At 32.0% G+C, this 288358-nt stretch overlaps 8 protein-coding genes and 4 long non-coding RNA genes across 14 annotated transcripts; 8 read left to right on the forward strand and 4 right to left on the reverse strand.

Annotated features, from left to right (window-relative positions):
• Positions 1-14725: 14725 nt before the first annotated feature.
• On the reverse strand, positions 14726-20660 carry LOC143076077 (uncharacterized). The gene is made up of 2 exons (XR_012978524.1): positions 20600-20660; positions 14726-16309 (listed from the first exon to the last, which is right to left on the reverse strand). It is a non-coding gene; the product is annotated as an uncharacterized LOC143076077 (long non-coding RNA).
• A 3071-nt stretch (positions 20661-23731) lies between these two features.
• On the reverse strand, positions 23732-66163 carry LOC143076075 (sodium-dependent serotonin transporter-like). The gene is made up of 13 exons (XM_076251710.1): positions 65805-66163; positions 43928-44062; positions 42885-43218; positions 42245-42383; positions 41652-41786; positions 40261-40364; positions 39006-39130; positions 35987-36099; positions 33748-33876; positions 32474-32573; positions 31899-31999; positions 28964-29131; positions 23732-26668 (listed from the first exon to the last, which is right to left on the reverse strand). The coding sequence occupies exons 1-13, from the start codon at positions 65986-65988 to the stop codon at positions 26594-26596; spliced, it is 1842 nt and encodes a 613-aa protein (XP_076107825.1). The 5' UTR covers positions 65989-66163; the 3' UTR covers positions 23732-26593.
• Positions 53349-54399, forward strand: LOC143076076 (uncharacterized). Its single transcript, XR_012978523.1, has 2 exons — positions 53349-53585; positions 54035-54399. It is a non-coding gene; the product is annotated as an uncharacterized LOC143076076 (long non-coding RNA).
• Positions 66164-71860: 5697 nt separating the features above from the next.
• Positions 71861-86359, reverse strand: LOC143076079 (uncharacterized). Of its 2 annotated transcripts, none has more exons than XM_076251713.1 (16): positions 86295-86359; positions 84698-84800; positions 83729-83820; positions 83345-83416; positions 80878-81058; positions 80129-80223; positions 79613-79681; positions 78856-79111; positions 77793-77884; positions 76825-76921; positions 76403-76622; positions 75082-75101; positions 74424-74503; positions 73847-73940; positions 73242-73311; positions 71861-72157 (listed from the first exon to the last, which is right to left on the reverse strand). In XM_076251713.1, the coding sequence occupies exons 2-16, from the start codon at positions 84768-84770 to the stop codon at positions 71989-71991; spliced, it is 1680 nt and encodes a 559-aa protein (XP_076107828.1). In that variant the 5' UTR covers positions 84771-84800; positions 86295-86359; the 3' UTR covers positions 71861-71988. The 2 variants fall into 2 exon arrangements, with proteins under 2 accessions (XP_076107828.1, XP_076107829.1); XM_076251714.1 differs by having other exon boundaries at positions 86291-86350.
• A 3835-nt stretch (positions 86360-90194) lies between these two features.
• On the reverse strand, positions 90195-132042 carry LOC143076078 (sodium-dependent serotonin transporter-like). Of its 2 annotated transcripts, none has more exons than XM_076251711.1 (15): positions 131988-132042; positions 128868-128950; positions 124685-125193; positions 105204-105338; positions 104015-104237; positions 102884-103022; positions 102392-102526; positions 99101-99204; positions 98343-98467; positions 97475-97587; positions 96475-96603; positions 95417-95516; positions 93493-93593; positions 92320-92487; positions 90195-91797 (listed from the first exon to the last, which is right to left on the reverse strand). In XM_076251711.1, the coding sequence occupies exons 3-15, from the start codon at positions 125127-125129 to the stop codon at positions 91594-91596; spliced, it is 2121 nt and encodes a 706-aa protein (XP_076107826.1). In that variant the 5' UTR covers positions 125130-125193; positions 128868-128950; positions 131988-132042; the 3' UTR covers positions 90195-91593. The 2 variants fall into 2 exon arrangements, with proteins under 2 accessions (XP_076107826.1, XP_076107827.1); XM_076251712.1 differs by lacking the exon at positions 131988-132042 and adding an exon at positions 131653-131763.
• Positions 132043-133676: 1634 nt separating this feature from the next.
• On the forward strand, positions 133677-145379 carry LOC143076080 (coiled-coil domain-containing protein 63-like). Its single transcript, XM_076251716.1, has 10 exons — positions 133677-133815; positions 135788-135965; positions 137330-137519; positions 138292-138411; positions 139451-139632; positions 140262-140449; positions 141178-141467; positions 142538-142789; positions 143952-144067; positions 145169-145379. The coding sequence occupies exons 2-10, from the start codon at positions 135808-135810 to the stop codon at positions 145326-145328; spliced, it is 1656 nt and encodes a 551-aa protein (XP_076107831.1). The 5' UTR covers positions 133677-133815; positions 135788-135807; the 3' UTR covers positions 145329-145379.
• A 34168-nt stretch (positions 145380-179547) lies between these two features.
• LOC143074086 (ficolin-2-like) lies at positions 179548-185164 on the forward strand. Its single transcript, XM_076249633.1, has 4 exons — positions 179548-179574; positions 181001-181130; positions 181927-182091; positions 184611-185164. Exons 1-4 carry the CDS (start codon positions 179548-179550, stop codon positions 184856-184858), a joined length of 570 nt encoding a protein of 189 aa, XP_076105748.1. The 3' UTR covers positions 184859-185164.
• A 36363-nt stretch (positions 185165-221527) lies between these two features.
• LOC143074087 (ficolin-2-like) lies at positions 221528-227282 on the forward strand. Its single transcript, XM_076249634.1, has 4 exons — positions 221528-221554; positions 223304-223400; positions 226885-227068; positions 227216-227282. Exons 1-4 carry the CDS (start codon positions 221528-221530, stop codon positions 227280-227282), a joined length of 375 nt encoding a protein of 124 aa, XP_076105749.1.
• Positions 227283-236000: 8718 nt separating this feature from the next.
• On the forward strand, positions 236001-250446 carry LOC143074088 (ryncolin-1-like). Its single transcript, XM_076249635.1, has 4 exons — positions 236001-236066; positions 243179-243352; positions 244716-244812; positions 250199-250446. Exons 1-4 carry the CDS (start codon positions 236001-236003, stop codon positions 250444-250446), a joined length of 585 nt encoding a protein of 194 aa, XP_076105750.1.
• A 6422-nt stretch (positions 250447-256868) lies between these two features.
• LOC143076081 (uncharacterized) lies at positions 256869-259910 on the forward strand. The gene is made up of 5 exons (XM_076251717.1): positions 256869-257285; positions 257954-258146; positions 258471-258592; positions 258852-258938; positions 259548-259910. Exons 1-5 carry the CDS (start codon positions 257058-257060, stop codon positions 259869-259871), a joined length of 954 nt encoding a protein of 317 aa, XP_076107832.1. The 5' UTR covers positions 256869-257057; the 3' UTR covers positions 259872-259910.
• Positions 259911-262102: 2192 nt separating this feature from the next.
• On the forward strand, positions 262103-269412 carry LOC143076083 (uncharacterized). The gene is made up of 3 exons (XR_012978526.1): positions 262103-262362; positions 265037-265133; positions 269236-269412. It is a non-coding gene; the product is annotated as an uncharacterized LOC143076083 (long non-coding RNA).
• A 1257-nt stretch (positions 269413-270669) lies between these two features.
• LOC143076082 (uncharacterized) lies at positions 270670-278424 on the forward strand. Its single transcript, XR_012978525.1, has 3 exons — positions 270670-270766; positions 272286-272450; positions 278327-278424. It is a non-coding gene; the product is annotated as an uncharacterized LOC143076082 (long non-coding RNA).
• The last annotated feature ends 9934 nt before the right edge of the window (positions 278425-288358 follow it).

Here is a 288358-nt window from a genome sequence, read left to right on the forward strand (position 1 = left end):
AGGCGAAATTTATACTGTTGAGATATGTCAAGACATTATTTAGAATGTCAAGAATATGTCAAGACATTCAGACATTATTAAGAATGTCAAGAATATGTCAAGATAGATCGAGACAAATTTAAGACAGTCAAGAATTGGTCGAGACTAATCCAGACTCTTATCAGATGATACAGGAAGTGTCGAGAAATTTTAAGACAATGTTCATACTGTCAAGACACTTGTCAAGAAAAATCAAGAACCTAATTAGACAAATTAATACTATGTCAAGAATTTTTAAAAATTATTCAGACAAATTACGAATGTCGAGTAAAAATTCAGGCAAATTCAAACAAAAACTGGCCTTTTCAGACTTTTTGACTTTTGTAGTGTAAACATCAGTTCACTGGAAAGTACAAACCCAGTGATTTGGTTTTATTTCCTTAACGGCATTAACATGCTGCCTTAGATTTTTACTATGAAGACAAAGATTAAAAATGTGTCTTTATTGCTTCCCCATGCACGAAAAGACAAGGTATTTTGAAACTAAAGTGAAGATTTGTCAGTTATCGGTTTATACGTAATCGTATCAACTGAGAACTTCTTTATGAGCAAGTCTGTTCAAAATAAGACTCAGCGTGTCGGTAAGTACAGAGAAGGATGTATCACATTGATCATTTAAAGCATAAATTTATCGAGAATTATTAGAATCGAATGAAAACACAATTGCTTTAAAACGTTCTCAATTTGTGATAACTTATTGTTTTACCTGATTATATAAATTATATATCTTTGGTCGTTGTCATTCTCTTATAATGCCATTTTATCCGCTTTTGACTATGGTGCTGACTTGTCTTAGTGTTAATCACTATAAGAAACCACATCTTATATTTCATGGGAATTGATTCTATTGTCACAAGTTTTATTTCGGACCATGATCCGATGCTAACACCTATGAAGGCAATGTGTGCGATATATAAATACACAACCTGTACCATGCCAGGTAGCAATAGATACGTTTGATTATACGGCGCTGTTTCCGTCGCTTTATCTTAATTTCGGGTCTTTAGACTACTAGTATCATAGCCAGAACGGAGGACACGTTTTAAGGGAGCATGCAACTATGTTTAACTTCAAAAAGGGGGAGGGGTATGTTTTTTTCTAAAAGTTAGAAGTTTATTTAGTATTCCGACGCTATCAATCAATTTTTATCTCAACATTTAACACTGTAAGCATGATGAGGTATGGGGGAAATCTGCATTCAGAATAATTTGCTTTGTCATCTGCATTCGGAATAATTTGTTTTTTCATTTGCATTCAGAATAATTTGTTTGGTCATCTGCATTCCGAATAATTTGTTTTGTCATCTGCATTCAGAATAATTTGTTGTGTCATCTGCATTCTGAATAATTTGTTGTGTCATCTGCATTCCGAATAATTTGTTTTGTCATCTGCATTCAGAATAATTTGTTTTGTCATCTAAATTAAAAAAAAAATTGTTTTGTCATCTGCATTCAGAATAATTTGTTGTGTCATCTGCATTCAGAATAATTTGTTTTGTCGTCTACATTCAGAATAATTTGTTTTTTCATTTGCATTCAGAATAATTTGTTTTGTCATCTGCATTCCGAATAATTTGTTTTGTCTTCTGAATACAGAATAATTTGTTTTGTCATCTGCATTCAGAATAATTCGTTTTGTCATCTAAATTCAAAATAATTTGTTTTGTCATCTGCATTCAGAATAATTTGTTTTGTAATCTGCATTCAGAATAATTTGTTTTGTCATCTGCATTCAGAATAATTTGTTTTGTCATCTGCATTCGGAATAATTTGTTGTGTCATCTGCTTGCCCATGCAGAATAAAAAAAATCATTAAATTCGGAATAAGAATATATTTTAGGGAAAAACCATAACACCCTCTCCACTCCTTGAAGTTAAATGATCGTTTCCTTATATTTTTTCATAGAACAAATCAAACCATGGGTTTTACTTACTATATTTTAGACCCAAAAACGTTAATTAAAAAGAAGATGTAGTATGAATGCCAATGACACAACTCTCTACAAGAGACCAAAATGACACAGAAATTAACACCTATAGGTCACTGTACGGTCTTCAAAAATGAGCAAAGCCAATACCGCATAGCCACCTGTTTTGAGACCCTGTTTCAATTTTTCAAAGAGTCTTACAGGATGAATTGTGTTTCAAAAGTTTTCTGATGTTTGCCGACATATTGGCTTTAACTTTTCATAAATTTAAATACCAGAGTTGAATTTTGCCAATGTAGTTTCGGGTACACAATTGGTTAACACTTTGAGTAAATTCAATTCAATATGTTCCTCATGCATGTAAACATAATTATTGACATTAAATTTAATTACAATGTTTCCGCCAAAATATAAAGGTAACAACACTATGTCGTAAATAGAGGTCGTAATCGTTTTACTGTATATATCTATTTAAATTGAGATAGTTTAGTTCCAAGCCCGTATCTATGCAGTCATGCAGTCATTAACATTAACGGCTTTTGATCAACTTTCTTCTTTCCCTATATCTTTGTCATGGTTTTTTCTTAGATAAGCTTGTGGTGTGTTTTAGATTTGTATTTCCAGGATACAAGCATATTTAGTTGTGTTTCAATCAATTGTTCATTTAAGAATCTTTCATCTTTTCAGAAGAAGGCTTGTCTATAAAATATAGTCAATTTCGAATTTTTCATTGTCAGTTGTAAATAATGAATTTATCTATTAATTATTTTCCAATTATTATATTGAATTTTTTGTTTGTCTTCGATAATGTGGTTTATCTAAACTTTGACTGATTGTAGCAAATAATTGCCAATTTCCGTTCCAAATGATTCAAGTACATTCGAACGCACAATGAAATTGAAAGGGACAGTTTATATCCTACTTTTTGCTTGGGGATCGTTAAAAGAAATTAAAGTTCAGCGTACATTTTTGTTTCCTTTGATTTGGTTTTGTGGCACTGACATTTTGACCTTAAACGGCCAGAGTCCAACGGAAAAGTGGGAAAAACACATTGGTGGTCGAAACCTAATGTGCTGTTTTAGAAATCAAACTAAAATAAACTCTATTACTCTATTATTTAATTGTGACTAGCTGTATATTCCTCGGAAAAGATATGCATAAACATCATAAAAAATGCAGGGGAAATTGATCAGAAAGAGCGCAATTTCCATATATATATAACTTTAAACTCCCGATGGTTATTGGTTTGAACCGGCTAATTTTGCATGTTTGTGTTTCTTGTCAATATATTTTCGGTAAACAGATATATCAATTTGCGAGAAATCTAATGTTATGATTTTTTGGGGGGCAATTAGATACAAATATAAGGATAACGTAACAAACAACACCCCTCGATTTTTAACGAAAATTCTTGACAAAAAATGAAGTAGCTATCCTCAATAATGTTGAAGCTTTTCCAGTACAATGTGTGTACTTCGGAAGTATACTCTCTGTGAATTCTAATATAAATCGTTTAGTCTGGAATCACAGTAGATGGCAATATTGAAGGAAGCTTTGGGAATTCCTTGCATTCATTAATGAGGAACAATTTAGAAGTAATATGTCTTGTCGTAGGAAATTTCTAATAACAAGTTAAAACGTTAAACATTTTCTTAATTTAAATCATATCTATTTATCTATTATTCAATTATCTTTTGCATTGCAGTTGTCGTAAGCGCAGGTTTTACTCAGACTTTTTATTGATATTCCAACAAATAAAGATTATCATTAATATTTAATACTTTAATTTCATCCTTTGCACTAACAAGATCTTTCAATTTATCATCATGACAACGTGTAAACGTAAATACAATTATTATATCTGTCATCAATATTTTAATTTCATCAAGAAAATTAAATTTCAACATTGGTCTGTGTAAAACGTAATTCTCAGTACCTAGCAATAAGAATAGACTTTATTTCATTCTATATAATATCATATATGAAGGGAATTACAAACATGTAAATAAATCAACAGAATGGCACTTTTGAGAAGAAAAAAAATGAATGTTTGTTATTATACAATTTGAAATCTATACAGTTGTGTTGGAGTTTTAACACCATAGAACCTGGTTAAATACGATTAAATTGGCTTAAAACCACAAACAAGGTTTTCACATCATATAAAAAAAAAACAAAAAAAAAAAAAACAACAGAATGATGCAGCATCACAAAGCATGGTCTAACAAAATAGAATCTAGTTAAACACCATACGACATGGTTTATTTCATCACTTTGTTGGAGATAGCGACATTTTTTTTTTCAATTGCAATGTGAATACAGACAAGCAATATTTCCCATGCAGCATTAAACAAACAACACCAAGCAATCGTTTTTATTTATCATACGTCATTGATATGCCACTTGAAGTTAAGCATACAACAATCAATTCATTTGTTTGGAATTAGCCGTTTCAGAACCCAAAGGGCCTGGATTAATTCCATCGTTTGTACCCAAAATAGAAAATATCGTCACGTCATTTTTTAATCATGTCACATGTGCCTGTCCCAAATAAGGAGTCTACCAATTCATTGGTTGCTGGTTTTTTTTTTCGTGTATTCACCCCGTATAACCCCGATACAAATGAATTCATTTTCGTTTTGTTTTTGTTTTTGTTTTTCGTGGTATTGTTATGTACATAAACTAGACCGTTACGGCGTTAGTGTGGTCGAACCTTTTATCGTTTCAGATGTCGTTTTGGGTTTGCTCATTGTTAAACGGCCGTACGTTGACTTATGATTGTTAACTTTTATGTTACTTGGTTTCTGGTGGAGAATTGATTGTCTCATTGACAAGCATCTAGTATCACCTAATTCTTTATATTTAAAATATCCACTGGTACATTTATAAAAAATGGAAGCTGATTGTCGATTGTGACGAATTCTTGATTAAATTTTATTTTAAAAGTTCTGCTTTATTTTGAATACTTGCCCTACTTAAAATTGGAAAATGGTAATCTAACGAAAAGAAATGGTTATCGATTATTTAGATTGAAACTACAACCTACAATAACAGAGCTATTTGATAGACGTGAAATGTAACATGAAACGATGACTCTGTTTACATTCCATCATCGATGTTGTTTTATCATTTTTCATAACATGTTCATTGATTTCATGCTACTTCCGTTTAGCATTAGTATTATAAAAAGTTTAACGTAGCTTGTTGAGTTCATGTGTGTCTTTCTCCTTTTTGTATTGACCAACCCCCTCTCCCCACCGCCACCCTAACAAAAACAAACAAACAAAAAGCAAAATTAAGAACAATACAACAACAACCAAGAACAAGAACCGTGGCATTAATGAGTGATCTTTTAAAAACATGGTAGACTCGGAATCATAAGTTAGCATGTCATAAATTTGTCTCACGGTTTTATAATTACAGGAGTTACTTAGACATCAACTTTAGATTTACAAAAACACAAAGAAGATATCAGGCTAATAATTTTGTACTCCGACGCATTTCTTCTTTTCAAGACTAATCAGGGACACACAAATCGTAAATTTCAGAGGCCAAATAAAATACCTTGCTGAAGAGCACCGAGGAACCAACATTCCAAAAGAGTTTGCCAATAGAGCTGAGATGATCTCTTTCGTTAGTTTGGAAATATTTACATTAGTATTTTAGACATTTCAAAGTTTTGTAAACAGTAAACTAAATATGCACATATCAATGCAATGTCATATCAACACAGAAGTTTTAACCGCTTGGCATTTTGAATTCTCCCATCCTGCATTTTAAAAACCATGCTATTATTGATTGATATTTATTGTATGGGTGGAGATGCAATGTAGTATAAATAAACAGCTACGTTGTACACATGAACGTAAAAGATTAATTAAATTTAATGCTCGTTCGGTAAAGAAACTGAAACGCTTTCTTAAAATATATATGTTGAGAAAACACATTGACAACCCTTTCTGATGGGCTCGTTTATCGACTGTTGCCAACTTTTAATACTGATAGTCTAATGTCGAGGTGTATCCGCTTTGCAGAATATAAAAGTCTTGTATTGTTTATTTGTTCTCGTCCTGTAATCGCATGTCATATTTGATACATGACGTCATGCAAACAAAAAAATAACCAACTATTTAAAATACTTAGTTTTAGAATCTTTTTTTTTCGACTACAGGAAGTATATTTAATATGCATTCACTGACTAAGAAACAATTTAACTAATGCATGAATACTTAAAGTACAGTTGCAAGTATTACAAAGATATTCAGGTTGATTGCATTTTAATGGGTACGTAGAAATGGTTACGCACTCTTTTACAAAAACAACATGTTCAAAAGCTAGCTCAAAAAGGAAAATAAACACAAGAAGTCTTGTCCTATTGAATATACCGGCACTATTCAGTCTCGAGGACAACCCTTTTGATGTTAATCATTAATGCTTCGTTGTAAGTCAAAAGATGCAATTATTGGTTTAGATTACCTCAGACAGAGAGAGAACTTACGTCATGACCTCTTAAATAACAATGAGCACACTACCAGGGACACAGTCAAGATGTGAAGGTTGTATTGTCTATCTAACATTTATTTTTCCAGTGGTGGTCCAAAAAAAAACTACCTTTGGCCAGATCGGCACACTTCAGAACTTACCTTTTTTGTGCAAGATTCGTTGGTGTCATTTCATATGCATGAAATCTATATGGACTTTTAGTTATATCAAGTCCTCTGACAAAAATTGAAAGTTGTAACTAATCATGGCTAGTGCAAAACTACAGGTTGGGTTTTATTCACAAAGTTTAAGATTTCATCATCAGTACTTTAGATTTTCATCCATTATTATGCAATAAACACAACAGTAATATATTGCTGTACAATAGTCATATTTCGATTTTAAAAGCAAAAAAAAAAAAAATCCGGGTTAAAAACACAAAACCGAGGGAGACACGTCAACTTTAAGTGGACGAAAAAAAAAAAAAAAAACACTAACACAACAGTTGACTTAGCCTGTAATTCAATGGTAGCGGTTTGTTGATGTGTTGTTACATGTTTGTGTTGGAATTCTTTCATTTTTTGTACATAAATTAGGCCTTTAGTTTTCTCGTTTCATTTTTTTTTTACATTTGGGGTGTTTTTATAGCTGTCTATGCGGCATGAGCGTTGCTCATTGTTGAAGACAGTACGGTGACCTATATTTGTTAATTTCTATGTCATTTGGTCTCTTGTGAAGAGTTTCTATTGGCTATCATACCACATCTTCTTTTTTTATATTAGTTGTAAATATTTTATTCTTTTGTTTATTTTTTCCATAAACACTAATGATTTTTTAACCAAGGGAAAGATTACCTTACCTGTATTTGACAAAACCTTTCTGATTTTTGGATCCTGGATGCTGTTCAACTTTGTACTTTAGATCTATTTTTCCTTTTTATCTTTTTGGGGATTCGAGGGTCACTGATTGATGCTTTTGTAGACGAAATGAGCATTTGAGGTAAAAACTTTTAAGCCTGTTATCTAAGGTAAGTTTATTTCTCGAAAAGAGACGAAGTAATGAATATGAATTCATCAGGCTAAAAGATATTTTTTTCAAATCAATTCTGACCTGAATACAATAAATCTTCCTACATAAATTCTATATATTGATGTATCGTAGGTCAAACGCACAGTTCTCAGATTTATATCTGTCATCCGATTATTTAAGATAGATGAATATTTAATAAAGAGATTAGAAACAAAAATGTCTCGCGAAAATCCATCGTATTTTCTAACTTGATCTCATAACCTAACAAGCTTTGAGATACTAACCAAAAAGCCAACTAAAAATGATTGGTTTTCATAAAACTAAAATTTTGAACAAAATAGATTTTGACTCATTTAACTCATTTAAGGAAGTTCGCTACTCAGTTTCAAAATAAATAGCTTTTCCTAAAATTAATATATATATTGATAGGGGATTAATTAAGGAATCAAAAAAGCAAAAAATATAGATGTCAATGTGTTTGTTTTCGAGAAATTAGCCATTGAAATTTTGAGGGGGAAATGTTCTCTCTTGAGTTTTCATAGCTTTACATGTATCAATGACAAGTTAAAGTTTTTAAAAACTAAAAAAATATTTAACATTTTATACGACTTTTACAAATGACTTATAATTATGCATGCAGAAGATTTATAAAAAGAAAAATGGGGGTCAGTGGTCAAAATGTTTTAAGGCATTCAAATGAATAAAACCAGAGGATTCCGAAAATCTGACAAAAAATCCAAAAACTTGACCCCCATTTTTCTTTTCATAAATCTTCTGCTTTTTAAAATTACTGTGAAACACATTGATTGCAAATTATCTCTTAAATATTATATTTATCACAGTAATTCAAATTTGATCTGCTGAGTTAATTTTTTTTTTATGACCTATAGCTTCAGTTTTGAAATAGGAAACCCATATGTATTTTTGTAAAGTTTACTGCGAATTCAGTGGCAAGTGTTTCATGTATGTTTTAGATGATACAAAGTAACGTAGAGTTAATGTTAAAGATAGGCTCTGTAGAATGGGTAAGGTGTCATTTTTTTTCTTCTTCAAAAAACGAAATTATGATACATCAATTTCTTCATCAGAATCTGTGAGTGAAATACAACATGGTTTACATAAAAGTTTTATCATTTATCAGCAAAAAATTCAGGTTTTGTGAATAAAACAAGAAAATGAAAAGATATGTATGTAGCGATTCATATTGTTATATAAATGCAACGATTTGGCTATCAAATTGACGACAGAAAAAAGACGCAATTACGATTGCATTCCAAATTCATAACTATAAAAACATCTTCTGATATTGTACTGCATTGGAAACTTTTTAGATAATGAAACCATTCATGTATTCCTGTTTTATCAAAACTCATTGCTCTTTTTTAGAACAAGAGAAAAGATAAAATATTTATATATTACTTCTATGTAAATCAGACGTAGTCGTCTCTTATCTTCGTGACAAACGCCAATAAGATATGATAAGACAACATCTAGTATGACTTAAAATTATTTTCTATGTGTTTAAAAGAATTTCATCTACTAGTATATGAGGTCGGGCTTGCAGGTGTAGTCACTTTGATGACCATCTTTGATATGTAAATGTTGATGATTTTCTTTAGTTTGTATTCAGTACATACAGACTATCATAGTTGTTAATTTCTGTGTCATTTTAGTCTCTTGTGGACAGTTGTCTCATTTGCAATCTTACCACATCTTTGTTCATATCATACATATAATGTTCTTTTTTTTGTTGTTTATTATCATTTACAGGTGTCAATCTTCCGACAATTCTTAAATCACTAAATTATAAACCTAGTATCTTTGATATATTTTTTTTTAATGACAATGTCTACACCAATGTTGTAATTGTTCCTCATGTTTACGTCATAATTTCAAAGCAACATAGAGTTTCTCATCTATGTAATCTGAAATCATCCTTTATAATATTTTAATATTCTGGACTGGAAAAATCCAGAGGAAAACCCGCACTTTTCGTTGTTTCAAGAAGAGTGGGAGGAACCATGTGTGATCAGTGTTATTTAGATGTTTGATGTTTGTGTTTATTACTCTAGCATTCCAAACCTTTGGCTATAAGCGTATAAATTTATAAAGAGATGAAACAGTTTTACCTGTTTTGTTCTTGCGTTTCTCTTTCAAAATTACCGCGATAAAAAGCAAATTTGAACAGTTGATCAAAAAAGCCATAGGAACATTGTGTATGAATGTAAAACTAGATTATACAAAAGTGATTTATGTGTCACATGGCAAAAATCAAATAAAAATTTATGAAACTGACACAATCTAAAACCTTCAAAATAGACAACACACAACATATCCAAACCTACGAAACATGTACAAACATACACTCAAGTATAGCGAAAACTGTAAAATTAAGCTTGGGCAATAGTGTGATGCCATGTGATCCGGCGGAGTATGTTAATTATTTACATTAAAAAAAACCTCATTTTTATCATACTCAGTATTATGTAATCATCCTTTTTAATACCATATAATCATACTGAAAGACCCCACACTGACGACTACGACAATTTAGAGGTGTGAATCTATAGATGAACCCCAGTGTCAAATTTTAACACATATAGAATTAACCTTTAATCACGTGTAGAACATCGATACAATTTCTATATAAAAACTGTTATTATTAGGTGTGTTGTTTGGTTTGAGATTACAAAAAATTATACCCACGATAGATATGTCTTTTGTTGTGTTCAATACTAATTCAAAACCTCCATCTGCAATTACTACTTGTTAATGAATTCAACACCAAACGTATTTTTTTCTTCTTTAAATAATCAAGTTCAATACAAACTTGGCTATTGACTCATAAATAATCATTATCTATTTAAACAAGAAACGTGATATCAACTAATTAACAACTCATTTATAGGCAATAGGTCCTAAAAAGGTAACCAATATGTGGTTAACAACTCACACCATAGGGAAAATAATAATCGAGAAAACCGTTGCAAATCGTCCACGTTCTTCTCGTTGATTATCGACATGAAGTCATACAAATTGTAGCATAAATCGTACATTTTCCAACACATCGCTCGATACTACTGCTGGTGGACCACCTTTCCTGTGATACCCACAGGGATGGTTTTCCAACATATCGCTCGATACTACTGCTGGTGGACCACATTTCCTCTGATACCCACAGGAATGGTTTTCCAACACATCGCTCGATACTACTGCTGTAGGACCACATTTCCTCTGATACCCACAGGAATGGTTTTCCAACACATCGCTCGATACTACTGCTGGTGGACCACCTTTCCTGTGATACCCACAGGAATGGTTTTCCAACGCTCGATACTACTGCTGGTGGACCACCTTTCCTGTGATACCCACAGGAATGGTGGTCCACCAGAAATAGTATCGAGCGGTGTGTTTGAAAATGTACGATGTATGCTTCTCTGTAGACGTTGATAAAACACCGACTGAAAGACAACATAGTTTACATGGAAGTGTTATCATTCATCAGCAAAAAGTTCCTGTATTACGCAGTAGACAAGAAAACGAAAATAAATTTACAGCGATTCGGACTGTCATATAAGTGCAACGATTGGGTATCAATCTAATGACAGAAAAATTAGATCAATTACGATTGCGTTCTAAATTCAAGACTATAAGAATAAACCCCACAACATATACGTTTTTTTGTGTTCATTTCTTATTCAAAACCTCCATCTGCAATTACTCCTTGTTAATGAATTCAACACCAAACGTATTTTTTTCTTCTTTTTTAAATAATCAAGTTCAATACAAACTTGGCTATTGACTCATAAATAACCATTATCTATTTAAACAAGAAACGTGCTATCAACTAATTAACAACTCATTTCTAGGCAATAGGTCCTAAAAAGGTAACCAATATGTGGTTAACAACTCACACCATAGGGAAAATAATAATCGAGAAAACCGTTGCAAATCGTCCACGTTCTTCTCGTTGATTATCGACATGAAGTCATACAAATTGTAGCATAAATCGTACATTTTCCAACACATCGCTCAATACTACTGCTGGTGGACCACCTTTCCTGTGATACCCACAGGAATGGTTTTCCAACACATCGCTCGATACTACTGCTGGTGGACCACCTTTCCTCTGATACCCACAGGAATGGTTTTCCAACATATCGCTCGATACTACTGCTGGTGGACCACATTTCCTCTGATACCCACAGGAATGGTTTTCCAACACATCGCTCGATACTACTGCTGGTGGACCACATTTCCTCTGATACCCACAGGAATGGTTTTCCAACACATCGCTCGATACTACTGCTGGTGGACCACCTTTCCTGTGATACCCACAGGAATGGTTTTCCAACGCTCGATACTACTGCTGGTGGACTACCTTTCCTGTGATACCCACAGGAATGGTGGTCCACCAGAAGTAGTATCGAGCGGTGTGTTTGAAAATGTACGATGTATGCTTCTCTGTAGACGTTGATAAGACACCGACTGAAAGACAACATAGTTTACATGAAAGTGTTATCATTCATCAGCAAAAAGATCCTGTATTACGCAGTAGACAAGAAAATGAAAATAAATTTACAGCGATTCGGACTTTCATATAAATGCAACGATTGGGTATCAATCTGATGACAGAAAAATTAGATCAATTCCGATTGCGTTATAAGAATAAACCCCACAACATATACGTTTTTTTTTTTTTGTGTTGATTTCTTATTCAAAACCTCCATCTGCAATTACTACTTGTTAATAAATGAAACACCAAAAGGATTTTTTTCTTCTTCAATTAAGACTTGGCCATGGACTAACACATATCATTATCTATTTAAGGGAGTTCGCTTCTCAGTTTCAAAGTAATTAACTTTTCAAAACACTAGTTTATGTAGATAGGGGATTAATAAAAGAATCCAAATAGCAAAAAATATATATAGGTCACCGTGCTTGTTTTCGAGATATTAGCCATTGAAATTTTGGCGGGAAGATATTCTCTCTTGACTTTTCATAGCTTTATCATTGACAAGTTGATGTTATCAAAAACTGTTAAAAAGTAATTAAAATGTTATAAAACTTTTACAGATGGTTTATCATTATTTACAAAAAGAAAAATGGGGGTCACCGGGTAATTTTTTTCAAGGCATTCAAATGGATAAAACCAAAGGATTCCGAAAATCTGACAAAAAAATCTAAAACATGACAAGCCAGCTTCCTTAAGCAGAAGACGTGCTATCAACTAATTAAAAACTAATTCAAGCAAAAGATCATAAAAAGGTATCCAATATATGGGGAAAGTAATAATCGAGAAAACCGTTGTAAAACGTCCACGTTCTTCTCGTTGATTATCGACGTGAAGTCATACAGTATATAGCATACATTGTACATTTTATAACACATCGGACGATACTACTGCGGGTGCACTGCTATTCCCGGGGGTATCAGCATCTCAGAACTGACATGATTTGAATTTCTTAAATTGATAATTTACGAATTTTCATTTTTCTTTGTATTCTTGCTTTTTGTGTTGTCAGACTTGGGAATAATGAAGATGGATGAACAACTCGGACAACTCGGTTACCATCAAGGCACTCCAAAAATAGTACGAAGAAAAAGGCGAGCAGAAGTAACATAGAAAATAACTCGCATCAGAATAGAAAAATAGGTTTAGAACAAATATGGGAGAATAATGTTATGATAATGACAAGTGTACCACAGTACTTGTACAGACCAATATGCCCCAATAGACGAACGTTTTTAAATACTTGATACTTGCATAACATTGCGAGGTATATTAGAAAGGGAGAGTAGATTTGTTAATCGTCAATGTTGAACGTAAATTACACCCTCAATTTACTGCTTTTATCTTAATGTCTAATCAAAATCATGTAATCAATGCGACGTTATTGTGACAACTAGAAAAATAATTGGCCATAACATGTAAAGTTTAGGAGTTTTGTTTCGTGAATAAAAATAATACCGTATACATACTGTGTGGAAGCGTTTTTTCTATATCTTCTTTAATCGAAAACGGCAAAAAATAAACGTATTAATGCTATAAGGGATGTGTCCATACTAAATGGTATACAGAATACAAGGTAACGATTTTGATGAAGTGTCTAGACAATATTTGAATTATAGTTTAAGAAACCCTCTAGGTTCATCTTCATGTGAACATGCACTAGCATTAATCGCAATTTAAGGGCCACATTATGTCCCCTTTTATCTGTAGTTTCATCCAAAATCAGGATTTAAAATGATGGACAGACGAAAGTTTTCAGCATTTGCCGGTTAATTTCTAGGAATAGAAAAACTCTGATTTAACATCCGTGTTGATTTTAATTCGCCAGCCATGGGAACAACTAATCAAAAGGACATCAAAAATATTGAGGTAAAATTCATATGTCAACAGCAATTTCATTTAATTACACAAACCGAAGACCCACCCTATGAGAAATCAGGCACATACAGAAGTTGTAAATTATAAGTATTACTAATAATTGTAGACAAGTAAGATCACAATATTTCCTGTGAAGACTGTGGTGTATACAGGTATATAACCAATATACAATGACACAATATATTGGTACTACATGTATACTGCATATTACCAAAATTGTTGACCTAGCGCAAAGAACCACGAAACTGTTATTGAGAGATAAAGTTTTCCTTTTTCGCATACTTCAGTTTTATAATATGGGAAATTACTACCAAATACGTTTCTTATGAAGGGACTTCGAATTATTTGGAAAATGTATGAGAATGCCATCTATTTTGAGTCCTATGATAAGTAAAGCAGTTATCAGTTTCTCAAATAATACGTATAAAACTGTCATTCATTACTTTTTATATTTTTTAGTTTTGCCTTACATAATTGCATTAGGCTTCCAGTATTATGTCAAAAATAAAGGCAACAGTACTATACCGTTGTTCAAAAATCATAAATAAAACTGCTATAATACATGTAGCTTTTTTACACCTAGTAATTATTGATATACAGATTTAAAAAACAAGACTTTGTGAAAAAAAGATAATTTGTAACTGGATATCTACGTAATGTAATGCCTTAACCAAGTCAGGAAAACGAGAGTTGTTTGCCAGTTCGTTGGATGTGTTTGAGCTTTTGATAATGCCATTTGATAAGGGTATTGTTTGACATTTTACATATACACTTTAATATGATTGTGTAAATTATCTTTTAGGGTTAAACTATGTTGGTGATGTCATAACAACATTTAAAGTGACCTTTTTGCAGAAAAGGGTCCAGCATCTTTTTATTGCCACAGACAGTTTCATACGAACATTTCTGTGAAAAAATATTTGTACATTCTTGACAAAAAGATCAGTATGTCTAACACATAGCAGAAGAAAAGTAAACCAGATTATCGAGAATTTAAGATCCATGACAGAGCATAAGTCGCCACAAAATAGGACTGTAACCCTGTTGGCTTTATGGAATCAGCAGTATTCAGTCTGTGTGTACTTACAGTAATTAATTAATCCCTTTTTTAAATCTTCTATATCCATTGATATTATTATGTGTTTGAAACAATTGACACAAACAATTAGGATATTGATTTCACCGCTTTACAGATAATTGTTTGATTCCATAGCGATGTATTGATAATATTTGTATATATTATAGATTTATAAATACATGCCATTTACATAATATGCATACAAACACTGCCTTAAGATTATTGGTTCAACAATAACAAACAAAATATGTACATTGCACATGTGTGCATGTATATTGCATATTAATTCGGAGAATTAGATCCTTTAATCACCAACGTTGGTGTAGCTTGTGTCCTATTTGTTAACCTTGGCCGCGGTGATAGAGATCTTGAAACTGTCCTCTTTGTCGTTAAATGATTTGACGTTTGACCTCTAGCTGTTGATCTTGGCTTACCACATGTAATTGTCAAAGGCTTTATAATTGAGTTACTTCCCTTTTCAAAAGAGGAATCATCATCTTGCTTAATTGCATCTACAATACTGCTTTCGGAATGACTAAAATTAGATTGTATATTTGGAGTAAGAACTGTTACGCACTTCCCATCTTGGCTCCGCCGTTTCATCATTGGTGATGGAACTTCTAAACTATTCGAGCTAGCACTTCTTTCTGGTTTCTTTTGAGCATATTCCGGAGGACCCTTAACTGGTTTCCCCACCGGTGGTAGTCTTTCATCACATTTTTCAACTTTGATATGGGGATTACTACCAGATTGCTTCTCAATCAATGTAACATTTTGGTCCTCGTTTTCATCTTCAAAATCTTGGTCGGACCGAGGTGCAGGGGAATAAAACATTTTCCTATAATCCCTCCCATCAGATGGCGATGCAGACCTCATGTCTTGTCGAAGTCCTAACAAATGATTATATCCTTTTTTATAGTCCGATTGTTTTGGGATGTTTGCATCCACAATCTTTTTATCATCCTTACCTGTAGAATCTATCGTAACTTGTTTTGGTTTAAGAGGTGGTAAATCAAAAGTTTTGACTAACTTTTCACTCCTTTTCATTCTGTTTGCAGACTGTAACGACACGAGTCTCATCCGATAATTTATTGTGTTAATTTTATCAATTACATCTTTGGATAACCGCCTTAAATCTCGGTTCAAAGTCCAATTATAAAATGAACAACCTTTTAATATAGCATGTCCAGTTTTGCTACGAACGATACGTACATCAACAAATTTCTTTCTGCTATTTCTACCTTCGTATCCCATTAGTTCCAGGTAAGTTAATTGATCAGTTTTCCAATAAATAGGTTTTCGTTTAAAGATCCAATAGCCGAGTCAATATTACCGCACTGGTACCTTTAGTTCTTTTACAATTCTGTAGAGGAAAGAAGTCAATTTCAACAATAAAATGTTTGGTATTAAAATAGCATTAATTTAAAATCTATCTATGATCCACTATGCAGATAAAAAGGTAAATACACTGTCGACCTTGGAACATTTTATTTTATTTCATTGCAATAAGTTAGGTTATCATAGAAAGGCTGATGTCTAGACAAAATAATAAAATTGATATTCAATAAACCTCGAAGATATGATAAGTGTCATAATATTGCCCCTGCAAACTCAAATTAAGAATATTCTTCATTTCTTTAAATTATATCATTTATTAACATTAAAATTAATCCGATAAAATAAATTTTGATTTCAGAATATGTAAATATATATTATCTCTGAGACTTCAATCAAAGCCATCCTATACATTTTTCTGCAGCAATAGCAAAGTATGATCTAACGCGTCACAGAAAAGTGTTTTATTGACACAAACATACATATATACGACATCGTGTGACAATATAACTGTTAGGGTACGACTGTTACTCATAAATTTGAAAAGTTAAATATTATGTATTTGTTCTTAGTCAAACGTTTGATCATAAAAAATCTATGTTGTTTGGTAAAACAACGATCACAGTTGGTTTTATTTGAAACGTAGTATTGTAAACATGAGATGAACCACTCATTAGCAAATTAAATAACCCATATCGTTTCATTCGTGCGTTTTTTGTAATCTAGTAAACCCTTACAGTTAATAGTAAATTACTTTCCTTGGCTGATATTTATATATGCTCTTTTATGTACTTTTTATGGTGTACCGATGATACTTAATTGATTTGATTTATTTGTGTCACGTACTCATTTTTTGTTACATAAATAAATTAATGATTTTAGGAGTAATACTCACCTTTTTGCACAACAACAGTTGAATTTGAAATAATCACAGGAAAGAGTAAATCATTTATATTTTTAGAGGTTGACATCTGTAAGGTTTTAGTGTAATTCACTATTAGAATAACGATAATATCATTTACAGTACTATTTCATGGTATAAACATAGGTATGATATTTATAAAATGTTGTTTTTATTTTTTTACAGCACTGTATCAATAACGATGCTGGTGGACTATCAGACCCAAGGGGTATCATCAGCTCAGTAGTCAGTACTTCAATACTGATATGAAACGATTTATAACAAACCTTTTATAAATTGTCCGTTTATATATTTTAGAAAGTTTGAAAACCATGTTTTCAACTCCGTCAGTCTAAATTCATAATGACTTTTGGCTATTATTTGAGGTCTATTTTGGCAAAACAGCTCTTCAACTGTGTCGGTTCTCATACATCCCCGGCTTTAACATATGAGGCTTCAGCTGTCCTGGATGATATGGATGCATCAAATACGACATATCTAATTTGAAAGCAATACTGTTTAAGTTATGCATCGAATGAAATGTTTATCCTGTCGAACCTGACAGTCTTGGTTTTTAGGATTTAACGCTATTACCTCAGATTTTGTTTGTTACCTTCATTTTGCTGTTCTTAATCGATGAATGAGATTTGAAAATAGATACACTACGAAGATATGAAACAGACCTTCTACTTTCGGTAGTAGAAAAACCTGTTCAAATTATGATCAATTATCCTTCTAGCTATTCACCTATATATAAATGTCTACTGAATTTTAAATACTCGTCATAATCTGATAAATGACGGACAATACCATACAGGAACTGATAAGTGTTATAGTATACACGTATATGAAATGTTCTGTTAGTTCATGCTATATCGCTCCTTGGGTTTCAAGCAATATAACCTTATTTGTACTTAAACTTATCCTGTTTGGTTTTTATAAATAGTCAAACTAATAAGCTTATAGCGGTTTCGAAACACTTTCATTTGTTTTATTTGTGCATAAAATCAGCACTTCAACTGTCTACTGGTATTATGAAATAATTGAACACAAGTCTGTGTAACATGATTTTGTGGAAAAGGTCTTTTAAAAAACCGGGACTCTTTTTACTGTGAATTTGTATTATAACATTTGTATGAATATGAGGGTTATCAACAAGCCATATAAATCATATTTGTTCCGTGTTAGGTTGATATACATGTCGTTTGAATTGTTTTACATTGTCTTATCGGGGCTTATTATAGCTGACTATGTCGTATGGGCTTTGCTCATTGTTGAAGGCCGTACGGTGACCTATAGTTGTTAATGTCTGTGTCAGTTTGGTCTTTTGTGGATAGTTGTTTCATTGGCAATCATACCACATCTTCTTTTTTTATATGTATTGCATTTGTAAAGCACAATGCAATATGCTAAACATTTAAATTGTCTTACTTTTAACAATCTAAATGTTTAGGATTTTAGGAATTGTTCGGGAAAAAAACGGTTTCCAGAAAATTAAATATTATACGAATCTATGTGCATATGAAATAGTAAAATTATCGAACTTTTTCAGCCTTATGTGTTGTTCTTTTTTATATTAAAAGTGTTTAAATTTCGAAATATATTAGTAAGTAACATCTATAGAACTCAAAAGATAATTTAAGATATACTATTAACAAACTATACATTTTTCTTCAGATTGAATGCATTTGAATGAAGAGTTATAAGATCATTTTATTTTTGCTTGGTCAAAAATACGTTAAGATAAAAATGGTTCATTTAAAAGACATTCTAAAGACATTAAACACAAGTTATAGACATGGATCACGCTTTCCGCAGATATTTGAAAAGTAATTGATTTAAATATTTTTTAATCAATGTCATCTACCATTGTGGTACTTTTTACATAAAATCAATTTGACAAGGAAGGATGAAGGGGCGATGTGATCCACTTAACATTTACAAACACGCATACTGTTACTTTTTTAGAAGGTCCATAAAGGGAGTTTGTTGCAAATGGTTTGTCGTTTTGCTTCGACATCCGTAATATGAGACACCACGTAAGATGTATCTAAGAGTGTCATCACAATTATTGCATTATGACGCAGGTAAACTTATATTTCAGCCTGAACACATTGAAAACGGTCTGAAGAGGGCATTTTGAGATAGTCAATTTTCAAAGTTGAAGTTAAAAAGGTCATATGCAAATATTTTGACATCTTTATATTTATTTTTCGCATGTGACTTTGGGCGATTTTTTATTTCAGATTTCAATTTCATTATTGACCCTTTTTTATTTTCACCCTGCCATCTTACTGTAAACGTATTGTTAATCTCCCATATATATGATATACAAGTCAAGTTACCGCCCACTTTTCAGATGTTTTCACATGACGGATTTATGTGAAGTGAGAATTGATTGAGTGGAAAGAACTATTGTTAATTTAGAAGTACTGAACTGCAGCATACTTTAAAAGACAATACTAAAAAAACGGCGATTATGGTAACAAATTAAATTTAGTCAATCCATATGTATTTATTTTTCAATAAAAAGCACTGTTTCTTGTTGCAATATTATACGTTATTCTTGTAAAAAAAAATCTTAATATTTTCTAACACTACAGTGTATATATACTGCGTCTCAAATGTAGGTAACAATGCTAGAACTTTTTTTTCGGTCAGTTGGATTTGAACCCATGTTATTGTTACATTGTAGCGAAGCCACAATGTACTCTAGTAAACCACCTAGACAGCTATGTAAAATACAGTTTTCATTGGTCAATCGATGTCCTTTTTCGATGTCTTTATCTAGACTTGTAACACAGTACACGATGTAGCTATATAGTGTGTCATGAATATCATTCGTTAAGATAAAAGACATTAAACACAGCAGGGTTTTAACATGGAAAAAGGATGATTAATACTTCCCATGCAGTCAGATAAAATTCAACAACACATTGGGCTTATCAATCGACTAACGAAAGGAATATTTGTGTAAAGCCAAGACTGTCTAGTGGTGTATGTGGTTACACAGTGCTGGTTGGTTCCTACAATTTTAAAGGGCACGGTTTAAAATTCCACTGAAGGAAAAGGAATGACCTACCTTTGGGACCACAAATTTGTACAGTACAAGTTATCTCACATTTTTAAAATTATTTTTAAGGGGGGATTTGAAATCGTATCGGAAATTCTTTGCTCTGATGGTAATAAAAATACCCCAAAGCCCTCGTCGTTGTCGTCATTAATTAATTGTAATGAAATTAAATATTGAAAATATTTTTTTTAATATGATTATTTTCATTATTATAAAATTTAAACGTATTTGTCATTGTCTTTTTTGTGATCTGATACAAATCAATTAACAGAAAAACAGAAAAATGCGATAGGAGACATAATATATTGTCTTCAACTTTTATAAATAATTTCATAAGTTCTTACCGTCTACAGCCTGTTCACGCAATATATGTTTATGTACAATGGTTTTTAAGTACTGTTTTCTAATGTTACGTAGTGCATATATATATATATATATACGTGTATATTTATTTAAATGATTCAGTTGTTCAGATTGATATTAAGTTTTCCACATTTTTCAAAATATTTTAAGGTTAAAGTTTTATTTAATTTACTTATGTGAATTTCAATAACTCTCACATGGTTGCTTATTAACTACAGATGGTTAGATTTACAACATTTTTCTCTTTGTTGTAGAACATATAATATAGTTTTATTTTATATCGATTTAATGCCAGTTTACAGAGAATAAACAAATGCATTGTTTTTATTGTTTATTGTTCAGTTTTAAAGACTAGGAGGTGACGCCGGGGATACCGTTCAAAACAGTTACTGTAGCTATCATATAAACATTTAAAGAAAAAAAGATAGAGGTTTATTGTTAATATGGACCAATGGGTCCTGTAAAATTGTCATCAGTTACATGTTATGTAGAACAGAGCTTTTATATATAGTTTCTGGGTAATTTTTGTTTTTAAAGTCATGTATCAATTTGCAAATATAATTTTTATATGATTTTTATGAATATCCTTACGTTTTCCTCTTCGCAAAATCATTGAAATGTAGACACTCAGTAAGACCAATATGTACATAGAATAAATATTTATTCAAAAAGATATTTGGAAAATAACATGTAATTTGAAGTTCAAATTCATTATTGGCTTTGTCAGAACCTATCGATCAGCAAATCAAGAAAAAAGGTAGGTTTCAAACTAGGTTTAACATGAGAACAATAAACTATAAATGGTTTATGTAGGATTTGATATTAATATTTGATATTTATTTTTCATTTTCATTGCATAACCGTTATAATTTAAACCTTAATGATATTAAGGTCATTTTCATGTTCTACTTTTGTAATGTCATCCCTTTAAACTGATCGTGAGTCTCCGAAAATAGATAAATCTACAAGTTAGGAGAAAACATAATGTAGAGACATACATGTTTCGTCCTTTGTGTAGTTTGCCATAAGCATGATAAGAGTATTTCTGGTTTGGGTTTAAAAATCTTACTTTTTATTTTGTGAAATTATTTTTTTTTTCGCTTTTTTCATCTTGAATTGTACAAAATGATGTATTCAAATCGTATAGATGGGGGAAAAATCAGACAGTATACACTTTAAATTGTTTATAATAGGGCCAATAAGAGAACTTAAACGTTAATAGGTATTGATGTAAAGTACTTTTATTTGAAATGGATATGTAGATAGTGTTTGTTACAAAGCTTGTAGCTGTTTTCCCATAACAGAACAAGAACAAGTGATAGAATGAAACGGATTAAAAGAGATATTGAAACAATCTGTAAAGCACGAGAGACGGTATAGCTCAACTAAACTCAAGAAAATTAAGTTCTTGCTTAAACAGCACGACAGGTGACAAATATATTGCAAGTACCCTATCTAAGCATCTGAGTTCATCTTGGATTTTTGGTGGGGTTCGTGTTGCTTAATCTATGTTTTATGTGTAGTGTTTTGTAGATTTGATGGTCTTTCCTTCGCTTTATTAGCAGTAACTGTAGGTAAACCCTACATGCAAAAATTTCTGAATACAGAAATGTACTTTTATCCCCCCTTTCCTGTCTATACCTGTATAAAGTATTACAAGAGAACTTACACACTTAAAAGTCAATCAAAGGAAACGGGAAATGGAAAGGAGAGACAATTTGGATCGAGATTTCCGAACCAAAAGGGAATTTCAAAGAAAGACACTCATAAATAAGTGAGCAATGAACGTGGTCGTTAAATTTGATATATGCTTTTTTGTGCTTCTTTGTTAACTATTTGTTTGTTTTTGTTTTGATGGAGATTGTGACACGGTGAGGACTGCTGTACCCCTTTTTTGACATTTTTACGTATTATTTCTGTTTTGTTCACGCATCGTTGTCAATATAATGGAATTTTATGCGACTGTCATATAAGTTAGGGGTTTAGCGCTATATAAGAAAATGCCTGTACCTAGTTAGGAATATGACAGTTGTTGTCTATTCGTTTGATGTAATTCATCTTTTGATTTTGCCATTTGATTAGGGACTTTCAGTTTTGAATTTTCCTCGGATTTCAGTATTTTCGTTATTTTACTTTATACAGTAACAGTTCAAATTTAAAGATAAACTGTGCTGTACATGTTATTAGGATTTTCCCTGCATGTTATATTTGACCAAGATGTTTGGGCTTTGGCTGAAATAAATACACTGACAAAAGAAGAGATATAATGCTGTGCATAATTAACAAAAAATGTTTCCAATTATAATATATCTTTATTGAGTTTATAAACAAACACATATTATATATATTTAAATTTCTAGACATGGCGAAAAAACTATGTAGACTTATTAATCAAATATTTCAAATGATTACTGCCAAATGTCAAATCAACGTCTACATGTACATTATCATAATTTTAATGTAATTTGTAAAAGATTGATTAAATGAAACATTATCGGGTATTTAAAAAAAATCACAATTTTCCTTTCCAATTACATTAAATTAACTTCTATGTAAAACTCGATTTTCCACGACAAAATCGATGATTGAGGTCCGTAATTTAACAGCACAAATGAGTTGTTGGTTATCTAACAGCACACATGAGTTGTTCCGTAATTTTCCTCCAGAAATATATATACTATAGATAGATTGTCACCGCCTCAACCTAAACAAACTATATTTTCTGCCCTTTTATGTAATTTATTTTTCATAATGTGTAGTGTTTTTAAACTCGACGACTTACGACGGAATTACTAATAAACTGTAAATCTAGTTTTTTGACTGTTAACGATAGATAAATGATTTTTTTATCCTACAGAGACCACCCGATCCTCATTTACGTATCGTTAATCAAACAACGCATTCATGTATTTAGATAATGCATGTGTATGATGATCTAGAAGGGTAGGGCCCTCCCCTCATTTTTTATACCAATTTTCTCTATTATTGATTTATCTTACCCATACATTTCTGTTCTTGCCTATGTTCTTTCATATTTTTACCCAATCCTTTTTTGTGCTTTTATTCTCCACCTTCCCTCCCACCTCCACCCCCCCCCCCACCCCACCCCGCGTTATTTTTTTATTCTTTATATACATACACCATTATTCTCTTATAATGTTATAACATAAAGATTTGTGTTTGATAATTAAACGTTTTTTTGTCTTTTTTATTACTCAGCCGCAATCTCTGTTTCTAATAAGATTAATCATAGCTCAAACGCGGATCGCTAAGAGGTCCAAAAAATAATCGTGATTTGAACAATAATTTTAGCGTTACCATTCCGTCAAAATAAAATCAGGATAACAGGAAAGTGTTATATAACCTTTACAAATAAGACAATTTTTTAGTATATCTGTTACTTGTTTAATACTTGACTGATGGGAAAATGCTTGGAGTATATAACTTACACGGTTTTACCATATCATGAAAAAAATTTAGATTATGTAAATAATATTTTCCGAAACAGTGCAAAGCGCGGTTATATAAAGAGATGTTCTTTTCTTGGATGTTAATTCACATGCCTGTTGGTAACGTTATTGCATGGCAATTATCACATCAGAAAAATACATCAACGTTACGAACAAAATGAAAAAAATGTAACATAGTAGAATGAAAGACACATATAAGGAAAAAGGAATTTTTTAAGGGGAAAAGTAAAACATTTAATACAATATATACATTTCTATATTTTTCAAAGTTATGATATTTATATGCTCTATAAAAGTAACAGAAAGTTACGAGCTATTTCTCAATTCAAAGTATTCCTATAATGCTCAAATACAGTTTTGTCGTTCAAAAATATTAGTATGAAATCCTAAAATATAAAACGACGTCTTATAATTGTACAATGTAATTCATCTTAAATAAGATTAAATATTTTCAACTGCCTATGTTGTTGACGTGCATAATAAATTGCGTAGTTATTTTTCTATGTAGAAGTATATATTATGAAAGTTTATAAAATGACGTCGACATTTTTTATATGTATGATCGCCATCGGTTAAGCCCTCGAACGTTCGGGTCTAAGATTGATATTATAACTTATGGCTTATAAAACATCTGATAAGAACAATGTGATGTAATAAGCTGATTATATTTTATAAATGTACAGACAAATGATACGCATCATATACGGTACAAATAGATAAAACTGTATTTACAAATTTCTCATTTGTATCAGAAATATTAACATTATAATAAAATAAATTTAAAAAGGAGATGCACTCTGATACTATGTCCCGTTATAAATCATAATAAGATAGAGGCATAATCAAACTATACAGTGCTTTAAAAAACACATTTAACGAATTACAATAGAAGTTACTGTAGTTAAATCAATACAACAATACATATAGATTGTTCTGTAAAATGCTACAGTTGTATTGTGTAACTTCAGCAAAAGAAAGTGAAAATAAAGGAGGGCACATTAACATTACATTGACACATTTAATACAGTTCAAGTAAATAATTAACCTATTTAGTGTCATTTAAAATAAAAGTTGGCGGTACATTAGCCATAACATTAAACATATTATATATGAGTTAACTGATAAAAAAAGAACTAAATTTTCACTCACCGTAGGAATATTCATTTCACAAACAGACATATACAAGAAAGAGTTTGATGTTAACAAACCTGAAATAGTAGGTACGCATCTTTTGGTTAATCATTTTTGATGTTAACGAATTACCTGGCATTATTCTTTTGGACTGTTGATGCTAAGAACCAGTTTGAGAACTACATTTGTATTTGCTATTTTGTGACGGTCATTTTATTTTGGAAAGTAATCTGCCGCCGAATAAAAACAATCTTACTTTAGCAGGAACACTGGTATTAATAGTCAACAATTTTCAAAGTCGAACCTGCTACGTGCGGGGTTCAAACAGAACAGAACTGGTGTTGAAAGCATAGTGATACTCGAGATGGACTACATAGGCCACATGGCCAACGGGGCCCCTAATGTACATTTGGTATTGCCGAAATGATGACTTTCAATTCTTACATAGAGTGTATGAACTGCAATAATTTGTTAACTGGTTTCAAAGTTCAACTGACTATTAAATACTAGTATATTAAATATAACAATGAAAAACTAAAATGCAAGCATACTATCAATTTTTCTGCTACTGTTAAGTCATTTAAAATATGTAGACGCTGATTAAAAATCATCTAAATAAGCATATATTGTGCACATTCATTCTATAATTGATTATTTCTATCATTACACATGGAATCTGGAATTCTATGAAAACAAATAGATATGCAATTGATTTAATAAAATCACATGGTGCATCACCATATAATGACAAATTTAATCAACAGTATCACCATTAATAACACTTAAATGAACTGTATAATCATTTGACAATTTTTCAGATATGTGGATTTCAATCTTCCACAAAAAATAAACATACTTTTGATTTTTGATTTTGTCAACGACTATAAAATAAAACCAACACGATTATGAGTTCCAGGTATCTAACAATAAAGAACAATCAAGCCAATAGTGACTCGATCAAACTATTTTCTACATAGTCTATTTATTTATTGTGTCTTGTACATAAATTGGAATCCGAACAATTATCTATCATTGGTATGTTAGTATGTACCTTGCGCCTGTTACGCACCAACCAGACTCATCATATTTTCATAAATAAATAATTGAGATATTCCCAAGAAAGCAAAACTAAACGCCTGATCAACTTCCTAGCTTCGTTTTGAATATTTACTTCACAGCATTGAAATAAATTATGGAGGAAGTTCTTCAATTCGTTACATAATATACCTTTCACCATGGTATGATTATATCTAAGTACCATCTTATGGTACACATAACTAACTTTTCCATTTGCATCGTATATGTATATACTTTTCTCTTTATTTAATCAATATCAACATAATTGAAGTTATTCTAATGATTACAGATAAACAACTACAGCTGCACCGGGATAACAACATCATCGGAATGATTGGGTACCTCTGTTGGGACTACCATAGATCTTAGACGCTGCAATAAAAAAAAATTTCATCATTCTCAGGTGCAAATCTCGTGTTTGTGAAACAATATTTATCAGATACGATAATGATCCAAGGCAAAACAAATGAAACAAAAGATATGAAATTTGCATGGAGGAGTTGAAACCTTTGATTCAGTAAATTTATATTATTTTCTAAATTGAAAACGTTATTTTGTTTAATTTGTTTACCCAGTATTGTCAGTTTAAAGGAACTAAGACCAACTAGCATACAGGTGGGGTTTGTTTAGATAGCTATGAAATAAGATAAAAACACACCATTTTCCGCGGATGATACATGAACCACCTGAGAAATATGACATTTGTGTTCCATTTGTTTCGAAGGTTCTTGTAGTGTAGTGTTTGTTTTGTCAAGTTTAATGGACTCTCACTCTTTCGATTTTTTTTATAAATTCGATAGTTTTGTTACTATTTTCTTACCAACCGAAATAAATCATTGATTTTCAATTTTTGGGGGGTTTTAAGCGTTCTGGTGAAAGATAATTTACAAAATAGATTCGGACGCAAATAAAGTGTTATCTCCTGTTAAAAGTATGTAAGGTAAAGGGAAAGGCAGAAGAAACGAAAAAGGGATTCATTATTAGTAAAGAGAATCTGACAACACCTTCGAAAAATTGAAAGAAGAAGACAATCAAGTTCACAAAACACAAGATAGAAAGTAATGGACTTAACAACACAAACCCCCACCAACAAATTTGTAAGATCTAATGTTAAGGAAGAGCAAATCCTACGTTATTAGTTGCATCAGTCATAAGTGATATTTCTTTGATCAGTCTCATTCAGTGATATAACAATAAAGAAAGGCGGACGGGATTGTAATTACGAATAATTGGGACATATGTGAAAACCCTTTAAGGATGTACTTGGGTGATGTTTTGGAATTTGCGTCAAATGTTCGGACTCCTTGGTGTTTTTCCACACAATACAATGTCAAATAGTTTTCCTCATAACGCACATTTATTTTTTTCACATAAGACTTAGTAGCTCATGAAAGGTCATTTACCAAAATGTTAGAAGATTCTTGAATTTCTTTCTTTTGTTTTGAGACCCAAATAATACCAATGCAAATAAAAGGGAAAAGTCCGAGTCAGCCTTTTACCGCCATGTTTTAAATCTCAAATATCTCGAAAAGGAGGTCCATGACCTATCAATAATTTTACCTTATTTGTATCCTTAATTGATGCTCTACCAGCTTATAGTATCAATTATAAATTCTTAATTTATAAAATTTCACCTAACCTCGCCTAAATACATCCTTAAGTCAATAGGTTTCTTGTAAGCAACAATCCTCTATTAAATGTAAGGAAAGCATGATAGGAACATTTTATCCATTTGGAGATAATTACTCAATATGAAGGATCTACTTGAACACTGCTAGATACATTTGTAGAAACAACATTTTTGGAACTGAAAGCTGAATTCATTCTTTATGTATTGTTTTTTATTCTTAAGCTACCCTATTTGTAATTTTCTAGATGTAAGTCATGATCAATATAAGAAGCATACTTTACTGTAGATGTATATTCATATATTCCCAATTCGATGGGATAGATGTTTTTAACATATTCTCCCGACTTTATTTAGTGAGTAGAGATAATCGTTTAGACCATTCCTTTTCCGAATCTAAAGGCTAATCGATGCAGATATTTTGCGAAGGCACAAAATTATGATTTAAACCAAATCTGTGTTTGTAAATTGTAAATCGTTTTAAGGATGTACTTAGGTGATCTTAGGTGAAATTAAATAAATCAAGACTTTAAAATTGATACTTTAAGCATATTGATATGTCATGGAGCTCCCTTTCGAGATATTTGATTTATAAAATATGACGGAAAAAGGCTGACTCGGAATTTTACCTTATTTTTGCATTGGTATTATTTGGGTTTCAAATCTAAAGAAAGATATCAAGAATTTTATTAAATGACCTGTTATGAGCGATTAAATCTTATATGAAAAGATGAATGGGTGATATGAGGCAAAATATTTTACCTTGTATCGTATAGAAAAACACCAAGGAGTCCGAATATCTGACACAAATTCCAAAACTTCACCTAAGTTCATCCTTAAGGTAAAAGTTGAATTCAATATCAATTAACCTCGATCTTTACCAACATATTGTTTTATTCACTCAGTCTTTTTCATTTTTAGCTATGGCGTTGTCAGTTTATTTTCGATTTATGAGTTAGACTGTCCCTCTGGTTTCTTTCGTCCCTCTTTTTCAATAACGAATGCAAATTAACCCCTTATAAAGATGCTATAAAACATACCTCTGCCGTACTTCCTGGAGTTACAAAGAACAAATAAATTGCGTAACCTGGTATACACAATAGTGACGATGAAACGATAAACCATCCTAACGTGTAGGACCAGGTTGGAAAATCATACGTCCCATACTGGGGTGGCATAGGCTGAGCTAAGGACATGATAAAAAGTGTCTGAAAAACAATAGATAAGTGATTGTATAGGCTGAACATAAGACATGATTAACAGTGTCTTAAAATAATAAATACTCTATTTCAGAAGAACAAACATGTATGTCAGATAAATTATCCTTACCTTTTTTGTAATGCCAATTGACCATTTTTATATAACCGACAACGACTACATATTTTGTGGCGTTTGTCTTATTGCAGTTCAGTGTTTTACTATTGTTCCGTTGTTTTCCTCGGTTTTGGTTTATGACCCAGATTTGTTTTCGCTTCATCGATTTCTGACTACTGCTGTTTCCTTGATGTAGGACATCCTGTTACTCGGTCAATTTAAACAAAAAGAGTAAAATTTAAGATATAATCGGTTCAATAATTTGGGGTGAAACTTACTGTCTTCCGATGATTTTGTTTTGAACATAAAATATAGAATAGTTGATTTCCCCTTAATTCTATCGATTGTAAGCCTGATTTTACTTCTTAAAGGATGTTCTTAGGTGAAATTAAATAAATCAAGAATCTAAAATTGATACTACAAGCCGTTAGAGCATTGGATCAAAATAAGCTAAAACTATTGATAGGTCGTGAAGCTTCTTTTTGAGATACATGTATTTGTGATTTAAAATATGGTGGGAAAACACTGACTCGGACTTTAACCTTATATTTGCATTGGTATTATTTGGGTCTCAAATCAAATAAAAAAAAAATCAGTAATCTTCTAAAATTTTGAGCTATTAAGTCTTATATGAAGAATAAATGGGTGTTATGGGGCAAAATATTTTACATTGTATTGTATGGAACAACAACAAGGAGTCCGAACATTTGACACGAATTCCAAAACCTACATCCTTTAGTTTCTTTTACTTAGCCGACTGCCAGGATGTCCTATCGCATAGTAGATTACCTGTTGAAAATTATTTTATGCGGAGTAAAAGTCGTTCATATGCAAATAGTCTATTCACATCAGGGATGAGCTCTACATACCAACTTATCATTTTTTGTCAATTCCTCATCCACTTTAAAATAACATATATCATCTTTGAAAAGAATAGGTACATAACGCATACAAAACATCTAATGCTAAAGGAAAAAGTAAAATCACAAAAACACTGAACTTAGAGGAAAATCTAATCGAAAAGTCTATAATCACATGGCAAAATCAAATAACAAAACACATCAAAAACGAATGGACAAGAACTTTCATATTCCAGACTGGATACAGGCATTTTCAAATGTAGAAAAATGGTGGATTAAACCTGGTTTTATAGAGCATTAAATTGAACAGAACACAAAAACATCTATCTACAAACACGGTCATTGATTCGCGTGTCTGACGTCAGAAATTTTTTTACGTCACATACATTTGTCGTTCAATGTATATACAAACAATTTTAAAATTTCACATAGGCAATGTTAGCATACAGGATTAAAAATCAAAGGTAACTATGTAAGATTTAATTTCAGAATTAGACCGAGATTTAAAATAGTCCAAAAGATATATAGAATTATAAAAATTCACAAATAGTTCATTCCACTACCCGATTGAATAATTTTTACGTTTGTGGTTCAACGTATTTTGTAATTTATAATAGAAATATATCATAATGACAAAAAATAGAATAATATCATACTGACGTGATCTTATAAAGTACAGAGTCACTTTATAAGAACCAAAGAAATACAAAAAGTCGCATATACAAAACACACGCAAAAAATGAAAGACAATACAAACACATTGACGGGATGTTTAAGTACCGAGCCACGCTAAATGGATATCACATAAAACAATCCAACAGTTAAAGTAATATCAATAATAGAACAAAGACAAATGAAAGAACAATAAAACACGTTGTTAACATGATAAACAACATCAGTACGCAGAATCTATACATCAAGACCATCATGTAGTAGTTGTGAAGTTGATACGGAATATTTATCAACAAGGTCTTGGTACCTTCCGATGAACTCTTTTAGAAAAAGGACGAGACGTTCTTTGACATACCCCTGATTCATCAACTTTCTACTCAGAAACTGATGACGTTTTACAAAGTCTGAGTAGGAGCTGCAAGCTCTTGAATATCGAATAAGTTGGGAAATATATATCCCATATGCAGGTGAAGTTGGTATATTGCTACTAAGGTGGGGAAATTTATAATTTCAAAATTAAAATCGTCTCGTTTGTTTTAGATACTGGTACTTAGGAAATTAGACCAATTAGTTGTTTCTGATAAAAAGACAAGCTAGGTTGTCAGCCATCATTTATAATAATTCAGTAACTGATCAACGAAAGTTCAGTAACAGATCAACGAAAATTCAGTAACTGATCAACGAAAACATTGTACTTGATCAATGAAACTATTGTACTTGAAGACATAAAATACTATACTTGATCAATGCAAAACAAATCTAAAGTAGTATTGATGAGCTGGATTTAAAAAAAAAACAATGTCTAAAAACATACGATATTAGCTTGTTATAAAATCATTAGTGCAGGCAAAACAATATATTCTATGACATTAATTCTAAGCCAGTTGCTGCAATGTTTTATCGTATTCATCGTTTGCTTCCTGATATCTGGTATCAGTATATAAATTTATTTTAAATAGTTACAAGAAATCAATCTTCTCTACGCTCTGGTGAAGCTAAAAAAATGAAAACTCGATATCAGTGGTTCTATTGAAAATGTTGTTTTAAAGGCAATAACAACGTTTTGTGAAATATTTCTTAAACGATTTGTATAAATGCTTAATTTGTTTTCCATCGATGCTGTACTTACAAATAAAAACAACGGACTGATGGTCGTCCAACATATTCTCCAAAATATCCCTGGTCTAAATCCTAACATTGACTGAATGTCGTTACTAAATCTTTCAACACCTGGAAAAAAGCAGTCTCAACAATTATTTTTTCTATTTATTCTTTATGTGAGGATTAAAAATTCTTTAAACAAGAGAGCTTATAGTTTGTCTAAAATTTTGATATCAACTTTGCTTAACTCTAAAGGGGAGTACACATTATTTATATACAAACTTTTTGGAAGCATATCAAAATTAAAACTAAATTTTAGGAAAATAATAAAATGGTTAATTTCTGTGTTATTTGATCTCTTGTGATGAATTGTCTTATTGACAATCATACCGCATCTCTTATTTCTATATTTCATCAACACTTCCAAAACGTATTCGTCTGTATATGAATTAATAAATCAGTAAGACAAGACAAATGAAAGAATAAAAACAAAATATCTTCTGACAATCTGTTGAGACATTATTTCAATAATATTGCCTTGTTAATTTTCAAAACGTATTTAATCTTTAATTAATATAAAAGAAAAAAACATTTTTGAAGTACCATAAATCCACGAGACAGCAACAGATTCAAGGAAAACAACAAATATAATTGATATAGGAGCTCCAAACACATCCAACAACTGGACGACATATATTCCACCCTGTAAATACATTGTAATAAATATTTCATATTATACAGTAACATTTATCTTTTAAAGATTTTAATCACTAAACATACTATAACTTAGCACCTGATTATCAGATATACATTTTGAGAGTACATGTTTTTTTTCAAATTGTAACATTTCATGATTATTTTTATAAAACTTTTCTCCGGCTTAACAACCCTGATGACTCTAGTGTAGAAGAAACGCGCGTCTGGCTTATCAAATTATACCAGGTACCTTTGTTAACTATTTTCACCACTGGATCTCGTCCTAGAGGTTATAATCAGCTCAGTAGTCAGTACTTCGGTGTTGATATGAATATAAATTATATGATCATTTTTATAAATTTATTGTTTGCAAAAAAAGTTAGAGTTATTCGAAATACTAAGGATTTTTTTTTTTATCTCAGGCATAGATTATCATAGCCGTATTAGGAACAACTTTTGGGATTTTTGGTCCTCAGCGTGTCTGGCGTATCAATTTATAAGCCTACTACATTTTATAACTATTTACACCACTGGGTCGATGCCACTGCTGGTGGACGTTTCGAAGCCGAGGGTATCACCAGTCTAGCACTTCAGTGTTGACATGAATATCAAGCCTTAGTATATGGTAATTTCTATGAATTAACTGTTTGCTAAAGTATGAATTATTCGAAATGCTAAGGATATTTTTTATACCAGACATAGATTACACGAGCCGTATTTGGCACAGTTTTTTGGAATCTTTGGTTTCAATGCTATTCAACTTTGTACTAGTTGTGCTTTCTTACATATTTGATCTGAGCGTCATTGATGAGTCTTACAATGTATGTAGACGAAATCCGCGTCTGGCGCATCAAATTTTAAGCCTGGCAACTTTGTATTAACAATATTAACGTGTATGTTGGTTTAGCTGCCATAGAACTAATTTATGAAATAAGGCTTAGGATAGAACTTCGGAATTGTTGAGATTTATTCTGATTTTCATACATGTGAGAAGTTCAGCTAGCTATAAAACCAGGTTTAATCCACCATTTTCTACAAACGAAAATACCTGTTCAAAGTCAGGAATATGACAGTTGGTATCCATTCGTTTGAAATGTTTGAGCTTAAAAAATTTCCTTTTCCTACCGGACATTCCGTTCAGAATTTTCCTCGGATTTCGTTATTTCACTTTATGTACTTACATATGTAATAGTAGGAAGTGAACCTAAAAAGCAATAACACATCAGACCAAGAACGAACAATTTTCTGTGTTTTCGTAAATGTGGCCACTCATCTAGTATGCCTGTAGTTATTGCTTCTAATCCTCCAAACTGAAATGAAAGATTGATCTCTGAGTCGATTTTACAAAATTGGCTTCTACCTTCTTAATAACTTAAAAGTATTAAAAATTGAACCCGTTTCATAACTTCACCGCATGGCGCTTAAAATGAACAAACATTAACGCAATGATTTCTTATACGGAGAATAAGTTATCTATGAATTATAAGTGGACAATATGTCGATGTATAATATAGATACAATTGATTTGATACAATATAACATATTTGATGTCGATCACTAATTAAAAGTATAAGTTATTACCAGTCATACAGCCAGTGGCAAAGGCTGTATTTTTGTTCACAACATGTTGCATTAATATATGCGCATATTTAAAAATATCTAATTCATAGAATGAAAGTTTTATCATAAACTTTTATTTAATTTTATTGAATTATGGTAGTTGCTATAAATATTCGACACCAGATAAAGAAGGATAACTCCAAACAATATTGTACGCATATTATATTTATCAATTTTATGAAGGGAAAACGGTACTATTTATTCTGCCATAGGCGACAATACTGATATTTTCTAATTTTACCACTTTTTATAATAAAAACCTGGATAAAACAGTTATGTGTGGTGTTAGTACTTTATTACTCTATTTTAAAAATTGAAGCCAAATAGTATCATGACCAATTTCCAACGGAGCTTGTTTATGTTATCCATGCCCACCGTCATTTTGCAGCAAATTTATAAAATTTTGAAAGCCTTTTCGAATGATTGTCTAGAAAATATTTCAATAGGTTTTAAAATTTATATTGTAAATATAAACACTGCAGTTATTCATAGATAAATAAAAAAATATATTGTACCCTTACATCCAATCCCGGCGCACCTAAGTTGACTTCCTTCACCTGTCTTGGGTACACAAAAGCCCAACCTAATGCTATGAAAATGTAATACTACCGTTTTCCCTGAAGGTATAATATTGCGCGATTAAAATTAAAGCTTGAAGTCCGACGACGTAAACAATATCCGGACGCCTTTATCTTCGCTTTCCTCAAAAAAATACCCCAAAACTGAATAATCATAAGCAAGGATGATAAATGCGACTATGCATTGTACCTATAGGACACAGAGTCATAATGATTAATTTATTGTGGAAGGAAGAGAAGCGTCACACAAAATGAGGTCTTCTCATTTAATAGTATAGATGTTGTTACAGAAGCAAATCATTTTCATGGTTTTTGGAACATTGTTGGTTCCTTGCAAAAACAGTGAACAAAACACATCGGACTTACTTTTGCGTAATATAAAAGACTCTACACTGAAATCCGTTGTATTACTTTACAGTCTATGAACAAAGTGTATTAGTCAGCGGAGAACCAGCTTAAAAAGACTCCCGACTGTTTTCAAATTACTCATAATTTTCATAAGTACTTGGGGACAGGTCAATTATTTTCGTGTTTTTCTGTACACTATGCATGTTCATAGTATACAGATAGTATACAGAAACACAGAAAAACAAAAAATATCGGTCTATGGAAAACAGGGGGAGGGCTAAAAAATTGCCCTGTCCCCAAGTACCTATGACTTCTGATACTTTTCCTGAAAATCTCTAGTTATAATCTTTTTATCATTCTAGTTAACATACGCTCTAAATGCCTGTGATTTCGCGGGGGTGTTCTAGTAATATTTAAATGAAAAACTAGTTTAATCCTTTGAGTCTTTGTATCAAGCTTTTGATTCAAAGAGGATTTGTATGGCCCCGCAACGAAGTTGTCGGTGCCATATAGTTTAACCCTTGTCCGAAATTCCGTAATTCAGAAATTCAGAAATTCCGTAATTCCGTCATTCTGTCATTCCGCAACAAACCATTATACGGACTTTTTTCTAAACGCCTTCAGATATTGGGCTATTTTTGATATGTGAGTTCACCATGATGAGTTACATATCAAGTATAAGCTTTGATAAATTGTTGAAAATCATAGTTATACGGATTTTTTTCTATACCACTCCAGATTTTGAGCTGATTTTTGATATGTGAGACTACCATCATGTTTGTGTCCACATGTGTTATTGAAATTGCAGATTTTTCAACTTTTTGGAACGGGGCCATTCGTGTTGCTTTGACATATGTAGTTTTTTTATACTTACTGTTGTATCTAACCCAAGTGTAATAAGCATAAAAAAGAATAAGATTGCCCAGAAGGGAGATAACTCTAATGATGACAGAGCCTCAGGATAAACAATAAATATCAATCCAACATCTGAAACAAATATAATAAAGATAATTATGTAACTGGTCAAAACTGATAATTGTACATATTTAAATTGACGAATTGATATCAGTTTTGCATAATTAATTACATGCATTGGTTTTAATTTGGCAAACTTTACTCTTTTTTCTCCCTTTTTTAAGAAGCGACTTTGCACATAGCAGAATGAATATTACACCAGTTTTCCAGCGGTATTCATGATATTAAAACAAATACAAAGCACAGTACCAGTACCGTTATCAATTTTAACCTCTGGTTACTAATTTTAAAACAAACATTTGTAACATACACCATTATGATGTGTATTATTCAAAAACATAAACATGTGTATCATTACCCATACACAATAATATAGTGTAACGGAAATCGGTCATAGTTCATTTGTTTTGATGTGAAATATCAGTTGTATTTTCCTGTTAGTTGTGTTAAAACTTTCTATCTGTACAATAATTTTCCCTATAATTGGAGCACCATCTGTTACTTAAAACACCCCTAAAGTTGGTATAATCTTGATGTTCACCTCTTTAAATTTAATACCAGATGGTAGTATATAAACCAGCTCAAGACAGATAAACTTTGTCAGTTTTAATTGGACCGTTGAAGGGATTATTTTCCAACTGGTAAGTAGAGTGAATTGAGGGAATACCAAGGATATATATATGAATAGTGTTCGGATTTATATGTGAATATTGCAATAGTGATTGTGATACAATGTACAAAGTGACCTTATATATATAATAAATTATTGTATTATTGAGAATACCAGCTGTATACTTGCTGGTGTTGCACGTTATACTATGTGGAAGTGTGAATACTTCATAGATTGTATTAGTGAGAATACAAGGTGTATACTTGTTGGTGTTGCAAGTTGTAATATTGCGGAGTTGTATTAGTGAAAGTGCACTGGTAAAACTTACCAGTTTGGATAATTCATTGCGTGGGAACTCAAAGGGATATTTAGTGCGTGAGTTCAGCTGTGTTAAAATATATATATATTCCTTGTGCATTGAAGGATTCGTACACGTGTGAATGTGTCATTGTGTTATTGTGGTTAGTTGCAGACTAACAAGGTGATACTACATATTGGTGGACGTTGTAAATAGAAGTTGTATAATATATGTGATTTTGTATTCATACGTTTTGTGTGATACTTACTTGATGCATGTTACAAAGTAATCTGTTGGTGATATTGTGGAATAAAGGGCCGTATGCATGTTGCATAGTAATCTATTAGTGACATTGTGAATAAATCGGTCTGATACATGTTGCAAAGTGATTGCATAATGAAATTGTGTATATATATTTTGTTATGATACAGTGTGTTTATGCATTGTGAATGAGGTACTTCACCTTATATTTTGATTTATGTGCATTATGCTGTGTATATATTTTCGTTCTGAATTCATTTATGGATGTGTTGATTGTTTTGAATAGGAAAATTCAACTGTTTGTAGTGAAACATTGAGCTGAACACTTGAAATCCTGATTAATTCAGATACGGATCCATTGATCTCCCGGTTACACGTTACAATAATATTCAAACTCGACATTAGTACATTTCGAAATTAAATAATTACTTAATTATACTTTAGTTGAAATATTATCTACTACAAGATACCAGATTAAAGTCGATTTCCAACTGATGAAGTACATGTAAGAAGCAATAACTGAACGATCAGTTATCGGTCAATGTCTCGCTTTTTTAACTCGTTTTAGTTTGAACCTAAGTTTATAAGATTTAGCTTAAATCAAATGATACTCTAGTTTGAGTTGTTGCTGAAAAACATGTGTATGGTTGAAGGCACACTGATGTTTGATTCAGTTACGTTGCGGTACGTTCCTGTTTAAATATATTGTTGAGCATTAGTCATTTTTTTACTGAATATGGAAGCTTAATCGCACATGCGTAAGGCTATATCAACATCCTACCACTTCCAGTCTGTGTTTTTGTCAGATTTTTTTTTCTGATTTGTTGAGTTAAATCCTCTTCAACTAATTTTCATAGTTGCTCTTACGTTGTACTGTTACACAACTGTTCTTGGTGAGGGGAGGGTTGGTGCCTTCAAACAAAATTAAGCCCGCCGCATTCTAATGTGATTATAAAAGGAAGGAGCTTGTAGTTTAGTAGATGTCGTTGGTTCATGCCGGTCATACTAATTTTTCGTAAATTGTTTGATTATAAATTAGGCCGGTAGTTTTCTCAAATGAATTGTTTCATATTTTCCTGTAACATGTAAGGGCATGTCATAGATTTATGAGTTTGACTGTCCCTTTGGTATCTTTCGTCCCTCTTTTATAACCACTGGGTCGATGTCTCTGCTGGTGGACATTTTGTCCCCGAGGACATCATCCGCCCAGTAGCAAAACTACAATTGCATGAATTTACGAAGATCTAACAGGAAACTGGCTCGGACGTCGCCCAGTATGTCTTTTTTCATTTTTAGCCATGGCGTTGTCAGTTGTTTTAGATTTATGAGTTTGACTGCCCCTTTGGTATCTTTCGTCCCTATTTCATAGCCGACACTATGGTATGTATCATCTCATTGTTGAAGGCGTCACAGTTGCCTATGATAGATAACATCCACTTCATTCGATTTTTTGATGGATAGTTGTCTTATTGGCAATGATACAAAATCCACTTAATATTTTGATAATTAAGACAGTACATGAAGAGTCAAATGCTAGTTCCGCATTCAACAATTAATGATCTATTTTAAAATAGTGGGAAGGCTATCCCAAATATAACAGATGGGTATTCATTCTTGCAGAACAGTATAGTTAATCGCAAAGTGGAAAGGGATTTGTATAATTTGCAAAACTTGTATCCCAATCCACTATAAATAAATATGTTTAAACTAATGTAATAGCACTCCATTTTGTCCTTAAAAGGTCAGTACCATCTCTAGCCACGTTATCCACTGTTTTCCCAGACATATGTGACATATGACCAAGGACCGAAAATACAACAAACCCTGCCAGGAAACTTGTTATACAATTTATCGTACTGGTCAGTAATGCATCTCTGAAAAAAAACCCATAGCAAGTGATATAGTTTTCCTAGCCATCAACAATAGAATTATTATGGTATACTGTAAACCAACTTATTTTCGCGGATACTTTATTTCGCGTTTTACTAATTGTAGTCCATTTCACAGCTTTTTATATTCGCGATATTCTTATCTATTTGTGTAGATTAATAAAGATTTGCTTATTCGCGTTATTTTTCTCCTCTCGAAAGTCGCGAAAATAAATCGCTCTCAAAAATAAGTTGGTTTACAGTTATCATGCATACAATATGATAATGGATGGCTATTGAACGTCGAACAGCAAAGTTATTGTTTACTAAATTGTGCGTCTAGTGTACAGTACCAGGCCAATTGACCAATTTGATACACTTATTATAGATAGATCAGGACTTTAAAATACGTACGCCGAACGCTCGTTTCTTTACAAAAGATTCGACAGTGACGTTCGAGGGCAATTCCGACCAAGTTATTCAAACATTTTACAGTGAAACATTTTTACACTCCTTAAATTTAACTATTTAGTTAGATTAAAAAAATATTGTAACGGGATATCTTGAGTGCTATTCTTTCTAACCAAAGTTCTGACAATCAGGTTTAAACCTCTTTTCTTTCGTTGGAATCAATTTTTTGTAGTGGAAACATATGTGAAGATGATTGATGTAATGTTCAAGTTAGAAAGAAATGCAGCGTTTGTACTGACAAACTGTAGACGCATTTTCAGCGAGTGTATGGATGCATTTCTTTCTAACACAAACGATGCAAACGAATAAGCGCGCACATGTTTTGATCATTTGTTTCTAACATACATTTGCAAAGTTTACATAAACTTTGACAAACTATGAACTCGCTAAAAATGCGTTTACAGTTTGTCGTTCATTGTTTGTTAGAATAAACGCTACATTTGTTTCTAACTTTGGTAAGAAAGAAATGCACTCTATTGTTTGTCAAAGTTTATGCAAACTTTGCAAACGTATGTAAGAAACTGAGAGTGCATTTTTTTCAGTATTTACAGTATTTACAGTATTTCGGCTTCTTAGACAACACGACCACCCACACCCCTCCCCTTTCTCTCATAAGGAGCAGAAAGTGATAACCTCATCAAAAATAGTGAGTCTTCCGTAATTACCTGTAACAGTTATTGTCTAACTTGTTGTAACTTGATAGCGCTAAAAGGACACCAAAACCTGGACCTAACGAAAAGAAAATTTGTGCTGCCGCAGCAATCCATATCTGTAATTAGAATTTAAGATATTTGTCGACTAGATTGTGGTTGATAACTTAAGATGATAATAAATGTCACTAACTAAAAAACAATCGTTACTCAACAATACGATTTAGTTCTTCAAAAGTAAATGTCATAGTCCAGTTGAAATATAGATATAGTTATATACTTCTTTGTAATGTGTCTTTTTCTAAAAGATGGATACACGAAAACAATCACATTCATAAGTTGGAAAAAAAGGACTGTTCCAGGACAAAAACAATTAAGACAGAGAAATTTCCGAAACGAAACACCGAAACATGAAAGACTGAGCTTATTCTTGGTTTTCCCTCTTGCAACAAGTCTGTTGAAGATATTTCTATGTCGAAGAGTGTGATTCGTTTCTAAGACATATGTAGTTAAAAAACAAACTTACACTGTTCTGGTGAGTTTCAAAAAAAGGTCTGTTTACTAATTGTGAGTTGCTTTTTCGTTTAAAAGTGAGATTGGAAATGGAGAATATGTAAAAGAAACTACGACCCGACCAAAGGACAGAAAACAACCGAATGCCATCAAAAGGTCTTAGACACAGCGGGATAATCCCACACCCGGAGTACGGCATCATCTGGCACCAAACAAAATGCGTATACTTGTTCAGTGAAAATAGACGTGACGTGACCGAAAATACGTACATTCACAGAATAGATCAAATGTTTCTTACATAATTATGTAAAAAAGGATTTTATATATAAAAGATTCCAAAATTGATGCGCCTGAAACTTGTAAATTTATTCATATTATATAATTGTGTCTTTTTGCGGTTAAGACTTTGATCGTAAGATTTGGCTACATATATATACACTTATGCTAAATGCACTTATTGGAATATTATACTGTTGATTCAGAAAATACTGCGTTCATTTATTATTGCGATTTTTAAAGAACGAAATAAAGATGCGAGATTAATTATTGCGATTTCAGTACATAGCATACATATATATGTTTTTGCTACGTCCATTGTCATTGAAATAGTACACATTCTGATAAGGGGCCAGCTAAAGCCGGACTTTTGGTGCGGGATTTTCTCGCTGTGTTGAAGGCCCATTGGTGGCCTTCTGCTATTTTCTGCTCTTTGAACTTGTTTGGATAGTTGTCTCTTTGACACATTCCCAATTTCCATTCTCATTTTTTTAGATGTCCGCAGAGTTCTTGTTATCGACACTGACCAAGTCGCATTATTCGCATAAATAGAAACCACGCAATAATGTCTATATTTAAAGTAATCTATGTAAACTTATGACCAGTGATATACTTACTCTAGTTTCTAGGAGTTTATTCCAATCTGGAGTAAGATAATACATAATGCCTTTCCATGAGCCTGATAACAAACAACCCCTCACTAACAAGATTATCAGAACTGCATATGGCATTGTTGCTGTTATCCACACTGCCTGTTAAGTCAAAGAAATATTATTAGTATTACAATACATGATATTAAATGCTTTAGTTCGGCTAGTTTTGTTCTTGATTATATTATCCCAACTGAAAACCAGAAGTTAACTTGAGCGAAACCATTTCACGGTTAGTTTTCAACGCTATCAATCAAATCAATCTAACTATTTTTTCCAAAATTTATCACCATGAGGTTTTTGATTCCAGATTTTTTTTATCATCTGCTAGACCACAATATTCTTTTTCAAAATATGTTTTTAAGAAATAATACCCCTTTTTCTTGTGGTCGTTACCTAATTTGTTCCGGAAGGTTCATTAGTTTCTGCTCTTCTAGTCAGACCCAGTTACTCATATTTGGTGATCATGTATTTAAATATCGTACTCTTGCAATGTATATCATTTTTTTCATTCAGTATGTTTATGTTTTTTATTCTAAATCTTGTGTTTTGACATGTACCTTCCCGGAACTTTTGACTCCTCTCCACATTGCAAAGTAAACTATAATAAATACTCCAAACAGACATAAAGCTAATATCCAGTTTACACCTCCTACATCTTCAAGGGCATCGGCATAATTTAACCCGAGTACTTGATATCTACAATGAAAGATTTCAAGATTCAAGATTCTTTATTTCTCAAATACCATATAGTTATAATGGTAAAACGAAGTTCATCAAAAGTTATAACATAACATAAACACAGATGATAAGATGAAATGATGGTGGAAACTCATTAAAACATTTCCATGTGACATTTTACCGATATTAAATTCATACGATGGTTAATTAATAATGATTATAAAAGAAATATGATCATATTGTGGCAAACCCGTATTTTGTCTATAATTATATTTTATTTGCTTACGCAAAAAGAATCTCTACGACTTATTGAAACAGTGGTGCATTTATTTTTTTTCAATAGACTTTCTTTCGACTTCAATATAGAAGTTTATTGATGCCTTTTCATCTATGAGGGAATTAGACAGTGAACACTATACTAAAAACCAATAATTCTAAATAATCCCTTTTGAAGTAACTGGGATCCTTAAGTTAAACAGTTCTAGTAAAATTTGACAAAAGAAACTTAACACATCTTACTCAAAGAATTCTTCTGTTGCCGTCTTTGTGTCGTCGACTATAGTGATATTGGTTACGTTTGCAATAGTCAGATTCAATGGATTCAATGTAACGGAATTATTCGCATTGTTTTCTGAACTGATATTTAGCAAATGTTTGGAGTCAATAGTATTTTGAACTGCACCTCGTCCTTCATATACCACACATTTGTCTATACTATTCCATGAATTATTACAAGATTTCCATGGCACATCTGATGCCATTGCTGAGAAAAAATAGAACACTGCCCATGCAATTATAGTGTTGTAATACCACGAAACATAAGTTGCAATTACAACTATTGCTAATCCAATTCCTGAAAAAAGGCAACAAAAGAGTGAAACATTATTCATACAAAAATATTAGTAATGTCAATATAGATTGTGTTTCTATAGTATTGGTTATCTCAAGTTATAGGGATCTCCATTTTCGAATTCATTGCACAAAAGATACACTGTCATGTACATTAAAGACGGTTTTGGATAGATCTTATCTACTTGTAGGTATAGGTTTTAGTTGTGTCTTGTTTTGTTTAAATTGTAACTATTTCAATTTTTGACCTTTAAGTTTGGTCTCTAAGTTTCAAGATGGAAAGGTTTCACTTTTATTTTAGTTGTGGTTTTTGATAATCTTGGTTTCTTATCTTTTTTTTGTCAATTTCTGAACCACGTGTCATGTATAGTTATAAACTTTGATTATTTTGATGTATAGTGTGGGGGCCATGACTGGCGTAAAACTGTTAGGGGTACTTTTTATTGGTTGTTTTCTAGAGTTTGTCATTTTTTTTTATAAATATAACAACACAGATATGTGTTATGAATAACAACTCATGCTATATTTTTAATACAAATTAAATTTTGCAAGAAATTAAAGTAAATGAAAGACGATTTTTGAATATGATATCAATTACAGGCACTTTTCTCAGATTTTTTTTTCTATATTAAAGTATATAGAAAAACAAATAATGAAACAAGTGCCTGTGATATCATTGTATCTATATATTTCACACACAACATGTAACTTACCCTTTAAAGCGGGACATATTCTCTTCCAGACCGTCAAACACCCACATCTTTGGAACTGACCTAATGCAAGTTCCATATAGAACAGTGGCAATCCTCCAAAGATTAACATTATAACGTATGGTATCAAGAAAGCTCCTATAAAGAAAACATGCCGGACAATATTATAAAATAATTGACATATTAATTTACCGAATGCTCTTTAGTCAGCTCTTCTGTATTGATATAAATAACCATTGATAAAATCATCTATACTATTAAACGATAAGACCTCATTTTGTGTGTCGCTTTTCTTCCTTCCACGATAAATTAATCATCATGCATCTGTGTTCTATATGTAACATGCATAGTCGCATTTGTCATCCATTCTTATGATTATTCAGATTGTGTTATTTTTGGAGAAAAACGAAAAAAAGGAGTCCGAATATTGATTCCGTCATCAGACTGACTTTTAGTCATAGATAAACTTCCGGTTTGAAACACCCATAAGTACAACCAATCGTATGATAGATAATAAAAATGAAAAAATAAATAAGCTAATCAGAGCTTTCTCTATATCATGGTGTTTAGATCGCCAGAACCACAACTATTATACCTCCTTAGAGAGAATAATTATTTTTCGCGTTTATCTACATGTAAACTACGATTATAATACTTTAATATATATAGACTCTCTGTATTCTGTCTGCAGTTTTCTTTGAAATATATTACTATTTAAGGGGTCATACCAGTTGAATATATATCAAAATAAGTAAAACATGTGGAAACAAGAATGTGTCCATAGTACACAGATGCCACATCGGCACTATATTTACTAAGTTTCGAGTTGATTAAACTTCAACTTCAACCTGAAGCGGGATAGACGGGCGGACGAACGGACGAACAAAGGGACGCACAGACTAGAAAACATAATGCCCATAAATGGGTCATAAAAACTTATTGTTGGAAGTAAAAGTAGTGATTTGGCAAAAATGAAAGTAGGGTATAGATTAGAGGGAGGCAGGACCTTTTTCGGGACGTCGGGGTCGTGTTTTTTAAGCCCGGGATTTGGGGATTGTTTCTTACGGGATCCGGGAATATATTTTTCAATTTCAGAATATGAATATGAATTTCTTTAAATTCTGCATCTCGGGATTTCGGGATCAGGACCCCTCCGACCACCCTCAAATTGGCCTTAGTCGGTTTTAGTCATTTATACAAGATTCATATCCTACCAGTGGCATGTTAATAAGGCTCTCAAAAGAAAAAGCACTTATGGATTGTCCTAGCTGTATATGCCCGCGATTTCGCGGGTGTGTTCTAGTTATTATAAATCAACTGTAGACAAAACTTTGAATTTTCGAAAGATTAAGGATTTTCTATCCCAAGAATAGATTACTATAATATATATACATAACTCATAGCTGAGAGGGTGATAGATCAGACTGTCACCCCGTGAAAACATTGCAAACCGCGGAGCAGCCAAGGTTGACAACTTGGTAAATTTAAAATTGAATGTTCTGTATTGGCTGTTTGTTTAATTTCAAATGCAAAGTAATAAATTATGACGTCTTGTACACAACAATCATCCATATATAAAGTGAAAAGTGCAAAAATAGTTGACCAAGCGTCTCCGTAAAGAGTAGTAGGGTTTTTGCCATTGAATAGAGAGGATTGTCTCCTTCATATTAACCAATTAGAATTCCACATTTACACATGACGAATAATAAATTAGTTGGCTGTATTTGGCAAAACTTACGAAATGTTTGGTCATCAATTATGCTTTGCAACTTCGTACTTTATTTACCCTTTTTAACTTTTTTGATTCGAGCATCACTGATGCGTCTTTAGTAGACGAAACGCGAGTTTGGCATACACAATGATAAGTCTGGTATCTATCATGAATGTATTTATAAATATTTTATGTTTAATAGAACAAAAATACACTTTGTTTTTCTCTTATTTAGAAGGCTCTTTATACTCGCACATGTATATTTTAAAATCGTGAATGTATTACAAATACCCGTGTTGTATGTATAAAATTACGAATCTAAACGTTCATTGAGAAGCTGACCACTAAAGTTAAATAAGTTAGTATTTGTCATCGACAAACCGACTAGATCCTGATGACGTCATTAGAATGGTTTCTGATCAAATCCCGATATATCATATTATTCCAATTATTCTTTGATCATGGTACTTTTATTCATAAGCATTTCTAGTTTTCTGTGAAGAATTTTGCTTAATCGATCCATGTTTTCTTATTCTGATCGTTTATTATCAAGTCTATGAATTCATATCAAAGTATAGAAAATATGATTAAATGCATATTTCTCTAGGAATATAAAGTTCACATTTGCATATTTTATCCTTATGTAATCCTGCCTATTTACATTTATAAGCCATGTGTCATGAAACATTATTCTGCTATGAGTTTTCGATATGTACGACAGTGTTGGTTTTTCTATCGATTATTATTTAGTATACAATTTTCTTTTTCCCTGAATCACCTATTTTCATCGAATAGATATAAGAAGATATGATATGAGTGCCAGTGAAACAACTCTCTATCCAAGTCACAATCTACAAAGTATGGTCGTCAACACTGAGCCCTGGCTTACACCGAACAGTAAGCTATAAAGGGCATGGAAAATGACTAAAGTGTGAAACTATTTAAACAGGAAAACCAACGGTCTAATCTATATTAAAACGAGAATTCGAGAAATACTTATGAACCACATAAATATAAAGGTAACGATAACTACTGATCATCGGAAAGTACTTGTTGTGGTCAGTTACTCAATAAATCTAATGAATGCTAAATGTCATACACAGCAAAGGGTATTTGTAATAAACGCTCGAATGCAAAATATACATGCGTGGACAGGACAAAATAGATCCCTAAAATATTCTTTAAATTGAGCATAAAACAGTTATAGATAAATTCGGCATGGATATCAAGCTTAACATATGTACGCCATGCGTTTAGTCTATTGTTCGTCTTATCTTGTTGTGGTGTCAATGAATTCATTGGTATATTCTTTATATATTATCTATCTATTTGATATTTTCGGGGGACCAGGAATCTATTGTCCTTAGATTATCAAAATAGATCATAACAATGATAAAACCTCTGATTCCGGAGTTATCACCATCCATGCTTTATAATATACAAAGTAATGTGGCATTATAAAATAATGATGCATGTTTTGAAGCATGGTTATGTTATGTTATTAAATGTAATGTCAGTATTTAGTACAAATATAATATTAAATCAATCCTAATTCTATCTTATTTTTGACAGATAGTTTTATTCATTCAAATGTGACGTCATTTTTCATTTTTGGTGTGCTGTTTTACAAATTCAAATGTGAAGTCATTTTTTTATCCTTTTTACAATTTCAAATGTGACGTCACTTTCCGTTGATGCCTTGACTAATTTGGGTGTGTCTATTTTTTGCGTTGGATTGTTTTGGATTGTGTCGGGTTATGTAATGTGTCCGGTTGTTTTCTGTAATTAGTTAATACTTCAGTTTTATCATGTATATCTTTTATATAGTCATTTTATGATATTAACTGTTTGTAAAAATATAAATTATTCTAAATAATAGGAATGTTCTGGTACCTAACAGAAAACCCTGGCCGTTTTTTGGCACAACTTTTTTGAACTTTTGGTCCTCAATGCTGTTCAACTTTGTACTTGTTTTGGCTTTCAAACTTTTGTATCTGGGCGTCAATAGTAAGTCTTGTGTGGACAAAACGCACATCTGGCGAATTAAATTTTAAACCTGGTGCCTTTTGTTAGCTATAATTCGTGTGTTTCTTTGTCAATTGTGTTCTCTTATTTATTTGTTTTGGAGTCCTGTAATGTTGTGTTGTCATTTTAATGTTATATCTAACATGGCTATAAAGGAGGGAGGTTTGGCATGCCACAAAACCAGGTTCAACCCATCATTTGTTTTTATTTAAATGTCCTGTACTAAGTCAGGAATATGGTCATTGTTATATTATAGTTCGTTTCTGTGTGTATTACATTTAACGTTGTGTTTCTTTTGTGTCGTTTGTTTCCTCTTATATTTGAGTGTGAATTCACATTATTATAAGACGTGTCACGGTACTTTTCTATCCCAAATTCATGCATGTAGTTTTGATGTTATATTTGTTATCCTCATCAGATTTTGTCTAATGCTTAGTTCGTTTCTGTGTGTGTTACATTTTAATGTTGTATCGTCATTCTCTTACATTTATCGCGTTTCCCTCGGTTTTGGTTAGTGACTCGGATTCGTTTTTTTTTTTCTGTCGATTTATGAGTTTTGAACATCGGTATACTACTATTGCCTTTATTTAGAAGTTATTATTTTAATGAAATAATTCTCATAAACATATTTATCTTTTCATGTAGGATTTTATTGTGCAAAAGTAAAACAAAGATAAATTGCAAGATAGATAATGTTTGCACCTGTGTTCATGATTAAAATTAATGTCATGTTACATGAAAAATGGAATCATAGGAAACATGTATACTCAGTTTCAAGTTGATTGGATTTCAACTTCAAAAAAAAACTACCTCAACCGAAAACTTTAACCAGAAGCGGGACAGACGAACGAACTAATAAACGGACGGACGGATGCACAGACCAGAAAACATAATGCACATAAATGAGGCATAATAAACGATGAGTATTCGTTTAACGTTCAGCAGTATATATGTATCTTCATATTCTATTTCCTAACATGAATATGAAAACCACGTAACACATGCTTCTTGCTGAAATACAGTAACTTTTTCATTCTTCAAAAGTTAATAACTATTTCATAATAACCGACTTTGTTCTTCGTGTTTCAATTGCTCTGTCATCAAAGATAGCAGTATTATTATTTTGCAAGCCAGACGCGTGTTTAACTTCAGAACGCTCGCATCAAACAAGTTAAAAGGCAAAATAAAGTTCGAAGCTTAAGAGCAATGAGGCCCAAATAAAAAATTCCGAAGGTTTGATCAAGTATAGTTACGGTTATCTATTCCTGTGCACAGTAGAAAATCCTTAGTAATTCAAACAATTAAAAGTATTGTAAACCATTCAATTTATAAATAAAAACAATATTAATGAGTTTTCATGTTAACACACACGTGCATTAATTTAGATTCCTTGTTATGTTTGTTATATTATTTTTCTATTTATTGTACTTTGATTTATATAAATTATGCACCTGCTTTTCCGACACCAACTGGTTTGCATAATTTGTTATTCATGGTCATACAATAATCATTTTATAATTTGTTAATGATAGATGAATTAAATATTCATAATCTTACTTTTTCCAATTACAAAAAGTCCCTTAAAATTTCTCCTATTAATAAAACAAATATATTTATTATGCAGTCACAAACAGTATTTCTTACAATATTGTCAGGATCTGAAATATGAGACACAAAGTTGAAGACATTATTCATTTAACGCATCCTGTTTTGTTTATCGTATAAATAGAGCAGGCCTTTTGCTTATCAATATTCTTTATGTTGTGAAAGAAATATGTTGATAAGCATTATCTCTTTTGGGTTGATTGTAGCAGTGGCGTCAGCGCAAAATATCATCTATGACATTAATACTCAGGTAAGTAACTTATTAGTATCAAGAGCAGCATCGAAACGGCTTAAAATTTTTAATTCGCCTAGTTCCAATAGATTTCTCTCGTCAATGTCGAGTTTTGGTTTACGATTTAACATCATGCATGTATGTTTTGTATATACAATCTGCGTCAGTTAGTTCGGCAAAGGTATACAATATACCAACATGATAAATTGATATACATCTTCAGGTAGAATTAGATTTTATTCTATGTTAAAATAATTCACAGAAGTCTGCTCTTTGATCGGGTTGTTGTCTCATTGACATATTCCAATTTCCAATCTCAATTTTTGTTTAATAATGTTAAGTGGCCACATTGACCTTGTCAGTTTATGAACTACATGAATCCAGTAGTCCGTAAAGATTCAATAATGTCATATATCAGTTTATTTTAAAACAAGTTTTCTGTTCTTCGAAATGATACCGAATGTATTGAAAACAACATATTAATTGACCAATAAACCTCGGAAATAATCAACAATGACAAAGAAAAAACAGTGAACAGAGTTTAGACAATTTTTCACGTAATGTATATATGCCTTTCCTAAGTCAGGAGACTGTAATTCAGTGGTTGCCGTTTGTTAACGTTTATCATATTTAATCAGTTTTTATTTGTTTTGTACATACATCTCGCCGTTAATTTTCTCGTTTATGTAAAAAAAAGAAGATGTGGTATGATTGTCAATGAGATAACTCTCCACAAGAGACAAAATTGACAGCTATAACTCACTGTATGACCTTCAACAATGAGCAAAGCCCATACCGCATAGTCAGCTATTAAAAGCCCCGAAATGACAATGTAAAACAATTTAAACGAATAAAACTAACGACCTAATTTAAGGAAAAATGAACGAAAAACAAATATGTAACACATATTCAAACGCGTCGCCGCGATATAGCCTTTTTGTGCTCATGCGGCGTAAAGCAACCAACAATCAATCAATCATATACAAACGCCAATTACTGAATTACAATTACAAGCTCCTGACTTGGGACAGGCACGTACATCCAGAATGTGGCGGGGTTAAAAATAAAAATAATAAAGTTGTAGCGGGATCCCAATCCTCCGCTAACTTTGGACAGTGGTATAACAGTACAACATAAGAACGAAAAATCATTTGAAAAAGGATTAGCTCATCAGATGGATAAAAATACAAGTAGACGCGGACGGGTAAATATTTTAACATTTTTCATTTCTGGGCCTTTTTAAAGCTTTTCGTGTGGTACGGGTTTTGCTCCTTACTGAAGGCCGTACGGTGATCTATAGTTTCTAGATTCTATGTCATTTTGGTGACTGATGGAGAGTTGTCTCTTTGTTAATCATACCAAATCTTCTTACTTCTTATAATAATAGGTGTTCCGGTTAATTTACATACTCAGAATGCAAAAACAAAACTAATATGTATAGTTACCTATTACCAGTATAACACGCAAGTCTTACTGTTTTCAGGCAAATTGTACGTTGGTACAGCGAGGTCCTACTGAAGACTGCAGATGGGTAGCAGGGTTAGATATGGCTGATCAAGTCATTGAAAATTGAAGAATTATTGCATATAAAATATTTTGGTTTGGTGGAGGAACGTCGGGATGGTACGTTCCTGGATTGAACGACTTGGACCCTATTTATAATCCTACAGGAATTGTTAACTGTGGACTACCATACCGCAACAATACAATGCGCAGAAGATGGGCAATGTTTAATGATCATAAATATGAATTTATAATTTGTAAACCACGTGATATCGAGTTATAACAAAGGAGAAAACGAGGTTAAACTGTCAAGTTTATGTATTAATCATGTTAATATATATAAGAGTATATTTTTGACCACATTTATATAGAAAGTAGAAATAAAAATGAAGAATAAATATCTGTATTTGATTTGTTTTCACTTGTTTATAAATGATTGTATTTCATTTAATTGTTTTCTAATCCTATGCTCTTGGTAGTAGAAAACCAAAAACAAACACACACAGAAACCTGAAACCTCATATCGATGAAACACTGCCTAAATTATTCCCTTTGATAAAACGCACATTTAAACGAGGCATGAGATAGTTGGAGTTTAATTTACTCCTCCCTACTAAAAGTTGTTCAGCTAATATTTTCTTGTTTAGTGTACAGATTGATTGCATAACCATCGAAATTGTATTATTTTATCATCTTTAATTGATATATCCAACATTCTTTCCTCAGAACTTTCAGAAAGAACTTATACATCAATTTAACCTTCTAAGTACTGTATCTGTTGTTGTACTTTTTTTTAACAGTACAACTAATATGACTAAAATCACATGTGCAGTGCGTAATGACATGGTCCTGCTTGATTGGAATATATAACTTGTAATTACTTGCATCCACTTCATTTGAAATCCGGTGGATAGTTTTTCTTGGCATTAATACTACATCTTATTATTTAATATGGATAAATTTCGTGCACCCGAAGAGGCTTTTATGGATTTAACTGAGACGCTTAAACCAAAACAGGGATGTATCATATTTAAGGAATGACTGTAATATTTTTTCTGTCTATTCGAAATAACATAAAAAATTTGGTGCACACTGAATAACGCGCGTATAATTAAATTCTAAATTCGATTTTAAACCGTAGAAAACCATGAAAAAACGTTGATGACGTCACGGTCACATGACTAAATTATGTCTATGGGCTCATAACAAAATAACGTCAGCCAATCAGAAGACGCGTTTCATCCAAAATTCAATTATTTAAGAATAAGGTTATATGACCAAAAGAGACATTCAGCTTTTAAAGATACACTAACAACCTAGATGAAAGATGAATTTAAATAGAATTAAAGATGGTATACTATTGATACAGTACATGTATTTCCTTTTGATTATTGTGCAGTATTCATCTGGCTACCGAATTCTTTGTTTACGTATGAACCACTCTGTTATTTAGTTGGTAGTAAAATTAAATATGTTTACCATGCGATGAAGTTGCGCTTATTTCTAGGTTTTGATGGATTTTCCCAACATGATTACATTTTGACTGATGTTTGACATAGATGTACCCTATTATAACTTTACATCATTTAAACGGAATTGATGTACCAACAACATTTGCATATTTATGAAATCAATATGTTTTGGTACATGTATTTTTGATGATTTTTGTAAATTAAAATGGTTCCAAAAATTTGAGAGATTTCATTCACTGATTTTCATAAAATAAAAGAGATACAGTTATCATTATTTTCAATTTTGTGTTATATGATTTATTTCATTTGCAAACTAAGATTAATTTCAGAATGACGCAAAACTGCTTTTAGCCAATCGAAACAACGTATGAAAAATTTACGTATTTCAATTATTCGACGTTAAAATCTCGTCAATCCAGTAAGAAGACACAAATAAAGGTAACAAACTCTAATTTGGTTAGTTTTTTTAATAGTATCATTTCAACATTTTAAATTAAGATTTCTTTGATGAAAAAATTCTACATATTTCGTGCAACATGTACTCGTTCCCGTATAGTCGGGATTTAACTTATGCAGTGACTCGTTCCTAGTAATATTTAGTCTAGTTTTGAATTTTTATTGTTTGTAGTACTTAACAAGAAGTACATATTATGTTATTCTGCATTAGTCAATTATAACAACGTGTTATTAAAAACGTATATTAATAAAGAAACTAATAAAATAGCATTATCTTGTAGTACATTTACAGAAGGAAGATTTTTTCTTGTTTTAGCCATACTTGCAAATCTTACTGCAGATTTTCCAATTACCTTTGAACTGAAATATATATGTATTATTAAAAAATTCATTGCATCATTACATTTTAAACAATTTAATATGAGAGAAAATCAACATAAGTAATTAATAGCAGTGACATTCTGTTGTTTTATGTGACAATTACTATGCTAAATAAATAATCCATCTTGTACACTTTTTTTCATTATTTATATATATATAAGAGATGAAAAGAATTCAAATGTCACCGACGAAATGAGTGTTCTTATCCTTGTAGTCCTTGGATTCGCTGTGGCTGGATCGTTTGCACAAACGGTTCAGTATGATATAAACACACAGGTAAGGCTTTTCTACGTTATAAACAATTCAGAAGTGCTTTGGTAATTTTCTTTATTTCAAAACTACATGGATATCACTCGAAAAACAAATCGGACTTATAATTGTATAGAAGAGGGGCGAAAGATACCAGAGACACATTCAAACTCGTAGATCGAAAATTAACTGTCATGGCTAAAAAATGGAAAAAGACAAACAGACAAATAATAGAACACAAGACACAACAAAGAAAACTAAAGACTAAGTAACAAAATGGGGTGAACTCAGGTGCTCCAGAAGGGTGGGTAGATCCCGCTCCACATGTGGCACATGACGTGTATAACTCAGACATATGAACATTTATTCATTTTTACAATTTGTTTCCCCGATATCTTTCTTTGGTCTTCGTTGTAAATTTATAAGATTTGAAAACTACTGTTGTCTTCATTTAAGTACTGATTTTGTTTCTGCAGGCCTTATGTACACAGATTGAACGGCCTGCAACGAGAGACTGCAGATGGGTTGCAGGATTAGATATGGCTGACTTGTTGATCGAAAAAGGAAGAATTATTGCTTATCAAATTAGATGGTTCAATGGAAGATGGTCAAGTTGGTATGTCCCTGGACTCAATGACTTAAGTAATGTGTACAATCCAAGCAGTCGCAAATGTGATTTACCATACCGACGAAATTCAATGAGAAGACGATGGGCAGTGTTTTATGATCACACACACAGATTCATAATTTGTAAACCACGAGGAAATATCAAATAGATATAGTGATGTAATTATGACGTATACATTAAAAGATCTCCGTTAGTGTATAACTAACTCTTATATTTTCCTTTCTTTTATTTATACATTGAAGTGATAATCAACCTGCATTGTTCTGGGTATAAAATAGGCCTGAATGCATTTTCAACTGACCATGAACGTTCAGTTATACATTGTACCGAATGTTGCATGAAGTAAGTCAATGATTTTAGTCACATTGAATAGGTTCGTTCCTTATGCGATGAACTCAATTATGTTAATCGTAAACCACTTTTGTTTTCACCTATGGACTGTTTAAAAAGTCATTAATTTTGATGGTTTTTTTTTTTCCTTCAAATTTTGAAGCAAGGTATTTCATGAATATGGGTAAAAGCTGACACTACTATAACATGTGTTGTAGTAGTCTCAGGTAAAAGTTACAAGATGAAAATATCGGGTCGTCGACTTTGTTAAATACCTGTATATAAATAATTAATTTGGTTGTTTTAAATGTCAAATATTCAATTAATATCGAAGCCACACTCAAAACTCTAAAACAAACATTCTTATATGGTTTGATATTGATACTTGTAAGTAAAATAAGGATTAGTTAATACCCACCAAAGTTAACGTGTAAAATTGAAGCAATTTAAAAATATAAAACAAATTAAGTTATAACAAACAGAAAAGGAACTCTATGTTTCTTTCAAATAAGATTTGCCAAAAACATGACACCGACCTTCTGAAAACATTAGGTAACAAAAATGTTAAAAAAAAAAAAAACAATAAGGTATTGTTGTGTGTTTTTTCTTTATTTTTTAAAAAGAAAAAAACAGTTTGAATTTTCAAGATATGACGTCTCATTCCAAGTTTCTAGGACGACAAATTTCATTTCTGTAATCAACAATACCAATTGCTTTATCATTGCACAAATTATCCAAAGATAGCATTTGTATAAATCAGTAGTTGTCAAAACTGTTGAAACCAGAAACATCTTTTTCACCATGTTGTTTTCTCCATAAATAATATCTTAAATACAAGTACACTGGGTTATCTGTATTTTCAAAAAAAAAAAAACAAATGGAGATGATTTACTTTTATGTAATACCGGTATTTGATATTCATATGATAAACATTCAGGTTATTTTAGAATAATTTAATTTTGGATGTAATGTGTCTTCTGATTGGCTGACGTTATTTTGTTATGAGCCCATAGACATAATTTAGTCATGTGACAGTGACGTCATCAACGTTTTTTCGTTGTTTTCTACGGTTTAAAATGGAATTTAGAATTATATTATAAGAAATGACTGAAATATTTTTTCTATCTATTCGAAATAATATAAAAAATGTGGTGCACACTGTTAAATAACCCGCTACGCGCGTTATTCATTGTGCACCAAATTTTTAATGTTATTTCTTCATAGACAGAAAAATGTTACAATCATTCCTTAAAAGTATTGTAGAAAATCAAATATTTTCACAGCTCGTTGTATATTTTTTATACTTTTATTTTACTTTCAAAAGTAGTTATGACTTTCGTCTAGTATTTATATATTATGTATATGAAACCAATCTTTGATCAAAACCCTCTATTGCGATTAATAACACGTTTTATAAGTAATACCTTTAAAATAAAGACAACAGTAGTATACCGCTTCTCGAAACTCATAAATCGATTAAGGAAAAAAAAAACAAATCCGGGTTACAAACTAAAACTGAGGGAAACGCATCAAATATAAGAGGAGAACAACGACACAACAGAAGCACAATATTAAAATGTAACACACACAGAAACGAACTATAATAAAACAATGGCCATTTTCCTGACTTGGTACAGGACATTTTAAGACAAAAATGGTGGGTTGAACCTGGTTTGGTGGCATGCCAAACCTCCCGCTTTTATGACAATGTTAAATATAACATTAAAAAGACAACATTAAATAGCAGGACTACAATACAAACAAATAGGAGAACATATAGGACAGAGAAACACACCAAAAATAGCTAATGAGGTACCTGGTTAAAAATTTAATACGCCAGACGGGCGTTTCGTTAACACAAGACTAACCAGTGACGCTCAGATGAAACAAATTGAAAGCCAAAACAAGTACAAAGTTGAAGAGCACTTGTTCGAACCTAAAAGAGGGACGAAAGATACCAAAGGGACAATCAAACTCATAAATCTAAAACAAACTGACAACGCCATGGCTAAAAATGAAAAAGACAAACAAACAACAGCACACATGACACAACATAGAAAACTAAAGAATAAACAACACGAAACCCCATAAAAAAACTAGGGGTGATCTCAGGTGCTCCGGAAGGGTAAGCAGATCCTGCTCCACATGTGGCACCCGTCGTGTTGCTTATGAGATAACAAATCCGGTAAATAATCTAATTCGGTAGGTCACATTCATGAAAGGGAAGGGGATTGTAGTAACGACGTAGGGAACATATCCGATATCATTTATGAAACGGTTATTCCATAACGGTCAACCAACTCGTGATGGTGTCCGTAAAATTTACGAAGGGATGATTTCAACTTCACTTTTTCGAACTCTTGGTTTAATAGCTTCCTTGTGAGCAGCAACCCTCTATCAAGAAAATCATGATAAGAAATGCAAGCACGGGAATATCGTATCAATTGGGAGATATATACCCCGTATGCAGGTGCTGCTGGATTGTTGCTACTTAGAAATGGAAAGTTCACAATTGGAAAGCTGAAATCATCTCTTTTGTCGTAAAGATTTGTTTTCAACCGACCCTCATTTTCAATTTCTAGATGTAAGTCAAGATATGAGGCTGACTTAACTGTATCTGTAGTATCCTTTATCTCTAGCTCGATTGGATAAATGCGTTCCACATAGTCACCAAATTTTGAATTATTTAGTGAAAGAACATCATCTATATAGCGGAAAGTAGAGTTAAAGGATATTGCTAACTTCTTATCTTGCTTCCTAAGAAGTCCCTGCATGAAGTCAGCCTCATAATAGTACAATTTTATATTTCGATATTCTTTGTTTGTTTTTTCCTGAAGCAAAAGTACTTACATGTTACACTACATATATCTTAAAGAATCAAATAAAACGTAATTTATCTCTCAGTACATTCAGATAATAAAGTAATTTGGTCAATTTCATAAGCGTATTTGCATTAATTTTTATTGCGGATTTCTCAACCAAAAAAACTAAGACCTTGGTAGTTGTATTTATTACAGAATTCTTCGTAGTGTTACATAACAATTGAAAGAAAATAAACATATGGTACTAATAAAATAAAACATAATGTTGTTTTAATTATATAAAAAAAAATACTTAATATTAAATCTGTCTGCTGCACTACGTTTCCTTATATATATAAAAAGAGATGATCAAACTTTACATTTCATTCAGACGATATGTTTGTTACTGCTCTTGTTTTCCTTGGATTGGTAGTAACTGAATCATCAGCACAAAGAGTTCAGTATGATATAAAGACACAGGTACGTCTATTTCACTTGGCGATATTAAGACACAGATCAATCTTTTTCACATACAGATATACAGACACAAGTTCGTCTTTTTCACTTACAGTACTTATCAATACTTTTAAAGATAAAGGAGGTTGAAATTTTAAAAACTTTAACAAAATACGGGTTTCTAGAGTATTACGATTCTGTAGACACACACATCAAACTTTTTGTTTGAAAAGATATAAAAACGCGAATTTTTCACCTTAAAATAATTATACTCCAAATTTGTTTAAGAAGTCTTTGTTAATAGTTCATATTATCAAATATTCGTGATTTTAGAAAAAAAAACGGCATGTTTGGCAGTATAAGTATTTAGTTTTTAAGAAAACTGCATTGGTCATTCATTCATGATAACTGGTATAAAAATCTTCATAAATAATCGAGCCAAATTACATTCTTGTAAAAGAGGATTCCATGTACTCGTTTTTCAAATACCTACTTGGTCATTGTATTGCAAATATCTTGATTATTTGATATGCATACATCATTTAGAACGATGAGAAAGAAAAGAATAGAAATGCTTTGTGTAAGAATGATATTCATATTGCATTTAAATTTTAGTTTCTTGGATATGCCTCAAACAGTTCCAGCTGAGGTTCAGTAGTTACAATATGTATCAATAAATTAATACCAAATCAGTATTCAAAAGGATGTATCAAACAAACCTTGAATATCCCTAAACGCATATATATACTGCAGCTGTGCTATTTGAGCAGTCCAATTGCATTGACCGTATATTCATAATTTTATGTGATATACAGTCACTGACCATATATCACCTTGTTTATGACGTTGACAATGTGTTTTCGTAGAGTTTTATTTATGACGTCAATGAAACACATACAGGTTCACGGAAATTTTGAAAAAACTCAGTGTATGAAATTGGGAGTCAAAACACAAACTTACACAACTATCAGAACTATGCATTACCGTGTCAACGAAACATGTATTGAGAATGTCCATTCTTTCATATTACTTGGAATTGACATTGATGAAAATTTAAGCTGGGAAGATCAAGTTGATCGTATATGTAAAATTATCTCATCTAAAATATCACTTCTATATAAAATTAAAGTATATTTGCCAATACACACAAGGCAACTATTTTATAATGCATATATTCTACCATATATAGACTATTGTAGTTCAGTTTGGGGACAAAAAGATTCAGATAGAATCATAAAACTTCAAAAAAGAATAGAAAGAATTATACTGGAATGTGATATTTCTATTCCATCTAATTTCATGTTTTTAACTTTTAAATGGCTATCTTTTACCAAAAGAATAAAATATTAACAATCAATTCTAATGTATAAAATTGTAAATGGACTAACACCTGATTACTTAGCAATGCTAAATATTGATGATGTGCAACGCCACAACTTACGATCTGTCTCTAATAATGATCTTGATGTTCCAAGACCAAATACATTTTTTTATAAAAAATCTTTTCTTTATTCTGCAACCAATAATTTACTACCCGAAATAAAAAAAATGTCGTAATGTGGAATTATTAAAAAAACATTGTCATACTAGTAATCATTTCCTTTAAAATTTTATGCAAGTCAAATAATTTGTTTTCCTTTAACAAAACTTTATCAAATATTGCCATTTATTACCATTTATATATTTGAATGATTGAATTGTGTATATACAAGTAATATATATTGTATTTTAATGTATGAATGTATGAATGTTAACTGTATGCATGTATTTTGTTTGAGGGCCTCAATGAAAATTAGACTAGTTCTAATTGAGTTACCCTCTTTAAATAAAGAATTTACTATTATTTTTTTTTTTATTATTATTATTATTATTATTGTATAGCAATATAATATTTTCCACAGAACGTAACCAAAAGTTAGCGTGCAATAAATTCTAATATTGCACTAGTGCAATAAATCTTTAAAATTCATGACGTCATTAACGACAAAATCTTAGTTTAAACCAATTTTTACTTTCAAATATTATATTGCTATACAATAAAAGGGTTATTGCATGAATATTGGGGAATATTGTCCCTCGTAGAACATATATTGCACTCGCAAGCTCGTGCAATATAAAATTCTGTCTCGAAATATCAATGTTATTTGTACTCGGCTCGAAACAAATAGAAATGCTCGGCACAGCCTCGCTTTCTACCTGTTTCTAAGCCTTGTACAAATAACATTGATATTTCTAGATAATGTATGGTTATTCTACATATATCTTATTAATAATATTTTATCTAGGCAACATGTACACAGGTTGAACGAGGTGCAACAAGAGACTGCAGATGGGTTGCTGGATTAGACATGGCTGACTTAGTGATCGAAAAGGGAAGAATTATTGCTTATCAAATAAAATGGTTCAGTGGGAAATGGTCAAGTTGGTATGTCCCTGGACTCAACGACATAAGCGATACGTATAATCCAAAAGGTCGAAGCTGCGCATTGTCATACAGAGATAATTCTATGAGAAGACGATGGGCAGTATTTTATGATCACCGACACAGATTCATAATTTGTAAACCACAGTGAAATGAATAATAAATATGTTGATTCATAATGACCAATAATGAATTAAATGCATTAAAACCCTATTTACTCCTAATTTGTGTATTTCCTACATCATGTGACAAATAAAGGATATATATAAATTTGGACAAACAAATTGGCCTGAATGTTATGTAGGCTGTCGTAATATATGTAGAAGTATATATCATTAATATGCTTTATACATGTATAATATAAGTATTCATATTTGGTAATCAGGTTAACTGAAAATATCTAGTTTTTTTTAACTAAATGCCAGAATTTTGTACTACTAAAGACCGATTTCATTGAGCAGCTACTCCTCTAAAGCCATACAAAGTCTGGAATATTTGTGGTATGACGTACATGTATAAATGTTGTGTTTTGTACTTCTTAATTGTCTTTTAAATAATCTATTTTCTAAAAACCCTATTTTTTTTTTGAAATTATTAAAATTCGGAGACCGTTGTCGATCTGTGCATTCTTTCTTACATGCCTAGTAGACGTAATGTCCTTGAAATTTTAAAACCTTTTGTTTCCAGACTTGCCTAATTGTACGGTAATTTCGCGGGCATCTTAAGTGCTGTTTAACTTAGAAATTGATCATGTACCAAGGAAGTCATAAGTTTTTTTTATAGGCTGCACGAGCGGCCTTGTCATCTTATTGTCATCTTAATTACAGCTACTACAACTATTGCCATTTCAATTTCCAAATTCGTATAGCATAACGTTTCCTTTTCCTCATTCCTGATTTCAACATGCTTGTTTCGTATGCATTTACAATTTGTAATTACTTGCGACTTAAACATTACTTCTCTGATAAATAATGCAAACCAAAGCAACAATATATAAAGAATCTTTTAAAATACCTAAATGGCAACTAAAATTTTAAGATGCTAATGGTAAAAAGTAAAATCACAAAAATACTGAACTCAGAGGAAATCCAATCGGAAAGTTCCTAATCACATGGCAAAATCAAATAACAAAACACAGAAAAACGAATAGACAAGAACTGTCATATTCCTGACTTGATACAGGCATAGAAAATGGTGGATTAAACCTGGTTTTATAGCGCTAACCCTCTCACTTTGATGACAGTCTCACCAAATTCCGTTATAACTTCAATAATGTGTGAACTAAACAGACATAATATATAAAATAGTCAAAATATGGGTAGTGCATGGTTATGCCAGACAATGGAGTAACAGGAAGATGTTTAGTAAACATTCTTTCCGAATAGGATATGGCTGTCAGATCATTGATCCAAACTGAATTTAAAACTGTTCATAGGTCACTTCATCTATCGTCAGTCTTAAAAAATACAAGTTTGCTTACGCACATATGATACAGTTTTGATTCTACGGTGATTGTTTAACAAAAATGTTCGTACAACCTTATTTTTCACCAAGTCATTTAAAATATGTTATAACAAGCATACCTTCATGTGCCACTTTAAGAGATGAATCAGAACGATACTTTGGACATTTATTCAAAATTTCGGTTTCTTGGATATTTGTACCCATTGGATAACTTCTTTGTTTCAAAAGTTAACACAAAAGATGTTTTGAAAAAAGTTTGGAATATCCTATTTACATAAGTATGCATAAATTAACTTAACATACTTAAAGATAATCTGCCCTTCAAATAGGAGTCTTTCTATAAACGTTTAAGTAATTATAGATCTGTGGTAAGTTTACTCGGCTTATAGTAATACCTTTGTATGTAGATTTTGCGTTTTAAAAAACTATTCAAACATAACTTTTCTAGTTTTTTTAAAAGACTAATCACAGATTTAAGGGGGGACATAACACCTAAGGGAGTTCACTCTTACAAATCAACTGAGCGTTATAATCACATACTATAGGCAATAGGCTTTTCAACGATCAACATAAGTGTTTGCCAAATATTCCTGTAAATTGTGTGGTTTAAATGTCTATAGAAATTTTAATATTTGTGTACACAGATCAAAGTAAATATATAGTCTAACCTTTATAAAAAATAAACTAGCCAATATAATTTATAATTTTGACCCGGACATATCAATGACGTCTTTCTGAATGAAACAACGCTGATTATTCCGAACAAAACTGTTCAGTCATCTTCCGAAACTAAGAAAACAATTGTCTCTATCATGATTAATACACAGGTACAATCCAGTCAATCGTAATCTGGGTTTCTGCATACTGATATGTATAGATTATCGGGTTTTCTACACATTGATATCGTAAAATATCGGCCGAGAGCCACAATGTGAACCTTTTTGGCGAGTTAGCGTAGCGAACGAGCTAAAAAGTTTCACATTGTGTCGAGCGGCTGATATTTTACGATATCTATACGAAGAAAACCCGATTATCTTTTTATCGTTCTATTACTGGTCGTTTCTTTCTCCCTAAGACAGTTTTACGCTTGACAAAAGCAAGCCTGATAACGTCTCCTCTCGCACTGTGACGTCGCTGATAACTTCTCCTCTCACATTGTGACGTCGCTGATAATGCCTGGTCTCGTTTTGAAGTCCTGATACGAGAATTACGGAGCACCAGAGCAGGGTGATATAGGCGGAGGGAAGGACGATAATCTAAAATACCAGCTGCTCAACATAATATGAAGACATTTTGTCTGCTCTCACTTGACATTTTTTTTTATATTTTGACTTGTACTTGATATCTTACTGACAACCTGATAATCTGTTTTCTAGCCTACCAGTGTGCGTGGGTATAAAGCGCGGTCTTGCAATTAAAACCTTGTGATTTTTTTTCTCTTATCTCAGAATGCATGTTATAAACATAGAAAACATTTTTTTTCTGCTTTAATACGCTTAGACAAATTTACTAAATTAAAATATCATTTTGTTAAACTCTGATATCAATATTTGTTTTCTCTAAGGAGAAAGTGTGAATTTTTTATGTGTGTATGGTACCATGAAAACTGTTGCTATCTTTTCATATGATAAAATAAGTAAACGATATTTTTGAGCGCTATATAAGAACACATTTAATAGAATTTGAAACTTTAGATTAATATATGTTCAACTGACGACGACATGCAATTGTTTTGTTTTTTAATTACACCTTATGTAAGAATCCTGGGTTTTGATTGGTTGATAGCCAGTGTATTTTTCACCAATTTATTGTTATCAAATGAATATCGTTCATTTTTTACGCCGCCGGAGTATATGCAAAAAAGATCATCAATGCGTTTTGGACGTTAACATTCGTAACAGATATTGCAAGTTATTGAGGGGTATTTGCGAAAAATATCAGTCTTGAGAATGAATTTCGCTCGCCTAACGGCTCGCGAAATTTAACATTCTCTCGACTAGTATTTTTCGCAAATACCCCTCCTTAACATGATAGACTATATCTGTTCAAAATTATCAATCAAATATTGTGTCTTATTTTCACTTGGTTCATAGCGTTCTTTTTTGACAGTTTGTATGGACTTCCCTTTTTTGAATTTGAATTGGCCGTTTCAGAATCTAAAGCATTATGGGTAATTTCATTGTTCGTACCCCAAAATGAAAATAACGTCACGTCATTGGTTTAATTTCCATTGTTAATGACATTTTCAACCAATCAGGACGTTTTGGTGTGCACTTTTGAAAATATTACCCAGGATGCATTATATTCTGAAACGGCGAATTGGTGTTCAGTATTTTTGTTAGATTAAATAAAATCAAATTATGTTATTATTTGAAAATATACTTGAAACATTTGAGAAAATTTATGATTATAAATTCTATTCATAAGGTCACATACAAATGTTTAAAGAACACCATATATATTGTCCTCGTCGTATTAAAAAATAACTTTTGTGAAAAGACCTATAGAATTTTTAATTGACATTTTCTGATTTTTAAATTTTAATAATAGATATTACATTCATATGATTTAATTAAATACAATGTAATTATGCCACAGTGTTGTTTAGATGAAAAATAAAATTGAAGTTAATTGTACTGTGTTGTATTTTCATATTTATATTAAATTAAATCAAACAAAATTCATTGAACTTTAATGAGGACAAAGAAATAAGCAATTTTTAGATCTCCATTTCGAATAATAAGAGAGTTAACACGACAACAGTATTACAAGTAACTGCTTTTATTATTTATTGATAAAGGCTTTAAAATAATGTTCTGGTTTCCGTATTTATAGTATAATTAAAACAGGAGAACTCGCTTATATGCATTGAGACCTCATGAATAAACAAACTACATTTAAAGGTCAGCAGAAAGTCTTCAATGTTACACAAGTGTATATACTATAATATTTAGGTCAACGTAATGCAAAATGCAAAAGCGGCCGATCGAAAATGAAAAATGTTGTTATTCGGGTGTATACTTGTATATAATACATTGTATATAATTATGTATTATATTTATACACGATATCTCAGTAGCATGGGTTAGAATCCCGGCGAGGGAAGAACAAAAAAAAAAAAAATGCGAAAGCAAATTTACAGATCTAACATTGTTGGGTTGATGTTTAGACGAGTTGTATTATATTTATGTATATAAATAAAAGCAATTTTTCGATGGCTTTTTATCTTTATTATATTTAAACTCATTAATAGCATCAGGAAATTAAACTTATAGTATAAACTTATGAGGGAAAATAGTATGGATGAATATAGCCTCTGTAGATGGGTAAGCTCTCTAAAAACACTCGCTTCATTTCTGTTTTGTTTTATGAATAATTAGGATGTTTGTCCTTCAATATAACATATACGGTACCATAATATAAAGAAGGCTTGGCAAATAAAACTTTGAAATAATAACATATGAATGGGAAGTTTGTGACGATAAATCTGAATTTGTTTTCATCGTTCTTATGAAAGTTTCTGTTAATGACAGTTGGCATACAATTTATTATTAGTTTGAAAGATTATGTGCTCATTCTGATAAATCATGTCACTAGTGTTGCTCAAAACAAAAAGTTTGAAGTTCAAACAAAGTTATTCATATAATTGCACGTGTATCTATTTTAAGCATGTTGCACATTTTCCACTCTGCAAAAAATTAGTTTCATTCTCCAATATTTATTATCATACCTGCCAACTGTCACTATTTCCGGGGGATTTCCCCCATGGAGGCTCCCAAATTGAAATTTTGAAAGAACTATATTGTCCAGAATTTTAAACAAAACAATTAATTTTACAATGACTGTAGGCTTGTAAAGTATGACGAAGCCAACAAACATTACAATGCATTTGAAGGCCCCCCTTGAAGGTTTTTTAGGACTATGACAGCCAACTTGCACGCAAAACCTCCATGGGCATTTTGAAAAGTTGGCAGGTATGTACTTTTCGACAAAAATCTTAAATTTCGTACATAAATTACACTAGGACTTGAAGAGATGAGTAATTCAAAGTTGAAAATGACACTTGCTAGACACATTGAGTAAAAATTAGATCAAGGCCTGCATCATGGCTGAAAGTGTAAGAATAAAAGAAGCACTATACATACCACCGCCGTTTTTGTAACAGATATATGGAAATCTCCAAACATTTCCTAAGTCAACAGCAAATCCAATAACGGATAGTAGAAAATCTATCTTCTTGCTCCATTTCTCCCTTTCGGGTAATTCTTTAGGTTTTTCTGTTATCATCAGTTTCCCTATTCCGTCAATGACAGGTATTTTAGAATCCATTTTTGAAATTTAAATACTGGCGGGAACAGTTATCCAAAACTCGGCTCAAACTATTTCATCCGATTAATTACTAAAAAGTTGTTACAAATATTTCAAATGTTTCAAGTTCCGTTTATAAATTTCATGGTGCACAGAAAAATTCATTTCAATTAGGATTCAACCAACTCTTCGTCAAGAAAACTTTAGACGTATGACTGAAAAACTTCATGTCACGTGACAATAACTGAACTACGTTATTTAAAGATGGCTTTAGATTACATATTTATACGTTATAGTTATCTACAGTAAAAAATGAATAGATTTTCTAATTGCTCTGTGACTTTCTAACCTTAAATGATCCTATAAGCGACAATACAAGCTGGTAGGATAAACGTACTGACATATTTTATGTATTGTATACATTTTGATTGGTTAATTTGAATAGTAATAAGGGAGACTATCGATCTTCGGCAATCCCCGTATTGTAGAAATAAACTGTTTGGCCAAGAAACTAATCAGAAATGGTGAAATGAATTTATGCATGAGATACGATAAAATTGTCCACTAATGTTCTGCATCGAATTTGGTGACAAAAAGTAATCCAAGATCTGGATTTTGTAAAATAAACCTGATACTGTTACCGGTTTGATTAAAATATATGTATTTATGGCCACAAAATCATAAACTACAGCCATCAAGGAATACTAGCAGACACAATAATATTGTTTTAAGAAATCTGTCAAGAAAATAATACCTTTTCGATCGTATCATTTATGATATAGTACGATGTAGTGACATGGTTTTGAATATAAGTGCAACTATCTTAAAATGTCGCTTAAATTTGTAGCAAAGATAGAACTAAAGGATAGCATACGTCGAAAACAGATATGGGAAAACACGCCAAATAAACATAATGAACTTTATAAAAGATATGAAAAGGCCGCGTGCAAATAGTTTGTTGTTGTTGAAGGGGATACAATACATTTATATCAACCCATACAATAGCTTTTCTTACATCGATTGTTTTATAACAAAATATCAAACATCTTAAAATATGTCTTTAAGCCCGTAATGATTCTCTGTGGGTTTGTGTTTACATTATAAGAGGAGTATAAAGAAAATACAATGAGACAAAAAACAAATAATGTTGACGAAACATGACAATATTATTAATTTATTAGGAATAAACAATCAAATCAAAATAACAAACGTATACTCAGGAAATCGTATTGATCCGAAATTTGCGACACAAAGGAGGGTCTAGGCAGGATAAGCATCTCCTACTATGCATTCGTTACCCGCCATGCGAATCTAGACTTAGTCAAAAAGTCTCAATTCGTACAGATCAGACGACTATATATTATATAAAAAAGAACATGTGGTATGATTGCCAATGAGACAACTCTCCACAAGAGACCAAAATGGCACAGAAATTAACAATTATAGGTCACCGTACGTCTGTTTGTTTTGTTCAAATATTGTTTTCAATATAATGGAATTCGATGCGACTGTCATACAAGTGAGAGGTTTAGCTAGCTATAAAACCAGGTTCTATCCAGATGCATAAGAAAATGTCTGTACAAAGTCAGGAATATGACAGTTATTATCCATTCGTTTGATGTGTTTGAGCTTTTGATTTTGCCATTTGACTAGGGAGCTCAATATTTTTGTGGTTATACTTTTTAGCGCGTCATAAATCAAATGTCGCTTGTGCGTTTAACACATCATATCGGGAGATCAGATCATATAATGATTCCAAAATTAAGGAGGAAACGACAAAACGAGAGACCTTTAACAGTTATGATAGTTAAATGCATAAGCTTATTGTCTACATTGGAACAATTGTGACCACACCCTACCTGTATGGTATCTACACTTTTTGTTTCAATCCGTATTTCAACCTCCTACTATCGTTTTAAAAGTCTACTAGACCGCGCAAAGAAAACTTGAAAGTTATACTAGAGGTTCTAGAAAAATCTTTTTCTAATCTGTATAATGCAATTTTCGAACAAATATGTAAAAAAAATAACACAGAGATATTTACAACATTTTGTTTTAAGAGATTCGAAATACCGATTAATTTCTCTAAAAAGCATTTACTATTAAGTAACTTGAATCAAAGCTGGAAGTGGTTTTTTTTCGAAAGCTTAGTTTCAAACTATTAGTTTAGCAAAATACAGTAAGAGTTACTGGATTCAGTCATATATTTGAAATGGTATATTCTCCAACCGGACATGTTGGAAGTAAGAAGTATAACTTCTTTGTTGAATTAGAATCTATTTTGTATGGAACCCTCTTGGTCTCATAGTTAAAGAGTTGTTGTTTTAAAGTCAAGCGCTGTAGATCTATAATCTAGCACTAAACATTTAAAGTCAAACGCTTAAGGAGTTAGACCTAGGTTAAGGGAAATAACTCTTAAAATCATCAGTACGTTTGTGTCAACCATTTCAAAAATATATTCTAAGCTTCTAGGTTAAATAGATTATTTTCAATCTGTTTCAGGTAAATGCTTAAAATACATTGATGAAACTTGACTTTTACAAACGCTTAACTAATTTAAAGAGTTATCTCCCTGAACCAAGGTCTTCCCCCTTAAGTCCCGTACATAAGATATAAAGTCCAGCGATGTAAATGGGAAGATAAGCGCTGGAGATGAAAAGTCGAGCGCTTGAGACGAAAATTCAAGCGCTGAATATGTAAAGTCAAGCGCTGCATGATAATGTAAAGTCAAATTTTGTGTGTTCATGTTTAATTTTAAACATTAGTTTTACTGTATTTAAACCCTTTGTTTGCTAATGACGTTAAGCACGTTATTACGTCAATTCTGTGAAATACGACAGAGCAATTTGATAAATAGCTCTTCTATGAAATCCAAATTGTTCAGCTTTATGAAATTTATATCCATAGATTAGGCAGGTATTACTGTTTCCAAAAATATAAAAAAATATTCTTTAACTTTTCATAATAGTTTCAAATAATGATACAAATATTGGCAAAACGTCATCAGACGTAACAAATGATTCGCAAAATAACTTTTGCGGGAATTTTTGTGGTCTAGAAAAGAGTTTAAAATCCGCGAAAATTCGCATGAATGATAAACGTTATATATAATTTATTAAGTCATTGCTGTTTTTTGTGTTGATGGAACGGTCAAAGCTGATTTTTTCAAAAATGAATAATCCTCGCCATGGTCAGGTTTCGGAAAATGGTAAGTTATCAAAAGTTACCGCTTTTAAAATATCAGAAAATATAAAATTTTGTTTTCATAAATTATTCCTACAAATGTGCTTAGAGAGACCATTTCAAATCCGGAATTTTACAGCACTCGCACCACAAATAAAAACGCATTGGCTTCGGGAAAATGTCTTGCAAGATTGTCCAATGTCGAATTTCGACGATTTTTACCAAAACACTGTCAGTTTCAACGTCATTATATTAAATATGAAATTTGTAGCATACAAAATAGTGCTTTTACGTAATTGTGCTTTCACCCCACAATACGATAACATACTTTTTGATAAGCTGTGAAGTCGAAATGACTTCGTTTTTTAACAAATCAAATGTCTTGCAAGTTTGTCCACTGAACAATTTTCTTACGTTTTGAACGTTTTCGATTCGGGACGCTATACATATATGTGTTTTCAAATTATTTCTAAAAGTTTGTTCTTTGTTTTGGTGTTAAACACCGCTACATGTATAAGCGACATTTGTTGTATTTTATTGACCTGTCATCATAGGTAGGAGAAACCGGACATCAGGCGAACTTAAGTTAAAATATTTGCAATAACTGTCGATTAGGATCGGAGTCGAACAAATCTCGCCACGAGCGTATCTTAAAATTGCCGCAGGATTTTTATCAATTTATATGAACTCATTAATAGGCCAATCACCCTCCTTGGCCATCGAAATTGAAAGCAGTTCGTATTATCATATGATATATGAATGATATTTCATTGTTTTTAAATTGTTTTTAAATAACAAGTGCGGTTCGATTTCATGTTTTAAGATCAGAGGACAAAACAAAATAACCAAATTACAAATTTCGAAAATAGATAGAATCATAGAAACCACGATAAGAACTGTAATATATAATAGTAGTTATAATCAAATAGAAAATGAATAATTATCTTAAATGAAAAAAAAAAAAAAAACATATGGTAATTTGTCAATAAATAGGTAAAATATTTCAGATGACTGGGGTTGTTCATTTAACCAAGATTCTAAAGTTGTGGAAGGGCTATATTACTAGAGGATAAAATATCAACCGTTTATTTTCAAACTTGTGAAGCGTAGAACTGCGATTTGCTATTCATCCGCAATACGGTTCATTTGTGCTAAAATTGAAGGAGGCAGTAAAATTGTTTCTCCTGAGGAGTTACACCTCGATATTATACAAAGCTTGTAAACATATCAGATGAATATAATTATTTTTCATGCAATCATTCTCTTTCTTGATTTAATTACTCCATTGTAAACAATAGAAGTCTTTTCATTAAAATCTTTTCACTTATCATCACACACACCCTCCCCCTCCCCCCCCCCAAAAAAAAACACAAAAAAAAAACCAACAGCATTTAAAAAAAAGATAAAAGATAAAAGCACAAAACACAAAAACTATGTTATTTAAGCAACATGAATTGCTTCCTCCCTTCGCTCTTTTCTTAAATTGAAACGGGTGACCAACGCATTATATGATATACTATAGGCACTATTTTCTCAACCAAATACCTATTTTGTATTGTTTATTTTGGCTTGCGTAATTATCAGTAGGACATATTTCATATATATTCAAGACTTTGAAGTATCCATATTGATCAAAAATGATTACAAACAAAACGAACAAAGTATACTCGATTACCGACGTAAAACGTCAAATTTTGACGTTACCAATTAGGACGCAATATCGTGCGTAACGTCTAGAGCTATCATGCATTACAAGTCTTCTTAAGTTATCATTGTGTTGAAGTTTTGCCGGTAAAATACAAGTACAGCTATATGGAGCAATTCTGAGATTGATTTCACAAAAATACACAGACCAAACCTGTTCGATATCTTATTCAGCCATTAAAATCTATTGAATATCACACAAATAAATTGGTAGACAAATATTTAATCTACTAATTACCATATTTATGAGGAAGCAATCAGTTTGTAGCTGGTTTTGTATATAAGGATGGGACAATTAATTAATGAGGAATCTGTGTCGCAGACGACGTGGAATGTTTTATTTGTTTGTCAACTAGCTGTCCGGTCTCTAATTTACTCAGCGTATGAAATGGACATTTGATTCATTTGCACCGAGTTACAGATCTTGCGAGAAATTTATAGCAGGTGCATCCATTAACTGTAACAATGTTTTTTTTTCTGCCTTGTCTTGTCGATTTCGATAGGTTCAACAGTTATAAAAGAATTATTTTAAGATTTTGATATATTAATAAATTATTTATGAAATATTTCATTGGTTTCTTAAAATTTAAATACCGCTAAACAATTCTGCTTGGGTGCCTCTATTAAGTAAACACGCTACAGCTCTCCAATATTACAATTTCGCATTTAAAAAAATATATATTTTTTATAATTTTACGCTCAATACATGCATGATGATTGGTTATTCATTTTCAATATTGACTTTCTTATCATACCTTCAATTGTTCAATGTACTTTGTTTATAGCGAAAAATTTGATGTTGTATTCCTTTTGACTAAAAATTTAAGACGTTGTCTTTTAAACCACACTAGATCTAGAATAAAAAGTTAAAACTCAATGCTCGTATTTTATCATTTTTTTCTAAATTTCACTTTTCACTTCCCGTGTGAAACAAATTATTTTTGTTTTCAATGAATAAATTAGTTGATGCTGTAGTTGAAATCTAACCACAATAAACATGATGAAATAGGTTTTAATATTTTTTTAATATTATCCAAAAACAAAAATTCACCCAAAATGATACTGTATCCAATACATGTAGATAATATATGCTGTATAAAGTCATGTGATATTTAAATCAATTATCAATATATATTAACCAATAACAGTCTGAGTTGTCAGTTCATATCGTTCGCATACCAGTTTGTTGACACGCCCCGTTTGTTCGCAGTGTCCGTCATTCCAGCGCCATTGTGTACGTGCCACAACTTCTAAACAATGTTCTGTGCCATCATTTGGTTCTCCAGGAGCCCAATGTTGGAACCTGAAAGAGAACTATACACGTAACAGAGTTTTTATAATACGGTAACAGTATACTACTGTTTAAACGTCCCTAATATTTTTTAAATATATTAAGTAGTATAAGAAACGTGTCGTTCATTTAAAATCACATTTTTCTGTATTTTTTTCTCCATCTATTTGAAAAGCATAACCGTTTGGCATTTTAACACGTTTTCCTAAAATGCGTTTTCGCGTTTTTTTTTGTTTCACTAAATGTCGATTGTGATAACGCGAGATAGCTACATCTAGCCACAACACAATTGAGAAAACTGCCTTCGTATACTGGCATCAAAGTTTTCAATTGTAGACATATCCAGAAATTGTTCAAATTTACAAAACATACGTAATCTTGTCTTATAAAAGTTTTTGTCCACCTGTCATCTGACACAAATATCCTGATCAGTATGAAATATTTGCCACTGAACTTTGAGCATACCACAATCGATTAATCAATCAATATTACCTAAATGAATTAAGCATTTCCAAAAGAAATATAAACAGCGGTTACACGACGTATTGTACAGAAAGTACGATTCTTGAAATAACAACAACTACAACAACAAACAAATGCGTCTTTGTCTTCAATCTATGGTTTTGATAAGGAAATAACACGAAACTAAATATTATACCACCTATGCAATAATTAACCTTGGTACAGAGTATCCAATTTATTTATATAGGGAAAATACACTGCCTTGTACAGTTTCTTTTGTTGACTAGTATACATATTTATGCAAATGAAGACTTCTTTTGTGAAATGTCTTAAAATAACAACAACTACAACAACAAACAAATGCGTCTTTGTCTTCAATCTATGGTTTTAATAAGGAAATAACACTATACTAAATATTATACCACCTATGCAATTATTAACCTTTGTACAGAGTATCCAATTTAGTTATATAGGGAAAATACACTGCCTTGTACAGTTTCTTTTGTTGACTAGTATACATATTTATGCAAATGAAGACTTCTTTTGTGAAAATGCAATGCATATATTTTTGATCTACTGTTTTTTTAGGGGGAGAGCGTAGCGAGTAATCTACACTGATCACAAATACGCTTACCTGAATTCTAATCCAGTTGATTGCCACTTCCATATATTAGGATGCCGTTCGTCTGTACCGTCTAACCAAACTAAAAAAATGTATAGTGGTTATAAATTAACAAATTTTATTTTATCGTGAACTTCACTTTCTTAACATGTGAAGTTTCAGTTCTTTGAAAACTTTTGTGACTTTTGAACATGTCGTATCCCTTCTATTTGATATTTTCATGAGCTTAAAAGATTTTAATAGAAGTTGGGATAGACAGCATGTTCAATTTTTTTGCATGTAATATTTGCCACTAGACGTTAAGCACTTACTTATCATCGCTTTTAAAATAAGTTGTAATCCTTCTTCCTTTTTCTTGGGCTATGCCTAGAAACACCTCCATCTCTCCATAACTGAAAGAACTATCTACTAACATTCTTGCTTTACACCAAACATAGTGTTTGTTTTTTGCTAATGCTTAAAACCGAAATAAATACAAGATATTTCCATTTAAAAAAAAAATGCAATAAGTATATTCCTCTTCTAAACAATACATGTTTATGAAAATAATATTATGATTATGAATTTCAGCTGCGAACATCCTTAGTTGTCATTTACCCATAATGCAATTTACGTACTATCATTGGATCTTCCTGTTACATCCCCAATTCTTTTAAAAGCTTCAACTGTATCTGCTACTGGAAGGTGAGCTGATATATTGGAACAAATTTTCTAAAATACGAAAAAGTCACTGTTAAGTAGGGTGTAAAACATCAAGTGTAAAACATACGTTTGAACTGATCATTTTTGAACGGCAAATAGTAAAATATTAAATGTGTATTCATTTATGTTTGAAATAGGTATAGTTTTGTATTTTGTAAAGATGATACGTTGTCATACACTTATGAAAAGTAAAATATCTAATATATCATCATTAAAACGATTAGCTAGTTAAGAGCAAGATTTGTGTTTGTATATATAGAATGACAGTCATTCTTGTCATGCAGATGCATGAAATATTTGCCAATGAAATGTTTAACAATCAACAATCAATCAATCGATCATATTGTTTCAAAAGAAAAATGTGTACTAGTTCAGCGAAAATAGACATTAAACTCAGAAACATATAAATAAACGAAGTTTAAAAAAAACCACCAAGACAAACAAAGGTCAGATGCTCCTGACTTGGAGAAACGACGCCTATTTTTTGCTTACCTGTGCAGTGTACCAATTACCGGTAAAATCCGTGACACAATACATATAATGATCTTTATGAATCCAATTATTTGAGCATGCTGAATTGATAGAATGATAAAAAAAAAATAGAAAAATTAACAAAAATCAATATGAATGAGGAAATTTCTATTATCTGAATGTCAACACACAAACTTAATATTTTCTTTTGAATTTTCACGCTTTAAGATATATTTCATCACGATTTTTTATTTATTTTTAAAATCATATCAGTCGCCTATGTACCAAAACCATGCAATTTATTGACAAAGAAAATGTCATATTTAAATAAAATTCAAAATGTGGGCATACTAGGTTGAATGAACCAGAGCAAAGACCAAAATTTTGTTTTCCTTTTCATTTGAATGAAGGCAATATACCTCCTCGTTAAACAGAATTTAACGTGTATCATACTGTAAAAAACACATTGAATTTTGAAAAAAATAAAACGTTTCTACCTCAGGAATATATTACCTTAGATGTATTTGACAAAACTTTTAGGGATGTTTAGTCCTCAACGCTCTTCATTTTCGTACTTTATTTGGCCTTTAACATTGTTTTGATTCTAGCGTCACTGAAGAGTTTTTTTGTAAGACCATAACAATTGGCTCATAATATAGTGCTACAATTTTTTACTTACTTGGAACCGTTGTTTGTATACTGGAAAATATTAAAACGTCGTTATTATAGGTTTTCATTTCAAAATATTTCTACATAATATATGGAATTTAGTATGAACAAGTAACATTCATTATTTTATCAATCTGTCTTGAGATTTAGTACCAATATCCTATTTACCTATTACTGATTTTATTCTTTTATTACACACTATTAACATGTTGTTTACGTTTCTCAATTGTCGTCTTGTTCTAAACCAGACAAAATTGGCTGCTGTCTGGGTAATCAGTTGAAAATGATAAATTGGCGTTTTAACCAATTTACATTGTAAAATAACTATTGATATCAAAACCTTTAACACCATAAAGCTTCAAGTCAAGTGCAATTCAAAATCAGATTACGTACAGTACGCATAGATTCATTCTCATTCGCCCTATGCTGGAAGCGAAAGTTTTAATTTGTTTGTTTTTTTCAATAAAATAATTAAAATACACAACGGAAATATATTATATATATATCTTTATTTTCACAAACCAAATTACAAACTTTAAGGTAAAGAGATAATTATACATACTTCAATACAAGTACTTAATTAAACAATGTACGAAAGTAGATAGAGGCATCAACAATTGCTATTTCCAGAAACGTTTAATTTGTTGTTAATCCCCTTAATATGTTTACATAGATCATTCAGTTCTGTATATTTTTTGCAATTCATAAGTTATAAAACTTTAACGTATTGGCTCTATTTCTATAATGAAATGCAATACATTGTGTTCTACAGTAATCAAACGCTGACAGAGTTCGAAATTTATGAAGGAAAGATATCTGCCTGACATCCAAAATACTTAAATATTTCTAAAACTCTAAAGAGTCTTTAAATAAACGAGAATTTAAAGCTTTTGATGATTTATGTAAGCTTGCTAGCCATTTTGTTTAATTTGTTATGTAATGTTCTAAATGCTAACTTCGGATATTGATTTGGCCAAAGTGCTGATTGAAACAAAATATTCGGAAGTTCCATTTGTTTTTCTTCGGAAATTCCTGTACTAAGTCATGCACATAGCAGTTGTTTCTCACCCGTTTTGTTGGTTATTGGCGTTTGATTTTGTTACTTTTTGTGGATTTCCCTTTTTTGAATTTTCCTTTGGAGTTTTGTGTTTTCTTTTATTATAAAAAAAAATTAAAAATTAAAAAAAAGAAGAAAAATCTGGAAATTTGATATTTTAAAATATTTATCTGAAATCCAAAAAAAAAACATAAAACTTTAAAACTTTTTGAAATTTTGATTTGATAATTGTTACACGGACCACCATACTTCGCCTAGAATATACAATACTGACCCTCCTTCACATAATACATTATGTTTCCTCGAGTTATTATGACATGGTGCGTCATTCCACTGCATGTTATATTCTGGTCCATAGTCCATACAGTTTTCTCTGTGGACCCCAAAGTAATGGTCTGGCTGTCCTGGACTCCAGTTGAAATATCCAATAGGCTGACCTGTGGTATACCAAACCCACTTCCCTTCATTTGTAATATCCGTACCATCTAACCAGACTGCAACAATTTCACGACACTGGTACAATGTATGTTTTAGTTTTTTTTTGCTTTTTAGCATTTTTAATTTCATCATTCATCATTCATCAGAAACTTTATCTTCCGAATTCAAATTAAAAAAATTAACACATACATTAATATATTGTATATTTAATCATTTTAAGATATAATTGCATTTGTTTCATGAAATAAGCTATCTTACTTGTTACATGCAGAGGTTCCATTATAGATTTGATAAAGTCTTGCTCGTTTAAGTTTTCTATGATTGGAAGATGTTGTCCGTATCTTTTGCATGTTTCCTGAAACAAAATATAAATTATATATAGATATTACTTATCATTAACGTAGACATTTTCTAGTATACGTAGTTGGGGTTTGTCTTGAGCAATATGTATTTCCCGAAAAAAAAAGTGAATTGTTGCAAAAACGATTTCTACCTCGCTTTGGTTTTAATGAAGAATTTCATAGACATACCAGCGAAATATTTATTTCCAAATGCTCTTATTGGTGCTATGGTTATTTTTAATCTCTGAAATATTTTTAAAATGAAACAGTCTTCTATTTATCTTTTTTAAAAACAATCAACATTTTGGTATGATAAGACATAAATTGGAACTGTCATATGACACGAATAGTTTTGTACAAAACAGAATGTCTTACAGGAGTGCATCCTCGATATTAAAGGGTCGTTGCTTTCTATAATTAGTTTAATTTGCATAGGTATCTGTTCGAAGCTATTTTAAGTAGCGAGCTAATTACCTCCTACGTTTATCGAATAGTCATTCATCATAAAGTGACCAGTGGACGTTGGTTTGCTGCTCTTGCAGTCATATATTAAGAATGAACTAATAGACACAATATCAACATTGAATGACAAGAATACTCATCGTAATTGGATGATTTGTTTCGCGGTCTGGTGTTATAATATGTATACTGATCTGATAAAAGAGACAACAGATACCAAAAGGGAGATCCAAACTCATAAGTCAAAGAAAAAAATGACAACTCCGAGACAAAACGAAAAACCACAGACAGACAAACAACAGTATACAAAACAAAACATCGAACACTACAGACAGAGCAACACGGCCCTCACCTCGTTGGTGATCCCATTTGCTCTTATTACAAACACATATAAGAAAACACATCATCTCTAATCTAGTATCTTACTCTAGCGTCAATAAGTGTCATCAAAGATTCATTTTCTAGGTAGCAATATTTTGAACTCTCATGGTAATGCCATTGATTCGGACATCGAATGCCTATAAAAATCAGTTTAGAGTTCAGTTAAGGTATAAATCAAGCATAAATAATAGCAGCATGTCAAAAGCATGTATAAAACAAATTGAGACAAAAGGTATCAATGAGACACAATTGATTTCATTTAAATAGCAAAAGCTTAACTCAGTATTTCTTGTTGTCGCTGACTAAATGTGATTTTTTTACTAGCAGCCTGCGTGTTGGAGAAGCCTTTACATTTATATCTATGAATGATCTTAAGATAACAAAGTGTTAGTTTAAAAAGAGTACATGATACTTATTTAAAAATCTGTATTCGGTACATGTGTAGCTGTTTGAAATGTCTGTTCTCCAACTGTGTGTTCCGACTCTCATTTTTTAGAGTTTTTTAAGCAATTGCAAATTCCTGTTTAGTCAATGCCTGGATATATTGACAAAATTTGTCTATTGATATAAAACTTTTCTCCAATTAGACTAAAAGCTTTTGTTTATATTACAAGGTCCGAAAAGTAAGCATTGCTGGTGACCAAATCTTAAACAGCATCGATTCTGATAGAAAATATTTGACATTTTCAGGTGTCTCAATCGATTGGCTGTTTCATATATAGACAAGTTTCTATTTATATCAAAGAAGAAGACTATTAAGATAGTTTAGGTTTTGAATAACCATTTTAATCTTAATATTCTCTTAACAGTCTTGATAATGTTTTAAGTTTCGGTTTAGAAATCTTTTTGTAGTAAATTAAGTGCTGTTCAGAATTTTGCAGTCAATCCAGTAAAGTATCTGTTCAGAAGCTTATCGTTCAATAGTTTAGTTTAAACATATTTTATTGTTCAAAAAAGAAAAATGGATTAAACACAAGTTTTTCAACTTAGTAATGTCTTATCGTTCAATTCCACATGTTATTATTTTGTACTACGTATTAAAGACTGACCATTTCTTATTAAACTACATGTGGATTATCCAAATAGTAATAAAATTACTCTGCAGTACCTGTTGTTGTAGTAAGAGATTGAGAAGTCCGAGTCTGGGTTGGATTACTAGTTGTGGTTGTCACTGGGTGTGTTGTCTGGATTGGAGTGCTAGTTGTTGTTGCCACAGGGTGTGTTGTCTGGGTTGGAGTGCTAGTTGTTGTTGCCGCTGGGTGTGTTGTCTGGTTTGCAAAATGTGTCGTAGCGTTGACAAGAAAATGATCATTGCATAACTCTGTACCACAACATCTGGCTGTACTAGAACTGCTTGTACAGGTCTAAAATATATATGGGTAGAAATATATCTTCGATTTCTCTGTACTAAACATAAGTATACTACGTTAACGAAACTTTTATTAATCTCTTAAATCATGTTGTAATATTAAACTCAATGGCGTAAATGTAGAGTGAAAAGCGGATAGGGGAATTATGAAAGTGTTTATCAAAGGGAAAAAAGTCTACAAGTTAGTCTGAAATGCAAGTTGATTTTATTTTTGTTTTCAATCATTTTAGCTCACCCCCTCCACCGGTCTAGTCGTAAATGTTTAAAAATATCGTAATAAATACCATTATCAAATATATTGTATTACGTAATTTGTTGGTCATACAATTCAATTCAAGTGCAAAACATGTAATTTTCTTTCTTCCAAAATGACCTGTCAATAAATCGGATGCGATTTCCGCGATGTAAACGTACACACTAATCAAAGGCTGACAACTTTTACTTTAAAATTAATTATTCGAAGATGCAGCAACTCTGTAATATATTTATAACTTACCGACTTTTGAATACATTTCGTAGAAAATAAATGATCACTTCCAATCTGTATTTGTTCTAAATAACAATTCTGCAAAACGAATACAAAATATAATGATGTAAACAATCGTGTTAAGTGTATGTTAGCATATAAATTTAGAAAACATCGTTTTTAAAAGATAAATTTTGATTTAATTTAGAAATTATCCAATAGAGTTTTTTAATTTTCATTTTTGCTCACAAAAACATCTAACCATAAATTATGCAAAAATTATTTGATATAAATTGAAAAATTTAAATTAGGAACTATGTATAAAGGTTGAAGGAGGCAAAACAAACAAAAATATAACATTGCAAAATAACCGGTTGGATTCAAGACTATTGTATGGGTGTAAATCAAACAGATTGTTTGTATCACATACGAATCACGTGAATGTATACCAGAAAATTGCTCTTTTCGGGTACCAAAGAAATCATGGCATAAACAAATCCGGCGGAGAACAAAATTCGTATATACTGAATTGGTAATTAACCTAACCTTGTCTGGTCCACATAACGTTATATCATCACACATATCTGGTGCTGCCTGTTGTTGACAGTTGTAACATAAAATTCCTTCTATTGGTAATCTTTCTTGCAAATTAAAATAAAAAACACAAAAATAATTGGTAAATGCATATTAACATATTAAGATGGTATGATTTACCTTTTGAGCTTTCGAAGATGACGAAATGGTTAACATTCTAGTAATTTAAATTCCATTTACTATACTTTCAAGTGTTCATACAGAGAAAAAATAATTAAGACTTGAACTAATATTTCAAAAAACATTTAGTTAATGACTTAGCCTTAAACTTTGGCTGATAAATCTCATCGAGAGTATGGTACTCATCTGGTATTCGAGAGTGTTAATTAAAACAAAACGATGTAAGGTTTAAGAGTTTATGTACAACAAACGGTTTAACGATACTTGTAGTTTAATACTTTTTCAGGTAATAATCCACTTGTGACATAAGCAATGTAAGATCACATGAAGTTAATTGGCATGTACATCAGGAAAGTACTGTACTCATCTTTGCCTGTTATTGCAAATAGCATTATTTTTTTTTTTTGTCTTTTAAAATTTTACATTCTCTCGGAGACAAAACGAGCGTCGACGTACATAATTATAATCCTAGTATCTACGATTACTTTAAATGCAAGACATTATGACAATTCATCTCTCCTTCGTATTAATAACATGTATGCATATTTTTAAGCATTCCCTTTAGCAAAATCAGTATTTACCAGGAGATCCACAACCCTTTCTGTTGCACAAATCTCCATCTGTACAACATGAAGTACATACAGTAACAGAATCCTCAGATTTATTGTCCGAATCACTTGAACTCTTCATAGTGTTAGCATTGTATGCCTTGACTTTGTGGCTACTTTGGCGTTTTCCAATGCCGATGGGAACAGCACAACGCTATAATGAGAATTAACATTATTTTTGGGATAAAGGATGTAAGATATAATTTTGAGCTATTCTTAGTATTTGGTATCAACTTATAGTTTTCCTTTGCTTAATTTATCTTTATCAATATAAAGAAAAACCATAAAGATCAAGCGCACTTCTAGAAAATAAAAACATTTTCATACAATTTCAAATAAATTGCTTTCATCATTGCATAGCAAGTCTAAAGACGTTACTTGTCCTCCTAAAATGTCGATTTTCAAAAGTCTCAATCTAGGGGTCAAATATTTATCAAAGGTACCAGGCTTATAGTTTAATACGCCAGACGCGCGTTTCGTCTACATAGACTCATCAGTGACGCTCAGATCAAAATAGTTAGAAAGCCAAACAAATACAAAGTTGGGCCACAATTAAAAATATTTTGGTTTGCCCAAACCCTACCCAAAGGTTGAGACAGTGGGTAGGTAGGTAGGCATTTTCTTTTTTTTTTTTTTTCAAAAAGAGAAATTGAAGTATCGTGTGTTTATTAGTCTTCATGCCTATCTGATTAAAAAAAAACTTCTTCAAATCAGGACAATAAAAGAATTTGAGTAGGTAGCTTTTTTCTGGGTAGGTAGCGTTTGGGCAAACAAACCTATTCTTTTTTATTGCCTTGGGGACCCCAAATTCCAAAAAGTTACCAAATACGACCAAGGTAATCTATGCCATGGATATGTAAATCCTTAGTTTTTGCAATAATTCATATTTTTGCAAACAGTAAATTAAAACAAATGACCATATAACTAATATTCATGTCAACACCGAAGTGCTCACTACTGGGTTAGTGATACCCTTGGGGACGAAACGTCCACCAGCAGTGACATTGACCAAGTAGTGTAAATAGTTATCAAAGGTACCAGGCTTATAATTTAAATACGCCAGACGCTGGAAGTTGTATAAAATACACTCATATATCCTCCATTTGTAATTATGGATAGTTGTCTCATTGGAAAAGAAACTCATAATGTTTAAACTTTTATCAATCAATTATCATTTAATTTAGTCCTGATATTTATAATGAGTTTATTTGCATGCATATTATATCGGAGAACAAAGTAATATGAACAGTTCTCGATAAATAAAGGCAACAGTAGTATACCGCTGTTCAAAACTCGTAAATCTATGGACAAAAAACAAAATCCGGGTAACAAACCAAAACTGAGGGAAACGCATTAAATATAAGAGGAGAACAACGACACAACATTAAAATGTAACACACACAGAAACGGACTAAGCATTAGACAAAATGTAGAAAAAAGGGAAGATACGATCGTAACAAAGTAGTTTTTTATATTCTCTCACGTTTTTTCAAAGACCGCAATTTATAAAAATGGATAAGAGACTTTGCAGATATTCAACGATATTGCGGTGTTTCTTCATATGTTTTGTAAGTCAATAAGAATTCATATATATAAGCTAAAGGTATTCCATTGACATATAATATATATGTTACCACAAAAATTTGACAAAATAACAGAAGGTGTTGCCATTAAACATGTTGCATTTTAAGTCGAGTTAAGCCATTTCAATTGATATTTTATAGTGGGCTTTTTTTGTTGTTGTAATGTTTCATTATTGTTAGGATGTAGGTTGGCGCCTGTTAAAATGTTTTAACTCTGCATTTGTATGCACCTGCCCTAAATCAGAAGCCTGTTGTTCAGTTGTCGTATTTTTGTGTAGTTCATAAATGTTTCTCGGTTCCCGTTTTTTATATAATATGGACCGTTGGTTTTTCTGTTAAATTATTTAACACTATTCATTTTTCGGCTTTTTATAGCTTGCTGTCCGTTGTGACCCAAGGTTTTATGTTGAAGGCCTATAACTATAACTGTGCATTGTGACTTTGGCGAAAAGTTGTTTCATGGTAACTTCTACAGCATCTTCCTATGTATATATTTAACCTCAAAAGATCTGAAAATTAATATACCTAATTTACACAGCTCTTTTACATTGTTCTTACTCAATGGTAATATGGTTTGATAAAAAGGGTTCGATAAGGATAATAAAAAAAGTCGAAGACGGACAGACAGCACATACCTTCAACAATTATCAAACACCAGGAGTATTACCTATTTATAAACCCAAGTTTAACCGGATTATGTATGTTTCAAATTGGTTTTTTTTTTCTGTTCGTTGCTAATTTCTTACGTTTGATATTGTTTGTTTTTCATTGTTTTTATTGAGTTCTTTTTTTTTTAATTTACCTTGGAGTTTCGGTATTTTTGTTAGTTATATTTCTAATGACATTTTCAACTTAACCTGTGCATCTGAACATCCTACACTATACCATGCTATCCCACTATCTGTTATCTCTCTTTGAACGTAACATTTCTACAAATAATATATATCTATGTACTTATGACAATGACAATTTATACCGGCTTAAACATTTAGTGGATCTTACCAAAATACTGTTTTGGTTTAAACCGGATTCATTTTTATGCATTGGCAATTGACACATGGTATCTTATTCAGTGAAATTAATTAAACACAACAAAACTGAACACAATTGTTTTAACTGATATTTATTTACACTAAACATACTAAAATAAGAACAGACGGCCCTGACATAATAATTAACTGATTTCCATTTGTACTAACAGGAAAAATCAAAGACAAAACACATTTTCTTAAACAATGTACCTCATGCTCCCCACAAGCGGTTACATGATTACAATCACGTGGTTGAACAACTTTATTGCAGCTAAGACATAATGGTCCTTTGCCGGATAATGCTGTTGGTTAAAGAGATAAACGAAGAAACAATAGTTTCGTACTGATAAAAAATTAGACTTAGAATGAAGATTGACAGTTAAAATGATATATTACAAAATGAACGTTTCGATGGATTTGCAGAAATGTTCTGGATTATGGATAATTCAAAAGTAATGTGGTTGTAAGATTATAAACATTCTTAATCAATTTGATAAAACAGATCTCTTTGATTCAATATTGTTTTCTCTTCTTTGCCAATTGCTTTGTCATGTTTGTTTTAGTCATTGTACACCAATCTAATTCAAATGTGTTTCAAGAGCTATAATTAGTCTATGCAATAACCATGCGTTACTGTATCATGTAACGGAGTTGCATTCTTATTTATGCGGTTTCGTAAAAAAAAGCCAATTTTCATAATTATTTTAAATGTATTATTTTGGTTCGACTCTTCTGACACTGATTATATTTTTTTTTTAAACGGAACGAGTTTCAGACGCTCGTTCTGGGCGTGTTTAGGTACATGTTAACAACCCATTAAAAATACCAGACATATAATTTGATCCGCCAAATAAAATACAAAGTTGATCAGTAGTAATATCTAAACATTCCGAGATAGTTTTGTCGAATACAGCTACGGCAATCTATACCTAGTGTGGAAAACTTAAGTAGTCATTTTATTCCAGCAAATGAACAAAATAAGACGCATGCAAACATCACAAAACGTTATGCAATAATGACTTCAATAAGAATTGGAACTGATGTCAGGCATTCTGACAGGGTTAGCAGTATTCTGCTCCACATGCGATTACGGTCTTTGGAACTGGTTTAGTTATTGCTTCGTACTATACTTTTAGCTGTTTAGATACAGTATGTTATAATCACAATACTTTGACATACCTGTGCAGAAATTGTTGTTGTCTAGACTAAATATGAATATTAAAAGTAAAACGGCAAAGCTATTTCGTAACATTTTACCAAATGATCTCCAGTTAAATTGTCACTGAAAATAAAACATCATGTTACATATGCAAGCAAATAAGTGTTTAGTTAAACTAATATTTCTCAGTTAGTTCCTTATATCAAATCGTTCTTCAATGCATGGAAAGAGTTGCAACCTTAATCAATCAAAACAGTTTTGTGTAGTGTGTTATGTCATTTTTGCATTATACTTGATATTTTCATCTTTAGTCATGCTGTTTTCTGGTGTTCCTCGAATTATGATTTCGATTCCAAATTCCATTTTTCTTAATTCCTTTTTATTTCTTATATTTGAAATGCTTCACAAGTATCATTGGTTTTATGTACAGAAGATTGCTAGAAGAATAAGTCAAACATTGGGGTTTGGAATTAGAATATCATAACTACTTGTGGCTTATATTATGAATATTGTTGTGACCCTATTAACACTGGATTACAAATATTCGTCATCTTGTTGCTTTCAATTTTAATAGCCAAGGTATGAAAAGGATAAAATTGAGAATGGAAATGGGGAATGTGTCAAAGAGAAAACATCCCCACCATAGAAAAAACAACAGCAGAAGGTCACCAACAGGTCTTCCCCGCACCCGGAGGCGTCCTTCAGCTGGCCCCTTAACAGATATATACTAGTTCAGTGATAATGAAAGCCATACGAAACTCCAAATTGTACACAAGAAACTAACATTAAAATAATACAAGACTAACAAAGGTCAGAGGCTCCTGATTTGGGACAGGCGCAAAAATACGACGGGGTTAAACATGTTTATGAGATCTCAACCCTCCCCCTATACCTCTAGCCAATGTAGAAAAGTAAACGCATAAATACGCACATTAAAATTCAGTTCAAGAGAAGTTCGAGTCCGATGTCAGAAGATGTAACCAAAGAAAATAAACCCAATGACAATAATACATAAATAACAAAGGACTACTAGCAGTTAAGAGAATTCATGATCGAACCTTACATATAAAAACGATGCTCTATTTTTTTATTCAGGTGATTGGAAACAGATCATCAGGAAGGCCTTCAAACATCATACATGAACTATCAGTAGCTGGAAATTTATAATTTATAATTTGTATAACAGGATAAGAGATTCCTGCTACCTTACAGAACTGTTAAGTGTAATGTAGTGAAGACTGGATGTTTTTTAACGTACGTACTGTGACGCTTTATGTATTATTGATTGTCTCAAGGATCATACAAAATGAAAAATGCTGTTATGTTTGCCAGTCGATTTAATTCTTGTATGTAAAATGGGTGGCGTAAAACTCGATACAAATGAGTCGAGTGTGTATCGGTAAGAGATGCTCGCCTTGCGTACAAAAAAGAGGGGACTTAGTACAAGTGATCTAAAATTTAACGTTGAGGTTAAGGTATGTACATGCTACTAAAATATAAGGTCACGGTGTTATTACAATTTCGATTGTCTTCGTAACTATTAAATCATCTATATTAAAAACAAATATTTCAGTCAAATGATATAAAAATAAAGGAAATATAAAAGAACATACATACACAAATGAAGGGTGTTATAGATAGATATGAATACAACGTTGATACATGTATACATTTTAATATGTTGGTAAAGAGATAAGACACAGTGTCATGTCAGGGGAGAAACAGTGAAGAGTCGTGATTTTGGTCAGTAAAATAAACTCATTGAAGATATCATACTGGTAAAAGTTAAACTACAAACTTATTTTGTGTCTACACAATATTCATGAGTGACACTCAAATAAAAAAAACAACAGGTAAAAAAATATACATATTTAAAGAGCATATAGGACCCAAAATTCCAAAAGGTTTTGACAAATACAATAAAGGTATCTATTCCTGGGGTAGAAAATATATTGGATAACGGAACATACAGGGTTTCATAGACCATTAATTTATAATTATGATCAAATAAATGATAAATCAGTAAAGTATGCAAAAACAGATTGAGTAGATCTACAAAATGTTATTAATTACATTATTTTGTGTGTTATATTCAACAATAGAAGATGGACAAAAGCTACCAAAGGGACATTTTAAACTGACAAAACTATAGCCAAAAACGAAAATAAGAACAGACATGAATCAACATATAACACTACAGACTGAGCAACACTAACCCCACTAAAACATTGGTAGAACATTCTATATTGAGGTAATATATATTTACAAATAACAAACAAACAAATAATAGCGTATGAACGCCGAAGATTATTTCTAGTGCTCTTTCAGTTAAAGCATAGTTCTCAGTGACTGAGGCGGATGACACAATAAAAAAGAAGGGACTGTTTTGTCATTTTGTTCTAGTCGTTAAATCAGTCCCATATATGCCATGTCCATACCATGACAAAATATGTAGTACAAACTAAGTAAATAAAAAAACATAATTTTGTCTTTAGTCAGAATTCATTTTTTTTTTACGTGTTTTTCAACAGACTGTCGGATTTTCCAATGGGAACAAACTGTGCCCCTCTACTTGCCGACTTGTTTCTTTATTATTATGGGACTGACTTCATATAGGAACTTCTTAGGAAGAAAGATAAGAAGTTAGCAATATCCTTTAACTCTACTTTTCGCTATATAGATGATGTTCTTTCACTAAATAATTCAAAATTTGGTGACTATGTGGAACGCATCTACCCAATCGAGCTAGAGATAAAGGATACTACAGATACAGTTAAGTCGGCCTCATATCTTGACTTACATCTAGAAATTGACAATGAGGGTCGGTTTAAAACAAAACTTTACGACAAAAGATATGATTTCAGCTTTCCAATTGTGAACTTTCCATTTCTAAGTAGCAAGATTCCAGCAGCACCTGCATAGGGGTATATATCTCCCAATTGATACGATATTTTCGTGCTTGCATTTCCTAACATGATTTTCTTGATAGAGGGTTGCTGCTCACAAGGAAGCTATTAAACCAAGAGTTCCAAATGGTGAAGTTGAAATCATCCCTTCGTAAATTTTATGGACGCCATCACGAGTTGGTTGACCGTTATGGAATAACCGTTTCACAAATGATATCGGATATGTTCCTTACGTCGCAACTACAATCCCCTTCCCTTTCATGAATGTGACCTACCGAATAAGACTATTTACCAGATTTGATATCACATAAGCAACACGACGGGTGCCACATGTGGAGCAGGATCTGCTTACCCTTCCGGAGCACCTGAGATCTCCCCTAGCTTTTTGGTGGGGTTCGTGTTGTTTATTCTTTAGTTTTCTATGTTGTGTCGTGTGTGCTGTTGTTTGTTTGTCTTTTTCATTTTTAGCCATGGCGTTGTCAGTTTGTTTTAGATTTATGAGTTTGACTGTCCCTTTGGTATCTTTCGTCCCTCTTTTAATGGTATCATTTATTTAAATCCGGACAATTAAGAAATGAAAACTTAACAAGGGTAATACGTTATCAAAGGTACGAGGATTATAGTTTAATACGCCAGACGCGCGTTTCGTTTACACGAGACTCATCAGTGACGCTCAGATCAAAAAATTAATATGGTTTAAGGACAATCAGAAAAAATAACTCAAAGAAAAATAGACAATATATTGACAAAAGAACCATATAACATATGCGTGTCGACAAATAACTGCGTAGGGACAAAAGATATTGCTACGCTAAACTCCCAACACAGGAAAAAAATCAGGTTAGCAGTGACACTAAATACTAGTATATAAAAATAATTAACAGGTATAAGAATAATTAGTTTTAAGTCAAATCCGATTTTGTTGTCATTTGTGGAATGATCCTTTTCATACTTTTGTTTTTTATGATTTATCCTGAGTATGAAAAACCCCCAAGGGTGACTGGGGAATAGACCGGCAGTAAAACACTTGATAAAGTGGGGCGTCCGTTTGGCTGTGCGGGATGTATTTAGTCGTCCGGTCAGAATGGGGACGTTAAATCCGATGTCTCGTGTAAAGAGAGTGCCACGCTCTTTGCACGTTAAGAACCCTTGCAACAACTCTTTGAGGGCCCGTAGATGGCCTGTTACAAGGCAAAATGTCTGTCCTTATCCAATTGACCCTCATTTTCCAGTGGCAATCCAAATTTCCCCGAACATCATCCCAAATGGCCTCTATTATGACAAGACCTACCTATTGTATTTATTGTGAACTTGTTCTCGTCCTGAATATGCATGAAATATTTGCCACTGGATGTTAAGCAACCAATAATCAATCAATGAGTATTGAAAATATTCAGACATTTGCGCTGCTGAAAATATTAGAAATGCATGCATTGTACTGGAATACAATTTGCGCATTTTTTCTGACATTACATTACGACAGTAACCATTCATTTTTTTGACTAGTCAAAAATGAAGAAAAATTGAAGACGAAATTGCCTTAATAAGATCCGCTTCATGAAATAGTTTTTTCCAAAAAGAATAAAGGTCGACTAAATGTGTGTAAGTCAATCACATGAAATATATTACCAGTATACCCAAAAGAAATTTATCAACACTGAACTGTATGCCTTTGATTTTGAAATAGTTAATAAAATCATTGACGGTGAAATGTTTCTACAAGCGCTCTCTCCTAACAACGGTATAATATTCATTCACTAGTAACAAAGTAACAATGTTGAAATATGAAAGACCAAAACAAAAAAATAATTCTCTCCTCCAAATTAAAGCTGCAAATCAAAGAAGGCTGTATCAAATCTCGTCCCATTTTAATCACCCCATTTTTATATGGGTTTGTGTTTCTGTGTCCTTTTTTTCATTGCATTTTTTTAGACTGTTTTTCGTGATTTTGTTGGTTTTTTTTATGCATTTTTGCCATGACTTTGTCTGTATCGTCTCGACGTATGAATTTTTATTGTCCCATTTAAGTTTGGTATCAACAACCTCTTTATCTTAAATCAAACAAAGAAATTTAATAACGGGATAACTATAAATTCCAAGTGACCGTAATATATTTCCTTCATGTTACGGAGGAAGAGTTTGAAAAAATAGATATGGTATTCATATATAACCAGATATGGTAAATTCATGACGCAGCTTTTTCATGCTCGCTTGACTAAATCTAAAGCAGTGGCTCATTGGTCTTTAATCGCGTTCGAAATTTTAACAAAGGTCTGGTTTTATCTTGCTTGTCTCGACGTTCGGAGGCCTGTATGGTCAACCCCCCCCCCCCCCCCCCCCCAAAAAAAAAAAAAACAGTAGTATACCGCTGTTCAAAAGTCATAAATCGATTGAGAGAAAACAAATCCGGATTGCAACCTTAATTTTAAACAATAAGGATATTTGCATATAATTTCTATTTAAACAACAATCCGAAAGTTACCATATGATGAAGAAGTCAAAAATACTGAACGGCCGTAACATGAAAACAATATTGTATAGAAGAGTATAAAAGCTAATGTAGAACAACATTTAAAAGTTTTAAAAGGAAATCAATAAACAATAAAAAAACACGTCTTCTTTAGATTTTAATATAAATCTTTTAACAACATATATAACAATATGTAATGAGTCATATATTTATTAAGATACAGCACCTTTATTTGTATAAATACTGAAGTTATTTTTCCTGAGGAAAAATTTAACCAGTAGTATCCATTAGCTTTTCATTTTTTTTTATATATATAACAAATGATACAGATACATGTAAACAACAATAATAAATGAAAACATTCTTCAAAATAGGTTTAACAAAATATTACCTGTCTATAGCAAACATTACTTGAAGCAGTCTTTTTTTTTAAATTAATGTAGCCAGTTCAAAACAGTCTTAAATACTTTTCCTATGCATGCGTTTTATATATATATATATATATATATATATATATTTTGGTATCGCTTTCCTGCTTCGACATCTAAAATCTAACAGCGCTAGACAAAAATTTGCATTGTTCAGCATTTGGTATCATATCTTAATTTTTGTTACAACGAAGGGACTTTTTAGTGAGACATAATAGCAGTGAAATGCAGTGGCGGATCCAGAGGGGGGTTCCGGGGTTTGGAACCCCTTTTTTGGCAGATGCATTTAAATGGAAGCATATAGTTGGAACCCCCCCCCCCCTTTACTCTGGGTTGGGAATCCACCCCCTTTTTAAAATGGCTGGATCCGCCACTGAAATGCTACCCTTGTTTGAATTTTGTAAGATGTACATGTTGTTTTCGTTTTTAAAAAATATCTATATCTCTATTTAAGAATCATTTTTGAATGCCATAATAAATGAAATGACGAATTATATATCACTAGGGCACACAATGAGTACTGAAACTGAAACCGTCATAGGTCATAGGATGACTTTGCGTGTTGGGGTAGAAGTCTTAGTTTGAGCCAAAAAAATGACATTGTAATCATGTAAAAAACTAATGCACTGCTAGTTGCAAGACATATATAACCCTTAGAGACTGATAGTCCAACTGAAGTAGTGCAAAACCCATTAATATTTTTAACAGATAATATCCTTCTTTGGTATGTGCCCCTTAAATCGATACAAGTCTGACAATTCATAATTTTTAAGGTCATCCATTGGATTTTTATGGCCAACAGATATATATAACTTAAACGATTCCACTTGCAATGCACAATATGCGCATTTTGACTGTTTCTGTCTCTTCGTTGATGTATATTACCCCCTGAAAACGACATAAAACAAGTTTGCTTTTATTGCAGAAGGGAAATAATGGATTAATTCTCGATGATTGAGGGAAAACCTACTAACAGTACTAAAACATCGCGGTCCGAAAGTGTAAAGTTTAACAATAAATAATTGTTGTTAAACGATATTTACATATATTCACTGGTGATTATAAACAAAATGAAATACATAAATGTGATTATGATCAACAACAAAAAAGTTTTAAACACGGTCATTGATGTCCTGATTGTTATCTACCTGATTTGGAGAATACATAGATATTGATTCAGCATTGTATGAAACAGGTGTGTTCACAGTTGTTCCCACGTTAGAAGACGAGATTTCATACTTGTCATATAAATGTCTTGATTTGTCTTGTTCAATGTGAGATGGTATTGACGATGGACGAATCATTCGTAGAATTTTCTGAAAAGGACCACATTTTAGAAAATGATTTATCAACAAAAAAAATGCATAGAATATTTAATCTATCTTTACTTAAAATTCAGAAACATATATTAATCAATAAAGTCGTTTTTGACATTTTTATTTATTATGTCTGTTTGTTTTGTTCACACATCCTTGTCAATATAACGGAGTTTGAAGCAATTGTCATACAAGTGAGAGATTGAGCTTCATCCACCGTTTTTTGCATAAGAAAATGCCTATACCAAGTAAAGAATATGACAGTTATTATTTATTCGTTTGGTGGATTTGAGCTGATGATTTTGTCAATTGATTAGGAACTTTCCGTTTTGAATTTTCTCAGGAGTTCAGTATTTTTGTAATTTCACTTTTTGTTAAATATTATGTGGGGTTTTTTTTACAATACAGAATCACTCTATGAGTGTAATATGTGCAATCGAACTGTATGTTTCTATGAGCTGTTTTGTAGTTTATAATTTTTAATTTATTACATATTTTTGTATCAGTTCAGTGAAAACTCACCTGCTTGAATGTCCCAGGTGTGACAATGAGAAGATATATAATGTAGATGGGTATACAGATTAATGAAATGGAAGATATAGTCCATCCTATAGCTAATGACCATTGTGGGTACACGTATCCATTTAGTTCTATGCCGTCGTAGTAATATATTGATAAAATGAATAAAACCTGAAATAAAATTATCTCGAATAAATTTCTGTACTGAATTGTTGATAAAAACTTTCCATAAATGTTTCCTACAATCAGCTTTTGATAAATTTGGCTAATCAAAAACAGCATAGCACTCGGACTTAATTTAAAATGTTTTAACCTGGTTTTTGGTTGGATTCGATTTGCTCAGTCTAAAGTTTCTTATGTATTGTTATTTGGATTAAATTGTATTTTGGTCCGTTCGTTTCTCCCATGTTGTTGTAGTTTCTCTTCGACTTGTTAGTTGAGTGAACCTTAATATCGTCTGCCTTGCCTCTCTTTTTACACTAGCAGCAGTTAGATATAAAGTTTTGACAAGGGATAAACCTTTATAAATTCTGAAATAGTTGTCCTTACTATAATTGAAAAGAACATATCGTGTAGAGGAATAATACTTATCCATCAAAATAATTTTCTGTGTGCTTTTAACTTTTAACAGATGCAATATTAAAGAGAGGAAGATGATGTTATAATGCTCCTTTTTATAAAGAAGACCTTTTTAATGAGTTTTAAGATTAGATGTATCACAAGCGTGTATTTTTTGTAATACTACGCCACTTTATCAAAATATTTCATTCGTTGAACAACATCCTACATTAAAACATTATACATCTTATAGGTTCTGTAACAAAATCAAGTTCTCTAATACTATAATCTCAATTCCTGATATATGTTTGTGTGTTTGTTTTTTAAACAGTATTTGATATGTTAATACGCTTTAAAAACAACACGATTCATGCAATCTCCCGCTTCATCTTTTTTTTAAATTTCACAATGCTTTTCAATTGTATCGTTATGGTAACATATTCTGCAAAACTCAGTCTACCACATTTGGGTCGCTTTTTAGAATCGATCCTTTTATTTGCGATTCTTTTTCTTACCTTTGAACAAATCTACTTTGCATCATTTTCATATACTTTTGTGCTTTGTTCATGAATTGATATCGGAGAAGATTAAATAAAAATGAACGCATACGATACTTACAATGAGGCAAATTGGGCATATAAACGCCCAGCATATTTTCCAAAATATACCAGGCTGAAATCCTAACATAGTTTGTATATCATCTGAAAAGTGTTGTACACCTACAAATATATTTGCATTAATTAAAACATTTCAATATTTCTGGTAATACTTCATTGACAAACAAAGTGCCTCAAAAGAATGTCATACACATAGACAATCATTCACAAATAGTGTGACACCTAATAATTTCTACAAAAATTGCAAAAAGCATTAAACAAACTCATATAATCATGTTGGGGAGAAAAACAAACTAAATTTCACAAAAGTTAAACCAAATACAACTTAAGCAATATATGCATCGGAGAGGAAAACACTAGCGTTTAGAATAAAAGCAAACGTACATAAAATGAATATATAATTGCTCAATCATATCAACACAATATTTTTCTTTTCTGTACTGTTGACCACATCGGAGAAGAAACGCCCACCAGCAGTGGCATTGACCAAGTACTAGTAAAAAATCACCAAAGATACCTAGCTAATAATTTTGTACGCCAGACCAAATTAGTGCTATTCATTTATTTTTTTTTAATATTGAAGGCTATATAGGCTAGTATTTTTAATGAAAATGCGGTGAAGTTTTGATCAATACCGAGTACTGCATGTTTTCCTTGCTGTTTTTTTTCTTTTGTGTTTAACTTGTATTTGTCTATCGTTTGATTAAAAAAATGGTTTTTACTTCGGTCTTTTTGATATAAGAGACTAGTCGAGGATTTAAACTAAAATAAATGAAATTTTATCACAATTTACTAGGTAACACCTTCTAACATTTTAAACTAACACATTGTACTATTATTTATGCACACTAACTGACATAGAATACAACGAAAAGATACATCATTAAATAGCCCTTAACACAATATGATAAATTTATTCAGTTTTACTGCAAGTGTACTGTACAAATATGTAAGGTTAAAACCTTGACACCTGCAGTGTAACAATTAATCGTGCAGAATATATACAATTAATCATCATAAAAGGAACATTTCATCAAGATTTGTTTGTTAATATTCTAATATTTATGACTAATTGTTATTCTTTTGATCATAATATACAATTCAATGCCCTCAATTTAGCGAGTACACAATTCTATGTAATCATTGGAAGGGGACGCATGAAATGAAATACAGCAGATATAGACAAAACAAAAGATGTACAAACTATCAAGCAATAAGGAAAGTTCTGTTTTTAAAACATGTAAAATGTAAACAAATCCATGTACTTTCATAATACCATTAATCGTGAGCTGGATATAGGTCAACTGAGCCAGTTAGACTAAACATTTAATTCAAATATATATTCAACTCATGATTACAATTATTGTTTAATTGCATTGCAAATGGTTGGAAATCAAATTAGAAACAAATTAATAAGACAACATGCCCCAATCTCAATATCAGATTTTCAATTTCAGTATACATGTATATACGTATATTCTATGTATCTTGGCGTCTGCTTAAGTTGTAGATCAGTGTTTCTGTTGATCCGTTGTTTCCTCAAAACGTTGGTGTGTTTCCATTACTTTTTTGTTTGCTACCCGGATTGTGCTTGCATATTTGAATTATGACTAATGGACAGCTGTGAACTATTGTCACTTTTATATATACCGCAAACTCTGGGCAGAAACGAATTTTTTTATTTACTTATAAAAGATCATTACAAAAACAAATATGTTTGATATGATTGATGTGACATCAACTTTCTGGTAAAACTCATCACTGTAAACAGCCTTAGACCAAGCCAAATTTCATAATTATACTAGCTTTTCGCACTGACGAATGGCCGGACGGACACACAGACTGGTAAACATAATGCTTCCTTCAAACGCCGGGGAAGGATACAATAATTCTACAGTAATAGTTCTCGTGAAATGTAAACTTACCATAAAACCAGTTAACAGCTATTGCTTCACAGAAACAAATACAAATAAGTGGTATTGGAGCTGCATGTCTGTCTAACAAACTAACAATGTATTGTCCACCCTAAAATTAGGCAGTATTATGTAAAAAAAAAAAAAAAAAAAAAATCTGTGTGTGCTATGTACAATGTCTGAAAAAATATTATTATTTACAATTTAACTTCATTTCATGTAAAAAAAATTATATATTACACTCATTACCATATCCATAATTTACATATTTTGAAAATTGTGCGATTATATTCTCATCAATTTTATTTACCATTCGTTTAACAATTAAGTAAATTCAAAACATGAATCAAATGTGTAATTCACCGTTTATATTGCAGATAATTGACTACAGATACATCAATCATTTGTACTTTTAATATATCATCAAACATGGGAAACCAAAAAACTCAGTCTCTAACTTTCTTTGTAGTGTTTTCGTTTTATGCTTAAGTTGGCGGTTTTTCCTTGACTTAATATTTCTTATTGTCTCTTTCGGTGATTCTGTAGTTTTTATGGTGTATATTTGAATACACCACACCGTTTACATTTGGTAATGAATATCAATAATGTGGTAATTTTTATAAATTTCCTGTTTACAAAACTTTGAATTTTTCGAAAAACTAAGGATTTTCTTATCCCAGGCATAGATTACCTTAGCCGTATTTGGCACAACTTTTTGGAATTTTGGATTCTCTATGCTCTTCAACTTTGTACTTGTTTGGCTTTATAAATATTTTGATATGAGCGTCACAGATGAGTCTTATGTAGACGAAACGCGCGTCTGGCGTACTAAATTATAATCCTGGTACCTTTGATAACTATCTAAACCAGTGACTCTTTGACTTGATAATATATGTAAGTATGTAGTTAAGTATGTAACTGAATTCGGATCATTCAACGGTGTTCGTCTACATTATCCGGAAATGACTTTTCTGACTCGTTTTATGTTAATGGAAAAACAATAATCTACATGAATTCCAGTAAAAAACAGAATGTTTTTGTGTGATTTGACAAACACTTTAAGTACTCACATTTGTGGTAGACGGTAGTGAACCCAGGAAGCAATATATTATAACTCCGAGAACAAGCCATTCCCGTCGTCCTTTGACTACTTTGAATGAATCCATAATGGCCGTAATTACTGCCTCAAGTCCACCAAACTAAAAAATAGGAATCTTTATTCGTCTCTAAATATCTGTCTTATCAAAACAGTCATTGCATTAGCTAGCGCGCTTCAGTTAAGTAAATAAACTTGTTTTTGATTGTAGAATGTGATGCATATAGCAAGAAATGTGTAAATCTTACCATTCTGGTTTAGTATAAAAGGTAATGAGCGTTCCCGTGCATGTCTAACCCTGCTAAATTCGTTAAATACCTGCCCATGTGACAAGTCTAATTCAGTGGTTGTCGATGATTGTTATCTATCATAATATGTATGTTCCACTTATTGTTTTGAGCATAAATCCGACTGTTGTTCGTCGAATCATTTCACTGTTTATTAGTTTAGTGCTGACTACTAGTTCAAATCTTTTTATAAATAATTTATTTTGTCAACATCCCTTTGAATTCATGTGTAAACGTGTGTATATACGAGTATTCCATTTAAAATCTGAAGCACTGCTAACTGAATTTAACTTTTACGAACTGATGTTCGTTTATAATTGTATGTTCCTTTGTTGCTTAAACCTAATAGAGAATCTGCAATTTGTTTGTAATGGCGTTTTATTAAACTTAGTTGATCGCATGTTTATGGTTGGCATCCAAATCTTTACTGTAGCACGTTTATTCTGGGAAAACATATCCGCATTGAATTCGGTTTATTATAAGTTTAAGCTACCGACTATTTATAGAATATACTTGTTTTGATATCCGTAACGTTTTGGAAATCCGAAGTTTACCGAGGAAATCCGAGGTTCTAACCGAGGTGTTGTCGTTTTTTACGATCAGCGATTTAAGATGGTACACAGTTCTTATTGTTACATGATATATATATATACGAAATGAACCAAAGTTACGTGTTTAATTGCATACCGTACTGTCCATGCCTAGTGTGATAAGCATAACAAAGAATAAGATAGACCAAAATACTGAACCATCCAACGTCGCTAGTGCTTCAGGGTATACCATAAACACTAGGCCAGGACCTAAAATAGTTAAGCATATCTTTATTTGTTCATCGTTTTAAATAGTACTAGGCATGCTTATTTAATGTATTTTATGAATAAAGTCCACCTTCGACTTGTTTTCTAAAAAAACAGTTTCCTGAACTAAAAAGTTCATATTACAAATGAAAGTAATAAAGACGGGAAAAATAAAAGCAATGACTCAGTAGTCTAAATATATCTACTACAATCACTATCCTGTCGACACTCGGGTTGTGAGCAGGAACTCCGCAAGTGGTTTAGAGACTAGGCAACGTTAAGTGAGATATTTTTTCTGCATTCCCATGTTTATTTTTTCAAACAAATCCATTTCGTCTAGCTCTAATTTAAAATTTCGGTCCTGTTATCTATGATGAGTTTATTTGCATTATAGGAGATATTTTTTCTGCACTCCCGTGTATATTTTTTCAAACAAATCAATTTCGTCTAGCTCTAATTTAAAATTTCGGCCCTGTTGTCTATGATGAGTTTATTTTCATTATATGCATTGCTCAGACACATCGATTATGGTCAGTTAATTCTTCTTTCAGAATGTTTAGTAATGTTATTATTAATCTTAGTAATACTGGCATTGATTTACAATACACTTTGAAATACATTGACAACTGATCTGATATCTTACAGACTACTATGTGAACTTTTGTCGTAAGTTAGAGATACGCAGTGTCTTTTTTATGTAATTCGTTTGTCGTGTGCATGTAAAGTTTGATTTCTATAGATTACACAATATAAACTACCTTCCATAGCTACTTTATCTATATCCTTTTGTGTGATATGAGCCATGTAGCCTAATACGGAAAATACCACAAAACCCGCTAAAATGCTGGTAAAACAATTGATGATAGCCGTTGCAAGAGCATCTCTGAAAACAAAAAGCATTATGGTGTAAAATTGCAGTTAATTGTCTACATGCAACTTACATTTTGTGTATTCGTCTTATAACTTTTATTATTCTTAATCTAATCTAACGTTTAGACCATGACAGTTCATTCAACTACTAGATAAAAACAGCTTGTTTTAACGAATACTATAATGTAAAAAGTAATAAAAAAAACTTATACGTCGAAGAGAGACTGAAAACGCCATTGAAAAATACCAAACACTACATACAAAACTATAGACTGAGCAAAACGAACAACATTAAAAACCGGTGGTTATCTCAGCCACTCGGGAAGGGTAAGTAAATCGTCCTCAAAATGTTATCTAATAGTTTGCTTCTATGTATGTTGTATGTTGTATTGGTTTTTGTTTTTTTGTTTCACTTCAGTGTTCTGTTTTTTCGTTGTTTTCCTCCTATAGTTGATGTTTTACCCTCGGTTTTAGTTTGTAGCCCGGATTTGTTTTATCTCAATCGATATATGACGTATACTAGTACTGTTGCCTTTATTTATCTGTGATAGTCTTCAATATCGAACATAATAAGTGTCTAACAGTCTAACGGCAGCTTTTAAGCTTTTAAGCCTGCTAGTTGTCAAACAAGAATACATTTACTTACACATAACAGTTGTTGTGAAATTTGTTATAACTTGATAATGCCAATAAGGTGCCGAAACCTGGGCCCAACGAGAAGAATATCTGTGATGCAGCATCTAACCATACCTACAATTGATAAGTTGAGTTTTTTTTTAAAGAAAAGACCAGTAGCTTAAAATTGATTGTAATCTATACTGCATTATGTATATCTTATTATTTAGTCGGTTTGTCTTAGCCGTATTTGGCAAAACTTTTTGGAATTTTGGATCCTAATGCTCCTCAACTTTGTACTTGTTTGGCTTTATACATTTTTTATATGAGCGTCACTGATGAGTCTTATGTAGACGAAACGCGCGTCTGGCGTACTAAATTATAATCCTGGTACCTTTGATAACTATTATTGGTAAAATTGATCTATCGATTGATTGATTGCTGGTATTTAATGACATTTTAAAGCTCTTGACTATAGCATGGAAGGAGATTTGTTTGTGTAAGAACACAGAGTACTTAAAAGAACCACCGGATATAAGCATAAGATTTCGTAAGATTTCTTCAGAAATTCGATACACATTAAGGTGGTACCTAACACCTTTACTAAAATTAATTTGGCTCGTTTAATTTTCTTAAAATTTTGATAAAGTATTTACTTTGAACCTTTGACAAAAATATAAAAATTTCAAAAAAAATGAACCAACCGTTTAATCAGAAAAAATACACTGGTTATAGAGCAGTTTGACAAAAACTTGTTTTGATCATTGAGAAGCTTAATATTCCTTTGAGAACACAACGTCATTAAAACGTTCTGCTGGTTTTACAGAGTTGTCTCCCTGTAGTGTTAGGTACCACCTTAAGGCCGAATGATGGAAAGTGAAATTACATATAATAGACGTTAATAAATACTATATAACTGTAAAATTAAAGTTCGCTTAAAAAGAACTGAATAACTTTTTGTCATCAAGTTTGAGTTCTGTTATGTTAATACACACAAAAATTAAATCTTGAAGTTCATAGTCTTTGCTGACTGAATAAGCTTTTTAGAATGGTGATACTTTTTTTTATGTCAGAGATATGAAAGACGATGCCGTTGACCTAGTAGAACTGGAACACTTGCTTAATGAATACAACTGTTTACGAAACAAACACCTCAAGAGATATCAAATTGAATGGAACAAATCTTTTGACATTTATGCGGATAATTCATGTAAACAAATAAGATTTATACATTTATGTCAATAAAACCTGTCTCGTGACCTATATAGATAACCTAGAAAAGGTCGCTAACCTTAAGGTCTTAATCATATCAATAAAAATGATGGTCATTTATAAAAACATTCCAACGAAACATACCAACTTTTGTTTTCATAAAGTTGAGTTTGATATCCGTGCATCGTGCCGATATATTTTAAGTTCAAATTTTAATGTAATAATTATGATTAAAAAGAAATGTCTGGTATACACCAATTGACAGGGGTAGCCTGTTAGAAGGCAAAATAAAAAATGTATTTGCTGAATCGTACTAATATCCATTCATGCCATTTGATCTTATCCCAACATTTTTGCAGTTGGTTCATTACTTTGCTTCCATTCGCTTGTTTAGTATACAATGAAAAACATCTTGTACAAGTGTCAGGCAGAGCTTTTCTTTTAACTTATAAATAACATTATCAAATGCGTTGACATGACGTTGATTGAATTATTGATCAATTTTAATTATTGTTCCTTTATCCTTATAAATGTATTCAGTTGCAGATGTTCTTATAACAATCGAAATGTCTTAAAGTTCATCTTAAAAAACGTATTTATGATTTTTGCACTTTAATACTTTCCTTTTTAGAATTCAAAGCATGAAAAGGTTTGAGATCTCTCTGTCTAGTTTTAACAAATTTATTAGAACAAAAAAGAATGCGACTTAAAAGAAGAAATGTGCATAAATGTCTCAAGATGTACAAAGTAATTAAATTTTAACAAATTAAAATATCTTTCCTCTGAAATTTTCACACTCTGTGAATAATTCATGAAAGCAATTAACTTAATTAAATTTTTGAAAACCTTAGCATCAATCATTAAGTTTGACATTTTCTTTTACAATTGTCGATAGCCGTAAATAAAAACTTTAATTTGTACGAGCTAAAGAAACAGAAAGAAACGCAAGACTCGCAAAGCTTTTCTATTGTTTTGAACCGAGTAAACACGGAAACGAGATTAAAAACAAACGGGCACAACGGCAAGCATGTTTATGATCTAACGATCTTTAGAAGCAGGAAGAATATCGAGACCCGCGGAGCTATTCTCTTGTTTTGAAGCAAGTAAACAAGGAAATTCTATATAATATATGCAAACAGAAATGGACAAAACGGACTACTTTTTAAATAAATATGCAGTCATAAGCACTTTCAATGTAGCAAAGCTAATTCTAAACTTCGTCTTAATGCACATTATGACTTAGCACAGATTTGGGCGGAGTATACGCAAATAAGATAGCAACTAAAAGACAAACGTCATAACCATATGTTGTATGTCCTTTGTACCAAGTCAGGAATATGGCCATTGTTGTATTATAGTTCGTTTCTATGTGTGTTACAATTTAACATTGCGTCGTTTGTTTTCTCTTATTTTAGAGTGTAAATTGACATTGCGATAAGACGTGTCACGGTACTTGTCTATCCCAAATTCATGTATTTGGTTTTGATGTTATATTTGTTATTCTCGTGGGATTTTGTCTGATGCTTGGTCCGTTTCTGTGTGCGTTACGTTGTAGTGTTGTGTCGTTGTTCTCCTCTTATATTTATGCGTTTCCCTCAGCTTTAGTTTGTTACCCCGATTTTGTTTTTTGTCCATGGATTATGATGAGTTTGAACAGCGGTATACTACTGCTGCCTTTATTTCGTACTATGTGGTACCATTTTAGCAGCGTCCAATGTATATCGATATGCTAACAAGACAAAGGAAAACAATAATATAATTTAAGGAACAGAGCTTAACTTCATTTACGTATATTTGGTTATGATGCAATTATATATAGCTAGACATTTGCAAATAGTTATCAAAGGCACCAGGCTAATAATTTAATACGCAGACGCTCGTTTCGTCTACATAAGACTCACCAATGACGCTCAGATCAAAAAATTTAGAAAGCCAAACAAGTGCAAAGTTTAAGAGAATTGAGTTCCCAAAATTCCAAAACGTTTTGCCAAATACGTCTAAGGTAATCATCTATGCTTGGGATAAGAAAATCAACTTCTAGGCACTATGTATAAAAATGTAACTTAGAGCTAAAAAAAAAAAAGGAATAAGGTCCAGAAATAGTACTTACTTCTACTTTGAGTAACTTGTCCCACTGTGGTCTGAGGTAGTAAATTATGCCATCTTTGGCACCAGGTAAGGTACATCCCCTTACCAACAAGATGAGCAATACAACGTAAGGAACGGTAGCAGTTACCCACACTGCCTGAAACAATCAGTTGAAAAGTATTATTTTGTTAGTTTATGAAATACATGTATGTATTACATACAATCTACAATTTTGTAATTGTTGCTATATATCCTGTTTGTATAAAATATAAATGTATATTGAGTGATATATTTGCTGTGATTAATCAATGCATGTAGATAAGGTAAAACAAATTAAAAAAAATTGGAGAACAATACTTGTCATTTCATTTAGTCTTCTTTTCTGTTCGCAATTCATTTTTCATCACTTAATTCGTAACTGAAATACCAAATACAACAAGAAATACATGTGATATATATATATATATATATATATACAAGAATTTTAAAGATGTTCATGTAAAACATTACCCACCTTTCCTGAGGATTTGATCCCCTTCCACAAGGAAAAATAAACAACAACAAAGACAGCTATCAAACACAGCACCATTTGCCATTTAGGCGAACCAACTTTTTCAATACCATAAGCTTTTTGGTCCTCTAAAACTCTAAATCTGGAGAAAATAAATTTGGAAAGGACAAGTTAAAGATTGATTAGTTGATTATGCATGCACCAAAACTAAATTAAATGTTATAAATGCAATGCTACATTACCCTTTAAATCATTTATTTTCTAATTTTGAAATACCAAGACGTGTAAGCTTAATTGTATTTATATTTTTACAAATTCAATTTCAAACAATAATTATATTTGTCTGCATCATTATCTAGCAAGAAAGTTTAAGAACATTTTATAGACAACAGTTTTAACTTGATTTATGTAATTTGCTTCGTCTTGTAAAACACTTCACATAATGAATTAAACATTTTATATGATAGGCGCAGTATAGTTATACAATCGTCATTTACTGAAGATCCTCAAGGAACTACAATGACTTGTTCATCGCTAACTTGTTTTTTCGTTTTCGTCGACAGGTTTTTAATCGATGCATGAAACTTGTTCACTGAAGACACTCAATGCTCTTTAGTGGGATTTGAATCAATCTCAAGGAAGGTCCGAATAATTTTTAAGTTGAAGAGCATTTAATACAAAAAGAACCCAAAACAGTTGCGCAAAATATGCCTAAGGCTTTCCACGACTTTGGTTAGAAAAACCTTATATTTCTCTACATAATACGATTGCCTCAAGTTGGAAATTTTTAACTTCCCTAGGAAAAATATTACAAGACGCGAGCCAAATTTCGAGCTGGGTCTGCTAACCCTTCTAGGACACTTGAATTCACCCACAGTTTTTGGTGGGTTCGTGTTGCTCAGTCTGTAGTTTTCTATATATTGTGCTGTGAGAGGTATAATATTGTCTGTCTGTCTGTTGTTTGTTTTTTTTTTTCATTTTTTAGCCATGGCGTTGTCAGTTTATTTTCGCCGTATGAGTTTGAATTTCCCTCTGGTATCTTTTGCCTCTCTTTTATTGTGAATAATTTCAAATAAGTCCTGAATTAATTGATGAATTACTGTTAAATTAATTTTTATACACATTTATACATACAAGTAAAATTCTGTAGCTGCTAACATTGAGTTGTTGGTCACGTGACTAACATTGTATCCGTCAACAACAGATACGCAGTCAGCAGTGTTCCACGTGTTGTTGCAATGAGACCAGGGAACTTCCGAACGGAACGAAGCAAACAAGTAATATACTGCCCATGCGATCACTGTGTTATAATACATTCCGACGAATGTGGCAACGAAACATATTCCATAACCGAGACCTATAAACAAAAATTAAACACAATTAAATTCAAGGTAATCTTCATTAAGCAAATATTTGTTAATTTTTGAATTTTTGAAACCTCGTTTCAATTAAATTAGTGCAAGCATTAACATACTTGTAAAAGGTGCAAGTACATAATATGGCATTATTCTATGAAAGAGGCGATTTGTATTACAGTATTTAAAAAAAAAACTTTACGATGTGCGATAATCATTTTGAATGTCTAGTTCAGATAAAATATCATTGTTTTCTTTTGAAAGTATTCTATGATAACGATTTTGTTCGTGACTTATCTTACTTTTGAACTTTCTTTCTAAATCATTATGTGTAATCGTCTGACAGGCGTTTACTTTTTTTAAGTCTACTTCGTGTTAGTTGAAGCAAGATTTACAGTTCAGCAATTAATTTATGACTTTGCTCAGAGATAGAATACATTGGAAATATATTGTACTTTCTTCAATAAATTATGGTAATGTATATAGACTGTTTTTCAACTATAATATCATATAAAATTAAAATGAACAGATCCATCTATTAAAATTTGCATTCAATAAATAAGTGTGTCCTTAAATGAATTTGACTGTTCTTGTTGTGTCTTCATATACAGCTCGTTTAAACGTATTTATTGATTCATAGCTTCAAATGTTTACATATTTAGACAATTTAGAAAGCGATTAATTTTTGCAACTTTCGAGAGTTAATAAATAAATCGAGTTTATATTGTCGCGATTATGTATGAACTTGAACCTTTTCAGTCTAATTAACCACATCAAGTAAATATGAACATGTCAGATCGCCACGACTAGAAAGGGCTAAACGCGAAATAAAGTATCCGCGAAAATTAGTTATTTTACAGTAGATAAAAGAGCATCGTGTGCACGACATTCATAAAACTTTCGTCTGTTCGTTTCGGATGACATTTTGAAGTAATAGCATGCATCGATAGTATAAAGTGTATGTTTACCTGTAAACATAGGACAAAGTCTGTTCCATATAGAAATTGCACCACAGCGTTGATATTGTCCTAACGCTAACTCCATGTAAAACAAGGGTAATCCCAAGAAAATAAGCATAAAAAAGTAGGGTATCAAAAAAGCACCTGCAAATAAAATGTAATTGTTCTATATTCTTAATGTACACATTTAAATAAAGAAACATCATGGATCATTACAAAAAACATACAAATGAAATAGATATAAAAACGCATCAAAGATAGCACCAGGCTTATAATTTTGAACGCAAGACCCGCGTTTTCGTCTACAAAAGACTCATCAGTGTCATATGCTCGAATACAATTAACAGTTCAAAGCCCCAATTACGAGGTTTATGCGTTGAGGACCCAACAAAAGTTGAAAGGTTTTGCCGAATACAACTGTAAAAAGTAATCATTCATTATGATTCGAAATATTTAGTTTTTCGAACAATTAAATTTTTTATTTGCTTCATACTTTTTTTTTGCCATTCCAACTACTTTTATTCGAGGGCCACTGTAAAAAGAAAGTCACGTCTGGAGTAAAAATAAAATAATCCTGGCATCTACATGGACAATGATTATTTTGTTAGCTGCTATTTTATACACATGATCATCATGTCGTCGATGTTACGCTATATCAACACAGAAGTGTTGACTTCTGGACTGGTGATACACTCGGTGATGTAACCTCCACCAACAGAAGCATCGACCTAGTGGTTGAAAAAGAAAACGCCTCAAAGATACCAGGCTTAAGATATATAGCGTAAACCAACTGCGTATTTTGTCTACAAAAGTAAAAAGACTAAAGTACAAAGTTGAAAATACTGAAGATCCAAAAATTCCGAAAAGTTTTACAAAATGCAGTTAAAGTAACATTTCCTGGAGTATAAATCCTAAGTTTTGTCAAAAAAAAAAAAAAAAATCAAAAGATCAAAACTGACCGACTAATGACCAAGAATTACATACAATAAGATTGAGAATGGAAATGGGGAATGTGTCAAAGAGACAACAAAAATAGATTTATTTTTGTCCATCTGATGAGTTAAGTCTTTTTCAACTGATTTTTATAGTTCGTTCTTATGTTGTACTGTTATACCACTGTCCCAGGTTAGGGGAGGGTTGGGATCCCGCTAACATGTTTAACCCCGCCACATTATTTATGCATGTGCCTGTCCCAAGTCAAGAACCTGTAATTCAATGGTTGTCGTTTGTTTATGTGTTACATATTTGTTTTTCATTTTTATTACATAAATAAGGCCGTTAGTTTTCTCGTTTGAATTGTTTTACATTGTCTTATCGGGGCCTTTTATAGCTGACTATGCGGTATGGGCTTTGCTCATTGTTGAAGGCCGTACGGTGACCTATAGTTGTTAATGTCTGTGTCATTTTGGTCTTTTGTGGATAGTTGTCTCATTGGCAATCATACCACATCTTCTTTTTTATATTGATAATTAACATGATAAAAAAAAACGGCATCAAAGAGCCTTAACTCAGCAAAACGTACAGATAATTAGTCTTAATAAAACAAGGGCAATCACAGACAAACAAACACATAAAAATATGACATATCAATGAGGCAATTGTCATTAAATTATACAAATAATTATTATGTTAACATTATATAAAACATAAGATGATAAAAACGATTTATTATTATACAAGATAACAAAAAAGTGTATTTTATTATATACGATAAAACAGAACATTTTTGTTTTCTAACTACTGTTTTATTTCTGTCCGCTTTGACTCTGCGAGTTCAACAAGCTCTTCATTGATCATGACCAGCCTATTGCTTTTGTTTGCCATTTCAGAGACACGATTTTTGCTTTTTTGTTTTTTGGAAAAAAAGAACCGATTGAATGTTAACTGTTAGAACCAATGATAAAACATCTTATAAATCAAATAGATTGCATTCCTCGTGAAAAAAAAATCATGTTTGATAAACAAACTTTAATTCTGCTTGTTCCCGCCCATAGTAAAGACCTTCTAATCTAGCGTTTGGTGTTGGTTATCATATTGGTGGGTTTGGGGTTGTTTTTTTGTTTGTTTATAGTTATAGCATAAATCAGAACGTTGGATGTCTCTTTTGAATCGTTCCACATTTTTTCATACATTTACCTGTGCTTTTTCAAGCTTACTATATGGTATTATATTTTCTCATTGCTGAAGGATACGCTACCTGTTTAGATTTGGTCCCGGAAGATATTTGTTTTAAACTACATCTCGCTATTATTTTACCTTTTCGAGAGAGGTCGTAGTATACCCGTGAACAATAAATAAATAAATTTACGAATATAGTATAATCCGGTGAAGTTAAAAGGTATTTTAGAAATCGTAAACAACTCTGCATAGAAATATTCAGATGAGCGTTTTGATTTATATAAAGAATTAGCAATGTCAGCTCATAAACATCTATTTTACAATCTCCCTTTTCTATTAACATGCGAACCGTTCAAAGTCATATTTATTGTCAGATCGCACAAAAATCACCATGTTTATGACACTTGCTTTGTATAACCAAGAAATACAATGTGACCTATTCAGAAGCTGTTTCCCCTGCAAGAACTCTTTTACGTGGAAACGAAATCGGTAATTTAAAAATAAACTCTTCGGCAAAAAGTCAGATTTAAAACTTATCTGCTATCCTATTAACGTTTTTGCATAAATATTTCAAAAATCAAACATGCCAAATGTATTCCCTCTTTCTATCTCAGCAATGAAGTATTAATACTTCCATTATCTAAGTAAGTTATCGCCTTTTGTATTACAATTTTCTATTCTTTACAGCTTTCTATTAGACATAAATACATAATTGTAGTAAAAATAGTATTAATGAAGGATGAAATGATTTATGGAAAGTACTATAAATGTAGATTATTATCATCATAATAGAATAACTGAATTCTATGAATAATCCAATTTGCAGTGAACATAAAATTTACAACAGAATTTAAAATATAAAACAGTTATAAATCTCAGGATGAAACGAGGGATTGAACAAGAAATTTCTTTTACTATTTTTCGCTGGCATTTTTAAAGCTGAATTAATATTATATCATGTATATATTAGAACAGATATTGTATTTTTTAAGAAAGTTCTTTTATCTTGAATTAGCAAGTTCTCAATAGATTTGCTACAATGACTTTTGACTTTTAGTGCAAGGAATGATGGCTTACATATCAATAAAAGTTACATAACTATTTATAACACACCAATGTCAGGTTTAACAAAAATCAGAGAACTTTTCTGCTATATCTGTATGTAGTATTGAATCTATCTAGATGGGGTTTACAGAATAGCTTGATTGATTGTTGTTCAACGTTTGACGTCCAGTTGCAAATATTCCATGCATGTTCAGGGTGACTTTATTTTATAGTATAGTGAATATTAATGGACAAAAAGTTGAATCAAAAGGTCAAAAATTGTCAATAAAACAAAATGGTCTTAAAAATTAAAGAAAAAATGAATAAATCACCCCACCAGACCCTTTTTAAAGAACACAAGTGCATCATCCGTGGGAGGATAACTCTATAAAAAAAACACACACCATGACGTCTATCAATTTCTTCTTTATTACATCATGAAATCTAATTTACGTCTTATCAATTTAAAGCAAAAATAAAATCTACTAAAAATAAATGATTTTATTTCAATGAGAAAATAAAAAGTATATAAAAATAAATGGTTTTATTTTCAAAAGAAAATGAAAATCGGAGTTATATCAGTGGTTCTTTTCGACTTTTTGAAGTAATCAGCTTAAGTGCTATAGCTAGCCATTGAAATGTCAAATAGTTCGAGATTATTGAGGAAATATCAGTAGTTGTCAGTCGTTGATGGTACTTCATTTGAATCTTATAACCGAAGTGAAAAATTCATCAAGACATTTTCAGAAGAAAAAAATGCATTAAAGTACGGATGAGTAATGTTTTGCTATCCGACAGTTATTTTTGTGTTTATCTGAAGCTAACATTTGGTATTTGAAATTTCAAATGGCAGCGACATTTTTAATTAATAAAATCGAAAAGTGTTTCAACTTGTACATCAATGAATTTGTTCAACAAGTCAGAATAAATGAATATGTTTAAACTAAGCAAGAAAACATATTAAGTTTAGCTTTTCAATTATAAGTTTCTTTTCCTTATTAGAAGATAACTAGAAGTTGTAGTATAGGTGAACACGTGAATGTCCTTGTCCCAAATTAGTAGCCTGTAATTCAGTAGTTGTCGTTTGTTTCTGTATATTAGTATCATATATTTTTTTCGTTCATTATTTTGTACATAAATCAGACCGTTTAGATCTCTCGTTTGAATGATTCTACATTTGTCATTTTGAGGCCTTTGATAGGTGAAAATGGGGTTTAATCATTGTTGAAGGCCGTATCCGATGATCTAAAGGTTTTAATTTCTGTGTCATTTGGTCTCTTGTTGAGAGTTTGTCTCATTGGCAATCATACCACATCTTCATATTTTTTATATTTCATGATTGATTGGTAAATTGATTGATTGATTTTTGGGCCTTTTGATGATGTCATCGTGATAAGCGTTTTTTATTGTTGGATGTAGCTTGAGTATATGAAGATAATCAACGACATTCGGTATGGAAACTGGCTATAATCTGGAAATTCAAAATTTTATGAATTATAAACATCTATTGCATAATTTGGGTCTACAGAAATTCCTGAGCAGCAAAAAAGCCTCGGAATAATGTGTAGGTATTCCTTTACGTTAAAAATAAAGTAAGCCTTTATTGAAGCTTTTGTGACGAGTAAGCAAGTCAAGGGACCTACGTTATGTACATATCATGTAAAATAGTTGATATCTCATATGTATAGTAGGCCTATCTTCTTTCCCCAAAAAACGTGATAAGAACGAATCGTTTTGTTTCGAGTGTTTATATAAGCATGTAATCTTTATACTATATTTTGCAATCTAATTTTGATTATTTCGGATCAAATTCATCAAAGCGGGTGAACTGAGATATGTGACGTTGTTGATAAATTTGTGTCAAACTTGAATTCTCGGGTCAAACCATGTCGGTATAAGATTTTTGTAGCAAGTTCAGATTTACGGAAAAGATATAAAGGATCAAATGAACACCTTAGTGCATATCATTCAACTGCTTCGTCATACATTTATATAAAAAAGAAGATGTGGTATGATTGTCAATGAGACAACTCTCCACCAGAGACCACTGACGGAAATTAACAGCAATAGGTTACCGTACTGCCTTCAACAATGAGCAAAGCAATTACCGCATAGTCAGCTATGAAAGGCCCCGAAATGACAATATAAAACAATTCAAACGAGAAAACTAACGGCCTACTTTATGTACAAAAAATGAACGAAAAACAAATACGTAACACATCAACAAATGACAACCACTGAATAACAGGCTCGTGACTTGGGACACATACATACAGAATGTGGCGAGGTTAAACATGTTAGCGGGATACCAATCCTCCCCCATACCTGGGACAGTGGTGTAACAGAAAACAGAAGTAGAAAGTATTAAAATCAGTTGAAAAAGGCTTCACTCATCAGATGATTACAAATAGAAAAACACCTAACCAAAACACAAGAGTGTTACATATTATTATAGTATCAGCAAAATAAAAAGAGAGCATTGCAGTAATGCAAAAAAATGATTCATCCAGAGATTTTATTATGTAAAATACAAATTATGTTGTCTTCTATAAACTTATGAAAAGGGAAGCTTTCGTTGATATTACTGCGTAACGGTATCAAATCCCTACGCTCGAATCCGAGATTCCCACTAAAACGTTACCAAGAGAAACATATTAACACTATTTTCCTTTAAAAGATCACAAAGTTAAGATTAACTCAGGGTCCTCAGGCATAAAACTTTACCCAGTACTAGGAGAACAAAAAGTGTGCTCGAAACACTTAATCCAGTGTTTTGATTGGTTGATTTCTGGGTATCGGTACGATTATCGTACTCGAAAGCTGCATATGACTGTAAGGACTTACACTGATCTGATGTAATAGTTTGCTAATTTCTTTGATTAATGCATACTAGATGAAATCGTTTATAAACCATCTTCATTCTTTTCAAAATTAACAAATCCACCTTCGCCTTTTTATAGTCAAAATATAGACAGTATCATGTGTAATGGTATGCTAGCTGTTGTTTAAGTCTTATACTTTGGAAAACTATCGCGTATTATTGTCTGGTTTATACGTATTCATGTAATTAATTGAAAAAAGAAATTTCAAATCGACTTATTTTCCTTAATCTGAGCTTGTAAAATTATACAAAGACAGTCCTTTCTGTGTCAACAACTATATAATGAAATCTATTGTAACATTGCGCAGACTTGTGATTCATATGTCCATCAAAGTGTCCATTACACGATATATTGACTTTTTTAACCATGTGCTTATTTCTTTTTGTTGTTCCTGTCATTGCCAGACATGAAAGTTTCTATTCTTATATTATCATAACATTTTCCTTATATAGAACAACGACCTCGTCTAAGAACGGTATTGAATGCTTTTTGACTTTATCTATTTACCGGTCTTAGAGTATTCGAAGACTTTATTTTATTTTAGACTTTCTGCAAGTCTTGTAATGAACAACATATAGATACTATCGGAAACCAGACTGACTTACGTTAGAACGTATGGTGTCGTAAAATAAATTAATAATTATATTTTATGCTGGACGTTTACTTGTGATTATTACATTATTAAAAATATAGACCACGGTACTTCTCGTCTTCAACAATACGAAGAAGGGTAAAGAGATTTAACTATTAAATCTGTATCAATTTTATGTCATTTCAAAGGTGCAATCATATTGTGTTGTCAAACGTGCTGGTGAAACTAACAAGATATATGTATACATAGAGCGATTATTGGAGGAAATGTGTGTGTGTGTGTGTGTTGTTTGTTTTGTAGTTTTTGTTCCCTTAAGCATTTTACCGCTAAATGTTTCTTCAAGCGCAGCAAAAGTCCGATGCAAAATAACCTTAAATACGGTAAACTAAAATACCGATACAACGTACAATCTCCTTTCGTCCAAAATGTACATTACAATCAAGCAAAAAGCAAATAAAAAGAGTTTTACCCGTGTTCAAAACTGCAAGTAAGCAACGAACCTGCATTATTAAAACAAAAACATCCGTAATTTGAGTTTTTAAAAATCAGAAAGATGCAATTATTACACATGAAGTATTATCAAAACCTTCATTAATACGGCAAATAAGTTGAAAAAAATAAGGTTATGCTTGTTTGCTTTTACTGTAACAATTACCATTATAAAATGGGTGTGGAATTCCACTGATTAAAGTTCTTTAGGTGGAATGATTTTCCACAATACATCTTTATATTTTTAGTGAAAGATTTAGTTAAACTTTTGACCAATTTGTGATACCTGTATTCCTCTGATGTAAACATGCTTTTAGTTAATTGCGTTCAATGAAATCTGAGACGTAACAGTTACTGTAAAGACACATAATTATCGAATCAACTACGTAAAAGAAAAAAAAACAAAGAACAAGACCCGAACATCATACACCTTCAGGGAACCAAAGAGCATGACCCGAACGTCATACACCTTCAAGGAACTGAAAATTAACAAGTTAATAAAAATGCAATCCAGTTTGTCATACATTTTGATATATATTTTTTGTAAAAGATGTAATGTATACGTCAATGAGACAGCAACCAGAAAAAAAAAACAAATGGGGAAAACGTTAAGTATAAGACGTTCATATACAGCATGCAACGATAGAGATTGGTATTTTTTCTAACATCTATAGGTATTCATTTAAAGATACTGATGAAAATTTCCTCTGCATTAATTTAAGGTTTTTTATCGTAAGGTTGCCGTCTTGTTTATGTAGATCCAGTATCTCATTTTTATTTAGTTAAATAAATCAGTTTTTCTATTAAACCCAATGACACTGCATATAAATGGCATCGAATAATTTGTACATAAAACCCTCAGACCTGGTATAAGATCTAAGAGACATGAAATCAAAATATAATCTTGTAAAACTGACTTGTGATAAGGAATAATGATGCAACTGAAACAATTTAGTAGTAAATTATCAATAATCAAATGAATCAAGCAGTTTCTCTAAAACTGATAATGATTACACTTTATAGGCAAAGAACATCGATAAAAGAAATTATTTTTGACATTTTTGCTGCCATGAGGGAATCATTTATTTCGAATACTATCTCGTTCTTAATAGATTGATCAAACTTTTACGTAACACTCTATGAATATTATAAGTCTGTGATATAAAATGTGAAGATGCAAGAGTTTTTAGGTGAAGATGCAAGAGTTTTTAGGTGAAGATTGTTGTCGTACAAAACTAAACCTTGAAATTTTTTTTTCAATTTCCTTGCGTATTTGATCAATGGTGACATTTATAAGTTATTTTTTTTTCTAATTTGCCAAGAAAAGAATGCATAAATCAATTGTTTGGGTTATAGCATGTCTATTGAATTACATTGTTGATAAATTCGTTTAAATTGAACTTCTATTAGATTAAGTTTTGCATTTGCTGCAAGTGATCCACTAAAACAATAGCTATAAAACATGTACAATGTATATATATGTTCGAACAACTAACAAATAGGCCCCATGAACAGGGTGTCAAAATTCGAGAATATAAGAAAGTCAAAAAACTCAAATGAGGATAAAAACAAAAGAGATAAATCATCAAGTTAAACGAGTCAAACAGCGAGTGTCCGCTCAATGTTATTATCTTTTAATATTGTTATTATTGAATTTCAGAAAATGTAGGAAATATTCAAATACTGTAAAAGTGATTTATTTGTGGGTACCAATTTCCATGTAATGATTTACCCTAAATTCCAAGTTTTTAACGTAGAATTACAAATTAAAAAAAATACCATTTAACTGGGTAAAACATTTATTGTGGTTTTTTTTTTTTATTATTATAGATCATGGTATCTTTTAACAGTATCAGCAATTTGCGTGTCGGTTTACGTTTAAACGAGCTCTCATGTAGTGATAACATACTCAAAAAAAAAGTTTTGAAATTCCACTTTTTATTTTTTTAAATAAGATTAAGTTTCGTGTCACGATATTTCAATTTCGATGCAATATATCATAAAACTCATCAGCATCTATAATTATAAGATTTCACTGAGATTATAAGATTTCACTGAGATAGACACATCGTATATGTTTTTACGACCCAGAGAATTGTATTAATAACACTTACGAAGGATCCATCGTATATTTTTTATGACTGAATGAAATGTATAAATCGGTATAAATTCTTACAGAAACCTGACCAATGTAGAAATGTGATCATTTAATTGTTGATTGGCTTATTATGTCACATGATATTCACCTGTGATGTTGATTTCCTCTCGTCTGGAGTGACAGGCGACCACCATTACAAATGAGATACTTTACACCAAAAGTATCAATTTATATGAAAGATATTGTATGATATGGTTTTATTGTGACAATGTTTATGTCTTCATTTAAATGATTACGAGCTCAATGATTTTTTTTAGGTCAGGTTGAAACGTCAATCGAAAAAAAGTTTAATCCAATCGCTCATAACACTAAAGTGTTAATTCAATCGCTCATACCACTAAAGTGTTAACCAATCTATGTGTTCTTTTAACAAACTACCATCAGCATTGCGCAAAGACGAAATGATACGTTGTACTATCATGTACCCTCCTCAAAACTGCGGTAAACATTACTTCACGATGAAGAAAGAAAAAGATACTCGTTTCATTTCCCATGTATTCAAATATGCTACTGACGGCCTTCTTACGACAATTTACATTTGTATACAGTATACAGTATAATAGTATTAAGTACATTGTCGTAAAATATCAAATTTATTTGTACGATCTTAAGAAATAGGACGAAAAGCAAAGCCATGGTCTGATTTTTCAAACTTCAGAAACACGCATAATTTAAACGCGGACCGCAAAGAGAACACCAAATTAATTGTCACTCAAAAAGAAATTTCGTATTATCGTTTGCTCTACATGATAGCGGAGTAACAGGAGAATTTACTTGTTAAAGTACAAATAAAGCAATAACTTATTTGTGTACATGTTATTTGCATAATAGATGACTGATTGGAAAATGAAACTAATATAATAAGTTCAAAAGTTGAGGTTACCGGTACCTGTAATGATTGTTTCTTGTAACAGTGATATAGTGAATACCTTTGAATGATATGCTACACACGTTTACTGTTGTTTGTTTTTTTAACATCAAGCAATTTTTTGTTCACGATTGGTTATAACCCCCTCTCTTATATAAAATGATTAAATAGTTACATAAAAGATTGATCATTGTTTGTTTTACATCTAGTATGCTCGACTTTTTGTCAGTTTGTGATGTTTCTTTGCGTTTACTCTACTTCCTTTTTGTTCATATTTGTACCCGTACTATTTTTGTTTAATTCCACCAGCCACGGGATAATTTGCTGGACAAAATATATTCTCTTCATCACAATAAGTCATATTTATTTACTTTTCGTAAAGAAATTTCCATACCATTTATGACTAAGCATAAAAACAACAGCGAAAGTGTAACAAATAGTTCAACTAATGTTTACAAACAAAGTCGCGTGACATGGAATATATTTTATCACATAAAGAATTCTTGTCTTGAATGGAATACATTTGTATTAATTGTCGAGTACACGCTACAATGTGAATAATCCAGTATCAATGGTGTATTAAGTTTGGGAAAAACATAATACATTTAGGTCAAGAAAACGGTAACAACTGCACAGGAAAAGGTACTTCGTAAAATAACACCTCCTTAATCAAACTACTCAAGAGGGTCAAATATACATTTTGCACTTCATTTTATTACATTAATAATTTTAGTCAAATTGTTTCTGAGAAAATAATACCATCCTCGTTTTCTCCTCTTTTTTTTTTTTTTGGGTTAAAATCCGTTTATCGACAATCGAATTACAATTATATCAAATTGTATAAAACGTCGAAGAAGTACATGGATATTGTTCAACAATCAATGTTCATTTGTATTGGCAGTCTTCTTTTTGGGAAAATCTCTTCAAACGATCCTTATGGAGACAACTTGCGATTTATTACTAGTATCATTATCCTAGCTTGGAAACAGTATTAAATCATTTGACTTTTCTACTCTTTACACTAGTATTCAACATTCCAAACTAAAAGACAAATTGAAAGAGTTGGTATTGCTTCGTAAAAAAGAATGGCCAACGTAGATACAAGTATCTTGTCTTAGGGAGGGATAAATCCTACTTTGTAAAGGATCACTCTGATTCGAACAAAAAATTCTCTGAAACTGATATTATCAAGATGCTTGATTTCTTGATTGACAACATATTTGTTACGTTCGGAGGACGTGTTTTTCAACAGACTGTCGGCATTCCAATGGGAACAAACTGTGCCCCTCTACTTGCCGACTTGTTTCTTTATCATTATGAGGCTGACTCATACAGGAACTTCTTAGGAAGAAAAATAAGAAGTTAGCAAAATCCTTTAACTCTACTTTTCGCTACATAGATGATGTTCTTTCACTAAATAATTCAAAATTTGGTGACTATGTGAAACGCATCTATCCAATCGAGCTAGAGATAAAGGATACTACTGATACAGTTAAGTCGGCCTCATATCTTGACTTAGGTAGCAATACACAGTTAGGGAAAAAACTTAAAATTGACACTCATAATTTTTAAACACCCTCTTTCCCCTCCTGTCTAACAAAGAAGGCTTTATATGTGTGTTATGCATGTATATACTTATAGAAAGAGAATCTTCCATAGATTTGATTTCTAATGGTCATAAGGGTGAAATATAATCCCTTTTGGGTGTATTCATGGCAACAATCTGCATTTCTTTGATACAAAATATAGCAAAAAAGGGGGGTGAACATGTCACAAGAGTCTCTAAAATTTGGTCTAAAGCAAAATTTCAATCAACTACAGTGATACCTTTCCTGAATCCATAGGTTTATATCTTTCAAGTGGTCCAAAAAAAATCATATGCATTTCTGCTCGTTTTTCCATAAAATTGAATTGAAAAGATCGAGCGCAAAATCTTTGTTGATAAACACTACAATAATTTATGGACGGTACGGATAGGAAAATACGGACTGTCAATCATATAAATGGCCTATAAATCATGCTAAAAACAATCTAAATGATCATATAAACCCACTAAGAAGGCTAAATTATTCTTCAATTATCTAAAAATCAATTTTATTGTACAAAAACTTTCATATTTAAAAAATTCACAGGGGCCATAATGCGAAACTAAACTTCTAACTGTGTATTGCTACCTTACATCTAGAAATTGACAATGAGGGTCGGTTGAAAACAAATCTTTACGACAAAAGAGATGATTTCAGTTTTCCAATTGTGAACTTTCCATTTCTAAGTAGCAACATTCCAGCAGCACCTGCATACGGGGTATATATCTCCCTGGCAATTGATACGATATTCCCGTGCTTGCATTTCCATTCATGATTTTCTTGATAGCGGGTTGCTGCTCACAAGGAAGCTATTAAACCAAGATTTCCAAATGCTGAAGTTGAAATCATCCCTTCGTAAATTTTACGGACGCCATCACGAGTTGGTTGACCGTTATGGAATAACCGTTTCACAAATGATATCGGATATGTTCCTTACGTCGTAACTACTATCCCCTTCCCTTTCATGAATGTGACCTACCGAATTAGACTATTTACCGGATTTGTTATCACATAAGCAACACGACGGGTGCCACATGTGGAGCAGGATCTGCTTACCCTTCCGGAGCTCCTGAGATCACCCCTAGTTTTTTGGTGGGGTTCGTGTTGTTTATTCTTTAGTTTTCTATGTTGTGTCGTGTGTGCTGTTGTTTGTTTGTCCTTTTCATTTTTAGCCATGGCGTTGTCAGTTTGTTTTAGATTTATGAGTTTGACTGTCCCTTTGGTATCTTTCGTCCCTCTTTTGGAAAGTAAAAGAACTTTCAATTTTTCAAACGCCTGTAAGGTAAATGCGGTTTTTTTTTTCTAAAGTGAATATTTTCGAAGGGTTAAATATTTCGCAGTGGTGATTTGCCATGGCTTTGTTTGGACTTGTTTGTTTGCTTTTTGGCCTTGAAAGTTTGTCCTTAATATATTTTATTAACTGTGAATTTGCATTCAGATATCGGAGATCAAATTTATTCGTTTTTAGTGTATTAATGTACGTTTTTTGATTGAGTCTTAAGCCTGCCAATTGATATTTTACCGTGTGTTTTTCTATGTTATGATGTTATGCTATTATTTCAGAAAAAGGGAGAAAGTTTGGATCAATTAAAACGTTTAATCCCGCTGCAAATGTTTGCACCTGTCCGGAATCTGATGTACAGTAGTTGTCGTTTGCTTATGTAATTTATACGTGTTTCTCGTTTCTCGTTTTTTTTATTTTATATAGATTAGACCGTTGTTTTTCCCGTTTGAATGGTTACAAGTAATTTTGGAGTCCTTTATAGTTTGTTGTTCGGTGTGAGCCAAGGCTAAGGTAATATTTTATATTAAATACTTACTTATATTTAATATACTTTCATTTCTTCATTAACGTAAATAGTCACGGTTATTTTCTAATAATCGTTTTTAATTCTATTAAGTGAAACATTTAGCGCCGTATTTTGCTATCTTTCGTGGTTGCAAATTTAGCATGTGTGAGGTTCAGTTTGTTCCTTTCAAAGTATTTTAAAAATACCAGATATTAAAACATGGAAAATTAAATATCTTTTCTATATATCAACCTTCAAAAGAAGTAAAAAGTAACGGTTCTTTATTAAACAGCAATTCGAACAGAGGACATGGAACTCTTAATTTATTTCTATTGTATATGCATAGATTTTTAGCTTTCATACCTAAGAGGAATATGTTTTCGTGTTTCCTCTTCAAAAACGTAAGTTTATTGTGTATTATTGTCATTTTGTTACAAATCTATTGCCTATGATTTATCGGACAATAAATTTTTTTTTTTTTGTCTGCAACTTTGTATTTTACACGTATGATAACCTAGCTACATGTATCTAATTATAATAAAGGCAATATATTCTATCACCTGCTAATATTTCTAACTTAAAAATAGCAGTGTTATTAATACATTTGCTAGTATTATGTGTAATGACATGTTATTACCCAATAGATTCATTATTAATTATTGGAATACTAATGGCACTCACTTAATGTCACGAAATGAAAGGATAGCATATTTGCTATATAAGGTCGAATAAAAAGGTATGCAATATAAGTCACAAGCACGATGAAGCAGTTTTTAATGTTAATATATCTGATAGATACATTCACATGTCTGAAACATAGGTGGACCCTTCCATTTAATGGGAAAAATTTCGTTGACTACATGTAAATGAAAGGAGCGGGTTCTCACTTAGGGCGCCCCCCTCCCCTCCCCTTTATGAAAATTTCTGCCACAGCCAATGTGAACATAGTTATTCCACTTCACTCTTTACTTTCATGCACCATTATAAGAACTAATTGAGTTCTGCAATATATCTATTACAAGTTTCAAAGGTTTTAACTATGTTAAATATCTTAGATTATCAAATAATATATAGTATGCTCAGGTTTTTTTCTCTTGCAATCAACATTGTCAAGCCTTCAATTATTTGATCAGGAACTGATTGACCTGCCATGGTACTCGAGAGTACAACCACTTTGTTGGGTTTCGTGTTGCTGAATCTCTAGCAAGTGTAGAGTTTTGTGGCAGTGATGGTTCCAGCAGAGGGGGTTTTCGTGTGTTTTATCCCCATTTTTGGCGATCAATGCAAATGAATGGGGATATTTGTCGTTTTTCTAAAATGAGCTTGAATTTTTATAGTTCGTTCTTATGTTGTACTGTTATACCAATGTCCCAGGTTAGGACATGTTTAACCCCGCCACATTATGTATGTATGTGTCTGTCCCAAGTCAGGAACCTGTAATTCAGTGGTTGTCGTTTGTTTATGTGTTACAAATTTTTTATGTTAATTTTTTTTACATAAATAAAGCCGTTAGTTTTCTCGTTTGAATTGTTTTACATTGTCATTTCGGGGCATTTCCGATTATGCTGTATGGGATTTGCTCATTGTTGAAGGCCGTACGGTTACCTATAGTTGTTAATTTCTGTGTCATTTCGGTCTCTTGTGGAGAGTTGTCTCATTAAAACTGGCAATCATACCGTATCTTCTTTTTTATATTGTCATTATTGTACAAACATTTGCTTATCGTTGAAGGCTGTGAGGTGACCTCTATACGCTTTCAATAACTTTTATCGTTAGGTTGATGTATCATAGACATACTCTGCATATCCTATTTTTACATGTTTCATAAAACCTTTTCAATTGATTATGTCATTTTCTATCGAAGATTATTAATTGTGCAAAAGTCTAATTTAAAAAACATAACAAATAACAAATGTATTTTTGCATTGACATGTATATTTCAGGGAATTTTCGGAAAGAAAATGGTTTTGAAAACGTGCACTGTGCTACGTGTATTTTCACCGACAAGTGTAATGTTAAATACACAATTTTTGCCATTCAGAAATGTCAATGACTTTACAGTTTAATTTGAAAAAACAAAAATATGTAAATATTTTGTAGTTGTTTTGTGGTCAGTCAAGATGACCGCAATCTATCAAATTTGTGAGGTTAACAATTTACACAATTGCGTATATTAAGATGAAATTGACAATAACCTGACATGCGGTCCCCTCGGCGGTCCCTCACTTGCAGAACATAATAACCATATATTAAATTTTCATCTATTGAAGTCATGTATTCATATACAAAAATGTCAATATACTCTTGCTAATATTATTCACGACAATATTGGTCAGCAAGAAATATAATGTCCAAATTTATAATTCAAAATAAATACATAGATAGGTTATCAGTGGCGGATCCAGAAATTTTCATAAGTGGGGGCCCACTGACTGACCTAATAGGGGCCCCGCTCCAGTCACGCTTCAATGATGCCCTATATAAGCAACAAATTTTTTTCCCAAAAAGGGCGGGCCCGGGCCCCCTGCCTCCCCCTAAATCCGCCTCTGGTTATTGAACGGGACAACAATTGACAGCTCATAATTTATCTAGAACAAAACCTCGTTTTTTACTGATACTTTGTAAAAAAGATAAAGCGACAATATGAAATAAAAAAAAAATTGAAGTTTTGATAATTATTTGATGTTTGCATTAACCCTTTGAGGTATAATGTGCATTTCTAAATAAACATTATAAACTTAGTATGCACATTATCAAAACTTCATAACAAGCCTCGGGAATAAAGTGAATTTCACTATTTCTTTTATGTTTGCAAAAACACAAAATTCAAAGTTTAATCCTAGCTCGAACAGTTATATAAACTTTACACTGCTAAATAGCAATGTTTCCCCATAGACATGATAGTCCTTTTGAAATGGGGTTGGTTTTTTTTCAGACCATTAAAAAATGTTTTCTGCATATGACCTCTTTTGCTCTTCCTAATATCTAAAGGACTAGAAATTATCCAAAAGGACTAAATTTTACACCATTGCATATAACGAACACAAAAATTCATGCAACCCCAGGCCATTCACAACCGCAAATGAAAAACAATAATTATTAATTACAAGTTTTACCACGTGCATGTGTTGTCTAGTCATCAGACAGAATGCATCGTGTATCACAAATTATTTTTCAGTACATACAAAATATACACCCTAGGGGAAAATGTATACTACATCATGTTAATAATGATAGATAATAATATAAAACTTGTAAAAGAATAATCACCCTCGTCATATGTTTAGGTAAACAAATACGCACGAAACACATACAAATAAGTAAAAACATATCCCGCCTAAAATTGATTCAGTGTTTTCCTGTCCTAATAGAATGAAGATATATTCCAGTTCGCTGCAAGATAACCAGAACTATATTTTACCTATTTTTTGTATTTTCCTTTTTGTTTAACTTTTTTGATTTATAGTATATTTTTCTCATCTGGAGCATGAATGAAACATTTAACACAGGATGCTAAGCAAACAACAATTAGTCATCAATCACTCCCCCCACATCACTGTTTCTATCTAATTACGCGTTACATTCTCACGAATCGAGGCATGCAACCTATGCATACTATTTCTAAAATGTAACACCTAAAACTAGGAATTTAACTATTCTTTACAACTTTTATAACATTTACTTGAGAGAACTACGATAATATATTTGCACCCGTTCAAACATTCTTAAAAGATAGGTTAGACTAGACTCAGACCTGGGACTTAATATATTGAAAAAGATAATAGTCCCAGGTTCCATTACTATAGTATATATGTACATTTTTATTTCTTCGTCTAAACACAATGAAATTTCAAGCATCAATTTTTAATCATTATGTGATCGTCAAATTTCCAGTTGGCTGCATGTCCTTATGTCTGTCAGTATCTCTCTGCTTTTCTAGTGCTTATTATTAATATGGGTCACACGACGGTTTTCACATGTGAAGCAGAATCTGCTACCTTTCCGGAGACTTTTGACTTGAATCACCAGGGTTTGTGTGCGTCCGTGTGATGCTCATTATTGTATACTTATATAGTTTTGAAACCCGTTTTTGTCTTTTCGCTAATTTTCGTTTTTATTTTGCCTTGATTATTTTCAGAATTTCTTCTGCATATAAGTTTTAAACTTCTGCCTCTTTTTCGTCCCTCCCAAATAACACAATCAATATACTCCCCTCGTGCTACAACGGATAAAATAACGCTAATTGCAGGGATCGATTTCGAGGGAGTCTGACAATTCGATTTAAACAAGAGATTTGTACGTACTACACTTAACTTCATTTAAACAGATCTATAAAGGAACGATTTCACATGCCTGCATATTTATTTATTGTTTTGAACTATCTTTTAGCATAGTAAAACGAATGTATTAATGTGCAAGCACGAAAAGTATTCCTGAACTCATTGTAGTTAGTCTAGAGTCTAAATCTAAAGATACCAACACGTGTCTTAGTATAGTCACTTTGATACTTCATTACATTGTATTTTTGTTTTTATTTTGAATTCCAAAAGCGTCTTAGTAAAAAATATTTCCCGTTAGTGTCTTAGCCAACTTGTTATCAAACAAGCATCTTGGATAAACAAATTCTAGCAAATAAAATTAAGAATGGAAATTAGGAATGTTTCAAAGACACAACAACCCGACCAAACAGCAGGAAAACTATTCTAGCAAATAAAATTGAGAATGGAAATGAGGAATGTTTCAAAGACACAACAACCAGACCAAAAAGCAAAAAAACTATTCTAGCAAATAAAATTGAGAATGGAAATGAGGAATGTTTCAAAGACACAACAACCCGACCAAACAGCAGAAAAACAATGTTTTTGACAATGATTTTAATTAAGCGATTTGTCTTAGTCAACTTAATCCCATAGACATGCAAGACAAATCGTAAAGAGAGAAATTAAAAGCTATGGAAAGGCCATAGTTCTACTTAAACTATTTAGCATTAGAGACCATTTCCTTATCTGATTCAAAGCAATACTCGTTGTAAATATAAATGTATGCTAAATATAAATTATGCAAGTAAGTTGATTAAAACAAAGAAAGTTTTTCGTCAGATCTCCCTTCGAAGTTCTGGTTCTAACTGTCCGCTGTCTTCAATTTCGCTAGAGATTTTGTATTTCAATTTTTTCATATTATTAAATTATTTCCTTTGTAAACAAAAATCCCCCCGAAAAGATTTCAATTATTTTTTTCACGATGGAAATTTATTTAACACTGCATATATACTAGATGCGGATCTATTTAGGTGCGGATATCCCTTGCCTTAGTGCAAAATAATTTTGTTTTTATGCATTTTTCTGAATTATAACTCCCGGGGCCCTTATCTACATGTACCAGTACATTCATTCAAATATTGAATATTTTTCTACATAAAACTATATATTCTATTTTGTATATATCTTTCCAATGGCTTTTGTCTGTCCCTCCTATTATAGGAACACGTGTTGACTTATTGTAACACTATAGACGTACTAGAGCCATATGTTACAAGCGATATACTTTTTTCTATTAACCTTTCTTTTATATGCTATGTATGTGTTTATATATAGGACATACAATCTCGTGTTTATCAGATACTTAACATACTTTCTACATATTACACAAGATATTTAATATCTGTACAAAAGATGATTTATTAAATAATAAAACTGACAAAAGAGCCTTTTTGTACGGTCACACAGCATTGCAGATGTAGGTAATCTATGTAAAAAAAATCTATTTACATTTTTAATTATTTTGAAATTGAATTTTTGCTTTAATTAAGAGTTGATGTAAGTATAATGTAATTGCATAGGGGTCTAATTGATTGCAAAATTGTACAAAAAGCCAATTTTGTTTTCAAATGTCAACTTTCTTCTGTCAAAGTATATTAAAGTTATTAAAAATTATATATAAATTATAAGTAATGTAAGACTTACCCCCTCCATTTCGGTAACAAATATATGGAAAACGCCATACATTCCCGAGGTCCACAGCAAATCCTATGACAGATAATAAAAACTCCGACTTTTTACCCCACGTTTCTCTTTCCTTTGTTGCATCTTCTTTTAATGATTCCTCATCATTAGAAATAATTCCATTTTTCTTAGTTTCATTTTTAGTTTCGCCATTCTTAAGCAATAATTCATTTGGGGGAGACATTGGACTCTTAGAAGTCCTTCGTTTGGGTTCAACTTTGTAATTCACATAATAATTTTCTTCTTTCTTCTTTCCTTCATTATTTTTATTATCTCTATTTTTAACAGTTTTCTGAACCTTATTGTCATCAGTTAAGTTTTCATCCTCTAATACATCACATTGGTTGACAAACTGTACGTCTACCGGTGACCTCGTGTAGCTAATCGTAAATGGTTTTACGTTCATTGTTGGTAGTCAATGAAGTCAATATCCAGTGATCTGATTGGTTGAGACAAAGTGCCCAAATCACCTGTCAAAAGACGTTACCTTTCCAATGTTAATAAGTTATTCGTATATGTTATTCCACAGTTAACTAAAAATCTAGCTAGTTTCAACAATTTATCCTAGAATTAGGAAATTTTTGTTAAGGCTAATTATATAATATAATTATGAATCAAAATATTCATGATTTCAGTTGGAAAAAAAACAATGAAATATTGCACAGTGCAGAAATGACATTTCCGAGTTATTAATCATTTAAACTAGTTATGTAATTAGTAAACTTTCGCACAAAATATGTCATTCTTTCGGACCGCCCACATACAATAGCAGGTAATTTACATGTGTCTATCGATCATTGTCCGTGAGTACAAATAATTTAGGGATGTAAATTTCCCCATAATCGTTTAAAACTTTCACTACAAATTGATTAATATAAAACACTATTTAATCACTCATATACAGTAACAAATCTACCATCCGCATGATTGAGAAAGGCAGTTCATTGTAATACACTTTCCTTCACTCTAATCAACGCCCTCTTGGCTATTTTTCACCAAAACAACGAAATGAATATTTTGACGGCTGAATCCATCACTGTTTTATTTAAACGAACGGAAAATCAATTATAGACCACAAAAGTTCATATAAAAGCTGTAAAACACGTTTAAGATAAATCACAAATTTAATCTGATATATTTGTAGCGATCAATGTCTGATCTAGTAAAGATATATCATAACAAATTACATACCAGTTGTATTTTTTGAATTATATAAATAAATCTCATCTATAGTACTTCAAACCTAACTATTAATCAAAACACTGTCACTTTGTTGACGTGTGTGTCCTACTTAAGAAAATCAAAATTCAATTTGAAAATTATTAACTGTCTGTTGTTGAATATTTGGCAGAGAAAGATTTCTCATCGTTAATTATTTTGAAGATATCTTCTCAGAAGCTTTAACAATGTGAAATAGGAATATTTGCAGATCAATGGATGTACGTAGCGGTTTTCTGTCAGTGTGTATTTATATCACATTGAAATAGATGTTCCGGACTATATGAGTATTTGGACCATACGCGTATGGTCATGACCATATGGGTATAATTTTACTCATATGGTCCGACCATACGCGTATGGTCCGACCGTACGCGTATGGTCGGGTAATTAACATTCTGTTACAGTTTACTTTTAATACTTCTTAACTCTTCATATGGTATGACCGTTCATTAAAAAGACGCTATCATATAGGTAATTTTATTATTATTTTATAATAAAAAGATTAACTAAAGAAAAAATAGAAGTTTCACAAAGTTAATTTTACTTAATTGTCAAAACTATGATAAACACATTTTATACCGATGGTCATTACCGTTGGTCACTACCGATTTGTTAAAACGAGTGAATGGCACTATGAATATGTCGACTTAAATAATTAAATTTCAAAAAATTCTTTATGAACTGTTACACAAGAAGTCACTGGAAAGTAACATAGTTTATTTAAAATGTCTTGTGAATATGGTGTATTGCAGTCATTTTTAGGAAATTTGAGATCTAGAACTTTTTAAAAACACCATAGACATCAAAATGGCCAAAGACCTCGGTATCACTGTACGCAGCTGCAAAAAGGATAGCTTTTCACTCGCAAACAAAAGGTATACATGAAAAAGATCGTGCAAAAACCAAGACTGCAAATGCAAAAAAGCCATGATACCGTGTGAAAGTAAATGCCGTCCAAGCCTACATGTAAGAATGTAACTAGAGATGAAAACTAACTATGGTATCAATATTTGATTTTTACGTAGTTTTTGAATTATAAAATTAACAAATTGTTATGTTACCATCATAGTTTTTTTTTTAGATAAAGTTTTTGTATTATTGAATCGTTTATAATGTAATTTGAAATAAATACCTATATGGTCCAAATACTCATATGGTCCGACCCGTTAATAACCAAACGAGTATTATACTCATATGGTCCGACCATATGAGTATACGCATATGGTCATGACCATACGCGTATGGTCCATTTTCGGCTCTTCCTTGACACCATCTGCGAGTATGGTCTTGAGGAAACGATGATAGTCCGTCGGAAGGGGACGATAAATGGCTGACCCGTGTTAAGAGAGAGCCATATCTTGCACGTTAAAGACACCCTTGTAGATTTCGAAAAAGAGTAGGCTAATGCCGCTACAAGGCAGCACTCGCACCCGCAAAGTGGAAAGGGATTAATATAAGTTGCAAAACTTGTTTCCCAATCCACTATAAATGAATATGTTTAAACTAAATGGTCCAAATACTCATATGGTCCGGAACATAGACGAAAATGAACAACCACTCCATTTCGAAATGAAACATTCTGAACACCTTTAATTGTCAGCATCCACACCTTTTGGATGAAATTTACAATCTAGTTGGAAATCGGTGATAAATCCGCGATGCCCGGTCTGTGTAAGGTGATTTCTGTGCTCTCTGCACATTATTGGAAACACTTGTAACAACTTGGGATTCGTATGTGGCACGTTGCAAGGTAGAACTGCTGTCCATATCCAACAACCATCCATTTTCTAGTGGCAGTTAATAATTCCAACCCTTCATCCAAGTCATGTACAAACTTCGTAATGACTGATTGTTAATTTGATCATGTTCTGAATAAGCATGAAGTATTTGCCAATAAATTAAAGCTAGCAACAACCATTTCAAACAAATTTAACAAAACCAAAACTTGAAATATATATCGTAAAATGTTAATTTTCTCTTGAAATAAACGCTCAGATCACAAAAAGATGAACATTGAAAACGTATAAATACATGACAAAAATGTAACGATCAAGTGCTGAAAAAAATTAAATCTTATTGCTGTTGCATTTATGACAATACTTCAAATATTGTGTGTTTTTGAAAAGACCGATGTGTCAGGGGGCAATAAATACATTTGTCTCGAATCAGTGAGTGCCAACATTGAATGCAATATGAGCCACTGATTAATTTTTCAAGGCAATGTGTGAAAAAAAATCATCAAGATTTGTGGTGAAACAAAAGTTGAGTTGACACGAGATAAAACACCTCATCAAGAAATTAGAATCTGTATCAGTTGCAATCCGAGTCAGACCAAAACTACACATCTTTTTACGGCGTACTAAATTATAATCCTGATACCTTTGATAACTATTTGTAGACTACCATCACAGTGAACTTGCTATACGGTATGGGTTTTCCTCATTGTTGAAGGTTGTATATGGTGACCTTTCGTTGTTAACCTTCTATGTCATTTAACCTCTGGTTGAGACTTGTCTCATAAAAAAATATACCACATCTTATTTTTATATCACATTAAAAACATAAGCAGCTTAACAGTCCGTAACGTTTCTTGAAAAATGAGGATGATACGTTTAACTTTATTGTTTACGCCATCTTGTTTTTTTAATTTCACATGTATAATAATTATATTAAATTAATTGGACACATGTGTACTTCCTTCTCGTATCACCTAGTATCATAAAATTGAGAATGGAAATGGGGAATGTGTCAAAGAGACGTTACCCCGACCATAGAGCAGACAACAGCCGAAGTCCACCAATGGGTCTTCAATGCAGCGAGAAACTCCCGAACCCGAAGGCGTCCTTTACATGCAATGAGGTTTCCTTCTTTTTTTTTTTTTTACGTATTTTTTTTTTTATCTAACGAACGTTAAAAAACTTACCAATATCGTTGTTCCGCTTTTTACCTCGACTAAGAAACTGTGCCACTGATTTTCTTCAGATTGCAATTAGTCAGTAGTCCTTTCTAAAAAATGAAAATTCGTAACAAAATCATATATTTAGTTTCCAAGTTATACACTTTAAGCATCTTTTTTTATTGAAAATATAGTTCCAAAGCCTCAGCGAGGTGCGTTCACTACCATCTGTAAATACTAGTATGCGATTTTTTTCCCTGTCGACAGTCAGTGGTTCTTTCTAGGTTGCGCAAGTGCCTACATCAATAAAACAAAATGACCGCAATGGTATCTCCCAAAGTTCTGAAAGTGGCGTTAATAACCAACTGTCAATCAATAATTTAAACTTTGACAAGCGGTGCTAGAGAAAGCGTTTTGGAGATGATATTGAAAATGACAAGGCTAGGAAACATTTGTTTAAGATTCGCTGGTTACACGTGATTCGATTCATCTGTGACATTTCAACAATATTAAACTTATCTCAATAATTAGACAGAGACATGAAAGCATTAATTGTAGTCGGTACATATAAAATACTAATAGAATAATTTGTGTAAAACTTTAGGTCGACACTCATAAAGACAATACATTAAAAACTAGAACTGGATTAAAATGAAGCACAAGACATGTCCTAGCCGGGTCTTAATAGAATAATGATGTATTTTGTTTTTTTGGCCATGTTAAAAAAGATGTTCTCTGTTAGAAGTCCCTTCGTAAATTGTGTTCGAAACTTTTTGCTTTTTTTTTTTGTGTTCGTAAGTGGAAGAACGTTTGCATAACTTGTTCTAAATAGGAAGACCATCGACGTATCAAAGTTACAAGACCGCAATACGTTTGAAAATGCCCTTTAAATTTCATTTTTTAAAATTGAGAAAGGAAATGGGGAATGTGTCAAAGCGACAACAACCCGACCAAAGAGCAGACAACAGCCGAAAGCCACCAATGGGTCTTCAATGTAGCGAGAAACTCCCGCACCAAGAGGCTACTTTTTATATAGACCAATCATGTTCAGACAATATCGAATTAAATATAATGCTTAAAGGTGATTAAGATATTACTCTTGTTTAGATACGTGAAATTGAGCTCAAACTGTCTGTGTGTGACACGGATACCGTACTCAGAGACAGGTAGAATTTACTAAGAGAAGAAGAAAAAACATATAATGACGAAACTCATGTCTTCGAGTTTGTCATTTTTTTTTTTAATTTAGTATAGTGCGAACTTTATAAAGGGATGAAAGTTGCAATAATAAATGAGTGGTGCGAGTTGGCCGTGGGTCGAGTTGGCCGTGAGTCGAGTTGACATAAATCCAAGATAAATGAAATACAAAAACATGTTCTCCTGCTTACAAAACGTAGACGGTACGAAACCAGCTATAGGAACTGTATTGGTGCTTAATTATTTAAGCAACGCTTATTCAAGTAATTGCTATATGAATTTATAAAGTACATTACATGTATACACTAACTATATATTATCATATAATACTTCAGACGATCGTCGGCTCGGAGATAATAGTTATCAAAGGTACCGGGATTATAATTTAGTACGCCAGACGCGCGTTTCGTCTACATTTGACTCATCAGTGACGCTCAGATCAAAATAGTTATAAAGCCAAACAAGTACAAAGTTGAAGAGCATTGAGGACCCTAAATTCCCAAAAGTTGTGCCAAATACGGCTAAGACAAACCGACAAAAAAATTATTTTGGTCTTCAAAATTAATAGTATAGAAATAAACGTAAATGTATTTGTACGAGCTTATAAAACAAATACAAAAGATAGGATCGCCTTGCTTTTGAACAGTTTCACAGTGACTGCAAATTAATTTAATGAACATTTAGCATTATAATTTTTGATCCTGCAATTTAATATTTGCCGTTAAATTAATCGGTTAATTGTAATAATTTCTCAGCGCGGACCATTGGGAAGATTTCCTAACGAATCGTATCGTAAATAGTATTTTAAATAAAGTTACCCTTTGCCGAAAAATATGCAAACCAACAGAAGATATTTGAATACCATATTAAAAGAATATCGAATACATTTGATGCCTACATGTATAAGGTCGATTGCAGGATAACATTTTGATAGGACCAAGATGCCAAAATACGTTCTCAAAATGATTTTATATCAGATTGTTAAGGTAACCGATAATATATATACAATTATACGACATCTATCGTATTTTTGGTACAGTAGTTTTGGGGGTCTTGCTATTCAATCTTTCTTTAACAAGCTTGTTATTTCTTAATCTTTAAAACAGTTTGGTAGTGCAAACATATTTGTAAACTGTGTAAACTAACCTTTTATCTGTTTCTAATAAAAGGTTTATCTGTACATGAAATGTGAGGCTTTTGGATCTAAGTTATTAAAAAAGGTCATGTCAGGTCGACAACTTATTACAGAATTCTTACAAATCTATGTACAGTTCTTAGGTATGTAAACAAACTTTTATGTGTTAAAACAGATAACCGTCTGATATTGTTACTGATAGCATTCAGTCGTATTATGTGGTTCAACTTTGTGAGAATTTTAATTTATAATCTTTAAAACTCCTCCTTCTCTTTATGAAAAGTACGGCGAAGGACAATTTTTTTCCTGATTATCGAGATTTAACTGAAGTTGTCATAACATAATTTTGGGACGCAGACGTTTCGATTTAAATTTGATCAATACTAGTATATCTGTATTTTTAATCGCTTTGATAAGAAAAAACATAATGATAAAAAGCAACATGTATTTTGAAAACACGAAAATGAAACGTTTACTTACGAATGTATAGAATAGTAATTTGTATTCACAATTTTCGTCTTGAACATGCATGAAATGTTTGCCACTGGACGTTAAGCAAACAATATTCAAACAAATTACTTTATTTCGGAACAAAGTGATCAACCCCATGAATATCTCTGTCGTCAGTGTATCATGTGTATACGTGTGGGACATGCTTACATATCATGATCATCGGGCATACAAATTGAACACGCAGAAACGTACGCGGTCGTTCGGAGATGAGATGCAACAGCACATGTGTGTTAATCCGTCCGCGTCGATGTCAAGGCTCCAAGCTCATGCACGGGGTGGGGATAACAAAAACAACATCTTACCTTACTCTCATGTAAACATTAAATACCACACTTTTTCGAACAAAGTGAAAAGTGTGTTACTTTGATATGGAGAAATGTATAGAGTTTGACCATTTAAGCAGAAACTCTTCAGGGTGTCTAGGACTTTAAAGTTAAATTATGTTAATAACAGATAGTGTGTTGACAATGAACTTTCTATTTAATATGTATTTAATATGCATGTTCTTGACCTAGTTTTTGAACTACTGTACCGCGGGCTGTGAACAATATGAACAATATTACTAAAAGGATAAGTAAGGAAATTGTAACTTTTCCTATGTGAGCTGGAGCATAACCGTATTACTTAGTTCATGCATAGTGCATTTTAGTGAAAAAATCCGTTATACACTTTTTAAAGAGGTTTAAATTTGGAAAACCAGTTGCAAAGAATTTAAATTTAATAGTTGTAAACAAACACTACGATTTTCTGTTTAGCGAATCTATATTGGGTTGATACTACTTTTTTTTTTAATACTTCTTGATTATTTTTGCCCAAGTCATGATAACCCAACAATGAAGTCACATTTCGGAAACATGTAAACATCGTCCCTTGTTCCGCATTGTTTGGGTTTCTTATTCTTTGATCGAGTTCCGTTGTTTTTCACAATCTCTGTTATTTTTTACAATCTCCGCTATTTTTTTTTTACAATTTCTGTTGTTTTTTTACAATCCCTGTAATTTTTTTTATAATTTCCGTTATTTTTTACAATCTCTATTGTTTTTTACAATCTCCGTTATTTTTTTACAATCTCTGTTATTTTTTACGATATCCGTTAGTTTTGGGGTTGAATGATTTGATGCAAAATGTTAGTTTACCTCATTTCAAAATTATAAAAAAAACAATATATGTAAATGCCTTATTTTGAGCTAATATTCGTCGTCTTCACTACTGCTTTTCGTGATCCCAATCATAGCAATAACGAAAAGTTTGCTTAATATACATGTAATTATTTAGTACAAAAATGTACAATATTTGTATCGCTGTTAGTTTTATTTTCAAGTTCTAGAACGGTATGTTCTTTTTTTTTAATAAGTCTGTTGACACCATTTTTTCGTGTGAAACAAAAAAAATGTTAAATGTGTAGCATTATGCACATTTATCATTGTTAAACTTCAAATTATATGAAATAAATAAGCAATTTGTAGTAAATGTTGTACTTGTAGTTTTAGAAAAAGGTCATGAAAAATGTGTTTTAACATTTAGAAAAATAATTTGATCGACAGCGAGAGAAAACTTTAGAAAATAAAAAGATACTAAGGTTAAACGGCTTTAAATGGGTTTTTCTATTCTTTAAGGTTCTATTAGTTTTGTTCATACATCTAAAAGAAGTATACCGTATAGTCGGCTACGTTAAAATTTATTTCGCAGGGTAACAGTGTAATGACGTTTACCCCACATCTAAAAAAAAAACAGTGATTTCTTACGTGAAATATAAACGATGTTTTATTCATACAAACCCTTATGCGAATTCTAGTTTTTTTTATATCATCTTTAAAACGGACGCCTTTATAACTTCAGTTCATCGCCTTTTAGAAACTGGCGCAGTAACATCAACTTCCAAACAGGACGATCATCTTCTAAGATGGGATAGAAGATCGTAAAATCATAAATCAGTCAAGATCTTCGACATCGATCAGAGACCCTATGACGATTTGGAAGATCAATTTCAGATTTCATTCACAGAGTCTGAAACGTCATAGTCCAATGCCGTCATAAACGTCACTATAGTCGACGACTCCTTGTCAACGTCAAGCAGAGGAAGACATTTAGAAAGCAAGTCCAGTGGGTGAGAGTGTCTCAATAAGAGAGGTAAGCTTTACAGGGAATTTATAATTTATTGTTAGACAAACAAGCTCTTACTAGTGATAAATCAAAGTTGGCTTTAAGTTGGCTTAGAAGAAGATCTGTTGTAGAGCAGGCATTGGACTGTTGTTAGGGCTACATGTAGTAATATGATATAGAAAGGTTTATGATAAGAACAACTGTATATGGGTTTTGACAATTATAGTTGTCTTTTCATACCACGTCCGAGAACAAATTTTATGAAAAAAAAAACATTTCAATATTCCGGTAAAGTTATTTGGAACAGTATTCCTGTTCAAATAAAAAAAGACAGAAACGACAGAACAGTTCAAACAACGTTTTTATAATTTCTTGTTTCTAAACTAAAAATGTAATTATCAGATGAAATTTACCATTTAAATAAAAGTCCATATATTTATCTTGTACATCTGACATTAACAAAATATGTTCATGAACCTATTCTGTATGTATTTCGCCTTTAGTTTTGCATAAAAAGTATGTATGTAAATGTATATATTATATTGTATATTTTGAATTATTCAGAGGGCATCAGGGGAGATTAGTATTGTACTAATAGCTGATTTTACCCTCTTTAAATAAAGTATTTATTATTATCATTATCATATTCTTATTATAAATGCTTCCATCTGTTTCTCGTGAGTGTGTTTTTTTTTTTTTTTCTTTTGGATGGGGAAACTTTTAGTGCATAAACATATAATTTTACCTGAATTTTATTCCGATTTGATTAGGTTCAGACAGGTTTGCCACAGCCGGTCATAGCATACTATACGTAATGCGTTTAGAGAATGGTTCATGAAGGTCGTATGGTTCCCTGTAAGTCAGGAGACTGCAGTTCAGTTTAATTGTTTATTGTAACTCATTTGTTTTAAATAAAAATTACATGAATCAGACCGTTTGATTTCTCGTTGAATTATTTTACATTTGTCAATTCCGTTATTTACTTTCTGTACATTTTGAGTTTCGCACATTGTTGAAGGCCACGCATTGACCTATTTTTACTTACTTCGACACCGTTTTGGTCTTTGTTGGAGAGGTAACTCAGTTGAAATCATACATTTTTTTACACATAGTTGTACGCTTCACATCCTTTGGTCTTTGATAGATAGTTGGCTTTAATTTCAATCATACGACATCTTGTTTTATATCAATGTAAGAATAGGGAAACACCAAAGTTTAAATCTTCTTCTTCTTCTTCTTCTTCTTCTTCTTCTTCTTCTTCTTCTTCTTCTTCTTCTTCTTCTTCTTCTTCTGGTATCCAGTTATCCATCAGATTTTTGATGATTACTAACTGCTGCAATAACAGGCTCCTGACTTTGGACAGGCACATAAGGAATATGGCGGGATTAAACATGTTTGTGAGCGCTCAACCCCCTCCTCACCCTTAACCCTGGACAGTAGTGTAAAAGCAAAACGTAGACACAAATTATAAAAATTAGTTGAAAAGGGCATAGCGTTTAGTTATATTAACTCATCAGATCGATACAAAGAAAAACATAAAACATAATATACAGGTATATACATGATATATATGGAATGTACACAAAATTAATGATAAAAGTGTTTAGGGCATTGCCTCCTCCGTTGTAATTTTTTTTTTTTTGTAATATAAAAGTTCAGATATAAAACTACTGAACTAATTTTTGGTGTGTCGATAGCGAAAACACGGTATATATATAAAAAATAGTCCAAAATTGAAGAAATTCTATTGAAATATCATTTTCCTGTCGTTTTTAGTTGTGGCACCAAATGAAAAGTATGATTTATTTATTCTGTACTAGCAAGCTTAAGTGTCTAACTCTTAAAAAAAATCACCAAATACCTCCACTGCAATATGCAGATGAATAATATTACTTGAATCTTTTTAAAATTGACAAAGAGGAATGCGGAGCATCAGTTGTGATCATGACTTACAATGTAGTTCCATCGCAAACAGACTACTTTGATTTTCTATTTTCAGCATTATAAATATCCACCACAATGGGACGCGGAACAGCAAACAAGGAGAGTGGTGATGAACTGTCGGATGAGGTATCCCAGGCTTCGGAGTTAGCTAAGTTACAAAGACAACTACGTGTTATGGAAAATGATAGAAGATCCTATGCCGAAGAGGCCCAAAATTATCTCAGAAAGCAACAGTAAGTCTAAAAAAATATTACACTTCAATTACAAATTTAAGGTGGTACAGTGACTAACACTACAGGAAGATAACTCTGTAAAAATCAGCCAAACGTTTTAATCATGATGTATTATTTAGGAAGTATTCAGCTCCTCGATGATCACAATTAGTGTTTGTCAAACTGATATATAACCAATACAATTTTTCTGCTAAGTGGTTGATTCAAATTTCTTGATTTTTTTTATATTTTTGTCAATGGGTCAAAGTAAATATTTTGTCATAATTTTATGAAAATTAAACGAGCCAAATTAACAGGGGCGGATGCAGGAATTTTCGAAAGGGGGGTGCTAACCCAGGGCAAAGGGGGGGTGCAGGGGGGTGCAAAACATATGTCCCGATACAAATGCATTGATCGGCAAAAATAAAGGGGGGGTGCGCACCCCCGGAACCCCCCCCCCCCCCCTGGATCCGCCACTGAAATTAATATTAGTCAAGGTGTAAGGTACCACCTTAAGCTGTGAATTCACAATTATCTAATGGAGCTTTAAAACAAAATACATACGTATAACAAAATTGTTTTTAATTTCTTAAATTCTTACGTATGGTATGCATATACATATATACATATCTTTTTCAAACAGGTTCTGATCAATCAGAACTCAAAAGTCAAAGAGATACCGACAAAATCATGGCAAAAAAACAAAACCAGACGACAAGGAACACAACAGTATACACAACAAAACAATAAAACTTATATACTGAGCAACACAAACCCCACAAAAGAAAAAAAAAATGACCTCTCCACATGCCATACCCGTCGGGTTCCTGATATAAAATACATTGATAAGTAATGTTAAGTGATATGATACATGTATCACACAATAACTATTAGTTATTGCCTCTAATCTAAATAAACCTTAAGGATTTATAAATCAACGAAAGGAAGAAATGAAAAAAATATGGATATTCGTGTAGTGGGTATTGAGTTGACATATTTTATGTTGAGAAGAGTTGGTCAAGCAATTAGATAATAAACTTTAAAAAGAGATAATTGTCCTTCATTCAAAATCTGTATGATGGAGCCTCGGTGGCCGAGTTGTCTAAGTAGTTAACACTGTCAACACCGAGGTTGTGAGTTCGAATCCCGCACGTGGCAGATGCGTTTGACTGTTATCCTAATTGACTAGGATTGCCAGTTTTCCTGCCGGTTTTTCACACAGGCACTCTAGCCTCCTCCACCAGTAAAAACTTACCGCCACGAATTGGCCAATAGTTCAGAAGGAGATACAGTATTAAACAACAAAAATCAATCAATCAATCAATCAATCAAAATCTGTTACCAAAATGCTACTTTCAAGAAAACAATTTTATATTTTATACAAGGTCTGAAATAGCAAACTTATCCAAAGAGAATCTCGATATGAGAACAGTATTGAAGTTAGCTCAGAGTGACAAGAACGAGAACAAAGATCTGGATGATACAGAGAAACTGTTCAATCTGATAGAGAGTCTGGATTACTATAACAACAGCATCAAGTTAGAGAAAATGAGAGTAAATGAATTAGATAATGAGGTAATGTATACATGTGGGTAGGGTCGTGCAAATTTAATTTTTCTTATCTGTTAATGCCCCACCTACGATAGTAGACGGACCTAATGTTTTCTGGTCTGAGCATTCGTTCGTCCGTTCGTTCGACCGTTGTCCCGCTTAAAGTTTTTGGTCAAGGTAGTTTTTTTTATGAAGTTGAAGTCCAATCAACCTGAAACTTAGTACACAAGTTCCTCATGATATATGATCTGTCACAAATATGAATATAAATTTTGACTCAAATTTCACGGTCCATGAAACATAGAAAATTATTGTGCGAGTGGGGCATCTGTGTACTATGGACACATTCTTGTTTTCTAGTACAAAAATGTATTTACTTATTCATTTCTAAAAAGTGTATGCTGCTATATTTTAGTACTGTTCCTTTTCAATGAAATTTCATAGCTGAAATGAGACGATCTGTTAAAAAGTTAAGAGTTCGGAACTTTTATTTGAAGCAAACATGTCCTATAAACAGTATAGCATTGTGACTTTGAGATAATGTTGAAAAATTTCAATGAAATCACAGGTATAAGTATTAAGTAACGTGCATTTGTTTTAAATTTTTTATATATACTGGGTAGTTTTTGCGGAAAATCTCTCCAACCTATCTTATTGGAACAGTTTTTGATTGGTTTTCAAAGTCCCAACTTATTATAGAGATTAAGGCTGAAATGGTAAGTGTAAAGCCCAGTTTGACAGTGAACCTAGGCTCATATATAACTGTACCACAGCCATTATTTTTCTTTAACTGTAGATTCTAAAGGCAGAGAGAAAAATTGCCAACCAGAGAAAGAAAAACGGAAGTAACACGGAGATCATAACAGAAAAAAATATTCTGAAGAAAATCCATGTTATGGAAAATCGTCTTAATAAGGTATGTATCTATCTGTATAATACCTACTATAAAAGTTTCATTCAAAAATCCATATTTTTATTAAAAAAAAAGAGAGAAGAAAATGACCGTCAAGACTTATGAAATGTACTTGAAGTAGAGGAGTTTAAACAATAATTGTTTTAGACAACCCTAGAGCAGTAGTCGTTTGTTTTCAGTATAACTTGTCATTATGCAGTCCTGCGTAATAACTCGAAAAACAAAATCTGTCATTTATTAGTCTCTTTGAGTATTTTTCAATTCACTTGATCCTTTGAGGAACTATTTTCAATCTTATGTGAGTAACTTAAACACAGACAAATGTAAATAGTTCAAAAACATATTTCTACCTATGCGATAAATATGTTGTGTTTATTGTTGAGACTATATGGTGACATATAAATGCTGCTTTCTACGTAGTTTCGTCTCATATCACAAATTAGTCAAAACATTTACTAGATTTCATCCTTTAATTAGTTTATTTAAGGTCTGGAGCTGGCATGTCAGTAACTGCTAGTAGTCCTTTGTTAATTTATGTTTCATTGTCATTTTGTTTAGTTTCTTTTATTTATACCTATTCTGGCATCGGACTCGGACTTCTAGTGAACTGACTTTTACTGTGCGTATTGTTGTGTGCTTGTTTTTTCTACATTGGCTACAGGTATAGGGGGAGGGCTGAGATCTAAAAAAAAAACATGTGTTTAACTCCGCCGCATTTTTGCGACTATCCCAAGTCAGGAGCCTCTGACCTTTGGTAGTCTAGTGTGATTTTTAATTTTAGTTTCTTTGTATATTTCGGAGTTTAGTATGACGTCCATGATCACTGAACAAGTATACTTTTTTGTTTAGGGGCCAACGGCAGCACGCCTCCGGGTGTGGGAGTTTCTCGTTGCATTGAAGAACCATTGGTGGCCTTCGGCTGTTATCTGCTCTTTGGTCGGGTTGTTTTCTCTATGAAACATTCCCCATTTCCATTTTCAATTTTAATTGTCTCATTGTCAGTTATACTCGTCTCATTATTTTTTTATATATGTAATTACAGGCTACAGTTAAGTTCAACAATCAGTTAGCTGTTAACGGACATCTTCGTAAGGAGATTGACCATCTTAGACAGGAGAGGAGTGTATTTGATAACTTGTATAAAAAGATAAGCAAGGAGCTCAATGAAACGACAAAGAAAATGAATGACGTCATCTCTAAAGCTTCTGTGGCCTATGAAGAAAGGTGACTGAAATTACCTCGATGTTTTAAGGAACAAATTACCGCAACAAATACATGTACAAGTCTCGGCAATAAATGTCTCTTCAGTAATGCTCGAGGCCAAACTATTTGAAAACCAAAACTTATACAAACGTTGAAGAGATGACCAAACAGATGTATTTCAAATAGTTGTATTTAAAAGTATAATTATTATATGCCCAATGTCTGTAATATAGTCCTCGGACGATATAGTGTCCCTCGGCATTGCCTCTGGACATTATTACAGATCGATTACATATAATATTGTGATTGTGAAAGAACCTAATGCTAAATACATTTAAAATCAACTTTGTACAGCAAATATTTGACTGACATCAAAACAGTGCCTGTTTTATCAGAAAAAAGCGGCGCAATCTAGCATGAAAAACTGAATAGAACATGATAAATATTGAGTGCTCCATAATAACTGGTTATATCATTGACCATGAACTGCAGAAAAGTGAAATTATTGGATGTATTTTAAATGTTCAATTCTTCGGGTTCTTTTTACTGGAAAATCGTGGCATTTCATTGCATTCAATATATTGGTTTTTGATAGCTACCAATTTGTGTGTTTAATTAGATAGTAATTCAGTTTTATAAAATTTATACAGAGATGAAGCACAAACAAAAATGATAGCCCTGAAAGAAAGAAGTGAAAAGGACATTGCTCAGCATGAGTCGGAAATGAAAGATCTGCAGCGGGTTATTCACCATGACAACAAACTGAAAGAGTTTTTCAATGCGAAGTCAAATGACCGTGCGTTGTATAAAGAGGAAGAAGAGGCAAAGAAAAGCAAAAGTAAGAAATATTGGTACAGTAAATGTTGTGTTTTAACTCTTAATTTAATCACCAAGCTACTCGCTTTAAATCACAAAAATTAAGGGGATGCAGATACACATGTACCTGGTTCATGTGCTGTTAGTTGTCTTTGTTTTTCCGTTATTTGTTTGTTTTATATGATGTTCTGTTATATATCCGGTTTCTGACACAATGTTCCCAATGCCATAAGCGGACTTTAATTTCGAATACAATTGATGTAAAGCTTGCGAAATCGAAAATATTTCATCCGGATTCAACGTTAGCGTTTTTTGTTTTGTACTGTCCAATATATTTACCGTGTTGTATGTATTACTCGGATGCAGTAGGTTATTTAAATAGAAGTGTCAATATATTGGTTTCACATAGAAATATCATTTAAAGATTTAATGATAATTACAATGTAAACTCAGAGGTGAATTTAGAGGGGCTAGAGGGCAGGGCATGACTCTCCCCTTCTTTTTTGTGGAAAGATTTTTGATTTATTATATATAGGAAATTACTGAAGCAAAACTGGAGCCGTTCCCCACTCATGATAATTTCTAGATCCGCCACTGGTCGTCTTACGTCTTTTAAACGTCTTAACGTCTTAGTTCTCTCCGCGCCAGAAGTCGCATAAGGCCTCCACGAGATCCGCCACTGGTACTACTTGTTAAATGTTTTGATAAATGAAAAGTTTTCTATTCTAACATTATTTGATGTACATCTAGATTCAAAGGACAAGGATACTGACGCCGAAAACGTACAAATACAAACCTTCGAGGAAGCGATAGATAAAATAAAAGAAGCCACAGGGGAAACAGACATCGAAACAATCGTCGACAATTTCATTAAGAAAGAAGATGAAAATTTTGCTCTGTACAACTATGTCAACGAACTTAACGACGAAGTTGAACACCTCCAGCGGGAAATAGATGAAATGAATAAAGAGATCAAACGAATCGAAGCAGATGGTATCAAACAAGAAGACGAAAGAATTAAAGTTTTACAAGAACTAGAGGTGAGAGTATTTATTTTATAATATATTCACGCATCATCAAAGATATAAGACTTAGTGCAATGCTGATGATCGTAAACGTTTAAATTTTTCAGTTAGTTTTTTATAATAAAATATCGACTTCGGAAGAAGTTTTATGGTAGTATTTTTCATCTTCAATTCCGATTTCGTAAACAAAAATTCGTATGTCTGTCATTAGAATGTGTAATACTAAGATGATAAAAAAAGGTGCAATATTGTACTTGCAATATAGGGATGTAAGTGTGACAGGATTGCTTCCCTTGAATAATAGATACTTCGTTAGTCGTATGAAGTTAAGCTCATGAAATACTTCTTGTAACAAAAGAGGTCCCGGTTTCAAGTCATGCAGGAGACAATCGATTTTGTTATGCAATCATTATCTTTATTTATTCAAGCTTTTATTATTTAATGGCGATTAAACCAAGCAAGCTTTTAAAAAATAATATTTAAGGAATGACTGTAATATTTTTTCTGTCTATGAAGAAATAACATAAAAAATTTGTGTTCACCACATTTTTTTTATGTTATTTCGAATAGACAGAAAAAATATTACAGTCATTTCTTATAATTTAATTCTAAATTCCATTTTAAACCGTAGAAAACCACGAAAAAACGTTGATGACGTCACGGTCACATGACTAAATTATGTCTATGGGCTGATAACAAAATAACGTCAGCCAATCAGAAGACGCGTTACATCCAAAATTAAATTATTTAATGATGATTATCAACAGCTACTGTATTATGTGTACTGTAAAAGTAGTCTTTAGTTTATCCCTAGTGATATCCACTGGATTATTATATACAGTAAATAAAAAAATACAAATATTGTTAACAAAATTAAAATCAGAAATAGTTTTTATGCCCGTCTTCAAAAGTTAAGAATTACGTATTTCAGACAGTCTTATGTCTGTAATCATATGTGAACTTTACTCTTTTATTCATGGAATAAGGACTAACGAAGTTACCTTGTTCGAAGTTTTGTCCCTAAAGTAACTGAAATGTTAAATGCGAGATGATTAATATTAAAAGAAATGTGTTTGTTTCATCAGATACGGGGAGATAAAATAACAAAGGAAACGGAGCAAGGCAACAAAAAGCTTGTGGAAATAAATAAAACGCTTGACCAGCTAAAAAGTGGTGTTCTGCATCTGTTTGGAGCCATTGATTGTGACCCATCATCCATTAAAGATATGCTGGGCAGTGAAAAGGGCGTCACCAATAAAAATATCATGAAGTACATGGGAATAATTGAGGGAAAAACTATGGATTACTTACAGAAACATGAATACAATGAAATGAAGGTACGTATGTGTATTCAATCGCGTTAGAGTTTCTTTACAGATTGTGGGTATTTTCATTGGCTAATCAAGAAAATATTGATGCGTCATTGGTTGGATGCGTTTCATTTTTGAACAGTTTGCATTTGATTTTAAATCATAGCAAATTACAGACAGCGCGAGAAAGTTAACCTGCACATGGGCGATCGTTGATTATAATAGAGCTCTAGAATCATATCTGGTTGAAGACAGACATGTGAAACGTACATTACTAGTATGTTAATTATAGAATGTCAGAATCTGACTGATGAAAACTGTGAATGATTGCTATTCTTTTTACATGAAATAGGGAATTTCCAAATGAAAAATCGGTATATTTAGTAAGTTAAAGAAAGGTCGTCTGATAAGACATTAGTCCATAAATTAACAAATATACAAATGCTTCAATATTGGAGCATAGCAATTTCCCTTTTATCCTCTAATATATATCACTAGTCAATTGAACGGAAATTGCAACAGCCTTTTGATTTATAAGTTTCTGTTATTTGAAAAAAGTAAAGAATTACCAAGCAATTTACGACGTTTACGTCTGAATTATTTCATATGATGACAGAATGTAACTTACGACAAAACAGCCCGCCTCCGGGTGCGGGATTTTCTCGCTGTGTTGAAGACTCATTGGTGGCCATCGGCAGTTGTCTGTTCTCTGGTAGGGGCTGTTTTTTCTTTGACACATTCCCCATTTTCATTCTAAAAGAGGGGCGAAAGATACCAGAGGGACAGTCAAACTCATAAATCGAAAATAAACTGACAACGCTATGGCTAAAAATGAAAAAGACAAACAGACAAACAATAGTACACATGACACAACATAGAAAACTAAGGAATAAACAACACGAACCCCACCAAAAACTAGGAGTGATCTCAGGTGCTCCGGAAGGGTAAGCAGATCCTGCTCCACCTGTGGCACCCGTCGTGTTGCATCTAAATGTTATTATGCTGAATATCTTATTGTTTCTTTTTTTCGAAGTCTCTCTGATGACCGTCACCGGGTGATGACTTGTAAACTTGGGAAATTCAGTATTTTCAAACTTAAACAAATGCATATGGATATTTAGATTTTCCGTGGAATGTACAGAGAATTACATGCCTTTAAGTAGTTTGAGCAAGTCCTATCATATTTCAGAAAAATCCACCTCCTCCTGAAAAGAAAGACAAGAAAGGAGAGCCCACGACTCCTAGTACACAGATGACAAAGGTGACTGAACCGCCACCGATTTCCATTAATCCACCATCAGCCGCGTGAGTACATATCCATTCCTTTGATTACAATCAGTTATATCTACCAATTGATTGGTAAATATCCATAATTGTTTTTCAAAAATACCATGCTCATAATATCATGTTAAGCATTTCGATGTCTATCGGTATCTATTCAAAACTAGTCTGACGGTATATATAAAGTAAATTTCTTTGAACTTCTGACAATCCTGAAATCATATTCAAACTTTATGATAATCTGTATTTCAAGAAGTTCTTTTTTATTTTGTTTGTGTATGGTCAACTGAATAGTCAACCATCTTCCAGATCTTCAGTAAAGTTTATCGATGTAAGATTAACATATCATTCCTTAAATCTTTGATAAGTCATTGATCCTAAAATCTGTTCTCAGCCACATATGTTCACCCCTCCCTCTATTTGTTTTGCATATACAAGCAACAAACTAGAGAGACAGACATTTGAAGATATTAGCAATACAAATCTGATTCCATATATAAAAAAAACGAAAACATATTCCATTCTTGAACGTTTGTCATGTTTGTATTTGGATTTCAAATACTTTGGCTTTAAGCATCACTAAAGCGACCTAACTATCGAAATGTGCAACTGGTACCGTTTATGTTAGCATCAAGAACTTATTGTGTCATGTGGAATTCTTTTATCTTTTAGCAAACTTTAAAGACTCAAAACATAGCAATCGGTGCTCATATTTATTATTTATATCATACATTAACGCATAAATGTATCCACAGTTCAATATTTGTCAGATCGTCAGCCTCAGGTGTATGTTGATTCTACAGTTAACCATCTGAGTCCGGTTTAATATTCTTCAATCGTAAATCTGGTATTATGCCTGAGTGGTATTTGTGTTTGCCTCTAATCGCATGTTTATTGGTTAAAGAAATATTCATCCCGGACAGAGAACATGTAAAACATGATAGTAAATGACGACTAAATTTGAAAATTATTTTGATATGGGTAGAAATAAGTTTGACGGAATTTGCAGTCTATTCTAACTGAAGGTATAAAGACGAGAAGGCAAACACTCTTGTTTGAAAGACATGTTAAAGGTTTAAGCATGATCAGTTTTTCAAAAAAGAACATTATTTGTTTCTTTAATAGTGATGACGAAGAATTGGAGGTACCAGAAGAACAAACCGAGCTGAGGCCGCTAACACACGAAGAACTGAAATTAATAGCACAACGAAATATTGGTAAACGGGTTAACACATTGGCTGTCCCGTCACCAACAAAAGCCGCCAAATCACCAAGAGCTACATAAAGAGGACACACCTGGATAACACAAATGGGTTAATAAATTGGTTCTAACATGTTTCAAAAAAATCACAAAGTAGTCTTTATCTAGGACCAGTGTGCTTGCTAACGATGTAAGATCATTATAAATTTCCATTATAATCTGTTGACTTATAGTTTACATATATACATCTTTACTCTATAAAACATTCTGCAAGCCTGTGCAAACTTACTCTGTCGTGTCAGTTAACAGTCTGGAAAAAAAACCACGCATATACTTAAGAAATAATTCCTTCGTGTCATGCTCTATGCTCATTTTAACATGGGTAGGCATTATATTTGTCGATATTTTACACTGAGCGTTAGCACTGTAAAAGTTTTATAAAATTTGAATTATTTTTTTATAGCTTTTGAGAACTTAAACTTGTCAATGATAAAGCTATGAAAAGTCAAGAGAGAATATTTTCACGCCAGAATCTCAAAGGCTAATATCTCGAAAACAAGCACGGTGACCTATATATTTGTTTTGCTCTTTGGACTCCTTTATTGATCCCCTATCAATATAAACTAATGTTTTGAAAAGTTAATTACTTTGAAACTGAGAAGCCAACTCCCTTAAATAATGATCCACGAATATGCAAGTTTTCCTCAATCCACAAAATTTGGTACCAACGAAAATGAATGAATCCACAGTACGTGATGATATGTAAGAGCATGTTACAACATTATTCGGTTCATCATAGCCGACAGAGTTTCCAATTTCTACAGCCATGATTGTCGTACGTTCGCGAACAAGTTTACTCGTTGTAGGCCTCAATTCTGTCTGTTGATTACGATTACATACTTCTGTTTTTATGGTTTGATTGATAAATTATCTTTATTTCCTCCATATATGAAGATTTTACAATTTATATTATAAGAACAGATTCAAGAAAATAACACTAACATATTTACATATTCTAAACAACAGCAATAAAAAAAAAGTCTATAGGTAGTTACATAATTACATATGAAATAGAGTCGAAAACAAAACGTCTATAATTCACCAATTTCATACAAGAACAACATTAGTTAAGATCAAATATGTGACTATAAAGATCATAATTGAAGACCTGATATAGTTTATACATATAATCTGCTATGTGGCACATCAAGAGGCTCCATACATCAGCATTTATAGTTTGCATGGTATGATTCATACTTCCAAGTAACGACTCGACAATTTCGTCATCATCTTGATTAAAGAAACGAACGGAATCTTCTACGTCAAGAATATCAACAATTTTGTAGAACATTTCTGTCCGAATTTGTAAAAGAGATGTACAGCAAAGTATATAATGCATAAGTATATCCGTATTATATAAGTTACACAAGGAGCATTTGCCTGTTTGTATAGCTATGGATCCTAATTTCACAAGCGTCATAAATTTTGAATTTAGAGATGGATAAGTTACCGCTAGTCGTAACAAACGATGCTCCGTCAAACATGTATGTATTTTATGGAACCGCTTAAGTTCTGGTCGCCGTTCAACTGAGTGTTTCCATTTGTCTTCTTCGTATATGTCTAAAGTCTGTTTTACAATTTTGCTCCACAGTAGCTTGTCTGGAAAAAAATTTTCAGCCACAAAGTTTTCAACAAAAACATCAAATTCATATTTCATCAAAATTTTGATATAATCGTAAGTCAATGATATTTGACTGGCCTCACCGGTTAATATTTGTCCCATACGAAAATTAAACATCCGGTTATGTATTGTTGTCGATTTTGCACGACACAGTCTCCCAAAAACAAAAGTTTCATTTTATCAGTATATCCTTCGACAGACCACAAACCAACATTACTAATACAAGAGTCAGTCGGACTACGTTTGTCCATCATTAGTATAAATCTGACGAAATATCTTTGAGTTATTTCCAACATTTCAGTTTCACGGTAGGGTAGCTGACCCAAAGTTTCACATCCATAAAGTGCAGTTGTAAGAATAACTCTTTTCCATATCAAGTTATTAGTTAAGGCACTCGGCTCTCGTGGATTAACACCAACAGTATATAGTGAGTGAAGTTTCTGTTTTAACTTTTTACTGGATTTATCTGATCTATCGAAAGTTTTTCCATCTGAGTTAATAAGTGTTCCAGTGTAAGTACATGTACGTTTTCTTTCGAGTACAATATTACCTAGGTTAAGACATGCTGCAGAGTCATAATTGTTGCGAGTCTTTTTTGGTGATGTAAAAGTCAAAACACTACTTTTCGATGCATTATATTTTAACCGCCATTTGAGCGCATAGCTGTTAACAACGTTTAATAATGTCTGAGCACCATTTACAGGTTGCGCTTAATAAAGTTGTGTCATCAGCTAACAAGATTGTTGGTATGCTTATCGGGCCTACTAGTAGTCCACAATGTGTCGATAATAGTTCACAAATCAAGTCATTGATAAATACGGAAAATAACCAGGCAGACAACACACGGCCTTGACCTACTCCTTGTTCAATCCGAAACACTTGACTTGTTAGTCCACTATGCTGCACATGTGCTTGTTAAGAATTGCGCTAATACTAACGTACCTTTTTGCGGTACGGCCGCTATCTTTGTGACGTCGCGTAATTGTTATACTTTATGTTGTATTGAATAGAAACGTATAATGGCAGACGTAGTTATATCTTTATCGCCTTAGACTTAGTTAACTTACGATCAAATACACAACGCAACGCAATAATTCTACATTGGTGCCGTGACTTCAAACGGAGAGAATGGACATCAGCCGATTAAAATCCTTGAGAGCGGGGAACAAAGCAGCAGTAACAAAAGTTTTTAAAAAACTGGAGGAAGCCATCGGAGATTCACAAATAGACACGGAGGAAGTATCAACATTGCTCGAAGCAATTGAGAAGAAAAAGAAGACGTTAGCCTCAATAGATGAACAGATATTAAATGCAGTCGAATCAGAAGATATTACAAATGAAATTCTTGAAACAGATGAGTATTATTTAGATTTAGAGGGTAAAATTCGAAAATTTAAGAAGTTCTTAAAGCCCGTAACAAACGCAACATCTTCTATACTAGATTCAAACGCACCAGAGTTTGTTCCGTACACAAACCCCTTTACTCACATAAGTCAGCCATTATCTCAGTCAAGTTCTACCTCAAGTAATAACCATCGCCTACCAAAGCTATCTCTTCCCAATTTTAATGGAGACATTCTACAATGGCAATATTTCTGGGATTCATACGAGACCACGATTCATCACAATCACACATTAACTGACATTCAGAAATTTTCGTACTTGAACTCATTGCTTCAATTTGAAGCTGCAAACGTAATTTCAGGATTGACCATGACAAATCCAAACTACCACAAAGCAATTGAATTATTGAGAAACCGCTATGGGCAACCACATAAAATCATTAATGCATATATGAGAGCACTACTTGATATACCCGCACCACATGATACATTAGAAAGTTTGAGAACATTTCATGACAAATCGGAAGCCTACATACGGGGTCTAGAGTCTCTCGGACAATGTCAGGAAATGTACGGATCGTTATTGATACCAGTAATTCTCGGGAAGATACCGCATGAAGTACGAAAAAAAAAAAAAAAAAAAAAAAAAAAAAAAAAAAAAAAAAAAAAAAAAAAAAAAAATTTACAGAGAAATAATGAACTAATCAACCATTTTCGCTCAAGATGGAAACACGAATATCTGACGTCACTCCGTGAATTTCACCGTACATCTGGAAGAAACGAACAAACAATACAAATAGGTGACATTGTACAAGTACACAATGACACAAATCGTATAATGTGGAAATTAGCAGTTGTACAAGATTTAGTTCGTGGAAAGGATGGACTCATTCGATCAGCTGTTATCAAGACCGACACAGGAATCACCAACCGTCCGATTGTGAAGCTCTATCCGTTGGAAATACGCAGTACACATGATGACAGTGAATGAACTTTTCTGCCCTGGAGAACTTTTCTGCCCTGGAGAAATTAGTGGATGTATAGACTGTTCAATTAACTCCAGTTATTATATAGACTTGTAAAAGTGTAAAATTATTCAGACGTGAACAGTTAAAATACTATTGAGAGACTTTAAAGTGCTGTTGCAGTTTTATACGACATATATATCAGATTCCACAATTTACCTTGAATTCCAATTTGGTTCAGTTTGTAAAGCAGGCCATCTTGCCACACTCGGTCAAAGGTCTTTTCGTTGTCAAGAAAAATGGCATAAACAATTGAATTACGTTCAAGATGATAATGAATTGCTTCTTTCAAGGTGTAAATAGCTGGTATCGCACCATGTTCTTTTACAAATCCAAACTGGAGTGGATGCGGCATCAGACTATTGATATCAACAAGGAGTTTATGAATACGATTCAAAATTATTTTATCAAACAGTTTTCGTAATGAAGAAGTTAAAGTAACTGCACGGTAACTATTTGGATTAGTTTTGTCTTTATTATTTCCTTTATAAAGAGGTATAATTATTCCATGTCTAAATGATAAAGGTAAGTATTCTTGTTCGAGAATTAAATTGTATAATACACTCAGATGTTTAAATAAGTTTTCACCACCATATAGTATGTGTTCATTTGATATATAATCTTGTCCTGGCGATTTACCGGCTTTCAATGTTCGTACCTGATCCTTGATTTCATCTACAGTAATCGGTTTGTCGAGAGTATCAATATGACCTTTGTATTTATTGTTGAAAAGATCATGGACTTTTTTGGAAATTTTCCCGTAAAATTGTTTGTCAAAGCAGTTCTCTTCTTTTATAGAGTATAAATTTTCAAAATATTTCCCCCATAACATACATATATCTCCAGGTGTCTTTGCTTCGGTATCGTCATAAACAATTTTATCTGTTGTCGGTCCTTGTTTCCTCATTTTACGCGCAGTTCTGAAAAATTCTCCGATGTCAACTTCTGCCGCATTTTTAATGTCCTCATACTTTTCTTCTCGCCATAGTTTTTCGGCCTGACGTTTACGTTTCCTTTAATTTGTAAAGGCGGTTAGATTTGTTACGAGGCTTGTTGTTATTTAGACTTGAACTATTTGATGTATCGTAAAAATCTAAGATTACAGTCAGAAAAGACTACCGAACAATTGATTAATAAGATATTACATAGTACGGAAACATATTTAGAACTAAAAAGCAGGTGAGCAACTCTAAATAAAAAAAACATCCGTTGGTTGTTCGTTGTAGTGCATGCCTCGGTTTTTTTTTAACTTTAAATACAGTTTTATCTTGTTCCTGGTATCAACACTTGCTACTGGCTGTCACTTTGTAATCGTACCATGTTGTCACATCTGATCGAACCTTGCTCTATGGTTATTCGATTCTTATTTCTCTTATAAGTTTTGTTTTCTGTTGAGAAATTTGACGTATGAGAGTACATGAACATTGTTATATTGCTTTATGCTGCATGTTTCATATATGAATTTTGGTCCTGAAATGTGGTCGAGTTTCTAGTAAACAGTTTCATCGAATGGCACTAGTCTTGAAATGAGATACAGCCGTGATACTTATTTCAGTTTGGTAGAAAACTGATAAATTGCTTTTCGCTTTTGTCCAATGTATCCTCAATTACATACTGCCAATGACATCTCATTCTCATTCCATATCAATGCAGCAGTAATTGGAAATAATTGTCACCAGATTTCAAAGGACGTTTCAAGTTATTTCAAATCTTCGGCTGTTAGGCATGATCAGGTTGGTGCGTTTTCTTATTGTTCGCTGGCATACTGTTCGCTAGCTTGATGCATCTTATTGTTCACCCGCTTGAGTCTGGTGTAAATGAAATTCTGAAGTATTTCTCGTCTTTTCAAACAAAGCTATTTTGATTATTGATTATCATTTTTTATGATGTCTAATTTATCTTTAAACTTGTTCAATCCTTACTTATCATTTGAACTTGTATCCAATATTGTCTTTGATATCGGCTACCAGTATATCATTTTGTACTTATACTTACATCTCTTGCCTTCTTTCGAGCATTATCAGTAAAGTTTACACCCTTTTCGCTGGATATATTTTGGATTTAAGAATTCAGGGTTGATAAGTTGGCATGTTTCGTAAAATAAAAAGCTACACGTGCCTCAAAACTGTAATTTATAACAGATACTTGAATGTCGTTTGAACAAATTGGTAATTTAGAAATTATCTTTTTAATCACACTCTTTTTGTCTTCCAAATGATGAATTTCACTGTCTGAGGTATTCGCTATAACAACAGGTCCACAGAGGCCTGCAATCTTAGTAATGAGGCATTGTTTGAGAACCATTCATACTTTTCAGTTTGCATAAAACCATAGGATGATCTCATATTACTTGAAAATTGCCGATACACGTCTGTTCGGTGTTTATTTGAGAGTAGTTTGCCTATGCTGATCGTATAAAACAGCATTCTTTCGGATTAACGTTTCATCATGCTCTAACGGTCTTTCAAGATTTGTAAAAATATGTTGAGACGGATTGAACCGACGATTTTTTGGTGATTTTCTACAGTTTTTCAAATTAAGTTGTTTAAAGTGACATTCGTCGAACAAAGCGGCATAACTCAGATCTACATACTATTAGGTTAAATCTGTATGTGCTTTACTAATATGCATGGTTGATGTTCTCTTTCTCAAAACAGTGTACAAAAATGAAAAATTGGATGCCTTTTCAATATTCAAAATCTTTATAAATGAGACGTACGATAAGTTTGTATACTAGTAGCCATTATTTTGGTGCAGAATGCTATTTATATACAATAGTTTGCTTTCATTTTCAAACTTTGTAATTTTTACTATAGTCTTAATACTGGGTTAAATTTTGTTGCCTTTTACCGGCTCATATAGTTGTCATTTGCAAAAAATTGTAGAATTAAAGTCTGTGTTACAAATGAAAAATTAGGAATGTTTAGTACTTATTTCCCGTGAATTTGTTGCACAGCCATGATCGAAAAAGTCTTTTAATCTTTACTTGAATTCACAATGTCGCAGCCCACTGTGTATATTTACAATTTCAAGTTTAGTACGACACAGTTCTAAATAGATCACCTGAATCATGTGAATATAAACGCCAGAAGAAAGCCAAGAACCGAAATTTGATATATTTTGACACATTTTGAGTATTTATCCAAAAACACATATATAAGAGGGATATCGCTTACAAAAACCAAATTTTCAAGAAGTAGATCTATTGATGTGTTGTTTTTAGGGTATGGATTATTTGATTATGGTAAGCAATGTCCTTAAATTAAACATTTGACAAAAATCATTATGTTATTTTGAGATAAACGAAATCCCCTTATCAGCAGCATGTAATGCTTGATAGCTTTTTCATCTAATGAAAATATGTAAAAATTGTTGCAAACTATTTAACTTAGATGATCTAGACTGTTTCGTAATGTTTTTCCAGTAGGATTTGAATACATTTACAGTAACTTATTGACCCTCTGAACGAATCAAATGCAATAAAATGTGTCAAATCAAACACACAATCGGAGCAATTTTTGATGGAAATTTAATGCTTTTTGATGAATTTGTTGTGTAAAAAAACATAAAACAATGTTTCCCTTTCAAATATTACCGACTGTAAGCCTGATTTTACTCTTTTTTTTATCAATAATAATTCGATTAATACGCATACGCTCTTAGTTGTGTATCAAGCGCTTATTGTGTTCGTTATGTATACACGTAATATGAAGATATTTTTTTAATTCAAAATTAGTAATAAACTCAAATAACGATTGTATCAAAATGCAAGCCACAAATCTCGCTTTTTTGTAACTGTTTCCCAAGTACTAACTTTTGTTCTTTTTTTTCTGAGATTCCACTTTTGTAGCGCCTATATCCCACATTATCACTTCTTAAACCCCTATATGCCACAACCCTCAGTGATGATGATGGTGCGTTATTTTAACTTAACTAGAAACTGATTTTACTGGATTCTTATATCATAATCTGATTTTATAATGTGTTTTAATTAGTAAAATTGTTTTTTTTTTCTGTATAGAATATGCATAATTTATGTTTGAAGTCAGGAGGCATTGAATTATGAAATTAATGTTCTAAGCAGTATAAAAGCAATCGATTTATAACGTAAGAACTAGCATTTGTAAGGTATGTGCGCATTCTCTATTGAACCGTTCATCATTTCTATGAGGAACAACACTTCGTGCTGTTTATATAATAACCACACGGCATTTGCATTAAGATAAAAAAAAAAATGGTTCACTGTATTTTAAACATTTTTTTCTGGGGGAAAAGACGACTTTCGATTGTCTGTAACCTATAGCCTATATATAGCGTTAAGATCCGGTTCAAAACAGTTTTTATTCATTGATGCATTTGAATATTACCTCTAAGGGTTTAACATCCAGTTATCCATCAAGTCATGGAAACACGAAGTTAATGAAAATTATTCTCGACGGTTTAACCTATTTTTTGTATGTAGAACAGAAATTTAAATAAGCTACGAGTAGTCGTCAATAATTGTCAGCCATCGGTATAGAAGCGTTACAAAGTTCTGTAATCGTTGACAAAAGCTTAAAACTGATTATTTCAAAGAGGAATGACGCCATGGACATTTTGTTTGGATCATACCCTGTAATTTTGCTGGTTTTAACTTCCGTTGGACATTGTGAGGCATTCTTAGAGGATGTTTGTTACGATAACGATGTTGAATGTAAGCACCCAAATGACATCACTATCATGGGACACTTACAACTTAGAAAAAGTCAGCAGACTAACATCTTACGTAGAATACAGCAAATAACTTTACTCAAATGTGTCCAAGAATGTTTCATAACATCACAATGTATTGCCATTAATTATCGAAAGAACTGGGATCTTTGTAACGTCTTAGGAGAAATGATCAATGGAACATTGGAAGATGTAGAAGGTTGCATTTATAGTGAAATATCAACTTGGCCAAAGGTAAGATTGCATATTGTGTCATAAGTATCGTGAAGTATACTAAAGGGACATTGAAACTCATAGTCGAAAACAAACATAGAACACCTTGGCAAAAACAATGAATAAAATGTGAACGACAGACTGCGTTTCGTGTACAAAAGACTCATCAGTGACACTTAATTCAAAAAGTCAAAAAGGATGAATAAAGCAAGAATGTGAGCATTGAGGAACAAAACTCCGAAACATTTTGTCAAATACAGCTCAGGTAATCTACTCATGAGGTAGAAAATCCATAATATTTTGAAAAATTCAAAGTTTTATAAATAGTTAATGATCATATCAATGATGACTACTGAGATGGTGATACCCTCGTGGAGAAACCTCCACAAGCAGTGGCATTGACCCAATGATTTTAAATCTTATCATATATACCAGGATACCAGGATTAAAATTTTGTAAGCCATAATTGTATATCGTTGTTTCTGCCAGTCACTTGCAGGAGTTTGCGCTGACCACAATTGTACAGCAGGAAGAAAGTGTGGTAAAGATGGTAATGGGGGAGTCAAGTGTATTGCTGCTTGTAAGTTTAAATACAGTTCATGCTGAAAGGTTTGATAGAGGCAATTAATTAATCAGCCCATTTTCAAACATTGCCTAATGTGTCTGTCCCTTAAAAAAATGGATTCATCATAAATATATAGGAAGATTAAAAATGACACTTAAAGGTAACACGATACCGAATAACGTTACGCCACGAGTTATCGTTCCTGACGTTATTGAATAACGTTCACACATACCAGTCAATGCATAGATAGATATGGGTCTGGATAGGGTTTATAGAATAATAAATAGTCGAGAAATAAAAACTGCGAAATGAAAGACAAAACAATAACACGTGTTTCAAGTTTTTTCATAATTCAAATTCAAAATTCAAAACCAAATATGACAACAATCCATACATTAATACTGATATATATATCATGCCGACTGAATAATGTATTGTGATAGCATTATGATACAATATAAATGTCAAAAGTAAAATACAAGATGCTCAGTGACACGTGGCATTAGCATACCCTTCTCTTAAAACCATTCATTGCAGATAAAACATTCACATTACAACATGATAGTATTCATTTTATTTCTATATTGTCGGTGTAATTAACCAATTTATTGTTGATTCAATTTTTCAAGACATAGATATAATATGTGGTATGAGTGCCAATGAGACAACAGTTTGTAAAAGTAAACCATTATAGGTTAAAGTACGGTCATCAACACAGAGCCTTGGCTCACACCAAACAGCAAGCTATAAAGTGCCCCAAAATGACTAGTGTAAAACCATTCAAACATGAAAACCAACGACTTAATCTATATAAAAAACGAAAAACACTTATGAACCACAACAACAAACATGACAAACGACAAACACAGAACAACAGGTTCCTGAGTTCGGACAGGTGCAAACAAATGCAGAGGGTTTAAAGGTTTTCAGAATTATCAATGCCTAACAAAATGATTGATGGTACTCATATTGAGATAAAAGGCACGCACACGTTGTCGCGAGCAACCGAGTGAGTTTGTCTTCAATATTGTTATATACGTTTGTCAAAAGACTTAGTTGTGATCTGATGATAATTTTAATGTCCCTTTATTTGGAGGTTTTTTTTGGATTCGATCATCACTTATGCGTCTTTTGTAAATGAAATGTGCGACTGGCGAACACAATTCTAATCCTATTTTCTATGATAAGTTTTTTCATAAATTTGACCCCTGTGATTAGCAATTTATACTTAAATTGGTCATATGCTTCTACTTCTATCATTAATTTTTACAACGTCCTAAATGTTCTTAAACATGTGTGAAATAAAGATTCAATTACACAGTTATGTTCCTTGTTAATTCTTCGAAAGACTTTGAAAACTATGATAACTATCAGGCAATGGATTTTCATATTTAGAACGAGAAAAAATATCACAAGACTTGCTAGGTATGCTCAGCATATTGATGTGACTAAAAAATCAGGATATCTTGCGTCGGTGCAGAAACAAACCAACCACTGACCCGTGAAAGAGTTGTTGCAAGGGTTCTTTAACATGTATGACATAAAACCGAAATTCACACGTAACGTTCATACAAATAGGGCTCTACATGGTTAGTTCGGCCATATTGGATAGGGGGCAGATTTTTTAGAAAGAGGTGGAAATAGTTTGAAAGTATGGGAAATCCTATGTGTGTTTCCAAGCAACTGCTCTGTTTTAATGATGTTTCCCCGTATTTTTCACACTATTTTCACCTCCATTATGAAAATCTGCCCCTATCCAATATGGCCGAACTAACCGTGAGGAGCCCGATTGAAGATTCATCAACAATGCAGACACACCTGTCATAGACGTTAACGGTTAATGAACAAGAAAAGAAATGGCTTGATTCCGTGAAACATACTTTTCAGTGCTATAAACATTTTATTCTGTCAATCAGGAGCAGAAATATGTACAATTTTCTACTTCTTACAGACTGTGAAACTTTGTTGCCAGATATATATGAAGCTGTGAGCATAGAAACATTTGGCTTATATAAAAATCTTGGAACTGGAAATAAGTTTAAATGCAATGACGGGTTTGCTTTGATAGGACGTCCGTATGCTGTCTGTACGTACCACGGAGAATGGGCAGTATTGTTTAACTGTATAGAAGAAGGTTAGTTTTGGTTTACTGTGGAGTACTTTTATTTGTGGGGTACCAATTTTCGTTGTTTTCGTGGATGACTTTATCCACGAATTTAAGTGTCCAATGAAATAAAACAACCTGTGTCCAAATCAAGACATAGAAATATCCCCATGTAGGTTTGACTACTTATATGATCTAGAAAGCATATTGAATATCGCCGAACTGTCTGAGAATACTACAATACACGGAGTAGTCACAGAGCAAATGCACTATAAACTACAACTGCAGGCAGGATTGTACCCATTAAATCTTTAAAAATGTAAACTGTCCAACTTTTGATCTTTCAATTCTCAAAATATTTTTGATCAATGAAAGTCAGATTCCTGGCATTGATATTCTATGATAAAGTGTTCATTTCATGGCCTCATAGTTCATGTACGTATTTGAAATAATAATTTCATGCTGGGCTTGCTTTTGAAATCTATTACAGACAGAAATGAACAAGTAAAAAAATAGTGTAAACGAAAACATATTGAGAGAGGGATAAAACTTGACATTTTTACATTTGATATACTATTATATAGATTCTAAAATTGAGAATGGAAATGAAGAATGTGTCAAAGAGACAACAACCCGACCAAAGAGGAGACAACAGCCGAATTTGCCCATTGTTGATAACTATTTTGGTAGTTTTCATAAAAGGCAAACATGCTATCAAACAAACCATTCCACAAATAACAAAAAAAAATATGGCCAACAAAAAAATTTATATGATTCATGATAATGTAATAAATTTCTAGTATACGACACATGATTGTTCATTTAGAAATGAGGTATCATCTCGTATCCTTCTTTAATAACAAAATATATATAAAACCACTGTCTGTTACTATATACTATTGCTATTAAATTGCAGTTCAAATATTATATTTTATGCTACATGTAGCCTATTTCCTATTTAAATTTCTCCTTTTGGAAGGTGAATTTTCTTTACCTTTTTTTGTAACGTTGTGTATATTTACGTCCGTGTCTGAAGTTTCTAAAACTCCTTGAACGTAATTTATGTATAACTGGTGAATTATTAAGTATGGGATTTCGTTAATCTAAATAAAATAAAACTTTTACTAAATTCTGTCGTAAATTTACAAAATAAAGTATGATCAGAATGGTTGTGATGTACATGTAGAATTCTTGTAGGTACATTTGTACTGCGTAACCCACTCAAGTGTCCGTAAATTTATACTTTGCATACGCTTGTTCCTAAAGTTAATCAAGTTAACACCGTTTGAGAAAAATCTGTCAATATTATTCTTATTTTTAATTTTAGTTCTTATATATGTTTTGAAGCTAAGTGTGACGTCCATTTTTACTGAACTAGTGCACAATTTCATTAAGGGGCCAGCTAAAAACCACCACTGGGTGTGGGATTTTCTCGCTGCTTTGAAGACGTCTTAGTGGCCTTTGGCTGTTGTCTGCACTTTGTGCAGGTTGTTGTCTCTTTGTCACATATCCATTTTAATTCTCAATTTTATGTTAACATTGTTTTTGTTTTTTTAGAATAAAACATAACTAGATATATATTGCTATAAATGTATAGATTTTAGTACTCTTGATTCTGAGTCTTGTTGATACTGGTTACTTATACACTGGCATTTCACATGATCATGTGTATCTCAGAGTGTTAATGACGTTTTTACACTACATTCGCTGAATACATACTAAATGATACCTTAGTGTCAAAGAACATGATATATTTTTCAGTTGTAATTGGCTTTGAACTAGATATAAGAAGATGTGGTATGAATGTCAATGAAAAAACTCTCTGACTTTTGTCTATTTTGTTTTATGTAAGACCAGTTGCAACTATTTTAACTGTTTATTCTCATGGTGTGCAGTGTCCCACCAATGTTAGTTGTTAGAGGTGTGTTGAGCGCTAACAAACGTGTTTAAAAACACCACGCCATATTATGTATTTGCCTTTCCAAAGTCAAGCGCATGCAATTCAGTGGTTTTCTTTGGTTCCTCTCTGTCATATTTGTTTTTCGTGAATCATTTTGTTATAAAGTAGGCGTATCATTTATTCGTTTGAATGGTAGACAATGGGCATAGTATCATTAGTTGTCATACGACGTCATCGTTATAAAGTAGGCGTATCATTTATTTGTTAGAATGGTAGACAATGGGCATAGTATCATTAGTTGGCATACGACGTCATCGTTATAAAGTAGGCGTATCATTTATTCGTTTGAATGGTAGACAATGGACATAGTATCCTTGGTTGGCATACGACGTCATCGTCCGTTATGTTGAACAAAATTTATCTCATCTTGAAACTACTAGGACAAATAAACCAACCATTTTCACAGTCACCTTTTAGGTTTTTACTTATCATAGATAATTCTTGTCAACCAAACTGCAACTTTTGTATTATCAAAATCAAGGTAGTGAAAATCTGACAGTGACAGATATGTTCAAAATATTAAGACATTTACATTGTACATGAAAATTGTAATACAACTTCTCATATGAGTTACTCGCCAATTTTTTGGGCGTTTTTTACGATTATCTCAAACCTTTGATAGATAGAGAAAAACTTTGAATTGCAAAAATGAACTCAAAAGGTAAAATTTACAAATAAGTTGAATTGCCGAAATAGTTGCCCACTTCTTTAAAGTAGGACTTTTAAATGATTTCTGTGTGTTGCCTATCATTTTTCGACTATAGTACATGTAGATATAGTCCATAGATGAAATCTTTTCTGTTTTTTAAGCTGTCATATTTATGTGATTCTATACATAAGCGAACAGTAGATAACCGCTGTTCAGTAGTCATAAATCGATTAAGCGAAAACAAAGACATACCGAAATTTTAAATTATCAGTACAAATTGTCAAATAATGACTTCAATGACGATTTTTTTATCAAATTATTGTGGTTGTGGTAAAGTGTACAGAAGATAGGAAACACTGTAACCGAAAAAGGTATCTACAATTCAAGAAAAAGTAATTTTTATTTGAATTATATTCTAGCCTACAATGATCGAGTGAGCCGTTGTTGACGAGACACACAGACCTGTGTAAGCGACACAGGATATTACGAGCCTTTAGTTCGTGTCCGTGCCATATACACAAGAACTTAATAATCTGCAGCATGAACCGATCGAAAAATAATAGATAATGTCACACAATGTTAACACAATAAAACCAAGATGTATTTGGTTGTAATATATTCATAGAAAATTGACAATACCTTAACCTTTTTTATTCTCCATTTGAAAGCTCTGTATCCACTACGTGATTGTTCTGATCTACCACGTCGGTTTGGATCCGGGGTTTACAGAATTCATCCAACGGCATCTACAAAGTTCAAGGTCTATTGTGAAATGGAAACAGATGATGGCGGTTGGACAGTAAGTTAACCAATCACTAGCTTTGTAATATTGGCAGTTTGAAGCATGCAACGCGCGGGAAATTAATTACGGTAGAAAAATAAATAATTAAAAAAAACAAATCTGGGAAAATTTCCGCAATTTTCATTCGATTTATGAACTCAAAATCGTTAACTTTTTTTTCAGACTTTTTTAAATCCACGCATTTACGCAGAAATCTACTTTCTTTTTCGGTCGTTTGCATGAGACGTGAATAAAATATACATTTATCAGTGTAGTAAATATAGGATGGGAACTCAATACTAATTCATTTTTAATAATTGTTAATTATGAAAAAAACGTTACCTGATGATAGCGTTTCTTTGTTTATATTGAAAATGACGTCATAACTTAAATAACGTCATAACTAAATCCCTAACAACAGAACATCGGAAACGTTACGGTCTTTCCGTTTCTTTTATTTACATGTTTGAATAAAAAAAAAATCATACAGACTTCGTCCCCATATACAGGTAATGCCTGCCTCATATTATTTTCTTGTCCTTGTCTATTTTTGATTAAATAATTAAATATGTGTAATTGTTAAATTTAGTTTTTCTGCTGAGTTTTTATTATCATTTTTCATTTATAATATACCGACTATGATTGTTTCCATTAATATAGTTCTAACTTCCAGCTGCTCTCTTTAAATATGTAAAAACACATATGAAAGATAACACTAATAAATGTAGTGCTTTTGCTACATTCACGTATGTTAGAAGGAAAGAAAATTTATATATCAATTGTGATGATATTCGAAAATGTATCAGCAGTTTCTCCTGGAATGATTTAAACAACAACAGGCATTCTTTATTACGTATACTATTGTTTATTATTTGATATTTCTTTTCCAACATATGTATTTTTCGCTTTTTCTGTGTTGATATTTATTGTATATAGATATAAGAAGATATCACGGAAGCGTATTAGGACGATTCTTTTTTTTTTCAACTTTAATCTTGGAACTATCAACTTTAATCTTATTATCAATAATTTCAAGATTAAAGTTTGAAATTTCAAGATTAAACTTGACAAACCAAGATTAAAGTTGGAAGTTCCAAGATTAAAGTTAAAATTTAAAATATTAAAGTTGATAATTCCAAGATTAATGTTGATAATTCCAAAATTATTATTGATAATTCCAATATAAATACTCGATACTTCCAAGATCACAGTTGGAAATTCCAAGATTAAAGTTGATAATTCCAATATTAATTTTGTTTATGCTGCTATGTGCAATGTCTGTCTTGGTTAACACATAAACGCTTATAAACCACCGTTGATTTTTATCAGGCAACTACTGTTATTTCAATTGAAATCCTTATTTTAGTGTAAATTCAATATTTAACATTTTAAAGGTAATCCAAAGTAGATTAGATGGCAGTACAAACTTTTACAAAGGATGGACTGCTTATGAAGACGGTTTTGGGAATCTTGAACATGAGTTTTGGCTAGGTATATTTTTTGTTATCCCTATTGTTATATTTTATACAAAACTTATACAGAATATTTTTAATTGAAATGTAAATATTTAGTAAATGATCATTATAATTATCAAAGGTACCAGGATTATAATTTAATACGCCAGACGCTCGTTTCGTCTACATAAGACTCATCAGTGACGCTCAAATCAAAATAATAATAAAGCCAAACAAGTGCAAATTTGTAGAGCATTGAGGACCAAAAATTCCAAAATGGGAGGCCAAATACATATAAGGTAATCTATTCCTGGGATGAGAAAATCCTTAGTTTTTCAAAAATTTTAAAGTTTTGTAACAGGAAATTTATATAAATGACAATATATTTGATATTCATTTCAACACTGAAGTGCTGACTACTGGTCTGGTGATACCATCGGGGACGAAACGTCCACCAGCAGTGGCATCGACCCAGTGGTGTAAATAATTATCAAAAGTCCCAGGATTATAACTTTATACGCCAGATGCGCGTTTCGTCTACATAAGACTCATCAGTGACGCTCAGATCAAAATGATAATTAAGCCAAACAAGTACAAATTGAAGAGCATTGATGACCAAAAATTCTAAAATGGTGTGCCACATAAATCTAAGGTAATCTATTCATGGGATGAGAAAATCCGTGGTTTTTCGAAAAAAAATTTAACAGGAAATTTATAAAAATGACCATATAATTATTGATATTCATGTCAACACCGAAGTGCTGACTACTGGGCTGGTGATACCATCGGGGACGAAACGTCCACCAGCAGTGGAATCGACCCAGTGGTGTAAATAATTATCAGGTACCAGGATTATAATTTAATACGCCAGACGCGCGTTTCGTCTACATCAGACTCATCAGTGACGTTCAGATCAAAATAATAATCAAGCAAAACAAGTACATAAATGTTAAATAAAATTAAACAGGACGTCATTGTCAGTTGTCGTTTATCATGATTACACCGTCGTCATTTTGTATTTCATTATCAAATTATTTGATTGAATGCCACATAGAATATTATAGTTTTTTCGTTGTGTGTGTGTGTGTGTGTGTGATTTATTAATGAATTTAAAAAATCAATTATGTTAATACATGCCGAACTATTCAAGATAAATGGAAACATACACCCTGTGTTTTTTGTTAGATGTATGTATATTGCACTGTTACAGCACTGTTCTAGGTGAGGGTAGGCTTGGGGCTTTCAAACGAATTTAACCCGCTACATTTTATTATATGACTGTCCGAAGTTAGGAGCCTGCAATTGAGTTTTTATCCAGTTTTGCGGTTTTTCATATATATTTTTTCGTTTATTCTTTTGCGAACAAACTAGTCGAATTAGTCTTATAATCCTGGTACCTTTGATAACTGTTAATCACATTCTTGGTGTGCCTTTACCAAATCAGGACCAGGACCATGTTGTTGTGTAACATATTTATTTTCGTTCATTTTTTAATTAATAAATAGATTAGGCCGTTAGTTTTGTCGTTTAAACTGTTTTACATTTGTCATTTGGAGAATTTTATAGCTGACTGTGTGGTATGGGCTTTTATTATTATTGAAGGCCGTATGGTGACCTATAGTTGTTAATTTCTGTATCAGTTGGTCTTGGGAGAATTGTCTCATTGGCACGTCTTCTTATTTTCATATTAATTCCGTACACTATTAACTGCTCAGAGTCTGAATTGATCAGTTTTTGTGATCGATCAGTAAAGTCGAGAACATATTTTACTCGACCCGACTCGACCTTATCTCGACAGCACTTAACTGTACTAATGTGAACTCGACTTGATAATTTAATATGTTAAGAAATATCATTACTTCTGAGTCTTATTATCGTAAAACTGATGTATTTGTTTGGTTTATTTTTATCAGACAAAAAATAGATTGAAAAAAAAACGAGCAAATAACACAAACCTCATTAACAACCTGAAAATTAACTCAGGTATTGCTGAAGGTCAAGGATTACCTGTCCATAAGAGACAAACGTCGAATTACTACAGTAAAATCAATTCATGGAACATATCGGGTGATTGACTGAATGCAATTCCCTTTGTCTAACATAATGACTTTATTACTAATTTATTAACAATCAGTACATGCAACTTCTCTAAAAAATATTAAAGTAAAGATAAAAATATGTGAATGGGTAGAAATCGATAGTTAGGAGTGAACTGTGTTACTGTTGAAGAATTAAAAAAGAGCCTGCTCTACTAGTTGCACCCGTCATGATGCTCAGTATACTTCAAATTTTAGCTAAAAAGTTCAATCGGTGCTTTTATTGTTGATTAAAAAATTGATGGAACTGTGATTCAAACAAGTACATGAAGTAGAACATACTGTCATAGCCGAAAAATATCGAGTGCTATTTACATGGTAAAATATAATTTACAGGAAATGCAAAAATTCACAATATAGTCTCAATTGGTGAATACGAACTTCGAGTAGATTTGGGGGATTTTGAAGGAACTAGTGCTTGGGCTACATACACTAAATTCTACATCGGAGACGCAACAACAAACTATAGATTGGAAATAAGTGGTTACATGGCGTCCAGTACTGCCGGTGAGTCTAACCTTGTGTTAAGAATTGTGTTTAAATAAAGTTGAGAATTGTAAGAGCAGAAAACAGCCTAAGATTATAAATGAGTCTTCAACACAGCGAGGCGGGTTTCAGTTGGCCCCTTAACACAAACCTAGTTTTTATCTGTACACTTAGATATCTCGAATCGATTTAAAAAACACTTACGACTAAGATTGGTCGAATGTCTACTGAGATGTTCATGCCTTACTTCTAATTTTTAGAAGCTGTATACTACCGAAAACATAAATCCTTAATAAACTCTTCATAGATACCAGGATAAAAATTTGTATTTACGCCATGCGCGCGTTTTGTCTATAAAAGAATCATCAGTGACGCTCAAATCCAAAAAAGTTAAACTATACTTTTTTCTATACAGTGAATCGCTATTCAAACGAGGTTCGAGATCAAGAAAAATATCGAATATTCAAACATTTATACAGTCGAAAAATAATTTTGAAAATATCTTTTATTTCTCCTACAAATATTACTAGAGCAGAAAAGGAAACATATATGCCACACTTTGCTCATCTAGCCCAAAGGGCCACGTATGTTTATGACATCACTTGGCATCTATAGTCAGTTGTCATCGTCTGTCGTCATCTTTTGCCGTCGTCTTCGTCAACCATTTCAATAATATGTTCCTCTGAAACTACTGGACCAATTACTTTCAAATATAAATAAATGCTCCGTAGTGTATTTCGTTATAACTTTGTATACAAAGTTCTGATCCATAAACAAACATGGCGGCCATGGCAAAACAACGAATATAAGAACTCGAACACCTAAAGCATTAAGAGCAAATCTGCCGTGGGGTACAAATATGCAATTGGTCAAGATCTCTCAGCTTTGAAATTTTCAGACGAACCACACAACCTTTTTTTTTTGGGTTGCTGCCACTGAATATGTAATTTTAATGAAATTGTGGTTGTGTTTTCGCTTTGAGTGTTCGAATCCGTGAAGTTGCCACAGTGGCTGCAGTCGGACTACCATATCATCAGCCTGTCAACTCTGAGGTAGTGAGTTCTAACCAATGACATATTGCGTAAGATTTCAATCTGAATTGACAAGGATTATTAGTTTTTCTACCGACGTTCGGAGGTTCTCTCTTTGTACTTCATTCATCAATAAAAAATGACCAATTCGAACTAGCGCAAAACTTATGAAAGTTGCATTATACACCAATCAATCAATGAATCAATCAATCGTGGGTCAATCGCCATTCGGGTCAGACCATTGACCTTACAATTTGCTGCTTCTCGAATATTTGTGAGTAAGAGCAGAGACAGATCGACTATAAATTCAAATAATGTTCAGAGTATGGCGACGTCTCTATGTGAACTATTACCTTGTGAACTAGAGCATTAAAATGCGTGTTGGTCTAGTACACTATGCCATTAACATGAATAATTTGCCAGTGGACCTTAAACAGCCACCATTTATCTACGTCTTTTTTGTTTTTGTTTCTCTTTTCTAAACTTAAAGTAATAAAAAGATTAGCTAACTTTTGTCTATTCTGTTAAACTCATTTATGTAAACCCTAATACCAGTTGAACAGTAACAGACAGAAGTTCGTTGTTTCTTACGTTAAAAAATATAGATTACACAACTGCAACAAGTGTATTACGATATTTCTCCACTCGAGGCAGTTAAATTTTTAAAGCGCGAGGCTTGCTGAGCTTTTTAAATATTTAAATTTTACTGTTGAGAGTGGGGAAATATCGTAATACACGAGGTATAGAAGTGGAATGAGTTTCTCTAATGAATTTTATCCTTTCTTTTCAAAGATTTGCAGAAACTAAGTTCTTTATACGTAACGCCATTGGGAATGGTCGCCTTTTATCAGGACTTACAATTAGAAATTCAGAAGAAATCGAAAAAAATTAAACGTCATAATTAAATTTCCAACACACATTTGCTGATTACAGATATCTCATTAGTTAGGAAAAATGTGTTTCTTAAACCGCTTCCGCTAATTCCGTCAAAAAAGATTTTTTTTAATTTTTATTATACTTTTTATGTATATTTTTTTTATTTTTTTAATTTCTATTTCTAATATATTCAAGCTTTGATGGTGTTTGGTATTCCTATAAATTTTTACTTCGGTTCTATAAACTATGACATTGTCTGAATAACACAATTATTTGTTTTTGTAAAAAATATTTCCATTTAAACTGTATTCCTTACAACAAACTTATTTTCATTTGTGTGTGTACATTATTTTATTTGGTGACATTTTGTTCAATTTTGTTGTCGTGAAATTATTAAACATATAACCCCTTATTTTATTGATTTTGTAATCACATCGTGTCATAGATCAAATTTATCCATTCAGTGTATGTTCACTTGTGTTAATATGACTTTTGATTGAGTTAAGCCATTTCAATTGCAATTTTATAGTATACTATTAAAAGACTTAAACCCGCTGCATTTGTTTGCACATGTCCTTAGTCAGGAATGGGTTGTTCAGAAGTTGTCTGTTGTTGATATGGTTTCTCGTTTCTCGGTTTTTTAGATTATACCGTTGTTTTTTACGTTTAAATGGATTCACACATGTCATTTTGCGGGCCTTTATAGCTTGCTATCCGTTGTGAGCCGTACTCCGTGTTGAAAACCGTACTTTGACCTAAAATGGTTTACTTTTACAGATTGTGAATTGGATGAGCGAGCTGTCTCTTTGGCACTTATACCACACCTTCTTATTTCAATTGATCATGGGGAAATGAAACAGAAACATACTGATATTATTATAACATATTTGTTTCTATTTAGGAGATAGCCTTACATACCATAACGGAAATATGTTTTCTACGTACGACAGAGATAATGATATACATCTGGGAAATTGTGCAGTTGCGTTTGAAGGAGCTTGGTGGTACCAAAAATGTCATCAATCTAATCTAAATGGAACTTACCTATCGGGGTGGAAGTCATCTGCCGCTGATGGGGTCATATGGCTTGGTTGGAAAGGACACTATTATTCCCTAAAATCAACAAGACTAATGATAAAGAAACTGTGATCACCTGACGTTATCACATGGTTACAAAAAAACAATCACATTTTTGAAAGAAATAATAATAGACTTATTTTCAAATTGGGTTTGGGAGGTCCGTGTTTTAAATAAATGGCGGATAATATTTGACATGCAGTGCTGTAAGAATTATTTCTATTGTTTCAAAACCGTTAACAGTTGAGGAACTATCGATACATTATTAATTTGCTGTTGTACACAGAAAACTTTGGATTCCTTTTTGTGTTGTTGTTGCTTTTATTATTTCATAATTATAATGTTCTCTAGATGTGATATTTACCTCAAGAATTGAATTAACATTTTGCTCCAATTCACTATTGAAGCTATAGCAAAAATAGAGGTAAGGCAATCATACTACACTGCTTGCTATTGTATGTATCATTGTCATTTTGCTTTGTTTCTTCTGTTAGTTCTTCCGACATCGGATTCGGACTTCTTTTAATATGAGATTTACTGTGCGTATTAATGTGTGTTTCTATATCCTACATCGGCTAGATGTATAGGGGGAGGGTTGAAACCCCGTCGTATTTTGCACCTATCCAAAGCCAGAAGCTTCTGGCTTTTGTTAGCCTTGTGTGTTGTTTTAAATTTTTAGTTCATTTAAATGTGTTGGAGTTTAGAATGAAGTCCATTTCACTGATTAAGTACACTTTTTTGTTTAGGGGCTAGCTGAGGCTCACCTCCGGGTATGAAATTTTCTCGTTGCGCTGAAGACACATTGATGTCCTTCGGCTGTTATCCAATGAAAGCAACGATCTCCCTGGAAAAATGTTTTTAAAGAAAACAAAACAATTAGTTACCTCTGTTCAAAAATATCAAAAAAATAAATTAAAAAGTTACCTATCTTTGGAAACACAATAAAACAAATGATGATGTTAACTAATGATTTATTTTGGGAAATTTGATCATTTTCTCTAGTATGAAAATAACTCGTTAATTGAATGTCGATGTTGTCAAATGTGGGTCTTCCCTTCTATAAATAAAGCAATTTATTCGGTTTAAACTCTTTGGAACTCCATTGAACTCAAATCTAACAGTAACTATGAACCTCAATAAATTCACAAGCATCTTTACAAGAAAGAATACATGGCACTTGACAACTCAGCTTCTTAAAACACTATCTAGATTAATTCTAGTCACTGGAGATGTCATCATCTCAGTAGTCAGTACTTATAATATGTCATTATTTCTTATGTTTGCTTTTGCTGTTTTTTTCATATTTTGCTGACGTTACTTTCTGCTTATCCAAACATAATTCGTACGATCTTTGCTGTTTTGTTATAACACCAGTATTTACACGATACATATTTGAAACTTTATGTGAAACTGCTTACGCCAAGGATATCTAGTCTATTTTAAATCGTTTTTCTTTCGGACAAATACTAACAATGAAATCAACAATATAATATTTATATTATTGTTACTAGACACACAGATGTTTTCGTTATGACTGATATAGTGTATGGTCATCTTTTTTTAGTGTTTATGTTTTAAACTCCCTTGTAAGTTGAAATAAAATTTATAACAAACATAATCGTGACTTTATTGGTGTTACCATAAACGATGTTCAACTACATAGCTTTCTCTTGCTTTTCTACAAAATAATCATCTCTTTTTTTCTACCTCATGATTATGGTACAGGTAACGACAGGTTGTATATCCATGAAAGTGTTTATGAATAAAACAAATATATTTAGTTTGCTTGTAATTTACTGATACGATAACTTTTGCTGTTTTTTGCAAATAATTTCGAAATGTTGGTCTTCAAATAACTACAAATGTGTAGTTTTTACTTTTTATGGCGCTGCAATAAGTGTCGGGGTCAGATATTGTTTTCTATTTTCGTCATTCCGTCAATTAGTCATTTCGTCATTCCGCAACAAACCATTATGCGCAATTTTGTTATAAATGCCTTGGTATGTGTGTTAACCGTTATGTGTCACAGATCGAAATTAATGTTCGTTATGCTCTGACGTTTCCCTTAAACTTTGTCTTTAACATAGAAAATTTCTGATGAAAGAATGCAACAGTGATTGTTCCATGATATCAACAGTTTCCTTGTCGAAAAATTACAGGCTCGGTCTGGGAGATTCTGATACATGGACCAATACTCAAACAACCAGTTCATAGCACTGAAATCAAATAATTTTTATTATTCTTTAAAAGAAAGTAACTCACCTTTAAACAGGTACATGTAAAAGTTTGTAATTATCTTTTCTCAGTCCCGATGCATTTTTTGTCAATATTTGTGAGTTCGTCAATGCTAATGTAATTCATTTTTCAAAGAAAAAAATGTAACGATTTTATAAGTATGTTAAGATACGATCGAAAAAAACTCATTGGTCCTTTGAATACGTGTATTCCTCAAATGTGTCATCTGGAGGCGTCCTTCAGCTGGCCCCTAAACAAATTTATATACTAGTTCAGTGATAATGGACGTCGTACTAAACTCCAAATTATTCACAAGAAACTAAAATTAAAAATCATACAAGACTAACAAAGGCCAGAAGCTCCTGACTTGGGACAGGCGCAAAAATGCAGCGGGGTTAAAAATGTTTTTTGAGATCTCAACCCTCCCCCTATACCTTTAGCCAATGTAGAAAAGTAAACGCATTAGTACTAACATTGATTTTTTCTTCATCAGTTTAAAGAATGTGTTGTTTTAAATAAAGGCAAACAGGTGATAAAATAGTGATGAAATGGAATTTAGAATGGAAACGGAGAATTTGTCACAGCGACAGCAACTCATATAGTACAGGAAATCATGATGGTCCTACATCCTATTGATACTATGTTATATTTTCTAGTTTTGCACATTGCACACTTTCTTCAAATGTAAATGACGTAATCACACTAAATCCATTGAAATTTATCTTCCTGAATTTGAATCATAAAGGTATAGTTTCATTTTGAAACGAGGAATCGACTGTTCGCAGAATATTATTCGACTTATTATTCTCACTTACTTTTTATCAAACCTATAGTGTGTTCGTTTGGTGCGTAACTCAGAATATTTCTAAAGTCCTAAAGTAAAGGTCTGTATCAACTGTACTTAAGTTTGAATACCTAACAACTGCATTTAACTTAACCCTGTGCAAACGCATAACAATGCTGAAGATATCTAATAATACTAAAAATAGTCCCTTTACCACTGTTAAGCATCATTTTGATATTTATTGTTGATAATACTGTTGATGTTTCAAAAGCAGGAGTAGATACTTTCTTTCTTTTTCATTCTTTTTCCAAGATCCGAATGTTTTACCCTCTACATCCCACATCCCAACTTTCTTTACCACTTATATCCCACATTCCAAGAACACATATAATTCCCCTCAAAGGTGGTGTTACTGGTACAATATTGTTTTTGCTTTAAATATTTGGTTTAACGAATGTTATGATATATTTTTACTGGTAGAATTATTGCAAACAAAAGTTTCTATTTAACACATTTGATTTTCTAATTGAACAGTTTATTCAGTATTGATGCTTAAAGACAGGAAGCATTGAAAAGTCAAATTAATGTTTCAAACAATATAAAAACCATAGAATTGAAACGTCTGAACTGTCCAATTTTCTCTTTGGACTTTGTTTGAAATTTCTAAGTTTGTAAGTACGCAAGTACTTGCCTCATATCAATTAATAAGTTGTGTTTGCGCCTCTGATTTTGCCATTTGATTAGGGACTTTCTGTTTTAAATTTTTCTCGGAGTTCAGTATCTTTGTGATTTTAATTTATACACCTTTTATCCCTTAGAAGAATTGTTTTGCACAACCATGTTTTCAGGATCGAAATACAATCTAAGCTCTTAGAACAGAAACTCAGTAAGCACACGCCAATTTATGAACACAGTTTTCTTATGACACATTTACGCCTTCTTCGTTGATACACATATTGTTACCAGCTAATTATCAATAAAATCTAATTTGGTGGTTTTTTTAACCTTAATTGGGTTCATTATCAAAAAACAAAATCTTAGATTTATTAAGCAATATTGATGCATATAACATTTTCTAATAACAATATTCTGTAACAAAATGTTTAAATGTATAAATATAAATACATGGCATATGTTTTATGCTTTATCTTTGACTGGATTATTTGATACAGCGCCATTAGCGTTACATGAAAATATGTCTATTGTATTAAATTTCAAAGATATAGAAAAAAAATCCTAAAGAATTTATTTGCAATGTTTCATAAAAGTAAATCAAACATTACAATAAACTCAATCGTCATATTTCTATCTGTAAATAACTCTTTCATGCAGGTAAAATAAATACAAAGTACCTATTTATTTTCTAATTAGTCTACCATTTAATATTACATTGGGAGAGCAGTCCCTGCTGACGTTTTCGTTCTTGTTGAAGGTTCTACTTTATAAATATTTCAATAATTTTCTCCTTTCGGAAGCAATAACATATGAGTTAAAACAATATCAATATTTGACTGTTCAATATTAAATTATGAAATGTGTTAAGCTGTTGCAATTATATATCAATTTAATTATATACATAGATCTACCACTGTATTGAGTGTGATAAGATAACTATCCACTCGAGACAGTTTAATTTTCAAATTTAAAACGCGAAGCTCGTCGAGCGTTGTAGATATCTAAAATTTAACTGGTGAGAGAGATACAATCGTAAAGTAAAAGAACTAGATGTGGAATCTGTTTTTCTTATATTTTCAAGCGATATGCACATAGAATAAATCTTGTTTTTCGGATAATCTGCAAAAATATGTGTTCTTTTTATGTCCCGTCATCAGACATGGTAGCCTTTTTCATGACGTCACAATAGGAAATTCAGAGGAAAGCAAGAAAATCTGACGTCATTATTCAAATTTGACCAATGAAGAGCTAACATCAAACACCACACGTTGACTAAATAAAATAATCAACAGGTCAGAAATAGGATAAACCGCGTGAGAATTAGAAAATACATTTGATAAGTCTACATTCAAGTATATCTATATGACTTTCAATATAACTAAAATGTTAAAATGAATGAAGTTATATATCTATTATATATATATTGATTAATGTTTTCTTATAATGTTATTCAGATCATTATAACCTCTCCCCGAATTTAATGCGCCTATTGGAAATTATCGCTAGATCTGCTTTCAATATCTCCATTCAGTCTTTAATGTTGTTATAAAAAACATCAAATATAAGAGGCTGGTGATTGTATACACGATAATCGACCTTTGTCTTCAAAAGGCTCATCTGTGTCGCTCGGAAAAAACCCACTTTAAATAAAAAGATAAATGTATGTTGAACATTGAGGACCCAAAATTATGAACGGTCATGTTAAATACATCTAAGATAAACTTAAACCCAGTATTGCAAAAAAGAAATACGATATTGTCAATCAATTGGAATGATTTCCCCCATTGTGTCAAAAATGGTAAAAAAAGGTACAAGGTGGAAGAATATTCATGAAATTCTGTAATTTTGTTTAATACAATGTTTTTTTTTTTGTAAACGAATGAGAAGATGAATTGAACAATGCTTTGGTCATTGGATTTTATGAATCAATAAACCATTGAAAAAGTTAACTTGGTTTTTTTTTTAATTCCTAGAAATGAATGTAATGAAATGTTTTATCAATAACATCTTTATACAACGCAAGCGTTTCTAAGTAACTCATTAATTATTCATATGGCGCATTATGCATAATTAATGCTTTTAATAGAAAGCATTTAATGTCGATACATACTCTCGTTCTTCACATTTAACTATTTGTGGCCCCTAGAGGTTTAACTTCCTAATATCCACTTACTCGTGAAAAAGACTGATTGGTTCGATGTAATGTTTGATATGATAACTTAGCACCCTAACGGTATATCAATATATATGTTAATTCTGATTATTATTACATTTTCAGTACATGTACTGGAGTCTCATTATTTTCACAAGAGCAGAATATATCAGATTGATACTCCCGTTTACTAAACTTTATCAACTTTTAATTAATGAAAAACAGATAGTAGTATGGACATTTCGGTAGCATTGTTATCAATAGTTTTGTTTATCTTAATTTCTTATGAACATTGCGAGGCTTTTTTGGAAGATGTTTGCGACAAGGACGATGTTGAATGCCAGCATCCAAATGACAGCACCGTCCGCGGTCATTTACAGCATGGCAAAAGTAGCCAAAAAAACGTCCTACGTAGAATTCGAAATATGAGCTTGTTGCAATGTGTCAAAGAATGTTTCTTGACATCAGAATGTATTGCTATTAATTATCGAAAGAACTGGAAACTATGTGACGCAGTTGGAGACATAAGTGATAATGATCAATCATTGGTACATGAAGATGGTTGTATTTACAGTGAAATATCAACCTGGTCTAAGGTAAGATTGCATACAAAAACAAATAGCAAACTTATTACAAGGTTTTTGCACTATCATGACTATAGCAAATTATCTCTAAATGAAGACACACTAAAAGAAAAAAACGTGCACAAGATATATTTTATTGTACGGATTCGTATTAGCGCCACATTTTTTTATTATTATTTCTGCCTATGTTGGCGTTGTAACTCAAACTTTTGCTAATAACGCAAACCTTTTCAAATTAACGCAAACCTTTGTTTTATCTAATTTCTTATTTGAGATTTAGAAGAAGCAGCAGTTATAAATGGAGGAGGCTACATACATTTAAATGTATCTTCCATTGTACTCATTGCAAAGACAAATGCTTGAATATTTAGAACATATTGACTAATAATGAGTAGGATGATCGATATAAGAAGATGTGGTATGAATGGCAATGAGACAACTCTCCATCCAAGCCACAATTTGTTAAATCAAACCATTAAATATAGGTCAAAGTACGGTCTTCAACACAGAGCATTGACTCACATCGAACAACAAGCTATATATGGCCCCAAACATTATATACTTGATAATACATGTATATATATATATATTACAAAGAAAATTGAGTAGATTGAAGTTATATCGAAGAATATAAAAAAAAAATCAACCCTGCTAATACAGCTATAGCCAAATATAAATATATTTCCAAAGTAAGCTCTCGTTTGACGATTGTGTAAGCTTTGCTAGATAAAGAAGCTACATTTTTGCAATAAAATGAAGATGTTCTATTATCAAAATTCTGTTCTCTTTATTCAAATTGTTACCCAAGCATCTTAAAGTTACTTCACTAGAATAAAATGAAAATTCCATGACTTTCTATCAAGGAATCTTTATCATATTCTGAGATTTTAAAAAAAAATTGTTTTTTATTAATAATTCATTTTAAAGCTGAAAGATCACTTTGTCTATTTAACTTGAAAGTTTCACATTTGTATGATATTTATTTTGCTCTTTCAATCAAAATTTGCCTATACCATATCTATTTTCTTGTTAAATTATATACTTTTCTGATGCACAAAACATTCTTAATATATGTATAATTGCATTTCAAGTATTCCCTAATTTTATTCGTGTTTATTATAATGAGATGGCCTTGTATTTATAGTTCTTTTCTTATGAAGTATTATAACACAACCGAAATTAATGACAGACGGACATATATACAAAACACAATGAATAATTGAAATCAAGATGGTTGCGATATATCGCAAAGGTTTGCGTTATTTCGCAAAGGTTTGCGTTATTTCGCAAAGGTTTGCGTTCAACGCAAACAAAGGAAGAAATCTTTTAAAAAAAAGTTGTGTGGCGCTAAAACGCTCCCGTAGTATTGTCCAATCATTAGTATGTCATTTAATTACGGACTTTCCGTTTTGAATATTCCTCGGAGTTCGGTATTTTTGTTATTTTTATTTTTTTATAAAATGGACGTGAATGAACATACTGACTTTAAAAGTGAATTTGAATACTCAACCTGAATTTTACCCTCTAAAACGTGTTAACAAAATGTATGTATAGAATTAAAAAAATAATTCTAAATGGCAAATTCTAAGATTTTACTAGTATGTTAGATATGATAGAAATTATTATAAATTAAGGAATGTATCTCCCTCATGCAAAGCTCTGATTCCTTTCACGGATTTGGCTATACTTTTTGGACCTTTTGGATTATAGCTCTTCATCTTTTATATAAGCTTTGGATTTCAAATATTTTGGTCACGAGCATCACTGAAGAGACATGTATTGTCGAAATGCGCATCTGGTGCAAGAAAATTGGTACCGTTAATTTTATGAGAAGTTCAATGTTATAAATATGATTATATAGAAATCATACAAAAATGTAGATGCAATATGATTGACAATAAGACAACTGTCAATTAGGGACCAAAAGATGTAGATACATCTTAAGATCACCTTAATCCGGGATTGGCTCTCAACCTCATTTAATTTTTATTGTAAACACACCAAAGGTAATTTAAGGACATAATATATAAATCATAAAAAGAAATACCAGTAATACAAGCATAACAAAAACAATATAAACTACATTCTAATGCAATTCGTTTTGAACGATTTTCATTGGATATTGACTTATTTTTTTATTATTTTAATCTGATCTTGTCTCAACTATTGAAGACACAAAAATGTGCCTCTTAATTTACTGTCCTCAAATTCTTTATTTTCCAGTAGTAATTTTATTTAATTTGGATCTTTCAGTCTTTTGCGGGAGTTTGCGCAGACCACAACTGTGCCACAGGAAAGAAGTGTGTTAAAGATCGAGATTCAAACAGAGGATTCACTTGTATTTCTGCTTGTAAGTCTAAATAAATGTCTAAATCTAAGAAAATTAAATTAAATATTTGAATGATTTATTATTTAGTCGAAACAGGCGTCGAATAAACTTAAACATCCGGTTTCTCTGAAGAGTTTTAATTATTTATATAATCCATACTGCAACATTAAACAATAAACATTTAATCATGATATTATCAGCGTGATCGACAAAACTATTTTAACTTCTTTTAGTGTAACATTTAAAATCTATTAAATTTCCAAACACAAATCATTGATATTGATATTGTACCATGGCCATTTAACGTTTACTGTGCAAGACATTATTTCGAATATATATAATTTAGTGTTTTTTCCTGGCATTGTCAGTTTATAGAAAAACAAAGGATATGTGGTATCCATCCACGACACAAAATCCGTAAGGATATGTGGTATCCATCCACGACACAAAATCCGTAAATGCACAACAACAAAACATACAAAAAGCAAAGAAATAGCGCTTGTATTGCTGTTCTTCATCTTAAAGTCACAGTGATACCGCAACACAGAGCAAAAAAAACTCTCACTTCTCTACAAGTTGAAGACGGCCCCTAGCACACAGCTTAAGCGGAATCATTTGCAAAAATAGTTCATATAGACTTTGTAAGATGTAACACAACCCAATCCGACCCGGTTTAAAAAATACATACTGGAAAATAGTACATATCTTAAACAATATAGTTCCTACGCACAGGTTAAATCTTAAACTATGTAGCATATATTTTAGTAATTAATGTATCAAATGAAAGGTCAAGGACTGGTCATTCTTGTAGAGCACACAATTTACTGTCGATTTTGAATAATACAAAATGTCTGATTGAATTCTAAATTTGAAGGCATATATAGCCTGTTTCTCAGATATGAAGTGTCTGGTTTGGTGTATCTATAATTCCAGTAACCAGTGCAGTACGGTCTAATGTATAAATAGAGGTATATTGATCACGCTTCCATAAAATGTTCTGAAGTGAAAAATTAAGTAAGTTTGCTTATCCTTTTTTTTTCTTTTTTTTTGTCTTTTGTCTGTCTTTATAAACTCACAAACAGGTATATCCGGTTTGTCAACAGACACACGAAAGTGCCTAATGATAATTGTTTTACATGCAGCAGTTATCTTGAGTGCAAATATGCTCAGCAGATGTGAAAATATCAAAAGCCAAATATGTGTTAAACAATTTAATATAAATTGTTAATTTCTTGTTAAGGGAATACTCAAATATGTACGATATGATAATTCGATCCAGAAAATCAACTGCTCAATGGAAATGTTTTGAAAGAGCGAAAATGAAAGCTCTTTGTGGCTTTCCTGCATTTCTCACAAAATGTAGTAAACATAGTTTAATCTGATACTTTTGAAATATGAAACAGTCTTAAATATGTAGATTTTATTGTCACATGGTAGATGTGCGTTATATAGACATTTAACTATAAGAGTATATAAATATTTGACATTGTAGATTTGAATGCTCTTCACTTTGAATTTATAGACCATGAAACAATCGATGCTTCTATGAAAAATATTATCTTTCAAAATAATAATTATCAAAGATTATTTTGAAGTAGTAGCTTTCATTTTGTTTTCTAAATTACATAAAGATAGGAATGCGTTTTCCATCTTGGCAAACATATCTGTAAATCAACTAACGCCGCCTCCAGGTGCAAGATTGTCTCACTGTGTTCAAGACCCATTGGTGGCCTGTTTTCTTCTCTTTGATCATATTGACACATTTCCATTTTTATTCTCAATTTTATGTATTAGAACAATGCACGATTAGCAAAAGCTCCAATATATTGCGTTAGTTGTAAACTTTAAAATACCCCTGTTAGTGTCATTTATGCTATAAGCTGTTTCATGTGATTATAAATATAGATTCTAGTAACGTCCTACTTTTTACATCGAACTTTTTACATGGGATGATAAGTGTACAAAACGTTCTACTTTGTACATGGGATGATAAATGTACAAAACGTCCTACTTTTTAAATGGGATGATAAATGTACAAAACGTCCTTCTTTTTACATGGGATGATAAATGTACAAAACGTCATATTTTATACATGGGATGATAAATGTAAAAATCGCCTACTTTTTACATGTGATGCAAAATGAACAGAACGTCATACTTTTAACGTGTGATATTAAATGTACAAAACGTCCTACCTTTTACATGTGATGATAAATGTACAAAATGTCTTATTGTTTGCAGACTGCAAAGCATCCCTACCAGAAATACAAGATGCTGTTTGTACAGAAAAATTTGGGTTATATAAAAACCTCGGCACTGGAATAAGTTTTAAATGTAAAGATGGACTTGTTTTGGAAGGACGCCCATTTGTTGTTTGTACGGATTATGGAGAATGGAAATCTTTGTTCTGTTGCATAGAACGCGGTAACTGATTTTTTTTAATTTTTGTTTAAACAATAATTATATGCATCAAAGAAACAAATTCCATTTCAAAATACAAATCAATCTAAAAATAATAATTTTAGATAAAACAAACAATTAAAACTTTGAAACCATTACATAGATCAACATTTATTAATTGAAATCCTCTTTCGTTTTAAATTTTTAGGACTTGATAGACACCATGTTTGACATCAGGTTACAACGTATCCAAAACATTTAAATGGACAACCTAAAGTATATAGACTTTCTACTTGACAAAACGGGACACACAATATCAAAGGCCAGTTAAAAACTAGAAGTAAAAGAAAACAGTTGATAGCCGTTTTTTTTTATACAGAGATATTTACCTTAAAAGAAAAGATATATCACTTTTCCGCTTTTTTTTTATTTATATTGGCAACATTAAAATGTACAACTAGATGATAGCTTTCGAAAACTATAAACTTCATTGCATACGTTGGTGTATGTTCAGTAAAATGATAAGTAACTCTCTTGCGCATCCCTCTAATTGTTGATCTAATTTGCAGTCAGGTTCGTGTAGAAATAATTTAACTAACAAAATCTTTGCTTCATTTATACTACACTGAAATTTATACCAACATATACAAACAATCATACAATCATAAATTAGGACAAAAGTAGTTTTTAGATGTGCAAATCTCGTTTATCAATTAGATCGAAATTAAAGTAACAAACAAACCAAAAAAAACCGAAAGGAGCATAACCTTGTGAGTAGACAGGATAAGAATCGCTTGATATACATTACGCACAAGTCATAAAAATCAACACAATAGCAAAAATCAGGAAATGGAGTTTTGAATGTCCTAATCATATCCTCTGGCTCTTTTTCATACTACTCTACTTCTTCTGTTGGTGATCTTAGCAGATATTGAAAATGACGATATGCTAACTCATTCCCTGTATCTGTTTTAATTCTTTTTCGGAAGCCTTGTACCCACCACGTGACTGTACTGGTATACCACGCCGCTGTGGATCTGGTGTCTACACCATTTATCCAACGACGTCTATAAAGTTTGATGTCTATTGTGAAATGGATACAGAAGATGGCGGCTGGACAGTAAGTTCCTTATTAACTGACGCGCGCGCAGTAAGAGCAAGAGCAGAGATCATGCGATTTATATGATATAGTGCATAATTGCAGTCAGTCATTGAGCCAATTAGTTATTAGTTTTTATAATATCAACTATCAATTTATAATGTAAATATAAAAAGCAAATTGTTTGTATGCATCATTTTGTAAAATCTCAATTATATTTTAGAATGAAATTCAAAACAGTGTGGCTGTGGCTATTGATTGACATATTAAATTCACTCATTGGCTGGGACAATTTAGGTGAACGTTTGTATGTAACGACCACTGCTCACTATGTACTTTTTAAAGACACTTAAACTATGGGGTCACCAAAGGTTCACAACACCTTAATAAAGTAATTCGAAAAATTAATCAGAAATAACACGATGTTTTGATTTATACTAATTATATAAATCAAAACATAAAGGTTATTCCTGATTAATTTTTCGAATTATTTAATAATTAAAGGCGTTAAGAAACCTTTGGTGACCCCACAGTTTAAATGTCTATCGTAGGTACGTCGTGAACAGTGGTCGTTACAGACAAACGTTAACGTAAATTGTCCCAGTCAATGGATGAATTTAATGTGTCAATCAATGGCCACAGCCACACTGTTTTGCATTTCATTCTAAAAAGCAATATTGTCCATTGTTTGACATCGACAATTTTCAATGAGGGCAAAATTGTTGAATCCAGATTTGAACGTATAGTGTTAGGTTGTCAATTTGCATTTGTAAATGCTATCAATCTGGGTCGGCTTTTGCTTTTTTAACTAAAGTGTATTGAAATTTGCCGTTTTAAATTTTTACAGCGAAAAAAAAAGACCAAAATGACACAGACATTAACAACTATAGGTCACCGTACGGCCTTCAACAATGAGCAAATCCCACACCGCATAGTCAGCTATAAAAGGTCCCAATATGACAATGTAAAACAATTCAAACGAGGAAACGAACGGCCTTATTTATATAAAACAAATGCTAGTGTTTTTTTGGTCATTTAACTATACACGTATGCAAGATTTTAAACATCACTGACTTTTAAATTATATGTAAGCATATTCAGAAATGTGATCCTGATGCATCAATTTGATAACATATTTTTGTCATTAATTTATATAAACAAAGCATTAAGACAGCATTTCGGTGTATTTAAAATTTGCAGAAAGCTTTATTATTGTCTTTGGGCCGTAAATAGTCGGACGGCAAAAGTAATTTGTAATAATGTGATATTTTAAGGCTGTGTTTAAGATTGGAATCAAAATAAATTTTGATTAAATGAATATATCCTGTTAGAAATGTATTAAGTTTGGTTTTAGATCGCTAGGAACATATTTTTCTTCAACACGCACTCCCTTTCTTGTCATGTAAATTCTATATACAGATATTTTAATTGAGTTTACCATTCGTAGGTAATACAAAGGAGATACGACGGCAGTACAGACTTTTACAGAGGATGGACAGCTTACGAAGAAGGATTTGGGAATCTTACACATAATTTCTGGCTAGGTATATTACAAATAAAATGTTCAATACGTTCAGGTAAGTGCTACAATATCATGCAAAAAGACAAACGATATAATTACAAAAAGAGTTTATTGACAATTTTTATAATTTATATAAACACAAAAGTACTTTTTATTCTTTTTTATTCGAGTTATGTTATATGTAATAAAGACATTTTGATCTTTTAAAAAGAAATATTCTAACTTGGTCGTTTACTTAAACTCCTTTGTGATTGGGTAGGCCGGATATACAAAACAATGTGCTCCTTCTAAAAAATCTTTTATCTACTATTCAATACAAAAGGATTGGTGTAACTTAAAGGATAACAAGAAATCGTCAATATATGCTGGATTTGTCAAATATATAGTGTGATTAGTTTACTCACTAATCCGAAACCTACATGCTCTGCAATACTTCACTTAATATGAGTGTAGTATTACGTAGATCTGATCTAGATTGTTATCCTTTGATCTCTTTTAACTAAGATCTCCACCTACACCATACCTTATTAGATAGTATTTTTGCCAAATACCGATTTAAGTTTATCATAAAACAAGTTTTTTCCTTATATTAATGCAGATCATGAAAACTTTTAAATAATGTATCGGCATGTTAACCAACTTGTAGTTAAAAATAATTACAGATATCAAAAGTCTTTCGCCAAACACAAAATTCAATGTTTTTGAAAGATTTGAAAACCCGATAATTTATTTTCTTTTCGGTAGCTCTTCGTTATCAATGAAAATTTATGTCCTCATTCAGAGAGAAAACTAAAATAAAAATGCTATCTAATTACAGACTATTGATAAAGTAATTTATAATAATTTAACAGGAAATGCAAAAATTCATAAAATTGTCGCAACTGGTAATTATCAACTACGAGTAGAGCTAGAGGATTTTGAAGGAAATACTGCTTGGGCTGAATACACTAAATTTTCCATTGGAGACGCTCCAACAAACTATAGATTGGAAATAAGCGGCTACAAAGGAACTGCGGGTGAGTCTTACTTTGGTGCTGTTTATATTTTTTTATTCTGGAAATCTTAAAAATAAATATCTGATCTAATTTTAGGATAATGTAAAATGTTCATAGAGTTAATTAAAAAATGTTGTTGATATTAGTTGATTTGTATGATCGGTTTTATTTTTAGGTTATGTTTTGAATGTCTCTGGTGTATATTTTGAATGTTTCTGGTGTATGTTTTTAATGTATCTGGTGTATGTTTTTAATATCTCTGGTGTATGTTTTCACCACTTTTGCTACTGCTGGATCTAAATTGTCAAATTAGTCAATCATGTTTGTACAAAATCTTTGATCATCTTTTTAGGATCATAGCGTCTAAAACGTCCTTTAATTAACGAGTTTAAGAAATTTATTTATTTTCACAAACTATAGGAAAATCATTATTTTTATCTATCATGACTATCGTCGAAGAATACCGTGATTAATAGTTTCTAAGTTTTGTGTTTATACAGGGTACACCAGATAACGTATTGTAATTAAACATTAATAATAAAAGTTTCCTAGTCTTCTTTTTTTTTGTGGTTAAAATAGTACTTATATATTAATTATACCATGTAACGAAAACAGAAAGTATTTAAGTGATTTAGGTATAAGGATTGCAGCATTTTAAACTAAAAATGTATTCAAAATTGACCACGTTTTGTCGAAAACATAACTATTATGTGTATCATCACGATATGTTTTACTCTGATTAAAGCAATACGAGCAGTGCATGTGTGTGCCAAATTTCATGTGTGAAATAAAAGACGTTTTGAAGAAATTACGAATTAAAAACACAAAGTTTAATCGTCATGTTGGCATTGATTAGCCACGGATTATCTTTATCTTTTTTCTTACACTATATTGGGTCAATAACAAGAAAAGTAATCACTATAGACATTTCTTTTTTAAGATCTGCTAGCCCAATTAGCCTAGTTATTTGTTCTCATCACATGGTATCCGTAGTTCATTTACTTTTTCATTTTTTTCCCCTATGAATCTACTGTTTCAAATTTAATTAGACATAGATATAGGAAGATGTGGTGTTAGTGCCAAAAGTGACAACTCTCCATCCAAATAACAATTTTAAAAAAGTAAACCATTATAGGTCAATGTACAGCTTTCAACACGGAGCTTGGCTCACACCGAACAACAAGCTATAAAGGACCCCAAATTACTAGTGTAAAACCATTCAAACGGCAAAACCAGCGGTCTAATCATCATTTGGGGTATATAGTTTACAAAATATGTTCGATGACCCTGTGTGCTAACCAAGATGGCCGATATGGATAAAAATAGAACATAGTGGTTAAATGCAAACTTGTTTATTATTTTGAAAACCGTTACAAATAGAAAAACCTAACGGAACAAAAACGTTCAAAATGTTTCGCACTGTCAAATTCCATTAGAAAATGTAAAATTGGAACAGAATTATGCTGGAATTTGATAGTTTCTATATAGGCGACACATTCACATATCATAAAAGGGGGAATATTGTTGACGTTTATCTATTGTTCTGCATTTGTATTCTATCACCCTATCATACTATTTATTCTTGGTGGTATCGCGCTTTTGCTTCGAATGGAGGAGGGTGTGGATTTAAGTGGCTTCCGGTCTACGTAGTCGAACTACTTTATCACTAGTCTGTCAACACTGATGTCGACTCCATTCTAAATTGACAAGGATCATCATTTTTACTAAAGAAGAACCTATTCTCTCCGGTCTCTCTGGGCTCTTCTTCTACCAATAAAAACTGACTACCACGAAATAGCGAAATGGCGCGGGTGTTGGCATCAATAAAAACAATCAGCTATGGGTTTGATCACTGGTCGGGCCGGACCAGAGCCGAAATGAAAATAGTTAGTCAGAGTAGAGCAACGTTTCTCTGTGAACTTTTACCTTGTCGACTAGCATGTTGAAAGGAGTGTTGGCTGTGTGAAAAGTGTTTATATTCATATGAAATCATGTACAAGTCTCGAATGAGCCATTAATTTGCGTATCAGTTACGCTGGAAGAAGTGTTTGTATTAACATTTCATGCAATGTTATTTTAAACACGATATAATTCACATTTAATTCTAATAAATAGATACACGCTATAGACACATCTTTTGGAAAACTTGTACATACCACTTTGTAGCTTTCGTTGCTGAAACCAGTACTGAACTAATTTTCTTGATAATATTTCATAATTGTTGTGATAAATTATTGTGTAAAATTCGGTAAAAAATCCGATCGTAGGAAAATGAAACAGAAATTATGATAATCATTAGCTGTCGTTTGTTGATGTGGTTCATAAGTGTTTTTCGTTTCCAATTTTTCATATACGTTGGAACGTTGGTTTTCCCGTTTGAACGTTTTAATACTTTATAGCTTGCTTTCGGTGTGCACCAAGGCTCCGTGTTGAAGACCGTACTTTGGCGTGTAATGATTTACCTTTTAGAAATTGTGTATCATTAGCACTCATACCACATCTTCTTATATCTATTAAATAACATATGTGTTTCTTTTAAGGAGACAGCCTCACATACCATAACGGACAAATGTTTTCTACGAACGACAGAGATAATGATATAATTCCTGAAAGTTGTGCAGTTTTATATAAAGGGGCATGGTGGTACAAGAAATGTCATTATTCTAATCTAAATGGAGCTTACTTATTTGGGAGAATTACCTCTTTTGCTGATGGGGTCATATGGTATGAATGGAAAGGACACTATTATTCTCTAAAATCAACAAGACTAATGATAAAGAAACTTTGATCACCTGACGTTATCACATGGTTACAAAAAAATCTCTTTTTTACAATTATAATGAAAGATTATTGTTTTTAAATGTTTACAGTTTTATTCTTGATGATTTACAGTGTGTCCTTGTTTTATATCGCATGTTTGGTATATATGGCAGATAAGATTTGACATGTAGCGCGGTTTCGAATCATTTAAATCGTTTGAAAACCGTAAAACAGTGTAAAGTTGTCGTTGTAAGCACACTATTATCGATGTTTTATTTTGCTTTAGTCATTTAACAATTATTTAGTATAATATTATTATCTAAAAGTAAAATCACAAAAATACTGAATTCCGAAGAATTTTCTAAAACATGAAAAAGGAAAGTCACTAATCAAATTGCAAAATCAAAAGCTCAAACACATCAAACGAATGGATAATAACTGTTATAAACCTCACTTGATGCATTCATTTTTATGCAGAAAATGGTGGATTAAACCTGGTTCTAAATATTATATTTAAGAAGAATATAATTAACATTTTGTTCATTTTTAGCGACAAGAAAACATTTTATAACGGTAGGAACTGCTTCAATTCACTGTCATGTCTAAAGCATAGCAAAATGTTTAGGCACCCATACCACACAATGAAAACAATAAACATTCGAAAATGTTTTAAAAGAAAACAAAAAATGTTAGTGACCTCCAAAATATAAAAAAGATATACGAAGTTAGCTATCTTTGGAAACATAATAAATCACTTCACTTACTATTTACTACTTGGAGTTTGATAATACTTTCTAGTATAATAAAAACCTCGTATACGAAATGTCGATGCTGTCAAATGAAGGCTCGTCTTATATAAATACGTCATTTATTTTGGTGTGAACTATTTGGAAATCTATTGAAATCAAACTTAACAGTGACTAAAAACCTAAATGAATAAAAAGAAACTCTCCATATGCCTTTTTAACTGAAATATAGACATATCCGTATGTTACTGAACTTGAAAACACTATTCATATTCTTCCTATTCGCTAGATGTATCATCATCTCAGAAGTCAGTACTTTCCTTATTTCCTTATTTTTAATGTTTGCTTTTACTATTTTTTTCTCCTTATTTTGCTGAATAGCATTGTGCTTTATCCTAGCATAACTAGTACTCTGTTTGTTGTTTTGTTATTATAGCCAGTATGTTAAACGACATATACATGAACTTGGTATGAAACACCATACACCGAGAATATATAGTTTTTCTTTGGGACAAATATTAACAATGGAAACAACAATATAGTAATTATAGTATTGTAACATGACATCAAGTGTTTCGTTATGTCAGTTAGTACTGATATGATTATCTTTCTTTTATGTATTCCGCAGCATTATGTGTTGTTTTTTTTTAATTTCCTTTCTAGTTGAAATAAAAGTTTTAAAAAAAATCATTATTGACTTTATTGCTTTAAAGTGGTACCCAACACTTTAACTAAAATTAATTTGGCTCGTTTAATTTTCTTAAAATTTTGACAAAGTATTTACTTTGACTCTTTTACAAAAATATAAAAATTTCAAAAAATTTGAACCAACCGTTTTATCAGAAAAATTACACTGGTTATATAGCAGTTTGACAAACACTTATTTTGAACATTGAGAAGCTTGATTTTCCCTTAACAACACAACGTAATTAAAACGTTTAGCTGATTTTACAGAGTTATCTCCCTGTAGTGTTAGGTACCACCTTAACCTGAAAACCAAGATTTTGAAAGTTGTGTTACTATGTATCTAAAACATCTGTTTTCTACCCCAGGAATTGATCAGTTTAACTGTAATTATCAAAACCTTTCAGAATTTTAGCTCATCCATTATCTCCAACAGTGAACAACTAACTTTTGTTTTTGGGGCGTCATCACAGTATGGGAACGGAACTGTACGGTTTTCTAATAATTTGGTCATTCGGGAGACTGCCAAGCGGGGCTCCGACATTTGCAAAATAAACTCTTATGTTACTATATAACGTTTCTGCTTCAAGTTTTGGTAGCTAAAACATTCTTTATGTAAATATGAACCAATAAAATAATAATATGTATGCATCTAAACGTTTTCCTTAGAATGATGGAGCTCCGTGTAAAACGATCAAAATTGTCACACAACTGCGATCAAAAATGTCAAATAAACATCGAAAAATCAATGTTTGCTACCTGAATTTTGACATATACCTCTTCTGATATATAGTCTTACCTGTCTGAAATTTTCAAAGCCATTGTCCCAGTAGAAATCCAAATATATTCATTTTCTCCATGTCGGATATTTTTATTGACTGTACAATCACTTGCAAGTTTACTGTACAATCGCTCGGAGCCTTCCTGTACAATCGCTTGGAGCTCTTCTTTTCATCGTTTGGCCAACTAGACTACTCTATGTCTGATTGAGTTTTTGTTCGATGCTTACTTATGATTTGAACTTGTATCAAATATTGTAAACGTAACGTCAGTGATTTCATATCAGCTACTAGTATATCATTTTAGACTTATGCTTACATCTCTTATATTCTTTAGAACCTTAGCAGTAAAGATTACACCCTTTTCTCTTTGATATCAGAGGTCAATGTTTATAAGTTGGCATGTTTCGCAAAACCAAAGCTTCACGTGCCTAAAAAATTTCAGTAAAAACTGATACTTGAAAGTCCATTGAACCATTAGTGGCTTTTTAATCACACAATTCGTGTCTTCCAAATTATGAATTTTACTGTCTGAGAAATTCTCTGTGAACAGCTGGTCCGCAGACGGCCTGCAATATAAGTAATGAGGCATTGTTTGAGAAAACCATTCATACTTTTCAGTTTACTTTTCAGTTTGCGTAAAACCATAGGATACCGCATATTGCTAAACAATTGCACGTGTTTATTTGACAGTTTATTCTTTCTCGATAAGTATTGTATCATGCTCTAAAATTCTTTCTGGTTTTGTAAATATATTCATCATAGATACCAGGACTAAAATTTTACACCAACGCCAGACAACGCTTTTCATCTACAAAAGACTCATCAGTGACGCTCGAATAAAAAAAAATGTTTAAAAGGCCAAATAAAGTACCGAGTGGAAGAGCATTGAGGACCAAAAATTCTTAAACGTTTTGTCAAATAAAGCTAGGGTAATCTATTCTTTAGGTAGAAAAACCGTAGTATTTTAAAAATTAAAAGTTTTGTTAACAGTTAATTTCTTATTATGAACATATCAATGATAACTCAAGTCAACACAGAAATACTGACTACTGGGCTGATGATACCCTTGAGGGAATAAATCGCAACCAGCAGTGGCATCTATAAAGATATGTTGAGGCGGAATGAGCTGATATTTGTTTTGTGATTTTTCATCGTTCGTGAGGGTTAGTTGTTCAAAGTGATATTTGTCGAACAAAGCGGCATAACTCAGATCTATATACTATGTGATAAAGATACGATTTGTGTATCAAACGTTTATTGTGATCGTTATGTTTACTCGTCAGAACAGTTGTTTATATATATATATATATATATATATATATATATATATATATATATATATAATTAGTTATCAAAGGATCTAGGCTTATAGTTGGATACGCCGGACGCGATTTTCGTCTACATAAGTCTCATTAATCACGCTTAGATAAAAAAAAATAGCTAGAAAGCCAATTAGTTATAAAGTTTAAGAGCATTGAGGACCCACAATTCCAGAAAAGTTGTGCCAGATACGGCTAAGATTATATATGCCTGGAATAAGAAAATCCTTAGTATTTCGAAATACTTTTGCAAACAGTTAATAATGACCATATAATTGAAATTCAGGTCAACAGCGAAGTGATGACTAATGGACTGGTGATACCCTCGGGTACTTAACGTTCACAAGCAGTGGCATCGACCCAGTAGTGTAAATAGATTCTAACGTAAATAACGATTGTATCAAAATGCATACCACAAATCCTGATTTCTGTAATTGTTTCCTACTCACAAACTTTTTTTTTCTTTTTATCGGATTCTACTTTTGTACCGTCTATATCCGACATCCTTACTTTTTTAACTCCTATATGCCACAACCCTCTTGATGCGGAAATTTAACTTAATTGGTAACTGATTTTACTGGATTCTTATGTCATAATCTGAATTTATAATATGTTTTATTAGTAAAACTGTTTTTTTTTTTTTATAGAATATGCATAATTTATGTTTGAAGTCAGGAGGCATTGAAATATGAAATTAATGTTCTAAACAGTATAAAAGCAATCGATTTATAACGTAATAACTTGCATTTGAAAGGTATGTGCGCATGCTCCATTGACCCGACTTGAACTATTTGATGTATCATATAAATCTAAGATTACAGCCAGAACAATTGATTAATAAGATATTACATTGTATGGAAACATATTTAGAACTGAAAAAAGCAGGTGAGCAACTCTAAATAAAATCATCCGTTGGTTGTTCGTTACAGTGCGTGCCTCTGGTTTTTAAAAACAGTTTTATCTTGTTCCTGGTATCAACACTTGCTACTGGTTGTCACTTTGTAATCGTTTAACAGATGCAAAATATGTTACCATTTTGTCACATCTGATCGAACTTTTCTCTATGGTTATTCGATTCTTATTTCTCTTATAAATTTAGTTTTCTGTTGAGAAAGTTGACGTATGAGAGTATATGAACATTGTTATATTGCTTCATGCTGCATGTTTCATATATTATTTTTGGTCCTGAAATGTGTTGGAGTTTCTAGTAAACAATTTCATCGAATGGAACTAGTCTTGAAATGAGATACAGCCGTCATACTTATTTCAGTTTGGTAGAAAACTGATAAATTGGGACAACATCCCTAATGCGCCTCGAAATGAGGAACTCAAAAGTCACGTGTAAAGAAAAAATCTCTGTGTAGTGATATTGGACATGTTTCTATTTTTAACAAATGACTGAACTGAATTATTTGTGGTGATTAGGAAAGTAGAGGAACATAGAATAAATGTGTAAAAACTATGGAGCTATTGAATGTGTTCAAAGTATTAAATTTTCAAAGAACTTATTGTGTTAAAAAGGGGATATTTTACCACAAGGAGCCGCATCACAAAAGGATGTTCGGTGTTTGCTAATTTACGGAAAAAGTAATCTCACTTCGTACCCCGAAAATTTAACCACATATGTAAAAATGTCACAGCTTCGAAACGAGCTATCATACATATCCAAGTTTACGATATGGACTGAGCTACAGGAAAAAACGTTACCATTACCGCCTATGTAAAAACAATTAAAGATATTGAGCCAATTTACAAAAAGATTAATCAGAAGTTTTCAGAGTGATCTATGGATGATTTCACCTTGTACACCCGGAAAAAATGTGAAAATGATGGTTAGTATTTTTTTATTTATACCTAGATATCCCAGATGATTTTAGATAACCATTATAGATAAATACCAGCAAATACTCAATGAAATTTTCGCTTTTAAAATGCATTACTGGCACGGGGCTGAACACTTTTTAGGCACAATTCTAACTTTGTTTACACCCCCGAGAGATCCGAAAGGAATTTGTTTATGAATTGAAAAAGGCATGAACTAACATAATAGTTTTAGCTGTAAGTAAACATGACACAATACAGTCTTTATTATGTAATTATCACTCCGGTTTACAGGAATAACTGATAATCAAGGGAGATAACACACTTCATACGAGTAAAGTGAAATATATCATCACATGTGCTTTTATCCAATAATTTGACCCATGGTCAGTAGATATCATATGCAGTTAATAAACAGTCAAACATGTACATGTATTAAGGAAATCATGAATTATTATTTGTAATGCACACTAGTAAATCACAAGATATTGTCTTTTCTCAGTGAAAAAGGGGGAGGATCAACAAAACTTTTGAAAACAATATTGCTGCATGCGCACCTTTTCAACTATTAAGCTAGTTAGCTAGCACTCGTTGCTGCTAATATAAAAGATTTAAATGAAGGTTGATAAGCCACAAGGGAGAAGCATTTTTCTTTCTTTGCGATAAAACTTTCAAGAATTTGATTTTTGCTCTCTCAAGAATACTTATATATCTAAAGCAAATAATAACACAGCCTGAGTAATTTTTTTGTCTTATTTCAGTTCCAGACATATCATTACTTTTTAACCTGATAAGGCAAACTAGAGGTTTTAAAAAGTCCTGAATAACTGGTAAGCATTTTTTTTTATTTGGCAAGCTCTAAATTGTTTATTTATGGTATTTATGCAATTCAAATTACAGTCGGTATGTTAAAAATATACTGATATGAAAACTGTTGCTATGGTCTTGGCATTAAATGAAAATTCTTGGTTACTGATCTTTTCGACTCCATATTTCAAGTTAAACCTTGCGGCAACTGTTCTTCATGTAACACTGCAAACTATAATTACCATTATTTTGATATGTCGTTTGTTAATGACGCCATATTACGTGTGATGCCACAATGTTTCCTTTAAAACCTCATGCCGATATCTCACTGATGAAAGATTTTCACTGAAATACATTTAAAAAACATTTTTTCTCAAATAGAATTATGTGAAAGAATAAGTTTTGAAAATTTGCACTTCATTGCACTCTAATTATATGATTCAAATGACTTTTACAGTAGTTTATAGTGGTTTCTACAGTATAAAATACAAGGTTTCCACTGGCTAGAATAAATAAGTATTTTGGTGTTTTTTTTATGAAATCTTCATTTTTGCATAATTTCTCTGTCAAAATGCACTTTTAGGCACCAGAAAATATTATTGAATGCTTTAACAGGGTCTGTGTGTTGTAATTTAAGGTTACATTCAGATGTTTTGTCCTTCTTTTGACTAGTGAAGGTATACTGGAAGAAATTAATTATGCATACACTTTGTATTCAAAATAAATAAATATAGAGATGTGTCATTGCCTTATAGTGCTGAAACAACTTTATTTTTTTTCAGAAATGGACAAAAATACACAGATTTATTCAGAATGTCATACCGATGAAGATCACATAAAAATATTTGGAAAAATCAGAACTATGGATTGCAATATGGGACAATATCCCTAATGCGCCTCGAAATGAGGAACTCAAAGGTCACGTGTAAAGAAAAAATCTCTGTGTAGTGATATTGGACATGTTTCTATTTTTAACAAATGACTGAACTGAATTATTTGTGGTGATTAGGAAAGTAGAGGAACATGGAATAAATGTGTAAAAACTATGGAGCTATTGAATGTGTTCAAAGTATTAAATTTTCAAAGAACTTATTGTGTTAAAAAGGGGATATTTTACCACAAGGAGCCGCATCACAAAAGGATGTTCGGTGTTTGCTAATTTACGGAAAAAGTAATCTCACTTCGTACCCCGAAAATTTAACCACATATGTGAAAATGTCACAGCTTCGAAACGAGCTATCATACATATCCAAGTTTACGATATGGACTGAGCTACAGGAAAAAACGTTACCATTACCGCCTATGTAAAAACAATTAAAGATATTGAGCCAATTGCTTTTCGCTTTTGTCTAATGTATCCTCAATTACATACTGCCAATTACATCTCATTCTCTACCATAACAATGCAGTAGTAATTGGAAATAATTGTCATCAGATTTCAAAGGACGTTTCAAGTTATTGTAAGTCTTCGGCTGTTAGGCATGATCAGGTTGGCGCGTTTTCTTCTTGTTCGCTGGCATACTTTGTTCATTTGAACTTGTATCCAATATTGTCTTTGATATCGGCTACCAGTATATCATTTTGTACTTACTAGAACACACCCGTGATATCGCGGGTCCGTGACTGAATTAAAGTATATAACTATGCACAAGCCTTATTTTAGTATTATTTTTATCTGATAAAGTCATGCCGATTATAAGATACACAGTTGTCTCTGCTTTCAAATCTTTCTGTTTGAACCCGTCGAACTGGAACTTATCAATTATTGGTAATATTAATTATTTGGATAACAAAAGGTCCTGGAAGGGAGTATTTTTTAATCAACAGCATTGTCCTATGTTAGTTATAAATAAAGTTGAATTCTTTGATTCACTGTTTTATGTCATGCCCGCTAACAAATTGAAAACGGTTCTTATATACACATTATTTTTAGTCCAGATTTTTAGTATTCGTATTGTTATCTTAGAAAGTCTTACTGATTAAAATACTACAATAGGTAACAATTTGACAATGATTGAATTTAGTAGTGTCAACCCTGTGATTATGATCCGTGTATATAGCATAATCCTAAATACACCGTTTGGTGGTGCACCTGTTAGATGCGGAACGTACAGATAAGATAATAGGTAACAGGTGAATATACATTTGGAATCGGATTCGGACTCGACCCGGAACTTCTTAATTATTGGCAATATTAATTACGTGGAAAACAAAAGGGCCTGGAGTGGTGTAATTTTTAATCTACACCTTTGTACTATATTAGTTATATATAAAGCTGAATTCTTTGATTCGTCGTTTTTACGTGATGACGGCTGACAAATTGGAACTCGTAATTTTAGTATTATAGATACTTACATCTCTTGCCTTCTTTAGAGCATTATCAGTAAAGTTTACACCCTTTTCGCTGGATATGTTTTGGATTTCAGAATTCAGGGTTGATAAGTTGGCATGTTTCGTAAAATAAAAAGCTACGCGTGCCTCAAAACTGTAATTTATAACAGATACTTGAATGTCGTTTGAACAAATTGGTAATTTAGAAATGATCTTTTTAATCACACTCTTCTTGTCTTCCAAATGATGAATTTCACTGTCTGAGGTATTCGCTATAAACAACAGGTCCGCAGACGGCTTGCAATCTAATTAATGAGGCATTGTTTGAGAACCATTCATACTTTTCAGTTTGTGTAAAACCATAGGATGATCTCATATTACTAGAAAATTGCCGATACACGTCTGTTCAGTGTTTATTTGAGAGTAGTTTGCCTATGTTGATCGCATAAAACAGCATTCTTTCGGATTAACGTTGCATAATGCTCAAGATTTGTAAAAATATGTTGAGACGGATTGAGCCGACGATTTTTTGGTGATTTTCTATAGTTTTTCAGATTAAGTTGTTTAAGGTAGCATAATACAAAGATTTTTCATCCCCAATCAGACATCTTTAAACTGATGTAATTACACCCATCCTTCTTTAAATTTTATAAATGAGGTACCAAAAGAAAAACAAATGGTTAATCTTTCAAATTGTGATAATTTCATTATGACATAATTATTACATGATTAATTGTTATGTAATTAGTTGCTATATTGTGATGTCCATACTTGAATGAGACGAACGATAAGTTTCTATACTGGTAGCCATTATTTTGGTGCAGAATGTTATTCATATACAATATTTTGCTTTCATTTTTCAAACTTTGTAATTATTACTATAGTCTTAATACTGTGTTAATTTTTTTTTTGTCTTTTACTGGCTCATATAGTTGTCATTTGCAAATAATTGTAGATTAAAGTCAGTGTTACAAATGGAAACATTAGGAATGTTTAGTACTTATTTCCCGTGAATTTGTTGCACAGCCATGATCGAAAAAGTCTTTTAATCTTTACTTGAATTCACAATATCGCAGCCCACTGTGTATATTTTCAATTTCAAGTTTAGTGCGACACAGTTCTAAATAGATCTCCTGAATCATGTGAATATAAACGCCAGAAGAAAGCCCAGAACCGAAATTTGATATATTTTGACACATTTTGAGTATTTATCCAAAAACACATATATAAGAGGGATATCGCTTACAAAAACCAAATTTTCAAGAAGTAGATCTATTGATGTGTTGTCTTTAGGGTATTGACTATTTCATTATGGTAAGCAATGTCCTTAAATGAAACATTTGACAAAAATATTTATGTTATTTTGATATAAACGAAATGCCCTCTCCAGCAGCATGTAATGCTTGATAGCTTTTTCATCTACTGAAAATATGTAAAAATTGTTGCAAACTATTTAACTTAGATGATCTAGACTGTTTCGTAATGTTTTTCCAGTAGGATTTGAATACATATACAGTAACTTATTGACCCTCTGAACGAATCAAATGCAATAAAATGTGTCAAATCAAACACACAATCGGAGCAATTTTTCAGGGAAATTTAATGCTTTTTGATGAATTTGTTGTGTAAAAAAACATAAAACAATATTTCCCTTTCAAATTGTACCGATTGTAAGCCTGATTTTACTTTTTTTCTTTTATTATTTATAATAATTCGATTAATACGCATACGCTCTTATTTGTGTATCAAGCGCTTAATGTGTTCGTTATGTATACACGTCATAAGACATTTGTTTAAATTCAAAATTAGTAATAAACTCAAGTAACGATTGTATCAAAATACAAGCCACAAATCCCGCTTTTTTGTAACTGTTTCCCACTTACTAACTTTTGTTCTTCTTTTTCTGAGATTCCACTTTTGTAGCGCCTATATACCACATCCTCACTTCTTAAACCCCTATATGCAACAACCCTCAGTGATGATGATAGTGCGTTATTTAACTTGACTAGAAACTGTTTTTACTGGATTCTTATATCATAATCTGATTTCATAATATGTTTTAATTAGTAAGATTGTTTTTTCTGTATAGAATATGCATAATTTATGTTTGAAGTCAAGAGGCATTGAATTATGAAATGTTCTAAGCAGTATAAAAGCAATCGATTTATAACGTAAGAACTAGCATTTGTAAGGTATGTACGCATTCTCCATTGAACCGTTCATCATTTCTATGAGGAACAACACTTCGTGCTGTTTATATTATAACCACACGGCATTTGCATTAAGATAAAAAAAAATGGTTCACTGTATTTTAAACATTTTTTTCTGGGGGAAAAGACGACTTTCGATTGTCTGTAACCTATAGCCTATATATAGCGTTAATATCCAGTTCAAAACACAGTTTTATTCATTGATGCATTTGAATATTACCTCTAAGGGTTTAACATCCAGTTATCCATCAAGTCATGGAAACACGAAGTTAATGAAAATTATTCTCGACGGTTTAACCTATTTTTTGTATGTAGGACAGAAATTTAAATAAGCTACGGAATAGTCGTCAATAATTGTCAGCCATCGGTATAGAAGCGTTACAAAGTTCCGTAATCGTTGACAAAAGCTTACAACTGATTATTTCAAAGAGGAATGACGACATGGACATTTTGTTTGGATCATACCCTGTAATTTTGCTGGTTTTAAATTCCGTTGGACATTGTGAGGCATTCTTAGAAGATGTTTGTTACGATAACGATGTTGAATGTAAGCACCCAAATGACATCACTATCATGGGACACTTACAACTTAGAAAAAGTCAGCAGACTAACATCTTACGTAGAATACAGCAAATAACTTTACTCAAATGTGTCCAAGAATGTTTCATAACATCACAATGTATTGCCATTAATTATCGGAAGAACTGGAATCTTTGTGACGTCTTAGGAGAAATGATTAATGGAACATTGGAAGATGTAGAAGGTTGCATTTATAGTGAAATATCAACTTGGCCAAAGGTAAGATTGCATATTGTGTCATAAGTATCGTGAAGTATACTAAAGGGACATTGAAACTCATAGTCGAAAACAAACATAGAACACCTTGGCAAAAACAATGAATAAAATGTGAACGACAGACTGCGTTTCGTGTACAAAAGACTCATCAGTGACACTTAATTCAAAAAGTCAAAAAGGATGAATAAAGCAAGAATGTGAGCATTGAGGAACAAAACTCCGAAATATTTTGTCAAATACAGCTCAGGTAATCTACTCATGAGGTAGAAAATCCATAATATTTTGAAAATTCAAAGTTTTATAAATAGTTAATGATCATATCAATGATGACTACTGAGATGGTGATACCCTCGTGGAGAAACCTCCACAAACAGTGGCATTGACCCAATGATTTTAAATCTTATCATATATACCAGGATACCAGGATTAAAATTTTGTAAGCCATAATTGTATATCGTTGTTTCTGCCAGTCACTTGCAGGAGTTTGCACTGACCACAATTGTACAGCAGGAAGAAAGTGTGGTAAAGATGGCAATGGGGGAGTCAAGTGTATTGCTGCTTGTAAGTTTAAATACAGTTCATGCTGCAAGGTTTGATAGAGGCAATTAATTAATCAGCCCATTTTCAAACATTGCCTAATGTGTCTGTCCCTTAAAAAAATGGATTCATCATAAATATATCGGAAGATTAAAAATGACATTAAAGGTAACACGATATCGAATAACGTTACACCACGAGTTATCGTTCCAGACGTTATTGAATAACGTTCACACATACCAGTCAATGCATAGATAGATATGGGTCTGGATAGGGTTTATAGAATAATAAATAGTCGACAAATAAAAACTGCGAAATAAAAGACAAAACAATAAAACGTGTTTCAAGTTTTTCATAATTCAAATTCAAAATTCAAAACCAAATATGACAACAATCCATACATTAAAACTGATATATATATCATGCCGACTGAATAATGTATTGTGATAGCATTATGATACAATTTAAATGTCAAAAGTCAAATACAAGATGCTCAGTGACACGTGGTATTATCATACCCTTCTCTTAAAACGATTCATTGCAGATAAAACATTCACATTACAACATGATAGTATTCATTTTATTTCTATATTGTCGGTGTAATTAACCAATTTATTGTTGATTCAATTTTTCAAGACATAGATATAAGATGTGGTATGAGTGCCAATGAGACAACAGTTTGTAAAAGTAAACCATTATAGGTTAAAGTACGGTCTTCAACACAGAGCCTTGGCTCACACCAAACAGCAAGCTATAAAGTGCCCCAAAATGACTAGTGTAAAACCATTCAAACATGAAAACCAACGACTTAATCTATATAAAAAAACGAAAAAAAAACTCATGAACCACAACAACAAACATGACAAACGACAAACACAGAACAACAGGTTCCTGAGTTCGGACAGGTGCAAACAAATGCAGAGGGTTTAAAGGTTTTCAGAATTATCAATGCCTAACAAAATGATTGATGATACTCATATTGAGATAAAAGGCACGCTCACGTTGTCGTGAGCAACCGAGTGAGTTTGTCTTCCATATTGTTATATACGTTTGTCAAAAGACTTAGTTGTGATCTGATGATAATTTTAATGTCCCTTTATTTGGAGGACCTAAAATTTATATAAACAATTATGTAACAATAGGTAAAGTAAACTGCAGCTTAAGTCTGTCACCAATTTTTGACTTTCTGTAGTCGGGTTTTTTTTGGATTCGAGCATCACTTATGCGTCTTTTGTAAATGAAATGTGCGACTGGCGAACACAATTCTAATCCTATTTTCTATGATAAGTTTTTTTCATAAATTTGACCCCTGTGATTAGCAATTTATACTTAAATTGGTCATATGCTTCTACTTCTATCATTAATTTTTACAACGTCCTAAATGTTCTTAAACATGTGTGAAATAAAGATTCAATTACACAGTTATGTTCCTTGTTAATTCTTCGAAAGACTTTGAAAACTATGATAACTATCCAGCAATGAATTTTCATATTTAGAACGAGAAAAAATATCACAAGACTTGCTAGGTATGTTCAGCATATTGATGTGACTAAAAAATCAGGATATCTTGCGTCGGTGCAGAAACAAACCACCCACTGACCCGTGAAAGAGTTGTTGCAAGGGTTCTTTAACATGTATGACATAAAACCGAAATTCACACGTAACGTTCATACAAATAGGGCTCTTCACGGTTAGTTCGGCCATATTGGATAGGGGGCAGATTTTTTAGAAAGAGGTGGAAATAGTATGAAAGTATGGGAAATCCTATGTGTGTTTCCAAGCAACTGCTATGTTTTAATGATGTTTCCCCGTATTTTTCACACTATTTTCACCTCCATTATGAAAATCTGCCCCTATCCAATATGGCCGAACTAACCGTGAGGAGCCCTATTGAAGATTCATCAACAATGCAGACACACCTGTCATAGACGTTAACGGTTAATGAACAAGAAAAGAAATGACTTGATTTCGTGAAACATACTTTTCAGTGCTATAAACATTTTATTCTGTCAATCAGGAGCAGAAATATGTACAATTTTCTTCTTCTTACAGACTGTGAAACTTTGTTGCCAGATATATATGAAGCTGTGAGCATAGAAACATTTGGCTTATATAAAAATCTTGGAACTGGAAATAAGTTTAAATGCAATGACGGGTTTGCTTTGATAGGAAGTCCGTATGCTGTCTGTACGTACCACGGAGAATGGGCAGTATTGTTTAACTGTATAGAAGAAGGTTAGTTTTGGTTTACTGTGGAGTACTTTTATTTGTAGGGTACCAATTTTCGTTGTTTTCGTGGATGACTTTATCCACGAATTTAAGTGTCCAACGAAATAAAAAACCTGTGTCCAAATCAAGACATAGAAATATCCCATGTAGGTTTGACTACTTATATGATCTAGAGAGCATATTGAATATCGCCGAACAGTCTGAGAATACTACAATACACGGAGTAGTCACCGAGCAAATGCACTATAAACTACAACTGCAGGCAGGATTGTACCCATTAAATCTTTAAAAATGTAAACTGTCCAACTTTTGATCTTTCAATTCTCAAAATATTTTTGATCAATGAAAGTAAGATTCCTGGCATTGATATTCTATGATAAAGTGTTCATTTCATGGCCTCATAGTTCATGTACGTATTTGAAATAATAATTTCATGCTGGGCTTGCTTTTGATATCTATTACAGACAGAAATGAACAAGTAAAAAAAATAGTGTAAACGAAAACATAATGAGAGAGGGATAAAACTTGACATTTTTACATTTGATATACTATTATATAGATTCCAAAATTGAGAATGGAAATGAGGAATGTGTCAAAGAGACAACAACCCGACCAAAGAGGAGACAACAGCCGAATTTGCCCATTGTTGATAACTATTTTGGTAGTTTTCATAAAAGGTAAACATGCTATCAAACAAACCATTCCACAAATAACAAAAAAAATATGGCCAACAAAAAAATTTATATGATTCATGATAATGTAATAAATTTCTAGCATACGACACATGATTGTTCATTTAGAAAATGAGGTATCATCTCGTATCCTTCTTTAATAACAAAATATATATAAAACCACTGTCTGTTACTATATACTATTGCTATTAAATTGCAGTTCAAATATTATATTTTATGCTACATGTAGCCTATTTTCTATTTAAATTTCTCCTTTTGGAAGGTGAATTTTCTTTACCTTCTTTTTAACGTTGTGTATGTTTACGTCCGTGTCTGAAGTTTCTAAAACTCCTTGAACGTAATTTATGTATAACTGGTGAATGGTATGGGATTTTGTTAACCTAAATAAAATAAAACTTTTACTAAATTCTGTCGTAATTTTACAAAATAAAGTATGATTAGAATGGTTGTGATGTACATGTAGAATTCTTGTAAGTACATTTGTACTGCGTAACCCACTCAAGTGTCCGTAAATTTATACTTTGCATACGCTTGTTCCTAAAGTTAATCAAGTTAACACCGTTTGAGAAAAATGTGTCAATATTATTCTTATTTTTAATTTTAGTTCTTATATATGTTTTGAAGTTTAGTGTGACGTCCATTTTTACTGAACTAGTGCACAATTTCATTAAGGGGCCAGCTGAAGACCACCGCTGGGTGCGGGATTTTCTTGCTGCTTTGAAGACGTCTTAGTGGCCTTCAGCTGTTGTCTGCACTTTGTGCAGGTTGTTGTCTCTTTGTCACATATCCATTTTCATTCTCAATTTTATGTTAACATTGTTTTTGTTTTTTTAGAATAAAACATAACTAGATATATTGCTATAAATGTATAGATTTTAGTACTCTTGATTCTGAGTCTTGTTGATACTGGTTACTTATACACTGGCATTTCACATGGTCCTGTGTTTCTCAGAGTGTTAATGACGTTTTTACAATACATACTAAATGATACCTTAGTGTCAAAGAACATGAGATATTGTTCAGTTGTAATTGGCTTTGAACTAGATATAAGAAGATGTGGTATGAATGTCAATGAAAAAACTCTCTGACTTTTGTCTATTTTGTTTTATGTTAGACCAGTTGCAACTATTTTAACTGTTTATTCTCGTGGTGTGCAGTACCCCACCAATGTTAGTTGTTAGAGGTGTGTTGAGCGCTAACAAACGTGTTTAAAAACACCACGCCATATTATGTATTTGCCTTTCCAAAGTCAAGCGCATGCAATTCAGTGGTTTTCTTTGGTTCCTCTCTGTCATATTTGTTTTTCGTGAATCATTTTGTTATAAAGTAGGCGTAACATTTATTCGTTTGAATGGTAGACAATGGGCATAGTATCATTAGTTGGCATACGACGTCATCGTTATAAAGTAGGCGTATCATTTATTTGTTAGAATGGTAGACAATGGGCATAGTATCATTAGTTGGCATACGACGTCATCGTTATAAAGTAGGCGTATCATTTATTCGTTTGAATGGTAGACAATGGACATAGTATCCTTTGTTGGCATACGACGTCATCGTCCGTTATGTTGAACAAAATTTATCTCATCTTGAAACTACTAGGACAAATAAACCAACCATTTTCACAGTCACTTTTTAGGGTTTTACTTATCATAGATAATTCTTGTCAACCAAACTGCAACTTTTGTATTATCAAAAACAAGGTAGTGAAAATCTGACAGTGACAGATATGTTCAAAATATTAAGACATTTACATTGTACATGAAAATTGTAATACAACTTCTCATATGAGTTACTCGCCAAATTTTTGGGCGTTTTTTACGATTATCTCAAACCTTTGATAGATAGAGAAAAACTTTGAATTGCAAAAATGAACTCAAAAGGTAAAATATACAAATAAGTTGAATTGCCGAAATAGTTGCCCACTTCTTTAAAGTAGGACTTTTAGATGATTTGTGTGTGTTGCCTATCATTTTACGACTATAGTACATGTAGATATAGTCCATAGATGAAATCTTTTCTGTTTTTTTACGCTATCATATTTATGTGATTCTATACATAAGCGAACAGTAGATAATCGCTGTTCAGTAGTCATAAATCGATTAAGCGAAAACAAAGACATACCGAAATTTTAAATTATCAGTACGAATTGTCAAATAATGACTTCAATGACGATTTTTTATCAATTTATTGTGGATTATGGTAAAGTGTACAGAAGATAGGAAACACTGTAACCGAAAAAGGTATCTACAATTCAAGAAAAAGACATTTTTATTTGAATTATATTCTAGCCTACAATGATCGAGTGAGCCGTTGTTGACGAGACACACAGACCTGTGTAAGCGACACAGGATATTACGAGCCTTAAGTTCGTGTCCGTACCATCTACGTAAGGACTACATAATCTGCAGCATGAACCGATCGAAAAATAATAGATAATGTCACACAATGTTAAAACAATAAAACCAAGATGTATTTGGTTGTAATATAGTCATAGAAAATTGACAATACCTTAACCTTTTTTATTCGCCATTTGAAAGCTCTGTATCCACTACGTGATTGCTCTGATCTACCACGTCGATTTGGATCCGGGGTTTACAGAATTCATCCAACGGCATCTACAAAGTTCAAGGTCTATTGTGAAATGGAAACAGATGTTGGACAGTAAGTTAACCAATCACTAGCTTTGTAATACTGGCAGTTTGAAGCATGCAACGCGCGGGAAATTAATTACGGAAGAAAAATAAATAATAATAAAAAAAAAATCCGGGAAAATTTCCGAAATTTTCATTCAATTTATGAACTCAAAATCGTTAACTTTTTTTTCAGACTTTTTTAAATCCACGCATTTGCGCAGAAATCTACTTCCTTTTTCGGTCGTTTGCATGAGACGTGAATAAAATATATATTTATCAGTGTAGTAAAATATAGGATCGGAACTCAATACTAATTCATTTTTAATAATTATTAATTATGAAAAAAACATTACCTGGTGAAAGCGTTTCTTTGTTTACATTGAAAATGACGTCATAACTTAAATAACGTCATAACTAAATCCCTAACAACAGAACATCGGAAACGTTACGGTCTTTCCGTTCCTTTTATTTACATGTTTGAATAAAAAAAATCATACAGACTTTGTCCCCATATACAGGTAATGCCTGCCTCATATTATTTTCTTGTCCTTGTCTATTTTTGATTAAATATGTGTGATTGTTAAACTTAGTTTTTTTGCTGAGTTTTTTATTATCATTTTTCATTTATAATATACCGACTATGATTGTTTCCATTAATATAGTTCTAATTTCCAGCTGCTCTCTTTAAATCTGTAAAAACACATATGAAAGATAACACTAATAAATGTAGTGCTTTTGCTACATACACGTTTGTTAGAAGGAACGAAGATTTATATATCAATTGTGATGATATTAGAAAATGTGTCAGCAGTTTCTCTGGAATGATTTAAACAAAAAGGCATTCTTTATTACGTATACTATTGTTTATTATTTGATATTTCTTTTCTAATTAACATATGAATTTTCGCTTTTTCTGTGTTGATTTTTATTGTATATAGATATAAGAAGATATCAAGAAAGCGTATTAGGGCGATCCTTTTTTTTCAACTTTAATCTTGGAACTATCAACTTTAATCTTATTATCAATAATTCCAAGATTAAAGTTTGAAATTTTAATATTAAACTTGACAAACCAAGATTAAAGTTGGAAGCTCCAAGATGAAATTTGGAAGTTCCAAGATTAAAGTTAAAATTTAAAATATTAAAGTTGATAATTCCAAGATTAATGTTGATAATTCCAAGATTAATGTTGATAATTACCAGATTATTATTGATAATTCCAATATAAATACTCGATACCTCCAAGAATTCCAAGATTAAAGTTGATAATTCCAATATTATTTTTTTTATGCTGCTATCTGCAATGTCTGTATTGGTAAACACATAAAAGCTTATAAACCACCGTTGATTTTTACCAGGCAACTACTGTTATTTCAATTGAAATCCTTATTTAAGTGTAAATTCAATATTTAACATTTTAAAGGTAATCCAAAGTAGATTAGATGGCAGTACAAACTTTTACAAAGGATGGACTGCTTATGAAGACGGTTTTGGGAATCTTGAACATGAGTTTTGGTTAGGTATATTTTTGTTATCCCTTTTGTTATATTTTATACAAAACTAATACAGAATATTTTTAATTGAAATGTAAATATTTAGTAAATGATCATAATACTTATCAAAGGTACCAGGATTATAATTTAATACGCCAGACGCTCGTTTCGTCTACATAAGACTCATCAGTGACGCTCAGATCAAAATAATAATAAAGCCAAACAAGTACAAATTTGAAGAGCATTGAGGACCAAAAATTCCGAAATGGTGTGCCAAATACATCTAAGGTAATCTATTCCTGGGATGAGAAAATCCTTAGTTTTTCGAAAATTTTAAAGTTTTGTAACAGGAAATTTATAAAAATGACCATATAATTGATAATCATGTCAACACCGAAGTGCTGACTACTGGTCTGGTGATACCATCGGGGACGAAACGTCCAACAGCAATGGCATCGACCCAGTGATGTAAATAATTATCAAAGGTCCCAGGAGTATAACTTTATACGCCAGACGCGCGTTTCGTCTACATAAGACTCATCAGTGACGCTCAGATCAAAATAATATGGGGACGGAGTCCCCAATAACAGTAGAAAATTCAATAAAAAAAAATACGGGAAAATTTCCCGAATTTTTCATTGTACTAATGAACTCAAAATCGTTCAAATTTTTTTTGTCGTGTTTTGAAATCCCGGACCTGCGCAGAAATGTACAATGTACTTCCTTTTTCCGGTCTCGTTTGTATGAAACTTTGAGTAAAATATATATTTATCAGTCTAGTATAAAATAGGAAGGAACGTGCAATACCAATTTCATTTTTAATAATTCCTTGATATGAAAAAACGTTACTTGATGATAGCGTTTCTTTGTTTACATTGCATATGACGTCATAATTTAAATAACGTCACAACTAAATCCCTAACAGAACCAAAATCGGAAACGTTACAGTATTTCCGTTTCTTTTTTTTTTAAACAAATATTTAAGTTACAAAAAAATAATTCACACAGACTTCGTCCCCATTTACAGGTAATGCCTGCCTCATATTAATTAAGCCAATAAGAAAATCCTTAGTTTGTCGAAAATTTAAAAGTTTTGTAACAGGAAATCTATAAAAATGACCATATAATTATTGATATTCATGTCGACACCGAAGTGCTGACTACTAGGCTGGTGATACCATCGGGGACGAAACGTCCACCAGCGGTGGAATCGACCCAGTGGTGTAAATAATTATCAGGTACCAGGATTATAGTTTAATACGCCAAACGCGAGTTTCGTCTACATCAGACTCATCAGTGACGCTCAGATCAAAATAATAATAAAGCAAAACCAGTACATAAATGTTAAATAAAATTAAAAAGGACGTCATTGTCAGTTGTTGTTTACCATGATTACGTCATCATTTTGTATTTCATTATCAAATTATGTGTGTGTGTGTGTGTGTGAGTGTGATTTATTAATGAATTTAAAAAATCAATTATGTTAATACATGCCAAACTATTCAAGATAAATGGAAAATGGAAACATACACCCTGTGTTTTTGTTAGATGTATTTATATTGCACTGTTACACCACTGTTCTAGGTGACGGTAGGCTTGGGGCCTTCAAACGAGTTTAACCCGCTACATTTTATTATATGACTGTCCGAAGTTAGGAGCCTGCAATTGAGTTTTTGTCCAGTTTTGCGGTTTTTCATATATTTTTTTTCGTTTATTGTTTTGCCAACAAACTAGTCTAGTCAGGACCATGTAACTAAGGGGTTGTCGTTTTTTGTTGTGTAACATATTTATTTTCGTTCATTTTTTAATTAATAAATAGATTAGGCCGTTAGTTTTGTCGTTTAAACTGTTTTACATTTGTCATTTGGAGCATTTTATAGCTGACTGTGTGGTATGGGCTTTTATTATTATTGAAGGCCGTATGGTGACCTATAGTTGTTAATTTCTGTATCAGTTGGTCTCTTGGGAGAATTGGCTCATTGGCACGTCTTCTTATTTTCATATTAATTCCGTACACTACTAACTGTTCATAGTCTGAATTGATCAGTTTTTGTGCTCGATCAGTAAAGTCGAGAACATATTTTACTCGACCCGACTCGACCTTATCTCGAACGACAGCACTTAACTGTACTAATGTGTACTCGACTTGATAATTTAATATGTTAAGAAATATCATTACTTCTGAGTCTTTTTATCGTAAAACTGGTGTATTTGTTTGGTTTATTTTTATCCGACACAAAATAGATTAAAAAAAAACGAGCAAATAACACAAACCTCATTAACAACCTGGAAATTGACTCAGGTATTGCTGAGGGTCAAGGATTACTTGTTACGAATTAGACTATTTACCGGATTTGATATCACATAAGCAACACGACGGGTGCCACATGTGTAGCAGGATCTGCTAACCCTTCCGGAGCACCTGAGATCACCCCTAGTTTTTTGGTGGGGTTCGTGTTGTTTATTCTTTAGTTTTCTATGTTGTGTCGTGTGTGCTGTTGTTTGTTTGTCTTTTTCATTTTTAGCCATGGCGTTGTCAGTTTGTTTTTGATTTATGAGTTTGACTGACCCTTTGGTATCTTTCGTCCCTCTTTGTCCATAAGGGACAAACGTCGAAATACTACTGTAAAATCAGTTCATGGAACATATCGGGTGATTGACTGAATGCAATTTCCTTTGTCTAACCTAATGACTTTATTACCAATTTATTAACAATCAGTACATGCAACTTCTCTAACCAAATATTAAAGTGAAGATAAATATATGTGAATGGGGTAGAAATCGATAGTTAGGAGTGAACTGTGTTACTGTTGAAGAATTAAAAAAGAGCCTGCTCTACTAGTGGCACCCGTCATGATGCTCAGTATACGTAAAATTTCAGCGAAAAAGTTCAATCGATGCTTTTATTGTTGAATAACAAATTGATGGAACTGTGTTTCAAACAAGTACATGAAGTAGAACATACTGTCATAGCAGAAACATATCGAGTGCTATTTACATGGTAAAATATAATTTACAGGAAATGCAAAAATTCACGAAATAGTCTCAACTGGTGAATATGAACTTCGAGTAGAATTGGGGGATTTTGAAGGAAATAGTGCTTGGGCTAAATACACTAAATTCTACATCGGAGACGCAACAACAAACTATAGATTGGAAATAAGTGGTTACATGGCGTCCAGTACTGCCGGTGAGTCTAACCTTTTGTTAAGAATTGTGTTTAAATAAAGTTGAGAATTGTAAGAGCAGAAAACAGCCCAAGATTATAAATGGGTCTTCAACACAGCGAGGCGGGTTTCAGTTGGCCCCTTAACACAAACCTAGTTTTTATCTGTACACTTAGATATCTCGAATCGATTTAAAAAACACTTACGACTAAGATTGGTCGAAAGTCTACTGAGATGTTCATGCCTTACCTCTAATTTTTAGAAGCTGTATACTACCGAAAACGTAAATCTAATAATTCTACGTTAAACTTAATAAACTCATCATAGATACCAGGATTAAAATTTGTATTTACGCCATACGCGCGTTTTGTCTATAAAAGAATCATCAGTGACGTTCAAATTCAAAAAAGTTAAACTATACTTTGTTCTATACAGTGAATCGCTATTCAAACGAGGTTCGAGATCAAGAAAAATATAGAATATGCAACCATTTATATAGTCGAAAAATAATTTTGAAAATATCTATTATTGCTCCTACAAATATTACCAGAGCAGAAAAGGAGACATATATGCCACACTTTGCTCATCTAGCCCAAAGGGCCACGTGTGTTTATGACATCACTTGGCATCTATAGTCAGTTGTCATCGTCTGTCGTCATCTTTTGCCGTCGTCGTCGTCAACCATTTCAATAATCTTTTCCTCTGAAACTACTGGGCCAATTACTTTCAAATATAAATAAATGCTCCGTAGTGTATTTCTTTATAACTTTGTATTCAAAGTATTGATCCATAAACAAACATGGCGGCCATGGCAAAAAAAAATATAAGAACTCGAACACCTAAAGCATTTAAACAAATCTGCCGTGGAATACAAATATGCAATTGGTCAAGATCTCTCTGCTTTGAAATTTTCAGACGAACCACGCAACCTTATTTTTTGGGTTGCTGCCACTGAATATGTAATTTTAATGAAATTGTGGTTGTGTTTTCGCTTTGAGTGTTCGAATCCGTGAAGTTGCCACAGTGGCTGCAGTTGGACTACCGTATCATCAGCCTGTCAACTCTGAGGTAGTGAGTTCTAATAGTTATCAAAGGTACCAGGATTATAATTTAGTACGCCAGACGCGCGTTTCGTCTACATTAGACTCATCAGTGACGCTCAAATCTATACCTGGGACGGAAATCCTTAGTTTTTCGAGAATTCAAAGTTTTGTAAACAGGAAATTTATAAAAATGACCACATTATTGATATTCATGTCAACACAGAAGTGTTGACTACTGGGCTGGTGATACCCTTGGGGACGAAACGTCCACCAGCAGTGGCATCGACCCAGTGGTGTAAAAAGTTATCAAAGGTACCAGGATTATAATTTAGTACGCCAGACGCGCGTTTCGTCTACACAAGACTCATCAGTGACGTTCAAATCAAAATATTTATAAAGCCAAACAAGTACAAACTTGAAGAGCATTGAGGATCCAAAATTCCAAAAAGTTGTGCCAGATACGTCTAACCAATGACATATTGCGTAAGATTTCAATCTGAATTGACAAGGATTATCAGTTTTTTTACCGACGTTCGGGGGTTCTCTTTTGGTACTTCATTCATCAATAAAAATTGACCAATTCGAACTAGCGCAAAACTTATGAAAATTGAATTAGACACCAATCAATCAATGAATCAATCAATCGTGGGTCAATCGCCATTCGGGTCAGACCATTGACCTTACAAATTGCTGCTTCTCGAATATTTGTGAGTAAGACCAGAGACTGGTCGACTATAAAGTCAAATAATGTTCAGAGTATGGTGACGTCTCTATGTGAACTATTACATTGTGAACTAGCACATTAAAATGTGTGTCGGTCTAGAACACTATGCCATTCACATGAATAATTAGCCAGAGGGCGTTAAACAGCAAACATTTATATACTTATTTTTTTTCGTTTCTCTTTTCTAAACTTTAAGTAATAAAAATATTAGCTAATATTTGTCTATTCTGTAAAACTCATTGATGTAAACCCTAATACCTGTTTAACAGAAACAAACAGAAGGTCGTTGTTTCTTACGTTGAAAAATATAGATTCCACAATTGCAACAAGTGTATTACGATATTTTAAGGAAATTCAGAAGAAAACAAGAGATTTCAACGTCACAATTAAATTTCAATCAATCATTTGCTGAGAACAGATTTTTCACTAGTGAGGAGAAATATTTTTCTCACATCGGTCGGGAAATGTGAGAAATGCACAAAGAGTAGAGAAGTGGTTATACTTAACATTTAATGCGATTGTTTTTTTTTTTTTTCTAAACACGATCTAATTTGCATTCAATTCATCTGAATTAATACCCGTACATTGTCATACAATGGTTTGTTTTTACAAATTGTGACTTTGATGAAAGATTTGCACTCATACCACGCCTTCTTATTTCTATTGATCATGGGGAAATGAAACAGAAACTTCTGATATTATAATAACATATTTGTTTCTTTTTAGGAGATAGCCTTACATACCATAACGGAAATATGTTTTCTACGTACGACAGAGATAATGACATTGCTACTACAAATTGTGCAGTTATGTATGAAGGAGCTTGGTGGTACCAAAGATGTCATCAATCTAATCTAAATGGAGCTTACCTATCGGGGTGGAAGTCATCTCCCGCTGACGGGGTCATATGGCTACATTGGAAAGGACACTATTATTCCCTAAAATCAACAAGACTAATGATAAAGAAACTGTGATCACCTGACGTTAATACATAGTTACAAAATACAATCACAAAGAATAATAATAGACTTATTTCAAAAATGTGTTCGGGAGGTCCGTGTTTTAAATAAATGGCGGATAATATTTGACATGCAGTGCTGTAAGAATCATTTATATTGTTTCAAAACCGTAAACAGTTGAAGAACTATCGATACATTATTAATTTGTTGTTGTACACAGAAAACTTTGGATTCTTTTTTTTGTTTGCTTTTATCATTTCATAATTATAATATTCTCTAAATGTGATATTTACCTGAAGAATTGAATTAACATTTTGCTCCAATTCACTATAATTGTAACTATAGCAACAATAGAGGTAAGGCACTCATACTACACTGCTTGCTATTGTATGTATCATTGTCATTTTGCTTTGTTTCTTCTGTTAGTTTTTCCGACATCGGATTCGGACTTCTTTTAATATGAGATTTACTGTGCGTATTAATGTGTGTTTCTATATCCTACATCGGCTAGATGTATAGGGGGAGGGTTGGAACCCCGTCGCATTTTTGCGCCTATCCAAAGCCAGAAGCTTCTGTCTTTTTGTTAGCCTTGTGTGTTGTTTTAAATTTTTAGTTCTTTATATGTGTTGGAGTTTAGAATGACGTTCATTTTCACTGATTAAGTACACATTTTTGTTGAGGGGCTAGCTGAGGCTCACCTCCGGTTATGAAATTTTCTCGTTGCGCTGAAGACACATTGATGTCCTTCGGCTGTTATCTGCTCTTTGGTCGGGTGGTTGGCTCCTTGACTTAACGCAATTTCCAATTTCAATTTTACACATAAAACACAATGAAAGCAACGATCTCCCTGGAAAAATGTTTTTAAAGAAAACAAAACAATTAGTTACCTCTGTTCAAAAATATCAAAAAAATAAATTAAAAAGTTACCTATCTTTGGAAACACAATAAAACAAATGATGATGTTAACTAATGATTTATTTTGGGAAATTTGATCATTTTCTCTAGTATGAAAATAACTCGTTAATTGAATGTCGATGTTGTCAAATGTGGGTCTTCCCTTCTATAAATAAAGCAATTTATTCGGTTTAAACTCTTTGGAACTCCATTGAACTCAAATCTAACAGTAACTATGAACCTCAATAAATTCACAAGCATCTTTACAAGAAAGAATACATGGCACTTGACAACTCAACTTCTTAAAACACTATCTAGATTAATTCTAGTCACTGGAGATGTCATCATCTCAGTAGTCAGTACTTATAATATGTCATTATTTCTTATGTTTGCTTTTGCTGTTTTTTTTCATATTTTGCTGACGTTACTTTCTGCTTATCCAAACATAATTCGTACGATCTTTGCTGTTTTGTTATAACACCAGTATTTACACGATACATATTTGAAACTTTATGTGAAACTGCTTACGCCAAGGATATCTAGTCTATTTTAAATCGTTTTTCTTTCGGACAAATACTAACAATGGAATCAACAATATAATATTTATATTATTGTTACTAGACACACAGATGTTTTCGTTATGACTGATATAGTGTATGGTCATCTTTTTTTAGTGTTTATGTTTTAAACTCCCTTGTAAGTTGAAATAAAATTTATAACAAACATAATCGTGACTTTATTGGTGTTACCATAAACGATGTTCAACTACATAGCTTTCTCTTGCTTTTCTACAAAATAATCATCTCTTTTTTTCTACCTCATGATTATGGTACAGGTAACGACAGGTTGTATATCCATGAAAGTGTTTATGAATAAAACAAATATATTTAGCTTGCTTGTAATTTACTGATACGATAACTTTTGCTGTTTTTTGCAAATAATTTCGAAATGTTGGTTTTTACTTTTTATGGCGCTGCAATAAGTGTCGGGGTCAGATATTGTTTTCTATTTTCGTCATTCCGTCAATTAGTCATTCCGTCATTCCGCAACAAACCATTATGCGCAATTTTGTTATAAATGCCTTCAGATATTAGGCTGAATTTTGCTATTTTGTTTGGTATGTGTGTTAACCGTTATGTGTCACAGATCGAAATTAATGTTCGTTATGCTCTGACGTTTCCCTTAAACTTTGTCTTTAACATAGAAAATTTCTGATGAAAGAATGCAACAGTGATTGTTCCATGATATCAACAGTTTCCTTGTCGAAAAATTACAGGCTCGGTCTGGGAGATTCTGATACATGGACCAATACTCAAACAACCAGTTCATAGCACTGAAATCAAATAATTTTTATTATTCTTTAAAAGAAAGTAACTCACCTTTAAACAGGTACATGTAAAAGTTTGTAATTATCTTTTCTCAGTCCCGATGCATTTTTTGTCAATATTTGTGAGTTCGTCAATGCTAATGTAATTCATTTTTCAAAGAAAAAATGTAACGATTTTATAAGTATGTTAAGATACGATCGAAAAAAACTCATTGGTCCTTTGAATACGTGTATTCCTCAAATGTGTCATCTGGAGGCGTCCTTCAGCTGGCCCCTAAACAAATTTATATACTAGTTCAGTGATAATGGACGTCGTACTAAACTCCAAATTATTCACAAGAAACTAAAATTAAAAATTATACAAGACTAACAAAGGCCAGAAGCTCCTGACTTGGGACAGGCGCAAAAATGCGGCGGGGTTAAAAATGTTTTTTGAGATCTCAACCCTCCCCCTATACCTTTAGCCAATGTAGAAAAGTAAACGCATTAGTACTAACATTGATTTTTTCTTCATCAGTTTAAAGAATGTGTTGTTTTAAATAAAGGCAAAAAGGTGATAAAATAGTGATGAAATGGAATTTAGAATGGAAACGGAGAATTTGTCACAGCGACAGCAACTCATATAGGACAGGAAATCATGATGGTCCTACATCCTATTGATACTATGTTATATTTTCTAGTTTTGCACATTGCACACTTTCTTCAAATGTTAATGACGTATTCACACTAAATCCATTGAAATTTATCTTCCTGAATTTGAATCATAAAGGTATAGTTTCATTTTGAAACGAGGAATCGACTGTTCGCAGAATATTATTCGACTTATTATTCTCACTTACTTTTTATCAAACCTATAGTGTGTTCGTTTGGTGCGTAACTCAGCATATTTCTAAAGTCCTAAAGTAAAGGTCTGTATCAACTGTACTTAAGTTTGAACACCTAACAACTGCATTTAACTTAACCCTGTGCAAACGCATAACAATGCTGAAGATATCTAATAATACTAGAAATAGTCCCTTTACCACTGTTAAGCATCATTTTGATATTTATTGTTGATAATACTGTTGATGTTTCAAAAGCAGGAGTAGATACTTTCTTTTTTTCATTCTTTATCCAAGATCCGAATGTTTTACCCTCTATATCCCACATCCCAACTTTCTTTACAACTTATATCCCACATTCCAAGAACACATATAATTCCCCTCAATGGTGGTGTTACTGGCACAATAATTTTGTTTTGCTTTAAATATTTGGTTTAACGAATGTTATGATATATTTTTACTAGTAGAATTATTGCAAACAAACGTTTCTATTTAACACATTTGATTTTCTAATTGAACAGTTTATTCAGTATTGATGCTTAAAGACAGGAAGCATTGAAAAGTCAAATTAATGTGTCAAACAATATAAAAACCATTGAATTGCAACGTCTGAACTGTCCAATTTTCTCTTTGCACTTTGTTTGAAATTTCTAAGTTTGGAAGTACGCAAGTAATTGACTCATATCAATTAATAAGTTGTGTTTGCGCCTCTAATTTTGCCATTTGATTAGGGACTTTCTGTTTTAAGTTTTTCTCGGAATTCAGTATCTTTGTGATTTCAATTTATACACTTTTTCCCTTAGAAGAATTGTATTGCACAACAGTGTTTTCAGGATCGAAATACAATCTAAGCTCTTAGAACATAAACTCAGTAAGCACACACCAATTTATGAACACAGTTTTTGTATGACACATTTACGCCTTCTTCGTTGATATACATATTGTTACCAGATAATTATCAATAAAAATCTAATTTGGTGGTTTTTTAACCTTAATTGGGTTCATTATCAAAAAACAAAATCTTAGATTTATTCTTAAGCAATATTGATGCATACAATATTTTCTAATAGCAATATTCTGTAACAAAATGTTTAAATGTATAAATATAAATACATGGCATATGTTTTATGCTATATCCTTAACTGGATTATTTGATACAGCGCCATTTAGCGTTACATGAAAATATGTCTATTCTATTTCAAAGATGTAGAAAAAAATCCTAAAGAATTAATTTGCAATGTTTCATAAAAGTAAATCAAACATTACAATAAACTCAATCATCATATTTCTATCAGTAAATTACTCTTTCATGCAGGTAATATCAATGCAAAGTACCTATTTATTTTCTCATTAGTCTACCATTTAATATTACATTGGGAGAGCAGTCCCTGCTGACGTTTTCGTTCTTGTTGAAGGTTCTTCTTTATAAATATTTCAATAATTTTCTCCTTTTGAAAGCAATAACATATGAGTTAAAACAATATCAATATTTGACTGTTCAATATTAAATTATGAAATGTGTTAAGCTGTTGCAATTATATATCAATTTAATTATATATATAGATCTACCACTGTATCGAGTATGATAAGATAACTATCCACTCGAGACAGTTTAATTTTCAAATTTAAAATGCAAAGCTCGTCGAGCGTTGTAGATATCTAAAATTTAACTGGTGAGAGAGATACAATCGTAAAGCAAAAGAACTAGAGGTGGAATCTGTTTCTCTTACATTTTCAAGCGATATGCACTTAGAATAAATCTTGTTTTTCGGATAATCTGTAAAAATATGTTTTCTTTTTATGTCACGTCATCAGACATGGTAGCCTTTTTCATGACGTCACAATAGGAAATTCAGAGAAAAGCAAGAAAATCTGACGTCATAATTCAAATTTGACCAATGAAGAGCTAACAACAAACACCACACGTTGACTAAATAAAATAATCAACAGGTCAGGAAAAGGGTAAATCGCGTGAGAATTAGAAAATACATTTGAAAAGTCTACATTCAAGTATATCTATATGACTTTCAATATAACTAAAATGTTATAATGAATGAAGTTATATATCTATTATATATATTGAATAATGTTTTCTTATAATGTTATTCAGATCATTATAACCTCTCCCCGAATTTAATGCACCTATTGGAAATTATCGCTAGATTTGATCTGCTTTCAATATCTCCATTAAGTCTTTAATGTTGTTTTAAAAAACATCAAATATAACAGGCTGGTGCTTGTATACACGATAATTGCACTTTGTCTTCAAAAGGCTCATCTGTGTCGCTCGAAAAAAAACACTTTAAATAAAAAGATAAATGTATGTTGAACATTGAGGACCCAAAATTATGAACGGTCATGTTAAATACATCTAAGATAATCTTAAACCCAGTATTGAAAAAAGAAATACGGTATTGTTAATCAATTGGAATTATTTCCCCCATTGTGTCACAAATGGTAAGAAAAGATACAAGGTGGAAGAATACTCATGACATTCTGTAATTTTGTTTTATACAATGTTTTTTTTTAAAACGAATGAGAAGATGAATTTAACAATACTTTGGTCATTGGATTTTATGAATCAATAAACCATTGAAAAAGTTAACTCGTTTTTTTTTTTATAAAGTCCTGGAAATGAATGTTATAAAATATTCTATCAATAACATTTTAATGCAACGCAAGCGTTTCTAAGTAACTCAATTATTCATATGGCGCATTATGCATAATTAATGCTTTTAATAGAAAGCATTTAATGTATCGCCATACTCTCGTTCTGCACCTATTTCTGGCCCTTAGAGGTTTAACTTCTTATTATCCACTTACTCGTGAAAAAGACTAATTGGTTCGATGTAATGTTTGATATGATAATTTAGCACCCTAATGGTATATCAATATATATGTTAATTCTGATTATACATTTTCAGTACATGTACTGGAGTCTCATTATTTTCACAAGAGCAGAATATATCAGATTGATACTCCCGAATAAACTTTATCAAGTTTTAATTAATGAAAAACAGATAGTAGTATGGACATTTCGGTAGCATTGTTATCAATAGTTTTGTTTATCTTAATTTCTTATGAACATTGCGAGGCTTTTTTGGAGGATGTTTGCGACAAAGACGATGTTGAATGCCAGCATCCAAATGATAGCACCGTCCGCGGTCATTTACAGCATGGCAAAAGTAGCCAAACAAACGTCCTACGTAGAATTAGAAATATCAGCTTGTTGCAATGTGTCAAAGAATGTTTCTTGAAATCAGAATGTACTGCCATTAATTATCGAAAGAACTGGAAACTATGTGACGCAGTTGGAGACATAAGTGATAATGATCAACCATTGGTACATGAAGATGGTTGTATTTACAGTGAAATATCAACCTGGTCTAAGGTAAGATTGCATACAAAAACAAATGGCAAACTTATTACAAGGTTTTTGCACTATCATGACTATAGCAAATTATCTCTAAATGAAGACACACTAAAAGAAAAAACGTGCACAAAATATATTTTATTGTACGGATGCGAATAAGCGCCAAATATTTTTTTTTAATATTTCTGCCTATGTTTGCGTTGTAACTCAAACCTTTGCGAAATAACGCAAATCTTTTCGAATTAACGCAAACCTTTGTTTTATCTAATTTCTTATTTGAGATTTAGAAGAAGCAGCAGTTATAAATGGAGGAGGCTACATACATTTAAATGTATCTTCCATTGTACTCATTGCAAAGACAAATGCTTGAATATTTAGAACATATTGACTAATAATGAGTAGGATGATCGATATAAGAAGATGTGGTATGAATGGCAATGAGACAACTCTCCATCCAAGTCACAATTTGTTAAATCAAACCATTAAATATAGGTCAAAGTACGGTCTTCAACACAGAGCATTGACTCACATCGAACAACAAGCTATATAGGGCCCCAAACATTATATACTTGATAATACATGTAGATATATATATTACAAAGAAAATTGAGTAGATTGAAGTTATATCGAAGAATATAAAAAAAAATCAACCCTGCTAATACAGCTATAGCCAAATATAAATATATTTCCAAAGTAAGCTCTCGTTTGACGATTGTGTAAGCTTTGCTAGATAAAGAAGCTACATGTTTGCAATAAAATGAAGATGTTCTATTATCAAAATTCTGTTCTCTTTATTCAAATTGTTACCCAAGCATCTTTAAGTTACTTCACTAGAATAAAATGAAAATTCCATGACTTTCTATCAAGGAATCTTTATCATATTCTGAGATTTTAAAAAAAAAATGTTTTTTTATTAATAATTCATTTTAAAGCTAAAAGATCACTTTGTCTATTTAACTTGAAAGTTTCACATTTGTATGATATTTATTTTGCTCTTTCAATTAAAATTTGCCTATACCATATCTATTTTCTTGTTAAATTATATACTTTTCTGATGCACAAAACATTCTTAATATATGTATAATTGCATTTCAAGTATTCCCTAATTTTATTCGTGTTTATTATGATGGGATGGCCTTGTATTTATAGTTTTGTTCTTATGAAGTATTATAACACAACCGAAATTAATGACAGACGGACATATATACAAAACTTAATGAATAATTGAAATCAAGATGGTTGCGATATATCGCAAAGGTTTGTGTTCTTTCGCAAAGGTTCGCGTTAAACGTAAACAAAGGAAGAAATCTTTAAAAAAAAGTTGTGTGGCGCTAAAACGCTCCCATAGTATTGTCTAATCATTAGTATGTCATTTAATTACGGACTTTCCGTTTTGAATATTCCTCGGAGTTCGGTATTTTTGTTAATTTTATTTTTTCGTAAAATGGACGTGAATGAACACACTGACTTTAAAAGTGAATTTGAATACTCAACCTTAATTTTACCCTCTAAAACGTGTTAACAAAATGTATGTATAGAATTAAAAAAATAATTCTAAATGACAAATTCTAAGAATTAACTAGTATGTTAGAAGTTCAATGTTATAAATATGATTATATAGGAATCATACAAAAATGTAGATGCAAAATGATTGACAATAAGACAACTATCAATTAGGGACCAAAAGATGTAGACACATCTTAAGATCACCTTAATGCCTTTCTTGGCTCTCAACCTCATTTAATCTTTATTGTAAACATACCAATGGTAATTTAAGGACATAATATAAAAATCATAAAAAGAAAACCACCCAACTAATACAAGCATAACAAAACAATATAAACTACATTCTAATGCACTTCGTTTTGAACGACAATTTTCATTGGAAATTGACTTATTTATTTATTATTTCAATCTGATCTTGTCTCAACTATTGAAGACAAAAAATTGTGCCTCTTAATTTACTGTCCCCAAATTGTTTAGTTTCCAGTGGTAATTTTATTTTATTTGGATCTTTCAGTCTTTTGCGGGAGTTTGCGCAGATCACAACTGTGACACAGGAAAGAAGTGTGTTAAAGATCGAGATTCAAACAGAGGATTCACTTGTATTTCTGCTTGTAAGTCTAAATAAATGTCTAAATCTAATTCTCCACGACACAAAATCCGTAAATGCACAACAACAAAACATACAAAAAGCAAAGAAATAGCGCTTGTATTGCTGTTCTTCATCTTAAAGTCACAGTGATACCTCAACACAGAGCAAAAAAAATCTCACCTCACTACAAGTTGAAGACGGCCTCTAGCACCGGCTTAAGCGGAATTATTTGCAAAAATAGTTCATATAGACTTTGTAAGATGTAACACAACCCAATCGGACCCGGTTTAAAAAAATACGTACTGGAAAATAGTACATATCTTATAGTTCCTACGCACAGGTTAAATCTTAAACTATGTAGCATATATTTTAGTAATTAATGTATCAAATGAAAGGTCAAGGACTGGTCATTCTTGTAGAGCACACAATTTACTGTTGATTTTGAATAATACAAAATGTCTGATTGATTTCTAAAATTGAAGGCATATATAGCCTGTTTCTCAGATATGAAGTGTCTGGTTTGGTGTATCTATAATTCCAGTAACCAGTGCAGTACGGTCTAATGTATAAATAGAGGTATATTGATCATGCTTCCATAAAATGTTTTGAAGTGAAAAATGAAGTAAGTTTGCTTATCCTTTTTTTCTTTTTTTTTGTCTTTTGTCTGTCTTTATAAACTCACAAACAGGTATATCCGGTTTGTAAACAGACACACGAAAGTGCCTGATGATAATGGTTTTACATGCAGCAGTTATCTTAAGTGCAAATAAGCTCAGCAGATGTGAAAATATCAAAAGCCAAATATGTGTTAAAATGTTTTCGCTCTTTCAAAACATTTCCATTGAGCAGTTGATTTTCTGGATCGAAACAAATATGTACGATATGATTATTCGATCCAGAAAATCAACTGCTCAATGGAAATGTTTTGAAAGAGCGAAAAAATTAAAAGGAAACAAAATTAAAATTAAAATCGGCTACAAAGAAAGCTCTTTGGGGCTTTCCTGCATTTCTCACAAAATGTAGTAAACATAGTTTAATCTGATACTTTTGAAATATGAAACAGTCTTAAATATGTAGATTTTATTGTCACATGGTAGATGTGCGTTATATAGACATTTTACTATAAGTGTATATAAATATTTGACATTGTAGATTTAAATGCTCTTCACTTTGAATTTATAGACCATGAAACAATCGATGATTCTATGAAAAATATTATCTTTCAAAATAATAATTATCAAAGATTATTTTGAAGTAGTAGCTTTCATTTTGTTTTCTAAATTACATAAAGATAGGATTGCGTTTTCCATCTTGGCAAACATATCTGTAAATCAACTAAAGCCGCCTCCAGGTGCGGGATTTTCTCGCTGTGTTAAAGACCCATTGGTGACCTGTTTTCTTCTCTTTGGTCACATTGACACATTCCCATTTTAATTTTTAATTTTATGTATTTGAACAATGCACGATTAGCAAAAGCTCCAATATATTGCGTTAGTTGTAAACTTTAAAATACCACTGTTAGTGTCATTTATGCTATCAGCTGATTCATGTGATTATAAATGTACATTCTAGTAACGTCCTACTTTTTACATCGAACTTTTTACATGTGATAATAAATGTACAACACGTCCTACTTTTTACCTGTGATAATAAATGTACAAAACATTCTACTTTTTAAATGTGATGATAAATTTATAAAACGTCCTACTTTTTACATGGGATGATAAGTGTACAAAACGTCCTTCCTACTTTGTACATGGGATGATAAATGTACAAAACGTCCTATTTAATACATGGGATGATAAATGTAAAAATCGCCTACTTTTTACATGTGATGCAAATGAACAAAACGTCATACTTTTAACATGTGATATTAAATGTACAAAACGTCCTATCTTTTACATGTGATGATAAATGTACAAAATGTCTTATTGTTTGCAGACTGCAAAGCATCCCTACCAGAAATACAAGATGCTGTTTGTACAGAAACATTTGGGTTATATAAAAACCTCGGTACTGGAATAAGTTTTGAATGTAAAGATGGACTTGTTTTGGTAGGACGCCCATTTGCTGTTTGTACGGATTATGGAGAATGGAAATCTTTGTTTTATTGCATAGAACGCGGTAACTGATTTTTTTATTTTTGTTTAAACAATAATTATATGCATCAAAGAAATAAATTGCATTTCAAAATACAAATCAATCTTAAGAAAACAATTTTAGATAAAATAAAACAAACAATTAAAACTTTGAAACCATTACATAGATCAACATTCATTAATAAAGATCCTCTTTCGTTTGATTTTAAAGACTTGATAGACACTATTAGTTACACAGTGTGCAATTGTCCTAATACGAGAATTTTATTGACCCGATAAATTCCGTATTAGAACAATTGAACACTGTGTAACGAATTTATCCTCATTTTGTTACATTACATATTATTACATTCAAATTCAATATGAGGACAATATCCACCAAATATAGTTTAGATATTTAATCTAAAACTGTGAAAAATTAAAAATGTAAGGACTATTTAGCAACTCAATTTTTTTTATTAGGTCAATGGTACAAGGGAGATTATTCCAATTGACGTAATAAATAAGGGAGATAATTCCAATTGACGTAATAAAAAAATGTACTGAAATTTATCAGGACAATATCAGCCAATCAAATTGCGAGAAATTACTCTAAATCAGGATAATATGTTTGACATTAGGTGACAACACGTATCCAAAACATCTAAATGGACAACCTAACGTATATAGACAGTAAAAGAAAACAGTTGAAAGCCGGGTTTTTTTATACAGAGATATTTACCTTAAAAGAAAAGATATATCACTTTTGCTCACCATTTTGATTTATAATGTCAACATAAAAATGTATAACTAGATGATAGCGTTAGAAAACTATAAACTTCCGTGTATACGTTTGGTGTATGTTCAGTAAAATGATAAGCAAATGGACTTATGAGTTTTGATTGTTCTAATCATACCTTCTGCCTCTTTTTAATACTACACTGCTTCTTTTATTAGTGATCTTAGCAGATATTGAAAATGACGATATGCAAACTCATTCTTTGTATCTGTTTTGATTCTTTTTTGAAAGCCCTATACCCACCTCGTGACTGTTCTGGTATACCACGCCGCGCTGGATCAGGTGTCTACAAAGTTCATCCAAAGCCGTCTATTAAGTTCGATGTCTATTGTGAAATGGATTCAGAAGATGTAGGATGGACAGTAAGTTCTTTTATTTACTGACGCATGCGCAGTAAGAGCAACAGCAGAGATCAGGCGATTTATCTTTAAAAATGTCCTATAACAAGTCAGGAATATGGCCATTGTTATATTATAGTTCGTTTCTGTGTGTGTTACATTTTAACGTTGTATTTTTGTTGTGTCGTTTGTTTCTTCTTATATTTGAGTGTGAATTCACATTACTATTGGACGTGTCACGGTACTTTTCTATCCCAAATTCATGTATTTAGTATTTATGTTATATTTTTTATTCTCATTAGATTTTGTCTAATGCTTAATTTGTTTCTGTGTGTGTTACATTTTACTGTTGTGTCGTTGTTTTATATTTAATACGTTTCCCTCAGTTTTAGTTTTTTTCTATCGATTTATGAGATTCGAGCAGCGGTATACTACTGCTGCCTTTATTTATATGATATAGTGCATAACTACAGTCAGTCATTGAGCCAATGACGAGATGGGATGCTTTATTTTGCACTTTAAATCATCTAAATGCTCATCTTATCTTTTACAATGAGCAAAATATTGATATAAACCATAAAATGACAAACAGAAACCTTTGCATCAAATTAAATACATGTAAATGGCTATGGAAAAGGTATATAAAAAATTTCAGCGGTGATGAACATATTTAGAAAAAAAAAGTACACAATCACCTCTAACCTAGGAGAGTGATGTAACAGTACACTATAAAAAAAAATCACTCGAAATGGGTCGATTGGTATTATCTGCAATTTTAAACTGGTTACAAAGGACAAAGGACCGATATTTTTACTCACAGTGGCTTAGCGCTGATTGAAAGCACATTGGAACCATGAATCTTAAAAATTAAATAGTATTAATGCATGGACTTTTTCATATTGGCCCTGTAACATGCCCGAGGTATTAATAATGGCCAAGGATGGTTGTAAAGGACCCGAGGCATCGCCGAGGGCCATTACAGCTGTCCGAGGGCATGTTACAGGGCCAATATGAAAAAGTCATATATTGATACTTTTATTAAACAAATACGGCAACTTGATTCAAGAACAGTCTTCGAATTGTAGAATCTAATTTAAAAGTAAGGTGCTCGGTTGTTAATTTTTATTTGTTAATGTTATCAATATGAGTAGGTTTTTCTTTTACATTAACTAAAGTGTATTGAAATTTGCCGTTTTAAATTTTTACAGCGTTAGTTACTTCTCCTTGATGTATGTTACTGAATTCACTAAAAATAGTAAATAATAAAAAAATACCATTTGTTAAACAAACTTTCTCTTTCCGATTTTTTTCTTCAGTGCGGCGGCAATAACATAATTAGAGTTATACATTTTAGACTATTTTATGATTGCTCTTTCATAAACTGAATAATAATTACAAAACTAAAGATCCTACTGTTTCTGAAAAATCTTATCCTGACAAGATCTATTTATTCTATCTGGTTTCTTTTGAGGTCATTTAGCTATACACGTATGCAAGGTTTTATACATCACTGACTTTTAAATTTCTATGTAAAGCATATTCAGAAATGTGATCCTGTTGCATCAATTTGATAACATGTTTTTGTCATTAATCTATATAAGCAAAGCATTCTAGACAACATTTCGGTGTATAAAAAATTTGCAGTAAGCTTTGTTATTGCTTCTGTTAGAAATGTTCTTAGTTTGGTTTTAGATCGCTAGGAACATAGTTTTCTCCCTTTCTCGTCATTCAAATTCTATTTACAAATATTTTAATTGAGTTTATCATTACTAGGTAATCCAAAGGAGATTAGACGGCAGTACAGACTTTTACAGAGGATGGACAGCTTATGAAGAAGGATTCAGGAATCTTACACATAATTTCTGGCTAGGTATATTACAATTAAAATGTTCAATAAGTTCGGATAAAGAGCGACAATATCATGCCAAAAAACAAACGATATAATTACAAAAAAAGTTAATTGACAATTTTTATAATCTACATAAACACAAAAGTACTTTTTATTCTTATTTATTCGAGTTATGTTATATGTAATAAAGACATTTTGAGCTTTTAAAAAGAAATATTCTAACTCGGTCGTTTACTTTAACTCCTTTGTGATTGGGTAGGCCGGATAAACAAAACAATGTGCTCCTTCTAAATACCTTTTGTCTACTATTCAATACAAAAGGATTGGTGTAACTTAAAGGAAATCGTCACAATATGCTGTATTTGTCGAATATATAGTGTGATTAGTTTACTCACTAATCCTAAACCTACATGCTCTGCAATACTTCACTTAATATGAGTGGAGTGTTACATAGTTTTGAACAGAACGGATATGATCTCTGCATTTGAAATTGGTTCACGACTTGTTAAAAGCATCGATGTACCCGAATATTACAACATGAAGAACTGATCTAAATTGTTATTCTTCAATCTCTTTTAACTAAGATCTCCACCTACACCATACCTTATTAGATAGTCTTTTTGCCAAATACCGATTTCAGTTTATCATATCAAAAGTCTTTATTCAAAGTTATTGAAAGATTTGAAAAACCGATAATTTATTTTCTTTTCGGTAGCTCTTCGTTATCAATGAAAATGTATGTCCTCATTCAGAGAGAAAACTAAAAAAAATTCTATTTAATTACGGACATTGGCTAGTAGACTATTGATCGAGTAATTTATAATAATTTAACAGGAAATGCAAAAATTCATAAAATAGTCGCACCTGATAATTATCAACTACGAGTAGAGCTAGAGGATTTTGAAGGAAATACTGCTTGGGCTGAATACACTAGATTTTTCATTGGAGACGCTTCAACAAACTATAGATTGGAAATAAGCGGCTACAAAGGGACTGCTGGTGAGTCTTACTTTGGTGCTGTTTATTTTTTTTTATTCTGGAAATCTTAAAAATAAATATCTGATCTAATTTGAGGATAATGTAAAATGTTCATAGAGTTAATTAAAAAAATGTTGTTGATATAAGTTGATTTGTATGAGCGGTTTTATTTTTAGGTTATGTTTTGAATGTCTCTGGTGTATGTTTTGAATGTTTCTGGTGTATGTTTTTAATGTATCTGGTGTATGTTTTTAATATCTCTGGTGTATGTTTTCGCCACTTTTTTACTGCTGGATCTAAATTATTGTCAAATTAGTCAATCATGTTTATACAAAATCTGTGATCATCTTTTTAGGATCCTAGCTTCTAAAACGTCCTCTAATTTACGAGTTTAAGAAATTTATTTATTTTTACAAACTATAGGAAAATCATTATTTTTATCTATCATGACTATCGTCGAAGAACACCGTGGTTAATAGTTTCTTAATTTTGTGTTTTTACAGGGTACACCAGATAACGTATTGTAATTTAACATTAATATTAAAATTGTCCCAGTCTTCTTTTTTTTTGTGGTTACAATAGTACTTATATATTAATAATACCATGTAACGAAAACAGAAAGTATCTAAGTGATTTAGGTATAAGGATTGCAGCATTTTAAACTAAAAATGTATTCAAAATTGACTACTTTTTATCGAAAACATAATTATTATGTCACGATATGTTTTACTCTGATTAAAGCAATACGAGCAGTGCATGTGTGTGCCAAATTTCATGTGTGAAATAAAAGACGTTTTGAAGAAATTACGAATTAAAAACACAAAGTTTAGTCGCCATGTTGGCATTGATTAGCCACGGATTATCTTTATCTTTTTTATTACACTATTTGGCCAATAACAAGAAAAGTAATCACTAAAGACATTTTTTTAAGATCTGCTGGCCCAATTAGCCTAGTTATTTGTTCACATGGTATACGTAGTTCATTTACTTTTTCATTTTTTCCCCTATGAATTTACTGTTTCAAATTTAATTAGACATAGATATAGGAAGATGTGGTGTTCAGTAGTGCCAAAAGTGACAACTCTCCATCCAAATAACAATTTAAAAAAGTAAACCATTATAGGTCAATGTACAGCTTTCAACACGGAGCTTGGCTCACACCGAACAACAAGCTATAAAGGACTCCAAATTACTAGTGTAAAACCATTCAAACGGCAAAACCAGCGGTCTAATCATCATTTGGGGTATATAGTTTACAAAATATGTTCGATGACCCTGTGTGCTAACCAAGATGGCCGATATGGATAAACATAGAACATAGTGGTTAAATGCAAACTTGTTTATTATTTTGAAAACCGTTACAAATAGAAAAACCTAACGGAACAAAAACGTTCAAAATGTTTCGCACTGTCAAATTCTATTAGAAAATGTAAAATTGGAACAGAATTATGCTGGAATTTGATAGTTTCTATATAGGCGACACATTCACATATCATAAAAGGGGGAATATTGTTGATGTTTATCTATTGTTCTGCATTTGTATTCTATCACCCTATCATACTATTTATTCTTGGTGGTATCGCGCTTTTGCTTCGAATGGAGGAGGGTGTGGATTTAAGTGGCTTCCGGTCTACGTAGTCGAACTACTTTATCACTAGTCTGTCAACACTGATGTCGACTCCATTCTAAAATGACAAGGATCATCATTTTTACTAAAGAAGAACCTATTCTCTCCGGTCTCTCTGGGCTCTTCTTCTACCAATAAAAACTGACTACCACGAAATAGCGAAATGGCGAGGGTATTGGCATCAATAAAAACAATCAGCTATGGGTTTGATCACTGGTCGGGCCGGACCAGAGCCGAAATGAAAATAGTTAGTCAGAGTAGAGCGACGTTTCTCTGTGAACTTTACCTTGTCGACTAGCATGTTGAAAGGAGTGTTGGTTGTGTGAAAAGTGTTTATATTCATATGAAATCATGTACAAGTCTTGAATGAGCCATTAATTTGCGTATCAGTTACGCTGGAAGAAGTGTTTGTATTAACATTTCATGCAATGTTATTTTAAACACGATATAATTCATATTTAATTCTAATAAATAGATACACGCTATAGACACATCTTTTGGAAAACTTGTACATACCACTTTGTAGCTTTCGTTGCTGAAACCAGTACTGAACTAATTTTCTTGATAATATTTCAGAATTGTTGTGATAAATTATTGTGTAAAATTCGGTAAAAAATCCGATCGTAGGAAAATGAAACAGAAATTATGATAATCATTAGCTGTCGTTTGTTGATGTGGTTCATAAGTGTTTTTCGTTTCAAATTTTTCATATACGTTGGAACGTTGGTTTTCCCGTTTGAACGTTTTAATACTTTATAGCTTGCTTTTGGTGTGCGCCAAGGCTCCGTGTTGAAGACCGTACTTTGGCGTGTAATGATTTACCTTTTAGAAATTGTGTATCATTAGCACTCATACCACATCTTCTTATATATATTAAATAACATATGTGTTTCTTTTAAGGAGACAGCCTCGCATACCATAACGGACAAATGTTTTCTACGAACGACAGAGATAATGATATACATCTGGGAAATTGTGCAGTTGCTTATAAAGGGGCATGGTGGTACAAGAAATGTCATTATTCTAATCTAAATGGAGCTTACTTATTTGGGAGAATTACCTCTTTTGCTGATGGGGTCATATGGTATGAATGGAAAGGACACTATTATTCTCTAAAATCAACAAGACTAATGATAAAGAAAATTTGATCACCTGACGTTATCACATGGTTACAAAAATATCTCTTTTTTACAATTATAATGAACGATTATTGTTTTTTAAATTATTACAGTTTTATTCTTGATGATTTACAGTGTGTCCTTGTTTTATATCGCATGTTTGGTATATATGGCAGATAAGATTTGACATGTAGTGCGGTTCGAATCATTTAAATCGTTTGAAAACCGTAAAACAGTGTAAAGTTGTCGTTGTAAGCACACTATTATCGATGGTTTATTTTGCTTTAGTCATTTAACAATTATTTAGTATAATATTATCTAAAAGGTTAAATCACAAAACTACTGAATTCCGAAGAATTTTCAAAAAGGAAAGTCCCTTATCAAATGGCAACATCAAACGCTCAAACACACCAAACAAATGTTATAATCCTCACTTGATACATGCATTTTTATGCAGAAAATGATGGATTAAAGCTGGTTCTAAAGTTATATTTAAGAAGAATAGAATTAACATTTTGTTCATTTTTAGCGACAAGAAACCAATTTATTACGGTAGGAATTGCTTCAATTCACTGTCATATCTAAAGCATAGCAAAATATTTAGGCACCCATACCACACAATGAAAACAATAAACATTCGAAAATGTTTTAAAAGAAAACAAAAAATGTTAGTGACCTCCAAAATATAAAAAAAAATAAACGAAGTTAGCTATCTTTGGAAATATAATAAATCACTTCACTTACTATTTACTACTTGGAGTTTGATAATATTTTCTAGTATAATAAAAACCTCGTATACGAAATGTCGATGCTGTCAAATGAAGGCTCGTCTTATATAAATACGTCATTTATTTTGGTGTGAACTATTTGGAAATCTATTGAAATCAAAGTTAACAGTGACTAAAAACCTAAATGAATAAAAAAAAAAACTCTCCATATGCCTTTTTAACTGAAATATAAACATATCCGTATGTTACTGAACTTGAAAACACTATTCATATTCTTCCTATTCGCTAGATGTTTCATCATCTCAGAAGTCAGTACTTTCCTTATTTCCTTATTTTTAATGTTTGCTTTTACTATTTTTTTCTCCTTGTTTTGCTGAATAGCATTGTGCTTTATCCTAGCATAACTAGTACTCTGTTTGTTGTTTTGTTATTATAGCCAGTATGTTAAACGACATATACATGAACTTGGTATGAAACGCCATACACCGAGAATATATAGTTTTTCTTTGGGACAAATATTAACAATGGAAACAACAATATAGTAATTATAGTATTGTAACATGACATTTAAGTGTTTCGTTATGTCAGTTAGTACTGATATGATTATCTTTCTTTTATGTATTCCTCAGCATTATGTGTTTTTTTTTAATTTCCTTTCTAGTTGAAATAAAAGTTTAAAAAAAACCATAATTGACTTTATTGCTTTAACCTGAAAACCCAGATTTTGAAAGTTGTGATACTATGTATCTAAAACATCTCTGTTTTCTACCCCAGGAATTAATCAGTTTAACTGTAATTATCAAAACCTTTCAGAATTTTAACTCATCAATTATCTCCAACTGTGAACTACTAACTTTTGTTTTTGGGGCGTCATCACAGTGTGGGAACGGAACTGTACGGTTTTCTAATAATCTGGTCATTCGGGAGACTGTCAAGCGGGGCTCCGACATTTGCAAAATAAACTCTTATGCTACTATATAACGTTTCTGCTTCAAGTTTTGGTAGCTAAAACATTCTTTATGTAAATATGAACCAATAAAATAATAATATGTATGCATCTAAACGTTTTCCTTAGAATGGTGGAGCTAGGTGTAAAACCATCAAAATTGTCACACAACAGCGATCAAAAATGTCAAGTAAACATCGAAAAATCAATGTTTGCTACCTGAATTTTCACATGTACCTCTTCTGATATATAGTCTTACCTGTCTGCAAGTTTCAAAGCCATTGTCCCAGTAGAAATCTAAATATTTTCATTTTCTCCATGTCGGATATTTTTATTTACTGTACAATCGCTTGCAAGTTTACTGTACAATCGCTCGGAGCCTTCCTGTACAATCGCTTGGAGCTCTTCTTTTCATCGTTTGGCCAACTAGACTACTCTATGTCTGATTGATCTGTTGTTCGATGCTTACTTATGATTTGAACTTGTATCCAATATTGTAAATGTAACGTCAGTGATTTCATATCAGCTACTTGTATATCATTTTAGACTTATGCTTACATCTCTTATATTCTTCAGAACCTTAGCAGTAAAGATTACACCCTTTTCTCTTTGATATCAGAGGTCACTGTTTATAAGTTGGCATGTCTCGCAAAACCAAAGCTTCACGTGCCTAAACAATTTCAGTAAAAACTGATACTTGAAAGTCCATTGAACCATTAGTGGCTTTTTAATCACACAATTCGTGTCTTCCAAATTATGAATTTTACTGTCTGAGAAATTCTCTGTGAACAGCTGGTCCGCAGACGGCCTGCAATATAAGTAATGAGGCATTGTTTGAGAAAACCATTCATACTTTTCAGTTTACTTTTCAGTTTGCGTAAAACCATAGGATACCGCATATTGCTAAACAATTGCACGTGTTTATTTGACAGTTTATTCTTTCTCGATAAGTATTGTATCATGCTCTAAAATTCTTTCTGGTTTTGTAAATATATTCATCATAGATACCAGGACTAAAATTTTACACTAACGCCAGACACGCTTTTCATCTACAAAAAACTCATCAGTGACGCTCGAAGAAAAAAAAAATGTTTAAATGGCCAAATAAAGTACCAAGTTGAAGAGCATTGAGGACCAAAAATTCGTAAACGTTTTGTCAAATAAAGCAAGGGTAATCTATTCTTTAGGTAGAAAAACCGTAGTATTTTAAAAATTAAAAGTTTTGTTAACAGTTAATTTCTTATTATGAACATATCAATGATAACTCAAGTCAACACAGAAATACTGACTACTGGGCTGGTGATACCCTTGAGGGAATAAATCGCAACCAGCAGTGGCATCTATAAAGATATGTTGAGGCGGATTGATCCGATATTTTTTTTGTGATTTTTCATCGTTCGTGAGGGTTAGTTGTTCAAAGTGATATTTGTCGAACAAAGCGGCATAACTCAGATCTATATACTATGTGATATAGATACGATTTGTGTATCAAACGTTTATTGTGATCGTTATGTTTACTCGTCAGAACAGTTGTTTTTATATATATATAAAAAATTAGTTATCAAAGGATCTAGGCTTATAGTTGGATACGCCGGACGCGATTTTCGTCTACATAAGTCTCATTAATCACGCTTTCTTTTTATCGGATTCTACTTTTGTACCGTCTATATCCGACATCCTTACTTTTTTAACTCCTGTATGCCACAACCCTCTTGATGCGGAAATTTAACTTAATTGGTAACTGATTTTACTGGATTCTTATGTCATAATCTGAAATTATAATATGTTTTATTAGTAAAACTGGGTTTTTTTAGAATATGCATAATTTATGTTTGAAGTCAGGAGGCATTGAAATATGAAATTAATGTTCTAAACAGTATAAAAGCAATCGATTTATAACGTTATAACTTGCATTTGAAAGGTATGTGCGCATGCTCCATTGACCCGACTTGAACTATTTGATGTATCATATAAATCTAAGATTACAGCCAGAACAATTGATTAATAAGATATTACATAGTATGGAAACATATTTAAAACTGAAAAAAGCAGGTGAGCAACTCTAAATAAAATCATCCGTTGGTTGTTCGTTACAGTGCGTGCCTCTGGTTTTTAAAAACAGTTTTATCTTGTTTCTGGTATCAACACTTGCTACTGGTTGTCACTTTTTAATCGTTTAACAGATGCAAAATATGTTACCATTTTGTCACATCTGATCGAACTTTTCTCTATGGTTATTCGATTCTTATTTCTCTTATAAATTTAGTTTTCTGTTGAGAAAGTTGACGTATGAGAGTACATGAACATTGTTATATTGCTTTATGCTGCATGTTTCATATATTATTTTTGGTCCTGAAATGTGGTCGAGTTTCTAGTAAACAATTTCATCGAATGGCACTAGTCTTGAAATGAGATACAGCCGTCATACTTATTTCAGTTTGGTAGAAAACTGATAAATTGCTTTTCGCTTTTGTCTAATGTATCCTCAATTACATACTGCCAATTACATCTCATTCTCATTCCATAACAATGCAGCAGTAATTGGAAATAATTGTCATCAGATTTCAAAGGACGTTTCAAGTTATTGTAAGTCTTCGGCTGTTAGGCATGATCAGGTTGGCGCGTTTTCTTATTGTTCGCTGGAATACCGTTCGCTAGCTTGATGCATCTTATTGTTCACCCGCTTGAGTCTGGTGTAAATGAAATTCTGAAGTATTTCTCGTCTTTTCAAACAAAGCTATTTTGATTACTGATTATCATTTTTTATGATGTCTAATTTATCTTTAAACTTGTTCAATCCTTACTTATCATTTGAACTTGTATCCAATATTGTCTTTGATATCAGCTACCAGTATATCATTTTGTACTTACTAGAACTTACTGATATCGCGGGTCCGTGACTGAATTAAAGTATATAACTATGCGCAAGCCTTATTTTAGTATTATTTTTTATCTGATAAAGTCATGCCGATTATAAGATACACAGTTTTCTCTGCTTTCAAATCTTTCTGTTTGAACCCGTCGAACTGGAACTTATCAATTATTGGTAATATTAATTATTTGGATAACAAAAGGTCCTGGAATGGAGTATTTTTTAATCAACAGCATTGTCCTATGTTAGTTATAAATAAAGTTGAATTCTTTGATTCACTGTTTTATGTCATGCCCGCTAACAAATTGAAAACGGTTCCTATATACACCTTATTTTTAGTCCAGATTTTTAGTATTCGTATTGTTATCTTAGAAAGTCTTACTGATTAAAATACTACAATAGGTAACAATTTGACAATGATTGAATTTAGTAGTGTCAACCCTGTGATTATGATCCGTGTATATAGCATAATCCTAAATACACCGTTTGGTGGTGCACCTGTTAGATGCGGAACGTACAGATAAGGTAATAGGTAACAGGTGAATATACTGTTGGAATCGGATTCGGACTAGACCCGGAACTTCTTAATTATTGGCAATATTAATTATGTGGAAAACAAAAGGGCCTGGAGTGGTGTAAATTTTAATCTACACCTTTGTACTATATTAGTTATATATAAAGCTGACTTCTTTGATTCGTCGTTTTTACGTGATGACGGCTGACACACCTCGTAATTTTAGTATTATAGATACTTACATCTCTTGCCTTCTTTAGAGCATTATCAGTAAAGTTTACACCCTTTTCGCTGGATATGTTTTTGATTTCAGAATTCAGGGTTGATAAGTTGGCATGTTTCGTAAAATAAAAAGCTACACGTGCCTCAAAACTGTAATTTATAACAGATACTTGAATGTCGTTTGAACAAATTGGTAATTTAGAAATTATCTTTTTAATCACACTCTTCTTGTCTTCCAAATGATGAATTTCACTGTCTGAGGTATTCGCTATAAACAACAGGTCCGCAGACGGCCTGCAATCTAAGTAATGAGGCATTGTTTGAGAACCATTCATACTTTTCAGTTTGTGTAAAACCATAGGATGATCTCATATTACTAGAAAATTGCCGATACACGTCTGTTCGGTTTTTATTTGAGAGTAGTTTGCCTATGCTGATCGCATAAAACAGCATTCTTTCGGATTAACGTTGCATCATGCTAAAGATTTGTAAAAATATGTTGAGACGGATTGAGCCGACGATTTTTTGGTGATTTTCTATAGTTTTTCAGATTAAGTTGTTTAAGGTAGAATAATACAAAGATTTTTTCATCCCCAATCAGACATCTTTAAACTGATGTAATTACACTCATCCTTCTTTAAATTTTATAAATGAGGTACCAAAAGAAAAACAAATGATTAATCTTTCAAATTGTGATAATTTCATTATGACATAATTATTACATGATTAATTGTTATGTAATTAGTTGCTATATTGTGATGTCCATACTTGAATGAATTTAGCTTCTTTGTTATTGATAGCATCCCAAAATATTTTATGGATTATTGCACAACACAGTTTGACCTCTAAAACTGTGTCTCAGCTTTTTCCTATTGTATTTCATTCTCTCATAAATCTTCAATGAAGTTTGCAACATCAATTCATAAGAGATCACTAAATTAAAATTCAATTGGGTATAAAATTTGTTCTATTGATGTTTTTGGAAATCTGAGACACGGTTTTTGGAGGTCAAGCTGTGTTGTACAAGAATCTATAAAATATTTTGGGATGCTATGAAGAACAAAGACGCTAAATTCATTCAAGTGTGGACATCACAATATAGCAACTAATTACATAACAATTAATCATGTAATAATTATGTCATAATGAAATTATCACAATTTGAAATATTAATCATTCTTCTTTCTTTTGATACCTCATTTATAAAATTTAAAGAAGGATGAGTGGAATTACATCAGTTTAAAGTTGTCTGATTGGGAGTGAAAAAATCTTTGTACTGTGCTACCTTAAAGTGACATTCGTCGAACAAAGCAGCATAACTCACATCTACATACTATTAGGTTAAATCTGTATGTGCTTTACTAATATGCATTGATGTTCTCTTTCTCACAACAGTGTACAAACAAATGAAAAATTGGATGCCTTTTCAATATTCAAAATCTGTATAAATGAGACGAACGATAAGTTTGTATACTGGTAGCCATTATTTTGGTGCAGAATGCTATTCATATACAATATTTTGCTTTCATTTTTCAAACTTTGTAATTATTACTATAGTCTTAATACTGTGTTAATTTTTTTTTTTTGTCTTTTACTGGCTCATATAGTTGTCATTTGCAAATAATTGTAGATTAAAGTCTGTGTTACAAATGGAAAAATTAGGAATGTTTAGTACTTATTTCCCGTGAATTTGTTGCACAGCCATGATCGAAAAAGTCTTTTAATCTTTACTTGAATTCACAATATCGCAGCCCACTGTGTATATTTTCAATTTCAAGTTTAGTACGACACAGTTCTAAATAGATCTCCTGAATCATGTGAATATAAACGTCAGAAGAAAGCCCAGAACCGAAATTTGATATATTTTGACACATTTTGAGTATTTATCCAAAAACACATATATAAGAGGGATATCTCTTACAAAAACCAAATTTTCAAGAAGTAGATCTATTGATGTGTTGTCTTTAGGGTATTGACTATTTCATAATGGTAAGCAATGTCCTTAAGTGAAACATTTGACAAAAATATTTATGTTATTTTGATATAAACGAAATGCCCTCTTCAGCAGCATGTAATGCTTGATAGCTTTTTCATCTAATGAAAATATGTAAAAATTGTTGCAAACTATTTAACTTAGATGATCTAGACTGTTTCGTAATGTTTTTCCAGTAGGATTTGAATACATATACAGTAACTTATTGACCCTCTGAACGAATCAAATGCAATAAAATGTGTCAAATCAAACACACAATCGGAGCAATTTTTCAGGGAAATTTAATGCTTTTTGATGAATTTGTTGTGTAAAAAAACATAAAACAATATTTCCCTTTCAAATTGTACCGATTGTAAGCCTGATTTTACTTTTTTTCTTTTATTATTTATAATAATTCGATTAATACGCATACGCTCTTATTTGTGTATCAAGCGCTTAATGTGTTCGTTATGTATACACGTCATAAGACATTTGTTTAAATTCAAAATTAGTAATAAACTCAAGTAACGATTGTATCAAAATACAAGCCACAAATCCCGCTTTTTTGTAACTGTTTCCCACTTACTAACTTTTGTTCTTCTTTTTCTGAGATTCCACTTTTGTAGCGCCTATATACCACATCCTCACTTCTTAAACCCCTATATGCAACAACCCTCAGTGATGATGATAGTGCGTTATTTAACTTGACTAGAAACTGTTTTTACTGGATTCTTATATCATAATCTGATTTCATAATATGTTTTAATTAGTAAGATTGTTTTTTCTGTATAGAATATGCATAATTTATGTTTGAAGTCAAGAGGCATTGAATTATGAAATGTTCTAAGCAGTATAAAAGCAATCGATTTATAACGTAAGAACTAGCATTTGTAAGGTATGTACGCATTCTCCATTGAACCGTTCATCATTTCTATGAGGAACAACACTTCGTGCTGTTTATATTATAACCACACGGCATTTGCATTAAGATAAAAAAAATGGTTCACTGTATTTTAAACATTTTTTTCTGGGGGAAAAGACGACTTTCGATTGTCTGTAACCTATAGCCTATATATAGCGTTAAGATCCAGTTCAAAACACAGTTTTATTCATTGATGCATTTGAATATTACCTCTAAGGGTTTAACATCCAGTTATCCATCAAGTCATGGAAACACGAAGTTAATGAAAATTATTCTCGACGGTTTAACCTATTTTTTGTATGTAGGACAGAAATTTAAATAAGCTACGGAATAGTCGTCAATAATTGTCAGCCATCGGTATAGAAGCGTTACAAAGTTCCGTAGTCGTTGACAAAAGCTTACAACTGATTATTTCAAAGAGGAATGACGACATGGACATTTTGTTTGGATCATACCCTGTAATTTTGCTGGTTTTAAATTCCGTTGGACATTGTGAGGCATTCTTAGAAGATGTTTGTTACGATAACGATCTTGAATGTAAGCACCCAAATGACATCACTATCATGGGACACTTACAACTTAGAAAAAGTCAGCAGACTAACATCTTACGTAGAATACAGCAAATAACTTTACTCAAATGTGTCCAAGAATGTTTCATAACATCACAATGTATTGCCATTAATTATCGGAAGAACTGGGATCTTTGTGACGTCTTAGGAGAAATGATTAATGGAACATTGGAAGATGTAGAAGGTTGCATTTATAGTGAAATATCAACTTGGCCAAAGGTAAGATTGTATATTGTGTCATAACTATCGTGAAGTATACTAAAGGGACATTCAAACTCATAGTCGAAAACAAACATAGAACACCATGGCAAAAACAATGAATAAAATGTGAACGACAGACGTGCGTTTCGTGTACAAAAGACTCATCAGTGACACTTAATTCAAAAAGTAAAAAAGGTTGAATAAAGCAAGAATGTGAGCATTGAGGAACAAAACTCCGAAATATTTTGTCAAATACAGCTCAGATAATCTACTCATGAGGTAGAAAATCCATAATATTTCGAAAAATTCAAAGTTTTGTAAATAGTTAATGATCATATCAATGATGACTACTGAGATGGTGATACCCTCGGGGAGAAACCTCCACAAGCAGCGCATTGACCCAATGATTTTATATCTTATCATATATACCAGGATACCAGGATTAAAATTTTGTAAGCCATAATTGTATATCGTTGTTTCTGCCAGTCACTTGCAGGAGTTTGTGCTGACCACAATTGTACAGCAGGAAGAAAGTGTGTTAAAGATGGTAATGGGGGAGTCAAGTGTATTGCTGCTTGTAAGTTTGAATACAGTTCATGCTGAAAGGTTTGATAGAGGCAATTAATTAATCAGCCCATTTTCAAACATTGCCTAATGTGTCTGTCCTTTAAAAAATGGATTCATCATAAATAAATAGGAAGATTAAAAATGATACTTAAAGGTAACACGCTACCGAATAACGTTACGCCACGAGTTATCGTTCCTGACGTTATTGAATAACGTTCACACATACCAGTCAATGCATAGATAGATATGGGTCTGGATAGGGTTTATAGAATATTATCCCCAGCTTAGTATATATCTAGGATTTTGATTGGTTAACGCACGTCGTTACAAAACCCATAGCCTCTGGGTGTTGCTAACCCATATCCCCGGACGTTGCTAACCATTATCCCGGGGAACTTCACGCAAGTTTTCCTTATTTCAATGGTTAGCTCATGGTTGCTCCTTGTCAAATATTGAATTCTGTAGATTATTCATGATGTCTGTAATTAAATATTGAATTCATTAACGATTTTGTCCTATTATGCCGATCGTTTACATTCATTTCATTAAATGCATCACTTGTCTGCCACATTTTCAAGGAATGGGACTACTGACCTAGCTATGCAAATGACCCACGTTGACGTCACACCATCTATGACGTAACTCACACAACATTGAGCGCCAAATTTGACTCAATCCAGTTTCTCGGTCTCCGTATTAAAAACTTCTTATATTTGACTACCTGTAGGGTTCTACCAAAGGTAGTACCCTACACCCCGTAAAAAATATGTAAAATTTCCAAATTTCAATAAAACTTTTTTAGATAATGAAAAAAAACGTTGTTTTCACGTTACACTTTGTACCCGAATTTCCCTAAAACTCGCCCGATTCGGACTAAGACCGGGGATAAATTCGTTATCTACGTTCATATCCGTAGATATGGGTATTTTAACACCCTTCAGTACCCTGTACACCCTTCGGCTGCGCCTCAGGGTGTTAAAATACCCATATCTACGGATATGAACGTAGATAACTTATAATAAATAGTCGACAAATAAAAACTGCGAAATGAAAGACAAAACAATAAGACGTGTTTCAAGTTTTTCACAATTCAAATTCAAAATTCAAAACTAAATATGACAACAATCCATACATTAATACTGATATACATTGTATATCATGCCGACCGAATGTATTGTGATAGCATTATGATACAATTTAAATCTCAAATGTCAAAAGTCAAATACAAGATGCTCAGTGACACGTGGCATTATCATACCCTTCTCTTAAAACGATTCATTGCAGATAAAACATTCACATTACAACATGGTAGTACTCACTTTATTTCTATATTGTCGGTGTAATTATATTGTAGCTATAAAGTGCCCCAAAATGACCAGTGTAAAACCATTCAAACATGAAAACCAACGACCTAATCTATATAAAAAAACGAAAAACACTTATGAACCACAACAACAAACGACTAACACAGAACAACAGGTTCCTGACTTCGGACAGGTGCAAACAAATGCAGAGGGTTTAAACGTTTTCAGAATTATCAATGCCTAACAAAATGATTGATGGTTCTCGTATTGAGATAAAAGGAACGCACACACACACATACGTTGTCGCGAGCTTTCGGGTGAGTTTGTCTTCCATATTGTTATATACGTTTGTCAAAAGACTTAGTTGTACTCTGTTGATAATTTTAATGTCCCATTATTTGGAGGACCTAAAATTTATATAAACAATTATGTAACAATAGGTAAATTAAACTGCAGCTTCAGTCTGTCACCAATTTTGGACTTTCTGTAGTCGGTTTTTTTTTTTTGGATTCGGCCATCACTTATGCATGCGTTTTTTGTAAATGAAATGTGCAACTGGCAAACACAATTCTAATCCTATTTTCTATGATGCAATTTTTTCATAAATTTGACCCCTGTGATTAGCAATTTATACTTAAATTGGTAATATGCTTCTACTTCTATCATTAATTTTCACAACGTCCGAAATGTTCTTAAACATGTGTGAAATAAAGATTCAATTACACAGTTATGTTCCTTGTTAATTCTTCGAAAGACTTTGAAAACTATGATAACTATCCACAATGGATTTTCATATTTAGAACGAGAAAAAATATCACAAGACTTGCTAGGTATGCTCAGCATATTGATGTGACTAAAAAATCAGGATATCTTGCGTCGGAGCAGAAACAAACCAACCACTGACCCGTGAAAGAGTTGTTGCAAGGGTTCTTTAACATGTATGACATGAAACCGAAATTCACACGTAACGTGCATACAAATAGGGCTCTTCGCGGTTAGTTCGGCCATATTGGATAGCGGGCAGATTTTTTAGAAAGAGGTGGAAATAGTATGAAAGTAATGGAAATTCTATGTGTGTTTCCAAGCAACTGCTCTGTTTTAATGATGTTTTCCCGTATTTTTCACACTATTTTCACCTCCATTATGAAAATCTGCCCCTATCCAATATGGCCGAACTAACCGTGAAGAGCCCTATTGAAGATTCATTAACAATGCAGACACACCTGTCATAGACGTTAACGGTTAATGAACAAGAAAAGAAATGGCTTGATTCCGTGAAACATACTTTTCAGTGCTATAAACATTTTATTCTGTCAATCAGGTGAAGAAATATGTACAATTTTCTACTTCTTACAGACTGTGAAACTTTGTTGCCAGATATATATGAAGCTGTGAGCATAGAAACATTTGGCTTATATAAAAATCTTGGAACCGGAAATAAATTTAAATGCAATGACGGGTTTGCTTTGATAGGACGTCCGTATGCTGTCTGTACGTACCACGGAGAATGGGCAGTATTGTTTAACTGTATAGAAGAAGGTTAGTTTTGGTTTACTGTGGAGTACTTTTATTTGTGGGGTACCAATTTTCGTTGTTTTCGTGGATGACTTTATCCACGAATGTAAGTGTCCAACGAAATAAAACAACCTTTGTCCAAATCAAGACATAGAAATATCCCCATGTAGGTTTGACTACTTATATGATCTAGAAAGCATATTGAATATCGCCGAACTGTCTGAGAATACTACAATGAACGGAGTAGTCACAGAGCAAATGCACTATAAACTACAACTGCAGACAGGATTGTACTCATTACATCTTTAAAAACGTAAACTGTCCAACTTTTGATCTTTTAATTCTCATAACAAAATATTTTTGATCAATTAAAGTTAGATTCCTGGCATTGATATTCTATGATAAAGTGTTCATTTCATGGCCTCATAGTTCATGTACGTATTTGAAATAATAATTTCATGCTGGGCTTGCTTTTGATATCTATTACAGACAGAAATGAACTAATAAAAAAATAGTGTAAACGAAAAAATATTGAGAGAGGGACAAAACTTGACATTTTTACATTTGATATACTACTATAATATAGATTCTAAAATTGAGATTGAAAAGGAGGAATGTGTCAAAGAGACAACAATCCGACCAAAGAGGAGAAAACAGACGAATTTGCCCATTGTTGATAACTATTTTGGTAGTTTTCATAAAAGGCAAGCATGCTATCAAACAAAACATTCCACAAATAACGGAAAAAATATGGCCCACAAAAAAATTTATATGATTCATGATAATGTAATAAATTTCTAGTATACGACACATGATTGTTCATTTAGAAAACGAGGTGTCATCTCGTATCCTTCTTTAATAACAAAATATATATAAAACCACTGTCTGTTACTATATACTATTGCTATTAAATTGCAGTTCAAATATTATATTTTATGCTACATGTAGCCTATTTCCTATTTAAATTTTTCCTTTTGGAAGGTGAATTTTCTTCAACTTTTTTTAACGTTGTGTATATGTACGTGCGTGTCTGAAGTTTCTAAAACTCCTTGAACGTAATTTATGTACAACTGGTGAATTATTAAGTATGGGATTTCGTTAACCTAAATAAAATAAAACTTTTACTAAATTCTATCGATAATTTAAAAAATAAAGTATGATTAGAATGGTTGTGAACAAAATAAAGTATGATTAGAATGGTTGTACATGTAGAATTCTTGTAAGTACACTTGTACTGCGTAACCCACTCAAGTGTCCGTAAATTTATACTTTGCATACGCTTGTTCCTAAAGTTAATTAAGTTAACACCGTTTGAGAAAAATCTGTCAATTTTATTCTTATTTTTAATTTTAGTTCTTATATATGTTTTGAAGTTTAGTGTGACGTCCATTTTTACTGAACTAGTGCACAATTTCATTAAGGGGCCAGCTAAAGACCACCGCTGGGTGCGGGATTTTCTTGCTGCTTTGAAGACGTCTTAGTGGCCTTCGGCTGTTGTCTGCACTTTGTGCAGGTTGTTGTCTCTTTGTCACATCTTCATTTTCATTCTCAATTTTATGTTAACATTGTTTTTGTTTTTTTAGAATAAAACATAACTAGATATATATTGCTTTAAATGTATAGATTTTAGTACTCTTGATTCTGAGTCTTGTTGATACTGGTTACTTATACACTGGCATTTCACATGGTCATGTGTTTCTCAGAGTGTTAATGACGTTTTTACACTACATTCGTTGAATACATACTAACTGATACCTTAGTGTCAAAGAACATGAGATATTTTTCAGTAGTAATTGGCTTTGAACTAGATATAAGAAGATGTGGTATGAATGTCAATAAAAAAAAACTCTGACTTTTGTCTATTTTGTTTTATGTAAGACCAGTTGCAACTATTTTAACTGTTTATTCTCATGGTGTGCAGTACCCCACCAATGTTAGTTGTTAGAGGTGTGTTGAGCGCTAACAAACGTGTTTAAAAACACCACGCCATATTATGTATTTGCCTTTCCAAAGTCAAGCGCATGCAATTCAGTGGTTTTCTTTGGTTCCTCTCTGTCGTATTTGTTTTTCGTGAATCATTTTGTTATAAAGTAGGCGTATCATTTTTTCAATTGAATGGTAGACAATTGGCATAGTATCATTAGTTGGCATACAACGTCATCGTTATAAAGTAGGCTTATCATTTATTCCTTAGAATGGTAGACAATTGGCATAGTACCATTAGTTGGCATACGACGTCATCGTTATAAAGTAGGCGTATCATTTATTCGTTAGAATGGTAGACAATTGGCATAGTATCAATAGTTGGCATACGACGTCATCGTTATAAAGTAGGCGTATCATTTATTCGTTAGAATGGTAGACAATGGACATAGTATCCTTGGTTGGCATACGACGTCATCGTTATAAAGTAGGCGTATCATTTATTCGTTAGAATGGTCGACAATGGGCATAGTATCAATAGTTGGCATACGACGTCATCGTTATAAAGTAGGCGTATCATTTATTCGTTAGAATGGTAGACAATGGACATAGTATCCTTGGTTGGCATACAACGTCATCGTTATAAAGTAGGCTTATCATTTATTCGTTAGAATGGTAGACAATTGGCATAGTATCAATAGTTGGCATACAACGTCATCGTTATAAAGTAGGCTTATCATTTATTCGTTAGAATGGTAGACAATTGGCATAGTATCATTAGTTGGCATACGACGTCATCGTTATAAAGTAGGCGTATCATTTATTCGTTAGAATGGTAGACAATGGACATAGTATCCTTGGTTGGCATACGACGTCATCGTCCGTTATGTTGAACAAAATTTATCTCATCTTGAAACTACTAGGACAAATAAACCAACCATTTTCACAGTCACTTTTTAGGTTTTTACTTATCATAGATAATTCTTGTCAACCAAACTTCAACTTTTGTATTATCAAAAACAAGGTAGTGAAAATCTGACAGTGACAGATATGTTCAAAATATTAAGACATTTACATTGTACATGAAAATTGTAATACAACTTCTCATATGACTTACTCGCCAATTTTTTGGGCGTTTTTTACGATTATCTCAAACCTTTGATAGATAGAGAAAAACTTTGAATTGCAAAAATGAACTCAAAAGGTAAAATATACAAATAAGTTGAATTGCCGAAATAGTTGCCCACTTCTTTAAAGTAGGACTTTTAAATGATTTGTGTGTGTTGCCTATCATTTTACGACTATAGTACATGTAGATATAGTCCATAGATGAAATCTTTTCTGTTTTTTTACGCTATCATATTTATGTGATTCTATACATAAGCGAACAGTAGATAACCGCTGTTCAGTAGTCATAAATCGATTATTAAGCGAAAACAAAGACATACCGAAATTTTAAATTATCAGTACAAATTGTCAAATAATGACTTCAATGACGATTTTTTATCAATTTATTGTGGATTATGGTAAAGTGTACAGAAGATAGGAAACACTGTAACCGAAAAAGGTATCTACAATTCAAGAAAAAGACATTTTTATTTGAATTATATTCTAGCCTACAATGATCGAGTGAGCCGTTGTTGACGAGACACACAGACCTGTGTAAGCGACACAGGATATTACGAGCCTTTAGTTCGTGTCCGTGCCATCTACACAAGGACTACATAATCTGCAGCATGAACCGATCGAAAAATAATAGATAATGTCACACAATGTTAAAACAATAAAACCAAGATGTATTTGGTTGTAATATAGTCATAGAAAATTGACAATACCTTAACCTTTTTTATTCGCCATTTGAAAGCTCTGTATCCACTACGTGATTGTTCTGATCTACCACGTCGATTTGGATCCGGGGTTTACAGAATTCATCCAACGGCATCTACAAAGTTCAAGGTCTATTGTGAAATGGAAACAGATGATGGCGGTTGGACAGTAAGTTAACCAATCACTAGCTATGTAATACTGGCAGTTTGAAGCATGCAACGCGCGGGAAATTAATTACGGAAGAAAAATAAATAATAATAAAAAAAAGTCCGGGAAAATTTCCGAAATTTTCATTCGATTTATGAACTCAAAATTGTTAACTTTTTTTTCAGACTTTTTTAAATCCACGCATTTGCGCAGAAATCTACTTCCTTTTTCGGTCGTTTGCATGAGACGTGAATAAAATATATATTTATCAGTGTAGTAAAATATAGGATCGGAACTCAATACTAATTCATTTTTAATAATTATTAATTATGAAAAAAACATTACCTGGTGAAAGCGTTTCTTTATTTACATTGAAAATGACGTCATAACTTAAATAACGTCATAACTAAATCCCTAACAACAGAACATCGAAAACGTTACGGTCTTTCCGTTCCTTTTATTTACATGTTTGAATAAAAAAAATCATACAGACTTTGTCCCAATATACAGGTAATGCCGGCCTCATATTATTTTCTTGTCCTTGTCTATTTTTGATTAAATATGTGTGATTGTTAAACTTAGTTTTTTTGCTGAGTTTTTATTATCATTTTTCATTTATAATATACCGACTATGATTGTTTCCATTAATATAGTTCTAACTTCCAGCTGCTCTCTTTAAATATGTAAAAACACATATGAAAGATAACACTAATAAATGTAGTGCTTTTGCTACATTCACGTATGTTAGAAGGAAAGAAAATTTATATATCAATTGTGATGATATTAGAAAATGTATCAGCAGTTTCTCTGGAATGATTTAAACAACAACAGGCATTCTTTATTACGTATACTATTGTTTATTATTTGATATTTCTTTTCCAACATATGTATTTTTCGCTTTTTCTGTGTTGATATTTATTGTATATAGATATAAGAAGATATCACGGAAGCGTATTAGGACGATTCTTTTTTTTCAACTTTAATCTTGGAACTATCAACTTTAATCTTATTATCAATAATTTCAAGATTAAAGTTTGAAATTTCAAGATTAAACTTGACAAACCAAGATTAAAGTTGGAAGTTCCAAGATTAAAGTTAAAATTTAAAATATTAAAGTTGATAATTCCAAGATTAATGTTGATAATTCCAAGATTATTATTGATAATTCCAATATAAATACTCGATACTTCCAAGATCACATTTGGAAATTCCAAGATTAAAGTTGATAATTCCAATATTAATTTTGTTTATGCTGCTATGTGCAATGTCTGTCTTGGTTAACACATAAACGCTTATAAACCACCGTTGATTTTTATCAGGCAACTACTGTTATTTCAATTGAAATCCTTATTTTAGTGTAAATTCAATATTTAACATTTTAAAGGTAATCCAAAGTAGATTAGATGGCAGTACAAACTTTTACAAAGGATGGACTGCTTATGAAGACGGTTTTGGGAATCTTGAACATGAGTTTTGGCTAGGTATATTTTTTGTTATCCCTATTGTTATATTTTATACAAAACTTATACAGAATATTTTTAAATGAAATGTAAATATTTAGTAAATGATCTTTATAATTATCAAAGGTACCAGGATTATAATTTAATACGCCAGACGCTCGTTTCGTCTACATAAGACTCATCAGTGACGCTCAGATCAAAATAATAATAAAGCCAAACAAGTGCAAATTTGTAGAGCATTGAGGACCAAAAATTCCAAAATGGTGTGCCAAATACATATAAGGTAATCTATTCCTGGGATGAGAAAATCCTTAGTTTTTCAAAAATTTTAAAGTTTTGTAACAGGAAATTTATATAAATGACCATATATTTGATATTCATGTCAACACTGAAGTGCTGACTACTGGTCTGGTGATACCATCGGGGACGAAACGTCCACCAGCAGTGGCATCGACCCAGTGGTGTAAATAATTATCAAAGGTCCCAGGATTATAACTTTATACGCCAGATGCGCGTTTCGTCTACATAAGACTCATCAGTGACGCTCAGATCAAAATGATAATTAAGCCAAACAAGTACAAATTGAAGAGCATTGATGACTAAAAATTCTAAAATGGTGTGCCACATAAATCTAAGGTAATCTATTCATGGGATGAGAAAATCCTTAGTTTTTCGAAAAAATTTTTAACAGGAAATTTATAAAAATGACCATATAATTATTGATATTCATGTCAACACCGAATTGCTGACTACTGGGCTGGTGATACCATCGGGGACGAAACGTCCACCAGCAGTGGAATCGACCCAGTGGTGTAAATAATTATCAGGTACCAGGATTATAATTTAATACGCCAGACGCGCGTTTCGTCTACATCAGACTCATCAGTGACGTTCAGATCAAAATAATAATCAAGCAAAACAAGTACATAAATGTTCAATAAAATTAAACAGGACGTCATTGTCAGTTGTCGTTTATCATGATTACACCGTCATCATTTTGTATTTCATTATCAAATTATTTGATTGAATGCCACATAGAATATTATAGTTTTTTCGTTGTGTGTGTGTGTGTGTGTGTGTGTGTGTGTGTGTGTGTGTGATTTATTAATGAATTTAAAAAATCAATTATGTTAATACATGCCGAACTATTCAAGATAAATGGAAACATACACCCTGTGTTTTTTGTTAGATGTATGTATATTGCACTGTTAGACCACTGTTCTAGGTGAGGGTAGGCTTAGGGCTTTCAAACGAATTTAACCCGCTACATTTTATTATATGACTGTCCGAAGTTAGGAGCCTGCAATTGAGTTTTTGTCCAGTTTTGCGGTTTTTCATATATATTTTTTCGTTTATTCTTTTGCAAACAAACTAGTCGAATTAGTCTTATAATCCTGGTACCTTTGATAACTGTTAATCACATTCTTGGTGTGCCTTTACCAAATCAGGACCATGTAACTTAGTGGTTGTCGTTTGATGTTGTGTAACATATTTATTTTCGTTCATTTTTTAATTAATAAATAGATTAGGCCGTTAGTTTTGTCGTTTAAACCGTTTTACATTTGTCATTTGGAGAATTTTATAGCTGACTGTGTGGTATGGGCTTTTATTATTATTGAAGGCCGTATGGTGACCTATAGTTGTTAATTTCTGTATCAGTTGGTCTTGGGAGAATTGTCTCATTGGCACGTCTTCTTATTTTCATATTAATTCCGTACACTATTAACTGCTCAGAGTCTGAATTGATCAGTTTTTGTGCTCGATCAGTAAAGTCGAGAACATATTTTACTCGACCCGACTCGACCTTATCTCGACAGCACTTAACTGTACTAATGTGAACTCGACTTGATAATTTAATATGTTAAGAAATATCATTACTTCTGAGTCTTATTATCGTAAAACTGATGTATTTGTTTGGTTTATTTTTATCAGACAAAAAATAGATTGAAAAAAAAACGAGCAAATAACACAAACCTCATTAACAACCTGAAAATTGACTCAGGTATTGCTGAAGGTCAAGGATTACCTGTTCATAAGGGACAAACGTCGAATTACTACAGTAAAATCAATTCATGGAACATATCGGGTGATTGACTGAATGCAATTTCCTTTGTCTAACATAATGACTTTATTACTAATTTATTAACAATCAGTACATGCAACTTCTCTAACAAATATTAAAGTAAAGATAAAAATATGTGAATGGGTAGAAATCGATAGTTAGGAGTGAACTGTGTTACTGTTGAAGAATTAAAAAAGAGCCTGCTCTACTAGTTGCACCCGTCATGATGCTCAGTATACTTCAAATTTTAGCTAAAAAGTTCAATCGGTGCTTTTATTGTTGATTAAAAAATTGATGGAACTGTGTTTCAAACAAGTACATGAAGTAGAACATACTGTCATAGCCGAAAAATATCGAGTGCTATTTACATGGTAAAATATAATTTACAGGAAATGCAAAAATTCACAATATAGTCTCAACTGGTGAATACGAACTTCGAGTAGATTTGGGGGATTTTGAAGGAAATAGTGCTTGGGCTACATACACTAAATTCTACATCGGAGACGCAACAACAAACTATAGATTGGAAATAAGTGGTTACATGGCGTCCAGTACTGCCGGTGAGTCTAACCTTGTGTTAAGAATTGTGTTTAAATAAAGTTGAGAATTGTAAGAGCAGAAAACAGCCTAAGATTATAAATGAGTCTTCAACACAGCGAGGCGGGTTTCAGTTGGCCCCTTAACACAAACCTAGTTTTTATCTGTACACTTAGATATCTCGAATCGATTTAAAAAAACACTTACGACTAAGATTGGTCGAAAGTCTACTGAGATGTTCATGCCTTACTTCTAATTTTTAGAAGCTGTATACTACCGAAAACATAAATCCTTAATAAACTCTTCATAGATACCAGGATAAAAATTTGTATTTACGCCATACGCGCGTTTTGTCTATAAAAGAATCATCAGTGACGCTCAAATCCAAAAAAGTTAAACTATACTTTTTTCTATACAGTGAATCGCTATTCAAACGAGGTTCGAGATCAAGAAAAATATAGAATATGCAAACATTTATACAGTCGAAAAATAATTTTGAAAATATCTTTTATTTCTCCTACAAATATTACTAGAGCAGAAAAGGAAACATATATGCCACACTTTGCTCATCTAGCCCAAAGGGCCACGTATGTTCATGACATCACTTGGCATCTATAGTCAGTTGTCATCGTCTGTCGTCATCTTTTGCCGTCGTCTTCGTCAACCATTTCAATAATATGTTCCTGAAACTACTGGACCAATTACTTTCAAATATAAATAAATGCTCCGTAGTATATTTCGTTATAACTTTGTATACAAAGTTCTGATCCATAAACAAACATGGCGGCCATGGCAAAACAACGAATATAAGAACTCGAACACCTAAAGCATTAAGAGCAAATCTGCCGTGGGGTACAAATATGCAATTGGTCAAGATCTCTCAGCTTTGAAATTTTCAGACGAACCACACAACCCTTTTTTTTGGGTTGCTGCCACTGAATTTGTAATTTTAATGAAATTGTGGTTGTGTTTTCGCTTTAAGTGTTCGAATCCGTGAAGTTGCCACAGTGGCTGCAGTCGGACTACCATATCATCAGCCTGTCAACTCTGAGGTAGTGAGTTCTAACCAATGACATATTGCGTAAGATTTCAATCTGAATTGACAAGGATTTTTAGTTTTTCTACCGACGTTCGGAGGTTCTCTCTTTGTACTTCATTCATCAATAAAAAATGACCAATTCGAACTAGCGCAAAACTTATGAAAGTTGCATTATACACCAATCAATCAATGAATCAATCAATCGTGGGTCAATCGCCATTCGGGTCAGACCATTGACCTTACAATTTGCTGCTTCTCGAATATTTGTGAGTAAGAGCAGAGACAGATCGACTATTAATTCAAATAATGTTCAGAGTATGGCGACGTCTCTATGTGAACTATTACCTTGTGAACTAGAGCATTAAAATGCGTGTTGGTCTAGTACACTATGCCATTAACATGAATAATTTGCCAGTGGACCTTAAACAGCCACCATTTATCTACGTCTTTTTTTTTTTGTTTCTCTTTTCTAAACTTAAAGTAATAAAAAGATTAGCTAACTTTTGTCTATTCTGTTAAACTCATTTATGTAAACCCTAATACCAGTTGAACAGTAACAGACAGAAGTTCGTTGTTTCTTACGTTAAAAAATATAAATTACACAACTGCAACAAGTGTATTACGATATTTCTCCACTCGAGGCAGTTTAATTTTTAAAGCGCGAGGCTTGCTGAGCTTTTTAAATATTTAAATTTTACTGTTGAGAGTGGGGAAATATCGTAATACACGAGGTATAGAAGTGGAATGAGTTTCTCTAATGAATTTTATCCTTTCTTTTCAAAGATTTGCAGAAACTAAGTTCTTTATACGTAACGCCATTGGGAATGGTCGCCTTTTATCAGGACTTACAATTAGAAATTCAGAAGAAATCGAAAAAAATTAAACGTCATAATTAAATTTCCAACACACATTTGCTGATTACAGATATCTCATTAGTTACGAAAAATGTGTTTCTTAAACCGCTTCCGCTAATTCCGTCAAAAAAGATTTTTTTAAATTTTTATTTTACTTTTTATGTATATTTTTTTTATTTTTTTAATGTCTATTTCTAATATATTCAAGCTTTGATGGTGTTTGGTATTCCTATAAATTTTTACTTCGGTTCTATAAACTATGACATTGTCTGAATAACACAATTATTTGTTTTTGTAAAAAATATTTCCATTTAAACTGTATTCCTTACAACAAACTTATTTTCATTTGTGTGTGTACATTATTTTATTTGGTGACATTTTGTTCAATTTTGTTGTCGTGAAATTATTAAACATATAACCCCTTGTTTTATTGATTTTGTAATCACATCGTGTCATAGATCAAATTTATCCATTCAGTGTATGTTCACTTGTGTTAATATGACTTTTGATTGAGTTAAGCGATTTCAATTGCAATTTTATAGTATACTATTAAAAGACTTAAACCCGCTGCATTTGTTTGCACATGTCCTTAGTCAGGAAAGGGTTGTTCAGAAGTTGTCTGTTGTTGATATGGTTTCTCGTTTCTCGGTTTTTTTAGATTATACCGTTGTTTTTTACGTTTAAATGGATTCACACATGTTATTTTGCGGGCCTTTATAGCTTGCTATCCGTTGTGAGCCGTACTCCGTGTTGAAAACCGTACTTTGACCTAAAATGGTTTACTTTTACAGATTGTGAATTGGATGAGAGAGCTGTCTCTTTGGCACTTATACCACACCTTCTTATTTCAATTGATCATGGGGAAATGAAACAGAAACATACTGATATTATTATAACATATTTGTTTCTATTTAGGAGATAGCCTTACATACCATAACGGAAATATGTTTTCTACGTACGACAGAGATAATGATATACATCTGGGAAATTGTGCAGTTGCGTATGAAGGAGCTTGGTGGTACCAAAAATGTCATCAATCTAATCTAAATGGAGCTTACCTATCGGGGTGGAAGTCATCTGCCGCTGATGGGGTCATATGGCTTGGTTGGAAAGGATACTATTATTCCCTAAAATCAACAAGACTAATGATAAAGAAACTGTGATCACCTGACGTTATCACATGGTTTCAAAAAAACAATCACATTTTTGAAAGAAATAATAATAGACTTATTTTCAAATTGGGTTTGGGAGGTCCGTGTTTTAAATAAATGGCGGATAATATTTGACATGCAGTGCTGTAAGAATCATTTCTATTGTTTCAAAACCGTTAACAGTTGAGGAACTATCGATACATTATTAATTTGCTGTTGTACACAGAAAACTTTGGATTCCTTTTTTTTGTTGTTGCTTTTATCATTTCATAATTATAATATTCTCTAGATGTGATATTTACCTGAAGAATTGAATTAACATTTTGCTCCAATTCACTATTGAAACTATAGCAAAAATAGAGGTAAGGCACTCATACTACACTGCTTGCTATTGTATGTATCATTGTCATTTTGCTTTGTTTCTTCTGTTAGTTTTTCTGACATCGGATTCGGACTTCTTTTAATATGAGATTTACTGTGCGTATTAATGTGTGTTTCTATATCCTACATCGGCTAGATGTATAGGGGGAGGGTTGGAACCCCGTCGTATTTTTGCGCCTATCCAAAGCCAGAAGCTTCTGGCTTTTGTTAGCCTTGTGTGTTGTTTTAAATTTTTAGTTCATGTATAAAATTGAGAATGGAAATGGGGAATGTGTCAAAGAGACAACAACCCGACCAAATAAAAAACAACAGCAGAAGGTCACCAACAGGTCTTCAATGTAGCGAGAAATTCCCGCACCCGGAGGCGTCCTTCAGCTGGCCCCTAAACAAATATATACTAGTCCAGTGATAATGAACGCCATACTAATTTCCAAATTGTACACAAGAAACTAAAATTAAAATAATACATGACTAACAAAGGCCAGAGGCTCCTGACTTGGGACAGGCGCAAAAATGCGGCGGGGTTAAACATGTTTGTGAGATCTCAACCCTCCCCCTATACCTCTAACCAATGTAGAAAAGTAAACGCATAACAATACGCACATTAAAATTTAGTTCAAGAGAAGTCCGAGTCTGATGTCAGAAGATGTAACCAAAGAAAATAAACAAAATGACAATAATACATAAATAACAACTGCAGACTACTAGCAGTTAACTGACATGCCAGCTCCAGACTTCAATTAAACTGACTAAAAGATGTGTTTGAGTTTAGAATGACGTCCATTTTCACTGATTAAGTACACATTTTTGTTTAGGGCTAGTTGAGGCTCACCTCCGGGTATGAATTTTCTCGTTGCGCTGAAGACACATTGATGTCCTTCGGCTGTTATCTGCTCTTTGTTCGGGTGGTTGGCTCCTTGACTAAACTCAATTTCCAATTTCAATTTTTAAATAAAACACAATGAATGCAACGATCTCCCTGGGAAAATGTTTTAAAGAAAAAAAAACAATTAGTTACTTCTGTTCAAAAATATCAAAAAAATAAATTAAAAAGTTACCTATCTTTGGAAACACAATAAAACAAATGACGATGTTAACTAATGATTTATTTTGGGAAATTTGATCATTTTCTCTAGTATGAAAATAACTCGTTAATTGAATGTCGATGTTGTCAAATGTAAGTCTTCCCTTCTATAAATAAAGCAATTTATTCGGTTTAAACTCTTTGGAACTCCGTTGAACTCAAATCTAACAGTGACTATCAACATCAATGAATTCACAAGCATCTTTATAAGAGAGAATACATGGCACTTGACCACTCAACTTCTTAAAACACTATATAGACTAATTCTAGTCACTGGAGATGTCATCATCTCAGTAGTCAGTACTTATTATTTTTTTCATATTTTGCTGACGTTACTGTCTGCTTATCCAAACATAAATTGTACGATCTTTGTTGTTTTGTTATAACACCAGTATTTACACGATACATATTTGAAACTTTATGTGAAACTGCTTACGCCAAGGATATCTAGTCTACTTTAATTTGTTTTTCTTTCGGACAAATACTAACAATGAAATCAACAATATAATATTTATATTATGGTTACTAGACACACAGATGTTTTCGTTATGACTGATATAGTGTATGGTTATCTTTCTTAAGTGTATATGTTTTAAACTCCCTTGTAAGTTGAAATAAAATTTATAACAAACATAATCGTGACTTTATTGGTGTTACCATAAACGATGTTCAACTACATAGCTTTCTCTTGCTTTTCTACAAAATAATCATCTCTTTTTTTTCTACCTCATGATCATGGTACAGGTAACGACAGGTTGTATATCCATGAAAGTGTTTATGAATAAAACAAATATATTTAGTTTGCTTGTAATTTACTGATACGATAACTTTTGCTGTTTTTTGCAAATAATTTCGAAATGTTGGTCTTCAAATAACTCCAAATGTGTAGTTTTTACTTTTTATGGCGCTGCAATAGTTGTCGGGGTCAGATATTGTTTTCTATTTTCGTCATTCCGTCAATTAGTCATTCCGTCATTCCGCAACAAACCATTATGCGCAATTTTTTTATAAATGCCTTCAGATATTGAGCTGAATTTTGCTATTTTTTTTGGTATGTGTGTTAACCGTTATGTGTCACAGATCGAAATTAATGTTCGTTATGCTCTGACGTTTCCCTTAAACTTTGTCCTTAACATAGAAAATTTCTGATTAAAGAATGCAACAGTGATTGTTCCATGATATCAACAGTTTCCTTGTCGAAAAATTACAGGCTCGGTCTGGGAGATTCTGATACATGGACCAATACTCAAACAACCAGTTCATAGCACTGAAATCAAATAATTTTTATTATTCTTTAAAAGAAAGTAACTCACCTTTAAACAGGTACATGTAAAAGTTTGTAATTATCTTTTCTCAGTCCCGATGCATTTTTTGTCAATATTTGTGAGTTCGTCAATGCTAATGTAATTCATTTTTCAAAGAAAAAATGTAACGATTTTATAAGTATGTTAAGATACGATCGAAAAAAACTCATTGGTCCTTTGAATACGTGTATTCCTCAAATGTGTCATCTGGAGGCGTCCTTCAGCTGGCCCCTAAACAAATTTATATACTAGTTCAGTGATAATGGACGTCGTACTAAACTCCAAATTATTCACAAGAAACTAAAATTAAAAATTATACAAGACTAACAAAGGCCAGAAGCTCCTGACTTGGGACAGGCGCAAAAATGCGGCGGGGTTAAAAATGTTTTTTGAGATCTCAACCCTCCCCCTATACCTTTAGCCAATGTAGAAAAGTAAACGCATTAGTACTAACATTGATTTTTTCTTCATCAGTTTAAAGAATGTGTTGTTTTAAATAAAGGCAAAAAGGTGATAAAATAGTGATGAAATGGAATTTAGAATGGAAACGGAGAATTTGTCACAGCGACAGCAACTCATATAGGACAGGAAATCATGATGGTCCTACATCCTATTGATACTATGTTATATTTTCTAGTTTTGCACATTGCACACTTTCTTCAAATGTTAATGACGTATTCACACTAAATCCATTGAAATTTATCTTCCTGAATTTGAATCATAAAGGTATAGTTTCATTTTGAAACGAGGAATCGACTGTTCGCAGAATATTATTCGACTTATTATTCTCACTTACTTTTTATCAAACCTATAGTGTGTTCGTTTGGTGCGTAACTCAGAATATTTCTAAAGTCCTAAAGTAAAGGTCTGTATCAACTGTACTTAAGTTTGAACACCTAACAACTGCATTTAACTTAACCCTGTGCAAACGCATAACAATGCTGAAGATATCTAATAATACTAGAAATAGTCCCTTTACCACTGTTAAGCATCATTTTGATATTTATTGTTGATAATACTGTTGATGTTTCAAAAGCAGGAGTAGATACTTTCTTTTTTTCATTCTTTATCCAAGATCCGAATGTTTTACCCTCTATATCCCACATCCCAACTTTCTTTACAACTTATATCCCACATTCCAAGAACACATATAATTCCCCTCAATGGTGGTGTTACTGGCACAATAATTTTGTTTTGCTTTAAATATTTGGTTTAACGAATGTTATGATATATTTTTACTAGTAGAATTATTGCAAACAAACGTTTCTATTTAACACATTTGATTTTCTAATTGAACAGTTTATTCAGTATTGATGCTTAAAGACAGGAAGCATTGAAAAGTCAAATTAATGTGTCAAACAATATAAAAACCATTGAATTGCAACGTCTGAACTGTCCAATTTTCTCTTTGCACTTTGTTTGAAATTTCTAAGTTTGGAAGTACGCAAGTAATTGACTCATATCAATTAATAAGTTGTGTTTGCGCCTCTAATTTTGCCATTTGATTAGGGACTTTCTGTTTTAAGTTTTTCTCGGAATTCAGTATCTTTGTGATTTCAATTTATACACTTTTTCCCTTAGAAGAATTGTATTGCACAACAGTGTTTTCAGGATCGAAATACAATCTAAGCTCTTAGAACATAAACTCAGTAAGCACACACCAATTTATGAACACAGTTTTTGTATGACACATTTACGCCTTCTTCGTTGATATACATATTGTTACCAGATCAGATAATTATCAATAAAAATCTAATTTGGTGGTTTTTTAACCTTAATTGGGTTCATTATCAAAAAACAAAATCTTAGATTTATTCTTAAGCAATATTGATGCATATAATATTTTCTAATAGCAATATTCTGTAACAAAATGTTTAAATGTATAGATATAAATACATGGCAAATGTTTTATGCTATATCCTTAACTGGATTATTTGATACAGCGCCATTTAGCGTTACATGAAAATATGTCTATTCTATTTCAAAGATGTAGAAAAAAATCCTAGAGAATTAATTTGCAATGTTTCATAAAAGTAAATCAAACATTACAATAAACTCAATCATCATATTTCTATCAGTAAATTACTCTTTCATGCAGGTAATATAAATGCAAAGTACCTATTTATTTTCTCATTAGTCTACCATTTAATATTACATTGGGAGAGCAGTCCCTGCTGACGTTTTCGTTCTTGTTGAAGGTTCTTCTTTATAAATATTTCAATAATTTTCTCCTTTTGAAAGCAATAACATATGAGTTAAAACAATATCAATATTTGACTGTTCAATATTAAATTATGAAATGTGTTAAGCTGTTGCAATTATATATCAATTTAATTATATATATAGATCTACCACTGTATCGAGTGTGATAAGATAACTATCCACTCGAGACAGTTTAATTTTCAAATTTAAAATGCAAAGCTCGTCGAGCGTTGTAGATATCTAAAATTTAACTGGTGAGAGAGATACAATCGTAAAGCAAAAGAATTAGAGGTGGAATCTGTTTCTCTTATATTTTCATGCGATATGCACATAGAATAAATCTTGTTTTTCGGATAATCTGTAAAAATATGTTTTCTTTTTATGTCACGTCGTCAGACATGGTAGCCTTTTTCATGACGTCACAATAGGAAATTCAGAGAAAAGCAAGAAAATCTGACGTCATAATTCAAATTTGACCAATGAAGAGCTAACATCAAACACCACACGTTGACTAAATAAAATAATCAACAGGTCAGGAAAAGGGTAAATCGCGTGAGAATTAGAAAATACATTTGATAAGTCTACATTCAAGTATATCTATATGACTTTCAATATAACTAAAATGTTATAATGAATGAAGTTATATATCTATTATATATGTAGGACTCAAATCTATGGCGGGTTCCAAATCTATGGCGGATTCCTAATCTATGGTAAATATGACGTAATGCCGTCTCAAATCTATGGCAGGTTTTGTTTTGTCCAAATCTATGGCAGATTTTAAAATCGCCTATTTTTCCGCGAAAAAGAGTTATTTATAACGTCACAATCAAATAACGCCATATGACGTCGCTACCGCCGCCGATTTTGAAAATGGCGGAACCCATGAATACCATTCCAGATGAAGGTTTTCAATTAGCAAAGGAAAAGAAGAAGCCGGTTTCAAAGGACCCTAATCCAGAAGCGTTTTGGAGGGACTATGGCAAGGTAGTGTCAATTTGCAAATTAAAAGCAGAAAATCCGAAATGGGGGTCAGCAAAAATAATTAAGTTTTGCACGGAACAGTTGAACGACAGAATGGTTAGAAAATATTTGGAAAATTATTTCTATGATTTGACTTCAAATCATTTGTATAAAAAAAGTGTTGACCTGGCTACTCCTCATAGGAAATGTCTTTTAAAGGAGGATTTAATTAACTTAGTTAAAAAGAATCATGCATTAGATCACAGAAAATCTCACAGCATTTATGAATCTATAAGAAGATTTGTTTTCCCAGTTGTAAGGGAAAACGTGAAGCTTTTATTCGATCTTTACGTGGATTGTGATCAATGTAAAAGTGCTATATCTTTACCCAAAACAGAAAGAACAAGACGCCCTATACCAGCAACTTATCCAAATTCAAGATGGCAAATTGATCTAAAGAAGATGCCACCTCATAAAGGATTTCAGTACATATGTAACATTGTTGATTGTTTTTTTCAAGATTTGCATTTGGTCAAGCATGTAAAACTAAAAGTGCTACTGAAATAAGCAAAGTGGTACTTAGTTACATTTATTTATATGGAGCTCCACGCATTTTACAGTCAGACAATGGAAAAGAATTCCGAAATTCGAATCTGAAAGAAGTTGTAGACCAATTTGACACAGTCCAAATGCATGGTAGACCATACCATCTTCAAAGTCAGGACAGAGTGGAGCGTTTTAATCGTACACTGACTGAGTATTTCAGAATCAAAATGTCAGAACGTTCAAACTGGTCTGATCAACTTCCTGAGTTTTATTATGCATATAATAACAGGCTAAACAAGGCCACACGTCCAAAGACTCCATACCAGCTGTTTTTTACTATACCAAATTTTGCTGTGCCGCTTGATGATCAGGTATTTACTTTACTTTGTTAAATGTATTGAAATTACTATTTTGGAAATTAAAAAAAAAATTATTAAAAAGTTTGTCTTTGTGTTATACCGAATTCTTTTAGTAATTATGTCATTAACAGAAGTATTTGTTTATTATTATTTTACGGCTATTCTGTGTCAATAACTTGTATAAGACCGTAGTATGTGTCAATAAACTGGCTACTGCAGTAGGCTGTATCAATTAGCCGTATAGTCAATGTACCGTCTGGGACCGTTGGCTGTGTTAATGCGCATTCAAGTATTATAGATTGTGTTATGTGCACTTTAGCGCCTTAGTTTGCAAATGTACTATTTTTAGCCGTAGGCTTTGTTAATGTTACTGTGTCATGTGCCGTTTAAAAGTTGTAAAAATATGCATTCTAGTTTGTGTAAATAAACTATCCTGAGACGTGTTTTACGGAAAATGTTTATTATTCATATCAGTTTTTGTTTTTTTTTAACTTGCAATTGAGGTAGTTTTTTTTACATTATAGTCATATATATTTCTTTAAAAATTCATAACTTGTCGAATGCCATGAAATAAAAACAAACCAATAAAACAGCGGGTTTTTGTTCATACCAAAGAAATTGAAAATTCTTACTTATTATAAAAACAGCCTTTACTTTTGAACTCACCTTTGTATTTACAGGTACCTTATGCTTCTCTTACTAAAGAAGAAAGAGACTTTTTAGAGCATGCCGAGTTAGATGTTGATGAAAATGAGTCAGAGGAAGAACTTCCAGAAGTAATTGTTGATGTACGACACTCATCCTTAACTGAGGCTTCAGATGGAAACCAAATCGCCAGTACACATCATAATGAAGAAGAACTCACTTTACATGGTCAGTTTTAAAAACATACGAATAACTTTTTACTTAAAACTATCGTCCTGTACATGCATGAAGTATTTGCCACTGGACGTTTAGCGACAACAAACAATCAATCATTAATTAAAAAACTTATAAAGTTTAACATATAAAATTTAATTTATAAATTTATTTGTTAAAACAAGGAGGTATATTATGTTAGTTATACGTCCTTGGTTAAAAATAAATACAATTACTTGTTTTACATGTGATAAAAATCAATGCAAATTTAACACATGCCTAGCTATATTTAAGTTAGAATTTTATATTTTTTAATTATTTTTTGTTTTTATTTTGCAGAGGCGATGAACATTCTAGACGATGGCGTAAATGAAGAAAATGGCAATTTACCACCAGATTGTACACAGGAAGATGATTTTGTAGTGCCCGAACCATCATTTTCACAAACTGCTATTTTGCAAGTATGTATGTTAAGCCTGGTGCATTACTTTGTTTATAATTTTCAACACACGCCCCAAAAAAGTAGGACAAAAATAACACATTAGATCTAAATAGTATGTTGGGTTTTTTTTTTAAAAGAAAAACACATATTGTGGTATGAGTTGCCGTACGGATTAGACGAATATTTTTACATGTGTATTAATGTATTATTTGTTTAGTGAAATATGAAGTAATAAATTGTGAACAAAATAACACGAAATAATATGTCTTTTTTTTTAGGAAAATGTTAGTCCATACTACAAACAAATGTATCAGAGAAAGTTTTATAATGAGCAAAATAAAGAAAATGTACAAGTTCATCAACAGGTATGTGATTTTGTTTGATTTTTTTTAAATGTCCTATATCTTTCACTTTGTTCCTTAGTAGTGTGTTGCTTATTATGCTGATGTATAGAATAGGCTTGTAACTGTATGATGTGCTTTTTAAAATGTTATTCTTATATCATTAAAATTTATGCATTTGATAGAAATCTTTAAAAATGTTGCGACTGCACGTTTACATTTACATGTATTAAACTTTTAATAATGCTAAACCATTGAAATGAAGATGTGAAATATGAATTTTAGCTTGTTTTGTAGGGTTATTACTAGTATATTAACTTTTTTTTAAACTGCTTCACTTTGCATGGATTTTTTAAACCTATAAATCATTAAACGGCATTGTTTTTCATCGTTGAATTATGGTTTTTCACTAGTAATTTGTTGGGGCCATTTATAGCTTGCTGTTAGGTGAAAACCTGTAAATTTATAAAAGTTTAATTTTACAAATTGTGACATTGATGGAGAGTTGCCTCCTTGTCACTCATACCACATCTTCTTATATATATTTAGATGTACTTTTATTTATTTAAATTTTGATGTGACTCAGTCAACATATACTTTTTGTTTATTCTTATGGACTATATTTTCTTTTAGAATGTGAATCAAAAACAGTTACCGGTATTTAACACAGGACTCACCGATTTTTATAGACAAATTCACCGGGAAACACTGTCAGCTTTTCCACTAGAGCAGTTTTCCGATGGTTTGAGGAAAGACATTGCCTACTATCCGGAAGAGGGACACCATGTGATGTACAGGCCAAATCCTGCGATGAATAAAGGCACCGCAGTTTTTAGTACAGGATATTTTAGGAAAGGGGTCATAGACTCAATTTCAGCTTCTACTGCTGGAAAAGTGTATAAAGTAACAGATCAAATTACAGGATACAAATTTGATTTAAATCGCAATCAAATATAAAAGATGTGATCAGCTGAAAATAAATAGCATGTAAAGAGTCAAAGTGTTTATTTTTTTGTACAAACAGAAGCTGCTTTCTTGTTGTTTAATGACTTACTATTTGGTTAAATGTATTGGTTAAACATGAAAATCCAAAGAGTATAAAATGCTTATGTTTACTGGACACATCATTTCAAGATCATGAAGTCTTTCTTAAGCTTTTTCAATTGTACCGGTAATAAAATTTAGTTACTATAAAAAAGAAGATGTGGTATGATTGTCCAAAAGAGACCACATTAACAACTATAGGTCACGCAGAAAAATCACGACAAAAAACCAATATTGTTTTTTAAAACAACTATAGGTGATCACCGTTTCGCCTTCAACAAAGAACAATGCCCATACTGAAAAGTTAGACTAAACATACAAAAAAGGAAGAAGTGGTATGATTGCCAATGAGACAACTCTCCACCAGAGACCAACATTACACAGAAATTAGTAGCTATAGGTAACTGTACGGCCTTAAACAATGAGCAAAGCCAATACCGCATAGTCTGCTATTAAAGGCCCCGAAATAACAATGTAAAACAATTTAAACAAGAAAACTCACGGCCTTGTTTATATAAAAAAAAGACAAAGAAATATGTAACACATAAACAAACGACAAACACCGAACTACAGGTTCCTAACTTGGGACAGTCACGTACATACATAATGTGGCGGGGTTAAACATGTTTACTTAGCGAGATCCCAACCTTACACTACAGTACGATATAAAAACTAACTATGAAAATACAGGCTTAACTTATCAGATGGACAAAAATACAAGTAGGTTCATTTCACTAGTTTATACACTCTCTTTTGTGTAATCTATTTACAAGTCATTGGTCGTGTAAAGGTACTGCATTATTTTCCGTTTGCACAACATTTGCAATAGATCTTATAACAGTTATCTCTTAATTAACAAAATCCGCCATAGATTTGGAATTTACAAAATTTACCATAGATTTGGAATGTAAAAAATCTGCCATAGATTTGGGATGGCATGACGTCATGATTAGAAAATTTAAAAAACAACTTGCCATAGATTAGGAGTGTAAAATTTTCGCCATAGATTTGGGATGACATTACGTCATATTTACCATAGATTAGGAATCCGCCATAGATTTGGAACCCACCATAGATTTGAGTCTTACATATATATTGAATAATGTTTTCTTATAATGTTATTCAGATCATTATAACCTCTCCCCGAATTTAATGCGCCTATTGGAAATTATCGCTAGATTTGATCTGCTTTCAATATCTCCATTAAGTCTTTAATGTTGTTTTAAAAAACATCAAATATAACAGGCTGGTGCTTGTATACACGATAATTGCACTTTGTCTTCAAAAGGCTCATCTGTGTCGCTCAAAAAAAAACACTTTAAATAAAAAGATAAATGTATGTTGAACATTGAGGACCCAAAATTATGAACGGTCATGTTAAATACATCTAAGATAATCTTAAACCCAGTATTGAAAAAAGAAATACGGTATTGTTAATCAATTGGAATGATTTCCCCCATTGTGTCTCAAATGGTATGAAAAGATACAAGGTGGAAGAATACTCATGACATTCTGTAATTTTGTTTTATACAATGTTTTTTTTTAAACGAATGAGAAGATGAATTTAACAATACTTTGGTCATTGGATTTTATGAATCAATAAACCATTGAAAAAGTTAACTCGTTTTTTTTTATAAAGTCCTGGAAATGAATGTTATAAAATATTCTATCAATAACATTTTAATGCAACGCAAGCGTTTCTAAGTAACTCAATTATTCATATGGCGCATTATGCATAATTAATGCTTTTAATAGAAAGCATTTAATGTATCGCCATACTCTCGTTCTGCACCTATTTCTGGCCCTTAGAGGTTTAACTTCTTATTATCCACTTACTCGTGAAAAAGACTAATTGGTTCGATGTAATGTTTGATATGATAATTTAGTACCCTAATGGTATATCAATATATATGTTAATTCTGATTATACATTTTCAGTACATGTACTGGAGTCTCATTATTTTCACAAGAGCAGAATATATCAGATTGATACTCCCGAATAAACTTTATCAAGTTTTAATTAATGAAAAACAGATAGTAGTATGGACATTTCGGTAGCATTGTTATCAATAGTTTTGTTTATCTTAATTTCTTATGAACATTGCGAGGCTTTTTTGGAAGATGTTTGCGACAAAGACGATGTTGAATGCCAGCATCCAAATGATAGCACCATCCGCGGTCATTTACAGCATGGCAAAAGTAGCCGAAAGAACGTCATACGTAGAATTCGAAATATGAGCTTGTTGCAATGTGTCAAAGAATGTTTCTTGACATCTGAATGTACGGCCATTAATTATCGAAAGAACTGGAAACTATGTGACGCAGTTGGAGACATAAGTGATAATGATCAACCATTGGTACATGAAGATGGTTGTATTTACAGTGAAATATCAACCTGGTCTAAGGTAATATTGCATACAAAAACAAATAGCAAACTTATTACAAGGTTTTTGCACTATCATGACGATAGCAAATTATCTCTAAATGAAGACACACTAAAAGAAAAAAACGTGCACAAAATATATTTTATTGTACGGATGCGAATAAGCGCCAAATATTTTTTTTTAATATTTCTGCCTATGTTTGCGTTGTAACTCAAACCTTTGCGAATTAACGCAAACCTTTTCGAATTAACGCAAACCTTTGTTTTATCTAATTTCTTATTTAAGATTCAAAAGAAGCAGCAGTTATAAATGGAGGAGGCTACATACATTAAAATGTATCTTCCTTTGCAAAGACAAATGCTTGAATATTTAGAACATATTGACTTATAATGAGTAGGATGGTCTTATTAGAAGGCTTTTGCACTATGACAAGTGATCTATGACATAGATATACTCTGGAAGTGAAAAATCGTGAATGAAATATCTTCTATTAAATGATATGAATAAATCAACCCTGAGACGGATAAATCTGCATATGCAATACTGGTGACGTTGTCCTGTTGAAACAAATCCGGAGCTCTGTTGTTTTTTTAACAGGGTCAATACGGATAAACAGATTAATACTTACACAGTGTGATTTATACTTCCTAGCTAATAAATATTAAGTAGATAGTACTTGGACGAAAAATCAGAAATTGCATCTGACTATGTTGACAAAAACATCGGGAATGCGAAAAGACAAATTCAGTTATAAATTTCTGCATTTTCTTCAACTTTAAGTTAACTGTAAGTTGCTTAATTTAGTTGAAGAATAACAATCATTTAATAAAAGTGTTATGAACTGGCTGTTTCTGTATTGGCCCTATTATAGATTCCTGAAGAGCTGTATTGGCTAACCTCCAATTTATAACAGGGCCAATACAGAAACAGTCAATTAAGGTTCATCTGAAGGAATTGAAAAACATGGCCGTTTTTAAATCCAAAAATGTACTATGACTACAGACAAACTGATGCATCTGCGAAAGTTTTAAGGCATGGCAGGATCTATGTATATAAAAATTATATGAAGTCTATGTTTCACAAAATTAATTACTTACCTGTATTTTGACGTGCATTTTTTCAAATCTGCAGAAGATAGCAAAATAAACAAACACGTGCACACGAGTTTCATTTGATACAATCCACTCAGTTACACAGTTTATATCACCTTTTGTTTACAAGTGTCTATTGTCCATCTATTAAAATCTATTTATCTAGGTCCATCCATGCCTTAAAACTTTCGCAGGTGCACATATTTGTCTGGACTCAGAGTAAAATTTGTGGTGTAAAAACGGCCATGTAGCCACAAAAGTTATGATAAACCTTTATATAAACACTATTTCATTGTCCTATCATTCAAAAAATAGAAATGAGTACTACAATTGAAAGATAAATTTGAATACTCAACCATTATTTTACTCTAAAATTCAATAACAGAATGTATACTTAATTAAAAAACAAAAATCTAAATTTTCAATTCTTGAATATTTTGAAAGAGTTTTATGTTGCTCATCTGATGATATAAGAATCATAAAAATATTCTGATGAGATATTATTGACAATATAACAACTATCAACAAGGGTTTAAAAGATGCAGATGCATCTTTAGTTTACCTGAATACCTTTTTTTATATCAACCTTCTTTTGATCTTTATGTGTGAACACACCAAATGTAATTTAAGGGCATTATTTACAAATCATGAAACGAAAAGCACCTAACAAATAGAAGTATAATTAAATCCTACTAATAATAAACATCATTATATTGGAATTTGTTTAGAACGATAATTTTCATTGTTAGTGGACAAATAACATTTAGGAGTTAGATTCCACGTTCTGTAAGTCCGTAACTAAGGAAAACTACAATTTTGAATTCCGATATTTGTTTGGTATGTAATGTTTTTTAAATAAATAATATTCTTTTTGTCAATATTGAAACCTTATAGAACCGTAGGAAAAGTATAAATACATTTAGCGTTAATGTCTGCCATTGAGATTTTACTGATGACGTCACATTGTTTAGATAGAAAAACTTTTTTATTTAAAGCGTTTTAAGCCAAAACATTTACTTCAAATGGATTTTTTTTAATATGTGTCATTAGAATAGAGATCACAGTATAGTTTTGTAAGCTTGGCCCTCGTAAAACTTTACTGTCGCAAATATCCGTTTACCTAAATCCGACACGTGTCGTTAAGCAAACTCAATTTGCGACAGTAACGTCTACGGTGTACGATGGCAAAGTTTACAATAAAACACAGTTATCTCCTATATATCCATTATAAAGTTTTCGTGTTACTGAATGCAATTTCAAAGTATCTTACATGTAAATATGAAATTATGCAGTCCGGTTATCTAATAAAGGATGCTGTACTATATATATATTGTATAAAAATATATCATACAAAATTCATTAATACACGATACTGTGCTTTATCGAGGACAGACGAATGTGCTTTTTTATATATATATATATATATATATATTTATATATATAACTCACCCTACCCCTTTTTTCCGACGAGTTTATTATTTCAAAAGGACGACAAAACAACGAAAATTATTTCAGGAAATGTCTTTTCAATATTATGTCAATATTTTCGGGAAAAAATACTTTATTCGCTGAAGATATTAACATGTCATCTTAAACTTTAACAGTCTTTCGCGGGAGTTTGTGCAGACCATAACTGTGCCACAGGAAAGAAGTGTGTAAAAGATCGAGATTCAAACAGAGGATTCACTTGTATTTCTGCTTGTAAGTCAAAATAAATGTCTGAATCCAGGAACATTAGATAACATATTTGAATGTCTAAATCTAAGGAATTAAATAAAATATTTGAATGATTATGTAGTCGAAATGCACGTTTAATGAACCAAAGCATCCGGTTTCTCTGATGAGCTATTATTATTATTAATATAAACAATACAGCAACATTTAAGCTATAAACATATCATGATATTATCAGCTTAATCGACAAAACCAGTTTAGCTACTTTTAACGAGACTTTCAAAATGTATTAAATTTCAAAATATAAAACATCGTGCCATGTACATTTAAAGTTTACTGTGTATGACATTATCTGGAATATGTATAATTTCCTGCTTTTCCTGGCTTTGTCAGTTAGTTTTAATTTTACGAGTTTGTTTATCCCTTTTTTTGGTCTTTTGTCCCTTTTTATAAACTTACAAACGGATATATCCGGGTTGTCATCAGATACATGCTTGATGATAATTGTTTTACATGCCATAGTATTATTTGGAAAGCAAATAAGCTAAACAGATGTGAAAATATCAACCGCCAAATATGTGTATAAAAAAAATTAACACAAATTGTTAATTTCTTGTTTAGGGAATACTCAAATTTGTATGATATGTTATTCTTACCAGTTAAATACTCATGCCTGAACCATTTGTAAATATCGAAAATCAGATTGCATAATACCGATATCTAATATATATAAAGAAATGTATATCCATGCACTGCAAATCATGTAGCGGATGATGTCAATTAAAGACACATATTAAAAAAATATATATACGACTTTAAAACTTCTCTTTTCTCATTAGCTAAAGCATAGGGACTCTTCTTGGATAAAACATTTTATTAACCACCAGGAAAATGAGAGTTTAACATAATATTACGATCAGATAATGTGTACATATTTTTTTTTATCATGCAACGACAATAGCGTAGGTTTATGATACCATTCGAATTTTTCTGTTCCTTCTCTTTTTATTTGGTATTAATATTTTTTAATAGTTGATTATTTTAACTTGTAGTGTTTGCAACTGCCAAAGCAGACAATAGATTAATAGATTTAGTATAAAAATAAGGAGCAGTTAAAAATCTTCAGCAAATACTAGAAAATTGGAATTAGATAAAAAGTAATATAAAAAAAGAACAAGTGTTTACTTTTAATACCAGTTGATATATATATATAGATTCTACCACTGCATCGATTTACTACAATAGTTCTACATTCGAGACAATTCAATTCACGAATTTAAAATAAAACTGTCAAGAGTGGGGAAATTACCTTTAACACAAGACTTGGATGACAGAATCTGTTTCTTTTATGATTTTTCGACGATATGAAGACAAATATAATCGTTATTTTTCAATGATCTACAATTAGTTATCAAAGGTACCAGGATTATAAACGATGAGTACTTTATAAAAAATGTCAGTTTATTTTCGATTGATGAGTTTGACTGTCCCTCTGATATATTTCGTCCCTCTTTTATATGTATCATGAGTAAAGTCATCAGATATTGATTAAATAAAAAACAATCAACAAGTCAGGACAAAGATTAATCGTCTAGTGAACAATCGTAAACCTGGGATTGTTATATTTAAATTATTATACATTTTCCTGCTGTCCGGCTATCATTGTTTCATGATTGAAATAACTTGCAGGAAGATATAAGTACTAGAAATAATTATAGATTTTATTGAATGAAAAATAAATCGAGCCAGAAAAGTATTTGTACATTGCAAACGTTTTGAAAAAGCGAAACAATAAAAGTAAAAAAAACTCGGTTAAATCGGCTACAAAAAAAGCTTTCCAAGGCTTTGCTGTATTTCTCTCATAATATAGTAAATATATTTTATTCAGATATTTTTTTAAAGAATTATATGAAATAGTCTTGTATAAGTTTATTTTATCGTTCCATGTAATGGTAAGTGTGCGTTATATCTACATTTATCTACACGTGAATAATAGAAAAATCACAAAAATACGGAACTTCGACGACAATTCAAAACAGAAAGGCTCTAATCAAATGGCAAAATCAAAAGTACAAACACATCAAACGAATGGATAACAACTGTCATATTTTCTTATTTAGAAAATGGTGGCTTGCACCTGGTTTTATTGCAAGCTTGACCTTCATTGTATGACAGTTGCATCAAATTCCATTATATTGTAAACGATGCGTGAACAAAACAAACAGACATAACAGGTAAAAACCTCGAAAATAGGGGTACAGTAGTTTAAAACACTGTATTATAATCTCAATCACTAAAAAAACACACAAATATGTAACAAAGAAGCATAAAATGTCATATAGACCAAGTAAAATAGCCAAATTAAAGACAAGAATACACAAATTTTCAATAGTAAAATAAAATAATGACGGCATGTATACAGAGCCACGTCATATATGTATCAAAGAAACATAAACATTAATTTAGACACAGCACATAACAAAAACGAGAAACAATCATTCAAACATGTTATACAATACCACGAGTATCTAAATCATAATAAACACAAACAGATATTTACCACAAGTATCTAAATCATAATAAAGACAAAACAGATATTTACCACAAGTATCTTTATTACAATAAAAATAAATTATTTACCACAAGTATCTTAATCATAATAATAACAAACAGATATTTCCACAAGTATCTTAATAATAGTAAAAACAGACAGATTTTTAGCACAAGTTAAATATATTAGACATAGTAGATTAAACAAGTTTTTCTCTCTAAATTCATAGACCATGAAATAATCGATGATTCTATGTAAAAAAAAATATTTTTAAAATAATAATCATCACAGATTATTATGTAGTATTAGCTTTCATTTTATTATCAAAATCACCACAAATAAGAATTTTCCATCGAATCAAACCTATCTGTAAAGCAACTTAAACAACAAGTTCTAAGAGTTGGTATTGCTTTGTTTCATAAAAAGAATGGCCAACGTAGATACAAGTATATTGTCTTAGTGAGGGACACATCTTACTATAAAAAGTATCACTCTGATTCAAAAAAATGATTATCCGAAACTGGCATTATCATGATGCTTGATTTCTTAATTGACAACATATTTGTCAAGTTACGTTCGGAGGACGTGTTTTTCAACAGTTTGTCGGCATTACAATGGGAACCAATTGCGCCCCTCTTCTTGCAGACCTGTTTCTTTATTATTATGAGGCCAACTTCATACAGGAACTTCTTAGGAAGACTTTCCACTATAAAGATGACGTTCTTTCACTAAATAATTCAAAATGTGGTGACTATGTTGAACACACCTATTCCATCGAACTAGATATAAAGGATACAACAGATACAGTTAAGGCGGTCTCATATCTTGACTTACATCTAGAAATTGACAATGAGAGCCGATTGAAAACAAAACTTTACGACAAAAGAGATGATTTCAGCTTTCCAATTGTGAACTTTCAATTTCTAAGTAGCAACGTTCCAGCAGCACCTGCATCCCCAATTGACACGATATTCCGTGCTTGTATTTCCTATCATGATTTTTCTTGATAGAGGGTTGCTGCTCACAAGAAAGCTATTAAACCAAGAGTTCTAATTGGTGAAGTTGAAATCATCCCTTCGTAAATTTTACGGACGCCATCACGAGTCGGTTGACCGTTATTGAATAACCGTTTCACAAATGATATCGGATATGTTCCGTGCGTCGTAACAACAACCCCTTTCCTTTCATGAATGTGACCTACCGAATGAGCCTATTTACCGGATTTGTTATAACATAAGCAACACGACGGGTGCTTACTCTTCCGGGGCACCTGAGATCACCCCTTGTTTTTTCATGGCGTTCGTGTTGATTATTCTTTAGTTTTCTATGTTGTGCGTATATCCGGATGCGGGCTTATTTCACTGTGTTGAAGACTCATTTTTATTCTGTTTCTACTCTTTGGTCGGGTTGTTGTGACACATTCCCAATTTCCATTGTCAATATCATATATAAGAGCGATTCACGATTAGCAAAATTATAGTATATCCCGTCACCTCTAAATTTAACCCTGTTAGTATCATAAATATTACAAGCTCATACATGTGATAATTTATGTCCAATACGCCTAACTGTTTGCAGACTGTGAAAGATCCCTGCCAGAAATACAAGATGCTGTTTGCACAGAAACATTTGGGTCATATAGAAACCTCGGCACTGGAATAAGTTTTAAATGTAAAGATGGACTTGCTTTGATAGGACGTCCATTTGCTGTTTGTACGGAATATGGAAAATGGAAAATTCTGTTTTGTTGTATAGAACCCGGTAAATTCATCTTATTTTTAATTTAGTAATAATCATTTGCATTTGAGAATCAAAAAATCAATACCAATATATACACAAACGAATAACAGAATGAATAAAACATACGGAAAAAATTAATCTATATATTATTCAAGCTACTAAATAGACTCCAAGAAGGCACACGAACTGTCATAAATGAAGGCAACAGTAATTTCCCGTTGTTAATCGATTAAAATCCGAATCAATACAACAAACTTTTAACAACGGAGCTTGACAGCGTGGATGGACAAGGTTGATAAAGGCAACAGTAGTATACCGCTGTTCGAAATTCATAAATCGATAGAGAAAAAACAAATCCGAGTTACAAACTAAAACTAAAAGAAACGCATCAAATATAAGAGAACTACGAACATCTTCTGATATACATGGAGCATATCATGCCAGCATGAGTGGGACAGGGTAAACATCTCCTGGTATACATGGAGAATATGTCATATGAATCCACCCTAAGTCAAAATGTCACGATGAATTTTTTTTATGTACTTTTGGTATGTTCTGCCACATTTATTAACATGTACCTGTCTATTTATCTTGTTGTTAATAGTAACGGATATACAAAAATAATGATACGCTATTTATTTTTCATTAAAACACTTTTGATTTGATTTTCATGTCGGAAGCCTCGAAACCACGTGACTGTACTGGTATACCACGCGGCTGTAGATCTGGTGTTTACCAAATTTATCCAAGGCCTTCTATTCAGTTCGATGTCTATTGTGAAATGGATACAGATGAGGGTGGCTGGACAGTAAGTTCCTAATTAACTGACGCATGCGCTGTATGACTAGCCCGCATTGTACACTTTATTCTATAAACCACATGATAGTCGATCCTGTCTTGGCTTACTAAAGATAAAGATATATCATGAAAGGAAGTCATAAGAGGATCAAAGAAAATAGATGTAATTGTATGTCATCATACGGTCTATAACATATATAAATATCTACTAAAATAAATTAAGGGATGTAGGTGTATACTTAATATTTTATGTTATGTAAAATTAAGGAATACTTTCTACATAAATAAGTCGCCTATCAATGCCAACAGATTTTTTTCGCCATGAAAATCAATTTCTTCAACATGCACGTCCCTTTTTTATATTTGAAAAAAGTAAAAAGTACACACACACACACTGTTCATATTTCAAAATATAAAACGTAGGAAAATTCAAAATATATAAACAGATTCTCTAATTATGTTTATCATATCTAGGTAATCCAAAGGAGACTAGACGGCAGTACAAAATTTTACAAAGGATGGACAGCTTATGAAGAAGGATTTGGGAATCTTACACATAATTTCTGGCTAGGTATATTACAATAAAGATTCTCAATAGGTTCGGAAAAAATCAACAATATCATGCACGAAAATAAGTAAAAAGACGAAAAGACAAACAAATATTGATTTAAAGTACACTGGAAACTAAAAAAATATGATTGATAAATAAAAAAAAAAAAAAAAAACATTTGAGGATCAATAAATTAAATGGTGTTACAAATGTCAGACTTTCTCACTATTTGTTTTAACTCATATTTATCGATCTTTCGAAAAAGCAATATTATGTCTGGTATTTTACGTTATGAATTCATTAATCCAATTTATATGGATTGTGTTTTGTTAATCGCGAGCGTCATGACAACCACTTCAATTTTCATTTTGATGAACCTGTTTGATGGTCTAACGACTACGAAATCCAAAAAGTTACCAGTTAATACACATGTCATAGATGGCAGGATTAAAAAAAGTAATTCAGTCTTGCGTTTCGTCTGCAACAGATTCATCCGTAACGCTGGAAACAAAAAAGTTTAAAAGGCAATATGCGTACAAATTGGAAAGAATTGAGGACATAGAATACCAAATGTGTTTTGCAAATAGAGCTCAGCTAATCTAATCCTTCGTTGCTGAAATATTCAAATTTTATAACTGTTAATCGATAATTATGACCATATCTATGATAACTCATATCAACACAGACGTGCTGACTACTCGGCTGGTGATACAAGGATTTTCATAATTATCTATAAATTTGGTCTATTTTCGTTCAGTATTATCATGTAATAAAGTTATTTTGAGCCTTTTTAAAGAATATAGCGATATGTTAACTCGGTCTTTTGGTTATATTCTTTACATACACTCCTTTGTGATTGATTGTACCGGATTAACGATTTTTCTTGATTAATAATGTGTTCGATTATCATTATAAAGTGGGTTACATGAAACTAGATTTTATGTAGAACTTTTTTCAGTAGCGTGGATAATGACAAAGATATCCATATGTTAAAAAAATTTAACTGATATGTTTTTATCACTTGTTGTTATAGATACATTTGTTGCTTTTAAGTAACACAGACTTCAGTTTCTCACGATTTGTTGAAAGCATCGACGAAACCGATTGCTACAAAACAAAGTACTGATTTAAAATTTCATCTAATATTCTCTTTATCTTAACCTCTAAACCAGACCTTATCAAGCAAAATAGTCTATTTGCCAAATGTTGATTTAATTATATTATTTCACACTTTTAACCAAAGTAATTGTCTTATATTAATGCAGATCATGAAATTTTTAACATGATTTATTGGCATGTTAATCATGCATTAGTTAAGAATAATTGCAGATATCAAAAGGTTTTAGCGTAAGAAATATTAAATGTAATTGATCATAAAAGATTTGAAAAACTATATTTCTTCTTTTTGGTAGTTCTTCATTGTCAATGAAAATGTATGTCCTCCCTCAGAAATAAAACTTTAAAATGCCTTCTTATTACCAGATCAATTATGGATATCAGCAAGTATACTAATGATCGAGTAATTTATAATAATTTTCAGGAAATGCAAACATTCATGCAATAGTCGCAACTGGTAATTATCAACTACGAGTAGAGCTAGAGGATTTTGAAGAAAATACAGCTTGGGCGGAATACACTAGATTCTACATTGGAGACGTCTCAACAAACTATAAATTGGAAGTAAGCGGCTACGAAGGAACTGCCGGTGAGTCTCAGTCATTCTTTTGACTTTTGTAGTCTGGTAAAACAAAAACTTAAATCTGAAATAATTTGTACACTTAAGAATATTGTTTCTAATGTAGAAAGCTCAGATAGAGTAAACTCACACGGGACGATTATAAAGAATCTACTGTATGATGACTTTTGTGAGAGTAATTGCCCATATAAGATGAATTTTATCCTTTTTTTTAATATTTTTAAAATAGACGGAAAGATATTTTTTTAATTAAAGGTCAGCGAGACAAGATCTACAATTAAAGCCACTTGTCTCAAATAATCAGTCGAGTTTTGTGTTTTTGACTATTCACTTTTAAAAAATATGTAGATAAAAGAAACTTTAAAAAGCAAAATTCTTCTTTAAGTTATTGCATTTTTTAACAGAAAGATATGTTTTAAAACGTATCATTTATCAGTAGGACAATAAGACAGGATCTATAAAAGAGATAAATTGTTGAAATTGTCAGTCGACTCGTTATTCATTTCTTGTCCTCAAATGACGATTTTTAGCAAATATTTGTGTTATTGTCTATTCTATTGAATAATATGATTTAAAAAACATATCGGCTACATGTATACTTTATTTGCAAATAGACCTAGCTGAATGACATAGACTCTTTTGATCCTCTGATTATACTTTTTTCTGAGGTTGTGTTTTCCCATGATAAGGGGTTAAGAATGAGATATGTTGTTGAGTTTATATACATGTAGACAAAACCTTTGGATTCATTGATAGTCGTTTGATACACATTTTCCTAGATTTCTTTGGTGAATGACAACTTTTATATAGTCTTGTATGCAGACTTTGGATAAACAACGAATTTAAATATCCACAATTTGCAAGTTTTCCCTAATCCACAAAAATTGATACCCATGAAAAGAAATGAATCCACAATTTATATTTAAAACAAAAATGTACCAATTCACTTTGTTAAGTGTTATTAATGCCAGATTTTTTATAAAATTGGCGAGTAGTTTTCTCTGAATTTCATATCATTAAAGTTCTGATTACATGTGTTTAATCTGTATAAATCTTTTACTATTCTTGTTTCTTATTCAACAACAATCGGTTGCATATAGGTTTGATTCAGATTGGGTGTGTAACGTCAAATCAAGCAGCAAAGTTGTTTATTTTTTTAAAGAAAGAAGTTATGTGTACATTGTTTATAAAACTTAGGGAAGCGTTTGAAAATAATTGCAGTTAACAATTTGCATAATACATATTTGAAAACTAAGAATATATTTCAATGAATCATGGTCTTATTTTAAACTCCAGAGAAGCAATGACCTTACATTAATCTGAGTTCAGTTTAAAGACCGGGTCTAGGATATAAAGAGAGACACATCATGAAAATATTTGACAGGGTTAAGAAGTACGAAGCATTAAACAAAATTAATTATTTTTTTATTTATTTTTTTTTACTTTTCAACTTGTACAGATGTCAGAATATGGTTAGATAAAGCCAAAATGTGAGAACATAAAATAACTCACAATAAAGATATTTTCAATTAAAATCCTGAAGCACAGTTTTTTTTCAAATTCGAATTCCTGTGATTGACAAGTAGGAGGAGATATCCATTACAACAACTTTCTGTTTATGTTTTACAACGAAAGAAGCATGCTACATGTAGCTTTATTATATTTAATCTAAAGCATGCATTTGTGAATTAAGAATCTACTAACACATTGCAGGGGATCAATCAATTATATTATCCTTTCAAAGTTTCAGAATATTGACATTGTTTTTATCTGTTGTGCCAAGTTATGTTTAAAAATAAATGTTAAATACCAAACAAATGTTACTTTGATATTTATGTAATTTAGTAATTTATGTAACTATACCCAGAGGTGGTCCATATACGTAAGAATTTCTGAATTTCGATGCCATCCTCCTTCTTGTTTTAGGAACCACTTAGGCATTCTATCTCTTTTGTGCCAAGTGTAATTTTTGAATTTAGGGTCTCTTACAAGAGCAGCCTGTATCGCATTTAATATCTGTCATCCTGAAATATCATTGTCCAGAAATATTTGTACTTTTCTTTAGGCAAACTTTGATTTCTTTGATGTCTCTCTTGAGTTTCACTTTCCCACTCCATTAGTCTATTGTTTTAACTAGTATGCAAGGTTTGCAAAAATGAAAGACACATTCCTCACATTATTGGCCTTGTTCTATGATGCATTGGTTTTCTTCAATTCCATCTCCTCTCTCTTCAAGTGCAATATCACCAGTTCGTGTGGACATAGTTGTAACATTTGCAACCTCATTGACACTATCTACTTAATTTACATATCAATTGTAATATTTTAATAAACTGTAAATTTTTGTTCTTCAGTGACAAAAGTGCTATTTTGTCAAGTGTAAACTTTATGCTATCTAATTTACACGACTTGACCTTTCATCAAAATGTAACAATAAAAAACAATATTTTTACATCCAAAGCTAAGCACGAAATACCTTGGATATCAAATTCCCAATGTTTTGTACACCTCATATTATAATAAGGTACCTACAAAGTGATATCATTTATATTTTATGTTTTACAATAAACGATTTTACATACGGAATAAAAACTGACATGATGAATATGTTTAAAACATATTTAAAATACGTTTAGGAGACGTAGCATCTGTAACGTTGTGCAAATTATGTTCAGTACTCCTTTATAATCCACTTTCAAATAAAGGGAGGCTTTCATGTAGGGCAGTGCATGTTTCTTTACGCTTTATTATGAATTGTGTTCAATTCTTACTGCCCCACTCCCTATAATTCCATTTAGAATAAATGTACATTGCTATAATGTAATGGTTAAATTATCATATCCAGAATATGATAACTAGGATTTGTAGATAAAAACAATCCCCTGCAAAGGCTCAACGATTGTCAACTGTTTGCATAAAGATGAAGTAAATAATCTTCAGGGTGTATAATATCACGTTACATTAGTTACTTTTAGTATCATTGACTTGCTATTGAAATGGAAAAAAAAACGAAATTGCCACCTTGCTTCAAAATTTCGGTTCCTGGAGAGGACAGTAAAAAGCAATTAATACTTTCAAGGTTACAAAAAGGTCGGACTATACTTGTGCAGCAACTAAATCGCCTTGTATATAATGCTGATATCTTAGAGAAGTTCTTAAACTGTTTTCTTCTTGACCACAGTAGACAATCCTCAAAGTCTTTGACAACGTTAAATTTAATACAGGTGGAGAACAAAGTATTCCTAACAGCTTAAACTTCACTCCAGAAGGTCATCAAAGTTGTAGAAAATGAAGCCAACATTAGTATACCGCTGTTCAAAGGTTATAAATCGATTGAGAAAAAACGAATCAGGGTTAAAAACTAAAACCGGGATAACACTTCGCCTATAAGTGAAAACCAACGAAACAACAGAAACACCACAGTGAAATAAAAAAAAAATGATATTACAACATACATAAAACGTATTTAGATTAACCACTCTTCCATTTTGAATGAGCATTTCAGCATGAAGAAATTGACACCAAAAGGACATCTAGCTGCAGTGCGTTTTAATGGTGACACTGATCATGTTAAACATCATTCTATTTCATTATCGTCGTCTCCTCATTTACCTAACGGTGAATACTTAGCAAACAAACTTGAAGACATTTTATGGATATATTTGTATTGGAATGTTACCAGTGCACTACAACAGATTTGCTAATACTGCAAAAAATTTGGCATATCAACAAACAAACACAGCAATGCATGTTTCAAAGATACAATCATCATATAGAACTTCAATACCCACCGGATCTACCATTACTTGGATGGGTAAGATGTTCAAGTAAATGTTCATTCGCATGACCGAAATTTGAATATTAACAAGATGGTAAAAGGCGAAGGAATTACAACAAATCAGAATGATCCATAGCATGCCATTTACAAAATTAAAGTTGCAATGAAAATAGAATCTGCGGGGCCAATATATTAAAAAGAAAAGTCCTGATCTGCACAACTAGAGGACAAGGTGGAATCAGTTGCCACACATTTTCATTGGGCCAATAGAAATTGTGAGGAAAATCCAAAGGAATTAAAGGATGTATTGCTAACTATTGCTATTTTGTGCATTTTTCCTTTGATATTTTTTTGTGATAAATTTTCATATCATGCTACTCGCTTGAGATGGAAAATTATCGCTAAAAACTAAGAAGGCATGTGGCGTTGCTAATGAAATTTACATGAAATTGACAACCTCGTCATAGGTAAATTAGTGATAAACAGATTATCATTGGTCATCTCAACTTGATTGCTTTTCTCGCTTTCTCTGTACCAGCTCAAGCGAGAAAATCAATCTCGTTGAGATGATCAACGATAATACATAAATATTGTGGAACATTATGATAATAACCACTAGAAGTGCCATCCTGATTACAAACTACTAACCTAAACGGATAGTTATTTCAATATCAATTGCTGAAAAACTTCTCGTAGGTGTTATACGGAAATCTTCAATTTAAACCCTCCCTGAAAATTTTGTGTTAGCCAAAGATATATGTTATGTTGCGAGCTTTAACAATACTAAGAACATGTTCCAAGATTAAAATAAATGCTTTTATTAATGACAATTGCCAAGCTTGAAGTCAGATGCTGTAAGGGCGTAAAATTTTCTAGGTCATCCCCGGTCTTTAAACAAGTTTGTGTGATATTTAAAATAGATGCAGTTAAGTCGGCCTCATATCTTGACTTACATCTAGAAATTGACAATGAGGGTCGGTTGAAAACAAAACTTTACGACAAAAGAGATGATTTCAGCTTTCCAATTGTGAACTTTCCATTTCTAAGTAGCAACATTCCAGCAGCACCTGCATACGGGGTATATATCTCCCAATTGATACGATATTCCCGTGCTTGCATTTCCTATCATGATTTTCTTGATAGAGGGTTGCTGCTCACAAGGAAGCTATTAAACCAAGAGTTCCAAATGGTGAAGTTGAAATCATCCCTTCGTAAATTTTACGGACGCCATCACGAGTTGGTTGACCGTTATGGAATAACCGTATCACAAATGATATCGGATATGTTCCTTACGTCGTAACTTCAATCCCCTTCCCTTTCCTGAATGTGACCTACCGAATTAGACTATTTACCGGATTTGTTATCACATAAGCAACACGACGGGTGCCGCATGTGGAGCAGGATCTGCTTACCCTTCCGGAGCACCTGAGATCACCCCTGGTTTTTTGGTGGGGTTTGTGTTGTTTATTCTTTGGTTTTCTGTGTTGTGTCGTGTGTGCTGTTGTTTGTTTGTCTTTTTCATTTTTAGCCATGGCGTTGTCAGTTTGTTTCAGATTTATGAGTTTGACTGTCCCTTTGGTATCTTTCGTCCCTCTTTTAAACCTGATAAACTACTTTTATGCACGTGAGTTTATATTGAACAAGTTTTTGTTGTTTAAATACTTGATAAGACTATTTTAACTACTTGAGTTCACTTTAAATCTGTTTTGGTGTTCGTACTTTGTAGACATGGCAAAATCTTTTTTTGCGACGATCGTTTGCGTAATTGTTATTAAATAGACATTAGAAAACGCATTCATTGGGTATTCGTTTCATTCTATACCTTTTTGGATAATTGGCATTCAGATTGTATATTTGAACAAGATGTAATACATGCAATATTAATGGAATCATGGTACACACCACACTTTGCAACACTTTGATCACAGTTATGGAACTCTGTTTTGTCATCATAATTGATTTTTATTACGTCATTGCAACAGTAAATTCATCCTTTGCTAAATTCTAACAGATTCCTTTTTACTAAAATGGGCAAATTTTGATTGATTACTGTATGAAAAAAGTACACAAAATATACTGAACTAACATACTGTGTTTATTTATCTAGGAGACAGTCTGCAATCCCATAGCGGAAGTATGTTTTCTACGTACGACAGAGATAATGACAAACATAAAACCAGCTGTGCAGTTATGTATAAAGGAGCATGGTGGTACACGGCATGTCACGTTTCAAATCTTAATGGAGCTTACTTGTCAGGGGTAACAAGCACTTTTGCTGATGGCGTGATATGGCAAGGGTGGAAAGGATATTATTATTCTTTAAAATCATCAAAACTAATGATAAAGAAATTGTGAACGACCAGCGTTATAAAACACACTTTTGGTAGAAACAGTCATAGACTAGTGTTTTAATGTTATCATTTTAAATTTTTAAAACCATCGTAAGAAGGAAACCTCGTGAAAGGTGTCTCCTTTGCTGATGTAGTAATACGGAAGATGTGAAAATGACAATTTTCGTCCTCAAATGATTAAAACAATATGATTACAGAACTTTCTTCAATTCCGCAGATTTTGATAAACATTTATAAACTTTTGGTATAAAGTAGCCGCTTTCAATGTCTGTTGATCACACCTATTTTATTTGAAAATTATTAAAACAGTATTTTATTAATTTCTGTACATATATCTACATGCATGCACGTACTTAATATTTTTTTTAGACTTATATTTGACTATCAGAGTTTTTTTTCCGTTTATCTACCGTAATATCCTTCAGATGTACCCTTCTGATAGTTTTTTTCACTTTGTTTGTATTTTTAATAAAACATGATAAAATTCATGCATGTTTTTGTATTTCCCCATTATCCCGGGCTAGAACATTCAGAACTCAATCCTACCTTTCTCAAACTATGACACAAATACTAGCGAAAAGTTCCTTTTTCTACATCTTCCACTTCTATAATTTTCTTCCAGTTCGGCAAGGTAAATATAAGTTACAATCCGTTAAGCCTTCCCTTGAAATATATCGTCGGCTTCAGACTTTGATCGATCGATTGACCTTCACAACAATAGGATACTTCGCTCAAGAATAACTTCCAAGCGTACGAATTTCTTTGAAAATAAGCAAAAGCAAATTCATTTAAATACCGCAAAAGCATTTTTCTAATACAAATATTCTTGTTACAGTGGAATCGAACTTTGACCTATTTACCTATTGTGTCCTTCCCTACAAAATATCTTCAACTGGAAATGAGTAAATCGATTGATATTTGCAAAGAAAGGAACATTGAAATCAACGAAATCAACAAAAGAACGACATATTAAACCCCCATCAACAATATCGAGCAAAAACTAATAGTCTTCATCATTTCTTAGCAGATCAAATCAATATGTTTTTGTTAGTTTTTATCCTTTTTGGTGTACAATGGAACAAATATTATATAACCGATGCCGTTTAATACGACTATATTTTCTTTATTGAATGAATAATTGGAATGTTTGAGATCATGATAAAACGGTTAAACCGAAAAATGAACATCTAACACTGTATTATGTCATCCTTTAAATTTTTACTTGAGTAATAAGTAAAAAGTTGTTCAATTTGCAATTAAGAAAGAAATGCAGTACTTAATCCTGTCAGAACAGTTGCATTGGCTACATTGATATTAAACTCAACCAGGAGATGAACTGCTGATAGATATTGAAAAGCGTATTCATGCAACTTTTGTACGCACACCACATGTTAAAATTATTTTAAAACTCACACGACATTCTTTTTGAAAGAGGAGTGAAAGATACTTGTGGGACAATCGCACTCATGGATTGAAAATAAACCGACAAAGCCATGGCTAAAAAAATAAGAAAAAACAGACACATGATAGTACACATGAAACAACAAAGAAAACTAAATACTATGCAACATGCGCCCCACCAAAAACTAGGGGTGATATCAGGTATTTCGGAAGGGTAAGCTGATCCTGCTCTACATGTGGAACATGTCGTGTTGCTCATTTTATTACAAATCAGATAAATAGACTAATTCGGTAGCCCACATTCGTGATTATAGAAGGAGGTTGTAGTTACAACATGAGTTTTTATGGGTTTTTTTAATTTCAACAGGCTATGATTGTGGAATTAATGCGACTGTCGTACCGGTGAGAGGTTTGGCGCTATAAAACCAGGTTTAATCCACCATTTCCTACATTAGAAATTGCCTGTACCAAGTCAGCAATATGTCAGTTGTTGTCCATTTGGTTGATGTGTTTTATCATTTCATTTTGCCATTTGAATAGGGACTTTCCGTTTTGAGTTTTCCTTAAAGTTCAGTATTTTTCTTCAAAACACATACCCTCGTTAACTACAGTTTTTGGAAATGACCAACTCCATCAAAAATTTCTTTGGACACCTTTCAACCTTTGTTTTGTATAGAAAGCTATTTCTAGTATAGTTTTCGATGATTTCATCTGTGCTTAAATAAACAAATTAATGTTAATGCCAGATATTCCAAAAACTATTCTCTTCAAGCATTAAAAAAGGAACGTTATAACGGTTTCGGTAATAAGAGTTTTAGAAAACGTAAATTTGTTTTTGTCATATGTAGCTGGCAAGATTATCCCGTTACTCTTTTTTGTTTCTGTTTCCGACAGTATTAATGATTCAGCATCATGTTTATAACAAGCTAGTTGGGTGGTTTCTTTAAACTGTGATTACTGTTATAGGTATGCTTTTTCTCCCAACTTCAAGTCCGAATGCCGTCGAAAATCATCCATCTTAGGTCTTTTGACTCCCCTGATTTCAAACTTTAAAATATCTTAAAGTTATAATTCTTTACGTTTCTTAACAATTAAATTGACCAAATAATGTTATTTATATTAAATAAAAATGGGACTTAAGGTACCTTATTAACAGACAGCTCAGTTACTACCTACCCAACGTAAGTGCATGTCTGCATATCTAAAAGCTACTTCTCTTATAAAAATCAAGTTTTGAACAACATCCAACCTTTTTGTCATTTTGATTTCGTTATGATTTCGTTATATTTATAACTTAACTCTTTATTTACATGAATAATTATTCTCATTGAATAAACTTACTCTTACTTAATTGTGTGCTGTATCGTCGGGACCTACTGCGGTATGAAGCATGGATAGCAAAAGAAAACACACAGTGTATAAATGTCGTGTGTCTGAAGCGCTTTCCTCGATTTACATTCATTAGGAACGCTCATACCAAAACATTTGAAATACAGTGAATTATCAATACGCAGGAACGTTTGTCTGAGTAATTTTTACATGTTTTTCATGCAGTGTTTTTTAATTTATCAATAGTTGCTACTTAAGAAGTAACTCTCATTCATTCGACTACACTTATGTTCAATACATATTTTCTTATTTCTTTATCTATATATCAGTTTAGGAGGCAATTATCTCGTTTATGAACAAAATGTGTAAGTTTGTATTCCAAAAAACTGTCTAAAACACCGACCTTTTTCGACATCTGAGTTGTAATCACTAATAATAATTTTTACTTATTTTCCAATTGCAAAACAAGAAGGCTGTAAACAAATTAATCTGATCTCTTCAGAATTTCCTTAATTTAATCTCAAACGTTCAAAACTGAAAGTTCAATATTCATGGTCAAATTTATCACTGGTATGAAAGTGTTTGGCAATTGAATTATTCAGTATGTAATACTTATTTATCGTTGTTATGGTCATGATTACCCCTACTTTTATTAACGTTTCTAATTTGTTTAAGGATGTTTGCTTGTCATGCTTTGGAATTAATGTCAGATTTTCGAAATCCTCTGGTTTTATCCATTTGAATGCCTTAAAAAAACAAATGCCCATGAACCCCATTTTTCTTTTCATAAATCTTTTACATGTATAATTATAACTGATTTGTAAAAGTCTTATAAAATCTTATTTATTTTTTAATAGTTTTTGAGAACTTTAACTGGTAAATGATAAAGCTATGAAAAATCACGAGAGAACATTTTCCCGCCAAAATTCCAATGGCTAATATCTCAAAAACAAGTACATTGACCCCTGTATTTTTTTTTTTTTTTTGATTTTTTGATTCCTCAATTAATCCATTATCAATATATACTAAAGTTATGGAAAGTTTTTTATTTTGAAACTGAGCACCAACCATCCTTAAGTAAAGTAATTATCATAGATCTACTGTTATATGTGGAAGTTTTTAACGACCTTTACTTGCTATACAGCCCTTGCACGGTCGATCTGCTGTTGACGTCTCCTTTCAGGTTTTATTGGTATTCTGAGACAAAATCATCTATGTTAACAAGCTGATAATTTTGTGCGCCATACACGCTTTTCTACGAATGATCAATGACGCTCGAATAACAACAGTTGAAGGTTGAAAAGCTTAGAGGCTGAAGAGAAATTATGGTATTCTGTAATTTTATTTGAAACAAATGAACATGTATGAGATTTGTCCTGTTCGATATTTTAGGTGATAATATAATTGACAAGGTTTACTTGTTTGTTATAACAAAGTCTAAGAAATGAATGTTATGGTATAATGACATTAACGGTACCAATTTTCCTGCACCAGATGTGCATTTCGACAATACATGTCTCTTCAGTGATGCTATAAGTTAGCTATAATAATCGTTATTTTTAACAAGTGTTTCCATGCATCCATGAATATCTATAATGCACATTATGAGTTATTAAAGATTAAAATGGAAAGCCCTTAATATATTTACAAGTCATTTCTGTAAATCTAAGTAATATTCGTCCGCAGAGATTAGACTTCTAATCATGCATACAGCCACCAAAAGACTATCTAGTTGTATATGATAATGAAATATTAATATGTCTATTGATGTTACTTACATATTTACATTAACTGAAATAATTTCATGAGCGCAGTAGTTATCAAATTACTACTACCTCAAAAAAACTTTAAACAAGATTTGTTAATAAAACAAAATTACAATATGGAAATTACGAAAGCTATATTCTCATTCTCAGTAGTTTTGTTGCGACAAAGACGATGTTGAATGCCAGCATCCAAATGACAGCACCGTCCGTGGACAGTTACAACATGGCAAATGTAGCCAAACAAACATCCTACGTAGAATTAGAAATATCAGCTTGTTGCAATGTGTCAAAGAATGTTTCTTGACATCAGAATGTATTACTATTAATTATCGAAAGAACTGGAAAGTATGTGACGCAGTTGGACACATAATTGATAATGAACTAGCATTGGTACATGAAGATGGTTGCATTTTCAGTGAAATTTCAACCTGGTTCAAGGTTAGATTGCATACAAATAAATAGCAAATTTATAACAAGACTTTTGCTGTATCCTGAATAAGTTATCTGTGAAATACAGACACACTGTTAGAGAAGAACAGTGTACAAGCTATATTTTTTGTCCTTTTATTTATAGAATAAACGTTAACGAATCAAAAATGATTTGACGCAAAAAATGCTTTCGATAATTGACTGAAGATATAACCATGTCATCTCACACTTTAACATCGACCAATGTACTTCGTGCCGGAAAAGCATATAATTTTTGTAGGACCGTAGAAATGTTTGCAATATTTAAATTATTTCTGAAAGATGTAATGACCAAAACATAAATAAATGGAAAAAAAAACATATATAAAACATGATTGACATGACTATCCAAAATGTTCGAGAAACAATAATTTGATAAAACGACAGTCAAACAATGAACTTTAATGAAGTTATAATTGTTTCAAAAATCTTTGAATGACTTTTATGCATTGATGGTAATTGCTGGAGATATTTCAGTCAACATCTAAGAGAGAAATGTTCCTTGTCCACATGTAAAATAAACTTCGTGAAGGAACCCTTTATTTATTAAAAATTTTGGCAAACATAAACATTGAAAGCTCTATGTACTATTTTTCATCAGGTTTTTAGATGTAAATTTTACATTATTTGACATATAGTGCACCATAGAAGCAAGGGATTTACGAAAAGAAGTTTAATTTCTGTCAAGTTATCCAAACCAAAGATTCATACATTTTTTAATGAAAGATATTTTTATACTTTTCATATTCTCAAATTGTCCCGTCTTACCTCTCTGAATTTAACCAGCTATCGGTCTTATGTTGGATCCTTTGTAATTTGACCTAACGTTTATAAGCTGTTTCCTTATTTAAGCATCTAGTTTGAAGGCAAAAACATTTATTCCTTAATTCATATATACATAAACTCTCTCTGTCGGCCTCCTTTTCAATATGATGAGATGTATTTATTTATTTGAAATAAAACAACTCAAGTAATGCAACACACTTCGTGTTTAAGGAATTTTACTTAATTAACTTTAGTAGTTACGATTGTCTGTAACAACAATTTAATCATTATATTTATAGAAAAAGACATTGAATATTAAACACACAGCACAACATGTGACCTTAAGTTCCCGCTGTCCTCAGTTCCATAATAATATAAAAGAAAATTTTCATTTTTATCTGCCATATTTTGTTACTTTCAATTTGGCCTTGTCACAACTAGTGAAAACACAAAAAGGTATGTTATAAAGGGGCACTAGTTGTCAAGTTCATGTTCACCAATTTTAATCAAATTCTCATATTTTATTTATGACAATGTAAAACATTTATCCAAACTATTAAAAGTCTAAAATAAACAATTAACAGGGCACGGGCATGAAAATACGTAGCTTCGTTTCGTGTGCATTTTAGTCCAGACACCATCTAATTAACTCTGGAGTTGATCTCTAAAGTAATCTGATTAAGGAAACTCGTGTTGTTGGATTTTTCTAGGTCTGTTTAATTTCATATTATAGAAGAAAAATAAATATTTATCATCGTTTTTACCTGTAAAAGAATGATTTTTTGTGGATCGAATCAGTCAATCAAATGATTTACCTTTTTCACTTTTAGTGTTAATATTCTTTTTCTTTAAATAACTTTACACATGCAATTCACGTGTTATCCACCTCAAGCTAAGGGGTTAAATTGAAATTCAAACGAATACGGATAAAATGAGGTCGAATTATTCACTTGCAAGTGAATAACTCATAATCAATGTTTTTAGCTCATTTTGCCAAAATTTAAATATACTAGCTGCTAAAAGCACTCTTTGCATTTCATTAATGATTGAACAAACAAAAAAAATAGATATTTATTTATCTCGTAGCTTGTTCCCCTTTAATTCACTTTTCTCAATTTATTTATTTTAAGTAGTATTTTTATTCTTTGATATTTGGATCTTTCAGTCGTGTGCGGGAGTTTGCGCAGACCACAACTGTGTCACAGGAAAGAAGTGTGTTAACGATCGAGATTCAAACAGAGGATTTACTTGTATTTCTGCTTGTAAGTCTAGATATATGTCTTAATCAAAGAAAAGAAAATTAAATATTTGAATGATTATTTATGTAGCCGAAACGAGTGACTAATGTACCACATCATCCGATTTCTCTGAAGAGTTATTTTTATTATTGATATAATCAATACTGCAACATGAACTACCAACAAATCATGATATCACTACTTTTAACGAGACCTTTTAAATGAATTAAATTTCAACAAAACACAAAAAATTATACCATAGCCATTCAAAAGGACAAGGTGTGATAAGGGGCGTTTTTGGCCCCCTCTCAAAATAAGCTTATATTCATATCGTTGATAGCCTTTGTATAGAAACTTGAGAAAACAGTGATTTTTTTATGTTCCGGTCAAGGGATGGTTGCCTAGCAACGGTTTTATTAAAAAGCCAAATTATCTCTTATGGACAGTATTATCTAAACAAATGATCTCAATTCTAAATGCTATTTTTTACTTTATAGGAACCTGAAGTTACGAACGAATGTTCACCTTAAATTTTAATGAATTAAAATGCTTAGTAACAACCTAGCAACAAGGTTGTTGCCTAGCAACAGTTCAAAGTTTGGTCAGTTTTTCCCTCTGGGATATAAAAAAAATAGCAATATTTGTAGATTCTAGATCTAAATTGGTTTTCAGACTGATATGATTGATCAGTCATCACTATTGTTTTTATGGATGTTAAAATCAACCATAGCAACACAAATATTGCTTAGCAACAGACACAAAATGACAATTAAAAAGAAATGTGAGCACAATCATTTTATTGTAAATAAAAACAAAATGATTTCATATAAAAATAAATAACTGTAAGAATTAAGAGTAATTTCAATTGAAGTTCATGTATATCAACAACATTTCAATAAAAAAAATAGTACCTAGCAACGGTTTAATAATGATTCTTTTGTTTAATCCCAAGCATGAGTGTTGGTATTTTTTAAAAACTTTCTTTCTCATTGAGTACACTATAATATTGATATCTTTATCAATCGTTTTTTTTTTTTTTTTTGTTGTTGTTTTAAGAAGTCTATATATTGCATAGCAACACAAATGTTGTAAGCAACTATCATCATGTTTAAATTAAAGACAACTACTATTTTCATTGTACAAATATCTACTCATCCGATTTTCTAGTTCTGTATAAAAGACTTGATACTAGAAATAAAAAAGTCAGTTCAATTTTAACTTTTTCAGTAACTATCATACTGGCATCCCGCTAAAGCATATACAGAGGAGAAGATTGCCATATCGACATTGTTTGCTTTACTTTAAATAATAATCACATGTAGTTTGTGCTATTTATGGATGGATTTAAGAAAGTTAATTTAAAGTAATGATATTTTTTCATATCAGATTTCATTCATACGTTTGTACATAATATTGGTAAGAGTCAATTTCATATTTAACCATCTATCTATGTTCACATACAAATAACTCATAATTAATGATCTTCTCTATACACTTTCATTCTCATAAATAGAATTTCACATGGACTTGTATGGTTCCGTCAACAGTTATTGTTGATGGTTGTTTACATTAGCTAATACATGTATTAACAAATTGAGTAATATAAAAGAACTTTTAAGTGACACTTATCTTTATAAACAATAGTAAGAGTAACAAATAAAGCATAGACCTTACTATTTAACTTTATTTAACACAAAGCGACTAAAAATGCTATTGAAAAATGAGAAGCGGATCACAAAGTATTCTGTAACAAATGTGTGTTGCTTCTAGAATTCGTTTTTCATCTGTTAGGGAACTGTTAATCAATTACAGGGACATTTTAAATGCGTAAAAAAGTTTGCAAAGTTAAGTGTTCGTCAACACTTCATATAAGGAAAATGCGTAAAAAGAGTGACCTCCATGAACTATTACATTTTTTTTTTAAATATTATATTGCTACATTTCTTGAAATTAACACATAAGGTCTCTGGTAGATAGTTGCCACAATTGCAAACAATTATAACAATGTACTTGGTATGAAATATTCCACTAAAACTCTACAAATTGATTAGATATCTTAACGTGCTTTAACATTATGTTAATGTTGTTACCAATAGTAATAAGGGAAATTGACAGAATTACAAGACACACTTGACCAAACACAAAAAATTCCTGAGTTAAACAAAGTGACATGTGTATTATCAAGTGCTTGGAGTTAAAAAAAAAAACATGTGCTAACAAAGCGGAAAATTGAAAAATTGAAAAAAATACCAAATCTAGTCTTCCACGTCGTACGTTACAAGTTCAGACAAAATAAATCTTGTGGTTAAAAAACGTGTTTTTTTTTTAATAAAAATTATATAAATGTGATGACATAATAAATGTGAACCCTTCTTTTAATTTAGATTATAACAGCAATATACATCTTATGAATAAACAAAAACAGTTGCGAGGAGTTTGTTAAAGTCATTCATATAGACAAGGTTTATGTCATTCTTCTACATATGAATCAACACTTTCTACGTCAGACATGTCAGACTCTTCAGGAACATCTTTAGCATTGAGTATGGAACTCGAAAACTTTCCAGAAGCATTGACAGATTGAGCAGCTTCAATATTCCACTTCTGATATCCAAGATACCAAACAACGCTGGCGATGTGAGCACAACACCCGACCATACGTGACCCAACTTTACAAGTACAGTACCACCCACTGATATCATTCTCATCGTACTCCAACCACAAATGATAGCATCTAGAAGATGAATGGCGAGACTGCATTTTTACTCGCAACAGATCTGGCCTATCCTTGCAAATGTACAATGCATAGTTGTCGTCCTCC

This window comes from Mytilus galloprovincialis, chromosome 5 (assembly GCF_965363235.1).
Source record: "Mytilus galloprovincialis chromosome 5, xbMytGall1.hap1.1, whole genome shotgun sequence".
NCBI classification, from domain to species: domain Eukaryota; kingdom Metazoa; phylum Mollusca; class Bivalvia; order Mytilida; family Mytilidae; genus Mytilus; species Mytilus galloprovincialis.

Coding starts and splice junctions, on each gene's coding strand:
- LOC143076079 (XM_076251713.1), bottom strand. CDS start 84,770: ATGTTACGAAATAGCTTTGCCGTTTTACTTTTAATATTCATATTTAGT. Junction 83,417..83,728: donor CCGCTTGTGGGGAGCATGAG/GTACATTGTTTA, acceptor TATTATTTGTAG/AAATGTTACGTTCAAAGAGA. Junction 79,682..80,128: donor CGTTATGTGGACCAGACAAG/GTTAGGTTAATT, acceptor TTCGTTTTGCAG/AATTGTTATTTAGAACAAAT.
- LOC143076075 (XM_076251710.1), bottom strand. CDS start 65,988: ATGGATTCTAAAATACCTGTCATTGACGGAATAGGGAAACTGATGATA. Junction 41,787..42,244: donor GAGTCAAAAGTTCCGGGAAG/GTACATGTCAAA, acceptor TTGACTTAACAG/GCAGTGTGGATAACAGCAAC. Junction 29,132..31,898: donor TCAGTCCGTTGTTTTTATTT/GTAAGTACAGCA, acceptor ATTGTTTTTCAG/ACACTTTTTATCATGTCCTT.
- LOC143076078 (XM_076251711.1), bottom strand. CDS start 125,129: ATGAACGTAAAACCATTTACGATTAGCTACACGAGGTCACCGGTAGAC. Junction 93,594..95,416: donor AGCTGTTAACTGGTTTTATG/GTAAGTTTACAT, acceptor ATATATTTGTAG/GTGTACAACACTTTTCAGAT. Junction 91,798..92,319: donor CACCTGGGACATTCAAGCAG/GTGAGTTTTCAC, acceptor GGTCCTTTTCAG/AAAATTCTACGAATGATTCG.
- LOC143076081 (XM_076251717.1), top strand. CDS start 257,058: ATGCATGGTAGACCATACCATCTTCAAAGTCAGGACAGAGTGGAGCGT. Junction 258,147..258,470: donor AGAAGAACTCACTTTACATG/GTCAGTTTTAAA, acceptor TTTATTTTGCAG/AGGCGATGAACATTCTAGAC. Junction 258,593..258,851: donor CACAAACTGCTATTTTGCAA/GTATGTATGTTA, acceptor CTTTTTTTTTAG/GAAAATGTTAGTCCATACTA.
- LOC143074088 (XM_076249635.1), top strand. CDS start 236,001: ATGATTAATGGAACATTGGAAGATGTAGAAGGTTGCATTTATAGTGAA. Junction 243,353..244,715: donor CAGATGATGGCGGTTGGACA/GTAAGTTAACCA, acceptor AACATTTTAAAG/GTAATCCAAAGTAGATTAGA. Junction 244,813..250,198: donor TGAACATGAGTTTTGGCTAG/GTATATTTTTTG, acceptor GTTTCTATTTAG/GAGATAGCCTTACATACCAT.
- LOC143074086 (XM_076249633.1), top strand. CDS start 179,548: ATGGATACAGAAGATGGCGGCTGGACA. Junction 179,575..181,000: donor CAGAAGATGGCGGCTGGACA/GTAAGTTCCTTA, acceptor TACCATTCGTAG/GTAATACAAAGGAGATACGA. Junction 182,092..184,610: donor CGGCTACAAAGGAACTGCGG/GTGAGTCTTACT, acceptor GTTTCTTTTAAG/GAGACAGCCTCACATACCAT.
- LOC143076080 (XM_076251716.1), top strand. CDS start 135,808: ATGGGACGCGGAACAGCAAACAAGGAGAGTGGTGATGAACTGTCGGAT. Junction 139,633..140,261: donor TCTGTGGCCTATGAAGAAAG/GTGACTGAAATT, acceptor AAATTTATACAG/AGATGAAGCACAAACAAAAA. Junction 141,468..142,537: donor AAGTTTTACAAGAACTAGAG/GTGAGAGTATTT, acceptor TTGTTTCATCAG/ATACGGGGAGATAAAATAAC.
- LOC143074087 (XM_076249634.1), top strand. CDS start 221,528: ATGGATTCAGAAGATGTAGGATGGACA. Junction 221,555..223,303: donor CAGAAGATGTAGGATGGACA/GTAAGTTCTTTT, acceptor TATCATTACTAG/GTAATCCAAAGGAGATTAGA. Junction 223,401..226,884: donor TACACATAATTTCTGGCTAG/GTATATTACAAT, acceptor GTTTCTTTTAAG/GAGACAGCCTCGCATACCAT.